Source organism: Sceloporus occidentalis, unplaced genomic scaffold (genome assembly GCF_023333645.1).
Source record: "Sceloporus occidentalis isolate IW3139 unplaced genomic scaffold, rSceOcc1.0.p SCAF_2, whole genome shotgun sequence".
Lineage (NCBI taxonomy): Eukaryota > Metazoa > Chordata > Lepidosauria > Squamata > Phrynosomatidae > Sceloporus > Sceloporus occidentalis.
In genome coordinates, this window is record NW_028316982.1 from 61,705,589 (window position 1) to 61,979,507 (window position 273,919).

Below are 273,919 nucleotides of genomic sequence, written 5' to 3' on the forward strand. Positions count from 1 at the left end.
GTTCTGAGAGCCAGTTAAAGACACGGGACGGGGGGGGGGAGGAACAGGCACACACCTGCTCCGCTCCTTCCACTGCCTTCCCCTGGAAGCCAGTTAAAAGGACAGGAGGGGGTGAGGCACAGAGAGCTCTGGGTGCCAGAAAGGACATGCATGCCATAGGTTCGTCACCACTGCCTTTGGCTCACCATAAGTTGGAAACTACTTGAAGGCACACAAGTGTGTTTAGGACTTACATTACTAAAATAGGTGAAGGGAAAATAGGAGTCAAAAGTTCTACTCATGTTTAAGTTTTCTATCCTGGCTTTGAGATACAGAGGTATTATACCTGATGTCTCCAAAATTAGTAGATCAGCATTGCCATGCTCAACATTATCATTTTCATGAGCTCTGACCCCATATACCCCTTGGTTTTCCTGCATAATGTTGCTAGCTGGCACACTACCCATTCCAGTAATGAGAGCTTCCATTCAGATATGCTGTGCTCAGAGGGAAAGGTGCCAACCAGATAAAACCAGAAGGATCAAGGTGGCACCAGTATACATAAACACATACACACACACACACACACACACACACACACACACACAAATATTTTCAACAGCCTTGTGCCAGGTCCTTCATTTATTTTTCTTTATAGTTTGAAGCAATTTTCACCATTATAAAAAAAAGCAGTTGTATCAGGAAGGGAAGGGTTGTATTGTTGCAATGTATATCCAAGATTGGACCCTCAAAGATGAATCAGAAAATGTTCATCACGGTGATCAGAACAGCCAAAACCTCAGTCAGATGAAGGTCTCAACCCAGAGAAAAGGTCTATAGAGGAGAGAGAGATTCCAGCAAAAAGAAAGGAGTGTTACAAATAATCCAGACAGAAAAAAAGTGTCAGTGGGCCAGAAAAGAAAATAATAAGTGTGTGTGTGGGGGGGGGGGGGGGGACCACTTGAAAGAAACAAATACCTTTCTCTGTAGATCTTTACAACTCAAAGCATTGTCCTACAATTAAACCTAGACTGAGTGACCATCATCATAACATTCAGGAGACAAATAACCTTGGATTGCCTGTGTTTTGTGCTTGAAATTGTTCTCTTCTGTCCCTTGCAGGACAAGCCAATTTCTCTTGTTCGCTACTTTTCTTCTTTAACTACTCCAGGCGTTTTCTTTTTGGCTCAGGAGCACATATGAGCTCAGACTTGTAAGTATTACTTTTTTTCCACACTAGGTCATCTTCAGTGCTTTGGATGGCAGACCATCCATGGGGCCTGTGCTGTATTAATGACTACACTTGACTAGTTAGTAGGCTTGTGTTGTACTATGAATACACTTGACTGGCTAGCTACTAGAAAGTAAAGCCCCTGTTGTTCTATTTAAATGGCCAATGAATGGATGGTTTCATGCTGATTGGCATCACTTTTAAAGGACTCTTAACTCATGTGTGCAATTGCACCATTTGCATACTAGTCTCCTTTGGTCAGGCTAGAAGCTGGTAGTTCATGTTAACATTGCTGCTGCTTGTTGTTGTGTACCTTCAAGTCATTACTGACATATGGTGACCATAAGCTTAACCTATCATGGGGCTTGGAAAGATTTATTCAGAGGCATTTTGTCACTGTCTTTCTCTGAGGCTGAAAGAGTGTGACTTGCCCAAGATCACCAGTGGGCTTCCATGGATGAGTAAGAATTGAATACTGGTCTCCAGAGTCATAATCCAACATTCAAACCACTACACCATGCTGGCTGCTAGACATTGCATGCATTGGGGGAAAATACATGAAACAAAGACAGATTGAAACCTGCATGGGCTAAAAAGCATTTGTGCATCCAACACATCATTTTAACTACCTCTTATTTCCAAGTGAAAATTCTAAGGGAGCTTGCAGAAAATTGCACCATAATGTATGGGAGAAAGCAAGCTATCCTACAAAATTGGTGGCTTTGTGCTTCTGAATGTCTGGTTTGCCAAAGACAGGGTTTTTTCTTGGGGAGGGGGTTGTTTGTTTTGTTTTGTTTTGTTTTAAATGTGAACCAGCACTCACCTTACTATCTCTATTTAGAGGTGACCAGAATGCAGTATCATATCTTGCCACACTCCTTAGATGATGAAAACAGAGAAGAAACAACAAAAGAGTGTGCTAGGGCCCTGCTTAGAAAAGTTATCTTATTAGACAATTGCTAGGATCCTACATAACCACAGTATAATGTAATTATCCATTGGTGGATGTATGCTTTGTTATTGTTATTGTATGCCTTCACATTGTTTCCAGCGTATGGCAACAGTAAGGCAAAACTATCATGCGTTTTTCTTGGCAAGATTTGTTCAGGGAAGGTTTGCCTTTGCTTACTCTGAGGCTGAGAGACAGTGACTTGCCCAAGGTCACCCAGTGGGTTTCCTTGGACAAGTGGGTATTTGAACCCTGGTCTCCAGGGTTGTAGTCAAGCACTCATACCAACACGCAATCCCTATAGTGCAATGTATAAAAAATTGTGAATCCCTTCAGCTGTCACTTCATTGTACAATGCACAAAGGTAGTACACAATGTAGTGTGCATAGCACACTATTCTAGGCACAGTGGTTCTGCATGCAAAAATCCACCCCTGCCACCATCAGCGGGATATGTCCATTCTGCATTTTCCAAAAACTTCACTCCTCATGCATAGTGCAACTTAATGCCTGCATGTTACCAACAGGATTCTAGCATGTAACATCCAAAATTCCTCAGCCAGTAAGAGATTTTTGTTGTTTGTCCAAACAGTTTGAGAACTCTGTGATAGTTAATGCTTCCCCCACCTCTTTTTTTTTTTTTTTTTTTTTTTTTTTTTTTTTTTTTTTTTGGATGATCCCCTGCATGTTGGCTAAATAAAAAATCACTTCTTGGGCAAAATGATGTGAATTCTGTCTGGTGCATGGGCCTGCAGACACTGACCTGTGTGAACAGAACATATCTGTTCACATTGGCTCAAGATTCCTTTCCCTCCTCATTCCAAATAACATCTCCCACATCATTACATTCAGGGCAATGCTATGCATAAGGGAATCTGCTTTGGTTGCAGTTCCCTTCTACTGTGAGACCAGGTGGCTAAACCAGCTTGTCTGAAGTCAATCATTCTCAAAACAAGCAATGGGGTTTCTTTGTGAGCAGCCGTCATCCACAGCATTGCAGGCCAATTCATAAATCTCCCTGGCCTTTGCCATCTCACCAGTTTTCACTCAGAGCTCCCTAAACTGGAATAGCTCTATAAGTTCTCTTGGCAAAGGCCCAGATATCAGAGGAAATGAGCTGACAAGTCTGCCTCCTGCAGGCACCTGGTCTGGAACCTCTTACTATGCAAACAGGGAGAAATCCCAGGGCTTGGAGCCAAGAAAATCAAACACAGACTTTTTATCCATTGTTAGTTTTAGTTTTTCAAGCAGTTCCTATAGAGAGACAGGATGACTCTGGGGGGTCTGGTTGAAAGAGCACAGGCGCTGTATTAGTATTGGGATGAGTATTCTACACCAAAGAAATGCACAATTTGAAAAATACAATACATTTCAGAATGTTGAACATTTCAACTTTCTTTGTATTTGTTTTGTTTAAAATACATTTCTAGACCTCATGAAAATGTACAGACCATTTTGTTAATGGTTTGGTGTTCTGGGTCAGCATTCCAGTAGAGAATGGAAATGTTTCACACATAATGAAATAAACACACATTCACTCAACCCCTCCAATATTCCACAAATCATGATTTCCTTTCTTTCCTTCCCTTTTTAACCCAGGTCTTGACTGTCTGGAAGGGCATATTCATGCAGGAAGGAAACATTTTACTGGCTCCATTCACAAGGTACTATACCACCAGAGAAATAATGCCAAATGTAAGCACATGCATGTAGATTGGTTCTTAATTTTGCCAATGCTGGAATTTATATTTCGGTATGGGGATGCGAATATCAGCAAATATCCCTCTCTAATTGCTCAGCTTTCATTTAAAAATGCAGTTAGACCTTTCATTTACATAGCAATAAAGATATAAAGGAAAAGGTATGTATAATTATTTCAGACATTGTCTCCATCTGGACTACCTGGCAAGGACAGGCTTGGAAAGTGTCATTTTGTAATTATTTCAATCCTTCCTCAACAGTTAGTTATGCTGGGAAACTCTTATTCACTCCCAGTCATTGGTGGATGATGTTCCTCATGGTTTGATCTTGTTATCTCACATGGAAGTGATAGGAGAGATTGTTCCAGAAACTGAAGTATATGGGAGAGATTGTTCCAGAATGTGAAGTGTGCTGGTAGCTTCCATGGAGGAATGAATCCATTCCAAGATTTATTTTAAACTTTAAAGGAGCTAGCCTTTATCTTCAATATTATATTTTAAATACTGTACTTTAAAAACTGTTTAAAATTAGTGCTTCTTTTGAAAACATTTGTACTTACATTGTTTTAGCTGGACTTTGGTTTAACCTGTACTGTAAGTGGCCAATATGTGTCTCATATTGGGAGAAAGATGAAATGTATATTAAATAGAAATAAGTAATTAATTAATTAGCCAAGGTGCTGAATTCCACCCACCAAATAGATGTCATACCTTGGATAGGTCATTAAAACTCTAGATGAGAACCCAAGACAGGTGTACCACTCCACTGACATGGCACCACTAGCTGCTATTGGTGTATAGTCACCAATAGGTAGGTGACATGAAACTCTATTTTTCCTTTTCATCCATTACCAGAGAAGCTGTTGATTTTTGTATTAGTATGTGGGGACAGTAATGCACTGAATGTAGACTAGTACTGGCTACTCTGCATTCTGCACTAAGATCTGAGAGAAAGACCAGCTGCAGTGGAAACTGGAAAGACAATGGATAAGAACAGAAAAAGGGGCTTTCTTAGTGAGCACACACAGGTTGCCCCAGAAAAAAGAGATGCCAGCTGTTCATTAGGAGAAAGGTAAGAGTCGTTTGACAGTGAAATACATTACCTTGGGAGACTAGACCCTCCTTTTTTAGAGGTTGAATAGCCACCTCTCAACAGTACTTTAGCTGTAGATTTCTGCAGAACTCTACTGTTCTGTGATTCGCTGTGGGCAGACCATCATACAAGAAAGATTGCCATTGTAATTCCTTTTTAAAAATAATCCTAGTTTTCTACTTGCCTTTTTTGTAGCATGCCTTTTCTGAGCCACAGTGGCATCACATTTTCAGAACAATTAGTTAAACCAAGATGAGAGAGAGAGAGAGAGAGAGAGAGAGAGAGAAAACAGGAGTCATATTGCCCTCCACATGTCAATTCAGCAACTCTTCATCTGGACATGAAAAGTCTTGGGAATACTGGGAGTACTGGGAATTTCCGAGGTTTTTCCCCCTCTGGAGGCACCAACTGAAAGCTTTGGGGAGGAAGGTCCCCAAGGAGATATAAAAAAGGAGAGAAAGAGAGGCAAATGCCTAAAAAAATTATAGGTCTGGGGGAAGAATTGTCTTTGAAACAAGGCTCAGCAAAACATGTTAATCCTATAAATAAATCTATCAATTTCAATTTTTTCTCAGGTTCTCAATTTTGCCTTTAGTTCATCCCAGCTTTTGAGAACTTGTCCAATGTAAATGTGATTCCTCCTGAATTCTGAAATTTTAAAAAGGGCACATAAGTTTAAACAACACATTTTTTGCTTACATTTCTTCTAATACTTCTAGTACCTCTAGATTTATATGCAAATTTGTTTGATGAGGTACATTTTTGCAAACAAATTTCCTTGAATAATTTTAAATAATATACTTTTTTTCAGCTCACCTATTCCTATTCCTATTCCAGAATCTATATGAAAAATTTTCAGTTGGAGAACTCTGGTGCAAAATTCAGAGAAGTATGAATATCACTTCATACATTGGCTTGAAACTGTGAATGAGGGAGGCAAGTTCACATTAAAAAGAAAAACAACCAAATCCCCAGCCCTCCAATTCCATCAGAATCAGTACAGTTGAGGTATAAGGAATACTGGGAAATCTTTGCTAGAAATGTCTTCCTCCACCTCTTCCAAGAGTTGCCTGCAAAGAGGGGGAAACACTTAAAGCTGTGAGAGGCTTATCACATGAGACAATTAAAGCACAATTGCATTGCATAATAGCACCCTCTGTTTGTGCTTTCTGCATCACGTCATCACTCTTCTGTTGCTGTCCCATGGAAGACAATTTGTGGTTTTTGTGGGGGTTTTTCCTAAGAGAAAAAAGTCAGCAATGACCTCCTTTATTGTTTTGGTCATGCTGTGATTTCCTATGCAAAAGTACAATTGAGCGTTTATGCTGATTTTGGGTGGTTAGTCGGTTGTCAGTGGGTGTGCTTTGGATGGGGAAATGTAGTAATCAGGAGAGATCCAGCTCCCTTCCATAGTCTCTGATGCTACAATACTTTGGTGTGTTAAAGCCTTTGTCTCTGTCTCCCTCTCTCCATGGACTTTATCACATGGGGAAATTGGGGGATTAAAAAGGCATTATCCAGGGAATGTCACACAATCGTGGCTAAGATTATCACCTGACATCACAATTAGGGAGGGCTTATCCCAGGAATAACCAGGAAACAACCAGCAAGAAATCATTCATGGGGAAATCCCGTGAATGATTTGTTGCTGGTTATTACCTGGTTATTCCCAAAATAAGCCCTCTCTAATTGCAGTGAGTGTGATCATCATAGCTGCAATCGTGCAACTTTCCCTGTATGCTTTTTGAATTCCCTGATTTCCCCCCATGTGATAAAGTCCACTATCACAAACACAGAGAGTAGCAAGTAATTACACAAGGCAAGGCTTTCCACCCAGGCTTTGCATCAGCGTAGTGGCTCTTGCTCCGGCGGCATACAGGGAGGGTGTGTCTATGGGTGGCTGATCCTTGGGTGTAGTTCCAAGCCAGAAGAACCAGTGCTCAAGATAAGAAAGTGATAGCATTTTTACAGATTATGCAGGTGTTGCAGGATAAGATACTCATGCTATAAGGCCCTTAGACATGCCTCTATAGAGACTCATGGCAGAGTCTATCATGCTCCTCTAATCACATCTTTTACACTTATCAATGAGGCCACAGCAATCATTCCCATCTCATCCAGCAACACACTTTGCTGATCTGCATTATTTGCAGAAGCTTTAAGCAAGAGGGCTTTTGCTCTGTTACCTTTCTCCGGACTCTTTCTGAGCTGACTTCCCAATAAAAATTCCCCACTCAGCAAATTCTTTTAGAAACCATTCTGCCGGCTGCTGCCAGACACTCAAATTTCCCAGGCTTCCTCTCAGAGGAGCAAGAAAAACTCTGCTAACACTCCATGTCAGGCTAGGATTGGTCAGCCCCTAAATGCCACCCCTTTTCACAATGGGAAACCTGCTTTCTAGGCATCTTTTTTTCCAGGCCAATATTTAACTTTAATCCAGGCCAGTGTGTTTTCATCAGCATTTTATCACATCAGGACAGGAGGTGGGGATTTGCCATTGCAACACGCTGTTCTCCAGAAGAAAGTAAGTAGCATTGGCAGCATCCCTCAGGTATGTTCAGAGAGCCTCCACACCATGGAAACCATGCTTTGTTTTCCAAACCTTTGTGCACATGAGATTAACAGAGACTTAGCTCCTGGTGGATCCAGAAACCTCAGTGAAAGCATCACCATATCCTGCTAAGAGAGGCTCCCACCACCTGGCCCAGCTTATACTGGAGCATATGAAAAAGTGATAAAGCACGGGATTCCATCTTTTTTGTTCTGAGCTATGACAGAAAAGAGCCTGCACAACTTGTGTGTAGATAGAATCATGTCTTAAAATGGGGGGCTGCGGGCCAAGTACAACTCTGAATGAACCTTTAGCCATACTCTCACCAATAAGCCTCTTCAGGGGCAAAAATGTTCACTTATCAAGACAGTGCTTCAAAGCTCTCCCTTGCCACAAAGCCCCCTCTACCATAAAAGCCACAGATCTGTTCTTTACAATGGCCAAGTAAATTGCACTGTTACCCAAAATGCAAGAGTCTCGTGACAGCACCCACAATAGTATTCAATAGGGGAATGAATTTAGCTCAACAGGAAGTAGCAAGACGGATTCGGGTAATGTTTTAAAAGCCAGGATCTAGCCTATATCTAATGGTTCCAAAGGAGGAAGAATGTCCAGAGGTGTGTGGATATGGCAGGACAATGATTTCAAATGCCTCACATAAAGAGGTGTCATCTCCAGAAGGAAGTGGCCTTTGATTCCCAACCTTTGGGCATGTACCTGATGCATTACCCACAATCTTACTCCTACATGAAGGGATTATGCAGATTCCAGCCTCAATGGACCTACCCTGTCTATGTGTGCTAGTGCTTCCAAGCTGAGCCCGCTGGATCTCCCTATTTGGGTATTGATCACCCTGAGTGACTACATGACCAAAACATCCCTTTTAATATTAATTTTTTATATCAAAGGTTGACTAGCGGTGAAGGGGGGCTAGTCTGTGGGGTAACAGCACATAGCTGGGTACAACTGCTGGTCTTCAGCCACATGAGAAATAACTTCAGTGGAGTGTGTGCATTCATTTCCCTATTATTAATAACTTTGCAAACCTTTAGGCTTTGCTTTCTCCATGATTTAATTTAAACCCTAATAATCCCATTCACATGAAGGAAACATTGCATGGGGTATGTGCTTATATGTGTGAATCTATGAATGTGGATGAGGAGTGCAATAAGTGAGGAAGTGTGGGATGAAATGATGGTGGATTAATGGTGTGTGTATAGGTTTGTTAGAAAGTGAAAGTAATCAGTTGCAAGTAACACTGTTACTTTTTCAGATAATGAGGGTATAACAAATTTTCATTTTACAAGTAACGTAACAAGTAAGAACAAAGTTTCTTTATTAGCAAAACAAGTAACAGCTTCTAGTTAATTTCAAAAATTACTGATTAGGGTATTTCAAGAGATATTCTGAATGGAATTTTTCAAGTGTTACATTATTCTCTTACCGCTTCTAAGCTTTCCCTCTTAAAAAGTAACAGAAAGTAATGGGAAAGCAACAAGCAGTGCAACAACTAACTTAGCAAGTCAACCTTTTTCATCATCAGAATAAATAACATCAAGGGATTACTTTTTAAACACTGTAATAAGTAATGGAATGAATTGTTTTGAAAAGTAACTTTCCAAGGTTTGATGGTTGAGTGTGAAATGAATGGAGGGACCCCATTTCACATTGAGGTTTTTCTATTCATTTCACACTCACCCACAAAAGCTTGGAAAGTTGATAATAAAGACATAAAGGTTGATTGAAAAGTTGATGGAAAGACTGATAACAGAGACACTAAGTTTACAAGACTTGAGCAGGGCTGTTAATAACAAGATGTCTTGGAGGGCTCTCATTCACAGGGCTGCCCTAAGTTGAAGCCAACTTGACAGCAATCAATAAAAACAACAAATATTTGTGCATATGAATGGGCAGGTGGATGATGTGTGCAAAAGAAAAACTTTGCACACTTATGGCTTCAAGCCTTCAACAGAAAGTGAAGGCCACATTCCCTTCAGAAATGTGGTTTTCAGAAATGTAGAGAGAAGCATTCCCCAAACTTGACTTAAATCACAAAGACTTCTTGGTATCTCATCACAGTGTTTGGAGTTAAGGAAAATACATGGCATATCCAGATAAGAAATTGTATTTTCTTTTAACTGCTGTTTTGAATATGTCTGTTCAAATTTCATAGGCATCTATCCCCAACATAGCTCTTTTCAAGGCGATAGCCATGTTAGTCTGTTTCAATATATAAAGGGCTGGTAAGGAGAAGGGGGGATTTAGTAGCACCTTTGAGATTTATTGATATATTCCAGCATAAGCTTTTATGGTCCCCATTACTTTCTGTTGCTTTTTTAAGTTTGGGGGGGGGGGAGTTTAAGGATGGTAAGAGAATGTAACACTTGAAAACTTTGCCTCTTCAAATGCCCTGAAAAAAATAACTTTTGAAAATATTTAGAAGCTGTTTACGTGTTACTAACAAAGTGATTTTGTTCTTACTTGTTATATTGCTTTTAAAATTAAAGCAACAGCATCATCTGTTGCAATGTACTGGAGTTCTCAAAAGCTTATCCTGACATATATCAGCTAGTCTCTAAGGTATTACTTTATATCCCTGCTCCTCTCTACCTCTTTTCTTCTTATTACTTCCAACACCTCTTTGTAAATCCTGCAAAAAACAGTCCTTGATGCCCAATACATGATGACCCAACATATTGTCCATATACTTCCCTGTGTACCCAAACTGCCGCAGCCTCTCCTTGCTTGTGTGTTTTTCCTCATTAATATATTTTGGTCATTTTGACCACATTTTGATGTTGCTTGGCTACATGTATCCCCATTTTCATCTGTGTAATATTGCAGGGTATGAGACATGTAGCATAGATGAGGAAGGAAGGCAGGCAGGCCGGCAGGCCAAATACTATCTTGGATGTATAATCTCTTTGAATCTCTAAACTCCTTTGCAGTTTTTGTATCCTCTCTTTCGACATGTGTAAATGGACAGTCACAATTGTACATTTATTAATGTGTCTGTATAGTTTTACATGAGCCTTCAGGGAGTTGGATCTCCTCTTTTTCCCTTGAGATCTGAGTGGGCTGGCAGGAGAGAAGCTCAGGCAGTGTATGGTGTTGTTCTGTATGCATTAGTGTATCTTATGTTTGAAACTCAATACATTGTGCTACCTTAGATGAATGACAAGATGGTTGCCCTCTCTGCCTATAGAACTTGCCCCAGTGCCCCACTTACAAAAACAAACCAGACTGGCAAATATTAACATATCATCTGAAGGAGAGCCGGCTGGGTGAAGGGCTACCTGGAATACAATCCTTTGCCTTCCAATGGAGGGGAATGGTTAGCGGGCTACTGACATTTCCTCCTCTACTGAACATTTGCTGCTTGAAGCATCTGCCTTGCTCTGCACAAGAGCAAAATTTGACCCTGTCTATAAGTAATGAAGAGGTTTCTTGCTGATGTTACCAAAGCCTCTTCTGTGTTGCCTAAAAGGAAGAGCTAGAAAGCTCAACCATGTCCAAAGATCACTATGACAATTGTTCTCATTTCAGAGATAGAAAACTGTGACTAAAAGTGGCTTTCCCAACAGTGAGCTGATAGATCTCAAAGTAGTCTGATCTTACAGATCCAAGTCCAGCTTTCCTCTGAGTGAAATCTCCACCACCCCCATATCAACCTGCAAATTTTTTTTTTGGACAGCATTTTTCCCTCATACTGTATAGCTTACTGAAGTTGGCTCAGCCAACTAGATCTGTTTCCAGTAATGCTATATTCTTCTTTACTTGGAATTAAATTGGAGGAAATAGGGATTTGAAGGCTCCAGACTAAACAGGAGAGCACCTGGTGTGATACTTCCCCTCCCCCTCCACAAACTCCCAAGGTTCCCTGGGGTATCAAGTCACAATACGTGTTTCCTCCATTATAGACCTTGTTTGAGTATTAGCCTTTTCCCCAAGAAAGCAGCTACAAAGGCATTTAGGGGGAATGGGACAAGCTCAATTTCAATTAATGTCTGGCTAAGGAAGGCAGCCTGACATTAACTGTAAGTGCTAAAGACAGCTGAGGCATTTCTTACATGCATACACTATTTGAAACGGACAGATCACATAAGGAACTACTTCAGAGAATGGAAAAACAAGGAGCAGGTTTGCTGTACATTTTGACTCTTGTGGCTACATCTGCAATTTACAGAGCAGGCTGAGAGTACTGAAAGCAGATGTGGTTGGATCAACATCCCATTGCTGTTCTCATAATGTGCATATACCGAGAAGCTTCTTTCAGTGGAAGAACACACAGTAGAATCAGACAAGAGCCAACCTGTAAAGAGAACAGGGACATTCAACACGGAGAATGATTAGGCCATGTAATAAACCAGGATGTCAGTATTACAATTCCAGTCACCAGAAGTCCTGTGTAGCATGTCTCAGTCACTGTCACTGACAATGTGTTGAAATGAAGCATATGGTTTCTTGCTCCTGAGGCACTGAGAGAGACTAACATGATGGTACTTCATAAAGTGTTGCTCCTGGTTGGCAGTTTTATAAGAGTTTCAGATGATAATGGGCTACTTATTTCTTTAATTAGTTACTTATTGACAAATATTTTGTTACCCAGATCCTATGTTTCTCATTTTGATATCAAAGAATAGGGTGAGATTCACCCCTCCGTGATCCTGAATGTATCTGCCATAGCTTCCAAATGAAGGGGTCACATTGGCTAGTTTAGGTAGCTGTGACTCACTACACACCTCAGGGAAGGCAAGGAAATCCTATCAAGCAAAACTACATTAGTTTCTGTGCAATATTTGTTCCCATCTCTCAGGTCCTGTGGGCTATCTAAAGCAGGAATCTGTTCATTTACACACTAATTCTCACCTCAGAAGTCCCCATGCAAGAGGGATACCTCATACAATTCGGACTACTGACCATGGGACCCCTGGAACTTTGCCCTGAAAAAACCCAAATTTCCACTGTTCAGTGGACTAGTTGGACTAGTTGCAGGCAGCCACTCTGCTACTCGAAACTGTGCTAGACCCGGCTCATTGTTGCCACTCCAAGAGCTCAAGAACGACTGAGTCCCACATCCCATCTACCAAACCGCATCTATTGGAGCAACCTCACTACTCATAAATATCACTGTTAGTGAAGCCTCAGCTCTATTCCAATCTAACTCCTTTGATTCTTAGCTTCTTGTGTGCTTGTGAGAGAGTGTGTGAAGCTTGTGTGTGTGTGTTCAACTAATTTAATAAATACAGTTAACAGAAGAATCTTGCCTCTGCAGCTCTTTGCCTCTGATCTCTGTAAACATAGAGATGAGACCCTAAGGCTGATTGTAACCCAGCCATAATCGAGCTAAATTAATATTCCTTAAACTTTTTGGTTACAACCTATTGTTTTGGTTGTTGTGTTGTTTTTGTGTGCCTTCAAGTCATTTCCAACTTATGGCAACCGTACGGCAAGCCTATCACAGGGTTTTCTTGGCAAGATTTGTTCAGAAGGGGTTTGCCATTGCCTTCCTCTGAAGCTGTGAGAGTGTGACTTGCCTAAGGTCATGCAGTGGGTTTCAACGGGGAACAGGGATTTGAACCCAGGTCTCCAGAATCATAGTCCAATGTTCAAACTACTACACCACACTAATTATTTAATTATTTAATTACTTAAATTATTTAAATTTAATTATTTAATTAGCAACTGATTAATTAGTTTCTTATTGACAAATACCTACAAACTGTTTAACATCAAAAATGTGAAAGCACTGTACAATAATCATGAAATACAACATAGTACAATACCTTAAATTCTATATCTCTATTATCCATAAGAATCAAATACAATGCTCCCCTTATGCGGGAGATCCATTTCGGACCCCTCCGCATAAGGGGGAAATCGCATATGCTCATGCCCCATTAAAAATAATAGGGTATGTGCATGAGGTTGGTTAGCAACTAACTGCTAAGAAAGTGGACATGCATCACTCCTTATCACAAAAAAGGAAGCTAAAAGAAAGCCTAATACCCTAGGGGACACATTGGATGGTGGATTTGTAGTCCAAAAGAATAGCTTTTCCAGGCTTATCCTGGAAAAAGTCAGATCATCAGCACAAGACTTCCACTGTAAATCAATCACAGTGCAAATCAGTAACAGAAGGTTTAATATGTAAGATGGCTGTATATTATCCCAGGAGCCATGGAGCAAATAGGTGACTTCTCAAAGCCTCTTCTTGCCCCTGCAGCAGTGCTGTTTCATACAAATGCTATGAACCCAGTCATCTGAGCCAGAGATATAGGAAGGCTTGTCTGCTGGGTCGAATGAGTTAAACCTGTTCCACTTGTGAAATGACTGAATGGAACTTCGTTTTCAATGCAGTGTGTTTTTACTGAGAGGGAAATGCCATTGAAGTGGCAGAGGGCGGGTGGAGTGGAAGAGGCAGCAAATCCCTTGGGAGGGCATTAATCCATCCAATGCAATGGCTGGGAATCCTGCACAACAGAAAAGCTATTGAGGCATGAAGTATACATTCACAGTGGAGTTCTGCAGGCCCTTCCTAGCATACACTGCTGAAACCTAAGCCCCTTCTCTAGGTTGGATCTAGACAAAACACCAGTGCAAGCAGGAGCCCCATGTACAGCCTGATAGCTGCTGCTAATGGACTGTCCATTAATTTGCTTGCTGGCTTCCATGCCCATCTTGTAAAATTGTAGCACATGAGATGTAGCCTAGTGCACTCATAAATAAACAATTGCTTATTTTTGCCCATTTGTAGTAGAGCAAGTCAAAACTATTGACCCCATGTTGAGTTGCTTTGCATAATACTCACAAAGCATTTCCCATTTTGTGGTGACTTTCAGCATTCATATGTGCTATGAACAGGTTTGCCTTTTTTTCCTTTTTTTTTTTTTTTTTTTTTTTTTTTTTTTTTGGTGTCTTCTCAGTGCCATTTTGCTTTTTTCTCCTTCATTGCTTTCATAGTCTGTCTCAACCTTCTTTACCTACATGGACTTTTTACTTTATTAGCTACTAGTGACTGACATGGTGATGCCACAACGATGGTACATCTCATGTTATTATAACTTGGCTTGTCAAGTGTCCCTTATTATTTGAAATTTGGAATGCTTGTCCTTTATAAGACTGGAGGTATCTCTTAGTGTCCTCTTTTTCAGGGTTAGAAGGTTTTCCCTTTTATACAGATTGAATAAAATGCAAAAAGAAAATAATCCTGTATTTTGGGGTCTTCATAAAGACAGAAATGTGTCTGTTATATAATGTATGAATGTAGACAATATGTTAATTTCACAAGAAATACATGGCTAACTGAAATCAATGTTCATTTAGGATTTCAGTAGAGCACAAACTTAACAGCTACTTCCTGATTTTCAACCCTGCATTGTCATGAATTTCAATTGTCCCTTATAACTATTTGAAAACTGGCACCATTATTATGAGAACTTAAAATGTGTGTTGTTCATAGAATCATAGAGTTGGAAGAGACTGCAAGGGCCATCCAGTCCAACCCCCTGCCATGCAGGAAATCCAAATCAAAGCATCCCCGACAGATGGCCATCCAGCCTCCGTTTGAAGACCTCCAAGGAGGGAGACTCCACTACACTCTGAGGGAGTTTGTTCCACTGTCAAACAGCCCTTACTGTCAGGAAGTTCCTCCTAATGTTGAGGTGGAATCTCTTTTCCTGCAGCTTGCATCCATTGCTCCGGGTCCTAGTCTCTGGAGCAGCAGAAAACAAGCTTGCTCCCTCCTCAATATGACATCCCTTCAAATATTTAAACAGAGCTATCATATCACCTCTTAACCTTCTTTTCTCCAGGCTAAACATCCTCAGCTCCCTAAGGCGTTCCTCATAGGGCAAGGTTTCCAGATCCTTCACCATTTTAGTCGCCCTCCTTTGGACATGCTCCAGTTTCTCAATGTCCTTTTTGAATTGTGGCGCCCAGAACGGGACACAATATTCCAGGTGGGGCCTGACCAGAGCAGAATATAGTGGCACTATTACTTCCCTTGATCTAGACACTATACTTCTATTGATGCAGCCTAAAATCGCATTGGCCTTGTTAGCTGCCACATCGCACTGTTGACTCATGTTCAACTTCAATACACACTAGGGCAACAGAAGCAAAGGAGGAAGAGAGAAATAGCAGCATAAAAAAGCAATGACCCCCATGAACAAAAGCAAAATAATATACATTCTCAGGGAGAATTCCTGGGGGACACTCAAGACTCTGCCTTAACTGTGTTCCTTTAAGTATCAAAGTTAAAAATATTCATTGGGATCCTTATCAAAAGTGCTAAAAGTACACTTTATAGATGCTTTTATTATGGCCTTTTAAAAAGACATTTCTGACACTCTGCCCTTTTCTTTCTATGAGTTGCTTCTCTGCTTTCTGTTCCTTCAACAAAACCTGTAAGACATTTCATGTGCATGCTAATGTGGAAAAATCTATCAGTTCATAAATAAACCTGTATGTGTCCAAGCAACTGGTTTCGAGACAAATGGAGTTTCAATCCCCTTTGTCCTGCCAGGTGCATTTTGCCTTTTCTGTACAAGGCAAAGTGTGAATAAAAACACAAATACTCAGAAGATGGCATTGTAGGCCAAATTGTCTTTTCAGCATTAAAGAAGCCAGATATATCAAGCTCCTTTTTTGAGGTGGAAATCCAAATAGCAACAGTTGTTTCCAGACCTGTCAGCATAAAGCAGAATTTGACACAGGATGTGTGTGTGTGTGTGTCTTTGTATGTGTGCACACACAGTGTATATAGGTGCCTTCAAGTCGCATTGTTATTCCATTTTATTAGGCAAGAAATATCCAGAGGTGGTATTGCCAGTTCCCTCCTGTGAAATATAGCCTACAGCACAACCCTAGGATAAATAGGGGCATGAGTATGGAGAGAATTTAGCACCCAAGATGTTTTAATGGTAATTGTAGTGTTTTATTAATAAGTAGAGTGCAGAGGTAGGCAACTGTGGCATGTTGGAGGAATGTTCAGAGCATCAGTTTTGAGCTTCTGAGACCTTCTAGGGGCCTGAACAGATTACCAAAAATGGAAACTGGCTAGAAGTCCATGCCCTCCAACCATCCTGATGTGGCAGGGACAGCACCAGATAATCCTCTGTTGTCCGACTTTTTCAACTGTTTTTAAAATGCCCAATTTGTCTTTCCTCCTTCCAGTTTCCTCCTTTCAGTTGCTGTAAACTGAGTACAAAGTGCAAATGTATGCACAGCTCCATGGCTGGCCTCTTTCTCAACAGGAGCCTGGGCTCTTCATTGACTGAGATCTTATACTGCTGAAATGTAGCTTATAGAACTGCTAACAGGGTTAAGTGCTGCTGGCATTATAATAATCACTATACTGAATATAACATAACATACAGATCACTGCTAAATCCATGTGGCTGACATCTCATTGTGCAGTTGCAATGTATAATGTGATGTACATCAGCACAAGTTCTTTATTCGGCCTCTGGGTGTTCTGCAGTGGGGGTGCAGGCCTTGTTATAGAATGAACAATGGTCCATGTTAGATTGCATGCAACCACCTAATATGCATCAATACATATTCTACATGTATACCTCTGCTTCCATCCCTGTCAGCTGCATACCACCATTACAAAATGCACAATAAAAACATTCTACTTTCCTAATGCAATTTATGCCTGTGTATGTCAGTAACAGGATGCTGGCCACTATCAGCTTTCTAGCCTAAAACAAAATGAACACAGGGCTTCCCATTCCTTAACTTGTACCTTATATCCTGGACCCAATCCTTCCTTTTTTATAATGGGCAAGGTACCAGAGGAACGTAATGGGTCCATAGGTGGTTCATGACCACTCTGAGTTTCAGTTGGCTTCCTTTCAGCTGTCAGAATGCAAAGTACCTTAAAATGTCAAGACATAGATATGAAAAATCCTGGACTTCCTTTCCTGCCACTTTTTAAAATGACATTTCTATTTTAAGTATGTACATATGAGTGCTAGTCTGAAGCCACATTTCCCAAATAAACATCCTGCAGTGGAACTTCACTCTGTCATTATACAAAAAGTTTATTCTTGATCTTTTTCCTTTGCCAGCAGGGTAAGATTCCCACCCATTCCTTGATGCAAAATGTTGTTGTGCTTTTAGTGCAATGTTTCAGCATCCTTGACCCTCTTAACAATGCTGGGAGGCAAATCATTTTGATTTCAATTTCACAGGATGATCATTGATTCAGACCAAGCTTTCCTATCATGGCACTCTCTGGATGTCCTCAGTTACAACCTTCATCATCCTGCCATACTAGCTGTGGATGATAGGAGTATCTGAAAGGCACCAGGTTGGTTAAATCTGATTTAGGCAAAGAAATTATGACTTCCTAAGGCATAGTGAGCTTTGAGTCAGTGGTGTCCCTCACAAGCCTTGGTGTCACCTGGTGAGGAGGGCTGGCACAGTGTGTGTGTGTGGGGGGGGCAGCAGTCTACCCCACCCTGCTCCATTCCCACTGCCTCCCTCCACTCCTCAGCTGCTCGGCTACCCACCACCCAAACTGTGCAAGGGCTGCCAGGTGGCAGCAGCAGTGGCAGACTCCTCTGGCTCCCTTCCCCTGCCTCACTCATTCTCACAGTCCCCTTCCCAGGGGGGCAGGTGAGGCAATGGGTGTGTGTGGAAAGAGTATCGCTGCTTGTCCTCCACTGTCTTGGTTTCCTACCTAGGGAGAGAGCCAGGATAGCAGAGCAGCTATGAGGAGTGCACTCGCCATGCCTCCTCTGCCGCCTTGGCTTCTTCTCCAGGGAGAGATATGGGACATTGGAGCAGCCATGAGGGGCACACTCATCATGCTTCCTCTGCTGTGCCAGCTTCCTCCTTGGGCATGTGGCAGGTGGATAGCTGGGCTATCCCAGTCAGACCCATAAAAGGATGATGGTGTCCTCCAGGCTCCCGTTCCACTGCCTCACTCACTTGTTTGCCAGCCCAGCTATCCACCTGCCACATGCCCAGGGCTGCTTGGGATCAGACAGGTGGCCAGGCAAATGAGGACACTTTGGGGTGCGGTAAAATCCATTTTTTCTTGGACTCGAGTGGCCCCGAGCGGCCCCTTCCCATGCCCATAACGGGGGGAAATGTGTCCGATAAGGTTCTTATATCCAGAGCGTACTGGCCATTGGCCACACTTGCTCCAAAGAGACCTGAGCTCCAGAAAAATGTAATTGCAAGAAGGCACAAAATTCATAAGCCATGTAATGGCAGGAAGAGCTAGCAGAACTAAAGAACATCCCACACATTTAAGTTGCCAGATGGTACTCCTTATTGTCCAATATCACAAGCTTACAGTACATTAGGTACCACAAGACGTTAGCAGCAACATTTCTTTAGTGCTCCTCTGGAGGTGACTTGGATGCCTATAAAATGGAATGATATTGAGAAAGAAATAAGCAGCCAACAAAAGGCACATCTAAATCTCACAATCTCAGCTGTTTATTACTAGCCCCTGTCTCCCATTTGATTAAACATGATAAAGTTTGCTTCACGCTGCATCTCTTCCATCAGGCTTCACATGTACTAGTAACCCAACAGCCCAATGTGGGGGAGTCACTTACCTTACTTGCAAATGTGGGGTGAGGTGACCCCTGCTCAGATTATGGGCAGTTGATCCCATCATGAAACTTTTTAAAGATAGGTAAATCTGTTTCATTCATTCATTCATTCATTCATTTTTAATATATTTAAACTCCACCCTCTTTCAGAAGATCTTAGGGTGGCATACAATAAAACATGAACAGATTAAAACAAGGTAAAGACTGAAAATGATTTTAGAAGGCTGAAAACATATTTAAAAGTTGAACAAATTAAAACAGTTTAAGCCAGTCAAAATGCTTTAAAACAAACAAGTCTACATGTAAAGACTGGTATAAAACCAGTTAGGCCCCCAAAGCCTAAATTTCCTCTTCTCCTACCTTCTCTTTTGCCTTCAGTTTACTTCAGTTGCTGCAAACTGAGTTCCAAGTGCAAAAGTAGCTTGCCCTCAATTAATTCAGCTAGGGCAGGGTGACCAGACATCCTCCTTTTCCAGAACATGCTCTCCATTTCAACCTTCTGTCCAGGAAGAACTCCAAAACTGTAACAAGGATAAGCTCATCAGAAAAACACATTTGAAAGCATAATAAAATACAGTATATGTAATATAGTAGCTGTAAATAAACCATATGAAATGAATTAAGATTTCTATTAGTGTTTTCAGCTTTTATTTTGTAACTTCCTATGTTTTTCTTGAACGATCTACATTTTGCAGTGCTGTGTCTTCCTTTCGGATTATGACATCTGGTCAACTTGAGCTAGGAGGAAGGGAGAGGAGAGGTGGAATCTTGCCCTTTCCAATATGCCCAGGCAAAATCAAACTGCTGCAGCCTTTCCTAGCTTGTATGCTCTTCCTCATTAATATCTTTTCCCATCTTCATCAGTCTAGGGAGTTTATCAAACAAGGGGAATTGGAAGTATAATCCAATGGCAATCTGAACGCAATCATGGGGTTTAATATTATTGCATGATAACCCACTACACACAAATTCGGGCAATGGGAAGTCAGTCTGAATGCAATCATGTGGTTTCATGTTATTGCATGATAGACTGCCACACGCAAATTTGGGCATAGATGATATCTATGATTTTGTATGGTTGGTACTTGATTTCCTTCTCATTCTGGATTTTTTTAATCAAAATTTCTATTTTCGGGCAATGGGGAGCCAGTTCGAATGCAATGTGTATTCACGTAATTGCGCGAAACTAGCGACTTTAAGTGAATGCGTTCTGGCCCCACTTTCTTTTCATTCGAATTTAAGAGAAATTCCCCCCGTTTGATAAACTCCTCTGTTGCATGGCCACATGTGTCCTGGTTTTCATCCGTGAAATGCTGGCAACTATGTAACCATGTTTTCACTTAGCGCTGAAATGACAGTAACATTGGTGCCACTTAGCCCTCTAAGGAGAGGAAATTCCATAACTGAGGTGCCACAGCAAAAAAGACCCCTTCCCATATCCTCTAGCAACATATTGCCCTGACTGATGAGACACAGAGGAGGGTTACCTCCATGATAGTAACTAATGAAAATCTGCACATAATCTCACTCTGTTTTCATAGCATTTCAGTATTAAATTGGCTAGCTGTTAATCTGTTTTTTCCAAAAGACAAACATGCTGCTAGTCCCCGTAGTAAACAAGGGTCATACAGAATAATTATAGTAGCAGCTGAATAGGTGGGGGAGATTTCATATCTCTTCTGTAGTTCCTCCTCAACAGACAAACATCCATTATCCTACTAGAGAGGCAGGCTAGCTCCAACAGGCCTCCTTGGAAGAAGATTAACTAACCATCCATTAAGAAGCCAAGCCCTCCCTCCAGTCCATCTCCCCTGATCCAGGCCTTGAAGGTAGAGAAGAACTGCTGGCCCTCATCCCCTTCCCCACCACCCCCCCCCCTTCTCCTTTTGTGTCGTTTCTTTTTAGATTGTAAGCCTGAGGGCAGGGAACCGTCCAATTAAAAAGATTGTATGTACAGCGCTTTATAAATAAAGGCTAATAATAATAATAATATTAAAATATGGCATTAAAAAGCCTATAACAGCAGAAAACCATTAAGACTGTATACGTAAGAGAGAGGGGAAAAACAGTCCACTTTCCACTGTTGGCAAGATGTGTGTCTATAAGCAAGCTAGCCATTTAAAAAAATTGCTACTATTGATTTAAACTCTGCATGATATTCCACTGCCAGAGGCTGGATTTTTCCATAGGCTCTTTCCAAAAACATTTACATAAAGCTTGTCTAGGAAGAGTGGAGGTGAGAAATGCTGCCTGAGCAGAAGCATATTCTCTTGCAAATGGTAAAAAGAGAAGGGAGGGGTGAACCCTGACTTCCCACTTTTCAACATAACCTCTCCGACTCTATTCCAGAATGATGGGCCATTGTAGCACATCATACTTTTTAATGTTTTGTGCCACTCATAAAATCATAGAATCATAGAATTGGAAGAGACCACAAGGGCCATCCAGTCCAACCCCATTCTGCCATGCAGAAACTCTCAGTCAAAGCATACCTGACAGATGGCCATCCAGCCTTTGCTTAAAGACATCCAAGGGAGGAGACTCCACTACACTCCAAGGGAGTGTGTTCCACTGTCAAACAGTTCTTACTGTCAGAAAGTTCCTCCTAATGTTGAAGTGGAATCTCTTTTCCTGTAGTTTGCATCCCTTCTTGTTCTAGTTGTTCTCTCAACTTGATTTTAATTTCTCCCTTTATATCTGTTAGAAGGTCTTCATATTTGATCCACTTATAGTCTCCCTGGAATTCACTTTTATGGAAGGCATCGCGGAATTTTTGGATAGAAAAAACTCTTATAGGAATTCCAAACTCTAAATAATGCTTTCCTTAGACAATGTAAATTAAATTCTTTATCTATTTGGGGAGAATCATGACATAAATATGTGTGCCATCCTAGTTTCATTTTGATTCCTTCTAAATCTAACAGTTTATGATTATCCAGCAAGATCCAGTGTCTTGCCCATAAAAGTGTACATGCATTGTAATATAGTTCGAGATTGGGGAGACCCAGCCTCCCCCCTTTTCTTTTCTATCTTGCATAATTGCGATCTTTATTCTGGGTTTTTTCCCTTGCCAGATGAAATTTGTCATGTCTTTTTTCCAGGTATAAATGGTTTTTTATTTGTCAGTATGGGCAATGTTTGGAATAAAAATAGCATTTTGAGTACTACACACATTTGTATTGTTGCCACTCTACTCAGAAGCGACAGTTGTTTATTATTCCAATTATTTAGGTCTTTTTCAATATTATTCCAAGTGCTGTCATAATTACTTTTTGGTTGGTAATTGTAATTGTAATTCCTAAGTATTTGGTTTTACTAGCTATTTGAAATTCTGTTTTTTCCTTAAGTGTATCGATTTCTTTTGCTGTAGGGTTTTTGGTTAATATTCCACTTTTATTTTTATTTAACGCCAGAAGTATCACCAAATTCTTTTAAAATCTCCTCCAATTTTTGGATGCCTGTTATCGGATTATCTAGGAAAATTACAACATCATCCACGTAAACCCGCAGATGATATCTATGATTTTGTATGGTTGGTACTTTGATTTCCTTCTCGTTCTGGATTTTTTTAATCAAAATTTCCATAGCCATTATAAAAAGGAGTGGAGAAAGAGGGCATCCTTGGCATGTTCCTTTGGTGATATTGCAATTTTTTGTTCTTTGACCGTTCACCAGTATCTGGGTCTTTTGAGATTTATAAATATTTTGTATACCATTTAAATATCTACCACAGATTCCACATTCTTCTAAAAGAATCATCAAATATTCCCAATTTATGTTGTTGAATGCTTTCTCTAAATCCAAAAACACTGCCCCTAATTTACGGTCTTTATAAAGATCATAGGATTCCAAAATATTCAGTAACACTCTAATGTTACTCTACTTGGTTTTGTACAGCGCCGTGTAGATTTACGGCGCTTTATAAATAAAGATAATAATAATAATAATAATAATAATAATAATAATGTTATTTTTTAGATATCGCCCAGGGAGGAAACCAGCTTATTCCTCAGCTATCCATTTCCTTAAGAATTTTTTTAACCTGTCTGCTAGTATTGATGCATATATTTTATAATCCAGGTTAAGGAGTGTAATCGGGCCGCTCATTATGGTCTGCAAGACAGGAATCCTTCTCCCTAGGAGATCTGCCTAGCTCCCTGGATTACCAGGAAAGACATTTCTGTTCAGACAATTCTTTAGCATCCCATTTGTTATTATTTTTTATTTATCCCTGGCTTATATGCATACATGGTTTTAATCTTTTGCCTGCATGTCTTTTATTTCACTGCCTCCTCTACATGGATTCTCCCAGGCATATTAGCAGTGCAGCATAAGTGATAGAGGATTAGATCAGCACCGTCAAGGTTTGGACTGAATTGTGAAACTCAGTGGATAGCCTTAGAGCACTCTCTCATTCTCTCTCTTTGCCTGTCCTACCTCATAAGGTTGTTGTGAAGATTTTAAAACAGGGAAAATCAGGTATACTGCCACAATGTCCTCAGAAGAAAAGCAAGATGTGAATATAATTAATAAATAATTGCATAAATAAATATCACAGATCTACTGACATTGTCACAGAATTATGTCATAGGATCACAGAGTTGGAAGGGGCCTTGTGGACCATCAAGTTCAACCCCTGCACAATAGGATCTCCAGCTACAGCTTCCTCAGAAGGTAGCTATCCAGCCTCTTTTTTTTAAATCCAGCCTCTTTTTGAATGTGTCCAGAGAAAGAGATCCCACCACAACTCTAGGCAATTGGTTGGTTTCATTGCTCATTCCCATGGAAATGAATGTGTGAATGAGTTACCAGGTCAGGACTATTCCAGACCAAGTCTAATAAATGAGGATACATACACAACACACATGAACTTCTATCCGGACAGATCTCTCACCCTGAGATTCCTCGCCCTCACCCAGAGGATTGGAGAGAAGGGTCCAGGCCCTGACAGAGTCCTATGCCTACATGCAGCGAGTGCCCAGAATAACAAGTTATGGTAGGGGAAGCAGCTACAGGTAAGTCAAGCCAGGCCAGAAAGTTCTTGTAAAACAAAGTAAGACACAGGGGCAAGATCTTGGATGCTCCAGAATTTGTTACACAAAGCCAGTAGCCCAGATAAAGAAAGCTGAAAAAGATAAGACATTAAATATAGCCAGTCCAGAGGTCAGGAATATCCTATACATAAATACAGACAACACTGCCAACTGGAGAGACTGAACAGTTGCAAGCAATGAGGAATCACAGTAACTGCTGGAAGATTTATAGGATACTGATTTTGACACTAGGTGCTTAATTATTCTGTTAACTGCTACAACAGTTGCCCCTCTTTTTACCAGACTTCAGAGGATGGGGGTATCTCTTTAGTGTCCATGAGGTCCTGCTGAGGCGGGAGTCCCTCAGCTGCTTCATCCACCAGCTTCTCAAATTTGGGGAAAGAGCCATCATCTTGAGAAAGAAACCCCACTCAATTTTTTCAGCTCAGTTATGACACTCAGAGCTAGATCTTGAGATCTGGCAGTTCTATTATTTGGCCACTGAATCTGCAAATGCCCCTGCTGGCTCTTGGTCCCATGGATGGCAATAGGAATTATACCATAGACCAAAGGGCAGAATTTTAGGCCTTTGGAATAGACTATGTAGAATTCTGTGTGCTACTCCTCTCACATATCCCAAACTGGGATGCAGCTGGCGCATCCCCTACTTGAGATGGCAACTTTCTGTTCTTCCTCTCACTCTGTTTGTCTCCTGTTTCTCATCTCCCACTGCCCTTCTTCTTTTTTGTCTTTCCTTTTTCTCCTAGAGAATTCTCCACATTCGTTTTCTCTCTGCATAGTTTCACCAATTGTTGCTAAGTATGAAGTCTTGTGTATTATATTTCAGTTACACTCTTGTTTTTGCATATGGCTCAAAAACATATTGTCTCTGAAGCATCTGCCAGCATTTGCCAGGACCACAGGGTTGCTGCTTTAGAGTCCCCAAGGAATCTTCATTAGTCATCTGAAGCAAGTTGACAGGCCCATCCCAAAATGACAATATAAGATTATTATTTACATATTCGGTGGATATTTCCATTCAGTTTGCATTCATCATCTTGTCTCCACTTAATTGTAGCATGATCTGATTTGTTTCTACTGAAGAGAGTTTGAAAGCTATTTGAAATGCAAAGATGTCCTCTCTATCCCCAAACGTTATATACAGTAACTCTCTCACCTTTATCACCTTGAGTAAAGCCCTCTGTTTGAATGTAGATAAATATCAAGGAACAAGCCAACATTTTCTTGATTGACTGAAAGTATTAATTAAACCCTTCATGTGGACACCAACTGTGACTTATTTGGTAACTTGAATTTGATAGTAACATGTTAAAATGAATGCCATGTTCACAACACATTCCAGCTTTTTTTTTCTTCTTCTGTTGAGAACAACTTCATTATTTTTAATTTTCTAACAAGAACGATGCAAGTATCAGAGGGAGTGAACAGGCAGGCCCGGCTCCAGCAGGGCTAGCCTGAAGAAAGAGGCTCCTCCCTCCATAACTGTCATTTTCCGGCCAGAGAGGGGGTGACCAGGCAGGCCCAGCTCCACCAGGGCTAGCCTGAAGAAGAAGAGCCCTCCCTCCAGTCCATCTGCCTTGGTCCAGGCCTCAGAGGGAGAGAAGAACCACTGGACCTCATCCCCTTTCCCACCACCATTCCCTTCTCCTTTTGTCTTCTAGATTGTAAGCCTGAGGGCAGGGAACCGTCTAATTAAAAATAATAATTGTAAGCTGCTCTGATAGCCTTTAGGCGGGGTATAAATACCATAAATAAATAAATAATAAGCATTACCTCTTTGGCATAATAAATAATGTTTTAATTATTCAGGACCTTATCACACTTGTGGACTGCTGAACAGAAATGGGATTTAAATTAGAATTAAATCAGAAAAAAACCCGTAAATACGGGAAGTTTATCACACAACATTACTGCCAAAGTGAAATAATACGAAGATAAAGCAAAGGCAAAAGGGACAAAAATGGCAGCTTTTTACTTTCAAGAAGTTCTGAAACAAAACAGGGTGAAACTGTACTCATGTTGTCTGGGAATGATAGGAATTGTACTCCAACAAAGCTCTTCAAGGACAGTGCTAACTTAGGGCTGCTGCCACACTGCAGAAATAATACAGTTTGACACAGCTTCATCCTATGAAATCCTGGGATTTGTAGTTTGTTGTAGCATTAGAGCTCTCTGACAGAGAAGGCTAAATATCTCTCAAAACTACAAATCCAAGAATTCCATAAAATTGAACCATGTCAGTTAAAATGGTGTCAAATTGCATTAACTCTTCATCAGTCTCGCAAAGCCAAGTTGAGTATTTTCGCAAAGTAATTAAGATAGATTGCAACTGCTAGTGGAAGCTCTGCACACCCCTTATAAAAAGAGTAACAATACTTCAAGCAAGCCTCTTGTGCTGTGGCCAGATGGGGAGCTGTCTGATTACTCCTTAGAGAAGTGTGTAAAAAGTACAGCCTTGGGTGTAACTAAAGTTATCCTGGCCTAATATCCCAATAGGCATTCTGGGCATTGCATTTTATTTTAAAATTTAAAACTACATTGAAATCCAATGGATTATCCTCTGTAACAATATGGAAAATAGCATGCACAATTAAGTCAGTGATAAGCAAAATACCATGGGATCATTGCCTTCTAGCATCCTTAAAATAGACCTGCAATTATTCCTTCTCACTTTGCAAGTTTTTATTTGCAGAGTCCCATTATCAGTCACTTGAATAGGAGACTATGAAGTACAGTGAAATTCATGATCAGGTCTGCATTTTCTCTTACTGTCTTTGTTGCAAATGGAGAGAGAGTGCACTTTTACCAGGCAGCTCAGCATAGATGACAAAGGTGGATTTTCAGTACATGAAGGACAAATTTTGCCAAGAAAACCCCATGACAGGGTCACCACAAGTAGGAAACGACTCGGATACAACATATTATCAGACACGGGGCGCGGTGTTATCAGTACGCTGATGACACCCAGATAATTTTCTCTATGTCTCCGACTGATGCAGTAACTAAGGATGGCATCTCTCCTCTAGATGCCTGCTTGGCGTCGGTAATGGGCTGGATGAGGGAGAACAAACTCAGTGTGAATCCAGGGAAAACGGAAGTACTGGTGATAGGTTCCCCAGTTTCGGGTGGTGAGATCTGTCACCCGGTCCTGAATGGGGTCACGCTCCCCTTGAAGGACTCGGTGCGCAGCTTGGGAGTGCTTCTTGATTCGTCGCTCCAGTTGACATCTCAGGTGGATGCGACGGTCAAGAGTGCTTGTTATCAGCTTCGGCTGATACGCCAGCTGTGTCCCTACCTGAACCGCGGGGACCTTGAAACTGTTGTATATGCTTTGGTAACCTCTCGATTGGATTTCTGCAATGCGCTCTACATGGGGCAACCCTTGTACCAAACCCGGAAGCTACAAATGGTGCAGAATATGGCAGCTAGGTTGGTCGCTGGCAGTTCCAGGTCGGACCACATAACACCTATTTTAAAAGATCTTCACTGGCTGCCCATTTGCTTCCGAGCTCAATACAAGGTGTTGGTTTTGACCTATAAAGCCCTAAATGGCTTGGGCCCAGGGTACTTGGAGGACCGCCTCTCCCCATATAATCCGCCCCGCACTCTTCGTACATCCGGGACAAATCTGTTGGAGGTCCCTAGGTCACACTTTGTGAGGACCTCACAGAGGGCTTTTGCTATCGCTGCCCCTTCCCTTTGGAATAAGCTCCCTGTAGAGCTCCGCTCCGCCGCTTCATTGGCTTCTTTTAAGAAAAATCTAAAAACCCATTTATTTCGGCTGGCCTTCCCACCTTAGTTAATTGTTTTCTCTGCCCCTGTCCCCTTCCTTTTTTGACCCCGGACCATTGTAAATTGATTTTTCCTTTTCTTGCCTTGATATATGTAATTTATTGATTCCTGTTCTTATCTCTTGTAGCTATGTTTTTAACTTCATATTGTCTTGTTTTATCTTGTATTGTAATGTTTTTAACTTTTGTAAGCTGCCTTGATCATTTTTTATGGAAAGGCGGGGTAGAAATAAAAATTATTATTATTATTATTATTATTATTACTATCATATACACACACAAGGAACTAGCAATCCCTTTTGACAAATTTCTTTAGATTATGATAAAGAAGTAATGATGAGGTGGGGTGTTGTAACCCAAGAAAGTTTATGCTACAATACATTTGTTAGCCTTTGCAGACTCTTTATTGTTTCTGCTGCAACAGACTAACACGGTTATACTACTGGAAAACACTGGAGTCTAATAATAGTAATAATAATAATAATAATAATAATAATAATAATAATAATAATAATAATAAATTATTTGTATCCCGCCCAATCACAAGGAATCCGGGCGGGTTTTTTTGTTGACTGGGAAAAAGGAAGTCCTGATCACTGACTCTTGCAGAGATCCAACAAGCCAGCATCCTCTGAGAGCAGGTGAGTCTGCTGTATTTCTGCATTAGAAGTGACTGAATGATTGAGTCACACCTACAGCAGGAACACACTTGCCTCCAAAAAAGGAATAACTGGAAGAAGAAAAGACACATTGCAGATAGCATGTAAGTCCATTTGGTTCATCAAAATCCTTTGTTTAGTGTCCTACATGCTAACAGCAAATTCTGCAAATATGGAATCACATGTTATCAAAATAGCCCCATTCACCCATGCACAAGAGAGGAGGATCTCATAGTTAGGAAGCACATTAAAACTTGTAGAAGAACATTTTTTAGGGCTTGGGCTTGGAGGAAGCCTCCTCCAACAGCTAGTAAGGACTGAGCATGGCCAGATGCCATGAGATATTGACTCACTGATAGAGAGAAAAGGAAATCCAACTGGGAAATTGAGTGGAATGGAGTATTGTGGCAGAGGCCAAGTCTGGCTGATGGGAACACTGAACAGGATCACTCCACACTGCAGCATCTTGTTGCAACATACATTATTTTTATTTCATTGTACAGTATTTATTCAAGACTCTTAGCAGTTCTCTTTCAGCACAGTAATGTGATTTGATGAATAGTATAGGAATTACTACTCTACTTCTTCACAGGTATTAAATGGAACATTAAATGGCCCGATTTTGACTTCCTGATTGCCATATCCATCATTCAGGATGGATTGAACTCAGAATCTGCAGTCCTAGACCAAACTAACGTGACAGTGAGCCCCATTTAACTCCTTGTGACTTACAATACTTTTGAGTACACAAGAATGGTGCTGTCAGTTAGATTTAAACAAACATTTCATGAAAGCACCAAACACCAGCACTCTTGTTTAACATACATTATTGCAACTGTCACGTACAAAAAAGTTATTCAGATCTTCTTGGGCTTATAACTTTCAAAGAAATCTGCACCCATTTGAGAGGTTTTTGGACATGCTGTTGTGGCTAACAGAGCACTATAGAAGTGCCGAGTCAGGAGGCCAAACAGCTGCTGGTGGGACCACAACTTTGGCATTTCTCAATCCTCAATCCCAGCATGGCTGCTGGTAAAAACATTATCGCTAGGAAAAAAAAGGGCCAGTCCGAGTAGCAGCCATAAGACCCCTTCTGTCTCCCACTCCCCGCATTTTTAGTCCTACTATTCCCATCTGTTACCTCCAAATAAAATGGGGAAAGTAAATAGGCCTATTGTTCAACTGCAGGGGTGTGGGTTTTCCTTCAATAAAAGCAGTGAAATTCCACAGGGCAATGGCAAAAAGAAGCAGAACTTCAGGAAGCAAACAGTCTAAACATTAGAATGAGCCATGGAAACCTGGAGGGGAGGGTGAATTGGAAGTGGTGGGCTGTAATGGTTTCAAACTGTCACTTATTAATTTGTTTCCTGTCCATTTCTATGATTTCCAAAGCTCTCTGTGCAGTTTGTAAAACAGAGGTTGAGATCACAAAGTGTAAGATTTTACCAATAAGGCATACAAAGCTTGGGAAAGTTACTGTTTTGGAGGCTGGAGAGATTCTGGGAGCCATAGTCCAAAAAAAAGTAACTTTTTAAAAGTCCAAGAGAATACTTAAAACAAATTCAAGCAACCAAAGACTGAAACGGATTTTAAACCAACAGTAGATATCCATCCAAGAGTAACCACTGAAAAATCATTCATACAGGCTGGCATCCTGTTTATGAATTATAATAGCAGAGGTCCAGCATTGCTTATTGCTTGGCTTATTAATTCAGCTTACCTCTCCTAGTTTAAGTTTCAATGTGGGCTGCATCCTGATCTTATCAGAAGCTTTTTACCACTAATTTTGCTGCCCGAATACCACCCGGGTGCATCCCTGCTTCCAGGAGCACTCCGCACGACTCTTTTCAAATCCGGGAGTTTTCCAGCTTAAGAAAATGGCCACCAGAGTGTTCCTGGAAGTGGGGATGCACCTGGCTGTATTCGGGCAGCAAATTCAGTGGCAAAAACCTTATGATAAAATCAGGCTGCATCCCAAATAGAAATTTAAACTGGGAGAGGTAAGGCAAATTAATAAATCAAGAGATAAATTATCATGGCCCACTGCTTTGGTCATTGTAGAAGCCTGAATACTTTATCACCTGTGCAACAGACAAAAACCACCCCATCAAAACCCACTGTGACATTTCAATGTTGTTGGAGGGTGACTTGGATGTCACTACTGAAAGAGGCCTATCTCTAGTAAATACCATTTTAACTTCAATTGGTGAGGGTACTCAGAAGGTGACTTTAGGGCAGGGGTAGGCAACCTCTTTGAGCCGGGGGCCGGGTTGCTGTCCCTTAGACAACTGGGGGGCCGAAGCCAAAAAATAAATAATTAAATATTTTTTTTTAAAAAAAAAAAATTAAATATATAAATAAACCGGGACAAATGTAGGACAAAATTTTCAAATGGAGGACACTTTTTTAAAAAAATGGAGGACATGCAAAAAAAATTTGCTGATTTTTTAAAAAAATGTTAATATAAATGCATGTTTCTGAGGCTTCTATAAACAATTGCCTCCCAAAGGCCCCGGCGGCAATCGGCAGCAGGACCGGGCTGGGGCCGGTCCCAAGGCCTCGCCGGGCCGGATCCAGCCCGCGGGCCGCAGGTTACCTACCCCTGCTTTAGGGTCTGGACACATTTACATTGATCAAAGATGTTGGTATTGTTGTTGTTGTTGTTAGCTGCCCTCAAATCAGCCCTGACTCCTGGTGACCCTGTGGATGAGACATCTCCAAGGCCCCTTGTCCTCCCTTGTTCTGTTTAGGTCCTATAAATTCAGGCCTGTAATCTCCCTGATTAAGTCTATCCATCTGGTGTGCAGTCTTCTTCTCTTTCTATTCCCTTCTTCCTTTCCTGGAATTATTGTCTTTTCTTGGTCATGTCTTCTCATGATGTGGCTACAGTACAACAGCCTCTGTTTGATCATCTTGGCTTCCACAGAGATTTCAGGCTTGATCTGTTAAAGGACCGGGTAACTAACTGCATTTTTGGGGGAGGCACTGGAGCGATTCACATCTTTGGTGGTGTGAATGCAATACCGAAAAGATTTGGATCACACAACGACCATTCAGAAAATGAAGGTGCTTCCATTTTTATCCAGAACAGTGGTGAATGGGAATGGTGAATCAGATTGAAATGCCACAGACAGATTTTCTGCCTTAAAACATAGTGGGAATGGTGAATCGATTCACAGATGTGAATGTCTCCATGCAAAAAACATAAGTGTGACTGACCCCTGAATGTGTCTTCAGTTTTTACCCAAAGTTGTCTCAGGTTAGGAAAATATCCTTGCTCCTTGTTCTTGTACTGTACTACTTGAACAATCTGTACTGTACTACTTGAACAGTATACAGTCGGCCCTCTGTATCTACAGTTTCTTTATCTATAAATTCATAAATTCTATAAATTGAAAATATTTTTAAAAAAATGCAAATTCCAAAAAGCAAGCTTTGATTTTACTATTTTATATAAGGGACACTATTGTATTTAATAAAACTTGAGTATCCACAGGTTTTGGTATCCGGAGGGCATTCTGGAACCAAAACCTAGTGGATACCAAGGACCCACTCTACCTGAACCATAGTTATTTAGCCATCTGTCTTTATCATCTATCCTAGCAAAGAACAGCCATTGCTCATTATAGCCAATTGTCAGGGATGATGAAATTATAGTGTGACATCTGGATGTCCACAGCTCATTCTGCATTAAAATGTCTCCAATTTTTAAATGCTCATTGCTTCATATTAAGTGAGAGCTAAAGAAGAACTGTTTAGTGGTGGGGGGAAATAGGAGGGACTTCAAAACAGTCAAATATCAGCAGCAATAAAAGCCTATTTTTTGTTCTCCAGCCCCTGGAACACCAGGACTTGGATATAAAGGTTGAAGAGGAAAACTTGTTCTGGGTCTCTTATATATACTAACAGATGTTCCAGAAGGATACAATTGTAACTTGAGAGAGAGAGAGAGAGAGAATCCCATGAAGAATCTTGCACATAGTTTCTCTCCTGAGATATGTGGTTGGACTGTGGTTTCTGCATTGGCAATATATGAGAAGATGAAGCCAAGAGCAATAGATGGAATCTTGTGAGGTCTTCTGTTCTCATATAGTCCAAGCACCTGATCCTTTTGGTAAGCTGTCTACATCCCTGCTGATCCAAGTCTCCTGCTCCAAGGGCCCTGGATCTGCCCAATTCCTTGATTTTGCTGAACTTGACTTTTGGTCTGATTGAGCATTTGAGAACATTTTTAGATAGCTAATAGTTCATCTTTGCTACAGCCTTCTGTTTGGCTCAGACAATGTTGAAATGAACATGCTCCCACTTCCATTCAAATATCACCATGCCCTTCTTTCATCCACTCTTACTTCAACATCCACAAGCAGGCTTATGGTTTCCACCACAGAAAATAGAACTTTCAGTATATATCAGTTTATCTAGTGATCTCCAGATCTTATTGTCTCTGTCAAATTATGAGACTGGATTCAAAATTAAAGCAAACAAAAAAGTAGAGAAAATCCTATCAAGCAGATATTTGTAAAACTAGATAAAAGCAGAAAATTACTTTTACAAATTTTTGCAAAATTACTTTTAAAAGTACAGTTCGCCCACGTTTCTGAAAGATGCGCCAGAAAAAGGCTCGGTGCACCCCAAAGGAGTAATGGTGAGTGCATTTGTGGCGCATGCTCTGTGCTGCGCCATGGGCACGAGCCCCATTCTTTTGAATGGGGCTCAAGCATACATGGAATTCCCCTTACGCTGGGGGGATCCAAAATGGATCCCCCACGTAAGGAAGGACCAATTGTAATTATTTCCCATCAGAGTGTCTTCCAGAGATTTCACTATGATTATTGTTTTTATAAGTAATTATTTCTTTCCTCATTTCCCAAAAGTAACTAAATAGTTAACTTTTTGTTCATTTTTAAAAAAACCTGAATGATGTAAAATGCTGTCTCCTAATAAAAAATACATTTTCTTTCCAAGCAGATTGTCATCAGCGAAACACCCATCACAGAGTGTGAGGCAGCAGCAACACAAGGCACAGCATGATCCCCCACACAAACCATTCATGCTATCCCTTCCCCTGCTATTCAGTGAAGTCACCTCCCTCTAATGATAAAAGTAAGTAAAAGGTTTCAATTAGGCTGCACATGGAGTTGTATTGTATTTACAATTGTATTGTCACTTATACCACCATCATCATCAGAGAGGAAAACTAATAAAAATAACTAGTTACTGTATTTGCAACCAGTTGTTTCCAAGGTCTGGTCGGCAGTGCTATTCCTCAGCAGCTGATCAGTGAAAGAATCTCACTGCACCCATCATTTTCTTCCCTCCCAATGAATGCAAACATCTCATTACTTAACCAGACAAGTGACGCACCCGTCAGAATCAGCTAGAATGGGAAGACATCAATATTGGTCCTGTTCCCAACATCTGGCAGAATAGTGTGCTTGGCTCCTGGGAATGACTGCTGCTGGATATCTGATAATCAAACATCTGGTATCCAAAAGTAAAAAGGGATGCAAACCCTATTCTATAGCTCAGCAGAAAAGAATGGTGAGGGGAATTGCAGCGGGGGAGAAAACCCTCTGTCTTCCCTGTTGTTAATTATCTCTCTGTAATGTTCACTGCACCAATCTAGAAACAGTCCACTCTACACAAAAAACAAGTCTTAGCAGCTATGGGAAGGGTAGGGACTGTATGCCCCATCCCAGATGTTTCTAAATTGCAACCCTAGCCAGCATGGTGAATAGTAAGGAATGCTGGGTGTTGCAGTTCAACATTTAGAAAGCTGCAAATGTCTACTCTTGTCCTAGAGAAACAGCTGTGTAGCAGGTCTCATATAAAAGTACAGCTTGTACTCTGACCTCAGGAGTAAGGTAGTTATAATTCCATTTAAATACCATGGCAACATCCTATGGAATCCTGGGGCTTATAGTTTGGTGAAGTACCAGAACTCTCTGTTAGAAAATTTAAAATTTCTTTCCCTGAACTACAAACCCTAGGATTCCATAGGATGAAATAATTGCAGTTAAAGTGGAATCATAATGCTATAATTGTGTAATGAGAACCAGCCCCTTGATTCAAAATATTTCCTTTCAAAATACACCGGCATGAGGGCAGAGTGGGGGCGTGATGACTGTACGCTGCATGCCCCCACGCCAGTATCATGCCAGCATCACGCCACCTGACCAACCACACTGCAGGCAGTGTCATGCTGTATCTTTGATGTAGCATGTAGACATTCCACCAAAGAGCCACAGAAAAGCTGCCGCCACTACAGCTATGGTACCCTTTCCACGACACAAAAAGGAGTCACTTTTTGTGGCTTCTTGTGCTATGGACTTGCCAGGTTGGGGACATGGCATGTGGTTGCCACTTCCCCAACCCAGCACTTCTTAACGGCAGTCTGCCAAGCCCCTGAATCTTAACTGAATGAGTCTTAACCTTTCCCAGAAAAGGGTCTAACACCTGGGGGAACTACGTCTAATCCAACAATGTCAAACCTATTGTGGGATTTTCTTGGCAAGACTTTGCAAATCTGATCATTTGTCTTCCACAAACCAAAGCCATCACCTATAACGGGCAACCACATGTATTTTAGTAATAGCTAATAGATATATACTGTATATACTCATGTATAAGTCTAGAAATTTTAGTCAAAATTTGACTCAAAAAAACATGGTCAATTTATCCAAGAGTCATATACTGTATTTTAAAAGGAAATATCCCTTCCTCTGAGTAGAGTGGCAAAAGGTGAGAGTTTAGTCCTGGGAACATCTAAAAGAAGCACTGACCCCCTCTATACTCTGCACCATGGTGCCACTTCTGATCTTTTCAAATGCTTGGACAAGAAAATGATAGCAGTGGCAGCCCTTTTGTTCCTCCCTTCAAAGAAGCACTAAGAGGAATCGGGCTTTGAGGATCTGAATAAGACATTTGTGTATATTTGTCAGCTTTTCTGGGTTAAACTCAAGCAATGTTATCCCATTAAAGTTAAATGTTATAATTACTGCTAACATGGGAAAGCAGACCAGCAGTAAGAGCTGGCTTGGGGTGGTGTGGGGGCATGGCGACAGCATGCCACATGCCACAACTCTGCCCTCAAGACAGAGAAATACCACTTGACCAACCAGATGGCGGGCAGAGTAGGAACTCTCCTGCAGTGCAACTATTAGATGCTGCACACCACAGGAGTGGAGAAGAGCCTTGGAGGCAGAGAAAGGGGTGCCTTTTTTCCAGGGCAAAAAGGAGCAGCATTTTGCCACTTCTTTTTTCACTGAAAAAATTATGGATCAGGCCCACGGGGGTGTGGTTGCCGTGGCCCCAATCTGGTATTCAAAGGGGCAATGTCAAGCTGCCCCTTTACAGCCATCTGTTTAGCCCCATAGTTGCTATTTTCTTTGCTATGTCTTTTCTTCCTTTTTGGCATTTTCTTAGCCCTGCCTGTGCCTGGTTGCCTCCACCACAGACCTCACAACCACCATTTACCATAGATCGCTTTTCATTCATCCAGCCTTTAGGCTGAGCACAGTTATTTATTATTATTATTATTATTATGTTGTTGTTGTTGTTGTTGTTGTTGTTGTGTGCCTTCGAGTCATTTTTGGCTTGTGGCGACCCCAAGGTGAACCTATCATGGGGTTTTCATGGCATGCCTTCACCTGAGGCTGAGAGCTTGTGACTTCCCTGAGGTCACTTAATGGCTTTCATGGCCCAGCTGGGAATTGAAACCTGGTCCCTAGAGTCATTGTCGAACATTCAAAGCACTATGCTTGCTTGAAGTTTGTACGTTATTTGGTATCATTTTCCTTTGCTTTATCCTTTACAACTTGTTACATGCCCCTAAGTTTTACTGTCAGCTTACCCACAGGTCAAATCAAAATCCATAATTTTGGCCCTCAAACCTGCATTACATTTATGCATGAAGTTGACTTATAGATGAGTACATAGGGTACTTATTAAGTTAGTGTGGTCTTTCTGTTCTGATTAACAGGATTGTGGGCCTGTTCAGCAGTACAAATACAGAGCCCTCTGGTGCCATCTGGCGGACAATTCTTACTTATCCAACATTACAGAAAAACCTCACTAAATTGGACCAAAGTTATATCTAGTCCAACAACCTTTTCCCACAGGAGGCAACCAAATTCCCATAAGAAATGCACAAACAGGAGATGCCATCAATAGCCCTTTTCTGCTATTTAGTTCCCTAGAAAGTAACTTTCAGAGGCATACTACTTTGGATGTACCATCATAACTCATAGCCATTCATCTCACCCATGAATTTCTCTAGTATCCATTTAAAGCCATATAGGATTATGGTGATCAGCACATTTTATAGAAACTGGTAACAGCATGCTATGTGGAGTACTTAACTTCATCTGTTCTGAATCTCAAACCATTAAATTTCATTTGATGATCCTGAGTTCCAGTATGAGAAGACAGAAATACTTCTGTTTGTGTACATTCTTGAAACCAGATGCAGTGCTTAAAAGTAATGTTTAAAAGTAAAGTTGTTATTTAAAACATTAATTTTCTGAGTAACTAGGATTACCAACACCATTGTTCTTTTTCTATAGCTTAATATTAGCAGAGAAACATTTCAAATTTTGCACGTGTTGTTACCAATTAATTATGCCACAAATGTCCTCTCTCTCTCATGTGCACGCACACACACACACACAAACAGGGAATCTGATGAAGGTTGCAACCAGCTATCAGTGTCCCTGCTGTATATGTTCATTTCCTAAACCAAGCTGCAACATTTGTTTATTTCTTAATTCCCTTTCACATTTACACAAGTGTAGGGTTATGATTCCACTTTAACTGCCATGGCTGCATCCTATGAAATCCTGAGATTTGTGATTTAGGGAAGGATATTCAGAATTCTCTGCCAGATCGATCTAGTGCCTCATCAAACTACAAACCACTGAATTCCATAAGATGTAGCCATGGCGCTTTAATTGTGTGAGCATACTGCTATAATGCTGTAGTTTGAATGGACCTCTAAGCCTGATCTGACCCACTAGAGAGGCTCCTGCATTCACTATCTCTGTCACACACACACACTGGAGAAGACATGGGGATCTAAGCCAAGCCCTTTCAGGCAAGCATGTAAGTGCTGTTTGAGCCCAAATGATGGATCACCCTGATCTTGCAAGACCCACTGAAAGTAATTCACTGAAGAAAGGATGGGAGGAGTTACCAGACTGTGGGTGAAGTATTGGATAGAAAGGCTCAATCCAGTGCTTCACCAAAAGTCCGGATGATATCAAGGCAGTGAGAGTTGGTGGCTCCCATGTCATCAGGGCTGTTGATTCCACTCTGGAATTTATTCCAAATTATAAATGAGCTATCCATGAGCAATGGGCAAGCCATCATCTGCCACTGTCTCAGTGACATGGCCACACCTCTTACCATCATCCAGCCCACAGAGGGTTCCTCCACCATACTGCCCACATACACTTGATCTGGCTGATAGTGCAAATTGATATGTCAGGCATTCTTCCACGTGTGCAGGTGATTCAACCACTTTTTAAATGTTTTTAGAATTCTCCTTTCCTGGCTGCACTAAAGAAGAGGCTGGATAAACACCCATCAGGGTGCTGGAGTTGTTGCCTGCCTCCTGGGACTTTTCAGCCCCTGTCCCGAGCAAGACTATTTGAGGCTGCCTCTTAAGGTGCTGGAGCAAGCTGCTGGTGTGGGAATGTCCTGGTTTACCAGGCCCTTGTTGGATCTTTCATTTCCCACCTGGAAGTGTCCCAGGCAATGCCCTGCCTTCTCTGTAGTGACTCAAAATGCAGTGACTGCCTGTCTTCAATCTAACTATTTAAAACAGCACAAGGGGCAGCAGGAAGGGGTAAATATTGCTACCTAAAACACAATCACATTAAATATTTAGCAAGAAAGACACACAAAAGATTATGCTAGGCTATTCAACAGAGAAGTTTATCAGACAAGGGAAATTGGAAGTATAATCCAATGGCAATCCAAATTGTGTGATAGACTACCACACGCAATTTAGGGCAATGGGAAGTCAGTCCGAACACAATCATGGAGTTTCACGTTATTGCGTGATAGACTACCACACATAATTCTGGGCAATGGCAAGCTATTTTTGGACAATAGGAAGTCAGTTCGAACTCAATTAGAATTCACGTAAATTCGCTGAACTAGCAAATTCACGTGAATACGTTCTGGCCCCACTTTCTTTTCATTTGAAATTAAGAGAAATTCTTCCCATGTGATAAACTCCAGAGACTTGTGAGATCACCTTAGTTGGCAACAGTAACTTCCCATCACTCACCATGGTTTTTCCACAATCTGCTGCTAAGAAGGTGATATGGAAGATGAGATAACTGACTACATAATGTCGGCAATCCCTCCACATAAACATTTGGATTAAAGATTTCTGATGAGATTATTATCCCAGATTACAGAACAGATCTGTTAGTGAGCAAACTCCAGCTCCCCTCTGCATATCACACCATTTTGTCATTTTCATTATCTGATCATGCTGGAGACATGTAAAATAAAAATAATAAAATAAATGGTTTATTTATATACCGCCCTTCCAGAGATCAGGGCGGTTCACAACAGATAAAAAGTACATAAAAAATTTCAATATACAATATTAAAATACAAACTACAAAAAAAAAACAACAGCAAATGCCCCCAGGTTAGGTACCCATTGTCTGTGCGGTCATATGGCGGGGGGGGCTTATAAGGACTAATCGGGGAATGCGATGCCAAACAGGTGGGTCTTCAACTCCCGCTTGAATTGGGCCAGGGAGGTGACTGAGCGGAGCTCTATGGGCAGCGTGTTCCAAAGGGCCGGGGCGGCGATGGAGAAAGACCTCCTGGAAGTGGAGGATAACCTCGCCCCGGGAACCCTAAGGAGTTGCTGCCCAGATGTTCTGAGGGTGCGAGGCGGAATGTATGGGGAGAGGCGGTCCTTCAGGTAACCTGGGCCCAAGCCATTTAGGACTTTATAGGTCATTACCAGCACCTTGTATTGCGCCCGGAAGCGAATGGGCAGCCAATGGAGGTTTTTTAGAACCGGTGTTATATGGCTGGCCCTGGACGTGCCAGTGACCAGCCTTGCAGCCATGTTCTGCACCAGTTGAAGCTTCCGGGTTAGGTACAAGGGCTGTCCCATGTAGAGCCCATTGCAGAAATCCAATCTCGAGGTTACCAGGGCGTGTACTACAGTTTCAAGGTCCCTCTGGGTCAGGTATGGGCGCAGCTGGCGAAGAAGCCGAAGCTGATAACAGGTGCTCTTGACCGTCGCATTCACCTGAGCAGTCAGGTGAAGGGACGAGTCAAGAAGCACCCCCAGGCTGCGCACGGAGTCCTTCACAGGGAGCGTGACCCCGTTCAGGACAGGTGGAACCACCGCCATTCCTGGACCAGGGGAACCTATCACGAGTACCTCCGTTTTCTCTGGATTTAGCTTTAGTCGGTTTTCCCTCATCCAGCCCATTACTGACTCCAAACAGGCCACGAGAGGAGAGACGCCATCCTCGGTCACTGCATCAGTCGGAGACATAGAGAAAATGATCTGGGTGTCATCAGCGTACTGATAACCCCGCGCCCCATGTCTCCGGATGATCTCTCCCAGCGGTTTCATGTAAATGTTAAATAGCATGGGAGACAGAATGGCCCCTTGAGGGACCCCAGTTTTAAGGGGTCTCTCATCGGAGCACACGTCTCCCAGCTGCACCATCTGGGACCTCCCAGAAAGGTAGGACCGGAACCACTGGAGCGCAGTGCCCCCGATCCCCACCTCTGCCAGGCGTCCCAGAAGGATACCATGGTCTATGGTATCGAAAGCTGCTGAGATGTCCAAGAGCACCAACAGGGACACGCTTCCCCTGTCGATGCCCAGACGGAGATCATCGACCAAGGCGACCATGGCCGTCTCAACCCCATAACCTGCCCGAAAGCCAGTTTGAAATGGGTCTAGATAGTCCGTTTCATCCAAGACCCCCTGAAGCTGGATTGCAACCGCCCTCTCGATCACCTTCCCTAAAAATGGCAGCAGTGAAACAGGCCGGTAATTATTATGCACCAGGGGGTCGAGGGAGGGCTTTTTTAACAAAGGTTTAACCACGGCCAATTTGAGAACAGATGGAAATTGCCCTTCCCTCAAAGATGTATTAATTATCCGGTGCAACAATGAGGTTACAACCGGTCCCCCCTGGGCTGCTAACCACGAAGGACAGGGATCGAGAGAGCAGGTTGTCTTCCGAACGCTTCCGAGGATCCTGTCCACATCCTCGGTACTAACCGACTCGAACTGATCCAGCTTAACTAAGTCCACGGAGGCCCTGGACGCCTCTACATTAGGTTCTGCCTGAATGTCGGCGTTAAGACATGTAATTTCTTTCCTGCTTGCTTTTAATGTTTTTAATGTTCAGATCTCCAGATTAGCCCAAAATAATGGACTATGTTATTCTGTTACAGAACCAAATTGAGTGAATCTTATCTGACCCAGAGCTCATGATCTAGGAACAGCCCATGTGCTTCATAAATTGGGACTCAGCAAAATAATTTCAGAGCCCAACTTTTTATGCCATCATTTTAATAATCAAAAATTGGTGTTGGTGGTTTTTTTTTTTTTTTGGTTTTTTTTTTTTTTTTTTTTTTTTTTTTTTTTTTTGAAGTAACAGAAAGTAGAGGAAAAGCAGCAAGCAATACAAGAAGTTACTCTTAGAGTTGCACTTCCGAAACGAACAGGAATAGGAATGAATTCCTTTTTTAAAACAGTAACTTTTTGAAAAACAGGTCCAAACTCTGCCACCCACAGAATGGCAAAAAAGGAAGCTTAGCCATGTTGGATCCCTAATCCTACTGGGAAAAGACACTGCTCCCTGTATAGTGTGATTATAATGATGGGAAAGGATGGGAGTATTTACTCTCTTCCCATGGCAACCCTAACCCAAAACTATCTCCCTCTCCCCCCCCCCCATGCACTCACATGAGACTGGCCATTATCAGGCGTCGTTAAAGAGCAATTAGATGGAAATTAAGCTGAGAACAAGTATTGATTAGCTCATTAAAGACGGGGGAACCGACTCTGTCGATAGGAATTACCAGAGCTAACCCCATTATCTGCAAGGTTAAAGTCTGCGGTTGGGAGCTCCTCATTAAATATCCTAGAGATTAATCGATCCATGCTCCTCCCTTTCGTGGCCCATGGGGGGGGTCCTCTCTCAGTAATGGCTCTAAAATATTGGAATGGTGGAGCCTTCCTGGCTCCCTCTTTGCATCTCCTCTTGCTCCAACCAGCTGACATCAAGTGTGCGGTGGAAGCTGCTGGATCTGAGGAAGACGCTAGTGGCAACACCCCTGATGGCAGAGCTTGATTTGTGTTAATTTCTTTATTACAACTCCCAGAATCTTCAAATGGTCACCCCTACACCACCAATTCTGGGAGCTGTAGTCAAAAATGTAAGTTCTCCAAGTGTCTGAGGGCCCTAAATGCCTGGGACATTGCTGATCAACTTCAGCCTGCTTCACTGTTGAAACAAGGACTTCTCAGGGGGCATTCACACTTATTTCTTTTGTCCCAAGGAGATGCAGATTGCCATGCTGATGCATATCAGATTTGTTTTCCCCATTACATTTTGGGTTCACAAATCTCTTCAAGTCATTTGAACACTGTGCTATTCACACATGCCATCGTTTTGGGTTAAAATGGAGCCGCCTCCCTTCCTCTAATGATACAGAGCGATCTGAAATTATTTGGAAGCCTATTCACACTGCCAACAATGTGAATTGATGTGGGTCTTTCAGGAAAACCCGTAAAAAAAAAACGGTATCAAATATCCTGGGTTAAGTGGGGTTTTTGCCAGCCACCCCCAAAAGTGCATTGAGTGCATTTGGGACGTGTGTGAACACCAAGGATTCATCTCAGATTCATCCCAGTTTATTTTTGTAGTGTGAATGGGGCCTCAGAGTGGCTCCTTCAACTGGTTGAAATTCTGCCCAACCTTGTGGCACTTTTAATAGTAACCAATTTATTTCAGCATAAGATTTCATGGGCTGCTACTTGCTCCTTCAGACACAACTGAAGTCAATTAACTGAAGTCAATTTTCAATCTAATCTCTAGCTCTTTTCTATATTTTATGACATCAAATGCAACTCAGTCCATTTTACATGAAGACAGCACAAGCTCAATTTTATCCCAAGTCTGATTTTATTTTGTAATTGTTATGTTATGGTTCTATTTACATGAAATAATGTAATACAGATTTATATGCAAGTAATAAAAGCAGAATTGAAAAGTACTCTTATTTTATTATTTTATTAATAGTCATACCATTTATCTAGTCAAAACAATGCAGCAAGGCATTTGGAACTGTTGCCATATGTTTTAAGTTTTTGGATTCATTGCTGGAAGCCAATAGGAATGGAGGCAGCTACATGAGAACATTATATTTAATAATAAATGTATTAAAGCATTGCCTCTCTGCTCCATTCTTGTTTTGAACATTATGTGTTTCCCCATAGCTAATAAAAAATAAATAAAGCAGCCTTCTCTGACAAGTTATTGTCTATATATGGCGAAGTATTGGCCATGTTGGCTAGGACTGGTAAGACTTAGAATAATAGAATCATACATCTGGAAGAAATCTCAAGGGTCATCCAGCCCAATCCCCTGCCATGCAGGAATACACAGTCAAAGCACCCCAGACAGACGGCCATCCAGCTTCTGTTTAAAAACTTCCAAAGAAGGATACTCCACCACACTCCAAGGGAGTGTGTAGTCTAACACATCTGGAAGGCCACAGATTGGGGACCATCATCCTATACTTATAAATGTCCTGCTATTGGCTTCAGAGGCCTTGTTCTCTGACCTGACTGAACAAAAGATTTTTTTGGAGTAACTGTTGTGGAAATCCCTTTCTGGGGAACTCCACTGTGCCACTTTCTGTAAGCCACCTTCTGGCTTCCATGACAGGGATGTAGTGAATCCACTCTGGTTTTACCCCCATACTCCAAAGGAGCTATTCAAGGGGCTAAATCTATTTTGAGAAAGATGTCCAGCACCTCAGATCACTTCTTTAAAACCTAGAACAGATTCACCATTTCTGGCATGGAAACAACTGCCCCCCCCCCTTGTTCTGTCCAAAGACTGGATGGAGTTTTTTCACCTGGTAACTGGGCTTTGCTTTTCCTCCCCATTCCCCACATAGAAAAGAAACCTCCACTATTTCTAGTCTTTTGAGACTAGGAGGGCCCTTGGGAAGGGGAGGGATACCTGGACCATCTGGAGGCTGGATTAAGCTTAAGCTTTCTTATAACCCTTCTTCCAAATATTGTTTTGATTTTTAAAAATTCTATTTTATCATTGCTTACAGGCCATTTTGGAAAGACTTGCATAGGTCCTGCATAAATCATCATTACACAGGCTAGGTGGCTTATCAGTCTAGGGCATCATATCACCAAGTGTGCTATCACACTCTACCTCAGTATGGTGTAGATCCATATAACACCCACAGATGCCTGCTGTTTCACAGCAATATGATCTAGGTCAAGTTTATCTCAGAAAGTGTCTTCTCTTTTGAGTGGCCATCTTTTGTTCAAACTCTCAAAGGACAGTCCTCTTTTGAAGATATCCTCCCTATGAAGGGTTATCCAGTGAGTCTGTTTTAAAGATCATGAAGGAAGAACAGGGAGACTTGCCTCTCCTCAGTTAGCACATGGACAGCAGTAGAGTGAGCAGACATATAGTTCACTTGGTCACATCTTCCCCACTTTGTAAAGACCTAGACATTATTTTGTCCTCTTTTTGGTGATACCAAAGGGACCATTGTTTTCTTATGAAATCCCCTAAGATCTGAGGTCAAATAGTGACGCCTCTTGGCATCTTGCATGGAAACCTAAGCAGGGCACATTCAAGAGGAGCCTAGGGACTTTGGAAAACCCTGCTACTGGATGCCCATTTAGCTCAATCTTCCTTCTGCTACAGCAAATCTCGAAAGAGAAAAAGCAAGCAACAGGGAAACATGTTCTTTCTTGAAGGTCATCCTTTTATGAAGTCACACTTTCAACTTGAGTTGTTCCGAAAAGACATTGGACTTCTACTCAGTTTGGGCCCCATTTACATTATAGGATCATAGTGCTGCATTACACTTTGACTGTCATAGTAATATCCTATGGAATGCTGGGACTGGCACTTCAGGGAGGGGTATTCTCAGCCAGAACCCTACAATCTCACCAAGCTACAGATCCCAGAATTGCACAGGACAAAAGCATGGCAGTTAAAGTGGAATCATAGCACTATAATTCATCTTTTTTCCTGGTGAAAATAGAGGTTTCTGCAGCACATTTTTTTAAAAAATAGAAAAAAATAATGGAATTTTAATATTCACAGATATTGGTTGGTTGGTTGGTTGGTTGGTTGGTTGGTTGGTTGGTTGGTTGGTTGGTTGGTTGATGTCCATGGAAGTCCTTCCACAGTAAACAAATACAAGGCAGCTCAGATTCCTAGAGGATCTGCTCCTCTCCCCTTCCTAGTTTTCATTCTTGAAGGTCTGCCTCTCATGCTTGGACAACAGCTATGGCCATTGCCAAGCCTGAGCCTTCAGCCTAATCTGGCAGGGGCGCACCTTCCTGCCAACCACATTTCTGCTGTTACAACTTGCCTTTCCCAGTCTTCATTTACCCTTTCCTGGAGCAATGCAACTATTAATCTTGGTTGATGTTTTCCAAAATCCTAATTGAGAAGTACGATAGCAGACGATCCAGCCCTAAAGGTAAAAACATTCTCCACTTAATGGCCTGCTTAATCATAACCAAGCACTGGGATCCCTGAGAGAGGCTAGGAAAAGGAGGTAATAGATTACAGCAGGTGAGAGAGATAACCCGCTAATGAGGCTAGAAAGGGAGGAAACCAGAAAATGGTAATATGTCTGTCTAGGGGTGGAATAATGGGGCAAGCAGTAAGGAAAACTTGATAATATTTTCATTGCTTATGCACTGCCTGTACAAAACTATTCAGGGAAATTCCTAGGTTATATGGCGAGGGTTTCACAAATTTTTCTCAAACTATATTTGTGGGCTAGTGGAACTCCCCTAGACTGTATTTAAAGATTTGCTCAATCCATTTTTCATGTATGTCTTCTTTGATCTAATCATTCTTTCTGCATCTGATCCCACAATTTCCTTATTTTTCTCCACCATTGTTCCTCATGATTTAGTACAATAAGACATTTCCGGGGTGTACCTAGTAATTCCATTTGGTCCTCTTCAATTCATTCTGCTTATTTATGATTTAAATTTACTCTTATGACTTTAGATTAATAATATGTTTGCATCTTCTCTACTTAGATAATTTTGTAGCTCATAAATAATGAAAAATGACACTAATAAAAATTACTTGCAAAGTTATGACCAATAAATAACAAGTGACATGGTACTTCTTTCAAGACTCACTACTAACACTAATACATTGCTTCAAAAATGCTCCACAATCTGAACTAATTCTCCAAAAATTGAAGCTATTCAAACATTGAAGCTGTTCAAATCAAAACACTTGTTGTTATTGCAGGTTTTACAATATTTGATGCCTTAGTCATAACATCTTTCCTTTATTATTTGTATATGGCCATTTATTTTTCTTAGTAGGTGCTTTAGAATTACTACTGCTGCATGAAAGAGCTGAAATCTGACTGAATAGACTCCAAAGACAATTCTGTATTAACAGTTGCCCATTTAGCTATGTATGCATGACTAAGGCCCCATTCAGACTGGTATAAAAGACGTGGAGGGAACTGGGCTGATCCGGATGCCCCTCCCCCGAATCGCTCCGTTAGCAAGTGCCCACTACAAATTTGAAATCGAATGCATTCTGTTTGAAATCGAATGCATTCTGTGTCTGCCGGCGAGGTGGCCGCTGTCAATCAAGCGATCGTCATGGTGACGTTTTGCAGGGCATCGGAAAGTGTCCTCCCCCTCCTCCCTTTTTTTAAAGAGCCAGGCACAGGGTTAATTTTTTATAAACCTGTGGGCATTTGGGTCAGATCTGCCCCTGTCCCAGGCAAAGGATGGAATTGTCATGCATTTTTTTATGCTTTTAAAAGCAACATTTGTAGCTTTCCCTTTGCTCAAAAAAATTGTTTAAAAATGTAACATTGATTGTAAGTGAGGTCTTTTGCAACATTGTAGCTTCCCCCTCTGCTGAACTGACCCCTTTCCTCCTGCTTACACTTTGCCATTGCCTTCCACTGAGGCTGAGAGAGAGTGACCTCATGGAATCAATTGGGAATAAATGGGAAATGCAGCGCATTAATAATAATAATAATAATCCAGGAGCAAGAGGAAATAAAGCACAAGCAAGCACGCAGACATGTCACCCCAAAAATCATGCGCATAAATTGTCAAAAGAGGCTGCTTCTGCTGCATCCATTTCCCTACATCCCCCAGCCTGGGCATATAACACTAATAATAATAATAATAATAATAATAATAATCCAGGAGCAAGATGAAATAAAGCACAAGCAAGCACACAGACATGTCACCCCAAAAATCATGCGCATAAATTGTCAAAAGAAGCTGCTTCTGCTGCATCCATTTCCCTACATCCCCCAGCCTGGGCAATCCTCCTCTTCCTGTTCCTCCTTCCTCCTCCTCCATCACTTTCTCCATCTCCCCCCCACCCCCAGCCCTATGCAGCCCAGCCCCCCCTTTTGCCACCTGTCACCCTTTGCATCCACCCTTTAGGCTCTTTCCTCCTCTCTCTCCCCTCCGATGAGGGGAGGGAATGCTCTAACTCATGGAATCAATTGGGAATAAAGGGGAAATGCAGTGCAGGCATTCTGACTGTAGCATCCGCATATAACAGTAACAATAACAATAACAATAATAATAATAATTAATAATCCAGGAGCAAGAGGAAATAAAGCATAAGCAAGCACACAGACATGTCACCCCAAAAATCATGCGCATAAATTGGCAAAAGAGGCTGCTTCTGCTGCATCCATTTCCCTACATCCCAGGCATGTCACCCCGAAAATCATGCGCATAGATTGTCAAAAGAGGCTGCTTGAAAAGGGGGGGGGTTGTTTCTTTGATTGGGGGTTGGACTGGATGTCCCTTGGGGATCCCTTTCAGCCTTGGGATCGTGAGGGAGAAGAGCAATGGGGAGGCTGCGGGAGCTGGAAGTAGACCACCCCCCTTTTCCCTCTGACACACACAGAGAGAGAGAGAGAGAGAGAGAGAGAGAGGCATCTCTCTCCCTGTTTCAGCTGCTGGAGGCCTGCTGCTGCCTGGCCAGCAACCCTCCTCCTCCTCCTCCTCCTCCTCCCGCCTTCCCGGCTGCCAGGCTGGCTCTCGGGGGAGCCCCTCTCTGGGTGCCAGGCTCCAGGCTGGAAGCGGCTGCCTCCGTGGGCATGCAATGTGCCCTCCTGGGGTTGGCCAAGTCCCCCAGCAAGAGAGGCAGCCTTGAATGGCCCCGGAGGGAGCAGGGGCCAGCAGGAGAGCAGGAGGAGGAGGAGGAGGAGAGCATCCCCTTCCTCCTGGCGCCAGGAGCCCTGCCTGCTCCTTGCCCAGCAGCAGCCCTTCTTCCCAGGGCTCTTTCCTCTTCCCCCTCCCCTCCGATGAGGGGAGGAAATGCCTTGTCCTTTGCCAACCCTCTGACCTAAATCCCTCCCTCAATTTGCCTCGGTTGCGATCGGTGCCAAGTTCTCATTCCCAGGACCCGCGTTTTTTCAAAAGAAACGGTATTTGCGCCGATTTCAAAAACACCGCGCTAGGGGCCATTTACCACGGAACGGGTGTGCAAGCCTCGGATACGCTTGTGTGAGATTCGGGGTGAGTATGAACTTCACGTGATTGAATCGGTTTCAGAACCGATTTTTTTTGTAGTGTGAATGGGCCCTAAGTAGTGTCTCCTGGCTACTTTACCTGATCCAGCAGCTGCCTTCATCTGGCAAGTGGGACACAAGGACGATGTTCCCATCCCTTCCTGTTAGCCAGCAAGGCTGTGACAAGGACTTGTGACAGGAGGAGTCCTGCTTCTTATTATTTCAGCCTTGCTGGATGTCATGACAGGGTGAGAAATGTTATCCTTCTGCACCCTGGCATCAATTGAATTGAGCTTCTTCACTCAATCCAGCAGCTGCCTGGTAAAGTTGCTTTGGGTAGGCATTCACAATTGTACAATAATGCCACAGTCATGTACTAGTCACTGAATAAAGATCAGTTATGGATCCATGACTTGAGATTACATATCCATAAGTGCAATGCTGAATTCCAGCCTTGATTTTTAGATGTCTCTTTTCCATAGCTTGGAAGTAACTAGTTACAATAATTAATTGTGTATCAGCATCTTTTGCCAATAACAAGCATATAACTTACATTACTGTAACTTAATAAGGGATACTTGGTCCTTTTGTAACTAAATTTTTAAGGTAATTTCACAGTTAAGGTGAAATTACCTTAAAGCAGACCTTCTAAAAGGTGGAGCAGGAATGTCATATACTTCAAATGCTGTTTCATGCTGATGCCTCACACTCTGTCATGTACATTATGGCAATACATGAAGAGATTATGTTGGAAGCCCAAGGTGGATGGGAGGACAGTGTGGCTTGTACATCTTGTGTCTTTCAGGTTTTTAAAATTAACTAAAAGCAACTATTTTGAGAAATGGGAAATAAAGAGAATTTTTAAAAGAGTTTTTATAACAATAACTATTTTTAAATAGTCTGTTGATTTCTGGGTCAGCACATCCAGTCTGTCCCCCTGTGGTACTTTCTGGACTGTGTTTGTCAACCTGTGACTGGTGGAGTACCTCAGGTTTCTGTCTTGGACCCAGTATTATTCAGCATCTTCATACAGTACATTACTCAGTGACACCTGGCTTGAGAGCAGTACATGTGAAAAGGATATAGGGGTCTTGGTAAACCACAAGCTAAACATGAGTAAACAATGTGATACAGCGGTCAAAAAAGCCAATGCAATTGTAGGCTGCATCAATGAGAGCATACTGTCCAAATAAAGAAAAGTAGTAGTACCACTCTATTCTGCTTTGGTCAGGCCTCACCTGGAATACTGTGTTCGGTTCTGGGCATTACAGTTCAAGGACATTAACAAGCTGGAACATGTCCAGTAAAGGGTTACCAATATCATCAAAGATCTGTAAACCAAACCTTAGGATGTTGGTAAGTAAGTAATAAGTAGTAAGTAATGACTTTAGTAACTTGGGTATATTTAGTTCAGAGAGGAGAAAACTTGGAGATGACAGGATAGTCATTTTTAAGTATCCGAAAGGATGTCATGTAGAAGATGGAGCTCCCTTTTCTGCTGTTCCAGAGACTGAAACATGGACCAGTGGATTCAAATTACAAGAGATTCCATCTGAACATTAGGAATAACTTTTTTTAATTACTGTAAGAGCTGTTTGACAGTGGAATAGATTGCCTTAGAGGACAGTGGACTGTTCATCTTTAGAAGTCTTTAAGCAGAGGTTGGATGGGCAGCTCTCAAGAGTGCTGTAGTTGTATATTCCTGCATGGCAGAGTATTACACTAGATGGCTTCTGCTGAGACCTCTTCCAATGCTAAGATTCTGTGTGTATGTGCCTTCAAGTCACCTGTTGACCTATGGCAACCCTGTGAATTTCATAGGGTTTTCTTAGGCAAGTAATACTCAGAGGTGGTTTTTCCAGTTCCTTCCTCTGAAATATAGCCAACAGCACCTGGTATTCATTGGTGGTCTCCCTCCAAGTACTAACCAAGGCTGACCTTACTTGGCTTCCAAAAACAGACAAGATCTGGTCCTTTTAGGGTATTTAGGCCCTCTGAATTCCATAATTCTGTTAACCTTATTCTTGTTTCTGGTCATTCAACAGCAAAGAAAGGTCGATTAACAGAATGGATTCCTGTGGAACTGATGAGGGAGGAATAAGGTTGACATATTTTACTACATCAAATGCAATGTTTGTTTTTACAATAATGAATTGCTGTAAAGCATCATTATGTAGCATCACTAAATTGTGAAAAATACCAACATCTATAGGATTGGGGCAAGGGGCAGATTTGAAAAGGGAATGTAAACTAGGAGACAAAATTAGAAACATGCAAGGGGCACATGGCCAAGAATTGCATAGATAAGGCATCCTAGACCCCTCCCCCCTTACTGAAATAACCAGTCATATCTTTGGCTTGACACCCTCAGTATCCTTCTATTTAAAACAGATTAATTTTCTCCGTCTTTCACCTATTTAACTTTGCAGAAAAGGTCCCTTCTCACACATAAGAAAAAAAGAACTATCTTTTCTACAGGATACTCCTATGAGACGAAATCTCCCTTTTGTCAAACCTTTTGTGTCTTAACACTCAAATCTTTTGCGCAAAGAGAGAACAGGAAGAAGGACATAAATGTGTGTGTGTGTGTGTGTTTTACTTTCCCCTCAGCTGCATTAGAAATGTATTGTATTCTCACATAATCCCGTTCATTACAGCATAATAAAACACATAATAAAAATGTAATTCATTTTTCGTGAGTATTCCATCTCACAGCAACTTGGCACACTATTAAAAATTTGTCTTCATTTTTCTGGCAAGAGCCTTGTACCTTTTCATCTTTAATGTATGAGGGCAGAATTGCAATTGACAAGTCTTATTGCACCACAGACTCCTACATTATTTATCAGCCATTGATTGATGGCTCATCCCGGATCTGTCCATGCAATATGTTAAGCTGGAAGAAGTGAGAGGGGAAGCTCACATGGCAGGCAAATGGTGAGAAGGGCACTCAGACAACACCTGTCCCTCTTCTTTTGGCTTTGAGCTCAATTCCTTTTTCACTTGAATTGTGGCAAATCATATGAGCATGTGTCTCACAAGTCATCAGAACACTGCGGGTGTAAAGTGTCACCCAGAGACTTGGAGCTCTTAAATACTTGCAGTAGGTGCCCAGCTACTTGTAGATCCAGGATTGGACAACTGGACATTCTGTTCATCACTGACACAGTACAAATTCTGGGAGCATAAGAAAACACAAAGAAACTATTTTTTTTTTAATTAGTCAAGAATACCAGCCAATGTGGACTGTACTGATGTAGAGGAACCAGAATTGTGATGCAGTACAAGGCAGATTCATCTGCTCAATGGATTAGATCCAGATTTAGTCATATATGGAGCAGACCCACTGAAATCAATATGACACTGCAATTTATTATTTCTGTAGCATATGTTACTCTACAAACCACCTCATTGATTTAACTTATTAGAAGAGAGAGGGTTTAGAAACAGAACCAGCAAGACCAGAAAAGGGCATTAAAGCAATTAAGGAGGGAGTTGACTTGCTTTGCCTATTGACCTGAAAGAAGATGACATAATAGTAAAGCTTAGTAAAACAAAGTTGTCAGGGGAGTGATCATTCCTGATTTACTTTTTTGAAAGCCTATACACTTCACTATAACTGGTTTGCATACTGAAATGTGCAAACAGAGAGTGTATATGCATTATAGAGTTATATCTCATAACAGTTGGGTTAATGATGCATCCCCGAAAGTAACCTGAAGCCACTCTGATGCTGCACTCTGGTCCTGAGTTGAAGACTATATTGTTCAGGGAAGTATTCTCAGGCATTGTGTGATTGTTTATCCGATCGTTATTTGATATTTGATTTGATATTTGATGTTTTTTTAATTTGTTGCCTGCTTATTTTTATCTGATTCTATTTTGTATTATTATCTATTGTTTTATATGTAGTTTGTAGAATGTACGCCATTGGCGGGATTCATTTTTATCGATTTTATTGTTTCTATGTACAGCGCTGTGTAAACCTACAGCGCAATATAAAGTATAATAATAATAATAATAATAATAATAATAATAATAAATATTTCAGACTAACACAGCTGTGTCTCTGAATATATAAAGGAAGATAGTCTCTGTACTACAGATTTACTATAGGGTAAAAGAAAGGGCTTCAGTCCAGGAAGAATTGCAAAGGAGGTGTGAGATGTCCATCCCTGGATGTTAGGGTGAGTTGGGGGGGGGGGTGTTAGGGGGCTGTGTCTGATCTTTTGCATTTTTAACCTGCTAAATTTCCTGCACAAGAAATGCAACAGATTTGATGCACGACATTTGTTTAAAACAAACATGGGGAAACTATCATACAATCTGGGAGACGTACCCTGAAAAATGATAATAAAACACTGTCAGAGGGCTGATCATAAAATACTGCCAGAGGTCTTCAATGACATTCCCCTCTCAGAGAGGGAGATCCTGTCATGGAGTCCCACTCCAGGCCCCTCCCAGGCACCATGGAAGTTTTTGTGGTGGCCCTCTTTACAAGACTGGAAAACTCGCCTAGAAATGGGAGAAGTGTTTTTGGGTTGGCAATGAATAGCAAGAGAAAGGACAAGGATCTGGTAGATCCAGAGCCCTTACAAATTCCAACCACACCCCAATGCAGAGGAATGCTCCTTAGGCCAATATCAGAGCTGGTCTAAATTTTATTCAATGAAGGAAAATCATCCTGTGGAGGAGACAGAAGCAGAGACTTCATTATTACTTCTGCTCTGCAGGTACAGTAAATTCATGGTAGGACATTGCCTAAACTGGAGCCACCATTCCTGCAGAGCTCCAGTGTGAGTGCTTCCTTCTCCTTTGGTATACTACCTAAATGTAAATTAAACAAGAAGGACAATAATAAATGGATTTGTTCTGTTAGTCCAAAAAAGCAACAACATCATGTGCAGGAGACAGAAATTACGTTGTTTATTTGGAAATAGTTGCTTTATTTAAAGCTATACAGGAGGTATAAGATGTGGAATCACTGTGGATTCCTGCACAGAAACAGTGCTTGAAGTTTGGTAAAATAAGCCTCAAACATGCCACACCATAATAAAATAAGACTCAAATAATTCTTCACATGATTTTAAGATTTGGATGAGATCTTGTTAAGAGTAAACTTAATAAAAAGCACATAACAACCTCTGACAGAACTCTGGGCCTCCACTAACTATGACATTTATAAGGAACCAAACAGAGAGACCACAGCTGTTTTTATTTAAGATTAAAATAAGTGATTTGCTCCAGGAATGAAAAGAACCGAAAACTGGATTAAGCCATTGACCTTCAGCCACCTTTGGAGAAGGTAGCACTGACCAGTTATATTCTTTATTCTAACTTATAAGCCACAGATGTGTCACTACGCACATCAGTTCCAATTTAGCTTTTTGTATGAACTGCTTAAGTTACATAATACCTTTGGACCCTGATGATGACCTCAATGGTCAAAGTGACCTTCAAATAAAGGTTATGAGCTTTAGGAATGATATTTAATGCCAGATTGCACAGAACATAGAATAATATGAATCATAGGAAGGTGCACTTTATAGCTTCAGTTATACCCCTTGAAACCACAAGCAAATAAAAAAAAAATTCTTCTATTTTATTTTTCAAAACACCTAAATGGGTGATTTGGGCCTTACCTACTCAAAGATTCTAACAGGTGTGTGGATGAGCTGATTCAGCACATCTGATCAGTGCAAGTAGATCTACTGATTGTTGTATCAATTTATTAAGTCTACACAGCAGACAGAAAGAAACTAGAGGACTATAATGCAAGCATCACAAGGAAATGACACAGGGAAATTTTGCCCAAATTCATCAAGTTTCATGTTACCCCCTTTGCTGAGTACTGAGTCCTAGTTTAACAGTAAAGTATTTCCCCTGCAAGCATGAGAGGTCTAAGTCCTGGATTGTCACAATGTAGAAAGGTTACTTAAAGATACCTTTATTATTTAACTGCAGCAATATACACCAAAGATTGTCAATTATGCTTGATGTGATATATTTGTGACATGGCATGTAAATATATGGGACAAATGAGCCACCACTGCAAACAAATATTCACTTTAGGTTACAACAACATATATACTTAGAAACATGGGCATTTGGGATGATGGGTGGGAAAAGGATGAATAAGAAAAACATTTATTTCTCATTTTATCCTCTGCGCCTGGAAGTTCTGCAGCTAGTCAAATGAAGGAGAAGATAAGAGTAGAACTTGGAAACATTACTTTTCTACTCTGATATATAAGTGCTATATTACTATATATATATTGCTGTGTATATTACTATTCTGATATATGAGTGAATTGTGAAATGATATTAAGCTGATATGAAAATAGATAAAATAAGAACAGGAGGACACATGCCCACTACAAAGCACAACTGAACTCTTCTTGCTTTACAACTTGAGATTTACACCCACTGATATCCATGTGTCTTTGTCATAGCCAAATACAGGGCTGGCTCTGTCATAAAATGGTATGAGGCAGCTATCTCAGGAAACAGATTTTGGGTGTCATATAAGGGTAGTAAACTATGAGTTACTTGTGATGGTTTTCTTTCAAGTGCCAGGGGTGGTTTTCTACCTCACACTAAAATAACTAGAAGCCTTTGAGTAATATGCACCTTGACTTGGTTGGAACCAATATTGAGCTTTGCTTCATCTTCCAAACACACGTCCAGCTGTGAGCACAGATTTGATAGAAAATCCACACATCTATTAGAATTTTAGCTGTTTCTCTGTTTTCATAGACATTCTCTCTCAATTACTTGCTTCTCTTAAAGGCCCTGGGTATTTGGTTATATTCATATTTAATTAAGGGTCACACTATACTTACTTTTTCTGTTTTTTTTTTTGGTAATGTTAAGGCTACACCAGTCACTTTTGTATGTTTCACTTGCTACTAAAAGAACTAAAATATATAGAGATCTTCAGCAAATATTATAAAATAAAGATGGCTTGCAGCAAAATATATATATACTGTATAATGTATCTCAAAAACGCATAGCTGATTCATAGAAGAGCAACATCTTCTTTAAAACTGAATACACAAGATGCAAACTGAAATGCGGATGACATTGCCTTCCGCAATAGAACCAAAGGATTCAGGGTGTTTCATGAATTCTCCTCTACAAAAGTGATTCCAGAATGATTACTGTTACAACATTATTTGACAAGGGACTTTACACATACAAATCTCTACACACATTCACACATACACACACCATACACCACTGCGTGACTTGCACACAATATAGGGATTCATGTTTGCTTAAGAGCACATGACTACTCTGGTCCTAACACCTAACTGGGTTAGGATGGGAATGGTTCTGCTTTGTTCGCACTTTACAATCTACCCTATGGTTTGCCTGAATCCAGGAAGGTTATTTATCGTACATATAAGACCTGCCAAGATTTGGCAGCCAGTAAAAAAGCAGCATTTACAAGGGATTATACTATTACAAAGTGTAACTTTCTCCTCAAAAGCACCGGATCCCTGGTTCTTCTTCTTGCCATCCCTTCTGCTGCATACCAGGGAAGCATGAGGAAGCCTTTCTCAAAGCCCCTTATTAAAATAAACAACTTCAACATCAGAATTCTTCTCCCGAATTTGAGCTTGGAGTTCCGGTTCCAAGCGATTCACCCGCATTGAGCTGAAGAGGAACAAAAAACACATTGACATCATCATCATCCTCACCACAACAACCACAACCTTCTAGTCTTCTGTTTTGCAAATAACAAAGTGCTTGCCCTCTGAAGCACAGGGAACTGAGAAGAGAATAAAGAGGAAAAAGCTGAAAGAATAAAGGTTGACTCCATTTCATTATTCATTGCTGCTGTTGTTGTTATGCTGTGTGTTGACTCATGGTGACCCTATGAATGAGACATCTCTAAGACACCCTGTTCTTAGCCTCTCTGCTCAGGTCCTGCAGAGAGTCTGGCATATGATCTTCCTCTCTTTCTACTGCCTTCCACCTTTCCTAGCATTACTGTCTTTTCTAATGAATTGTGCCTTCTCATGATGTGGCCAAAGTACGACAGCCTCAATTTGATTAAGGTCCAAAACACACTGCAGAAATAATCCAGTTTGAGGGTGCTTTGACTGCCCTGGCTCAGTGCTAGAGAATCCTGGGCAATGTAATTTATTGTGGCATCAGAGCTCTCTGACAGAAAAGGCCAAATGTTTCACAAAACTAAAGTTCTAGGCTTCCCTAGTATTGAGTCCAGGGCCTTGCAAATGACCGAAACCACAAGTGCCAAGGCCACCAATCCAGAGGGATCACTGTATTTCTGCAGTGTTTTGGGCCTATCTTGGCTTCCAGGCAGAGTTCAGACTTATGAAGTCAAAACTGGTGGTTAATAGACCACTAAACCCATTTGTTTATCTGGTCCCATATAGACTCAGACTAGCTGTAGAGTCCCAGAGTCTCAGGCAGAGTCCCTTTCCCTCACCTGCTACCTGAGAAGCTTTTTAACTGGAGATGCCAGAGACTGGAGCTGGGACATTCCGATTCCAAAAGCCAGTAATATTGTTTAGGGGTCAGTGACCCAGGGACAAGAAGCACCCACTGCCACCCCCAGAGGGCATGCTCTTGTTTACTTATTAAACTTAGTAAAATATATAGCCATTCCTTAGTACTGACAGACCTCCAGTATGAACACACATGTACCCACCTCATCAACCTCCCTATAATGGAAAAAGAAGGAGGAAGAGATGGCAGCAACTGCACCATTTCTAATGGCCATTAAACACTACCAAGAGAAAGGTCTTTCTCTTTCATCATGCAAGAAATGATAGAGCCAAGCTATGGTCCCAAGTCCCAAGCACTCATTTTAGTGTATAAACTATATCAGCCTCAGTTAGATAAGGGATTTCTAGAATACATCCCAGACACCAGATTTCCCCCAAGAAAATCTCTGTGGATTTTCAGCATGCTACCACCAACTTGAAAGCATCACAAAAGGCATTAAAATGAAAGAGTATATCACAGAAGTGCTTACCTTTTCTGTGGGAAGAGAGCGCAGCAAAGTGGTGTAGCAAACACCAAACTACAGAAAGGAAAGACAAAGACAGAAGAGGTGTTTTGGGGCTCTCACTTCTTCCCTGGCTGCCTCATGATATTTTGGGAGAATCATTTTGTTCCCACCTACCAATGTGCTATACATCTCTATGATTTGGGTGCACATAAGTCAGATTTCTGGTATCTAGTCAAATTTTTGAATACGCAACACATCATGGAAGTAAGTCTCCTCCCCTACATCAAAACTTATCACTGGCACCCTCTTGTCTTTCAGGTTGCCTCCTTCCTACCCACCCCATAACAGAACATCCACTTGGTAATACTTTTAAAGGGAAAGACTGAGCAGCACCATTTCACCTTCCAACCTTATCCAACCTGGTGCCTTCCAGATGTTTTGGGCTACAAGTCTCATCAGCCCCAACCAGCAAGGTCAATGGTCAAGAATAATGAGAGTTGGTCCAAAATATCAGAAGGGCACCAGGATAGAGAGGACTCCCACATCATCGTCTTACTGTAAATACAATGGGGTTTGTGAGTTCCACATGAAAATTAAAATGCATTAGAGGTATGTCTTGGCTGATTCCATGGAAGAGCCATTTGCTGGAATATTTAGAATGGAACAACAAAGAAAGCTGGTACAGGCTGAGTCTACATTATCTTGAATTCCAAATCTGAAATATTCCAAAAACCAAACTCCTTTATGGGTGGCTGAGATAATAACACCTTTGCCCTATGATGGTTCATTGTACACAAACTTTGTTTCATACACAAAATCATTTAAAATATTGTATAAAATTAACTTCAGGCTATGTGTATAAGGTATATTATGAAACACAGATAAATTTTGTGTTTAGACTTGGGGTCCATCTCTAAGGTATCTCATTATGTATGCATACACAAATAGAAATATTTCAAAATTTTAAAAAAATCTAAAATCCAGAACAGTTCTCATCCCAAGCATTTTGGATAAGGGAGATTCAATCTGTACCAATAACCAAGACAGCAAAGTAACATCTATACTGATTGAATTGTATAGCCTTTAATTTGTTAAAAAACTGCTTTTGGAAACCTGTGGTTTTGAAAGGCAAGTAAGAAATCATAAAATACCACCTGCAGTAATACATCATTCCTACAGTCTTACCACCACAAGATGCCACCATGTTTGCTTCTGTAAGCCCAGTGCTATCGGGTTACACTCCAAAAACATGGTCATTTATTACTTTTATTACTTTTTATTATTTTTATAATTTGTCTTTCCTCCAAAGCATCTTAAGTGGTATGGATGGTCACTATAGATGGTCCTGCAACCCTATGCAATCTTCACTGGCTAGAAAGATGGTGACTGGCTCATGGTCATCCAGTGAAAGCTTTGCGGTTAAAGTGGGGTTTGGAACCTGCTTTAACAAGACACTTTAACCAGTACAGTATTCTGTACAGGGAGTTTTATTAAGCCAGTTTTAGGGTCTGCCAAGGGGAAAAGACTTAACAATGCCACTTTCTCGCTACCTGATACAAAACTGTTCTATTTGAACAGAAGAATGAATTCACATACCACAGGCCCACCAATCCAACCTGCAGAGGAGCATTCATCCAGGGGTATCGCTGAAACAAAACAGAAAGGTTCAGGTGCGTCATTATCTATGTTACTTTCCAAAGCAATGATTTTTTTGTGTGGCATTTAGAGAGCTGCAGCTATTTGTGTGGCAGGAGGGGTTCTATGCAAGTTCATCTGAGCATGGCCTATAGAATATGTGAGCATATTTAGAGCACAGTAGAAGGGTTTTTGTTCAGATGTTTAAATGCCTCCCTTGCTAAAGACAATCTGCATTGCCAGATAAAGTCTAGGCTGTAGTCCTATACATGGCTAACAAGTTTTTATTTTTTGGCTGGCATTGGAAAGGGAAATTTAGGTGTTTTCAAATGTAAACTATGTTTATGATGCATTGTACCTCTTCTGCAACATCTGTTTCTTTTGGTTAGTTTTCCAGATGCCCTTTAATTACAGGTCTAAAATGCTCACGCAAAGAAAAGTCCACTTCTGATTTAATGTTAAGCGATCCCTGCAATTTATTAAAACATGAATTGTCTCTCCTGAAAGCTTCCAGGAGAGAGAATTCAAACATTTCCCCACCAAATAAAAGGAGGTCTGGGGAGTCTCCATGCATGAAGGGATGCAAAAACAGGTTTGGAGATAACATTCACCCTGAAGCCCGTGCTTTACCAACTGGATTTAGGGATCAATCTGAACAAATGTTACCAAGAAAACCCCATGATAGGGTTGCCATAAATCAGAAATGACTTGATGTCACACACAAAAACTATGATACTACTAATTAAGGCACTTATAGTCTGTAATGATTTACTTAGCCACTCTTCCACAACCTCATTGTTTTGGACTGCCATGATCTCCAGCTGGTATGCATGCTGGCTGGGCATGTTGTTGTGTGTTTTTAAGTCATTTCTGACTTAAAGCAATCCTAAGGCAAATCCATCATGAGTTTCTTGCCTGAATTTGTTCAGAGGGGAGTTGCTCTTGCCTTCCTCTGAGAGAGTGTGACTTGCCCAAAGTCACCCAGTAGGTTTCCATGGTCAAGCAGAGAGTCAAGCATTGGTCTCCCAATGTTCTAGCCCAACACTCAAATCACTATACCACGTCATAAAACAACCACAACTTTCTCGGCATGGAGGCTTCAACCAAGATTTCTAAATGAAAAGAAAAAGGCATACCTTCAGAAATGCTCTCTTCTCTAGTGTATTCATGATCACAGGAGGAATGGCTATAAGAAGAGGGGAAGAAAGATGAAAAATGAATGGTGCATTTACCCATTCTGCATCTTCTCAAAGAAGAAACAGAGAGACTTATGAATTCATTCAGATACACTAATTTCTCTAGTGGCCTTTGATCCAAAACACACTCCAGAAATAATCCTGTCTGAGACCATTTTAACTGCCCTGACTCAGTGCTAGGGAACCCTGAGAATTGTAGTTTATTGTGGCACCAAAGCCCTTTGACAGAGAAGGCTAAATGCATCACAAAACTACAGTTCCCTGAATTCCCTAGCATTGAGCCAGAGGAGTTAAAGTGGTCTCAATTACATTATTTAGCAGTGTGTTTTGGACTCTTCTCAGTGTGGTGTCCCCTTGGATGTTTTGTACTACAAATTCCATCAGTCCCATATGACATTGTCTGGAATACTGAGTGTCATTGTCCAAGACATCTGGAGAACATCAAGTTGGTGAAAGCTATAGAACTTCCTAGAACCAGTTGAGCTATTCTTAAGCTTATATAACACTAAATAGTTTTAACAGCTATGCCTGATGTCGTTACTACCAAGAACTAAACTGGAAACTATCAGTATACAAGGAAGAAAATTCATGCCATTTATGTACCACGACCAGAGCTGAAATAAACATGCTCCTTAAAGATTTGTTTTGCCAGTTTTCATAGTGAATATGCTCCAAGTGTTCTCTGAGTACTCAAATTTCCTCCAGATATTGGACATTTGTGATCTAAGAGTGTGCCCTAGAATACACCCATCTTTCCTCTATAGTTGCAAATTACAGAAGACAGATTGTAATGAGAACACTGTCTTTCTAGACTTTTCAATTTTTCCTAAAGAGCCCCCAAAGGTTTCCAAAGCATATTCAACAGAATTTGACATTTGGCATGCAGCAGTATTCAGTTTGACTGTATATTTGATCATCTGCAGGGAATGACATATCTTATGACACCTGATCAATAACAAGTAATAGTAATTAATAACTGTCAGCTTAAGAGATTCCAGAGGTTAACCTTCAAAACCATGAAAACATGGCACCAAACATAAAGCAATCAGATTTCAAATATTAACATTAGAACTGCAAATTCAAATATTGTTTCTGATCGTGCAGTCCTATCCTTACTTTTTATCCTTACTTTTTATAAACTATCATTTGTTTATACTCTCCAATCTGCCTGTACATGAACCTATGGTATAAAACTAAGTTATGTTTTAAATTGGAATTTTGTAATTGTGCTGGCCAAATGGCTGTAATAAAGTTATTATTATTATCATCATCATCATCATCATCATCATTATTATACTGTTTCAAAGCTTTCTGAACACCCCTACACCAAAGAAATCCTAATTGGTAAGACTACTGGAATAGTCATTGAATTTTGAATATTTGTTTCATGCCCAGCAAAGAATAGCTGCTAATGAGGCAACTACTTACCCATGGCAGGTGCAGCCATGCCAATGCGAGAAACCACCACCTGTGCAATTGCTTGCTCAGCTGCCTTTTTCGATTCACCCAGCCGATTCCCATTCTCGTCTGTAATGGGGATACCAAGCTTTAGCTCCCTGTAGAAATGGATGAGGGGGAAAATACCACTCTTTATTGCAATTTGCAGCCTTTTCCTTCTTTTGTTGTCAGAAAAGACAATGATTCTGCTGAAATCCTGTGAATTCCCTTCAACTCTTTCCAAAGTAGGGACAGAAGAATTCCTAGAGACAGAAGGACTATGCACACCTTGTTAACTCTTCAAAATAAGACAATTAGTTACAGTGCGGTATTGGATCACATATGGGTTAGGTCCACTCGCTCTGAAACACTGGATCTCCCCATTCAAAACTGCAAGAACTCTAAGATCTTCAGAGCAAAGCTTTCTCTCAGTCCCTTCAACATCACAGGCTCACTTGGATATGAGAGAAAGCCTTCTTAGTGGCTGCTCCCACCCTCTAGAACTCCCTTCCATCAGAGGATAGGCTGGTCCCCTCCCTACTTTCCTTTCGCCAGCAGGCAAAAACGTTTTTGTTTCAGCAGGATTTTAATATATAACATGCGAGACAGGCTTTTTTATTGGTGTATGTGTTTTATTTATGTTTTTATATGTATGTTTTAAATTAATTTTACAGTGTGCCCTTGCCTTACGCAGGAATCTGTTCCGGACCCTGCTGCATAAGGCAAGTTCCACATGTGCTTGAACCCCATTGAAACTAATGGGGCTTGCGTATGCAGCTGGTGTGACGTGCATGCCCTTTCCTCTTTGTTGCATGGCTTTTAGCGTAAGCTGAAATCTGCATATAGTGCACCCGCATACTATTTTAATTGCTTTTAAAAGTGCATTGTAGATTTTGATTTATTTCCTTCTATGAGCTGCCTTGGTTCCCACTCTGGGAGAAAGGCAGATGTAAATAAAATAATGAATGAATAAATAAATAAATAAAATACAAATGTGGTGAAGTATCATATTGGCCACATCTGACCACTCCCTGTGGACCAGAAGGACATCAAATAATACTCAGACATCAAGTCAGGATGACAAAACATGTGCTATCTTTTTAATGTTATTGTTATGTTTTTAAATATTAGTGTTTTACTATAACTTCTTTAATTGAGGTAAAATTCAAAGACACAGCCATGCTAGCCTGGAAAATCAGTATGCAAACCGATCTTGTAGCACCTTTGAGATAACTGAAAGAGATAAGTTGGTAGCATGATAAGTTCAAGTCTACAAAAACCCCAACTTCTCTTTTTCAGTTAGTCTTAAGGGACTACAAGATCCCTTTACATATTGTTTAATTGTGTTTTACCTTTTTTATTATCAGGTTTCTATAAGCCACTCTGAGTCCAGTGCCAGGAGGAAAATGGCATATTAATTAATGAATGAATTACATTTCTGTGGAAATCATAGGCATCTTCTCTGTCCCTTGGTAGATTCTCCCTCACTTTCTACTTCTTGATTAATGTTAAAAACAGGTGGAGGATGGAGCTGGAATGGTGTTCAAGTGTGTTTGGGTGTGTGTAAAAGAGAGGGAAGGCAGAGGGGAAGCCTGTGCAGGCTCACCACCAGCATGCAGTCTTCAGCATGACATGAAGTATTGTACTGCAGAAAGCCCTCAAGAAATGTTGTCTATCCCTTCTCACAAACCTGGTCCAAGGTTCTGATTTGAAGACAAGACAAAGCAACCTTGCTGAAGCAAAGTTAGTGTGGACTTGGTCATTGCTTAGATGAGATCATGCATGGAAGCCCTAGGTGTGTCACTCTGAATTATGTGGTGAAAGAAGGGCAGCAAAAATACAAAGTATGAACTGCACTTGCAAAATCCTCATAGAAAGCATCACTCTATTTCTAAACTACTAAAATAATTATTTTCTATTATTTTTTTCTGCCATGTTCTACCTGTTTCCTCTTTCGTTAAAGCCTTCTTCAGAGCTGTTAATTTGGCACCAAGCACTGTAGATTAATTACATTATCCCAGTTATGAACACCTGTGGGATTTAAGATCAGGACACTGAGCACAGAAACCCAGTGGTACACTTGATTAAAATATGCAATATGCAAGAAATTACCAGGAGCTTGGCCATGGAATATTGTCCCCATTACACCCTTCATGCAACGTGCAACCCACATCTTACCTTTGCCTCATTAATGGGATGTTGATGCAGTTTGCAGCAGCCACAGCTGCAAAAGGCACATAGCGTCCTATGATTGGTGGCAAATGCTATCAAAAAGAAGGGGTTGAGAGTGAAAAAGACCCATGATACAGCCTTAATAGTTCAATGAACAGACTTACACTCCAAATAATGTAAAGAACAAGGCAACAAGGAAACTTTGACACTGTTTCTCTGTATAAACATGGACAGGTCTTTTCATTTTCCTTTGACAGCAGTTCCTTGCACTGACACAATGAAATTTCAGTCTAACTCTTTCCACCATGTCAGACCCAATTTATACTGATTCATCCATGCAGGAAAGAAGACCTGGTTTCTGGGACTGTGAAAACAGAAGCACTAACTCTCCATGGAAGCTGGGAGTGAATACCACACAGGGTGTCAACATCAACATCAAATGTGCAATACTGAAACAGTGTTCATCAAACAAAGAGAGAATATAAGCATGCTTAATAAAACTGTCAGATCATGTAGTAACCAAAGAAGACAGAAGAAATTAGCAGATTAGCAAATGACCAAAGAAGACTGAAATACAGGTTGAGTCTCCCTTACCTGAAATGCTTGGGACCAGAAATGTTTTGGATTTCAGATTTTTTGGGGGACCATTTAGATAATGAGATAATTTGGAGATTGGACCAAAGTCTAAACACAAAACACTTTATCCTTATAGCCTGAACGCAATTTTATACAATATTTTTACTAATTTTGTGCATGAAACAAAAGTTTGTATACACTGATCAGAAAACAAAGGTGTCACTATCTCAGTCACCCATGAAAAAAGTTTTGGTTTTTGGAATAGTTTGGATTTTGGAATTCTGGAGAGAGGAGACTCAATCTGTATTTCATAAAACAGCCACCTTGAATCCCATTTTGGAAGAAAGGCAAGATATAAACCGGCTTCCGGGCAGGCTACGGAGTTGAGACTGCCATGGTCGCCCTGGTCGATGATCTCCGTCTGGGCATGGACAGGGGAAGCGTGTCCTTGTTAGTGCTCTTAGACATCTCAGCGGCTTTCGATACCATAGACCATAATATCCTTCTGGAACGCCTGAGGGAGTTAGGAATCGGGGGCACTGCGCTCCAGTGGTTCCACTCCTACCTCTCGGGTAGATTCCAGATGGTGCAGCTGGGAGACGTGTGCTCCGATAAGAGGGCACTTACATCTGGTGTCCCTCAAGGAGCCATTCTGTCCCCCATGCTATTTAACATTTACATGAAACCGCTGGGCGAGATCATCCGGAGACATGGGGCGCAGTGTTATCAGTACGCTGATGACACCCAAATATATTTCTCTATGTCTCCGACTGATGCAGTGACCAGGGATGGCATCTCTCCTCTGGATGCCTGTCTGAGGTCGGTAATGGGCTGGATGAGGGAAAACAGACTCAGTTTGAATCCAGAGAAAACGGAAGTGCTCGTGATAGGTTCCCCGGGCCCGGGGATGGATATTTGTCCACCTGTCCTGAACGGGATCACACTTCCCCTGAAGGACTCTGTTCGCAGTCTGGGGGTGCTCCTGGACTCGTCGCTCCACCTTACATCTCAGGTGGATGCGACGGTCAGGAGCACCTGTTACCAGCTTCGGCTGATACGCCAGCTGCAACCCTTCCTGGGCCGGGGGGACCTTGAAACGGTGGTACATGCTCTGGTAACCTCTCAACTGGATTTCTGTAATGCGCTTTACATGGGGCAACCCTTGTACCATACTCGGAAGTTTCAACTGGTTCAGAATATGGCAGCAAGACTGGTCACTGGATCTTCCAGGGCCAGCCACATAACACCTATCCTTAAAGACCTTCATTGGCTGCCCATTCCCTTCCGAGTGCAATACAAGGTGTTGGTTATTACCTATAAAGCCCTAAATGGCTTGGGCCCAGGATACTTGGAGGACCGCCTCTCTCCATACAATCCGCCCCGCACACTCAGATCAGCTGGGAAGCAATTGCTAAGAGTTCCTGAAGTGAGATACTCTACCACCATACAGAGGGCCTTTTCTACTTCGGCCCCCAAGCTCTGGAACTCGCTTCCCAGCGAGCTCCGCTCGGCCGCCTCTCTGGACCAATTTATAAAGGGGCTCAAAACACACCTTTTCCAGCAGGCATACCCCTAATACCCCCAAGATATCCCCTTTTCTCCCCTCATTGATGCACAATTGTGCTAGTCTAGACAATTATTTTCATTGTAGGATGTTTTAATTGATGATTGATGTTTTTAATGTATTTTATTGTATTTCATGGACTGTATTGTTGTATGGTCTAAGTGCTGTAACCTGCCTTGATCTTTGGAAAGGAGGGCTAGAAATAAAGTTTTATTATTATTATTATAAATCCCCTAAATAAATAGATAAATAACGCTAACCTTGCCATCTTCAATCCAATGCCTTGCAAATTAGACTACAACTCCTATCACTCCCTGCCAGCCCACCACCAGAATAGGGGGAACTGGCCTAATCTCGGAGAACATGACAGACATGACTCAATCCTGCAATGAGGGCTTTATCTAGGAATAATTCCACTCCATGCCAGAACAGACAAAATCAATGGGTTGATTACCTTGGTGAGAGACTTGAGTCCCAGCGCTGTTACCACAGCTCCTGTGGTTGCACTGACATAGGCAGTACCCAGCTGGCTACAAAGGAAGCAGGCAATTCCGGTGAGAATGAGAACATCTTCCCTCCTTTCTTTCTAACCCCAGCTCTGGCTCTAACCTGTGAAACATCACTTGGTTTTTGGATGTTCAATCTGCTCTTGATTTCAGTCCAAATTTTAAAAGTATTATCCATGACGGTGAACCTATTTGGCAATTTATAGCTACATACAAGAGGAAGGGAGCTTCAGACTTAGGTACCTCCCAAACTGAGCAGAAGTGCAAAAATATTTTAGGGGAAATATCACAAGAGAGGAAAATTCAAGAACAACCTAATAAGGGCTGTGCATGTATTATTTTACTAGGGTGGGGGTAGGAAACAACTCTACACTTTGACATTTTCTTTCAGGTTTCATTTCTGAAGTACACATTAAGAAATTTCTGAAGATATTTGGAATTGTCACAATTCACATTTGCAGCCACAGGGAGCAGATCTTTCTAGATCTAATGGTCTGCTTCCTGGCAAACATGAATCCTGAAACATTACTCCTTTAAACTGCTATATTAGGCAACATTATGCCATTCTGGTGCAATTGCCCCAAGAGACATTAAATGCCCAAGAGACATTTACATTTACAAGGTGCTGGGCAAATGCAAGGGTCTCCTTACTTGACAGTGATGGGGGCATCTCCACTCCGGTTAGTGTAGTTGACAATGGCATTGAAAGACTGGTTCACCCACTGCCAAAATAACACAGCAGGGGTTGTCCTGCAGGAAAAGAAACAATCAGAGCTCCCATAGACTATAGGGCAGACAAGACAAAGATCAGAGAAACCACAAGGCCAAAGTACCCTCTCACTTTGTGCTTCTCTCAGTGCCATGGAAAACTTCTTTGTCCATGCACACACATTCCTGCACCAGGTTTGTGTGTTACAGGTTCTAGCACACACACAATATGCAATATGGCATTCACACAATCTGACAGATATGCAAATACTTGCACAGGCATCCTTGTTATAAATATGCAGACCTCTTTAGGCCTTTGTAGAAATGTACCCACTGCTTTACATACATCCAACAGTTACAAAAAAATTTTAAATGTTCTATCTGTTGGAAAATTTTTGCATTCCATTTCCTACTCCTTAGATAGGGATTTCCTGAATGCAAACTTCTCTCTCTCTCTCTCTCTCTCTCTCTCTCATTCAAACCATATAATTTAGGTCACTTCCCCTTTGGAACTAACACATTCTTTCTCAAGATTTTCAACTGAACTGTTGGTCTTCCATCTTCTTCCTCTCACAACTTTCTTTGGAAAGATGGTGAGATAAATATTTCCTTTTTCCTGAACTATTCACTAGCTAGATTAGGATATAGCCTTTTGTATAAATATAGATTACAGCCATTAGTAAATTTTTGTTTTGGACTACAAGCTACTTGTGTTGTTTTTGAAGTCAGTCTCAGTCTTAGGATAGCATAGCTAGACAAACGTACATTTCTGCTGCTCTGCTAATTGAAAGATAGACCCTAACAGGCTTGGCTTTGATATTTCTGATATTTAAATATTTTTTTGTTTCCTTTACAAAGCCTGAAGCCTTAGGAAACTTAAATTACCCTACAAAATCATAATTCAAGCAAGTGTCACAACACCTTAAAATGTACAGTGGACCTTTAGTATCAGCTGGAGTTCGGTTCCAGGAGTCCCCACTGATACCACAATCCATGGATGCTCAACTCCCTTTGAATACAATGGCATGGTACAATGGTATCCCTTATATAAAATTACAAAATCAATGTTTGCTTTTTGGAATTTATATACTTTTGGATATTTTCAAATCATGAATGCTTGAATCCGTGGGTAAAGAATCAGTGGATATGGAAGGCCAACTGTAAAACGTAAAGATAAGCCCCAGTGGCGCAATGGTTAATTGATAGTACGGCAGCCACTCACTCACAAATCCCAAGGTTGTGAGTTCAATCCCAGCCAGGGGCTCAGAGTTGACTCAGCTTTGCATCCTTTCGTAGGTTGCTAAAATGAGCACTCAGCTTCTTGGAGGTAATTAACTTACAGTTGTAAACCACTTAGAGACTGATTAGTGCAGTATGAAGTGGTATATACATGAAGCTGCTATTGTTATTGCTATTCCTCACCCTTGTCCAGGAACGCAAAGGTAAATGACCTGATCATGAAGATGATTCCATCCCCTCACATAGCATCTCCCCATTCTTTGGACCTATGACCAAAACAGTTATAATTCAGGACAGCAGAGTCTCCAACCTCTGTTTCTTTCATTTAAAACAGCTATGTTTGGGGAGGATGGATTTGCATCAGGGCCATGATGTCTGGGCAGGCAGGCTTAACCCATCCCACCATCCACATTTGGGGGGGGGGCCTTCAATTGCTGCTCCTTTCTACCTCCATTTTTCTCAAAGAGTGAAAAGACTGACATCCATATTTCACTTGTCCTATCTTAGCTTCACCATCCTTCAAGCCTACAGCTTATTGTAGTTTGGGCATGTCGCAGAGAAGAAATTATTAAGTCTCCATCCTCCCAACACTGTCCAAGTCTTTTAATGAAACAAAAAATAAAGCTCTCACATGTCTGTTACAACATGTACTTTTAGTAATAAGCAGTCACACACCATCCCACCTTACTCTCAAAGAGAGCAAGCATAAGAGTGAACCTTCAGTGTTTGCACATGCCTGTAGAAGGTGAGCATGCATCCAGTGATGGTCATATTCATGGGCACCTGGGCAGACATTCGCCCAATCAGGATCATTTTCTCGCCAGTGTCCGGATGGAAGGCTGAGTCATAGATATATTTTGCTTGCCACAGCTGGTCTTCTGTCAGTCCAGGTGATGCTTTTCCCAGCCTGAAATGAGCCATGAAAGGCGGGGGGGGGGGGGGGGCAGAGATTGGAGGTAACTTGAGGAAATGAATTGTGGAGAAGAAAAAGAAATGAACTCATTGCATCAGGAAGAGAATGTATCTGTATTCACGGTGGGGAAGAGAACGTATCTGTATTCATGACTGCTAGAGACACTAATAGCAATGCAATATTTGGAAAGGTAGGGCAAATGTGTGTCCATGTGGTCCTTCCCCTGAAATTCTATTTTATACAGGTTCAGCTGGATACCTTTGCAGGTTCTGAATTATTAAATTTCAAATGGTATGTACAGATAGCAAAACAGTCTTTCGGCTATGCCAGGGACGTAGCCAAGGGGGGGGGGGGTCTTGGGGTCCTGCCCCCCCCCTTCCATTAGAAAAATGAATGGTGTGTGCTGCTGCGCCGCCGCACCCAAGCCCCATTATAATGGTGGCACTTAGTCTGGACCCCCCCCTTCCTAAAATCCTAGCTACGTCCCTGGCTATGCCCAAACTATCCTACTGCAAGAGGTCAGTGCTACACCGCATTCAAAATAATATCTTCTGCAGACTTTCTGTTAGCTTTAGCTTTCTGGCCAGGTGGAATGAGAAGCCTTATCTATGCATTCAGCCTCCTCACCTCTGCAAATTACAGTGGCTCCAGCTGCCTCACAATTACAGTTTCAGGGGATGCATCTTGTTATTTCTCCCATATAAAAGCATGGCAGATGGTGTGCTACCAAAAGGGAAGATCTCTAGCAATTGGAGGAGAGATGTGAAAGTTGAGGGCCACATCAAGTGCTTGAAACATCTCCTAATGACAGAATAACATTATTCAAGTTTCCTCAGAGCTTAAATCTCCCACATCACTGTCAGTGTTCCCCTTATCAAAAACTAAAGCAATCCCCAGACTAACAAGAGAACCTGTAATCCTCAATCACCCTCCGTGCATCTTCCAGGGTCTTGCTTGAGAGCAGGAGGTTGCGAGGATCCGTCACCATGAAGAAATGCTTCGCTCTCCCCATGAAGGTGCTCTGATCCCATCGTGGCTCCTTGATATTGATGTGCAAGGACAGTTCCCCAGACATGCTTTCCAACAAGAAGGGGAGAAAAAGCAGAATAATCACATCACCAAAAGGTCATATAACTCTACCCAGATGAAAAGGACACTTAAATGCCCATAGTCTCTGGGAGATTGCTGTCATTCTACATTACCCATCAGCTAAGATTTTGGGTTCGGGTGCACATCTGAAGGTGCCTAAGAAAATCATCAAAAACCCCTGCCAGTATCTCAACAAGAGGAACACCCTAATTTCATGACTTCCTCTAATGCAGTGCTTCTCAATTATTTTCTGTCATGCCCCCCTAGGAAGAAGAAAACATTTCGCGCCCCCCGCGCGACTGTAAATAGTATCATTTGTCTATAAAATTGTTATAAGTAGACCTCTGCATAACAGAGCCTCGCTCCCCCCTTTATGGTGCCTCATGCCCCCCCTGGGGGACCCGCCCCACTATTTGAGAAGTACTGCTCTAATGTAAGATTTGTCTACACTGTAAAAAGAATGCAGTTTGACCCCACTTTGACTGCCATGGTTCCATCCATTTTCTTTTTCTTTTTCTATGCAGTTGGAATACCCAGCTTGGCAAATATCCTAAGCTTCTCTGGGTTTACTGTTAGAGAAGCTCCTAGTTCTTGGATTTGCTATCCTTATGTGGCATAGGCCAAAGCAAAGCTGGACTAGGGGGATACACATAAACTGATGTATATTGCCTAGCACTTAAAGTTAAGCTTTTTTAAAATGTTGTAGTAGATCTTATTTTAAAGAACAGAGGTCAACATGGATTATATCAAGGTGAAAGAATGAAATCAGCCTCTACAGTGGTATTTGCACTTTCTGAGGAAGCAGCAGTTGCCCTTTAAATCCTGTTTTCCACACCCAGATGGTTACCCAGGCAATAAGTAAAATAACACAATATCCTCCCCCTGGGCATCTAAAAAAAATGCCAACCACACATTCTTTCTGAAAGGACTAATCCTTTCAAACAAAACCCCTATGAGCCAAAGCAGCCATTTATTAAAAAAAATAAAATGAATAAACAAAAGCTGATAAAGAGGACTTGGTGTGCAGTATTACTAGAACAAATACATGGAGGCTTTCCCACACAGTCTGTAAATGACATTCAGGAATATATTTTGAATCCAGCAAAATTTCTGGAATGCAAATGCTGTTCTCATTAGTGAGTGAAAAGTGGTGTGAAGAAGGAAATTAGTCAGTTTCAGGTGATGGACATCGGAAACAAGGCCAACTAGAAATAAAGAAGGTATTACCTCTATACTTGTAAGCTTCACAAGCAAGATGAAACATTTTTATGATTGGTCTTGGTCTTCAAGAAGACCAAAGAGATGGCGAGGGGATCAAATTTCATGTTAAAAAACTCAGAGCGTACCAGAGTGTCTGATGCTGGTTTTGCTTTTCCTGTCTTTTTTAAAAGTTGCTGAATTACAAAGTCTCTATGAATAAAACTATAAAGTATTCTCTGCCTAGTCTTTTACTTGCTGGTGAGCTCTCCCTCCCACACTGTTTGAGGAGGTTTTTGGTTCACTAGTGGATCTGGCTTTTGTCTTCCTCATTCACAGATTGTTCCTTTTTAATAATAACAAAAAACTTGTTGAGCTTTGCACAGTTGTATAAAAGCAAATACAGCGGGCCCTTGGTATCCCGTGGTTTGGTTGCTTCCAGGACCACTTGTGGATACCAAAAGCCATGAATGCTCATGTTCCATTAAATATAATGCCATGATAAGATAAGATAGTGTTCCTTATATAAAGTGGCAAAATCAAGGTTTGTTTTTTGGAATTTATATTTTATAAAATATTTTTCAAGCCATGGATGCTTGAATCTGTGGATAAAAAATCTGCATATCTGGGAGCTAACTGTATATCTTACCCTGAAAGCTGGTTAAAAACAGCAGAGGGAGAAACAAGGGAGAAGAGAAAGGAATCTACTGGTAATGTCATGCACACCATTTAGCCCAGGGGTAGGGAAAGTGCTCCTGGCCTAAATATCCTAAAGGCATCCGATCCACTCTGATCTGGCAAGCTAAGCAGAGTCATCCCTGATTAGTACTTGGATGGGAGTCCAAAAATACCAGGTGCTGTAGGCTATATTTCACCATAAATCACCATGAGTCAACAGGTGACTTGAAGGCACATATATGATGGCCCCAAATCCTTCAAAGGTGCCCAGAAATGTAGCAGTGTTTCATTCATGCAGCCACCCAAGGAGTCCCAGACCCTTCTCCTAAATCCAAAACAATCATCAAAATAGGTGGGGGGGAGGGGGGAGCCAGAAGTGACATCACATCACTTCCAATGTGATGAAAATAGGCCCCATAACCCATGCAGATGCCTACCCTTTCTTTTTGCTAGAAACCTGGAAGCATGGGAAAACCTTGGGGAAGTTGAAACCCCAACTTTGCCCACCCCTGATTTAAGCTTGACCATGTGTCAGGCCAGACAGCTTTCTGCATACCTTCACAACTCCTGAGCAACTCTTCATAACTCACTTGAAGCCCCCTCCTGAATCTAACCCAGGCATGAAAATTGGGTCCAGGTGATGCTGGACTGCAATTCCCAGCAGCCTTAGCCATGAGAGGCAATTGGGAGGACTGTGGGACGTTGCAGCACAACAACATCTGAAGGGCCAGATGTAATCTAATTATGATTCATATTCTGCAAAATTTGCAGCAACATCAAGTGGCACTTGGCTGCATCAGATGCAGTTGAGCCTCAAGTCAATGCCCATTTCTAAAGAAACTGGCTCTGTGTGTGTGTGTGTGTGTGCGTGCGCATGTGCACGTGACTTCAAGTCATTTCTGACTTATGGCAACCCTAGTCAAGCTCCAAATGGAGGGCATTTTGGAATTCCTCCTGGACAAGAAGGCTGAAATGGAGGACATGACCTGGAATAAAAGGACCTCTGGTCACTTTGTATTCCATAGGCTTCTTAGAGATGTTCCAAATGGAGGACACTGTGGAATTCCTCCTGGACAGGAAGGCTGAAATGCAGAACAAGGCCTGGAAAAGGGGTATCTCAGGTCACCTTGTACTCAATGAGTTTCTTAGCCATGCTCCAAAGGGAGGATGTTGTGGGATTCCTCCTGGACAAGAAGGCCTAGGAAGGAGGACCTCTGTTCATCCTCTATTCCCTGGGCTTCTTAGAGATGCTCCAAATGGAGGACATTTTGGAATTCCTCCTGGACATAAGGCTAAAATGGAGAGCTATGGCCTGGAAAAGGAGGACCTCTGATTATCCTGTATTTCATGGGCCTCTTAGAGATGCTCCAAATAGAAGACATTGTGGCATTCCTCCTGGAGAAAAGACTGAAATTGAGGGCATGGCCTGTACTTCATGAGTTTCTTAGCCATGTTCCAAAGGGAGAACATTATAAGATGCCTCCTGGACAAGAAGGTTGAAATGGAGGACGCGTCCGGAAAAAGGAGGACGCCTGGCGGCCCTGAGGGTCCTCTGCTGGCGGGGGCTGGGCGCGTGGAGAGGCTCGTGACGCCCTTGGCCCCCACCCAAAAACAAGCCACCCTCCTATGATGACTCATATGGAAATGATGAAGAATGCAAGAGGGAGGGCAGAGAGATCGGAAGGGAGGAAGGAGCAATGCCCAGCCTCAGAGGCTGGATCCCCCCAGAAGGAGGCAGAAAAGAGGCAGAGGGAAGCAAGGAGGGGGGCACGCTACTCTTCCCCCCAAAAAAGGAGGGGGGCGATCTCTAGGGAGCATTGGACTCACTCAGTTGCTGCTGGAGGAAGAAGAAGGAGCAGAAGGAGCGGCAGCAGCGGCTCTTGCGACCCGATCGGTGCTGCTGTGCCAAGTCCTTCCCCTTCCCGGAGCCAAAGGGAGCCAATGGCTGGGGCTGGAGGCAGGCAAGGAGGCAGGGCCAGGGCCTAGGAGAGGACGGGAGGCCCGGGATCGGAGAGGGATTAAAGGGATCGGATTAAGGCATGCAAGGCGAGGAGGAGGAAGGCAAAGCCTGCAGCCCCGCACCAGCTGCTCCTCCTCTTCCCTGCTGGCTGCTTCTTGGCAAAGAGTGCCTGCTGCCTGGCACCCTTGGCTACGTGCAGGTTGGCACTCCCAGGGCGACAGGCAGGGGGATATTGTCCCATGGAGGCATTAGAGCCCCGCCAAGGAAGACCTGGCACCGGGAAAGGGAGGAGACGCCACAAGGCATCATCATCATCACCACCACCACCTTTATCACCACCATCATCATCATCATCATCACCACCACCACCCTCACTGTTGCAGAAAACCAGAACTTTAACCAGAATTAGCAGTGAGACTCAGAGCCGATTGGAAAGGAAACATAGGGCCCAAACAGACAGGCCAAAATAAAGCTGCTTTGGGTCACTTTGGAGGTATGTTGTTTAAATGACACATGCATCTGAAGAGACCAGAAGCCACGCCAAAGCTACACACCAGTCCTTAGAGCTGGAGCATGGCTTTGGCGTGGCTTCTGGCCTCTTCAGATGCATGTGTCATTTAAACAGCATACCTCCAAAGTGACTCAAAAGCAGCTTTATTTTGGCCTGTCTGTTTGGACCCAAAGTATATTTAGCTGCAGCGTCTCCAGAGGAAATACATCCAAATGACTGGGGCCCAGATTTCAAAGTGAACCAAACTTTTATAGTACTTTGAACAAAGAAAACTACAAGTCACATTTCATTGTTCATAAACATATAAACCTCTTTACATTCATTGGATATTAAAACATTACACCTAATATATATCTCTATCCCTTATGGGGTATCCATCAGTCAAATGGCTATCTATATGTTTAGTTTCACTGTCCCTAAACTGTCTTTGCAGTACTTCTTTTAGTTGGGTTAGAATCTGGAGTTAGGAGCCATTTCCAAATTGTTTCTATTCCAAAGCAGAGAATTTGACATGACCTGAATTCAGCATCCTAGCAACCTTTGCTCCCAATACATTTCAGTACTATAATTTTCAACTCCTGAGCATAAGTAAAATTCCATTTTAAATCTACCCTCTACACCAGGGGTAGGCAACCTTTTTGAGCCGGGGGCCGGGTTGCTGTCCCTGAGACAACTGGGGGGCCGAAAGGGGGGGGAGCTTCCACCCTCCGGGGGCGGGGCCGCATGCCGGGGGCGGAGCTTCCACCCTCCGGGGGCGGGACTGTGTGCCGGGGTGGAGCTTCCACCCTCTGGAGGTGGGGCTGCGTGCCAGGGGTGGAGCTTCCACCCTCTGGGGGCAGGGCTTTCTCTGCTCCCTTTCCCAACCTCCAGCTGTCTGAGAGACAGCTAGAAGGGGGGGATTGGGAGAGGGGGTGACAGGTGCGTGCCTGCTCCTCCTGCCCTTCCATGGCCCCCAGCTGCCTCTCAGAGAAGCAGTAAGGGCCCGTGAGGGGCAGGAGCAACAGGCGCGCGGCCCCAGCTCCTGTCCTCGGGGCTTTGCCAGGCCTGAGGTGTCCTCCGAAAGACACCTCAGGGCTGCCAAAGCCCCGCGGGGAGGAGGAGGCGTGTGCCTGCCCTCTCCTCCTTCGCCCCTTCTTTCAGTCGAAAGGGCTCCAAGGGGCCCTTTCAGCCGAAGGGGAAGGCCGAAACCACTCTCACTGTTAAAGCAGACCTTTTAGCATTGAAAGCACTGAAAATACACAGAAATGCACTTTGGAAAGTCACACTGTCTCACCTTCAGAAAGAGTGCATGTCCCACAAACTGACATATCACCATCACTACCACTCTCCTTGTAAAAGCACACCTTTCAGCATTGAAAGCACTGAAAATACACAGAAATGCACTTTGGAAAGTCACACTGTCTCACCTTCAGAAAGACTGCATGTCTTCATCTTCCTCCTTCTCCTCCTCCTCCCTCCCTCCCTCCCTCCTCCTCCTGCTCCTTCCTTCCTTCCTCCTTCTTCCTCCTCTTCTTCATCCTCCCTCCCTCCCTCCTCCTCTTTCTCCTTCCTTCCTCCTTCTTCCTCCTCTTCTTCATCCTCCCTCCCTCCATCCTCCTCCTACTCCTTCCTTCCTTCCTCCTTCTTCCTCCTCTTCTTCATCCACCCTCCCTCCTCCTCTTGCTCCTTCCCTCCTTCCTTCCTCCTTCTTCCTCCTCTTCTTCATCCTCCCTCCCTCCCTCCTCCTCTTGCTCCTTCCTTCCTTCCTCCTTCTTCCTCCTCTTCTTCATCCTCCCTCCCTCCCTCCCTCCTCCTCTTGCTCCTTCCTTCCTTCTTCTTCCTCCTCTTCTTCATCCTCCCTCCCACCCTCCTCCTCTTGCTCCTTCCTTCCTTCCTCCTTCTTCCTCCTCTTCTTCATCCTTCCTCTTCCCTTCCTCCCTCCTCCTCCTCCATTCCTCCTTCTTCCCCAGCGCTTGCCCCCGCCCCCTGGGAGGCCAGAGGCCATCCCAGGGGGCGGGGGGAAGGAGCGCTCCGGCGGCCCCAGCGCTTGCCCCCGCCCCCTGGGAGGCCAGAGGCCATCCCAGGGGGCGGGGAAATGGAGCGCTCGGCGGCCCCAGCGCTTGCCCCCGCCCCCTGGGAGGCCAGAGGCCATCCCAGGGGGCGGGGAAATGGAGCGCTCGGCGGCCCCAGCGCTTGACCCCGCCCCCTGGGAGGCCAGAGGCCATCCCAGGGGGTGGGGGGAAGGATCGCTCCGGCGGCCCCAGCGCTTGCCCCCGCCCCCTGGGAGGCCAGAGGCCATCCCAGGGGGCGGGGGGAAGGAGCGCTCCGGCGGCCCCAGCGCTTGCCCCCGCCCCCTGGGAGGCCAGAGGCGCGGGGAAAAGGAGCGCTCCGGCGGCAGCAATCGGCGGCAGGGTCGGCCAGGGGCCGGTCCTACAGTGCTCGCGGGCCGCATCCGGCCTGCGGGCCATAGGTTGCCGACCCCTGCTCTACACCACCACCATCATTTTGTTGTTGTTGTTATCATCCTATTTATTTGTATCCTGCTCTCTTCCCAGAACAGAGTTCTCTCTGACAAAGAAGGCTAAATGTCTCACAAAAGTACAATCGCCAGAGCAATTAAAGCAGTCTCAAACTGGATTATTATCTGCAGTGTATTTTGGACCACTATCAAGAAGCATGGGTGCATTCAAAAAGTATTAAATGGTTACCATGTTAAAAGAGCTATGAAAATATTATTCAAAAAGAGAAAACTGAACAAGACACTTTTAAAATTGCAGGGCAAAAGAAAAAGCTCAAAACCACTCCTAGAAGTATCAAATCTGTGCTTCTTAAAGTCCTCCTCCTCCAAATGGAAGATGTGTTGGAATCTTCCCTGGAAATGGAGGGTGAAAAAAAGGAATCAAATGATTACCATGTTAAAACAGATCACTATGAAAAGAATAAAATACATTTTAAAAAGAGAAAATTGTACAAGATGCTTTTAAAATGCAGGGTGAAAGTAAAAGCTCAAAAACACTCCTGGAAGTATCAAATCTGTACTTCTTAAAGGCCTACTGCTCCAAATGGGGGACGCGTTGGAATCTTCCCAGGAAATGGAGATTGGAATGGAGGACAGGGCCAAAGAAAAGCTTAACGCACTCCTAGAAATACAAAGGCATGCTTTCTTAGAGTCACACTCCAAGTGGAGGGCATTTGGGGCATTCCTCCTGGATGGAGCATACTAAAATAAATGATAGTACTTGCCCATAGGGAAGCCATACTTGCCCATAGGAAAACACCAAGGAAGTATTCTGCAATGATTCCTTATGGGCAAGTATTCTCCAGTGATCTCTATGGGGAAGTTAGAGAATCATTGCAAAATACCAAGTATTCCCCAATGTTTCCCTATGGTCAGGCATACACCAATGATTCCCTATAGGCAAGTATTCCTCCATGTTTCCCTATGTTCAGGAATACTCCAATGATTCCCTATAGGCAAGTATTCTCCAATGTTTCCCTATGGGCAAGTATTCTGCAGTGATCTCTATGGGCAAGTATTTTCTAATGATTCTCTATGGGCAAGTATTCTCCAATGATCCTCTATGAGCAAGTATTCTCCAAGGATCTCTATGGGCAAATATTCTCCAGTGATTCTCTATGGGCAAGTATTTTCCAATGATTCTCTATGGGCAAATATTCTCAAATGATTTTCTATGGGCAGGTATTCTCCAATGTTTCCCTATGGGCAAGTATTCTGCAGTGATCTCTATGGGCAAATATTTTCTAGTTATTCTCTATGGGCAAATATTCTCCAATGATCCTCTATGGGCAAGTATTCTCCAAGGATCTCTATGGGCAAATATTCTCCAATGATTCTCTATGGGCAAGTATTCCCCAATATTGCCCTATGGTCAGGCATATTCCAATGATTCCCTGTGGGCAAGCATTCTGCAATGTTTCCCTATGGGAAGTATTCTCCGATGATCCCCTATGGGAAGTATTCTCCGATGATCCCCTATGGGAAGTATTCTCCGATGATCCCCTATGGGAAGTATTCTCCGATGATCTCTATGGGCAAGTATTCTCCAATGATTTCTATGGGCAAATATTCTCCAATGATCCTCTATGTCAGACCTGCACAACCTGGCAACAGGCAGGGGAAAAAGTTAATATAGGTTTGCCAAAAATTTGTTTTAATTAAATATTAATTAATTATTTAATTAATATTAAATATTAATAATATATATAATCAATATTAATTCTATCCTCCCACTTCTTTGCCCAGCCTTCTCCTCGGGAGAAAGCCGGGCAGAAGAAAAGCCTTGAGAGGCAAGCGTTTGCCCCTCTTCTGCCTCTGCCACCTGGCCTTCTCAGGAGAAAGCTGCACAGTAGAGGAGCCTTGCAGGGCGAGTGTTTGTCCGTCCTCCTTGACATAGCCCTCTCCTCAGTAGGAGGCTCAGTGACAGAGGAACCCACATCCTTGTGGGCTGCTAAAAATCCTTTGGCAGGCCACATGCAGCCCCCAGGCACATAGGTTGTGCAGGCCTGCTCTATAGGCAAATATTCAACTATTTTCAATGGGCAATTATTGTACTATGATTCCCTATGGTCAAATATGGTTTCTCTGTGGGCAAGTATTGTCATTTGTTTTAGTGCATCCTCTCTTGAGACAGCTAAAATTCAGGACGTGGCCAAAAGAAAGCCAAAAAAGACTCCTAGAAATGTCAACCCATGCTTCTTGGTCCTGCTCCAAATGGAGGACACTTTGGATTTCCTCCTGGACAGAAGGCTAGAATGGAGGACAGGACCAAAGGAAAACCAAAAAAGCTCATATAAAGATAAATTTGTGCTGCTCAGAATGGAGGACGTTTTGGCATTGCTCCTGTACAGAAGGTTGAAAAGGAGGACATGACCAAAGAAAAGCTAAAAAGACTCACATAAAGATAAATTCCGTGTTTCTTCATCCTGCTCAGGATAGAGGACATTTTGGCATTCTTCCTGGACAGAAAGTGGAAATGGAGGACATGTCCTGGAAAAGGATGCCTGGTCCCCTGAGTCCCACAGGTGGGAGGCGGCAGAGTGAAAGGGGGTTGTCAAATCCCTTCCTGGGAGAAAGGCGAGATAGAAAGCCAAGAAAGAAAGACCATGTCCCAGAGGGTGTTTTTTTAAAAAACAGGGTTTGTGAAATGATAATTAAAAGTGTCCCTGAACATGTGCCGAGTGCCTTTCCATGTCACTCAGCCCCAGCCAGAAAAGCAAGCAAAACACTACAGGCATCAGGCAAGACTGCAGTACCATCTCAGCTGAGGGTGCAAAATTTGGCTAGGCTGGGGAGTGACCAGAGATCCTCCTTTTCCAGGACATGTTCTCCATTTCAACTTGCTATCCATAAGGAATTCCTAAATGCCCTCCATTTGGAGCAAGACTAAGAAGCAAGGATTTATGTTTCTATGAATGTTTTTAGCTTTTATTTTGTGATGTCCTTTGCTGTGACATGGACAAGACATGGACTTTGTCAGAATTGCCAGAAGGAAAAAGCACAATTGGCTGTAGATGGGTCACTCTTTACCACAAAGCAAGATACAGAAGGGGAGATTTAGAGATAGAAAGCAAGACTTGTAGCTGAAGGCTACAGTCAACAATATGGTGAAGACTACAATGAGACCTTTGCCAGAGTAGTCATACACACAGCCATTAAAACTCCTAACTGTGGCAGCCTACAAGAAAATGAATGTTCAACATCTGGACGTCCAAACAGCTTCTCTTTATGGCGATCTTTCTGAGCAGCTATACATGGAACAGTCTCCAGGATTCCAAGTTCCAGGAAAAGAACATCTTGTATGCAAATTGCAAAAGAGCATTTATGAGCAAATTACAAAAGAGCATTTTTGAAACAGGCTGCCAGAGCATGGAGTGAGAAACTGAACCAGCTTCTTGTCAAAGAGTTATTCCCTCCAGGCACCATTGACAAATGTGTCTAGAAGAGATTCAGAAATAATAAATGGACTTATATCACAAGTTACGTTGATCCTGTGCAGTGAAGACAAAGCAGATAGTGAAGAAATAATCCAGAATCTCATAAAAGAGATTGATATCAAAAATTTGGGAGACATCTTACACTACTTTGGAGTACAAATAGAAAGAAGCAGTGATAGAAGTTTCTTCCTTAATCAAAAACAGAAGATACTGGATCTTCTGGACTGTCTTGGCCTAAAAGATGCAAATGCTTTGCCAACTCCAATGGAGGTAGGATTCTTAAAGGACACTAAGGAATCTGAACCATTGAGGGATGAAGACAAGTATAGGACTGCATTTGGAAAACCTCTATACATAGCCAATTTCACCAGAGCTGATATTGCAAATGCTGTTGGTATCTTATGCAGAATGGTCAACTCTTTGCAGTGAAGACAGTTGCCAGGTATTTGAAAGGAACTGTAAATCACAAACTGATGCTGCCAGCCTATGACCATCCACAACTGATCGCCTATGCAGATGCAGACTAGGCTGTAGACCTGGTAAACAAAAAATCAACTAGCAGAAACCTGATCTTCTATGGTGGACAAGTAAGGAGCAAACCACAATTGCAGATTCTTCTACTGGTGCTGAGTGTATTTCAGCAAAGGCAGCATATAATGAAATAAAATGGCTGCACAATTTACTTCTGGACTTTGGGATAACAGAGCTCAAACCAACCATTTTGATGCAAGATAATCAAATCTGCATCAAGATTTCTGAAAGTGAGAAACCACTCAAGAAGAACATTGGCATTGGCTTCCACAAGGTGCAAGAAATGAGTCAAAATTGACTTTTTCAGTTAGAACACTGCAACAATGAAAGTGATGATTGTAACATCCTTACTAAGCCTCTACCAAGAGATCAGTTCCAGAGACTATGCGAAGGGATGAAGATCCTTCATGTTGGTCCAAGAGACTGAGAAGGAGATTGTTGGGAAATCATTGCATTCTCTCTGACCCTCCTCAGAGAGATAATAATAATAATAATAATAATAATAATAATAATAATAATAATAATAATTTGTATTTGTATTTTCCCGCTTCTCCTAATGGATCAAAGCGGGATTACAACCAGAAAATCTCCATACAATGGCAATCATATCTAAAAACATATCCTGGAAACATCAAGTTATCTAAAAATTGCATCACAACAACAGCAAAACATCAATTAAAATATGCTTTTACAACCAGAAGTGGAATTTTCTTCAGTTCTTTATAGAAGGTCGGGTGGGTATGCCTGCCGGAAGAGATCTGTCTTTAGTGCCTTCTTAAAGGCATCTAAGGTGGTGATGAGACTGATATAGGGTTGCCATAGCTGAGGACCTCCAAACCGGGACAAATGTAGGACAAGGTTTAAAAATGTAGGTCCTTTTTTTTTATTTCCTAGCCAGGCAATTTTATAAAAAAGTCCTACATTTTAAAACCTTGTCCTCCTTCTCCTTCTTGGCTTGGGAGGAAGCCTCGGCCTGCTCCCAGGCCAGGAAGGAGTGTGGTGGCTGCCTGTCATCGCGGCAATCGCCACGATGGCAAGTGGCCTCCTCCTCCCCGGCCTCGCGGAGGCCTTGGAGGACTCCGCAGCCGGAGCTCTGACCACGGAGCCTTCCAAGGCCCCTCTGGGGCTTGGGAGACGCTGTCTCCCAGGCCCCAGAGAGGCCTTGGAAGACTCCGCAATTGTGGAGCCGCCTCCAGGGCCTGGCTGGGGGGGGGAATCCCGGGGACGGGGCCAAACCGGGGCGGGACCGTGCGGACCCACCCCAAACCGGGAAAGTCCCACCCCCAGGCGGGATATGGCAAGCCTAGACTTATATCTTCCGGCAGGTTATTCAATAACCTGGGGGCCATGGCTGTGTATGCTCTTTGGGAAGTAGTTGTTAGAATCATAGAATCATAGAGTTGGAAGAGACCACAAGGGCCATCCAGTCCAACCCCCTTGCCATGCAGGAAATCTCAATCAAAGCATCTCCAACAGTTGGCCATCCAGCCTCTGTTTGAAGACCTCTAAGGAAGGAGACTCCCCTACACTCTGAGGGAGTGTGTTCCACTGTTGAACAGCCCTTACTGTCAGAAAGTTCCTCCAAATGTTGAGGTGGAATCTCTTTTCCTGCAGTTTGCATCCATTGTTCCGCGTTCTAGTCTCTGGAGCAGCATAAAACCAGCTTGCTCCTTCCTCAATATGACATCCCTTCAAATATTTAAACAGGGCTATCTTGTCTCTTCTCCAGGCTAAACATCCCCAGCTCACTTAATCTGATAGGATTTTCCTTGCATGCAAACGCCACTGTCTACCCTCTTTAAAATATGCAATTTGGTCCCACTGAATCACAGGGACAATAAATACCTTTGTAAATTGGTAAACAAATGATGTGATTCAGCTAATTTTCTTTAAGAAGTTTTCACACAAAGAGATTCTGCTGCCACCCCCCCCATCTCCCTGCTCTCTCACCTTTCTTCTGAAAGATGGTGAGATAAAGATTTTTTTTTCTTTTACCTCAGTTATTCATTAGATAGATTAGGATGTAGCCTCTATGCATATGTAGATTCAAGCCATTAGTGAAGTTCTGTTTTTAAACTACAAGCTTTTTGGGTTGTCTTTGAGTCAGCCTCCATCTTTACAGAGCATTGTTCAATAAAGACTCGTTTTTGCTGCTCTGCTGATTTAAAAGCTGGACCCTAACAAGCTTGGCTTTGATATTTTTGATATTTTTAAATTTTGGTTTCCTTAACAAAGACTGATGCCTTAGGAAACTTGAATCCCGAACAAGAGTGAAGGAAAATTTAATTGGGTATCAGAACCCCCCTCCCCAGTAAAGTGATTCAAGGAAATCTGGATGTTGGGAATGAGCTACTGCTATCTACTGAAGTTGTATCTGAGTCTAGAACATTTCATTGTAGGACTTTATCACACGGGGACAATTGGAAGTATAAACGGTGAATATCCCATGAAAATCGCACATTTGCAATTAAGATTTTCACACATCGTGATTAAAGTGCTATTATCCTGGGAATATTCTATGAAAATTGCATAATCGTGATAAAGATTTTCACATGATGTCGCAATGAAAAGCGATTAAAACACCATTATTCTGGGAATAACCAGGAAAATCCCGTGAATGATTTTTGCTGGTTATTGCATGGTGATAATGGCTCTTTTATCGCACGGTGTGTGAAAATATTAATCACGTTTTAATCGTGACTGAGCTGTTTTCATGGGATAATCACCATTTAAACTATCAATTTTCCCCTGTGTGATGAAGTCCTATGTCAAGCACTAGTTCAACATCTTTTTGCCCATTCAGGAAAATCCATTAATTTTCTGATCTTTTCTGAAAGCAAGGGTTAAACTCTTGTGTGACAAAAATGTAAGCTTTTGTTATATATCTAAATAAAAAAAAATATTTATCTGAATTAATTTAAAATTTGCCATTCTGTACACATTTACCTAAGAGTAAATCCTGCTAAATTCAGCGAGACTTAACTTTTAGGTATATAGGCACAGGTTTGCACTGTTAATTTTGGAAGTACCACTTTGAAGCAAGCTTGCTTTTTGTTGCTAAGTGTGGCATAGTAGTTTGAGTGTTGGACTGCGACTCTGGAGACCAGGCTTCGACTCCCCACTCAGTTATGGAACCCACTGGGTGACTTTGGGCAGGTCACATTCTCTCAGCCTCAGGGCAAGGCTATGGCAAACCTCTTCTGAAGAAATCTTGCCAAGAAATCCCCATGATAGGGTTACCTTGGAATCGCCATAAGTCGGAAATGACCTGAAGGTACACACAACAACAACAACAACAACAACAACAATTTGAATATGATTGATTGCACAATCATAAATCATGTATTCAACAATGAGATCTTATTGAGAAATTATTTTTTTATTTTGAAAATACATATTAAAAATATGCTTGCCTGGATTATATTTCAATGTTTCTTTCGGGGGGCTATATTTCACCAGACCCATGGAATTACTTATTTTATCTGCTCACTGGAACATCAAAAGCCCTTCTGTTTTGTTAATGTAAGGCAAGTGTATCTCTTTTCTCCAACCCAGTGCTGGAAGGTATGCTGTATTAGAGTTTCAGTTATGTCCTGTGGCATTCAGGCTGTTCAAATCCTTTTAGCTTGCAGTAAGACATTTGAATGCGGATGGGTGGGTGAGAGGGAGGGAGGCATAGGGCAGGGAAAGAAAGAGAAAGATTATATCTGGAAATCTTGATCTCCCTGCCCCTGTTTAAGCTAGGTGGAGTGGTCTCCTGTGGACCCCCTGGGACCAGCGTCAAAGGTATATTAATGCCTTGTGCTGGTAGTTCTTCCAGACTTCTACTACAGCTGTCTCTTAGCAAGAGTGAGTGAAAGAACAGGCCTGTGCAGTGTGCCAATATCAGGTGAGTGAGTTCTTACAAGGAAAAGGAGCTGGGGCAGGAACCAACCTTGGAAAACGTCCTTTTTTGGACAATGGCTCCTGGAATCCACCAGTTAGCATGGTCAACTCTGGAAGCTGTAATCCAAATAAGTTAGTTTTGTAAGCCCTGGGCAGGAGGAAATGGGCTTTGAAATCCAGGTTTCATTATGCAAATTAATATTCAAGGATTGTATTACTGGTATATTAGTGATTAGAAAGACATTGGTGGTGTTAGTGGTCGGGTAATGATTGTCATATTTAAATACCTGAAAGTATTTCAGGTAGAAGATAAGAATGAGCTTGTTTTCTGCTGCTCCAGAGACTAGAACACAAACCATGGATACAAATTTCAACAAAAACGGTTGCATGTAATCATTTGGAAGAACCTCTTGACTGTAAGAGCTGTTTAGCTGTGGGGTAGACTGCCTCGGAGGATAGTGGCCTCTTCTTTGTGGTCTTTAAACAAAAGTTGAGTGGGTATCTTTCAGGAGTCTTTTAGTGCATGGCAAGGGGTTTGACTAGATGGTCCTTGTGGTCTTTTCCAACTCTATGATTTTAAAGTGACGAGTCATTATACAGTATAATTTTGAAATGGTTTTAAAGTGATCTTGAGAGATGGGGTTGAAGTTGCATCCATTCTAGATTCCTATTTGTGGGTGGGAGCATCTCCTATTTCAGACATTGGCAACTTCTGTCAGTATCCAGAAGGCTTGGAGTCTTTCTTTGCCCTCACCCCACCCCACTGGCACATTAGTTCCAAATATCTCTTGGTAGTGTGGGAGACTCAACCAACATGTTTAATAAAAACAGGGTGATTACTTTTATTGCAGTTTTGTGCTTCTACCATCATCCAACTGTCAAGAGAAAAAATGGTCTCATTAATCAGTCTGTTTGTCTAGTGAGAAGCATACAATTCCCAAGAAACGTATTGTAGGTCATAAGGTTCTAAGTCATGATGCCTCATATTTTTTAATTTTCAGACCTTTAGCCCTTCTCATCAAGCCCATGTTGGCAGTCAGCTTTGTATATTTATTGTGGTTTTTGTCCCCCAAAGCCCATGATTCGCAACCTTTTTATGCACCCCTCATAAATACAGTCCGTCCTCGCCTTACGCGGGGGATCCGTTCTGGATCCCTCAGCGTAAGGCGAATTCCGCCTATGCTCGAGCCCCATTGGAAACAATGGGGCTTGTGCGGGTGGCATGGCGGCGCGGGCGCGCGCGGGGCGCAATGGGCGCACGCACCCATTCAATTGAATGGGACGCACCGCCCCTTCTGCCCCACGTGCGCGCCGCGGCTTGAGCACGTATGCTCAAGGCCGCGTATGGCGCGCCCGCATATGGCGCGGGCACACTGTATTTGGTCATTGTTTGCACCTCCTACAAAACTAATGTCACATTTGAAGAGGAAGAAGTCTAATTTCTTATTTTTAAACTGCAAACTGAACCACATACAATACTGTGGGTGAAAAAACTGATTTTTTTTAAAAATAAGCTTTTAATTCAGAGCATAAAATGCCAATCTAAATCAAACAATTAGATTCTATTTCAAAAGAAACTGTAAATTATTATAAATTGTCATGTTCTCTCCTTTTGATTAAATAAACAATGAAACTACTATCTATGTAACACCACAACCTACAACCACCTCTCAAGGCACACTGGGTGCTGGCTGAGTGATGAGCTATGACTGGTCCCTCAAGGACACAAGCCGCTATTTCTCACACCCCCTGAAATACCTTCTCGCACCACAAGTGGGAAACATCCACCCTAAACTAAACTGCTGCTCCCCTCAGGCATTATGGAAAATGCTGCTGAAAGTGTTGAGGTGAGATTTAGTTGCCAATACAGTTGCCTTCTATATGTGGAGGGAGGGGCATTTGTTTTTGGTAGCAAGATGTCTTGAGACAGCTCTCCTTTGTAGCCTGCCAGTGAGCTAGACTTCTGTTGAAACAGCACTGCCAGATCACAACATTAGCCATTTAAACTCACCTAGGACATGCACATTTCTCCCACATTATTAGACCTCATGCTAAGCTCTGTGTGTGAGAGTGAGTATGAGAAAGAGAGAAAGCAAGTTGTGAAAATATGCACAGTAGTATGTGGTATGGATTTAGCCAGTTGCAGAGAGAGAGAGAGAGAGAGAGAGAGAGAGAGAGAGAGAGAGAGAGAGCATATACGTGTATCTGCCTAACCTGTTCTCTGGTCTTGACAGTCATACTCTCTGTACAGAGCTGCACCCTGCCACACTCCAGGGGCCCAGGAGAGAGACCTTGCTCTGCCATGGCACCCACCACCCAATCCAGTTCCCTACTCTCCCTGCTCTATCTGGCTCTATTAACATTTGTGGGCAGTGCTGTGCTTCTTGCCGAGATGCATCAACACAGCTTGTTGAGTCACAATGTCCATGCTTTTCTGGCGGTGCTCATGATTTCGTCCTGCATCTGGATGCTCTGGTTTGGCTGGCGCTCGGCCAGCAACAAGCAACTGAAAATGCATCAGGATCACCAGGCTGGAGCAAGCTGGCTCAAAGGTAGAGGTGCTACAAAAACTCAATTGGTTGCAATACATATATCGGTGTTGGGGAAACATCAGCCCACAAAGTCTGGATGAACTTCTAGCCCAGTCAGTCTTCACTTTTGGCCATGCTGGATAGACAAGATGAGAACTGGAATTCAGTGGCATCTGGAAGGGCACATGTTCCCCAGACTGGGAATATAACTTGTTCTCAAAAACACTTGGAGATGATGACTAACCATGAATCCTCCTGCTTTTCCAACATGTAGGCATTTCTGTAAAAAAGAAATCAAAGCATGTTGTATTGTAGCAGAGTGGGCATACTGCAGACCCTGAAAGCCTGCACCATTTAAAACATTTTTAAAATGCAACATTTTTAAAAATGAAAATTTACTAGCAAACAATTCATTACATAAGGGGTTGTAACAAATTAGTATGCCTGTTCTTCCAGCCTTGTGAGGTAGGGTAAAGTTCCAAGACACTCTATGTATATTTTCTACAGAGATAACCATTGCCCATGTTTTAATCATTCTTCTGTCCTGCATAATGCAAGAATCACGGTGTATACAAATCTGGAGAAAGGTGGTTTCTGGAGCTTAGTTTCTACTCCTTTCAACCATGTGAATATGTGTCTGCCAAGCCAACTAATGCATAAATAAGGTTAACCTTAATGTTAGCCCAGAAAATCAGATCAGTTCCAGTTTTCAGTTCAATGTATTTGTAAAAAGAAATGAGAAGAGATCATAATTCAAAACAGTCAATTACTTAAAAAAAAAACTACCAGGATCCTAAGTTATTAATCAAAGCAGTGGGTGACAAAAAATAAGACCCACATCTGGGACTTCTGAAATACTGAAAAAGACCCTTTGTTGCCTTTTCTTCTGTCCCTCTCAGGACAAAGGAAAAATCTCTTTGACAAACAAAGAGGTGAACAATGCAATGCTCAGAGAGGGAAACTCATGCTGATCAAGCAATAGCCATTGAGGAATCTAACTGGCTTCCTCCAAGGACCCTTTCCCCAACACAGTTATATCACTATAATGTCATTTAAACTTCTGTGGTTCCATCCTATGGAATTGTGGGATTGGCAGTTTAGGAAGGGGCATTTAAAAGTTTCAGCCTTCCCAAACTACAAACCCCAAGATTCCATAGGATGCGAACATGGCAGTTAAAATGGAATCATAATGCTATAACTATCTAGTATGAAAGGACTGGGAGCCAGTGTAGTGTAGTGGATTTCAGCATTGGACTACAACTCTAGAAACCAGGTTTCAAATCCCTGCTCAGCCATGGAAACCCTCTGGGTGACCTTGGGCAAGTTGCACTCTCTTAGCTTCATAAGAAGGCAAAGGCAAAGCCCCTCTGAACAATCTTGCCAAGCAACCTAAGTTGCTGTAAGTTGGAAAGAATGTGAAGGAACACAACAACCACAACAACAACAGGGCCCCAGTGCTTTTTGTGGGAGTGAGGGCTGAGTCATCATGGAATGTGGCCACATATGCAAACTGGGATCCGTATCTACCCAACTGTGCTCTTTAAAGTTATTTTCAGAAAGTGGAGGATGAGGTGGTTCGTTACAGTGCCTTACATATGTGAGCTGTTCAGTGGTGGAGAGTGGGGTGTTTATTCTGTCTACACCACAACCGCACACCCTTCCCACATTACTCTTGCTTTTTAAGCCAGTACACTTTTTTTAAAAGTGACCAGATAAAGGGACTGACTTCCTGAACAGGTTGCCCTCCAGATGTGTTTGGATAACCCCTCTTATCCATAGCCATTATCAACAATGAAAGATAGCAGAGGTTGTACTGAGAGCAGCAGAGTGGAGAAGGCATGGACTAGGATTTCATATTGGATGGACACACTATCAGGATGTCAGCCCTACATGTGCAAGAATATTTTGCCCATTTCTAGCTTAACAAAATGGCCCCTCTTGTAATTAATGGTATCTCAGCCTTGATAGCTGACATGACATAATTGTTATGCATTAATGGACATGAACTGTCCTCCTAACCTTTCCAGACTCCTCAGAAACCATGAGAAAGGTCTGAAAAATCTATTGCCTGTACAATTTTTGTAGGTGACAGTGTTCTCTTGTCATGGCAGGTGGTCTGTCTCTCTTCGCACTGGCCACGCTAGTTTTGGACTGCCTCTCCTTGGGCTACTACTATGAGCTGCAGCATTGTGCTTCCATGCTAATCACCACTTTCCCGATTGTGCAAGCTGTTTTTACCATCATACAGGTGAGGTTAGCTGTGATTCAGATACTTATTAAAGACATCACTAGGTGAGCCAGATTCTGCCCTCCAGGAGTTAGCATCCTCTGCCTTGCTTCCTTCTTCCTCAGATCCAATCCACATCTAGAGTTTGTTTCTCTTTGCAAAATGCCCACCACCACTTAAGAGATAGTGCTGTCCACCAGGTTTCAGAGAATCTAAGGAATATTTTGGAATAGGTTTGTAGAACTAAAACCTTGGATGCAGACTACACAGCCTATCACCTTGTTCCACATCCCCACAACAATAAAGATGCTTAAGCATCACAACACTAGCTGTAGTACAGAGCAGGGGCAATTTGGCAGAACTGCAGTCCCATTCCCACTCACCCATTTGCCCTGGATAGAACTGGGCATATCCAGGTCCCCCCATGTCGAATCTGCCTGGAAACAAGTGCTCACTACCCTTTATCTCAATTGGGGCAATTTACCCCTCTGAAGTTCACATTTGCGGTACCGGTTTAAAATGGAGACTCCTGTGCTGTCAATGAAATGTATTTCTGCTTTCGTCAAAGGTGACGTATCCTACCGACATTGGCCAACAAAATGGGTGCTTTCCCCCCTCCTTTTTTAAAAAACTGGCAGCAGTATGTGCATATTCTGCCAAATTTAAAAACCTCCAGGTGTGTGTGTGTGTTGTGTGTATTTGGTGCATTACGGATTATGGCAACCCTAAAACAACCGAATCCTGGGGCTTTCTTGGCAATATTGGTTCCGAGGAGATTTGCCATTGCCTTTCCCCTGAGGCTGAAAGAGTGTGACTCCCCCAAAGTCATGGGTTTCCACAGCCTTCCCTCTGAATGCCAGCCTCTGGCTTCCCCTTCGCTTGCAGCCCAGCATTTCCTCCTCTTTGGAACCTCTTCCCTTCCCTTTGCTTCAAGCCCAATGCTGAAGCTCTTGCATTTCCCTCAGAGGCCAGCCTCCTGCCTCCCCCAAAGTCATGGGTTTCCATAGCCTTCCAGCATCTAGCTTCCCCTTCTAGTCAAATGCTACAGCCCTTGCCTCCCCCCCCCCATGCCATGCCATCCCGTTCCAATAATAATAATAATAATAATAATAATAATAATAATAATAATAATTCCTCACCCCAGAATGCCATCTCTGCATCCTCTTGCTTTGTTTTCCCTCCTTGCGACCCCAGAATACACACATATGCATATGTAGCAAAAGCATTCACATATTGTATCAATTTGCCAAGTTGAAAGGGAAACATTTGTAACATTCATATTGTAGCATTGACATATTACACAAAAAAATAATTTTAAAAAAGCCTCTTGCAAAGTGAGGTGCAGTGCCGGCAGCAAGCAAACGAAAGGGAAATGTAGCACAAGCAGACCCATTCTATCAAAATGTATCACCCTGTAGAAAAAGTATTCGCATAGTCTGTCAAAACTAAAAATACAAAAAGAGAGAGAGAGAGAAAGCTGCCTGAGAGAGGGAGGCATGTTCCACTATCTGCCCTCCCTCTGACCTAATTCCCTCCCCTGAACTTGACCCTTTGTCCTGCTCCTTCTTCCTCCACCTCCTTCTTTGCCCCGATCCTGCCCTCCATGGCTCCCTTCGCCCTGCTCCTTCCCCCTCCTCCTCCTCCTTCACTCTGATGCTGCCCTCCATGGCACCCTTCCTCCTCCTCCTGCTCTTTGGCCCCAATCCTGCCCTCCATGGCACCCTTCCTCCGGCTCCTTCCTCTGGCTCCTCCTCCTCCCCCTCCTCCTCCTCCCCGCTGAAGGGGAGGCATGTTCCACCCTCTGACCTCCCTCTGACCTAATCCCTCCCCTGAACTTGACCCAATCATGACCGGGGCGAAGTTCATATTTGCCGGGACCCGGTTTTTCTCAAAAGATACAGGAAATACTCTGCTTTCAAAAGACCCGCACCAAGGGACATTTGGCCCTAAACGGGTGTGAAACCATCAATTTCACTTGTGGAAGAATTGGGGCCAATATGAACTTCCCATGATTAATCCGGTTTCTGAACCGGGGTAAAAGGTAGTCTGAATGGTCCCTGCAAGTGAGGACAGCATGGTGTAATGGTGTGAATGTGTGACTACAACTCTGGAGACCAGGGTTTGAATACTTGCTTGGCCATGAAAAACCAATAGGTGGCCTTGGGTAAGTCACACTTCCTAAGCCTCAGAAGAAGGCAAAGGCAAACTCCTTCTGAACAAATGTTGCCAAAAAAGGTGATAGGTTCGCTTTAGGATCACCTTGTCAGAAACAAATTGAAGGCACACAACAACATTTGGTGGGTACGGAAGTAGAAATTAGACCTCCATAAGTATGAGATGCTGAGTATAAGTATGAGTGGTTAAGACACCAATTCTGATGGAAGATTGGCAGTTTGAGGTCCGAGTGCTGCATGATGGGGTGAGCTCCTATCACTAGTCCCAGCTTCTGCCAACCTAGCAGTTTGAAAGCATGCAAATGCAAGTAGATAGATAGTTACCACTTCAGTGGGATGGTAGCAGCATTCGGTGCAGCCCTGCCAGCCACATGACCACAAGATTTGTCTTCAGACACCACTGGCTCTTCAGCTTAGTAACAGAGATGTCCACACCCCCTACAGTTGGTTGCAACTAGACATTCATGTCAAGGGACTACCTTTATCTTTAAGTGCTACAAAAATCCTCCCCTTAAGCCTCCCCCTTTTAAAAAGCCCTTACAAGGCTTGAAAAAGACTCCCATTGGAGCCAAAGGGAAGCTTTTTTTCAAGCCTGATTACTCTTTGGGGTAATCTACAAGCTACAGGAAAGGTCATAGTTTCAAAAAGCCTCCCATTAGCTCAAATGTATACAACTGATAGCTAGCAGTGGTGTGGTATGCTTTCTTTAATTTTGCATTTCTCTCACACGTGTCCCTTCTTACAGGTCTCATTGCTGCTGTTTAATGCTAAGGTTTGCATCCAAGAACACCAGCACATAAACAGGTAGGACTATTCTCTTCAGTTATACAGATGATGATATGCCAGCCATTTGCTGGGAATGCTAATTGGTTTAGTATTCTGTATCTGAAAGCAGAATAGCCCTTCTCCATTCTGTGACATGGACAGAAGTGACTTCATTCTTCAGGCTTCAGGCAAAGAGTCTGTAAGAGCCATGTCTCATTTAGTTTAGGAAGCCCAAGACAGATTGGGGGATGTACACAGATACCCTTAAAAATCAGGAAGTAGCTGAGAAATTCAGCGATAATAGCTGGGAGATCTCTTGTCACTGTGCTCTCTCATCTCCACTATGTTTAGATCACTTCACTCTGCCTAATGGTAGATCTGGCTCTGCTATAGAAAGATCCCAGTGTATGAAGTGGACATGAAATTGTTAAGAAAGTCAGAAAGAATAATAACCCAACTGAGTTGCTGAATCAATGTCTGTACCTAACTGTGAAGTGGCAAAGTATCTCTCAATGATCTGCAGTAACTTACTTACTTACCATCTTACTTATTTCCTTCCTTCCTTCCTTCCTTTCATTTCTAGGTTTGGGCTGATGCATACTCTGGCCACTAATGTGCTCCTATGGATGAGTGTGGTGCTGGATGAATCCATGAAGCAGCTAGAAGAATTTTATGATGCTTACAAGGGAGAGACCTCCCAGACCCCACATGGTACAGACTTCACTTCTTCTCTGGGAGAGGAAAATAGCAAACAGTGACAAAGTACAGGACTGGCCAAGTTCTGAAAATTTATCAAAGGCAGGAATAGAATCCAACAGCTTTTTCTTTCAGCAGAAATGCTTTGTGTTTTCTTCCTGCCACTCTGCTACTTTGCTGTTTATTTTGAGGAGCTCACATTAGGGTGGAATTGATAACATCAGGTTCTAGTTCTGAATTTGACCCCCTTGGAACCTGGCCCTCAGTCAGAGCCTCCTCAGTTCACCATGCCTCCTGTCCCATTTGGTCTTATTCCAGCTTTTTAAAGAGTTTTTCTTTCCCATTCTGAAAGGATGAAATGAACAGCAGTTGCTGAACACTGCTGTAAAGATATCATAAAGGAGCTGAAGATTTGGGGGGGGGGGGGGGGGCGGATCCCAGTAAAAAACTGCTCAAAATTAATGGAATAGGATGGGCACCACTTCCAGTTAGAACAATATATCCCTGTATGAGCCTTTCTAGGACCTGACATCCTCAGGAGAGGCCTTTCCCAGTCCTACCACCTTTACATGCATGGCTGGAGGGGACACAACATAGGACCTTCTCAGTGGCTGCCTCTATGCTCTGAAACCTCCCTCCCAGGGAGGCCAGAATGACCCTTTGCTTATTCTCCTACTCTGGGCTGAGAAAGGCTTTTTTATTCCAACAGGCTTTTAGAACTGGAGGTTTTTAAAGAACGGGCTTTTAAGAGGGTGCTGTATTATTTTTAACTGCTTGGTTAATTTTAAAAATTGTTTTAATATAGTAAATCATTTGTTTCTGTTTTAATGCTGATCTTTTTAATGTTTTTAGCTATACTGTACTCATTTTAATTTGTTAGCCACCTTGAGTCCCAAATGTGGGGAAAAGGTAAAGTATAATTGAAGATGATAATAATAATAATAATAATAATAATAATAATAATATGATCTAGGAGCCATGTTGTTGCAGGAGTACCAATAGAAAGCACACACACTCACTCTCTTCCTGCTCTTCTTGCAGGGAGCTCCAGCACCAACAGCTGCATCTGCATCACCAGCCTCTGCCACAGCTTTTCTGAAGGTGCTGCCTACCTGCATCCCTTCAATATTGAGTTCAGCCTCTTCTCTTCTACAATGTTGTTCATCATCTGGAAGAACACGGGGCGGGAAGGGCATCACCAGAAGCCTCCACTAACTCACAGGACACATTTCCACCTCAGTGGGGCTTTTGTTGGACTGGTGCTAGGGGCTTTGGCCATTTCAGCAACTTTTGGGGTGATGATATCATTTGGAGTGCTTGCCAAGTTGCCTGAAACCATTCCTGAAGCCCTTCGAACATACTACATCTTCAACTCTGTCTTGTTATCTGCCATGTTCTTGGCAACCTTGATTGGCATCACCACCCACAGGGTGAAGAAGAAAGGCACATCTCTCTCTTCAGATAAGAGTGTGGTAAGAAACTTAGATGTAACCTTACTTCTGGGCAGCTCCTGTGGTCCCCTCATGGTGTCCATCTTTTCTTTGGTAGCCATCTTCTTTCTCCATACCAGTGGCAGTCTCCATCTTCTGGACTTCTGCTTCTCTCTCTGCAAGACCATTCAGATACTGGGACAGAATCTGTTCATTACTGAAGCTTTGTATTCCAGCCTCTATCACAATGAAGCAGATGCCCAAGACAATACTGACCTTGCTGATATAAACTGGGTCTTTTCAATTTCCAGAGGTCCCATGGAGCAAATCAGCAATGGGTCTCTCTCCAAAACTCACAGATTGACCAACATCTTGGCCAATTTAGAGAATCAACACTTGACTGACTATGATAGTAACCAGTCCCTCTTCCATATTTCACAATCTCAAATAGAACCTAAAAGACCAAGCGTCAGAAGAAAAATTTTACAGAATGTCTCGATTCTCCTTATTTTCTACAACATTTCGGTGAGTAGGTTTGGTTTCTGTCAGAAGCAGAGGTGCTGCAAAAAAATGTGAAAAGAGGATAATTTCTATTCACTTTTGTGAAGTTTGGGTGTAGAAGGGAATCTCCTGTAGGGACACACTGGCCTGTTACAGACTGCCAAAATAAAGCTGCTTCGGGTCTCTTTGGAGGTATGCTGTTTTAATGATGCATGGGTCCTAAGAGTCCGGAGGTCGCACCAAAGCCACACTCCATTCCTAAGCAATAGTCATCACTCATGGAAGGTGGGTGGGACCATCAGCCAGTTGCTTCTCAATCAACAGGGGAACAAATCCTCATTGCTGCCCAGTAAAAGGAGACTGGAGTGTTGGGGCCAGGAGTCACTGCTTAGCTGCGTAGCTATGGTAGGTTACACATTTGTAACTACCAAGTGAAATCCAGCAACTGCACTCCTACTGGGACTGTGCCATTTCAAAATGCGAAAAGAAATTGTAGAACTGAAGGCTTCCATTCTTCAGGTAAATCATCCTCTTTTAGAAAGGATCTAACCTAGCATCTTCCCAAAATGTTGTTTTATATGCACGGTGATGAAAGAAGAAATATTTAGGTGATGCTAAAACTATGGCCTACTTTACAAGATATGTAAAAAGCTCCATTCACCATCATATGTTCATGCAATGAACACTAACATATGTGAAAGAAAGAAGCATATAAAATCTATATTTCCCACAATCTGTCACACATACTGTACATTCCAATTTCACTTTCCTTTCTAAGAATAGTTACAGTCTTCTTTGTAAGGGGTTAATTTTCCAAGCAACAACCTACTTAATGTGAAAGTATCTGGAGGTGGCCTGATCCTGAATGAAATCAAGAGTTGCTCTAATAGATTAAAATTGCTAGAACTTGTTTGCTGATGCAGATCAACATGGTTGCCAGCCTATTAGGATTCTCCTTCTAGTCGTGGTTATGGAGATTATCATGAAGACCACTACACATCAAAGCTTACCACTACACCACCGGTGACCACTATAGAGACATGTACTAAACAAATAGGAGCTTGTTTTTCACCAAAAATACATGTCAGTCCTGCTATAATAACACTTATGTAAATAATAACTGGAATATCTGATTCCTTTCCTTATCTCTTTTGTTTGCCTAGGTGTGGATTCTATATGCCTATGGCACCCGCCCACATCTGGTGAGCCAAATTGAGCAGTCACTCTATGGCTTCACGCTCTGGGCCATTGTAGTCAAGATCTCGCTGCCACTGGGCATCTTCTACCGTATGCACTCAGTAGCCAGTCTTTTTGAAGTCTACTGCAAGACCTGCTGAGTAAGCACCAGTCTTGAAGCAATGGATGCATCATAATTTCATGGGCAAAGTATGACCATCCGTGGACACATCAAGAAAGCCAAGAGGAAGTGTTCTTTACCATGATATTTGCTGTGCTACCTAGCCCTGCACCAGCATATCAAGCAAATGGCACTTGTTCTCACCTTTGTACACCTGCGATCAGGGCCACTGAGTTGACTGGGGGCAAGATGCATGATTGGCTTCCCCTCTCTAAATTTAGTAACAGATATGATAGCTTATATAAAATATAAAGATATGTTGCTTATATAAAAATGGCAAAATCATTTTGCTTTTTTGGAATTTATATTTGCTTTGAATATATTCAAGTTGTGAATGGTTGAATCCATGGAAAAAGAATCCATTGATACAGAGGACCAACCATATACACTGGTGCCTCGGGATACGAAATGATCGGGTTACGAAATTTCCGGGATACGAAAAAGTTGGATTGGCAAAAACTGTTTCGGGTTACGAAATATTTTTCGGGTTACGAAATTCATTTCGGCGCGAAATTCAAATGCTGCAAAGTGCAGCTATAGGCTTTCCAGTGCTTTCGGGTTACGAAATTTTCGGGTTACGAAAGGAATGGCGGAACGAATTAATTTCGTAACCCGAGGCACCAGTGTACTGTGTTTTAGTAAGTTTTTATTCTGAATCTTACAATGGGTTTTGCTTTATTATTTTTCTCCAGCCATTGATATAGGAAGGCCATGAGGGTAGGAATCAATCAATAAATCTGTGTTTGTGTTGTCAAATTATAAGGAAAACTCCCTCCCCCAATAATAACTGCACCATGACTGGAAGTTACTGAAAGTGAATCAGTTGAGAGTAAAAAGTACCAATTTACCTCTATTCAATCTTGCCCATTACAGAAAGTGCTTTATTCTAGTGTAATCACTTACCTTCTACAAAATAACTACCATAATCCTTTTCTTTTCTTTTTTGCCTTTTGATGAGATGTCAGATACAATAAAAGTTACATTTCATCCTGTACCTCTGTCTGTATATCTTTCTCTGAAAATAGCCCTCTGCTGTAAGACGGTTTTCTAAATCAAGAATGTGTTTAAGAATTTGAACATTTATATTTGATCATTTCTATCTGAAATGCTGCATATTTTAATTTGTTGGTTAGTAAATAAGCACATATATTCCTAGGAAGAGCAAATATATCTGCTCATCCATACATTTGACTTGACTGGACTTTGTATAGAATTAAAACATCTGCCAGGATCTGAGAGACTGTCTCAAAGGATTTTGGGATAATTCAAAAAGGACATTGAGAAATTGGAGCGTGTCCAAAGGAGGACGACCAAAATGGTGAAGGGTCTGGAAACCATGTCCTATGAGGAATGACCTAGGAAGCTGGGTATGTTTAGCCTGGAGAAAAGAAGGTTAAGAGATGATATGATAGCCCTGCTTAATATTTGAAGGGATGTCATATTCAGGAGGGAGCAAACTTGTTTTCTGCTGCTGCAGAGAACAGGACCCAGAACAATGAATGCAAGCTGAAGGAAAAGAGATTCCACCTCAACATTAGGAGGAACTTCCTGACAGTAAGGGCTGTTCGACAGTGGAACACACTGCCTCAAAGTGTGGTGGAGTCTCCTTCCTTGGAGGTCTTTATGCAGAGGCTGGATGGCCATCTGTCAGGAATGCTTTGATTGAGAGTTCCTGCATGGCAGGGGGTTGGACTGGATGGTCCTTGTGGTCTCTTCCAACACTACGATTCTATGATTCTAAGTGAAGAAATCATCAACATGAGGCTTCTAGTCCAGGCAAGGTGTTCAAACAAACATTCTTGTTCTGGCAAAGAGGCAAAGATTGAACATAGATCAAATTCTGGGAAGGTACAGAGTTTGACAACCTTGTACTTACGTTTTCATGAAGATTATTTTTATTCTATCATAGAAGGAAAAAACCTTGAATCTTAGAACAATGGGATTCAGATGTCACCCTGGATCTCTCCATGTGGTATTCTAGTTGTTGTCTTATAAGAGCAAAGCCCAACATGTTACTTCATCAATAGGCAACGACAGAGGTAGCCCAGTTCAGTTAAAGGGGCCTGGGCCCTTTTAACAAGCACTGCTCCAATGGTCCATGGGAAACTGGTGTTTCACTAAGACTTGTTGGCTGGAATCCTCAGTGTTAGAAGGTGACAATTAAATCTCCTCAGGCTGGAGAAATACTGGCAAAATGGACTTCTCTTGTGTTAGAGATGCTGGAACAGTAAAGATGTCTAGGGCTGGCTCAGAGGGCAGTTTCCTCTCCTGCTTGTTACCTCTTTCAAATTCACAGCCTTATTCCCTGGAAGTGGATAATCTGTAGTTGGTGGCCAAATCCAATTGCAGGACTTCATATCCAATTTCAGGACCCTATTGATTTCTAGGAAGATCTGGAATCATCTCTGCAGCTGGATTTCTGGAACTGTCACATTCCAGTTCCCCAGCCAATAAAGCAAATTGGAGATTCTGGGAGCTATAGTAAAAAAAAATACGTCTCCAAACATTGCTAAAGTTCCATCAAAGCCCAAGATGGCACCTGAGGTAACTAAGAATTGAATCTGTAATAATTAGGACAATCCCCACCGTTCAATTCTCTTATGTCAGGATTGATATGACTGGGACAGTTCCCTTTTCAACAAAATCAGAACTCACACAAACAAAATAGCCAGAACTTAAATATAATTCACATCTCTCCCAAATGTTACATCAACACAAATAAGCCTGAGAGTGTCAAAATTCTCCCAGTGTCAATTTATTTCTGGCCTACAATTTTGTATAGGCTGCAGTTGTGACTGAGTGCAGACCTGAACTCGCATGAAGGCACTACAATCTCCTGCCCTCTTCTTGTTTGGCATTCTTAAGATGTAATGTTCTGGGGATTCTCCAGGAATCTGCCATTTGATTATTGACTTTTACATTAGCCTTTTAAAATAATCTTCAAAAGCCAGAGTGTCTCAGGGTGCATTAACACTGTAGAAATAATCCAGTTTGACAAAACCTTAAGTGCTGAAGCTCCATCATATGGAATCCTGGGATTTATAGTATGACAAGGTCTTTAGCCTTCTCTGTAAAAGAGTGCTGGTGCCTCACAAAACTACAGTTCCCAGAATTCTGTAGGATGGAGTCATGACAGTTAAAGTGGTGTCAAACTGCTTTATTTTTACAGTGCAAATGCACCCTTGGTTCCCAATTTACTATCCCTTTGAATTATCTTCTGCTTACATACTTTAGTGTCCCAACAATAAATATATTAGAGTTGCAATGTTGGTAATAAACTCCACTGGATATGATGGCCTAAATTTAAACTAGAATAGACATTGAATAAATTGCTGAACAGTAACTCAACAGTTAAGTTAGTTCAGTGGCTCTACTGTAGTCAGGTTTTAGTTCTATTTAATGTGCATACGATTGTGCTTCACATGTCCTTATGGGCAATATGTGCTGTACAAAACTATCCCAATTTCAGAGATGTATTGAACCAAAATAATCCAGACTACCTTTATTATGTTGCTTCCCATATCCTCAACCAAGGAGGAAAGATTTAAGTTACCTTTTCAGTCTTTTTTCTAATGATAATTGCTTCCATTAATCAGTGAGTCCCTTCCTGGACAGTTTTACATTTATTCAGAGTACTTGACATGCCCACAATTAGTTTATCTTCACAACAATCCTGCAAACTATGTCAGGCTTTGAAATAGCAGCTGGCCTGAATCACCCTCATGGTTCACAGCTGAAGGAGAATGTGTGAATGAAGGACTCTTCAGTCCTGGTACGACACTCAAAGTGCTCCCCACACAGTGTCTGTTTATATTTAGTCAGCCACTGTAGTCCAAGAGATAAACCTTGAGGTACAGCCTGCCCTTGTATTATCAATTTCAAAGTAAAGAAGAAATATAGAGGAAGTGGCAGCAGGGCTTGCTAGCAGGTCGTTTAGGAGTTGAGTCCTTGATTGTCCACCCAGCCTGCCTTCTTGTTATGAACCACAAGGAAAACTAAATATAAAAGATTGAACTACTGTAGAATACCACCAGCAATAAATTATATTACCAGTGAAGAATGAATCACAGAACTAAACAACAGGAATCTGGCTTTTACTGCTTGCCTTTCCAAAACAGACATATTCCCTGTTTTAATCAAGAATTTGTTATAAAATTTAAAAAAAAACACGTTTAACCCTGCAAAAGGTTTTGGGTGTCTGTATACAGGAGGCATGTCAAAGAATAGATGTTAATCACTCACTCTGGGTGTGCATGCATGGGCACGCACTAAGTGATAGCAGGTGGTTCACTGCCCCCATTGTTATGCAGCAAATCCACTCCAAGGTTTAGACCCAATTTTAAAGGAGCTATCCAAAATGCTGAACACATTTTGTGGGTAAGGTTCAGCAGCTTGGATAGCTGTCTTACAGAATAGAAGAAAACTTTTCAGAGTGCAGTCACCATGCCTCTGATAGAGAAGCCACCTGTCTCCCTGCAGAAACATACATACACACACACACACACACACACACACACACCTGTACATTTTAGATTGTGTTCAGCTAATTTACCAGATACACACCTTTTTCTCACACGCTAAATATATATATAGAAGCAACTTTCTATTATACATTTTCATAGATGTACAAGACATACAAAATGGATACCATGTCAGCAAAAGGATCAAAATATAGAAACTACAGATATATAAGGCATGCAAAGTGGATACTGTACTATGTCAGCAAAAGGATAAAAATATAGAAAAACAATCTGCAATGTATTTTGATATCTAAAAATATGTTACAGCTGCAAACACAACCATATGACACAGAAATAGACATAGACAGTTACATATATAGATACCCACATATACACACAACTTTTTCATAGTGGTATGCCACTGCCTTCTCAGTTTGATTTCAGAGCACATCAGATCAGAGAGACAGATCTATTTTTAGGGCTAAGGTTACCTGTCCAGAGCAATTCCTCCCTTTTTTTCTCCAAAAGTGCTGAACATGTTTTGAGGGTAAGGTTCAGTAGCTTAGATAGCTGTCTTCCAGATATCTCACCTGTTAGAATTCCCAGCCTAGACTCTCCCTCTCAGGCTGCATGCCTTCCATCCCCAACAGATGCACCGAGGAAGCCCTGGGAATGACTGACAGCCATTCTGACCTATGCTGTTCTTTGTTCCTGCTTTCACAGAAGTGGGAGGTCCCTTCTGCAACCACCAGATTTGCAGGCTCCACTGTGTGTGTCCTGTCCCAGGTGAGGAAGTTTGCTGAGCAACATGGAGACAGGTGAGGGGGCATGGAAGGGGGTAGGCTGATTTTAAAAATAGTTATTATCCTTCCACCTTTTACTCTCTTAAAGATCTGTGGGTTGTTTTGTGCCTGCCAGCTTTAAGCAGGGAATAAAACAAGAGAAGGTTTACCTGTGTATAGTAGAGAGCGGTCCAATGGAGGTGTTTCCAGGGAGTTGTCCAGGGTGCTGAATTGGCCTTTTTCACTCTTGCAAAAGAGACAAAGAGGATCGTGGATGGGAATTCGCCTGCTTATAGCCTTTGGAATTGGGACATGCTCCGGATCACACTCACAGGTGTTTGTAGGTTCTCCGCCCCGTATTGCATCTCTAATGGAAGGGATGACATCACTTATTTATTAAGGTCAGGTCACTCTGCAAGCAGGTTGCATTCCAGCTAATGTGCATGCAAGGAGATGGTTTGTGTGTGTGTGTTACATATCAGTGATGTTGAATAGCCTGGAAAATCCCCCTCCCCCCCCTTGCTGTGTGATTACATAGCGGAAAGGGAGAGCTCTCCAGGGCTTTCCAGGACTCTCCATCCTCTGGGAGAGAACAACCTCATCAGTTCTGCCATACAGAAAGAAGTTGGACAGGTGCCCCTTCTTTGACACACTGCAGCACTTTAAGCATTGTTCTGGGGGGGGGAGCAGTCTCATAATGGTCTCCTTTTATTGAAATTTAATGAGTTACTATCTTTGAAAAAAAATTCCCCAAAGGTGTTCAGAGATATTGAAAGAGCCCCCATAGTGCCCAGCATTATTTTCAAGACAAATACAAACTGCATCCTATATTCATTTATTCACATCCTGTAGAATAAACTTCCACTAAATATTCTTTTTTCAGTATTTCCACTGGAAATGTAACCTGACTCTACTGAATGTGGTTGCTTAAGAGTGAAATTTCAAAATTCAGAATCATTCTAGTTGATGTGCTGGCTTTTTTGTTGATATGTGCCTTCAGGTCATTTCCAACTTATGGTAACCATAAGGCGGATCCTATCACAGGGATTTCTTGGCATGAGTCCTCTAAAGCTGAGAGGATGTGACTTGCCCAAGGTCACCCAATGGGTTTTTGTGGCCAAACAGGGTCCTCCAGAGTCCTAGTCCAACACTCAAGCCACTACTACTGCTTGCTGAAATTAGGAGGGATATTACCTTATTGTATATTTCAGCTACAGATTCAGTTGCCTTATCTTGGTGAGCTGCTCATTTAGTTCTGGCTGCACCTCAGTGTTCCACTGGTTTTGTAATGGGACTATATCCTGGAGATGTGTAGGAGGGATTTGTTGATCATCCATATTTCTCCATCATATTTAAAAAATATTTTGGGCAGAATAGGTAGCTGAACATGTATATCATAAGAAAGCACAACTGCACAAATTTGTAAGAACAGAACAGTTTTTTTAAAAAAAGCTGTATCTTAAATGTTATCTTTGTAATCTAGATATCTCTTTACATTATTTATTGTGATGTAAATATATATTTGAATTATCTTTATTGACCTACTTACATATCTGTATGTGTGTGTATGACCGCAGCCTTAAGCTCTAAAGTAGTTCAGTTTCGTTAGACTACAGACTGTTTTGTAGACAGCTTAGTATAACAAATTAAAATACAGTTCCTGTTGTATTATGTCATAGTAGTTCCTGTCATTCCCAGTACCTGTCATATACTGGAGTGTCATTTCCATATTAAATAGAACAGAATATTATGCTTTCCTTGTTATCGCTACAGCATTGACCACAAGTTATTCTAATATAATTCCTGAGAAATTGAAGGGTATAAGCCTAGGATTCAGTTAATGCTGAAGAGGTGTAGATCCTATTCACAGCTTGGGAGTGCTGGCTATAGGTTACTGGTCATGCTGGCTATGGGTGCTGGGATATGTGGTCCAAAATGGTAACTTTTCCAGGTTCTGAACATGTCATTCCTCAGCAGGAAGCTGTAGTTGAAATTGCCATACCATAAACCTAGAGATACTGAATTCAACAAATGCTTCTAGACTTAAACTCCCCATATATAACCACACTGTGAAAATGCTAGTGAGCTTTATTCAGTTTTTTAAAACCTCTTTTTGTTTTATATAACATCCATAGAACATAAGCATTCCGCCATGTCGAATGTATCTGCCCATCTTTATAACTATTTGAAAAAATGTTTATTTCTAGCAGTGAGAAAGTGTGTTTACTCACTCTATATCTTAAGATTGTAAATTCAAAATGGCCCAGGTCTAGGATTACTCAATTAATATAAAATCCAGCTTCAAAGAGGGAACCCAGCAAACACTGTGCAACATGTAGTATTGGTTATGTTGGCATTTGTATAGTCATAAATATATTTTATTGCTTTTTCTCACCTTTGTGAATGGAAAAAATAAGCTTTGGAATATTAATGCAGGGTTTATTTTTAGCTATGGTTTCATTTTCACAGCCAAAGATGTACTAGTACACCCAGGGCCTCTTTCAGATGTGCCCTTATACACACCCCACCGCCAGAGGGAAACATCAGCCTTGTGGTTTTCTACCTGCTCTAAGGATTAAACAGTAGTCACCTTATAATTAGAAGCACATGATATTTATTTATATGACACTAAGACAAAAGCAAAGAGTAGCTATCATAATACTTCGTGATAATGTTTAGTACAGAAAGTGAAGCAATATGTTCTGGTCTGAATGAACAGTTAATTAATTTCCTTTTATAATATTCTGTTAAGAGAAGGTGATCTGCAGTGACAATGAATATAATAAATAATAATATAATAATAAATGTTTATTTATAAACCGCTTTTCCAATGATCAAAGCGGTGTACATGTCGTTAATCAAACAGTAAAAACAGTAAAAAGAGTCTACATCATAAAATACATATTAAAATAGAATTAAATTCAAACGACAGTAAAAACATCAGATAAAAAACTATTAAAAACATAGCAATCTATTAAAACCAAACTGCAAAAACAATAGAGGAGGTAGAATCTTAGATGGAATTGGGAGGGTAGGCTTGTTGAAAGAGATAAGTCTTTAAAGCCTTCTTGAAGGCTTCCACTGTTCCACTGTGGTGGATATCTTCAGGGAGGGCATTCCATAAAGAGGGCGCTACAGCTGAAAATGCCCGTTGCTGTGTTGTTACCAATCTCACCTTAGGGTGGTCGAGTAAACATTTTCCTGTAGTTCTGAGCGTGCGGGGAGGATTATGTAGGGAGAGGCGTTCCCTCAAGTAACCCGGGCCCAAGCCATTTAGGGCTTTAAAGGTAATAACCAACACTTTGTATTGGGACCGGAAACGTATAGGCAGCCAGTGTAAGGATTTTAAAACAGGTGTTATATGGTCGGACCTCGGTGTCCCCGTAATTAACCTGGCTGCAGCATTTTGAAACAGCTGTAGTTTCCGAACCTGATACAAAGGCAGCCCCATGTAGAGCGCATTGCAGAAATCCAAACAAGAGGTTACCAGCGCATGTACTACCTTTTCTAGGTCCCTCCGGTCCAGACAGGGAGGTAGTTGGCGAATCAGCCAGAGCTGATACCAAGCACTCCTGGCCATCGCATCTATTTGAGATGATAAATGTAGGGATGGATCCAGGAGTACTCCCAAACTACGTACTTTATCCTTCAGGGGAAGTTTAATCCCATCAAGGACAGGATGACAAATTTCCCTGCCCGGGCTAGGGGAACCTATCAAGAGTACCTCTGTTTTCTCTGGATTCAATCTGAGTTTGTTTTTCCTCATCCAGCCCATTACTGCCCCCAGGCAGGCATCCAGAGGAGAGATGCCATCCTTAGTCACTGTTTCAGTCGGAGACATGGAGAGATAGATCTGGGTGTCATCAGCATACTGATAACACCGAGCTCCATGGCTCCGGATGATCTCTCCCAGCGGCTTCATGTAAATATTAAATAGCATGGGGGACAGAATGGCACCCTGAGGGACGCCTGATGTAAGCTCTCTTTTACGAGAGCAACTGTCCCCCAGCCTCACCATCTGGAACCTACCCGAGAGATAGGATCGGAACCACTGGAGCGCAGTGCCTCCGATACCTAATTCTCCCAGGCGTTCCAGAAGGATACCATGGTCGATGGTATCGAAGGCCGCTGAGATGTCCAAGAGCACCAACAGAGTAGTATCTCCTCTGTCAGTGGCCAGACGGAGATCATCGACTAAGGCGACCATGGCAGTCTCAACTCCGTAACCCACTCTGAAGCCAGTTTGAAATGGGTCAAGATAATCGGTTTCATCCAAGACTGCCTGGAGTTGAGAAGCAACTGCCCTCTCGATCACCTTGCCCAGAAATGGTACAAGGGAGACCGGTCTATAGTTACCCATAGATAGGGGATCAAGGGAAGGTTTCTTCAATAGAGGCTTTACCACAGCCTGTTTCAAAGATGGTGGAACAGAACCTTCCCGAAGAGATGTATTTATAATTAGATGGAGAGCGAATTTTATAACATCTCCTCCCTGCACGGTCAACCAAGATGGGCAAGGGTCAAGGGGGCAAGTTGTCTTTCTCAAACCTCCAAGGAGCTTGTCTACGTCCTCGGTACTCACAAACTCGAATTGATCCAGAATAACCTTGTTACCAGAGGCGCTGGATACCTCTACTGATGGTTCTGCTTGAAAACTGACGTCCAGATCAGCCCTTATCTGAGAGACTTTGTCAGCAAAGAAGTTGTTAAAAGTGTCACAGCAGGCAATAGTTGGTTCAAGCAAAGGGTTCTGGGTGGCAGGGGCTTGGGTTAATTCCCTGACCACCCTGAACAGCTCTGCCGGACTAGACTCTGCTGACGCAATCCGTGCAGCACAGAAAGCATCCCTAGCTGCACCGACTGCCACTCCATAGGAACGCAACATGTTCTCATGGAGTGTTCTGTCAGATAATTTCTGATGTTTCCGCCAGCGGCGCTCTAGCCGTTGCACAGCCCGCTTCATCTGGCGAAGATCTTCTGTATACCAGGGTCTTTTCGTAGGAGCGGGCCGGCAAGGACGCTCGGGAGCGATACTGTCTATAGCCCCAGTGAGATTCCTATCCCAGTTATCCACCAGGGTTTCGACAGCGTCGCCATCATTCCCAAACATAAGACCCTCTAGGGCGTCTTGGAACCTTTTGGGTTTCATCAACCTTCGAGGGCGGACCATTCTAATAGGTCCACCACCCCCGAGGGGTTTTTGGATAGTGGCATCCAGTCCTATCTTGACCAGGAAATGGTCCGTCCATGACAGGGGGGAAATAGCATTAATTCCCACCCACGGACATTCTCGGACCGTACTGAAGACTACATCGAGTGTGTTACCTGCACAGTGTGTTGGCCCTGAAACCAATTGGGACAGGCCCATAGCTGTCATGGATTCCATGAACAACCGAGCTGCGCCTGTTGGATCTGTTGAGCCGGCCTCGAAGGGGATATTGAGGTCCCCCAAGACTATAAGCCTAGGGGACTCCAATACCAGCTCCGAGACCAGCTGTGTCAGCTCGGCCAGGGAGTCTGTTAGGTTACGGGGTGGTCGATAAACCAACAGAATCCCTGTACTGTCCTTGGCTTTCAGAGTCAGGTAAATACACTCGATGTGCCTCTGTTTTGGTACTGAGTTCCTAGTCAAGATGATGTGACTTTTATGGACTACAGCCACTCCTCCCCCTCGCCCACAATCTCTAACCTGTTCTTTCAACGTATACCCAGCTGGGAGGGCCTTGGCCCAAGTTACAGAACTATCCTCCCCCAGCCAAGTTTCCGTGATACATGCCAGGTTGGGAGCTTGCTCATCTAAAAGGTCATATATAATATGAGATTTATTCTTCACCGACCTGGCATTACAAAGAAACAAGGTAAGGGATTGTGGTATGTTTGGGACGATCCTAGGTTCTTTTGAGCTAACAGAGGGACAGGAAGACGGGATAGGTATTACATATCGATCCCGACGTCCTTTAACAACTTTTGTCCGTCTGTTAACGCCATACCTCCCCATCCCCCGCACAACTCTTATTGGAGCACCACAGATATTATTAGCTCCTGCATTAATGCAATTCGGCTCCATACTCATACTGGTGGTCTCTTCCATAAGATCTTCCAGTGACTGATTTTGGTGTAATAGTGACTCAAAGGGGCCAGATGACCGGGTGCATCCAAGTGTAAGATAAAAGAGAATAGGAAACCAGATGTTATGGTTCCTGAGGATGCCATAGGTGACAAGATGTCATAAACACCACCAAATAAACGTATAAAACAGCCCAAGAGTGCTGAAATCTCAAGCTTTCAGCTAATGAGACACAATCTCTCTTCCTCCTTCCTTCAGCTCCCCTATTGCTGTCCTGAAAGCCAATATCAGCATAGATGTTAATGCTGTATCCCAGTCAGGGGAGGGGAGGGGGAAAAAAAAGCTTCCCCGGTGGCTTGGGGTGGCGCAGGCGTCAGTGGTGGGCCGGGAAGCCAGCTTTAAGGAGGAGGGCCGCTCTCACCGGACTCCTCCCTCCCTCCAAAACGCCGAGCTGGGCAGCAAGGGCAAGTCCTCCTTGGCGCTGGGTCGCTCCCCTCCCCGGTGGCTTGGGGTGGAAAAGTTTGGTTTTTTGGACTACAGCTTCCAGTATTCCTCAGCCAGAATTATCACTAGCCATGCTGACTGGTGAATTCTGAGAGCTGCAGTCCAACAAAATAACCTTTCCAAGCTCTGACCCTACTCTGTGTCACTGATACTTGATAAATTCTCCATCCCATGAAACTCAAACCCAGTTTTGGTTACTTCAGAAGTTTTATACGCTCATTGACTAGACTATTTGTTTTCATCTTTGCACCAGTTATTCACGTTTGTATGTTCTTAACACATGTTTGTTTGTTTGTTTGCTTCTTTATTTGCTGTCCCACAAAGCCTGGCCACAGAAACCATCAAGCTTCCCAGTTCCCGTTGTCCACAGATTTCTTGAACTCACTGTGTTAGTTTTGTCCCCCCCCCCCCTCCTTTAAACCTCTTGTGCTAGAGCAGGGATGGGTAACTGGTGTGCCTGGGGTCCCTGCACTTCCAGGATGCTTAAAGCCCAGATGTTTAAAAAACCCTGGGAAATAAAATGAAAACAGGAAGTGACAGGACATCTATTTTTGCTTATATTTTTTGAAGTTGGGGAGCATTGCATCCCTCAGTGGAAAAAACAGTTCCTGGTGGCCTTTAAGAATAGGGGAAAGATTTGGCATAGGCACATAGCTCTGTGGGGAGAAGTAGGTCACAAAAATGGCTGCCCACATTTTGCCCACCTCCGTCCTACAGTCACAATTTCCTCTTTCATATGTCTGCTCTGAATTTGCATATACAGGAGACCTCTCTCTTCTAAACACCTCAAACATGGGTTAAGTTAAACTTATACATATCTTTGTATATGTGTGCATACATGCTTTCACGTCACCTGTCAACTTATGGCAACCCCATGAATTTCATAGGGTTTTTTCAGACAAGGAATACTCAGAGGTATTTGCCAATTCCTTCCTTTGAAATATAGCCCTACAGCACTTGGTATTCACTGGCAGTCTCTCATCAAAGTATTAATCAGGGAAGACCCTGCTTAACGTCCTCTCGTCACTCTACTAATACCCTACATAGACTGACATACCAATACTATGTAAATGTATGTTCAGAAACTAGAAGAGTTAGTATAAGCCTCTGCAATGGCATAGGTAGAAGATAAATTTTATCTCTATCACTGATTCAGAAGAGATTTATAACTTTAAATGTCATATGAGCATAGGACTCCTATCAAACCTGACTGATTGCCCTGAGCTCTAATTTGATAATGATGTTTGTTGTTAATAATTGCCATTCTCACTGCTGTTGTTTAATGTAGCATATTTGTCTGGAAGAACAAGGAGTATCAATCGGAACCCTTGAGAAGCAAGATGTTTCCACTGGATCCTACATTATAGGCATAAGGACTCCCCCACGCCCCGAGGACAGACTTCAGTGTTTAACATCATCAACAAAATGAGTCAGGAAGAGGGAATACGATGATCCACAGGAATATGGCCCACAACTGTTTCCACTGGTGGGAAGCAACCTAAGGGGCCAAAATGTAGCAAATTACCCCAGCCTTCCTGAAGGAATCAGATGTCTCCACTGCCCAGAGCTCAATGTGCTTCTCCAAGCCACCTATAGACATCATTCACTTGTGAAGGTCTTCTCTTCATCAACAACCAACATCCAGACTTGCCATGGCACATGTGCCGGATTCATTCCACAGGGATATTGTTTTTCCCACTCATTCTCGGGGCTCCAGCAGCGACGTTAGCACTGCTAACCGCCTCCTGTTGAGCCGGCAGAACCGGCTGGTGAATGGGAACCACCGTGGCTTCCGCACTTCATCTCCCATGGGAAGAGTGATCCTCATCAATACACCCCTTGAAGGTATAGTATTTGCAACTTGAAATTAAAAAGTCACTTTTATATATACTTTATTTTTATAAATGTTAACAAAATGAACACATTCACATTTATCATTGCTTCTTCTTGTTGTTCTTGTTGTTGTGCACCTTCAAGTTATTTCTGACTTATGATGACCCAGAGGTGAACTTATCATGGGATTTTCTTTGCATGTTTCTTTGGGGGGGGGGGGGATTGCCATTGCTATGTTCTGAGGCTAAGAGAGAGTGACTTGCCCAAGGTCACCTGGTGGGTTTACATGGCTGAACTGGGATTTGAACCCTGGCTCTCATATAATGACAAACATATAATGTCAGCAACATCACGCAATACACTCAGACATAAAAAGAAATAAAGCTGCTAATTTATACTAATCCCAGTTACCCCCCTTTAGTACCACCCTCCCCATCTGAAAAATACATATTAAATAAATTGACTTCCCACCCTCCTAGGCTGAAATTGTAGATATAAGAAAAGATTCACTTCCTTGGTTCTACTTAAGAACATAAACAAAACCTTACACTTTTAATGTTTACTCTATGAACATCATCTTAATGGTCAAAACCCCCAGGGTTCTTATATCTTCCTTTAAAAAAAATACTATAAAAAGTTTCCAATCACTCTGGAATTTATCCAAGCACTTCTTCACTGGAAGAAAAGTCACTTTAAGAGAAATAACTACATTGATAAGCTGAAGCCAACCATTACTGAGTAGGTGTATGGTGATGGCCAGAATCTCAGAGCATCATCAGCCATTGCTTAGGATTGGATGGCTTCAGTGTGTCTTTATAATCATTTGTCTTCAAAGTAACTTTCCAGAGTCTGCTGGGTTCCAGACTTCCAATGCAACATACTTTAATTGTGTAGTTAGCAATCACAACCAGCCTTTTTAAGTTCACACCAAGCTTGAGTATGGGAGTAGATCTGACTTTCTGCAAGATTGCAGAGAGGGAAAGTTCACTTTTTCCCTTTCCTGCCACAATCCCAACAAAAATCCTCCTCCTGAACTGAAGCGGGAACTGGCTGCACAAAACTATCTTTTCCACTCAAATTACAATTACTACACCAGGTCAGTGGGGAGAAATTTTAATCAAAATTCCAGCTGGGGAGGAAAAAAATTAAACTTTTCTTCTCTATATATGATAATCCCCCAAAAAATTGTTATCCAACGTATAATTAATTTAAAAGAAACTTCATGTGTGGGTGCTAATCATGCATTGACGGTAAAGTCTAATTTCACCCCTAGAATAGGTCCCTGCCTCCATCCCTAATTAGTACCTCATTAGTTTTGAGTTTCTTTCTTTAGCTGACTGGCTTATCTGCAACTTTTGACTCCAGATTTTATCACACCAGTCTGCTGTCTCACCTCAGTCACACCAGTTTAAAAATGGAAGCATACAAGTTTGGAATCATTTCTTATCACACTTTCCCATACAGTAGAGCTTTGGTGATCCATGGTCACATGATTTTCTGAACTGCCAAATGCTGCCTATGTGAATGTACTGCTGCTCCCACTTCCCAAAATGTGGAGCTGCTGGGTAGTGGCATTGCTGAGGTTAGTGTCACCCGGTGCAAGGGGGGGGACTGCCTTGCCCCCCTCCCCAGCCATCTGCCCACCTAGACTTCTGCTGAGGGGTGCAGGTGCTATGGCATCTGGAGCACCTATCCAGGGTCTGGCATGGCTGCTTGCCATGAAGGGACAGCCCTCCCAGCAGCCAGTTTAGGGTCCTGTGCAGCTGCTGGGTGAATGGGAAAGGGAGGCAATGCCCTTTCTCACTCATGCAGTAGCAGTGCCAGTCCCTTTGGGTGTACCATCCCTCCAAATGACACCCCTCCCCCAAGGTGTCACCCAGTGTAGTATATACTCCCACACCCTGCTAGTGATGCCTATGTGCTGGATGCACATTCACACAGAGGCCCAGCACTTCAGGAGAGACAGGCTTACAACCACCTCCTGAAGCCAGGTGATGTATGAACAGAGCAGCCAATTTCAGGAATCTTTTGGGTGTAATCACAGGGAGGAGGAGGAGAGGAGCAGAATGCTATCCACTCACAGCACTTGACTGCCTGAGATGTGCAGCAGCCATGGAAAAGACCTATTACACGAAGCCAGCAATGGAGTAGTAGCAAGATTAAGAGCCTATTGACAGGGTAGCAGTAGAATGGACACAATACCATGTGACAAGCCAAAGACACTTTTATCCTGTTAAAATTCTCCTTTTTAACCTCATATGGTAGAGTCCTCCATCTGCAACATATGCCCCCAGATTGCTCTAAGTCTGCCCCTGGATTTAGCAGTTTTGATGTGAATGAAGTTCTTTGATCTTCATATATTAGACAGAAGCTCCATCATTTTGTTGCACAGGTTTAGAGCCTGCTTCCCAAACAATATTGCTCTGTTCCTTTTTGATGCCATATTTGCTGGCTGTTAAAAAGAGCTGTGACACAAAAGTTAATTCTCTGTTTCGTGCAACATACCATGTAGCCCTGCAGTGTCGACATTCCAGTGCAATTAGGCCACAAAGTGCAGAACACATTACAGCGATTGGCTTTGTGCCTTTGTAATCTGTATCATTTCAGGAGCTAATTATTTCCATACCACATTTTAGATCAAATTCTTATGATAAGCATTTAGAAGTGTTTGGTGCCCAAGAAAGGAGGCAGAGACAAGTAGACTCTGGGGAAAGGATAAGTGCAGTTGTGAAACACTCCTTGGAAACATTTTTTTAAAGACTGCAACTCCAGGAATCCTTCAGCTAGCATCATGCAACGTATAGATTCTGTAGCTGTAGTCTTGGAAAAGGAACTTTTTGTAGTTCTGCAGACCAATTTCATAGCCATAAAATTAGGAGAATGTAAACCATTTCAATCTGAAAGCTTTTCCAAGCGATCCTGGCATTCAGGACCAAAGGCATTTCATAGAAAAGTTGCACCCACTGTCCAAATCTGTTCAAATTCCCATGAACTTACGAAATTTGCCTCCACCCTTCTTCTCTACAGAATTCACGTACTTATCTTCCTTTTCGTTGAGTTTTAAATCATCATAGGACTACAGAGTTGAGCCTCAGCAAAATGGGTTTTCTAGTTGTAATAGTATCTCCTGAAAGCTTTCTGATTTAGGAACAAAATAGACATGACCCAGGAGGTCCACAAGGAGAATCTCAGTTATATGCTTGAAATGTAAGTAGCATCCATGTGGAGTTGGGGGCTTGAGGGGGAGTTGGATTGAATCACGACCATGATGCTAGAAGAAAATGGCTTAACACTTTCTCCTTTGTTGGGTTTCTGGCTGAAATTCCTCTTCTTAGCCAGCAATGTAACTAGGCAATGGTTGCTTTGAAGACCACTTTCAGATAGGGAAAATGAGGAAGCTACCATAGCAATGATTTGAATGACCACTTGGTCCAACTCTGAAATGGACCTCTTCTTAGGTCTGCTAATAACATAGGAAATCTCCTTCACACACATCCTATAGCACTTCTGCTTTGGTCCTTTAATGACAATCTATTCAGCCTGCTCTTTTAAAAACTCACTATTCTCTTGTAAGGTGAGTTGACAAAGATGACAAAGATGACCAGGAATCTTATGTTCTACACCAATGGTTAAAGTGTTGTCCTGGATCCACAAGTGCCTCCCCCCCCAGGCATTTTTAGAGACTCTAATACACACATCCCATCCCATGGACTGCACCTTTTGAGCACAAAAAAAGGTGAATTGCTTCTTCTGAAAGAGTCCAGGAAACAATTTTTTAAAATAGGTCCCTCCTACACTATTCTTTTTAAAACAATTTTTCAAAATCAGGAGTAGACATCCAAAAAAAATGTATGTATGTATGTATGTATGTTTTGGCAATCATTGCAGCTCATGGACCTTTACAAGTTGTTAGCTCTTTTTCTGTGTTGTAGAATCTATGAGGTTGGATCCTGAGCTACTCATACCTAGAGCAGACTTTTGATATCAATGAGAATTTTTAGTTACACCTACTATATAGAAGTCCCACTGGTTTCAAAGAGAATGGGCAAGATCCTGCATTGTCAGACATAACTACGATGATGGAGCTTCGTCATCATAGCTATTTCTGACAAAAATCTACATTTCCACAAAAATCCACATTTTTGGCCAGACAGCACTCCAACAAAAGGATTTCTGAAGGAATGAAAACTGGGATATCAGAACATGGAACATGATACTGATACAACTGCTTCTCTCAGTGTACCCCACACTTAGAAGATCAGTGCAGATGTCTTCCCAGTGCCTCAGAAACTCTTCAATTGGGATACTGCCTGGCTAAGGTAGGTTTTGGGGGTCATATTTGCTTGTTAATTACTGTTAACATGAATCCCAAAGTTAGGAGTTCATAAGTATGGCTAATGATTTCTAATGAACAGGACACCAGTCATCATTAAGTCTGACTCCAACCCCATGTGCTACAATTTTCAAACACTACTGTGGATTTTGTTTGTTTTACTATATGTCTTCCAGTCAGCTCCAATTCATGGTGACTCTGTCATAGAGTTTTCTTGGGAAGATTTATCCAGAGGTGGTTTGACATTTCCTTCCTCTAAAATAAAGATTACAGTACCTAGTATTCCATGATGGTCTCTCTTCCAAATACTAACCAGACCTGACCCTGTTTGGTTTAACAAGAACTGAAAGGGCCCTGTGCCTTCAGGGTGTATAGGCTGGCTCTTACTGTGGAAAGGATGGAATTAATTCTTAGTGTGCACTGACAGAGGGGCACAGTTTAACAAAGATTCCTACATTACCTCTCTAAGAGTTAATCTATCGAAATATTTTATAGCATGTGTTTTAAGGAGCTCTAGCCCACTTAGATGTCATTTTTGAGACTTGTATGCCATCAGGCAATACTTTCCCAGGGATTCAATACAGTTTTTGTGGTAGAAGATGGATATCTCCTTTCGCTTGGTATTTCAGCACAGTACTTGTTATTACTAGTACCCAATCAGTTATAAATCACCGTAATAGAATTCAAAGACATAGCTGTGTTATTCTCTAAAACGGTGCTACAAGATCCCTTTGCATACCAGTTATGAATCATGTTTTCCTCCCGTTACAGCTAACAGTGATGAGAGTGAAGCCATCAATGCAATTACAGTGGAAAAGAGTGCAGATGGGAAATTGGGCTTCAGTGTGCGCGGAGGCTCAGAGCATGGCCTGGGTATATTTGTCAGCAAGGTGGAGGAGGGCAGCAGTGCAGGTAAGCAAAAAATCTTTACTGCTCAGCCTGACAAGCAGGTAGCAAGGTGATCGTATTTTCTAGGTGTAAATCCACAACCTTATTTTAGTTCCTATGTCAAGAATGGGCAAAGTGCTACCCATAGTAGGGTTGCCACATCAGAACTGGTGAGCAGGGTCATGAAAGATGGGGCATCCAACTCCCTCCTACCAATGAGCTATGATGCAGTGAGCAGAATCATAGAGCCTTGTGGGGTTCTATCACAATTCCTCATCACACCACTGTTCACTGGTAAGGAGGGGCTGGATGTGTCATTCTTCAGTACCGCCTTCACTCAGTACAACTGCTTGGATTTTAATGGTTGGAATTTGAGGTGGGGGTCAAACCAGGAGACAGAATATAAATCTGACATCAAGGGTCCAAAACACACTGCAGAAATAATCCAGTTTGAGACTGCTTTAACTGTCCTTGTTCATTGCTAGGGAATCCTGGGAATGGTAGTTTATTGTGGCACCAGAGCTCTCTGACAAAGAAGGCAAAATGTCTCACAAAACTACAGTTCCAAGAATTCCCTAGCATTTTGCCAGGGCACTTAAAGTGATCTCAAACTTGATTATTCCTGCAGTGTGTTCTGGACCATAGATACATATCCAGTGCCAGATCCCAGCTATATTTGTATATGCACCATGTTAAAGATTTCTGGAACAGTACCAGTAAGCGATTCCATTATGAAAACAGATTCACAGAAATATTTCAAATATTTATTTACTGCTCTGGTAAAGCAGTAGTATTTTAAATATGTGGTGGGAAAAGCACTTGAATAAGACATCCCTGACCTATCAAATGGATGTATTTGAGGAATAGCCCAAAGGCATATACTTCTGTTAAAAACTGCTTCATACCCCAACCATTCTGTGTGATATTGAGGCAAAGAATGTGCTCTTAAAACAGCCAGAGTCTGTTTTAATATCAGTAATATATGCAAGATATGTTGGTAAACATTAAGGACACCTAAAAGAAGGTTATTTAATTTTAATAATGTTGTATTTTTTTAAAAATGTAGAAAAAAAGAATAGCTTCCCACTCCCCAAACCTGTCTGAGCTATCTGTATTTAATACCAACAGAACAGGCTGGGCTGTGTGTTGGAGATAAAATCACAGAGGTGAATAGTGTGAGCTTGGAGAACATTACAATGGGCAGTGCAGTCAAAGTCCTGACGGGGAATAACCGGCTGCGGATGGTCGTGAGACGCATGGGCAAAGTGCCAGGGATAAAGTTCTCCAGAGAAAAGACCACATGGTAAGCGGAACTGCCTACTATGGTGACACCCTATTGTCAGAAGGCCTTGGGTAACCAAAAATCACAATGTGTTGTTTGTGTGGAGGCCAAGGTGATGTGCTGGACTCAGCAGAGCAGAGACAGAGTGATCAGGTTTCATGAGAACCAAGGTGATGGTATCAGAGTGAACTCTGACCAGGGAACAGGAGAGAGAGGGGTCAGGGCGACACAGGGTTACTGGGCTAAACTCTCCCGACTTAAATTCATATGGGAACTCTGGTGCTGGGCAGAGGTTTTGCATGCATAATATCCAGATTGCAAATGTATAGTGATAAGTGACAGGGAAGAAGGAAGGGGAGTTAATCTTAAAGGTGCTGCCATGTTTATCTTTCTTTTTCTTTTCCTCCTCTTTCTTTCCTTCTTTTTATGTTCCAAAGAGATTAACACAGCTACTTTCTTGAAAAGGTACAATCTGTTTGGACAAAAGACAAGAAGGAAGAAAATCCAAAAGGCTCTGCAGGGATCCCAGAACTGTTTTAATATGCACATACACACACACCAAAAATAGAAAAGTGGCTGTAGCAACCCATAAGAATAAAACAAAGAATAAAACAAATATTTTTATTATCATCAATTGTAATTTCAACAACATTGCACGAGCCTTTGAGCATTTTTGAGTACTTCTGGAGGCACCATGTGCAGCCTCCCTCGGTGTCACCCCATCCTTCTCCTCATGAAGAAAAGGACATGATGGCACAGGAGGCGACTGAGCATCACCCCTCTTCCGGGTGTCACCAGGTGCAGGCAGCACAGCCACAACCCCAGTGAATCTACTGATCTAAGTAAATTGGTTTACAATGTGATGCTCTTGTCATGCTATACTATACTATGCTATACACCAATCACCCAGTCTCTAAATCTACTTTATAATTAATTTATTATTTAAAAGATTTCTGTATCTCCTATAAGATATGTTTATTTAATGTTCTTGGGTCACACTACAGGTCCATTAAAAAAAATGGTGAGAAGTGGAAAGTCTGTTTACAGTCATCCCCAAAGTTTTAAATCCTTAATCTTACCTAGGGTTGATGTGGTCAACCGGCGCCTGATTGTGGAAAGGAGTAGTTCAGCTCTATCAGACACCAGCTCTGAGATTGGAAGACGGAGAATTGTCCACCTCTACACCACATCAGATGATTACTGCTTAGGTTTCAACATTCGTGGGGGAAAGGAGTATGGCCTTGGCATTTATGTCTCCAAGTAGGTCCTGAACATGAAGATTTCTGTGCTTATCTGTTTCAGACCATAAGGCTAGCTGAACATACAGGGTCAACCACACGTCATGTTAATCACATGGTGTGCCCATGAAGGAAAAATGTTTCATCCACAATTAGCCAATGCAGGGCCCAAACTAGGATCCTAGAGTTGGTGTGGGTTTAATCCAGATCAGAGTGGAGGTCAGTATACTGTATTGTTAAACAGCTGGGCTGGCATCCTGTTGGGAATTTACATCTTAAACTAATTTACAATTGAACAAAGTAAAATTGTGTTGTTATGCAAAATTTGTATTCTCAAGAGGGGTGGAGATGTAGCAACACCATTGGGATCACTATCCAAACAGAACCAGCAACATGGCCTTTTGTGCAATGGTCCCACTTTGGGTCTCATAGTGAAACAGGATGGCATTTGCTAATGAGCAGTGGCAGCCCCTGTTGTGCAGTGGGACTCAGTATGTGGTACCTCAATGCATATCACTGCAGTTCACTAGGAAGGTTGTATATTTTGTCAGAGATGTAGCTGCTGCTGCTGCTGCTACTGTTACTGTGTGCCTTCAAGTCATTTCTGACTTAAGGCCATGGGGTTTTCTTGGCAATATTTGCTCAGAAGAGGTTTGTCATTATCTTCCCCTGAGGCTGAGAGCATGTGACTGGCCCAAAGTGACCCAGCGGGTTTCATGGCCAAATGGGAAACTGAACCCTGGTCTCCAGAGTCCAACACTTAAATCACTGCACCAAACTGGCTCAATATCATAAAGTTACATATCATATACTCTGATACAGGATCTCAGCTATGATATTTTTAAGATAAATTACTGCCTTTAGAACAAATTCAGCCTCTTCTTTTGAGCAGGAAATGGCTACTTCATTATGATTATCATTATTATCTTTATTTCTGACTTCCGCTCCCCCAACATTAGAACTCAAGGTGGTTTACAATTTAAAACAAGTATTATATGGCTAAAATAAAAAGAGATCTTGGACAGCTTGAGGGCTACAAAAGCAGTCTTGGGGAACCACCTGCAGCCTCAGGCCCACACTTTGTCCACCTTGTTTGGTACTAATGATCAGGGAAGCTGGGAATTGCAATTCAAACTTCTGAAGGGCACCAGATTAGGAAGGTCGGTGTACTGGTTGGTTTCTTTCTGAAAAAGCTTCAGACCTCTTTGAAAACTATAGGGGCTGAACAGACTGCGCCTAAGAGGTGGCCTGCAGCCACCCCTTTTAGCACTGGATCAAGGCTGCAGCAACTACATGCTGCTGACCCAATCTGGCTTTTCTGTAGCACAAAAAGGAGCTGCAAAAAGTGGCTCCTTTTTGTGCTATGGAAAGGGCATTATAGCTGCCAGAACTGTGGCTTTTCAGCTCTCCTTTGACACTGCATCATCTGGACGCAGCACTAGAGGAGCACTGTGATGCCACCCACTGTGTGGTGGGGTGTGCGGCATCCCTCTGGCATGGGGACAGAGTCGGGGTGTACGTCATGCAGACACCAAGCCCCCATTCTGCCTCGATGCCAGCCTTAATGTTCCAGTTGGTGAATAATTCCTATCTTGCATCATTTCCAGAGTAGATCCTGGAGGGCTGGCTGAACAACACGGGATCAAAGTCGGTGACCAAGTCCTTGCAGCCAACGGAGTCAAGTTTGATGACATCAGCCATAGCAAGGCAGTGGAAGTGCTAAAGGGGCAGACCCACATCATGATGACCATCAAGGTGAGGCACTGTGTGCCTTGCCAAGAGCTGGACACAAGGGTTGTTATCAAGAGAGAAAAACAGTGGCCTTGTCATGAATGAAAACTTAGGCACAAAGCCAATTATTAGTGGCGAGTAAATTCACTGAATCAGTGAGAATGCAATAAATCAACACTTACTTAAGTTCTATTGATTTAATTGATATACTCAAATTGGGACTACCAACTGCATTTAGGCCAGGGTGGGACTTGTGTGTCTCTCCAGATGTTGTTGGACTGCAGTTCCCAGCATTCCACGTCATTGGTTCAATGGGCTAGAACTCCTGCATCTTGTAACCCAACAACATCTGAAGGGTGACATGATTCACACCTCCTAATTTAGCCCTTATTGCCATGAGAAGCCCCAATATGCTGATGCCAGAAACTTTGCCAGGTGTCACTAGAGTTCATGCCCTTTTCCATTATCAGTCTTGATATGGGTCTAATCTCTCTCTCTCTGTCCATCCAGATGTGGAACACTTCCTTTTGATGACTGGCAGAGCCTGGCACCATAGCACAAGAAAGTAATATTTTATTAACAAGGAGGCTACAACAGTGCCTCACCTCTAGTGCAGGAGTTCTAGCCCATTGAGCCAATGACGAGGAATGCTGGCCTATAATTACCTGAATCCCCAAAGCATTATCCACAGTTTTTTGTTCCTGAGACTGCTAAACTCAGGCTCCTAACGCACTCCTTGCCAAAGCGATAGTATTGAATTCCCCCTTTTTGTCATCTTCCTAGTGCCCAGTAATTCCCCCCTCCCCCAAGGTGCCCTGAGACCCAGACTCTTGAGACGTAGGAGATACAGTTTCAGCTGGGAAGGGACTTGGCAGTGGGGGATGCATTATTTATTAAGGTGTCTCTCCGCCTGGGATCAGATTAGACTCTGAAGACTGGGCAGGCAGCAACTGATCCCATGATGTGTTGTGTCTCTTCTGTCCCTTCCATCTAGGAGACAGGGAGGTTCCCAGCTTACAAGGAAATGGTAGCTGAGTACTGCTGGCTCAACAGAAGTAAGTCACAAGTGCAATATTTTCTATGTATGCATATATTGAGCATTGGTTTGCTAAGGAACAGTCAGGAATGCCTAAAGATGTTTCTGCAAGCAAACTACTTCTTTACATTTCAGAAAATATATCTGTTGCCTCTTTCGATTATACCTTTTAGTATTGTATAAAGGGTGCCATGTTCATAAATAGCACAACACACACACACACAAGTATACACATACACACTGGCCCAAGAACCAATGTGTTGCTTCACAGATACATACTGATGGAACGCAAACTCTCAGATATGTCCAGGCTTACATAAAAAGAGTCACGCAATAGCCTCTCTGGCCCAGCATTCTGTTCCTCCAGCAGTCAACCATATTCCCATAGGAGGTCTACAATCAAGATAGTAATGCAGCAGCATCCTTCCACTCATGTTCCCTATCATGTAGTTTTCAAAGACATTCTGCTTCTGATACAGAAGGTATACAGTTGTCATGTAACCACTTATATTTCATGAATTTGTCTAACCTTTCTTTTAAAGATGACCAAGGGACTAAACAGACCGGTGTTTAACACCAGCCTCAGGGAAGAGTGGGGGCATGGTGTCCACACACTGCATGCCCCAATGCTGTCCCAACACTGGTGCCATGCCATGCACCCAACTGCACAGCGGGGGGGGGGGGGGCATCACAGCACTTCTTTGGTGCAGCATTTAGACATGGTGCGCCAAAAGAGCACCAAAAGCCACTGCCACAGCGGCAACAGAACCTATTTGCTGGCACTAAAAAGAGTGGCAATTTGCCATTTCTTTAAGTGCCAGCAAAGTGCCAGATCTAGGCTGTGGCATGCCACAGCCCCAATCCATCACTGAAAGGGGTGACAGGACGCTACACCAAAGAGGCAGTCTGTCGAGCACCTACATTAGCAACATTTGTTGTAGCAAATTCCATTGTGTAACTACGCACTGCATGAAAAAAAAATTCCTTATGTTGTCCTAAATTCATCATTCAGCTTTCTTTGGTTATTCCAGATTCCAGTATTATAAAAGTAAGAGAAGGATGTCTCCATATCCACTTTCTCTACACTGTGCATCCTTTCAGGATATGCTTGCAGTAAAACGCGGCTGAGAGTGGGTTGCACTTGACTAAGGCAGTGATGGCAAACCTTTTTAGAGACCAAGTGCCCAAACTCAAAGGTGTTCCCACATGAGTGTTACCCAGTGCCGGGGGGGAGGGGGAGGTGAGAATTCTGGGAGGGGGGTAGTCGGGACCTCCGGGGGGGTGGGACTTCTGCCTTCCAGGGGCAGGACTTCTGAGGGCAGGACTTCCCTAGAGACAGCTGTGCACATGTTCCTACTCTTCTCCCACCCTCCCATCTCTCTGCGTACCCTCAAAAATGGCTTTACATGCTAGAGAGGGCACTCATACCATAGGTTCGCCACCACGGCACTAAGGGATGGAGGAGAGAGGTTACTGGGTTAGTCTTGTCCATGTTGGAGTTGTGAAAAATAGGAGAAATGGAGCTCTGGAGCATTAACTAATGTGACTCCATCCTTCAGTCATATCACTGTAATTCCATAAAATGTCATGCACATGAATGGGTGAGGGTACCATGTTGTACCTTGACATTCCTCATTGCAGTTATATTTTGCAGGTAACCCAACAAACAGGTAGCACTCCAAAAGTATAAAAATTAATGAGTCACAGATAATGATCTCCATTACCTTATAGGTACCAATGCACAATCTCAATAATCCCAGGAATGGCAACAGTAATGGCTCTGCTACTTAGACAAGCTGAGGAGCTTTTGGCCCTCCAAATGTTTTGGCCTGCAACTTCCACAACCATTTGCCATTGCCAATGCTAGGTGGGGCTGATGGAAACTAAAGGCCAATACATATGCAGAATATAAGATTATCCATCTCTGATTTAGGAAAAAAATCACCTTTTCCCCCCAGTTACAGAATTTAGTGCATTCAAATCTGGGAAAATCCATTGGTCTTACAATGAAAGCAGAATCCAGGGAAAACATTTGCATCATGTGCAACAATGGACATCTCCCAGAACGACCATGTTGGCTGAAGGCTTCTAACAGCTGAAGTCCAAAAAACCTCACCTTTTCTAAACATTCATGCTTATACTGATATCTGAGTAGCAAGGTTCTCTCAGTGTTCATTTTTATATTTCTTGCTCTTGATGCAGTGACCAATGGCCAGTTGCAGCAGCTGTCCCAGACCTCAGAGTCCAGTTCCTCTGTGTCATCCTACTCCTCAGGAACCCCCTTCAGCTCCATAAATGGCCTCTTCATGGCCCCAGTTCCTAACCCAGCTCAAAATAGTATGGTGGACATTGGCATCTCTGCTGAATTGCCAGTCCAGAGCCACTCTTCAGAAAGGGCAGAGACTGCCATGCAGACTGATCCACTGCCTGACACGATTTCCTTTACGGGGAGCCTGGTGACTGAGACCCGTAGGATCATACGACCCATGGAAATCCTAAAAGACACAGCCATACGCACTGAGAGCTCCAAGGACTCCTTCTACCTGAAGAAGCACCGGCCTCTTGCTGGCAAAGAGATGACAGACCCCTCCCCCAAAACTGCACTCCTTCTGGCACTCAGTCGCCCACGACAGCCCATCAAGAGATCACAGAGCTATCTGACCATCTATGGTAAGTGCTGAGATTTCTTTCTCTTTCTCTTCCTCCTTTAACTATAAACCAACAGGTCAAAGTTGTGATTTTGTATTGTACTTTGGAAGTTGTCAAGAACAGTTTGAACTACAACAGAGAACCTTGGGTTCTGCATGTGATTGCTCAATGTGGTAAACTATCAGAATTGCAGTTTGAAAGAAGTTCTTCCTGGCAGTGAAATATTCTCAGGCTCTAGACCCAAATCCGTGTGTGTGTGTGTGTGTGTGTGTGTGTGTGTGTGTCCGGGAGGGGAGTGATAGAAGAGCAAACCCCAACATCACTTCTTCCAAATTTGTCCTGGATCCAAGAAGGATGCAGTTAATCACAGAAGATATATATATTTATTTCACAGAATCATAGAATCCTTGAGTTGGAAGAAACCACAAGGGCCACCGAGTCCAACCCCCTGCCATGCAGGCATACTACACAATTAAAGAACTCCTGAAAGATGGCCATCTGTTTGAATGGCCTCTTTTTAAAAACCTCCAAAGAAGGAGACTCTCCCACTCTCCAAGGCAGTGTGTTCCACTGTTGAACAGCTCTTACTATCAGGAAGGTCTTCCTAATGTTTAGGTGGAATCTCTTTTCCTGTAGTTTGAATCCATTGCTCTGTATCATTTTCCCTGGAGCAGCAGCAAACAAGCTTGCATCATCCTGAGTAGGACATCTCTTCAGATAATCAAACATGGCTATTATGTAACCCCTTAACCTTCTCTTCTCTAGGCTTTACATACCCAGCTTTCCAAGCCACTCCATATAGGGCATGGTTTCCAGACCTTTCACCATTTTAGACACCCTCCTTTTTGAATTTTGTTGTCCAGAACTGCACACAATATTTCAGATGAGGTCTGACCAAAGCAGAATAGTAGTATTATTACTTCCCTTGGTCACTATATTTCTGTTGATGCAACCTAGAATTGCATTTGCTTTCTTAGCTGCTACATCATATTTCTGACTCATGTTCAGCCTATGGTGCACTAAGACTCCTAGGTATTTTTGCACGTATTGCCTTCAAGCCATTTGTCACCCATCCTATATCTGTGCATTTCATTTTTACTACTCAGATGTAGTATCCTACACTTCTCTCTCTTGAAATTCATTTTGTTATAATTGGACCAGCATTCTAATCTATTAAGGTATTTTGAATTTTGATCCTATCCTCTGGAGTATTAGCAGCCCCTCCTAATTTAGTGTCATCTGCAAATTTAATAAGCATGTCCGCTATTCCATCATCCAAGTCATTAATAAAGGTGTTGAATAGTGCTGGGCCCAGGACAGATTCCTAGGGCACACCATTCGTCACTGCTCTCCAGGATGAGGAAGAGCCATTGTTGAATACCCTTTGGGTTTGGTCAGTCAACCAGTTACAAATCCACCTAACAGTCCTGTTGTCTAACCTACATTTTGCTAATTTTTTTGCAATTTGAAGCAATTAACAAATGGTATATATATGTATATGTATATGTATATATATATATATATATATATATATATATATATCAAGAGCAAAACATTTTAGCTGCCACCTTCTTTAGTTGCCAAAGATCAAACTTTACACCTGAGATTGCAAAGATAATTTTTGGACACCATGTATATTTTCAAGTTCTGTGTGTGTTAAGTCATTTCACTATGTAAGCATGGGGGGGGGGGGGGGCGAGAGAGAGAGAGATAGATCAAGATAGATAGATAGATAGATAGATAGATAGATAGGTAGATTAGATATAGATATCAAGAGACTACAAATCCCCCCCCAAAAAAAAAACATACACATTTTCTACCACAAAAGATACTCAAGACAGTTAAAAATAATAATGTATGGGGTGGAAAAATATTGATTTTAATAATGCAGTATAAAAATTAATAGATTTAAAATGCAATTAAAACCACAACAATAAAATTACTCTAGGACCCAATTATTTGACTTTTTGACAATGCATAGTATCTCCTCCACCACCATGTTTCAAATGAATTTATTCTCTTTGACTTTTTAGCAATGCATAGTATCTCCTCCACCACCATGTTTCAAATGAATTTATTCTCTTCCTGTAAGCTTTTTTTATTGTGCATCTTTCACAACCCTGTTTGAATAAAAAGGTCTTGGCATGCTGGTAGAAGGATGACAGAGAGAAAGTAAACTTCTGTTACATTTTTTATTACTCTGTGTGTTTTTAATTCATGTGTATATGTTTTGGCACTATTTGCCTCATTTCTGGCCTTATTTATTATTATTATTATTATTATTATTATTATTATTATTATTTATTGGATTTATATCCCACCTTTCTCTCAAAATGGAATTCAAGGTGGATTTGCCTTGTTTAGAAGGCAAAGTCAGAGAACCATAACCTAAGTACCCTCTATGTAAAAGAATGCCAATAAGAGACTGGGGGGAAAAACAATAACATAACATTGGGCGTGGGGATGGATCGGATTTTATGTTGTAATCTTTTGCTATGACTTTTTGGATTCTTGTTCCAGAGGAGAAACGCCAGAGAAAGAAGGAAAAGCCAGTATCCCCAGAGAAGAAAACCACCCTCAAACGCTCCAAAACTCTTATGAACCTGTTCTTTAAAACTTCCAAGTCAGGGAAGGCAGGTTCAGCAGCTGGGTCACCAGAAACACCGAGGTGGGCCAAGTCTCCAGCAAGGTCAGAGGAAGACAAAGGTAACTAAGTCTGTCTCATTTCCTTACTCTCTGTATAAGGAGTGGATGACTTGGTTGGTTGGCACAAGAGGACTGTATCTCTTCATATCTCCTAAAGTGGAGAAATAAAGTGTTGCTTACACCAGGGCTTGGCAAAGTGCAGTCTGTGAACTGCATGCAATCCCCAGGGTCATTTATGTGGTCCTCAAGATCCCCTCAGAGGTCAAATCAAATGATCCAAAATGATCTCTAGGGAGTGTGGAGGGCATTTCCGCAATGTTTGAAGCCACATGGACCCCCTAGGGGTCAACTGTCGGCCCCAAAACATGATGGGATTGCCCCCATATTCCTTAGAGGGCATCTGGAGACAAAATTTATTGTTATTGCTGTTGTTGTTTTGTAGGAGTGGCTGTGGTTGGGATGCCCAAGAGGACACCTCTCTAGGGAATCTCTAGAGAGATTTTATCCAAGAGGACACCTCTCTAGGAATCTCTAGGTCCTCCAGTGCAACTCTGTGGTCAACATCTCCCAGACATTGACCACAGAATTGTGCTGGAGGAGCTACAAATGCTAGTGGAGTGTTCTCTCTACGGACATTATCAGATGGAAGCAAAGCGGCTTGCTCCCATCCTTAAACTGTGCTAATTGTACAATCGGGGGCCCTGTATGCTTATCCTGTCCTTCTGCCATCTGTAAAGAGTAATGGAGCCATCATTTGTTATTAACAGGAATTCCCATTATTACCAAATGATGGCTCCATTACTCTTCATGGACAGCAGAAGGATGGAATAAGCGCAGGGGAATGTGATAATCATTGGCCCCCGATAATGTGATTAGCAGGCTTAAGGATGGGAGCAAGCCGCTTGTTTGCTCCCATGTGATAATCTTCTAGGAATCTCTAGGTCCTTTAGTGCGACATTTGGTTATAGTTGACCACAGAGTTGCACTGGAGGACCTAGATATTCCTAGAGAGAACATATTAATAAAATCCGTGAATAATTAAATCCACAAAAGTCAAAATGTGGAGGGATGAGTGTAACAAGCCCATTAGACTGGCAGAAATGAACTGGGGACATAAATCTTTGAGTATTTCATCTCCCATGCAGTCATGAATAATTACTGTAGTTTTCTCCCTGTTTACAGGGACAAAATGAACATTTCTCCACAGCATTCTCTCTACATTCAAATGGCTTGAAGTGTTGTGGAAGAATTATTCTGTGGCAAAATAGATATGGCTGGTTTGTGTAAAAAGGTTTCCTGCGCAGGAAACCTATTTTCTGTGCAGAAAACACATTTGTATACAAAATCTTCTCTGCAGAATAATTCTTCCACAGTACTTTGGGATGTTTGAATACTGAGGGAAACTGCACAAAAGTCACATTGTTCTTTCTGACTGGGTTTCTCAACTGCTGGGAAACCTCCTCCCCCTTTTTTTTTCTTTACATGTAAACAAATAATTGTAAACAGTCTTTCCATCTTTATCATTTACCCAAAATGTCTAAGGACTGATACAGCTTGCTCTTTTTGTATCTTTTCATCAGAGAGAACAGAGGACAATCCAAAATGGTTGCCACTTTCTCTCATCTGCCCTCAGTTAACTGAAAGTTCCTAATGAATTTTCCATTGGTTTCTTTCTCCTGCCCCATCCCTATGCCTGCAGTTAGCGTTGTACAGAAGTTTGTCAGCTGGACTCTGAAACGGGGTAACTGAGCTGAAATGTAGGCTGGGCTTTGCCAACAATGTGTGGTTTGGTGTGATGGCAACTTTCAAAGGGGGTGTGGGTGTGGATGTAGCCATGTCTGTAAGTGCTGTATATCATGATGGCCTTCAAAATATTCCCTTCTCACCTGTGAATTTACAACATGCTGGGCATTAATGTTACCTATATTGCCATTTGTCCAGAACTGGTATTGTTGCAGAGTCAGATTAGGGGTTAAGAAATTGTGGCCCCAGGATGTTGATGACTACAACTCCCATCAGCCCTAGCCAGCTTATTCAATGTTGAGAAAAGATTCTACTTGTAATCTGATGACATCTTTGCCCGCCTCTGACTGGGGGTGAAGTTTATTCCAGATGTAAACAGTAACTGTTCTATGACACTCAATTATGATGTTTGAGAAAGTCATTAGGCCATGTTTCTAACCTGCTAACCTCCCAAGCTGCGATCCTGTATAGTGTAGCATAGTGTAAATACTGCTGAACACAAAGAAAACAAAAATAACGACATGGAAGTTCTACACAGATTCAACCTAGACAATGGGAAAATTGTAATAGTAAAAGAGTCCCCGTAACTTGAATCGAACATTGATCAGAATGAGGACTGCAGTCAAGAGCCAACAAAGCACTGGATCAGAGCTGCAGCATGCGGTTGCCACGGCCCCGATCCGGTGCTGAAAGCCACTGTATCGGGGTGGTCTGCTTAGCCTCTGTGTATAAAAGTTAGAATCATGCAAGCCATTGTATTCTCTATTACCATGTATGAATACAAGAGCTGGACAGTGAGGAAAACAGATAAGAGGAAAATCAGTTCATCTGGGATGTGGTGCTGGAGAAGAGTGCTGAGGATACCATGGACAGCCAAATACACAAACAAATGGGTCCTAGAACAAATAAAGCCTGAAATCTCTCTGGAAGCCAAGATGATAAAGTTGAGGTCGTTGTACTTTAGCCACGCCATGAAAAGACATGACTCATTGAAAAAGACAATAATGAAAAAGGTGGAGGGGTGCAGAAAGAAGGAAGACTGCATCCTAGATGGATGGACTCTGTTAAAGAGGTCATGGGTATGGATTTACAGGACCTATGCAGAGTAGTGGAAGATAGGGAATCTTGGAGATGTCTCATCTAGGGGGTTACCATGAGTTGGTATTGAGTCAAAGGTAGCTAACAATAATGTGTAAATAGCTGCATCCAGACCAATGCTAGGTTAAGCCATATACCATCCTCCAACTTAGTGAAAAGCCTCTGGAACTGACCCATGTGGTCATGCCATGCTTCATGGTGAGCAAGCAGGATCATAGAAGTGTCTGGCTGTGTCTTCATAGATAGAGGCAAAATCACAGTGGTACCAGACACTAGTGGATCTCAGTGCTGATGTCCTCATTTTGCATTTGACTGTGGAAAGGTAGCTACAGCAGATGCTTCTGCTATCCTTCCTGCACACCATAAAATGTGGAATGGCTGTGCTTCAGAGGCCTTTTAGCAAGTGGGGGAGGGTGTCTTTGGGTGCTGGAGAGTGGGGAAGTGAATACCAACTTGGCATCTCCTGAACGCACATCCACACATGTGAGGGAAACAGCATGCCTGCCAAGGTTTCTGTAAGGATAATGTGAAATGAACTGTGAAGTAGCTTAGCACACACATTGAAATTATCAGTAGAATCCTGCACTGCAAATCAAGAGATTGGGAGGAGAATTCTGAGCTGTTTATAAACTGAGATTCCCACAACCATCTCATCATGGGTCAATATATCTGGAACTTGGGCCCAGCATATAAAACCCAAAGTATATTTTCCACCCCAGTGACATGAAAGCCATCGACTGCCACTGATGTCACAGGTATTTTGTTACTTTTAAGTTTTTTTAAAAATTCTTTTAACCTAACTTCAAGTTTGTGGAGTAAATAGGGTAGGATTTTGACAGGATTGTACAGTTGCCTTGCCTGCCTCGTGAGCAGAATTTTACTAGTGGAAGATGTCCAGTCAACACCATCATCCACTTGTAACCCTTCTGTGTTTTCCCACTGCTTCTTCCCTCTTTTGTTTTCTTATTAGAGAAAATCAGTTAAAGTGAGGAAGAGGGAATAGATGCCTTTGGGTAGTGTAACCAAAAACTTTGGGGAATATTAAATTAGCTCAATTATCGCTGGGTTACACAGCCTTGAGGGTCTGTCTCTATGTTTACAGAGGTTGGAGGCAAAGAACTGCAAAGGCAAATTCTCCAGGAATTATATTTTATTAAAAGGGTTTAGCACACACACATACAGAATTCACACACTCACACAAGCACACAAGAAGCTGAGAAATAAAGGTGTTCACGTGGAACACCTTTCTAATGGTAAATACTGTACCTAAAGGCTGTTGCTCCTCTTGAGAGATCCTGAGATGAGCTGTGGGACCCAGTCCTCCCAGCCAATGCAGAAAAACCAGCAGAGTTTCTGCCAGCAAACCCAACTAGCCCACTGAGCAGAGAAAATTGGAGGTTTAAATAGGGAATTTATAGCCTGGGGCAAAGTCCAGGTATCTCATGACCAATAGTCCAAATTGTATGAGGTAACCCTTCTAGGTGGAGACTTCCGAGGTGAGAACTAGGGTACAAAAGGACAGATTCCTGCTTTAGATAGCCTACAAGACCTGATAGACAAGAACAAATATTGCACAGAATCTGGTGTATTGTTCCTTGATGAGGGTCCAGACAGGCACAGTACAGCATAGAAATTAGTGTATTGTCTCTTGATAGGCTTTCCTCATCTCCCTTGACAGGTGTAGGTGAGTCACATCCCCCTGGTGACTCCTAAGCTGGCCAATGTGACCTTCTGCCTAATGTTCATGGCTTCCACATGTAGGACCATGGAGAGGTGAACCTCACAATATTTCTTGATATTAAAAAGAGAGAAAGCCATATAGGGTAACAGTAGCTAGCACTCAAGATTAGCCATCCATCTGAAAACAACCTGACATAAGCTGAGCCAGTGGTGACTTTCTCACTGTTTCATAAAGTGATTGAGAATCTGAATCAGTTCCCTCCCCCCACTGACAAATCTAGAGCTTTGCCTGTCTTATTACACTGGGTTTCTTGTGAGAAGGGATACTTGTGGGTGCAGAATAATTGCATGTGCAATTCTGGGAGCCATCCTTCAGCTACTGTTGCATGTGCATGCATATACAGTATAGCAGGTTAACAGTGGTGAATCCATCTGTTCCTTACACACACACAGACACACACAGACACACACACACACACACACACACACACACACCTGTTATTATTTGTTGATTCAGTCTGTGTGCAATGTGGTGACTTTCTTTGTGCCCATCCCCAGAAAAAGGCCGCCCATTCAGTCCCCTGGGCTCGAAAGCTTCCCTGCTGTCATCTCCACACCACAATGACAGTGAGCGCAGCAAAGTCACAGAAAGCCACCTATTGCTGATTGAAGACATGGCCAGGAAGCTGTTGATGGAAGATGAAGTAGCTGCTGTGCTGAGGCATTGCATCCGGGTAAGGAGTATGCACCTACCTACAGGTCTTAAGGATCAACTTCTCTTTCTTGCAGCAGCTTAAGAATTTATAATTGTCAGTTGCCTCGTTCTGTCCTCCACTACATTTGCATCTGTCTTCACTAAGACACTGGTTTAGATCTCCTTATGACCCCCCCCCCAATAGATGTGTCAGGTTGATCACTGAGTGGAGAACCTGTGTCTCAGATACTGTTGGATTACAACTCCCATCATTTCTAACCACTGGCCATGCAGGATGGGGCTGATGGGAGTCCCATAACTTCTGGACAGCCACAGGTTACCCGTCACTTCACAACTTGATGTTTGGTCTGATCGAACTCTTATGGGTTTTTTTGCCTCACTGCTCTGTGTTCTCTTTCAGCTATTTAGTTAAGTATACTTAGCTAAGTAACTTGTCCTGGCCCAACCAGACCCCCTAGCCTGACAGAAATGCCATTCAACTATGCTTCAACTCCTGCCAGAATAGACCTTCTCCCCATGAAGCTGATTCCTGGTAAAGTAGATTGGCATAGGAATTACAATTGTGTCAATAGTTTCAAAAACTTGACCAAATATTGATTGTGAATGTGAAACAGTTACAGATGAGTAAATTTGAGTAACTGTTTCATATTCACAACTGCTTTTTTTGGTGGTGGTGGTGGTGGTTGTTAGTTGCCCTCAGGTCATCCCCGACTCACGGTGACCCTGTGGATGAGACATCTCCAAGACTTCCTGTCCTCCACTTCTCTGTTTTGGTCCTGTAAATTCAGACTCATGGCCTCCCTGATTGAGTCTATCCATCTGGTGTGCAATCTTCCTCTCCTCCTGCTGCCTACCACTTTTCCCAACATCATTGCCTTTTCTAATGAGTCTTTCCTTCTCATGGTATCTCCAAAGTACAACAACCTCAGTTTATAGGAGTTTATCACACGGAAGGGAATCGGCCAAATCCCATGCAGACATGGGGTTTAAATTCACAAAAGTGGAATCATTTTCAGATGCATTGAGTATTAATTCAAAATTAATCCACAGAGCAAGTGTACAAATCCCACCAAAGCGGGATCGTTTTCAGACACATTGGAGGCACTGAGCACTAATCCAACATTAACCTGCACAGAAAGTGGACAAAATCGGCTGCTTTTTCCTTTTGGGATTTTTCCAAAAGTAAAAAGCATCCAATTTTGTCCACTTTCTGTATGAGTTAATGTCGAATTAATGCTCAATGCCCCCAATGTGTCTGAAAAATATCCTACTTTTGTGGGATATTCCCAGAATTTAAATCCATTTTCTGCACAGGATTTGTGCACTTAGCCTCCCATGTGATGAACTCCTATGTCATCCTTACTTTCTGGGAGAGTTCAGGCTTTATCTGCTGTGGGACCCATTTGCTCATCTTTTTGGCCATCCATGGGATCCTCAGCTCTCTTCTCCAGCATCACATTTCAAAAGAGTTTATTTTCTTACTGTCTGCTTTCTTCAGTGTTCAACCCTCAGAGTTATATCTTTACTCTTTAGAATTTTATCTAGTTCTTTCATAGCTGCCCTTCCCAATCCCAGCATTCTTCTAATTTCTTGACTGCAGTCTCCATTCTTGATCCCAAGTATGGGGATTCTTTGGTTATTTTTAGAAAATGAAGTGGTTTTTAGAAAGTGAAGTGATAGCAGCACTCAAAGCAATTGGAAGAATAAATCACCAGGAACAGCTGGAATACCAAAAAACTGCTACAATTCAGTGACAGAATGTTCTAGGATGGTTTGTTCTTCTTTTTGCCCATCCATGGGGTCCTCAGCACTCTTCTCCAGCATCATATCTCAAATGTTTTGATTTTTTTTCCCGTCTTCCTTCTTCACTTTCCAACCCTCACATCTGTACATGGTGATGGGGAATACGATGGCTTGGATTCGATGTTATATCTTTGACATTTATGATCTTGTCTAGTTCTTTCATAGCTGCCCTTTCCTGTTCTAGTTTTCTTCTCATTTCTTGACTGCAGTCTCCACTCAGGTCAATGTTTGATTTCAGGTATAGGAATTATTTGACTAGTGGGGAGGTTGAATCTGCCACCATGAGTGAATAATGTTTCTGCCAAGTCTGGACAGGTTACTTCGTTAAATATGCTGACAGGCTTCTGTTTCTCTCTGGAACTTGGTTTGGTGGAAGGAAGAGACCTGTGACACTGTAAAGACTAACAAATTATTTCTTGTGTGGGCTGTAATCTATAAAAGGTCACAGTAGAATAAATCTATTGACCTTTAAAGTGCCACAGCTAGCCCTTTGGAATTGGGTCTACTGAGGCGGTGCAGTCATGCTCAGTTCAATTTGTATACTTTCTTCCAGCAAACTGTTAGAGTCAGAGCAGATAGGTGGCAAGAAGTGACCGAAGTCTGCTCCAGCTGCAAGTGGATCAGGTCTGCAGTGACTACACAGCCCAAAGCAGGCCGCCACCATAGGATCTAAGCCGTGCTGTCAGGAGCTAGATTATCTGACTCCTTTTTGCTCTGGTCCAAAGGATCAGAGTACGGCATCTCTGGGGGCGTGTGTCATATAAACGGCATGCCCCCGAAGCAGCCGGAAACTGCTTCGTTTGGGCTGTCTGTTCTGAGCCAACATCAGTGTGTTTGGAGATGAGAGATATACTCCAATGTTATTATTGCAATGGAAAAAAATACATTTATTAAGATGTTGTTTATACCAAAATGTTATTTTATTCAGCTGATGTGTTTTGAGTGGGAACCCTTTTTCATGAGCTGTTGCTTCTTTGTAATACTTTCTTGTTAATAAATTAACTTTTTTTTCCCATTACAATAATAACACACAATATCTTTCATCTCCAAGCATTGTAAGGTGTTGTTTTCCTTCATTTGATCACTTATCAGTTTGTTTGCTATCATTTTGAAGTTGCCCTGTGCTAGTAGCTTAGGGAGAAAAGAGAGCAGCCATTTACCACTAGCTAGTTTGGATCAGTAATGCTTTGCCATCAGTGTTCGTAACACTGTTAAGTTTTCTCCATAATTAATAGTTCCTTTTCTTGCTCACTATTTATGCTCACTATTTAAAGTCCCCACAGTAGCCACGAGAGGGAGCTATGAGCCAACACATGGTTGCCCCTAGAATGTCACCATTAACAGGAAGTGGGGAGGGAGGTTGAGGAGAGAGACTAATCTTCAGTGTCCTTTAGTCCTGAATAGGAGCAAAGGGAGGGTTTTGCTGAGGGAAAAATAAAACTAGGGCAGGGGGAGGACTGCTGATACTCTGCAGCAGCCCTGAGTCTGGTTCTTTTTCACTAAGACCATTTGATTGCTGCTGAGAGAGGGGAGATTAAAATCCTTATGGTCTTCTATCAGGAATTCAAAAACATTGTGCCAGCTAATAAGAGATCTGCACGCAGCTATACAATGTCTGCTCAGGAATTAAGTCCTGCCACATTCAATGGGCTTTCCTCACTAGGAACTGCCTTTTCAATTGCTGCCTTAAAGAGCTTTCTATTCTCTTAATTTTTATATATAACATTCATATTTAAATCCTCATGCTGTGGAGATGTCCTGATTGCACATCGCCTCTAACCCATTAGATTACCCTTCTCCTGTCCAATTTCATTCTGGATATGTTAGACTAAAAATACCATCATCCACTGGCCATACCAGGTGGTGATGATGAGGATGTCGTCTAGAGCAGTGCTACAAGTGCTAGTCCTTAGACCAATGGCAGTCCTTGAGCCACTGACTGCCAGTCCCTGGGAGGTTTCCAGAAAATAAAGAAACAGTGGTACGCACTGGACACAAATATAGTGGCAGTCCCTGGCACATTGTGAAGGGAATAATAATTGCTGCCCCCCCCCCCCCCCACATCAGATAGCCTGAAAACCTAGAGGGAACCAGACTGGGGGTTAAATATGAAAGCCAGGACCAAACCACTATGGAAGGATAGATGGACTTAAGTAGAAGGGACATCTTTAAAAGGAGACAGTTAACAGAGTAGTAGTATAGTAATGGAGACAGGTCCTTCCCTATGATTGGACAGAATGGAGCAACCACCTCAGCTGGAGATGCTATGGGCAGCAGTAACATAGGTGTGTGGTAGAGGCCAGTGCTTAAGTAAGGTTAAACTGCCAGTCATCTTATGTACAGGAACCATAGAGGATACCATCTTCTTCTTTGGTTCGGGCAGTGTGATGTCTTCGGCTAGTCCTGACAGAGCTGTAGGAGGAGGCCCTCTTGACTATAGTAGGCAGAAACTAGATGACAAAATGAAGCTCTGATTTGGTTTTTGCTAATAGTTGTTTATTCTCATACACAGTACATCCAGGAAAGTGGTGTGGAAGATTTGGTGAGGCCGCTCCTAGCAATTCTTGATCGCCCTGAGAAGTTGCTTCTTCTCAGAGATATCAGGTAGGAAGATGAGGTGAGGTGAGAGACATGCAAGTCATGTTGGGCATGCAGGTGTGACTGACTGTATATATCAAGGTGGTGTTGGAGAACTAGTATCAGGCAGGAGCAGGGAGTGGTAGTGGGCTCCAGTGTCAGTAAGATTGTGAATCTGCTCTGGTTTGGGTCCAGACTTTAAAGGAGCTACCCACAGTGTTTAATGCTATTCCCCAAACAGGTTCAACATCTTGGGTGGGTATTTCAATGTTCAAAGACAGACCAGGAATGGATTTACCAGCCCACTGATAATGCAGCCACTCATCTCTCTCCTGGGTGCGAGACCAGATTACTCCATGCACAGACAATGGGCCAGACAACATCAGAAGGACGTGGACATCTTTTGGAAACTTTGCCTCCCAGTGGAGCAGGCAGCCTCACTTGACCTCCCACATCCTGGCTGGCTGGAACATACAGGGAGTCCATAATGTCTCCAAGCAGCTGAGATTGCCTTCAAGTAGCCTGCAGAGATGTAGCTTTGAGGAGGAATATCCTTTGCCAGAGAGACTTCAACTTAGACAAAAGAAGCCTTTATGGGAGGGGAGTCACTGGGGACCTCCCCCAGTGATTCCCCTCCCATACCTCCGCAGGGGGTACAAACTAAACGAGGTGACACCTTGGGGGTGTGAGCATCCAGTGTGGCATTCATTCTTGTTCATCCCAAGACGTCCCTGCTGCTCCCTTCTGCCAGCAAGCGTGTCTCTGCCATCCATCAGCTACTGCTGTTTGGAAGGGGCCACCTTCCAGGAAAGGGAGTCAAATCCCTTTCCTGCCTGACCAGCAGACCCACCAAACTTGCATGGCACCCTCACGACAGCAGAAGCAACCTGGCTGGAGGAGGGGACATCTGGGATTTGTACAGACAGCCTGAGGGAGACAGTATGAGGGAGGTGACACCAGCCCTAGTGATGTCACTACTTTTTGGTGCAGGAGGGAAAGCAACCCTCCAAGTTCCCATAAGAGCATGTGCCCTCCCTAACTCCCAGCAGTATTCTAGCCTTATTGCAGAATCTAGAATGAGTCTAAGTGTACTCCAAGGCCCATTTCAGTTTTCTAAGCATGGGATGGGAATCATTTGGACACCCATATGTTATTGGACTGCTAATTCCAGCAGTCCTAGCCAGCATAGTCAAGGGTGAGGAATGCTGAGCATTGCAGTCTAACAGCATCTGGAATCCCACATGGTTCCCACCTCTGTTCTTATTGAAAAGAATTCTTGCCAAAGCTGCTAGTCTGCCTTATGGTGCAGTTTAACTGTAGTGTTTATTTCTTGTCCAAAGCTAGGGTTGCCATAATGGAGGACCTCGAAACCGGGACAAATGTAGGACAAGGTTTGAAAATGTAGGACATTTTTTTTTTAATTTCCTGGCTAGGAAATTAAAAAAAAAAAGTCCTAGATTTTTAAACCTTGTCCTCCTCCTCCTCCTCCCGGCCTGAGAGGGAGCCTAGGCCGGCTCCCAGGCCGAGAAGGGCGAGGGGAAGCCTGGCATCGCGGCGATCGCCGCGGTGCCAGGCTTCCTCCTCCTCCTCCCAGCCTGAGAGGAAGCCTAGGCCGGCTCCCAGGCCGGGAAAGAGGCGGAGGCTGCTCCTCATCGCGGCGATCGCCGCAAAGGGAAGCGGCCTGCTCCTCCTCCCAGCCTGGGAGGAAGCCTCAGCAGGCTCCCAGGCCGGGAAAGAGGCAGGGGCCGCTCCTCATCGCGGCTATCGCCGCGGTGGGAAGCGGCCTCCTCCTCCTCCCTGGCCTTGCGGAGGCCTTGGAGGACCCCGCGGTCGGAGCTCCGACTGCGGAGCCGCCTCGAAGGCCTCGCTGGGGCCCGGGAGGGAGCGTCTCCGCGGCTGGAGCTCCAACCGCGGAGAGCCTTCCCAGGCCTCAGCAAGGCCTTGGAGCCGCCGCGGGGCCTGAGGTGGCCGCGGTGGGCGGGGCCGTCCCGGTTTGGGCGCCAAACCGGACCGGGACCGGGTTGGCCCCTCCCAAACCGGGATTGTCCCGCCCCCCGGCGGGATATGGCAACCCTATCCAAAGCTGATGTCATTTGGTATGTGGAAAATGTAACAATATTTGGTATGTATGCTAGCAGAATGCAGGAGTCTAATGCTATGAGGCGATGCCTAAACCAGAAGTAATTACACTGGATGCTTGTAGTAAAGGGGGGTTGTTTCAATAAATCCATTAATGATAAGACAGGAGAGAAATCCCTAGACATGTAACAAAAGCTCTCAAAGCTGGTGGCCATCATGGAGATGTAAAGTTACCCATCCTCTGAGAAAGGGTGAACAAAGAGTCACACTGACTTAAAGAAGGAAGTAATCTGAGAACAGCAATCTATTATCAAACATGAGGTTACTTGAAAAACCAAGAAGAGGTCCAGATGTTCAAGATTACTTGGATATCTGTCTGTCTGCTCAGTAGAACTATAACATTGTGATCACACAATGTGATCACACCAGCTAAGTAACATAGTCAATACTCCAGGAGGCCACCGGAGAATATCAAGAATCTCAAGCTTGCCTGAAAACCTGGAGGGTTGTTGCTGCCATTCAGTGTCAATAATACTGACCAGATGGATAAATGGACTGAATCTGTAAAAGCAGCAACAACAATAAAGGGGCTTGTACCTAATGTAGAAAAAGCTTTGTCCATTGTATCGCTGCTGATTTTTTATTTTGTGTAGATCTTCAACATTTAGTTTGTTCTTTACCAATATTGCTGCTTTACAGGAACAGTTGTCAGGTGCCAATCATCTCTTCTTTTCCATGTTTTGCAGGAGTGTGATAGCCCCCACAGATCTGGGCCGCTTTGACAGTATGGTTGTGCCTGTAGAGCTTGAAGCCTATGATGCACTGAAAAGCAGAACAGGTAATGAGTCAGCAGAGCAAGGATGAGCAGCTGCCTTGGGACCACTTTCTGGGATGCTTATGTGCTCAAGAGCTCCACTTTTGTTTTGCTTTAAAAAAAATAATTTAATGTTTTTAAAATGTCAGTAAGTATCTATGTGCTCTTGTGGATATTCCAGTCCTGTGCACCCTTACTCAGAGTACTGGGTAAATATAATTTCACACGAACAGGAAGCTTTGCTTTTCACTCAAGAGAGGGAGGAATATAGAAATAAGTAAAAATTGGAGCATAACAACAAGTTTCATGGTGCCCACTCTGAGACATGCTGGAACTTTTCCCTCATGCCCTCTTCACATAGAGAGGATGTGATTTATGTGATGAAGGCATATCCTTCAATGATGTGGCATAGCCCCTCATCCCTGCCATGTTTCCTACAGAGCCAAGCATTCAAGAAGAAGCTGGCTGTATACACCAAAGCTGGCTGCTGGCAGCAGTGGGGATGTTTGGGCATTTTGCTTGATTCCAAAAGAGCTCCTTCACCCTGCCATCCTCCTCCTTTTTAATGCTGGAAAAAGGATGGAGGAAGGTGCCCCTGCAGGTGGGAATGGGTGCCCCTTCTCCTGTAGCTGTAACATACTGGTTTGCTGCCAATCTTTGACTACTGGCTGTGGGATTCTCAAAGTTGTAGTGCAAAAAACCCAACATTTTTTTACAAACTCTGATCCACAGACTGCCTGTTTTCATTAGAAAGCAAGCTCCCATTGATGCAGATTCATACTTTCCAAATACATTGGAATCAGAATTAGGAGTAGACTACTGAAATCAAATTCGTCCTGATTAACTTGTCTCATTGAACTTAATGTGTCTTCTTTAAATATAAATAGTTGGATCTGACGTAAATAGCAGATGCAGGGCCCTGAATCCAGATACGATGTTGCTTACTCCTTCAAATAGGATCCCATCCACACCAAGTGAATCCACTATCACACCTCATATTGATTCATTTGATTTTGTTTAACTGTGCAGTTACTAACCATTTGATATCACATCTCCTTTGGCCCAAGACCCTTAACAAGTAACAAAGCTCACCCATAATCCTTTTGTCCGGACAGTACCATATGCAAGGTGACTTGGCTAGACAAAGTTAAGGACTGCATCAATGAGAGACTCATATCATATGTTACTTCCATTTGACAAGCACCCCTCCAGTTTAAAAATGGGAACACATGCATACCCTACTCCATCCCTGTCCTTAACCTGTGTGATAACATAACCCCCACTCAAGCAGACAATGAAATCTGGCTTTTGGGCCACTTCCTGGGTAGAACTGGGCTCTTTGCCTATGGAGCGACCTCAGGAAATCTTAAAGTAGCCAACCACTGCAGCTGGCTGTGACTTCAACCTAAAGTTTGAAAAAGTTCTTTCTGGATTAGAAATTCTGGCAGCTGTTTTCTAATTTTTTTTTTAAACTGGCTCTTAGCTGTATCTTGTTTTAACTTTGTTGTAGCCCATCCTGAGTCTTTGTGTTACCCAAAGAAAGGTTGGGGGGCCGGGAACCCCCACCAACTGTTTCTCTTTTTAAAGGTTGGGGAATTTAGCTACGAGAGGTTGGGTAACTTGAGCATTGTTTCCATCTGTGTACACCGGTACTAACTGAGGAGAACTCCAAGTCTGGGTATATTAAGAAAGTTTTTCAAAGAACAGACCACAGAAATCAGGAAGTGGTGCAAACTGGGGTCTACAATTCATACACAGAGCACAGACTGGAGGCCAACTGTATGCATACTATGTGCACAAGGAGGCTAGATTGTGGGACAAATATCTCTGAGATCTTAGCCTCAAGGGGTGTGCTATCTTACAAGATAACAAAGACCTGATGGTCTTCCCAGAAATCAGTAGTGGGGTTCTAGATTATTTGATTGTTTTAACTTTAGGGTAATGAAAACAGAGATTGGGTTAGGACAACCCCAGAGTGGAGGGATAAAAAAGTTGGCTGAGGATATGGCAGGGGGTAGGTAGGAAGTGTTGGCTTACTGCCTTTGGTACAATGATACCTCTTTTGTCTTCATGCAAGGGGTTATGCAGAGAGCACATCCATTTAGCTTGGATTGCAGCATTACCTGGGTCTTACACATGTCTTTAGGTATTCACGTCCTTCCCATGGGAAATTCACCTGGTGTTCCAAAGGTCATCATGACTTCATAAGAACATGCTGGTCCAGATATGAAAATGGAAAAGACACCCCAAATACAACATGGAGTATGCAGGTTTACTCACACCTCTTTGAGAGAAAGGCAGGGAATAGACAGACAGACAGAGTCAGACAGACAGATGAACAGAGTATAGAGTGGTGAGGTTTTCTTTATATGTCTGTGTCAACTGCTTCTGAGTGTCTGTAGCTTGGAAATGATGTACATTTTTAAAGAGAGTATTTCTAAATGTGTGGGCATACCTTCCTGTCTCCCCACCAACCCAACCCACCTCCTCCACTCACATTTCTAAGAGTAGGGCTAGGATGCCAGTGAGGAAGAATCCATGCCTTCCTGACAGACTGGAGCCCTGAAAGCTGTTTTCCTCTAGAAGTAAACCACTGTGGTAAAGTAGCCAGGAAGCAAAGCCTTTGGTAAGACCCCCTCCCCATCACTGAGCAAAAGAAAACGTAAGACAATGATTGACTTGCTGACTTTCTCATGTTCACAGTGAGGTCACCTGCTCTCCGCCCAGCACAGCATGAAATACCTCCGAAGAGACATCTTATCACCCCAGTGCCTGGTGAGTCTTTGTGATTATCCTCCTCCCAAAGGGGCAGTGAAACATTTTTAGCTACAGTTGCACAACATGAACACAAGACTTTGAATTCTAGTAAATGAATGAATTTTATAAATTGCATGAACATGCACAATATTTAATATGTATGCTGTGAGTTTGTTGCTCTGTTTTTTACTTTTAAGGAACAAAGCAGGAGGGGACACCTGGATTATTCAGCACCTCTGGTTTTATAAACTCAGTTTATATTCATGCTGAATAGAGGGAGCATTGTAGAATTTAGACATTTATGCTTAATACAAATGAATATAATGATGTGCTGAAGCCCTCCATAATTAAACAATGGCAGGATGATACTTTGACTCTCCAAGCATCATCCTGCCTCTTCTCTGTTGATGGATAGCTTCAGCATGTTGTTAGGTAACCATCTACATAAATGTTGCATAGCATAAATCTTCACATATGAAGCTGATGCACTGATTCTCCTATGAAGTCCTTGTGTTGAATGGCAACGTGTAACATTGCACAACTGAATGCACATCCACATGCACAGTGGTACCGCATGAGCAACTCCATTTCTGCAACAGAATGCAGATGTTCCACATTAGACAAAAGTAGACAGTTTACACCACTAACAGGATTCCAGGTATTCTGTTTATTTGCCTTAAGATAAACTTTTCAAGTTTGGGATAATTGGCTTGTTTTGTGATAAGCCTGCTTCTGTTGCAGAGGCTGAAGAAGCTGTTATAGGATTGACTGATAGCCAATGGGGAGAATATTGAGAAATATATTAATTGGGTAGAGAATGGGCTAACACACATACTGTATATTGCAGACCTGCAGAAAGTATTGTAGTAGTTCAGCATGAACTATACTACATTTACCATTTTATCATTCCCCAGACCTATCATAGAACTGATGAAACTGTCCCCCAGAACATAGAATCATAGAATCATAGAGTTGGAAGAGGCCACACGGGCCATCCTGTCCAACCCCCTGCCATGCAGGAAATCCAATCAAAGCATCCCCAGCAGATGGCCATCTAGCCTCAGCTTAAAGACCTCCAAGGAAGGAGACTCCACTACACTCCGAGGGAGTGTGTTCCACTGTCAAACAGCCCTTACTGTCAGGAAGTTCTTCCTAATGTTGAGGTGGAATCTCTTTTCCTGTAGCTTGCATCCATTGTCCCGGGTCCTGTTCTCTGGAGCAGCAGAAAACAAGCTTGCTCCCTCCTCAATATGACATCCTTTCAAATATTTAAACAGGGCTATCATATCACCTCTTAACCTTCTCTTCTCCAGGCTAAACATCCCCAGCTCCCTGAGTCATTCCTCATAGGGCAAGGTTTCCAGACCTTTCACCATTTTAGTCGCCCTCCTTTGGACACGCTCCAGTTTCTCAATGTCCTTTTTAAATTGTGGTGCCCAGAACTGGACACAATATTCCAGGTGGGGCCTGACCAAAGCAGAATACAGTGGCACTATTACTTCTCTTGATCTATTATTATTATTATTATTATTATTAGTTTTATTTATACCCCGCCTTTCCACAGGAGCGTGATCAAGGCGGCTTACAACAGAATCTCATACTACAAAACAAACAATGCACAGGAAAAAACAGTACACAATATCATACAATCTAGACACTATATTTTTATTGATGCAGCCTAAAATTGCATTGGCCTTTTTAGCTGCCGCATCACACTGTTGGGGCCATTGTGTGCCTAGTGGAGAGCAGAGGAGGGGATCACAGAAGTGTCTGACTGTGTTCCAATAACCAGAAGCAATTACATTGTATGCTGAAATCCACTAGTGTACTTTAGAGATGTCAGTGGTTGATGTAATCATTTCATCATTTCATATCAGGCTACAGGAAAATAACCAGATGCTTCTGCAATCTCCACTCACACTCCACCAAGCATGGAATCTTCAGTGGCTCTGTAGCAGACCTGGCAGAGGCTTTGGTCACTATGGAGGGAAGGAGGGAACAGCATCTTCCAGAGATGAAAAATAGACATACACAGGCATAAGGTTAACTTATCCCTGCATATGCCACTAAGAGGATGCTAGCCATGCACTTTTAATTGATGACAGCAGTCAAGAGAATTGCCATTTCTTAAAGATTTAGTCTCGGGGGGGGGGGGGGGCAGATATTAACTTTGAATCCTGTATGATCAGCTATTTTTCTCAAGTTTACTTCCAGGATGCTGATATTTCTGGGATGCTGATACTGGATGCAGCTTCCCATGGCTGATTTCACTATTTCCAAGGTTTATCAGGTTAGTATAGAAAGAACAGGAACAAATGGTAGCCATCACAGCTTGTAACTCTTTTTGCAGATTTCAGGGGCAGCTTCCTTCTCAAGCCAGTGAACAATGAAGAAAAGGGGGAGGAGGAGGAAGAAGAGACTGCTTTGAAGGATGGGATGAAAGGATTGCAGCTCTCTCCCAGTCCCAGACGGACTCGCTCCCAAAGCTACACCCCTCTTCCTGATGTGCCAGTGGATGCCTACACAACCTCCCCCCACATCTCCTCCTCAGCTCCTGGTGGCAAGGAACCCCACTGGATTATCACTAAGCACACAAAAACGTTAGGAAGTTCCCGTCATGGTGTGCCCACTCAGGAAGTGAAGTCCCTCAGTCAAGGGGATGGACGACCTGGCAGAGGGAGGCCTCGTACAGTAAAGTCAAGCCATGGTAAAACCACATCATGGGGTCCACATGGGGAAGTCCAGCCTCCCAAGGATACCTTGTACTCAGTGATCAACAGGCCACGCAGAGCTAGGCCCCCACTATCACAGCTCTTTGATGAGGTCTCAGCAACTAGTAAGACAGTCAAAACATCAAGAGAGGATGGGATCCCAGATGGCCCACTCCAAAATGGCCCCAGTGATATGAAGGAGGAGGAATTTGAGTTGCTGACTGTCCACCTGTCCAAGAAAAAGCAATCACTGGGTAAGTTGCATCCCTAACACCCCTCTAAGTTGAACATGCAAGGGGATGCATCTCTGTAATTATTGTGTGTGTCCTGCCTTGTCCCTGGTCTGGCATTCAAGGTAGCTTACAACCGCTAAAACAAAGATAGTAAACATAGATCTGGGAAGCCTACTGCCTGATCATTAAGATCTGTTACAGGTCTGATGAGATTGTGGCTGTAGCCATTCTAGTTGGGAAATACAACCAGAGTGGCTATAATGAAATTTAACCAATGAGATGAAACCTGGATGTTCAACTAACATTTGGAGCATTGTCTGAACATAGCTTGGTTTTTGATCTGTCAGTTTACATGTTTTATTCTGTTTGAGCTGAATTGTTTAAATTATTTTTGATTCTTTAAAGTGATGTCATTGATTACCTCCCATTCTGAGCTATGCTGATATGGGGTGGGCCTCCCATTAGGCAGAGTGAGATGGGCACCTCAAACTGCTGTTTATGGAGGATGTCATGAAGGAGCAGCAAATTGATGGTTGTTTAATGTGCTATTACTAATTTTTCATTTAATATGAAGATGGAGGAGATGCATAGTATTAATGTCCAGTCTCTCCTCCCTCAAGGATTTCAATATTTTTGGCTGTATTGTTGAAAAGGCCATGGATGTCATACTGTTTGTGTCATATGCATGAATAAGTCACGCTACACATATAGGACAAATTATTTGTTATAGCTCAATGGATGCTGACAATAGTGGAAGGAGTGTTGTGCATACAGCAACATTGCACATCACAATTGTACATGGCTCATTTGACATTGTACAATGGCACCCAGTCATTGACATATATTGTGCAATGCTATTATTCTATATAGGGTTGCATAATGTATCTCTGTATGCAGATATTTACACTATCGTAAAGGGATGTTCGATTGCAGTCTTAGTCTTCAACCGAGTATTTCTGCCAAAATATAACAACCCTCAGTGTATTTCACATGTCCCTAGATTCTTTCATGTTTAAAAAAGATTGGCAAAATGATGAGATAGTGGGCACTTGAAAAAGAAATTTATGCCCTTTACTCAGAAGTATTTTTCTAAAATTTTGTTTGTTGGATACAACTCCCAGAATCCCTGGCCAGCATATGGCTCTGTCTTGTTCTGGGAGTTGCAGTAAAAAAAAGTAACTTTCCCCAAGCTCTGAAAAATGCTATTTTACAAAGCAAAAGAGTCTGATGTGTCTGTCCCTAGCTTCCAGCACCCCTTTGTTTTCCAGGGATCAGCATTTCAGGGGGAATCGAATCCCGACTGCAACCCATGGTAAAGATTGAGAAGATTTTTCCTGGAGGAGCAGCATCACTGAGTGGAGAACTGGAGGTAACTGGAGCAGTAGGGAGGGAATGTGAACTAGTTTCTGTTGGCTACAGCCCCTTATTGCTAATACTGGAGTGGACCTATCCAATTCACAACAACTTGTTTTTATCCACAGTAGCAAGCATTAATGTGCAAGTTCAGTAGTCTAAGACCATTCATGTTGCTATACTATTCAAACATCAAAGCAGAGCGCTATTCAAGAAAAAATAGTCCAGATTTTTGCATAAGAATGCTATCTTCTTTAGCTCTCCTCTTGTTTGCTTGCAACAGCATACAGAATTTGTGCAGAATGGAGCAAACAATATTGCATCCTTTACTCCATCCCCTTTCGGAGGGATTTGTGACAGCTAAAGCATAAAGCAATTGCTTCAGAAATTCCACTGGGAGCTGGGATTTGTACAGCCAGATCCCACACACACTCTCACAAATGGCAGCACTCCCCCTCCCGTTCCTACTCCCTGTGCTCACAGGGGAAAAACTTGTGCAAGGTCACACAAGTGAGTTCCTGTTGCCGCAGACAACAATCCCTCGACTCTCCTAATCCCCATGCTCTTGTTTGGCTCTCCAAAGCCTGCTCTTGCCCTCTCCTCCTCCTGTCAAAGCAATCTGGCTCTGTGCACCATAGCTTTGCAGCTGCCTAATCCTGTGCATATTTACTCAGAAGTAGGTCCCACTGAGTTTTCAGGATCCACTTCCCAAAATACATACATGTGAGATTTCAGCTGGTCTCTGAAATTACATAACTGAATACTGTATGAATGTATGTTCCTCCAAGTCGATTTATGGTGACCCTATAACACTCCTAGGGTTTTAAAGGCAAGGATTACTTAGAGGTGGGTTGCCAAGCATTGCCTTTCTCTGAAATATGGCATATAACTGTATTTCATGGCAGTTATCCTTCCAAGTACTAACCAGGACTGACCCTGCTTAGTTTCCAAGATCAGACAGGATCTGATGCCTTTGGGTATTTAGGCCAGCTTTCTATAAAGTATGAAGTATTACTGCCCATTAAATTTTCCTGCACCCCAAATTAGTATATTGCCTTGATTACAGTTGCAATTTTCCTATGCAAGTAAACTTAATTGTGCTGAATCTACTGCAATTAATAGACTATCCTTTTCATATAAAAATTCATCATGTGTAAGTGATTGATTGTTTTTTCTTGGAGAAAGTTTTGTTATACAAGAGAGAGAGATTTCAAATGGATCTCATGAAAGTATCAGAGCTGCAAGTTTATTGTTGCTTTTCCTTCTGCCAAGAAGCCAGCTTCACTAGTGAAAAATAGATCTATTTCTTTGCTAAAAACCTTTTTTTATCCTGCTTGCCTGCCTTCCGCAATATAAGGCATATTAAAATGTAGCTCTTCTTTTTAGTAAAAGCAACTTTATCTTTTTAAACTTTTGCATGTCTTTTAACTTTTTTTATACTGTTTTATTTGGTGATTTTGTTTTTAAATTTTTATTGTGATGGTTTTTTAATTGACTGTGTGAGGATGCTTTGGATCTCACTCTGGGAGACAGGCAGCCTACAAATTAATTAAATAAATAAAGTAAATAAGTACAAATAAACTTTCCCTCTAATAATGGAATACAAGTGAGCAAGGGATTGACTTAAATTTGCACTTTCAAACCGCGCACTGACCTCTTACTTCAGCTGCTGCAAACTGAGTCCAAAGTGCCAAAGTGGTTTGAACTCATTTAACTCAGCAGGGAGGAGAAGAGAGAAGAGGGCAGAATCTTGCCCTTCGTAGTAGGCTCAGGCAAAAGCAAACTGCTGCAGACTCTCCAAGCTTCTGTGTTCTTCCTCATTAATAACTTTCGTCATCTTGACCATAACACGTTGTTAATCACACATGTCCTGATTTTCATGCAATAAATGTTGGAGCACCTGGGATTGTGCAGCCTGAAATAATTACCACCCAGGTTCCTTAACTTCACACAAATTTGGTATTTAATCACTAGACCAGAATGAGAGATAGGATGATTCTGAGGTTAGCTACACTGATGATCATACTTCCAAAACAGTGATCAAACTAGAGTCCAAAAACAAAATGGGGAGGGGAGGGAGTACAATAGTGGTCCAATCAGGAAATCTCCCTCCTTCTGTATGAGGTAACCAGTGTTGCATCTTTCATGACACTGTGGAAAGGTTTGACACTGTAGACTAACCTCCTCATACAGTGATATCTAGTCTTTTAAAACGATCTCTGTCTCTCTCACTCTCTCTCTCACACACACACATGCACACCCCTCATTGTGCTTTATTTTATAATGAGGCCAGGAGCCCATACACACACACCCCATTGTGCTACCCAGGGTTCCCCATGGCTCAGGGCGCTGTGCAGCATTTCACTGAAGCTCTGTAATGAGGCTGGGTGCTGACAAAGAGCCATTGTGGTTCTTGACCAACCTGCCCGCCCACCAGGCAACTTTTCATCTGTCCCTGGGAGCAGCTGTAATGAGATTTCCCCATCCGTGGCCTCTTCCCCTTAGGAGGTGGTGAGCCCAGTTTGCCAGGTGGCTCGATAAAAGGATTAATTGTCCCAGGTTGTGGTGACAGAAGCATATGAGGAAGGGTGGCTCAAAACACAGACGAGGGTAAATCTCTCCACTGATGCTAGCAGGTGGGAGTTGATGGCCTAAAAGCCTGGCCACACAGCAACTTGGTCAACAGGCGGATCTCTGTTTGCCAAGCCCAGCGGGAAATGGAGGGGTTCAGGTCAACATGTCTTCTTTTCTGAACTTGGAAAGTTTTTAATGGTCTTTTTTTAAAAATAGCTTATTAATGTGACTTTATGTTTAAATACTAGGCTAGTAGCACATTTATTTTCTCACATTTATAAACAAAAGCACATTTAAGATTTTAAAAAACATCTCCATATGACTCTTGAAAACAACATTTTAGCAGCAACAAGTAATTGTAACCCAATTCACTAACATAGATCTATACATATATCTCTGCCTTTATCTATGTATCAGCAAGAACAGCATAATTTTTTTAGAAATAACATCATTATGGACTTGTTGGTCTCAAATTGTTACAGCTAATGCCCATGTTACATCCAGGATCTGCTGTCACTCTCCCCATTTTAGCCCTTACTTCATTCTGGATTAGAGCCAAGATCAGCATTCAATGTTCACAGACAGTGCCTCCACCTGATTATCAATTATCCCCCTGCACCACAGCTTGGTTTATTCTGCAAGCCCCCCTGGCCCTATATGCAGGATATTCAAGAGGCTGTATGAGCTGCTGAAAGAAGGGAGTAGGGAAGTTGTTCCCACCAGTCCATTTGTTGTTATTGTTGTGTGCCTTCATGTCATTTCCGACTTATGGCATCCCTAAGGTGAACCTATCATGGGGTTTCCAGGCAAGAGGTTTGCCATTACCTTCCCCTAAGGCTGAGAGCATGTGACTCACCCAAGGTCAACCAGCGAGTTTCATGGCCAAGCTGGGAATTGAACCCTGGTCTCCAGAGCTGCAATCCAATACTCAAACCTCCATGCCACGCTGGCTCTCCCAGTCCAGTTGCACACTCCTAAATCTGGATCAAAGCAACTGTGCACAGTCATTCCATTATTTCAGTTAGTAGACAATATCTGCTTATAATGAAGGGGTAGTTTTGCATGTAGGAACTGTTGAACAGGGAAGCCACTGCTAATCTCTAGAGTAAGGATAAGCAAAGTGTGCTCAGTGGGCCACAGGCAGATGCCAGGGCTGTTTTTGTGCCCCCAAATGATCTCTGGGTATGTGGGAGGCTTTTCCACTACATAGAGGCAGGGACATGGGCCAGGAAAGGCCTTTTTTGAAACAGAAAGAACTTCTAACTTACCTCCTGTTGTTTAAAAAGGCCAGCCCATGAAGATCCCCAAACATGGCAGGAATGCCTCCATGTCACTTGGAGGGCATCTGGGGGTAAACAAATAGCACTTTGGTGAAAGTGGACATAGTTTGAGAGTGCAGCCCTTCAAGGTCTCCTGGGGGGGTATGCTAATGTGATCCCCTAGCCATTCACATTTGCCCACCCCTGTTCTAGATCCTGCCTTCTCTAAGCTTGTCAGAAACAAAAGGACCAAAAGAAGTGGCAGTAACTTATGCCTGCCTCATCGTCTTGCTTTCTCTCAATGGGAGGTGGTATGGTGTCATTGGAACCCAGAGGAAATGAAAGCAAAGACATGTATAGCAGCAGTTAGGTGGTCTCATTTAGAGAGAAGTTTGGGCTAAGAGCATCTTTTGCACAATGGCCCATCAAATCTTGTATGGGGAAAACATGAGTGTGCAAACAGGCACAGGAGTGATAGATGCGTACACAACAAATGACTGAGAAAGGTAGGCCCAGAGAGTGCCTCTTCTGTATGGGTGAGAGTGACATCTTCAATCCAACCATGGATTGCTGGTAGGAAATTCTGAAAGCAGTAGTCTAAAAAAGTACCTTTTAAAAGTTCTGCACTATTAAAGAAACATTGGTCCCCTTATATGCCTATGGTTTTGTTCTGTTAAATCTATGGCATGGTGTCTTTACTACTTTGCCTCCAGCCTAAAGAAATTTAGGTTTAGGCAAAGCTTGAGCCTAATGGAAGCTGAGAAACACCTACTGGTACATTTCTGCCATTAAGATGTACTTTGGAGAATTCTGCATTGCCCATGGCACAGATGCAATTTACTTTTACCCTATTTGGCTAGGCCTTACTCAACTTTCCTTGAGGCTGCTACATATTCCAGAAATAAATCAAGAGTGGCAGGCTTCAATAATCTTGCTTTCGGGGAAGCTTGTCCTCCATTCACCATCTTTTCATAGAGGAACCCAAGCATTTAAAAATCTAAAACACTTGGGTTTTTCCAGAGCAAAATTTGAAAATCACTACTTTATTCAGTTTGATAAAAGCCATCTATAAATTATCTCTAAATGTTGAAAAAAGAGCTTGGAAAAGTTAATGTTGACCTTGCTACCTGGTACTCTGGTAAACATGGGGTCTAAACAGACACGCCAAAATCTCCACATTTGCTTTGCCTGTGGAGCACATACTGGAAATGTTATTAAGCACTATTGAGCTTTGACATACTTGATTTGGAGGATCTAATATTCACCCAGTGGCATGCAGTGGAGAATGTGTGCTCCTCTCACTCCTAGCCAGCATAGCCAATGGTGTGGGATGATGGGACTTGTAGTCCAGCAACATTCAGAGGGCCAAATGTCTCCCATATCTGACCCCGAGTGCTCTGAAAAAGGCAGAGCTGCAAGCATTTACCTGTTCTCTAATGTGTTATTACTGTTACTCTTTTGTCCTCTGCTAAATCACTGTAAATGTGCTTGTTGTCACTTGGAAAGACTAGACTTGTCTTCCTCTTTTTCATCTTTGCTAGGCTGGCCTTGAGCTAGTTGCTGTGGAAGGAGAGACCCTGCAAAATGTTACACATCAGCGAGCAGTCGACATAATCCGCCAGGCTTATCGCAACAAAGCCAAGGAACCCATGGAAATTGTGGTGAAGGTGCCGAAGAAAAATAAGTAAATGTTGTGGACAAAGCAACCTGCCCCGAAGAACGGAGATAGCCCAGAAATTAGGAAGAGCTCTAGGCCTTGTGGTCAATGAATCAGGCCCCCCTTATTATGCCTACCCGCTACTCAGAAAGCCCAGAATACCTATGAAGCTAACTGCCAGGTAGGTTAAAAATAATGATAATAAAGAGCCACTCAGCCAACTGGGGGGCTCAGCACAGGAAGTTATAGCTTCCCATTTTAAGGGAGGCATGGTTGGAACTGCACCAGAGAAGAGACAAACATCCCCTAGCTGGGGACAAGCACTTGGTGTTCCATTTTCAGAATCCACCAGCAGATACTACTGAGGCAAGATGTATATGGACAGCTGCTACCAAGACCAGTTGCCTTGCAAGAAACTTCCCACTGGGCCAAGCATGCCAGTATCAAAAAGGAGCAACATTATTCTTGACATGCAGAGCTTTGTATGGCACGCCCTCTTGCATTATTTCAAGTGGAAATTTTTGGATGACAAAAAAGCACTCCAGCTAGCAGTAGTAACAAGGAAGGGCAATGAAGAAATGTCAGTAGGTAAGGTCAGCAGATGGTTTATTTTAAACCTGTGTAACCACTTCTTTGAAATTTGGCTAACTCAGGTTCAGCATTAGATAATGGCATGGCTTAAAACTTAGAGGATACATTTAAATATACCATAAGTGAGTGGTGACACTCTCTAAAAGAGACAATCTGAGGTCTTGGAGGATCCTATATGTTGGAAACTGAGATCAATATTATCACAACACTTTGACTGAAATTCTAAAGAGAAATCTATAGTGCATGATGAAGAAACTGGCAGCAAACCTAGAGTGGCATAGAGAAAAGGAAGCAAAGCATCACATTTTCCATTCAGTTTCTGAGCCACTCTGTAAAGTCAGTGATGATATAAGCCAAAAGGGGACAAAAATTATGAAAGAAGATCCTGCAGATAGTGGCCTTCTCTGAATCCTAGATGAACAGGTTGCTTATCTGTAACTGTGGTCCTTCGAATGGTCATCTGCAGCCTGGCATTACCAGTGTTCTAGTAGCTGTTTCCAAGTATATGTTAGCTCTCACCTAAGAGAGGTTTTGCTAAAGGAAAGGGATTGTCCTATGTTTTTTTTCCCAACCCTGAGCTGAAGCAACTATTGTGGATCAGAGACTATCCATTTCCCAAGGGACCAGTCAATATCGTCCACCTGGAGCCACCACCAGGCCTTTAACAAACTGCTGCCATGTGGAATATACAAGCCACTGGGTGAATGATGGTAAAAGGTGCATTTGGCCCATTTTTAATATAGCAGAAAGAACATGGGGTGTGCTAGTGCAAACCATCCTCCATTCAGTAGTTGGCCCTGAGCATCTCCACATACTCCCCACCTTTCTTTTTTTCACCACCAGAACAATTCCAATTTTTCCCCACCTTTCCATACTCTACTGTCCCCACCCATCAAACCTTCCAGGGAGCTTTTCTTATAAACACAAGACATGTCTTCTTCTGTCTTTTTTAATTCACACTTTTCTTTTGGTTTGTACAAGAAATTTACACAGCTTGAAAAATATACAAATTTCAGAAATAAAGTAAAAAAGAAAATGAAAAAACACAAAAGTGGTGCTAAAGGGATGGGAAGAATATAGAGAAAGGGAGCAGGTTAACAACAGCCACAGAAATGACATGCACCAAGCTTTTTCCTTTGGTCTAGTGATGTGTGTCCTCCTACTAACCCCATGCTACCTGCACATCCCATAGGTATGGGCAATTAGGCAATAAAGACTAGTTGGTGGAAGTGGATTCATGTGTCCTCTTACAAATACACTGTCTTATAAGTGAGAACAGAAGCTTATTATACTCCCCCTGCCAGTAGTTCAGAGCTCCAGGGCTGAAATGGACCCTTCCCAAGATCTTGAGTCTGATCAATTTTGCATGCAGAGGAACTTGTGTAGGTGAAGCTAAGATTAAACAAGGGCTGGGAAACAGGCATGTACTCCTAAATCCAGCAATGGGTCAGCCATTTTCCCATAATGACTTAAACTGGGATGCAGAACTCTAAATGAACTTTGGCTGCTTCCAGGCAAAAGCCATTCCTGGACAGGTAATCCTGATCAGAATTTATACAGCCAGGGCAAAATGGGCTAATGATAATAGCCAGCACATTCTAGCTGTACACAGGGGGGAGTAGATTAGTGATGACAGTGAAAGGTAAGACAGTGTAGACATCCAAGCTACATGTGCTTAGAAATTTGATTCTTCTTGTATTAGTTGAACCTAAAACTCAATTCTCTCAAGTCCATAATGTTCAACCATACCTGATCCAGGCCAGCTCTGCCCTTCAGTCTCATAGTAACCACAGATATATATGCACTTGCTCCATTTTGTCATCCAGAAGACAAGGCCCATATCTGTCTAGCATTGGAGGATACTTGGCTGCTTCATGTTACCCTTTCTCCATCATCATATGCAACTGGCTTTTCCACGCTCAAAAAACAGACCCACAGAAAGGGAAATTTTGCTTCAATTATCTTTTCTTCTTTGAGCTCACATTGTAGGATAAACAGAACTATGCCAGCAAGAAAGGTGTGTATATTCCAAATAACTATCAGTCCATCCATACCTTTCAGGATTTCTGCCATAAGGAGGCATAGCTTTTGGGTAAAGTAGCTTGGAAAAGGTGCCTTCTAGACTACAGTTCTCAGCAACCCCACGCCACCATGCTATCTGGGGAATTCCTGAATCTGAAGCCCAAAAAGCAATTTCTGCAAGCTCTGTGAAGAGGGCCTAGACTGGCACCATTTTGCCCTCTGAAGAGGAGTCTATCTTTGGGAAAGTTCACTGGCCACTTGAAATGAGGGCAGAGGGTGACCAGCAGAGCCAGATCAGTCATGTCCAAGATTACTTCCATTTCCAAAACTAGTTAGTAAACCTAGATCTAGAATGGACAGAGTTGTTAAAAGTGCACTAAATGAAGCAACTCTGATGCAGAGCTTGGGAAAGTTACCTTTCTGGACACCCACTTTCAGAATCTCACAGCCAACAGGGGGATTCTAAATACTGTATTGCAAAAAAAAAGTTAACTTTGCCAAGCTTCATTTAGGTGCTCATTTAGCTTCAAGCCAAGCACCCAAAATAGTGTACAGCTGGACAGTGAGTACTCTAAAAGGCCTGCTGGGTTGAATACAAGAACAGCAGTATTAAGAAACACTATAAAAACCCAAAATTGGCAAGGAAATTGTGGGATGGAGGGGAACACTGACATCTGAAATACTCTGCTTCTGGGAACAATAAATGGAGCTTCATCAAGAAAGGAATGCAGCACCAAGTCAGAATGGTTCTCTGCCATCCAAGTCTGGGGAAAAAGCAACAGTGAAATTGTGATAAAAGTGCTTCTGGTAGTCTCAACCCTGGCAGTGTTGGGTCTGCAGGATTTGGATGGGGTTAGATAGAAGAGCACACAATGGCAGAAGGAAACAGGCAAACCCAGGCATTCTCCAGGCCAAGGAAAAGGCACTCTCAGTTCAATAGGGGTCCCAACCAGGAGCAGCCAAGGCCAATAAAGGGTGAGGGAGGACATTCCAGATCCCCTTGCAGAAGGGATTGGGGGTGGGGTAGCAAATGGATCAGAGCTCCAGCTGGTGAATCAAAGATCTCTATGAGCACAGCTGGGGATGTTTGGGCCTACAACACTCATCAGCCCTGCCTCTGTCTAGAAAATGGGCAGGCCCTGGCATGAGGAAACAGAATTGGACACTAGTGTGATTGTGCATGCATGCACATGCACATGGACACCGGTGAAGCTCTAATGTTCGGGAAGACTGATCATGCTGATAGCATGGAAAGATGCACAGGACTGGAACTAGGTGTTCCGTGTGTGCAGAGATGCTATCAAGGAAATCTATCATTAAGAGAACTTCTCAAGTGAGTAATGCAGGTTAGAGCTGCACTGTGGCTTTTCATAATGCATTACTATGGATATCTACTTGGAAGCAATTCCAACAGAACCTAACGGACCATACTTCTGCATCTTAATGTCCTGCTTGAATAGCACAGGATAAAGCTTAGAAAAGGTACTTTTTTACTACAACTCCCAGAACCTCCTTAGCCAAAAAACTTTTCTGAGCTCTGACACAGGGAGTCATCAGGCTTTCCCTTTGAAAAGGCGTTCCCCAACCTGGCATCTTCCCAACGTAGAACACAATTGGCACAACCTCCAGTCACCATGACCAATGTCTATTCTGGCTAAGGGATAATGGAGGAGATAGTCCAAAAAATCTGGAGGGCACCAGGTTTGGGGAAGTGTCTGCACAATATTTTCACATTGCTTCAGGAAAGACAGAGCCAGAGTTGGTTGCATGCAAGTGTTCTGCAATTCAAAACAAGCACAGAAAAGAAACAGAATTTGGGATCAGCATTCAGCATCCTGAGAATTAATTTTGGTCTTAGTACTAATTGCAATTATTTCTCATCCTTTTTATACTACAAAAATATAAACTCAAGCAATTACAAAGAGACCCAGACAGAGACTCCAAGCCAGAGAGGAACAAATAAGAGGCAGGGTAGGAGTAGGCCATCACTGTCTTGCAAAGGCTCTTCCTTGCCCTTTATGGGAACCAGTACAAATTATGCAAAGAGAACAAATATGTGCAAATTTATTTCATTTGCACAACTTAGAAGGGTTGTGGAACTCAGCTTTCATTGGCACAAAGTTCTGATTGTGGGTATGTTTAAAAAAAGATATACACACTGCTCAGGACTGGGCCAAAGGTCACAGAAAAGCATCCTGGTTTTTTGTATGTATGTGGTTTAAAAAAATAAAAGGCTTCCCCAGACAGCCTAAAAACAGGCAATGCTAATTGTCTCCCATCCGCTAAGTGGATCAGCAACTAAGTGGCTGTTAACACAGCCAACCTGGCCTAATATCCAGCTAATGATGGCTGAGAGCCAATCAGGTCACTTTGCTAAGGAGGTGGAGGAAGAGAATACTAAGAAAACTCTGCCCTCCCATCACTCCCACTAGACAAATATTTTTTTAAAAAAAAAAAATCTTACTCCTTTGAATTACAACAACCAGAATCCCCCCACCAGTTCGGCTACTGCTTGCAATGGCAGGGAAATTGTGGGTGCTATAGTCCAAAAAGTAGTTTTTCCAAGCTCTGTCCAGCTTTCCCTCTTTTCCAATCCCACTGCTTCCAATACACTCCTAGTTCTCAAAAACTAGGTGAGGCAAAAATCTATTTCTTTCAAACATCAGCATTTTGCAGGAGGCTGAGTATCACTGGGACCTGGAAGGCACTGGGACGTTTGAGAAGACAACTGCCTCAAACACCCAGAGCAAAAGTGGAAATAGAGCTGCTGTTCTCACTTCTTTTCTGAAGAAAGGCTTTAGGACAGGTTAGGGCCCCTCCTTTCTACAAGGCCAATCTGGAAAGCATAGCCTGAAATCCTTAGCCAGCTCCTTCATACACACACACATACCACAGCTACCCACCTTCAGATCCTAATCTAATCTCAATGGCAGTGACATCCGTTGAGCTGGTGGGTGAACTTTATAGAGTTCCCCCAGCCACAAGAAGGAAGGGAAAAAGCACTGCCCACTGGAATGCATGACTGTGATCCCCAGTAGGCAGCTCCTCCATTGTGGTCCTGCATTCACTCTGTTCTCATCCCCTCCAGTCAGATGGAGTCCCGAGTGAGTGGCCTCCAACCCTCTCTGTGGCCAGCATCTCTATCATGGCAGTGGTGGCCTCATTCACTCAAGATTCCACACAGTACATTCAGATCTCAGTTGCAGCTATCTCCTCAAAGCAGATGCCTTCACCCCCATGCATCTCATATTCATCCATGTCCCGGGCCTCGAGTTCAAGACTGAGGTGCCGCAGCTGGCACTCCAAATCACGATTGTGCCGATACATCTGGATGTAGTTGTGCTGCAGTTGCTTCTGGTAGCGGATGACCCTGTCCTTTTCACTCTGCCAGGTGACGCGCTCGGCATGGAAAGCCTCCCGCTGCTCCTCGCCACGGCGCCGCTCACACAACAGCTCTGCACGCAGCAGCTCTGCCTGACCACGCAAGCCCTGCAGGGTATCAGCAGCCTGCCGCTGGGCTTTTGCCTCGTCACACTCGGACAACAAGGGGCAGAGTTCCCCACTTGCAACACGCAGTCCTTCAAGTTCACGCTCCAACCGTCCCACCTTCTCACGCAGCAGTTCAGCCTCGCTTTTGCGCCTGGCCAGCTCATTGGCACATACCTCGAGCTCCAAAGCCTTGGTTCGAGCCACCTCCTGCAAGCCTAAGGCCTGCTCTTCACTAGCCTGCAGCTCAGCCCGTGCCTCCCTCAACTGGGCTCTCAGGAGTACCAGCTCATTGCTCCGCTGAGACACCTCTGACTGGGATTCCTTCAGCTGTTGTTTTAGGAGTGAGATCTCACCTGATTTCTGGCACACCTGATGGGAGAGAAAGAGATCAGAGAATCACAAAGTTGGAAGAGACCACAGAGGCCATCCCCTGCCATACAGGAATACACAATCAAAGCACCCCTGACAGATGGCAATCCAACCTCAGTTTAAGACCTCCAAAGAAGAAGACTCTACCACTCTCCGAGAGTGTATGTTTCACTATCACATAGCTCTTACTGTCAAGACGTTCCTTCTAAAGTTGAGGTGGAATCTCTTCCTATAATTTGAATCCATTGGTCTGGGTCCTATTCTCTGGAGCAGCAGAAAACAAGCTTGCTCCATCCTCAATGTGACACCCCTTCAAATATTGAAACCGGGCTATCATATCCCCTCTTTACCATCTATTCTCCAGGCTAAACTGAACTAATAATAATGTCAGTGTTTTACTGATTGTATTTTATATCTGTATTGTGTTATTTTATTGATGTAATCCTGCCTTGATCCACAGGGAGAGGCGGGGAAACACAAATAAAAATTATTATTAAACATCTCCAGCTCACTAATTCTCTCCTCATAGGGCGTGGTTTCCAGACCCTTCACCATTGTGGTCACCCTCCTCTAGACACGCACCAGCTTGTTAACATCCATTTTGAATTGTGGTGCCCAGAACTGGACACAGTATTCCAGGTGAGGCCTAACCAAAGCAGAATAGAGTGGCACAGTTACTTCCCTTGTTCTAGACACTACTATTGACACTATATTTCTATTGATTCAGCTTAAAATTGCACTGATTTTAGGTGCTACATCACACTGTTGGCTCATGTTCAACTTGTGGTCTACTAGGACTCCTAGATACCTTTCACATGTACTGTTGTCAAGCCAGGTATCCCCCATCCTATATCTATGCATTTCATCTCCCCCTCCCCCCCAAGCATAGTACCTTACATTTCTCCCTATTGAAATTCATTTTGTTAGTTTTGGGCCCAGCTTTCTAATCTATTAAGGCCTCAGTTTATTGGGAAGCTCTAAGAGGTGTCTATTTCTAATGTAGCTGAGCTAAGACATAGAAATGTTGTAACAGGAATAGCATGATAGCCCATTGTTTTCAGGAGCTCTGGTGTCACTGTGGTTAAATGCCAATACTGCAGCCATTCACAGCCGTAAGGTTATGAGTTTGATACCAGGCAGGGCTCCAGGGTCCACTCAGCCTGGCATCGTTCTGTAGGTTGCTAAAATGAGAACCCAGCTTGTTTGGTTCAATCAGCATACCCATTGGAAACCACTTAGGAAGCACTTAAGTGCAGTGATGAATGGTATAGAAATGTACTTGTTATTTCTATTGTTTTATGGTGAGGAAGCAGAACTATCACCAGCAAAAACACACGTAACAAGCCAAGACAGAGCAGAGCAAGGCAGAAAGGGACGTGCCGGAGGCAAATAATCACAAGCTGAATTCTGCGACCCTTCCAGCATAAATCAGTCACATTAGTGGGATGCCTCACAAGAAAGATTTCCCTTTCTCCTTCACTCAGATAAAAAAATATACTTCCTCTGCCCTGATTCTCCCCACTTAGCATCTTACCTTACCTTAACACAGTCCATGAAAATGCGCATTTCAAAGGAATCTTAGCAAAAAGAAGGCTGGCAGAGATTATGTTCAAGGCCCCACTGGAAAAATATATTGAACCTATAGACCATCTTTAGCCTATAGACCAGCCTTCCCAAACTCTATACCATGCACCCCAGATGTTCTGTACTACAACTCCCCTCAGCCCAGCTAACAATGGGTTGAGGTGATGGGAATTGTCATCCCAAACATTCAGAGGGTTCCAAGTCAGAGAAGGTTGCTCTAGAACCCAGCACTAAGGGATGACCCATGACAGGCAGGCAGGCAAAGGAGAGGTATAAGGAAGGCTCATCAATACTTTCCATGGGAAGGTAAGAGGGAAACTCCAGTGAAGAAAGTAAATCTGCATCCAGCCCTCATTTTGCCAGTACTACAGCCTTGTGGCCACTCGATTTTCAAATCTGTGTCTTTCTATAAGCCCCCATTTTCCTCAGCCCAACTTACTTCCCATTTGGTCTCTTCCAACCGGGGGCCCAGTTCTGTGTGCTCCCGCTCAAAGGAGGCGCAGCGTTTTTCCAGTAGTTCCCGCTCAGCCAGCAACTGGGCAAAATCCTCCTGGAGTTTCTTCTTCTCCTGCTGCAGCTGGAAGATTTGGAGCTGCAGAACTTGCTGGCTGCGTTGAGCCTTCTGAGCAGACTGCTGAAGTTTGGCAGTGTAACCCTGCCGCAGTCCTTCCATTTCCTCCTCACAGCGCCTCTGCTTTTCCTCATACACCTGGAGGGAGTGGAGAAAATAAAACTGGTTAGGATCCAGAAGGTTTGAAACCTGCTATGCTGTTGCCATTGGGCAGCTCCATGATATCCCTGAGAGAAGCTTACCATAAATATGATGCCTGTGGAAACATTGCCATAGAGCTTTGGTGAACAAAATGTGGCCCCCAGGACTATTTTTGTGACCTCCTGGGATTCCCAGGGTGAAAACCATTTTTACCAATAAAAATAAAAATAAAAACAAATAAAAAAACCCTCAATGTTTTGGACCTAAAATACCTCCCAATGCCCTTCTCTATGGCACCCCTCTCCCCACTGGGCCACTGCAGGCCCAGGAAAGGCCTTTTTAAGAAACAGGGAGTTACTTCCACTCACTTCCTGTTGCCAAAAAACAAGCCCCTCTTGTGCTTAAAATGGCTCATAGGAGCCTAAAACATGGGGAAATGCCCTCTGCATCCAGGAGGGGGGCTGAGGGCATGGGGGGAGGGTAAAATATTTACTATTTTATTTTACTGCAGTGAGGTGAGGTGAGCTCTCCAAGGTCTCTTGGGGGGGGGCTAATGCACCCCCCCAAAAAAAAACTTTTCACAGTTGCACACCCCTGCCCTGGAGAGTTTTCCATAGGCCCTTCCACCCTTTAAGTGATAAGAAGACCATCCTCTTCCAAATTGGATGGTCCATGAAAGAATGCAGCCGAGGCAGGCAACCACGCTGTCCTGTAAACCTTCTGAGTTCCTTCTTCCAGATATCCAAGCTACCCAGTTTGGAAGAAGGAGTTGCAAGTAATCTCTCAGTGGACTCTGGAGGCCTCTGGGATGCAAAGGGGGCATTTCTGAAAGGGTGACAGCTAGGGATCAATGATCACAGGTGGTAAACAATTAGAAACTGAAACCAACAAGCCACCTCTGGAAAAAGTACAGAAAGTCCCAACTCAAATGATCTTCCAAATTCTAAGGGACTACCTAGGGCCCAAAAGAGTTGATTTGTCACTAGATATAAACCTACCAACTTTTATACTATTCTGCTTAGTATATGAAATCTACTTAAAAAAAAAAAAAACAGAAGCCACTGCTTTCCTGAACACTCACCACAATAACCTGCAGAAGCTAGAGCTTGCAGAAGTTACTTTTTTGACTATAACTCCTAGGACTCCACAGACAGCTCTGGTAAAAGCAGTTGTGGAAATGCAAAGTTTTTAAAAAATACTTCCTTCAGGACAAATACAGGAGAACGTCCTGCCTTCAGAGGAGCAAATGGAGGCCTTCCAAGCAGCTTACCTGGCATATGGCCACCTCATTCTCATCCAAGCTCTCTCTTAGATGTTGCAGCTCAGCTTCACGCTCCCGCAGTTTCTCTTCAAGCTCATGAACAAGCAGGGCTTCATCAGCACCACCGCCATGCACAGGCGAGCGTCCACCGCAGGAGCCACTGTCAGAAGAATGATGCCCACGGCCACTCAGAGAGCCAGTACTTTTACTCGATGATGAGCGCCCACTGTCGGAGTTTGAAGGGCCTGTGAGGCCCCGAGAACTGCTGCTGCCATGGCTGTCGAGGTTGATGTGGCCCATGGAGATGCTGACTGGTTCCATCTGCTGACTGCAACCAGTACTATATGTGGGAAGACTGGAGAGGGAGTTGCGCCCAGAGTCTGACATGGTTCCTGAGTGGGAGCTGGTGCGGCAGCTCAGGGAGTTGTGTTTCTCTGTGTTACCTGCAGGGGTGCCACCAAAGAGCTGGGCAAAACTGGCCTGGCTCTCAGAGAGCACCGAGGTACCGCCAGGACGTAATGCCAAGTGCCCCTGCAATGGGGGATTGCGGTTCTTGGGCATAACTGGTTTGAAAGCTGTTGGGCGGATCAGTGTCTTCTCCATGTTCTGGGGGGAAAAACAACAGAGGCAACAGGTTGGAAGAACAATAAAAGCAAAGAAGCCCTTTCTCTTTAACCCACCTTTGATATTTCTTAGGCAAACATATTCTCTACCTCTCACAAATGAGGAAATGGGGCTTATCATTTTGAAGTTCATTTGGGAACAGAGAACTTCTTCTCAGCCACCACAACACTTCCTAAAGTTAAGAAAAAAATCAGAACTTGGGGAGGGGTATATTTGCTTACTGATATTATGAAGAATAAACAGACCAGACTGCTCTGCACAAGGGTTATCTTCTCTTACCTTCTCAAGTTTCCCTGAAACAGGCACCAACTTGGGTGGTGGTCCACGGATGGTGCCAACCCGGGGCTTGTCATCCTGTGGCTCTTCTACATCACTGCAGGGGCTGATTGGAGAGACAGCTTCAGCCCAATCCTCTTCACTGGCGTAAGCATAGCTGTTTTTCTTGGTGGGAAGCCCATGGCACAGCGGCTCTTGAGAACCAGCACCAGGCAGGCGGAAAGGGCCAAACTCAGGTGTGGCCTTGTGGCATGGCCGGCCTGAGATGAGGCTGCTCACACTGCCCATGGCTGCAGGGGAGGAGCAGGCACTGTTATGGAGTTGGGCAGTCCCTTCAGAGGCAGGCTCAATGGAGACAGGCAAGGTCTGCACTATGGCCATGATGCTCACAGTCAAGGCGATGCAGGTGATCTGAAACAGAGAAGGAATGGCCACTGAGAACAAGAAGGTGGAAACCTGAATGCAAGCCCCTAGTTATAAAGAAGGTGCTGGTTTGCCTTCCAGCAAGCCTGGATAAACACGCTAAGTTCTGGGAGGCTGCTCGTAAAGTATATTTGAAACAGTGAGTTTTAAACTGTGTTGTTGTTTATTTTGCTGAAAGATGCTTTGCAACTTGGAGAAGTGGGTCCAAGGATGTATACAACTAATTTATTTATTAAAATCAAGAGAATTCAAATTGAAACCAAGCATACAATGCTAACTATGACTGAAGCCAGGAGCCACACTAAATTATGTTATTATTGCCATTTAAAATTTTTTTAAATGTTCTAAGGTAGTGCTACAGAAACAGAAACAGCAGCAGATGGCTACCTCAGTTGAATGAACACACTACACCTCCCAATTTGCAAATGTTTTGTTGTTATACATCTAGCAGAAGCGAACTGAGGAACTCAGTTTTTCAGGCTTATTGCTTTAAATTGGTCAACAAAAAACTTGTTTCCTCAAAAAGAGAGCAAGTTTTCAACAGGAGAGTCCTCTTGCTTGTACAACATAGGTCCTGCACCTTTCTTATTCTCTCTGTCAGTAGGGACTAATATAGTTTTCCAAATGTCCACTGCAGAATTAATTCACTTTTCATGTCTGTTAGGGAGTACATGTCACATACAGACACATTTTCCTTTACTTTATTTTCTTTAAAATACTTCATCTGCACGTGAGAGTGGGTAGGAGACAGAAAATACCCTGTTTGCAGAAAATACATTGTGGCCTTCCTCCGACTGGAATAAAATGAGCTGGCAAAATCAGCAAGACTCCACAATAATAGGGAGCACAAGCAGCCCCTGCTGGCCTCTCTTGGGACAGGAGAAGCATGGTGTGAACCTAACAACCCTGACAACTGATCACAGACACACACACACAAGCTCAAAACTCCAATTCCTGCCAGGCCTAAGGTCAGTGGAAACTGGTCTGTTAAAATGGGAGAGATGGCCAATGGCTTCTTAAAAGAAACTTCAGCGACATGGCAGGTTAAATAGAGTAGAAAACAGTCCAAGGACGGGAAAGCTCGTATTTATATGTTATATACTCTAGAAAAGCTAAGCAAAAGTTCTTTCAGCAAGGAAGGATTGGCATTCAGTGAATTCCAGTATTACAGCAACAGCAGCCCACAATTAACAGAGCAAAGTACCGAGATTGAAGCTTTAAGAGAGCTTCCCAAGAACAAGAGAAATCACATTTACAGAATGTAGCAATAGCAGTAACACAAGTACATTTCTATATCACTTGTCAGTGTACTTAAGCACTCAGTAAGCGGTTTACAAAGTGTAAGCCAATTGCTCCCAACAAGCTGGGTACTCATAGAATCGAAGATACCACAAGGGCCATCTAGTCCAACCCCCTGCCATGCAGGAAATCTCAATCAAAGCATCCCCAACAACATGGCCATCCAGCCTCTGGTTAAAGATCTCTATGGAAGGAGATTCCACCACACTCTGAGGGAATGTGTTTCACTGTCGAACAGCCCTTACTGCCAGGAAGTTCCTCCTAATGTTGAGGTGGAATCTCTTTTCCTGTAGCTTGCATTCATTGTTCCGGGTCCTGTTCTCTGGAGCAGCAGAAAACAAGCTTGCTCCCTCCTCAATATGACATTCCTTCAAGTATTTAAACAGGGCTATCACACCACCTTTTAACCTTCTTTTCTCCAGGCTAAACATACCCAGCTCCCTAAGTCGTTCCTCATAGAGCATGGTTTCCAGAACCTTCACCATTTTAGTCGCCCTCCTTTGGATACGCTCCAGTTTCTCAATGTCCTTTTTGAATTGTGGTGCCAGAACTGGACACAATATTCCAGGTGGGGCCTGACCAAAGTAGAATATAGTGGCACTATTACCTCTCTTGATCTAGACACTATACTTTTATTGATGCAGCCTAAAATTGCATTGGCCTTTTTAGCTGCCGCATCACACTGTTGACTTAACGTTCAACTTGTGGTCTACTTGGACTCCTAAGATCCCTTTCACACGTAGTCTCGTTCAGCCAGGTGTCCCCCATCCTACATCTGTGCATTTTATTTTTCTGCCCTAAATGCAGTACCTTACATTTCCCCGTGTTGAATTTCATTTTGTTAGCTTTGGCCCAGCTTTCTAGTCTATTCAGGACATTTTGAATTTTGATCCTGTCCTCTGGAGTATTAGCTATTCCTCCTAATTTGGTGTCATCTGCAAATTTGATGAGTATGCCCCCAAATCTGTCATCCAAGTCATTGATAAAGATGCTGAATAACACTGGGCCCAGGACAGGACCCTTTGGGACCCCACTGGTCACTTCTCTCCAGGATGAAAAGGCGCCATTGTTGAGCACTCTTTGGGTTCGGCCAGTCAACCAATTACAAATCCATTTAACAGTTACCTTGTCTAGCCCACATTTTACAAGCTTGTTTGCAAGAATGTCATGGGAAACCTTGTCAAAGGCCTTACTGAAATCAAGATATACTATGTCCACAGCATTCCCTTCATCTACCAAGCTGGTAATTTTATCAAATAGAGATCAGATTTGTCTGGCATGACTTGTTTCTCTGAAACCCATGTTGAGTTTTTGTGATTATGGAATTGCCATCTAGATGTTCACAGACACACTGTTTAATGATCTGCTCATTTTAGCAACTTAAGGAAGGATGCCAGGCTGAGTCGACCCGGAGCCCCTGGCTGGTATTGAACTCACAACATTGTGGTTTGTGAGTGAGCAGCTGCAGTAGAATCATAGCAGGGACTGTTTTCTGTTTGTTCCCAGCAATCCACCACCCAAGACAACACACTAAATGTGGTGGCACGAACACAAACTGTGATGTTTTTTAATCCCCACATGCTTCTGAATAGGCACATGGAGGGTGTGTTTACATGGAGTACTTCAGCTAGTTTTACTGATGTGTATTCCACTGGGAATGTCCCAAGTATTTATGTTTTGGAACTTTACATGTCTCATCCCCTTCCCATTAACTGTCCCTGGAAAATTCATCACTACTTCCTTCCTCATCCCAAGTACCTTAACAATCCAGTACACGCATGAAGTAGGAACAGAAATATCACATAGTGAGGGGCAGAAATGCATCTAGAGAATGTCCCTCCTTATTAAAAAAATCCCAAAGATTAAACAAGTAATGAAAGAGAGGGTGTGAAATCAAAGAGGAACTAATGCTGTAAATAACACAGCTATGTCAGTTAAAGGATTCTGAGAGTTGTAGTCCCAAACAGTAACTTTCCCAAAGCTCTGGAAAAGATTGTTGGGAACACCCCTGATTTAGGCAGCCTTTTCACATTAAGGGGCATCTTGGACTGTGCTCAGAGGCTCAAAGATCCATAAGGCTGAAAGGGAACTGGAAAGAGCAGGGGTAGGCAACCTACGGCCCGCGGGCCAGATGCAGCCCAGCAAGGCCTTGGGACCGGCCCCAGCCTGGTCCTGCCACCGATTGCCGCCGGAGCCTTTGGCCTCTCGCGTGAGGGTGTGGGGCCTTTGGCCTATCAGGAGGAGGCGGACAAGGGGAGTCAAGCGGCGGGCAAGAGGGGCAGTTGTCTATAGAAGCCTCAGAAACATGCATTTATATTAACATTTTTTAAAAAATCAGCAAATTTTTTCATGTGTCCTCCATTTTTTTTAAAAAAGTGTCCTCCATTTGAAAATTTTGTCCTACATTTGTTCCGGTTTATTTATCTATTTAATTTTTTTTTTAAAATTATTTAATTATTTATTTTTTGGCTCCCCCCCCCCCCCCCGTTGTCTGAGGGACAGCAACCCGGCCCCCGGCTCAAAAAGGTTGCCTACCCCTGGGAAAGAGCTTCAGTTCTTTCCAGGATTCTTTTGCTATTACCATTCAGCACTTTTTTTCAGTGATGAAATCTGTCAGTTGCCTAAGGCAAGCAGCAACTGCCCAGGACATGATGTCTCTCACAGCTGGAAAGAGATCATGCCAGAAGGATAGCTGGGATATCCTCTGCCCCCTCCAGAACAGATACACTGGCCTGGCTGCCTCTCCTGGTTTTAAAGACCCAAGATAAGCAGCCAGAACAGTGGTTTGTATGACTCTATGAAAAGCCAAGAATAGCCAATGCAAAGTGGAATATTTTGATTTTAAAAAAAATAAATTATATTAATCATAAAAAAGAAAACATTTTACTCATAACATCCATAACACAAAAGGGAAAGCATAATATCCATAATCCCTAATACAATTCATATAACATATATCACATCATTTAAAAAAATACGAGCTACATACTACAATATCCCACTCTGCAACTTACAAAAACCTCTTTTACTCTCTATAATCAACTCTTTTCTTTCTTCCTTTATCTGCCTTTTATCCTTTCTCTCTTTCCCTCCTTTATTCCCTTATTGCTTTAAGGAGAGAAGGGAATAGAAGGATAATGTTAGAAGGGGAGAAGAAACAAAGTGGCATATTTTTGCATGCATCTTCTTTTCTGCATCTTGGTTATGCTATGAGAAGGAAATTGTGTGGTTGTCCTTCTTTTGTACTGTGCTTTTTCTAATCCCCCCTAGAACGGCCAGCTTGCACACTGCAAGAGCATCACGCTGTTAATTTGTGTTCGGTTGAGGAAGCCTCCCAAAACTGGACATAGGAGCAGAGGGTTTCCAGGAAGCTATTTCTCTGCCATGCCACCAACAGAGAAGAGGAATGGGGGAGGGAGGCCAAGGCAGCAACACCTCCCCATCTCCTGCCAAGTCTGCTTCCCTCTTTCTTTGCTGCTGTCCACAGAGCAGAATTCCTTTTTATAACCTGCCCTCTGTGCTGTGCTTTAAATAGAAAGCGCCTGTGCTTCCCGCTCCTGCCAGCAGTTCAGGATCACAGAGTGGAACTAACATGCATTTATTCCAACCCTAGGCACTTAGACCAGCCCCTGTTCAGCTCTCATCTTAGGCAGTGCGGGATGCCATGAATGTGACAAACAAACAAACAAACAAAAAACAACAACAGGAAAGGGGGGACATTGTGATGAGACCTGATCTGAAATAGGGGTGCTAGAGGTGGAGGCAGATCAAAGGGCTGGAAGGACTTAACAGAAAGAATACCACGGTGATAACCCTCTTTCTACCTGCCCAAAACCATCCACCACTAATATATACTCTAATGGAAGACAAGTGTCTCTAATGCTATTTAGGGTAAAGGGGGATTTACACTTCATTGTGCCATTTCTGAGCTCATAAAATGAGAAAGAGCCTTGCTCATGAATTTAGAGGGATCTTCAGAGTGGCACTCCCAAATGAAGAGTCTGCAAATCCAGACACATTAATCAGAGACTGAAAATGAACGATGGAAGCAGGGGGTGGCAGGGGCGATAACACATGTACTCAAAGCACTCACAATACAGTAAAATATCTAAGACGGTGAAAGGAGTGGGTCAGAAGGCAAGCTGAGACCACCCTACAAACCCTGTCATACTGTAACTTTGTACTGAACAGACACTCATGAAAGGAGAGAGAAAATGAACAAATGGTGACGGACAAATGAAACTTGATGCACAATAAATGCTCACACTACTGCTAGTGCCCACAAATCTTAAGAACAGAACTCTCTCTCTCTCTCTCTCTCTCTCTCTCACACACACACACACACACACACACACGAAATCCCAACAATAAGCTAGGAACAGAATTTCTTTATGGGTCGGATGCAACAAGGAGTTAGGCTTAGATATGGGGGGAAATATTTACAATTTTCTTTTCCTGGTTGATTTTTTTAACAAAGGTTTCTCTGATGGTAAGGAAAGATTTTCACAACTATTCACTTATGGGAGAAAAAAAAAACACTTTGGGAGGCAAAAACTTTTTTTAAACATGCTTTCTGCATAGGAAACTACATACTTTGTACAGAAAAGAATTTCCTGCATGGAATATATATTTTCAGTGCAGAAAAGTCACATGTATATCTGTCCAACAGAATTCCTCCAAAGTGTGAATGATCAGTGATCAAAAACTCTGCAGACATTACAGGGGTTCAGCATGGCAGAAACAAAGATAATCCAACAGAAGGAGCAAAGGGCAGGATGTAAATACAGGCCAAACAAACAAATTAGAGAAGTCAAGTCAACTCTTATTTTATATTCCATTTGGCCAAATTCTCACACAACATGGGAAATAAACAAATGGCCTGAATTCTATTGTTAGTTCTACCTACAGATCTATTGAATCAACTGAATTTACACAAGAAATGACTTGCCATTTCAAGCACTGATTCAAATGGCCAACCAGTGGGATGCAGGCCAAATATTTCCAGAAGTTCTCATAAGTCTTTTATTTAGCTGATGATCCATACTATAGTGGTTTAACCTATCTGCAAACTAATGCAACTTATTTATATTTCAAGTGATATTGTTCAGATGTGGGTGGGGTTGAAAAATTCTCATGAACCATAACAGAAAAATGGTTATCATGGTGATATTTTCTCAGGAAGCAAAGTATACATTATTCAAGAGAATAATTTGATGCTCTTTTCTTCCCCAACTGTAAAATGTTGTATCATGCTATATTCTTTTGCTGCAATCTCCAAATTACAGATAATTATTTTTGCAGTCAACGTGAACAGAAAGATTACATTAAATCTGGGCACCACAATTCAAAAAGGACATTGAAAAACTAGAGCTTGTCCAAAGGAGGGCGACTAAAATGGTGAAGGGTCTGGAAACCATGCCCTATGAGGAAAGACTTAGGGAGCTGGGTATGTTTAACCTGGAGAAGAGAAGGTTAAGAGGTGATATGATAGCCCTGTTTAAATATTTGAAGGGATGTCATATTGAGGAGGGAGCAAGCTTGTTTTCTGCTGCTCCAGAGAACAGGACCCGGAAAAATGGATGCAAGGTACAAGAAAAGAGATTCCACCTCAACATTAGGAGGAACTTCCTGACAGTAAGGGCTGTTTGAAGTGTGGTGGAGTCTCCTTCCTTGGAGGTCTTTACCCAGAGGTTGGATGGCCACGGTCAGGAATGCTTTGATTGAGAGTTCCTGCATGGCAGGGGGTTGGACTCGATGGCCCTTGTGGTCTCTTCCAACTCTACGAATCTATGATTCTAAGTGAAGAAATCATCAACATGAGGCTTCTAGCCCAGGCAAGGTGTTCAAACAAACATTCTTGTTCTGGCAATGAGGCAAAGATTGAACATAGATCAAATTCTGGGAAGGTAAGTTAAAGTACAGAGTTTGACAACCTTGATAATACTTGTGTTTTCATGAAGATTATTTTTATTCTGTCATAGAAGAAAAAAAAAACCTTGAATGTTTTCTATATCCCTATCGGGAATGCTTTGTCGGGAATGCTTTGATTGAGAGTTCCTGCATGGCAGGGGGTTGGACTCGATGGCCCTTGTGGTCCCTTCCAACTCTATGATTCTATGAAAGAATGTGGGTGTTTTGATACAAGGGCAATGCAAGAGCAAAGCCATAGTAAACAAAAGTAAAAAAAATGTTTCTCAACAATCTTCCATAACAATGAAAAGTGGAAATCTGCTCCTTGAAACGAAAAGAAAACACCACCAAAGGGCTGACCACATTAAAGAACAACCAAAAATGATTCCCCCAATAACCAGGAACAAATCTGAAAAGAGGCAATTGCTTTAGAAGGATGTACTTTTGAGGCCAGAATGAGAAGACTCTGAAAACAAGGCCTTTAATTTGGAAAATCCAAACACACAAAGTAGAATGAGACGGAAAACAACAATGTAAAACAGACTTAACACTGGCCAGCAACCCTACAAAATAGAAAATTAAATTGGTGAGGAAAGTGCAGCCAAAAAGCTAAGCCATTTCATAGGTTAAGTCTCAGTTATTTCAGTCTAATTTTCTCCCAACTGTATATACTCAGGGTTGCAGTGATAAACACTGGAGGTGCAATTTGATGCACTTACTTGGGAGTAAACGCTATTTATTTCCAAGTAAAACAGCATAAGACTGTGCTGTAAACTCACTAGATGGATTTGCATGAGAGGGGCCAGGTACTTAAATTCAAAGAATAATAAGTCCCTGACAAGCAGCCCTAGTCTGTTGGGTTATTCCTGACAGGGTCTGGCCAACATAGTCTCATATGGTATACACACATATCTTGCTGCAGTTTCTAACCAAACATGATTCTGTTGGAAGCCAGGAAGAAATAAAGTATAGGACTATATTAGATGGTGGTAGGACACCATGGTGAGAGGGAGCTATGTGTAGTTATGTGACTGGTCATATGTCTAGCAGAAAAAAGTCAAGGCAGATTCCGCTAGGCTCCTTATGTGCATTAGTGCCTTCTGTAAAGATTATACATAGTGTATGAATAGTTAAGAAGAGTCTGAATGTAAAAGTCTGACATTTTGCTTCTTGCCTATAGTAAGGTATGTGTGGCTTATGATGGGCATTCTGCCAAGAAACTGCAGCACTGACATAATTGCTATGAAAATCAAAGTACCAACGGCCTTGTGGAGGTTTACAATTACTGTATATCATTTTGACAGTGGATGCCCGATGCTTTCCTACTGGAGAGTGCAATCAAGATGTGATGGGAGAAAAAGACAAAGTTGCTGCCACATTGGAGAATTAATGCAGTTTGACATCACTTTAACTGCCATAGCTCCTTCCTATGGAATCCTGGGATTTATAGTTTGTTGTGGCATCAGAAGTCTCTGACAGAAAAGGCCAAGTATCTCACAAAACAACAAACCCCAAAATTCCATGGCATTGAGCCACTGCAGTTAAAGCAGTGTCAAACTGCATTAATTCTGCAGTGTAGATTTTTATTTATTTATTGGATTTTTATAGCCTGCCTTTCTTCCAAAATGAGATTAAGCCCAGATTTTGGAAGAATTTTCAGCATTGTCAGAACAGGCACTCCTTGATCTACAACCACTCATTGGCTATTATGCACAGACTAATAGACTGGCCGTTTGCTAGATGAAATATGACTGGATTTATAGTATTGACAGGAAGGAAGTCAAGATGTAGCACTGTCAGCATCAGTCTCAAAGTAATGGTACTGAGGTCAGAAAGAGAACTGGGGAAAAGAAGATGATAACCAAAGGCAGGGCTGTCCAAATGAAGAAAGAAAAGGACTAGAAAATGGAAATGACAAGGCAGAGGCTTAGCAAGTCTACAGGAAGAGACCCATAAAGGAAATGAAGCTAGATTTGTCAACTACAAGAAGCTGTGTTTGGATAGCATGCAAGTATTTAGGGAATGACACTTGGAGGATTCTTTTTTTTATTTCTGTATTCCTAACAGTGATTCCCTAATCAGAAGGAAGTTTCCATGTGAGTTGTGTGCCTTCAAGTTGTTTCCAACTTATGGCAACTCTAAGGGGTCGCCATAAAATCATGGGGTTTTCTCAGCAAGATTTGTTCAGAGGACGTTTGCCCTTGCCTTCCCCTGAGGCTGAGAGAGTGTGATTTGCCCATGGTCCCCCAGTGGGTTTCATGGTCAAGCTGCGAATCAACCCTAGTCTCCAGAGTCACAATCCAACATTCAAACCAATACGGCAAGCTGGCTCTCAATCAGAAGGAAGACTTCAGGCTTAAAACTTTGAGACAATCCATGAGTGCTAAAGTGCGAGAAATTAAGATAAGAACAATGAGATAACAGGATTGCTCAAGGAAGTAACTTATGGAAATGGATATCGCCTTAAAAATATAGCAACAATTTTAAGCAAGAATGTCTAAAGTGTCTTTAATATTGAGCTTGCTAAAATCATGGTACGGTATTTCATAAATAAGTTCAAAATAAATATGACTATATTTAGTTCAACTTAAAAATACATCTTTTTTGGTCGCCCTCATGCATATATCCTAATCCTGTTACTGTGTAATCTGGGACTGTACGAGAAATGGTTGGTGGTAGTGGAAAATATGGGATAAGGAAGGCAAAAGCATTAAACACACAGGGTTATATAATGGAAATGGTTCTTCAGAAAATAAAGTATAACTCCCCTGACAGTTGCAGAGGAGGTGGAAATGATATTTCATATTTGGTGGCTGAGATTTTTTTTGTCTCAAAAATAGAAATGTGACAATCCACAAAAATCATGAAAGGATAACATTTTTTCCTTTACAAGTCAAATAGGGTTACAGCAGTCCAGTAGAATGGGGGAAGGGATGTACGAAGGGATAATTAAAAGGAATTAGTGGATGACGGGCAGAAGGAATACATTCACTTACACCATACAAAGAAGTAAATGCTTTTAGAATTAAGCACTGATATGGGCAAGGAGTAAGCTGGAATGGAAAACAATCCCACTAAAACCAGAGCTCAACAAAGCTCAAAGCTTAGACATATAGAATCCAAAGATGTTAAACACAATTCTGCTCTTCCTCAATTCTTCTTAATCCAGAAATGAAAAAATGTGACCATCCAGATGTTGTACTGCAACCCCTAGCATCCCATACCATTTAGCTAAGCTGGCAAAACTCATAGCAGTAGCCATCCAATAACAGCGAGAAGGTCACACATGCTCTACTCCTGCTCTAACTCAAAGCCTTGGAACACAAACTCTAATACAATTAATTCAGATTCACTCCCTTTGATTGCCATATTTACAGAATGCTAGAAAGGCGTATTGCTATTTCCACTCTGTCAATGAACATGTAGTAGCACTATATAGCTTCTGCATTGCCCTAGGAATTGAAAGAAAAGTGGTTATTCCTGCACATTAATGAACACAGAGGACCAACATGTGCTCTAAATGCAGAAATGTCCCATGTTCAGTCCCTGGTGCCTCCAGTGAAAAGGATCATGTGATGGGAAAGACTCTACCTGACAGCCTGGAAAGTGGCTACCAATCAGCAAGTCAACACTTATGTAGGTAGACAAACATCCTGACCAGATAATGCTATAGTTTCTTTTATGTTGCCACTAGCGTGGAACAGAATCACCTTCTAGAAACAAAGATAGGGAATGTGAAGTCAAAGGTTTCACGGCCGGCACCCATAGCTTTTTGTGGGTTTTTCAGGCTATGTGGCCATGTTCTGGAAGAGTTTATTCCTACACTTTGCCAACATCTGTGACTCACATCTTCAGAGATGCTGGTGAAACATCAGGAATAAACTTTTCCAGAATGCAGCAACATAGCCCAAAAAAACCCCACAAAAAACTAAAGATGGGGAATTTTACCTACTTAGGTTTTGTTGGACTCAGCAGCCTATCAGCCTTAGCACAACCAATGGTGATGCATGCTGGGTGTTGCAATCCAGTATCTGGAGAGTGGTGTTTCATTTACCCTTGCCATGTAAGTGTGCTTCGAAGGGATGGAAAGCCACAACCTTTTAGCCTGATTGTGCATTAAATCCCGCTGGAGGAAGCAGCTCAACCCCAACCCAGATGGCATAAATAAGTCAGCAAACAGTTAAGCTGCAGTCTACAGCTTTGGAGCTAGAATTCCCTAGTGTCAACCGGAAATTGGTCGGGGGCAGCTGGAGAGTTCAGGGCCTGGATAAATGACCACAGAAATACACTTGCCACAGAAAGCACCATGATCTCATCAATGTCTTTTCCAGTTTTTTAGGGTTCCCCTTCTTGAAGAAAGAAGTCTTCACTTCCTACTTCAGTCTATGGCCTATAGCTGGCCCAGGCTTTTTGTTTTAACTCAAAGAGTTTGCTGTTTTCACTGTTAACTACAATTTGTAATGGGAAGCAGTTCAAGAGAGGAAGCAATTTCAAAGTGCAAAATAGCCCACAGAGTCTGCAGCAGTGTAGACAATAAGCTAGCCATAAGGGCAGATCAGCTATGAGGCAAAAGCCATCTGCTGTCTGCTGCACCACAGCCAAAGAATTAAGAAGTTCCATGAAAATGGCATAAACTTCATCACTGGTCAAAAAAAACCAGAGTTGTGTTCAACAAGCTGTTGGCCTGCACAACTCTCCATCACAGGGGAGAAGTGAAATTGGGAATTAAATTTTTTAACAAGATTCTAAAAGGAACTGAAGATAAATAACTAAAATTATCAAGATCAAAGAGAAATAGAAAAATTTCTGCTTGACAACTAAGACCAAACCTTCAAAAATGGAAGCTCAGCCACTTATGCGCAACCTGCAAAACACTGGCTGAGGTTTTGAGATCTTAAGCTTTTCACTTCAAAAGGCTTAGCCTTTAAGGCTGAGAAAGAAAAATAGAACACATAAAAGTGTTTTCTTAATAGCTCACCAAAGCAAAATAAAAGAATATATCCAATATTATTTTTAAGCTCCACACAGGCCTGGAGAGAACAGTTTTGAACATGTGGTTCTTCCCTGCCATTTCCACTAGCCAGAAAATACCAAGGAGGGGGCCACAGCGTATTTACTGAAAGACACATTTTACATGCAGAAAGTCCAAGGTTTAATCCATCGCATTTCCAGGTACATGATTTTTGACAGCAGAACATCTGCCTGAGACCCTGGAGAGCCATCACTTATCTTGAGTAGAAAATATTGGACTATATCAGAGGTTTGAATCATGTTGGGGTTTTTTGTGCTCACTTAGGCTTCCTCCAATCCCCACCACCAAACTCCAGACACCCCCTAATTTTTTTCCTCCTTGGGCAGGTAGCCCCAAAATGCTTCTACTAGAGGCCCTCAAGAGCAATGGATTTAGTAGTTTATGAATCCCTGAAGGTGTAATTTTGGGGCTGAAAATGAAGGTAAACATTCAGACCAAGTATCTGAGAATAAGATAGCTTCAGCTAAAGAATTTTCTCTTAAATGTCAAACACTGGACAAGATTAGGCTAGAAATTAAAATTCATGCTTGGCCACTTTGCCTAGGTCAGCATCAGAGGACCCCTTACCCACAGGCCATTTATGGCCCACACAGGACCTCCTCATCTGGCCTTTTGAGGCTTCTCCTTGAAGCCTAAACCCTCAGCCTGGGATCTGGACCTGTCAGTTCAAGGAAACTGGACCCTATAAAGTTATACTAGGGAATCTACTTTTTTATATCAAGGTGAGAGCCCAAAAGTAAGAGAGCAAAAGCTGACCTGCCACCACTCCCCCACACACTTTCCCTTGCCACATTCATCTCCTCCAAGCTGTTTCCATCCAGCTAGATCAGTTCTGGGTTTGGAATCTGACTGCAGGAAACAGCTTAAAGCATCTAAATGGCAACCTATGTCAGGAAAGGAGTTCAGTTTCATTTTCCTACTCCAACATTCATATTGCTATGAAAAACAGATCATCTCCCACAATTTTAGAGACAAACAGGCATCTCATTTGGACCACAGAACTGGAGACATATGCAGTAAGCACTGAAAGGTTTACTGAACTTATAAAAAGCAAGCAACCACCTCTTCTTCATTGACTGCTTTTTGCATGCTGAATCACTGCTTCCTCAAACATTAGCAGAGGAGTCTTACAGAATGCTGTTCATCTTTTTTGCAGACCAAAAGACGCTGAGTTTGTTCAGCATGCCAGCTTCACTGTTTGAAATCTGGTTGTAAATATGCACGCCCATATTTGAACTCTGATCAATGTAAATACAGCCTCATTCCTGGCTATTGAAGGATCATATTCTCTGTTCAAGCTTGGTCATGCTTTTCGATCTTCAGGGAAGGCCCTTCCTTCAATCGTTCCACCCTCAGAAGCATGTCTGGCAGGGCAAGCAAAAGGGTTTTATTGGTGGCTGAGGCCAAGCTGTAGGGCTTCTTTCCAAAGTAGACTAGTCCTGTTGTCTTTCCATCAAAAGGCAAAATACTTTTTAGTTAGAGTTCACAATTATTTCTTTACTAAGGAAGGGCCTTTGAATATGTGCATGCTGTAGTTTTTTTGTTTTTTTTTACTGATGTGCTTTTACATTCAGTCCTCTGTATTCCATTCAAGACACACACAGCCCCATTGATAGTAAAAAGTGCAAGACCTCAAGCCCTATTATCGCCAATGAACATGCAACATGTGCATGTGTGCCACTGACAATAATGGGGCAGGACCATCCACAGATGCTCCAATTGCAGATGGCTAGCCCACCAATATGGAGGGCCAGCTATAAGTTGTTTTAACTCCACTGTATTTTAACATTATAATTTGTTTAGGAGTATTTTAATATAATTTTTGCATTTTTAGTCTGTATCTTTTTAACTAATTTCGCCAATGAGTTCCAGTTTTGGGAGAAGGCAGAGGGTATAAAAACAAATTAATGCAATAAAAATAAAGAATCAGTTGGTTGTATCCTTTCAAGCATTATTTGTTCTAGCTTTACTCGTGAAATGGCTTTATGTTCTCTACTGGGTAGTCATAACATTCAGTCCTCTAATTCAAACTGTGTACCTCCCTCCTGCTCAGCAAGAAAGAGAGCAGTGCATCTTAAGCTGCCTTATGTGAGGGATGGGCAATGTATCAGTGACTTGATTTTTCCCTATTGGCTAAAACTGTTTCTTTCCCTCCAGGAAGCTTCAGTGACTGGCACTGGTTCTTGGACTACCACTTTTAGTAGTACCAAACTAGAGAATGCAGCACCATTTCAAAGTAGTCCAGGACAGGATACTGTTTTGCTCTGGGGCTCCTCTTCTTCAAATGTACAGCTTACATCTTGACCACAAGCAGCAGACTAGAAAGACTGGTGGTATGAATTCAGGCTATGACAACTTACCACATACTTCCACCTGCAGCTGGATCATCTATACCCATTCTCCCAGGGATGAGAAGAAAGGATTAATAGCTTGGATAATATCTACCTGCTTTTAATACACAGAGACACACAGTGGGCCCTTGTTTTCCACTGGGTTTGGTTCCAGGACTCCCTGTGGATACTCAAGTCCCATTAAATATAATGGAAAAGGAAAGTGGTGTCTTTAATAGAAAATAGAAAATCAAGGTTTGCTATTTGGAATTTATATTTTTTTCAAATATTTTGATGCTTGAATCCATGGATAAAAAAATCCGTGGATAAGGAGGGCTGACTGTATACACACACACACACACACACACACACACACACACAAGCATTTCAGTCATCATTTTACACAGGCTAAAATCATGCTAGGTACATTATCCCTATCTAAGTCTATTAACTATAATACTGTAGTTACTTATTTAGATAATGTTAATGCAAAGTTATAACAGTATTACAACAAGAAGTTCTCTGGGCAGTCCAAGCCTTGTTAATGCTCAAGAACCACCTATGCATCCAGCACAGGAAAGAGCAATGTTATTATTTATTAATAGATTTATTAACTATCCCTCAAGGTAACAGCCTCTCAGAAGGCAATGCATGCCATAATTATACAAAGGGGGAAAAAAGATAAACCCAGTTCTTCGTAAAATCATCAATTATGAGATCATATATAAATCCTAGGGAATTACATTGTTCCAGTGCAGAGCCAATGGTCATTCTGGCTGTAACATTATAGGAATTGTAGGCCTGTTACAGACTGCCAAAATAAAGCTGCTTTGGGTCTCTTTGGAGGTATGCTATTTAAATGATGCACGCATCCTAAGAATCTGGAAGCTGCACCAAAGCTGCACTCCAGTGATTAGGAATGGTGTGTGGCTTTGGAGCGACCTCCGGACTCTTAGGACCCATGCATCATTTAAATAGCATACCTCCAAAGAGACCCGAAGCAGCTTTATTTTGGCAGTCTGTAACAGGCTGTAGTTCCAATTAAAAGGTTTTTGTGCTCTAGCTCTGTCTGTAGTATCCATCAACTTAACATCTCTTTTCAATGGGGCTGAACAGTCTGCCAAAGCTGATACCAATGCATGAGTGAGAAACATGTGGCCTGCCAGAGGCTGTTGGACTGCGGCTTCCATATTCCTCACCACTAGCAATGCTAGGTAGGGCTGCTGGGACTTGCAATCCAACACAAGGGGAAGGGCCACATGATTCTCACCCCTATATTAAAGTATCGGAAGGCTCCTACATGTTCCAGCAAACCTTGATGTAGCCTGGCTGGTCCCAAGCCAAGGCCAAAGCCCATGCTTTAAATAGTTAGACCTGGAAACAGGAAAGCAGCCATTCCAACAGTACAGGTGGAATACATTGCAACAATATGGTTCCCACATGCATTCTTGCCGCCACATATTGCATCAATGGATGTTTAAGGGTAGTTTCATATAAAGAACATGACAGTTATCTAGCTTGGACACAACCAGCATTCACAGCTAAATTTCAGAGACAAGAAGACAAATCCAAAGAAGGAGACCACCACATTTTCCAACACTCATCCACCCAGGGAGCCATGTCCTCAAGCACCCCCAACACCTGCTGCTCCTCTTCATCCAGGAAAGGCATCTGCCTGGAAACCGGATCTTTGTGTCCAAGCAGGCTCCTGCTGCTTGAGGCCCTGTTTGATGTCAGGCTCCTCTTGTCTATAGTATAATCAACATCTCCCAGCAACTGTCAAGATAAGGGATTATGGGAGAAATAATCCACCAGCAGCAGGAACAGCAGTAGAAGCTGGAGTGGGGAACAAAAGCTCCCCTTCTCATGCAAATGTAGGCTTGAACCAATGAGGCAGGAACTCCAGGGAGGTCCCAAATTTGACCTCACAGCTGGGTCACTCTCAGATACAACAGCCTTGGAAAGCTGCAGACTGTGCCACTCAAGCCTAGCACCTGGGAAACCCATTACTGGAGACAAGGCAGCCAAGAAGCCCATCAGCTCAGGGGCAACAAGAGGTTTTGAGAGTATCTTCCTCCCCACCACTACCCCACTCTTTTTTTTTCAGAAGAAGGTGTCACAAACATTTCACTGAACAAATCTCAAATCATCACAAAATAAAGTTCTCAGATTGGAAAAGGCAGAACAAGTTAAGTTTCTAGCTTTGGGAACTTCAGCTGAAGAAAAGACATGAGTTGTCTTCCATCATTTAAATAAAGTCAATGGAATTTCTTTGCACTAAAACAGTTACGAGTTAATAATTTAATTCCATGTTAATGTTGATCTTTTGTATGGTTATTATTATAATAATTATTATTATTATTTTATCTTTTGTATGTTGAGTCCCAGTTATGGGGACAAGATTTGATATAAATAAAGTTAATAATAGCAGCAGCAACAACTCCTATCTCTAGGATGGCTTCATTCCCAAGAAAATGACATATTAGAGCCAAAACACACTGCAGAAATAATCCAGTTTGAGATCAGTTTAACTGCCCTGTATCAATGCTAGGGAATTCTGGGAACTGTTGTTTTGTGACAGCCTTCTGTCAAAGAGTTCTGGTGCCACAAGAAACTACTGTTCCTAGAATTCCCTAGGACTGAGCCAGGAAAGTTAAAGTGATCTCAAACTGGATTACTTCTGCAGTGTGGTTTGGCCCATTCTCTCCAGGGGCTTAACAAGAACATAAGAGTAAGAAATTAAAAAGCCACTAAGCATTGGTATTTATGACTCCTACTTCCAACCTCTTTTTAAGGTTCATTCACTATTCCAGTGAAGTAGCTGTTGCAGTAAAATCACTCTTTAGATGCAAAAAAACCCAGAACCACCTTCTTGAGATGATTATTTCCGATACACTACAACATCGCAAACTACAGTTCTTGGCTGTTATTTGTTTGTGCACTTAAATACTCCCTTATGTAGCAATATGTTTTGTGGGTTCAACATCCTCAGATTTGTTAGCTTAGGTGGCACATCCTGCTCCTCTTCCGTCAACAAAGCATTTGAGCAGCAGCCATTTTCCCAATAATGGTGTGCAACTGGCAATCACACCATTGCGCTTTAGGGATGATTTAGCAATGGTAAGCCTTCATGTGATAGTCTTGTAGATCATGGCCTGATTGATTCATCTGAGAGAGTTTGTATTTTAAGCACTTTTCTATTCTGTACTTCCCTCACTCCTAGAGGTAATGACAAAAGTATATTGCAGCAGATATTTCCCACAATGAAAAACTGTACAAAGGGGGGAAGGACAGAAGCTGTAGAGAAGACCTGGGACAAAAACACCATAAAGAGCTTCCCAAAGCCCAGACATTTAACACCTAAGACTAAATCAAACTGCAGAAGTGCACCCCATTCCTTTAAGAACAGCTTCATTCTCCCCATCCAGCACCATAGCAGGCCTTGTGATAGCTGCACACATGCTGAGCTAATGAGTTATGATCAGAGCGAGCCCCCCACCCCCATGCCCAATGCTGGATAGATATGGAATGACAGGCCACCCAGGAGAGCAGCCCCATGCATACCAATCAGGGACAGCATTCAGGCAGGGCATGGCTGGGTCATCTCAGTAGGGGTCCTCCTCTCACATTCCAGATAAGCCATAGGGAACAACAATCCTCATCTTCTCATTGAGCCTCATTGGTAGGGATTTAAGCCATATGGAGACTTGTGCCAGCCCTGGAGAGCCAACAGCTGCTAGAGGATGTCCCAGCACCAGGATTTTCCAAGAAATTAACATAAGCACGGAGATCCCTCAGACAAGATGAAAATGGGACTCAGAGGTACAAACAAGACGTGGAGCTTTGCTAGAATAGGCAAAGAATAATTATCTTTGCATGAAACATCACAACCATGCAACTTGAGATCTTGAAGTATAAACACACACACATATACATATATATCAGGGGACAAAAATGTCCTAGTCCTCCAGAATCCCAGTATGTTCACATCAGATCCAGAAATCTTGAAGCTAACTATGCCTGTACTGTATAACTGGACCCAGTCAACATTCTGGCTGAAGCATCCTATACCCACTCAAGTTTCCAAACAGTAATGAACATAGAGTGCATTACAGTTGTACATGTGTCACCATAGCCAGATCTCAAGAATAGACTCAGCTGGCACATAGTTTTTAGCTGTACAAATGCACTCCTAGCCAATGCTGAAACATGGGCATCCAGGCTCAGAATCAAGCCCAGGACAACACCAAACCTGCGAGCCTGAGATTTCAGGGGGAGTGTAACCCAATCCAGCACAAGTAGAGTCTCTATTCCTTGAGCTGCCTTTCAACTGACCAGGAGCACCTTTGTCCTGTCTGGATAAAGCTGCAATTTGTTTGCTCTCTTCACATCCATTATTAACAACAGACATTACTTCACTACTGAAACAGCTTCCTTGGGACCAGATGGAAGGGAGAGTTAGAACTGGGTGTCACCAGCAGATTGGCAATATTGCACCCTAAAGCTCTGGATGACATCATATAGATGGTAAATAGCATGAGGGAAAGCAAAACACTCAGGCCAATGACCAGGGCATTGAACAGGAGTCCCCAGCATCACCTTCTGAGTTTGCCCCGCAAGAAAAACTGAAACTACTGCACAATACTGCCCCCAAGTCCCATCCCAGCAAGTCAGTCCAGAAGGATTCCATGGTTGATGGTATCAAAAGCCTCTGAGGCCCAGCAGAACCAATAGGAACACACTCCCCCTGACTGTGGACTGAAGCAACATTAAAATGGATCTAGATAATCCATCTCATTGATAAAAACCTGGAACTGGGAGATCACCACATGGTCCAGAATCTTGCCAAAAATGGAGTATTAGAGACTGCTGATAATTGCTCAAAATGACAGAATCTACAGAACTCTTTTTTAGTAACAGCCTCATTACAGCCTCTTTTAGGCAGGGTGGAATCTTTCTTTTGTTTAGTGAGGTATTCACTACTCCTCTTACTCACTTTGCCAGTCCCCCTCTAGCTGCTTTCAGAAGCCAGGAAGGGTAAGGATCCAGTATACATGTGGTGGTTCTCATCTCTCCAAGGACCCTTTCCACACCCTCAAGGTGCACAAACTTAAGTGTATCCAATAATACAGGCAGGTGCCAAGATTACATCCACTGGACCTGTCTCAACTACAGCATCCAAGTTACAGAAAATCCAAGCAATTTTGTCTGCGAAATGTTTTGCAAAATTGTTATAGCAGGCATTACTTTTTAAACCAAAAATTTGATACTAGAGGCAGGAATAACAGCGAAAGAACAGGGATAGGTTCCTACAACACAAAGAAGAACAGTTCAACATGTTTCAAAAAACTTTTTTTTCAAAGCTAACAATATACACACATCAAAGGAGACAAACAGGTCAATTAAGTTTTGCATAAATAAACAAAACCAAATGAAATAAAACTTCCAGAGATGACGTGAAGCTTCTTCTAAAATGCATCCATGGATGACTTTTTTTTCCATATAGATCTGTGCTTTTTAAAATATGTTTGTGGTAGCTAGTGAGGCAAGCCTATATGTTTACCTCCTTTTCCTCTCTTTTGGTATTTATGCATGCAAATGAGAGATTCTGAAGGTAGCTGCTGTTTTACCTTGCCTATTGTAGGCAAGCACACACAACTACAGTTATGATCAGGTGGAGTAGAATCCCACCCCTTACCAGCTCAAGCTTTGCTTATTAAATTGTTTACTATGCACATGCTCTTCCAGCCAGACACCAAAAGTCTGTGTTTCTCCAGCCCTGCTTTACCTTCTTTCCAATGTCAACGCTGCTACAATACTTCTAGCTTGACAGAGGAGGAGGAGGAGGAGGAGGGAAAGTGAGGGTGCATATAAAATGAGCTTCTCAGCCAGAGGCTTTGTTTATAGAGGTGCGCCTGTACTCCAGGGATAGCCATCTCAACTCTGTAAATATCTTGGAAAGAAAGAATACATCTTACACTTTGGGGGAGAAGCTGAAATGAACCACCAGCTTGGCAGCTCCTGAACTAATCTGCCAACGTCGTCCAAATTCCAAGAGATACAGTTTTAATTGCCAACCATTTTTTGTTAAACAAGCAGAATTGTCAGGAGAGAGAAGAAAGTCACTAAGAAAATTGAGAAAACAGTATCCTTTTCATCTCTTGATCATTTAGAGTGATTATTAACACTGCTTAGCAGATGTAAGACACGAGGGCACATTTTTAATTTGCTTAAGGCAGCAAAACCCTGGAGCAACCCTGCTGACTAACATACAGGTTTAAACAGCAGTAAAAATGGACTGGCAGATGAACAAGGTAAGATCAGTTCCTTTTATATCCGTACTACAAATGAGAGGCTGAGGCTTCATACAGCAGGGTCTTTCCTAGGACATCCTGGTGAACGTATCTGAAGAAGTTATTATTCCTTAACTCAGTTCCTTACATATTTGACTACAAATCCCTGGACAAGACTGGATATTGATAACCCCCCCAAAAGAAGACTTCTGCATGTGAGTTAACTAAAAGACATATAATGCTGAGCCAGCAATTCAACATTCAAAAAGGGGCATATTTACAAGGTTAATAACCCTTAGCATTTGCATAGGGTTCTGTGATAGAAAGCTTACAACCAAAGAGGGTAAACTGGAAGCCATTTAGGACTGAAAGTCACAGGTTGTGACTTTCATCTTCCATCTTAGCAATCCACGTACGTATGTCATCTGTCAGGAAATCAAAGAAGCAAACTCACTACCACTGGGGTTATCAGCTCTGAAAGTATCAGGTCTACCTGCATTTCCAACACCAATTATTAGTCTGCATCTGCACTGCAGGAATAATCCAGTCTGACACTATCTTAAATACTGTGGCTCAATGCTATAGAATTATGGGAATTGTAGTTTTGTGAGACATTTAGGCCTGTTACAGACAGCCAAAATAAAGCTGCTTTGAGTCACAGTGGAAGTATGGTGTTTCAATGATGCATGTGTCCTAAGAGTCCAGAAGCCACACCAAAGCCACACTCCAGTCCTTAGGTCTGGAGTGTGGCTTTGGTGCGACTTCTGGACTCTAAGGATGCATGCATCATTGAAACACCAAACCTCCACTGTGACTCGAAGCAGCTTTATTTTGGCTGTCTGTAACAGGCCTTAGTCTTCTTTCTCAGAGAGCTCTGGTGCTACAACAAACTACAGTCCTCAAAATTCCATAGCATGGCCGTTAAAAGTGGTGTGAGACTAAATTATTTCTGCAGTGCAGATGCAGCCTAAGACCCAAAGCACCACACTACAATACTCTAGATCAGTCTTAGCATCCAAAGCATTATTTCCCAATGATGCTTTGGAAACAAACATGCTGCTTGTATATGGATGATTTAGCAAAGCCAGCAGGAGGGGGGGGGGGGGGTGAACCTTTTGCTTCCACTTCTCAGCATCAATCTTAAGCCCTGGGCCCACACAACAATGGCACTGGGTGAACAAGACACCGCAGGGAAGGAAAAGGGGGTGGGATAGGGCTTACAGCCACCCTTCCCCCCAACAGTTGCACTTCAAAGCAGTAAATGTGTGTGGGGTAAGGGGAGGCATCTGCTGAAACCATCAAGCCTGTCCAGCCGAACAAAGAACCCAGATCAGAGCAGGCAGACCCTCACCCTTCTGCCACAATCCCTCTGCTCCCTCTCAGCACTGCTGACAGAGTGTGTACCCAAGAAAAAACGAAAATCTGCCTTGCTCTTTGCATGCACGGATGCACCGATCACCAATGATTCCTTACATCCCAGCCCTGGCAGTTCAAGCCTTGCAGAAGCTTCCTAGCTCTTCCATACTTTCACTCCTCTCTGTCCTCAGCTGACCACAACATACATGGCCTGGGGAGGAAGTTTACAAATGGCACTGTTTTACTCTTCTCCAGTCCCTGTGATGCCAAACTGTCAGCAGCAGGAAGCTTTCAAAGTGTCTCAGGGATTTCAGGGGCTGCACCTTCCTCCAAGTGGTGCTTCACCAACACATTCAAAAAGCTAGCAAGCTGGTCCACAGCTTAGAAAAGTTACTCTGGGGGATGATAGTTCCTAGAATGCCCAGCCAGCATGACCATGCTGCCTGGGGGATTCTGGGAGTTATCATCCAAAAAGAGCAGCATTTTCAAAGCTCAGCAAAACTGTTCATCACAGCACAGCCTCTGCCAAACCATTTTAAGGACTCAGGCAATATTGCAAAAAGTACAAAACTTGGATAACACAAAAGCTGAGATGTCTAATATTCCCACCCTGTTTGTCTGAGCAAAACAGAAAGACCATGCAGTGGTTCCCAAACTCTGGCCCTCCAGATTAACTTAACGAGACTACGTGTGAAAGGGATCTAGGAGTCCTAGTAGACTACAAGTTGGACATGAGTCAACAGTGTGATGTGGCAGCTAAAACCAATGTGATTTTAGGATCCACCAATACAAGTATAAGGGTAGTAATAGTGCCATTGTATTCTGCTTTGGTCAGGCCTCACTTGGAATAATGTGTCCAGTTCTGGGCACCACAATTCAAAAAGGATGTTGAGAAACTGAAGCGTGTCCAAAGGAGGGTGACTAAAATGGTGAAGGGTCTGGAAACCATGCCCTATGAGGAGAGACTAGGGAGCTGGGTATTTAGCCTGGAGAAGAGACGGTTAAGAGGTGCTATGATAGCCCTGTTTAAATATCTGAAGAGATGTCATATTGATAATGGAGAAAAACCCACAAAAAGCCATGGATGCCGGCCATGAAAGCCTTTGACTTCACAGCTTGTTTTCTGCTACTCCAGAGAACAGGGCCTGGGACAATGTATGCAAGCTACAGGAAAAGAGATTCCACCTAAACATTAGGAGGAACTTCCTGACAGTAAGGGCTGTTTGACAGTGGAACACACTCCCTTGGAGAGTGTTGGAGTCTCCTTCCTTGGAGATCTTTTAAAAAGAGGCTGGGTAGTCATCTATCAGGGATGCTTTGAGAGTTCCTACATGGCAGGGGTTTGGACTGGATGGCCCTTGTGGTCTCTTCCAACTCTATGTTTCTATGAAAGTGTTAGACTGGGAAGACTAAGGTTTAAATCCGCACACAAGTGTGAAGCTTTCAATCAGGGACTCAGCAATACTGTTAGACAGGATGAGGCTCTTGCCTGAGGCAACAGATCTATTCAGCCTCAGGTACCAAAGCCATTTGGTTAGGCTTGAGTACTATACCACTTGATGGGGAAGGGGGATCTTTTGCTTTGACTCAGGAAGCCAATTTTGGGGGGTGACCCTGCTTAGAAGGTGATCTCAGACCTGTCATAATCTCTGCCCAATTGTGAAGATAAAAAGCTGTTGTAAAGATAAAATGGGATGGTCGTATATTCCTTGGAGAAAATGTAAAGTCTAACAGTAAATCAGTATGATTAAGTTCTTGCTGTTGCCCTAGAGCAGTGATTCCCAAACTCTGGTCCTTCAGATGTTTTGGATTTCAGCTGTCAGAAGCCTCAGACATCTTGGCCAATGGTCTGGGATTCTGGGAGCTGAAGTGCAAACACATTGGACACTGGAGAATGCTATGTAACATCATATTCAAACAAATAAGCAAAATAAAAAAAGAGAGATTGAGAACCCTAGTAGTGATCAGAGCAAAATAGAGGAGGAGGATGTAGACAAATGTGGCTGTAATAAGGAAAGCAAGAATCCAAAAAAGGCAAGTTTGCAATGTTTGGCCTGTCCATTTTCCTACAGCAGTGGTTCCCAAACATCTGCCTTCCAAGTGTTTTGGAGTTCATCTCCCAGAATTCCTGACTGTTGGCCAAACTGGCTGGACCTTCTGGGAACAGAGGTCCAAAACACTTGGAGGGCCCAAGTTTGGGACCCACTCTTCTAGAGAGTATGCAACACATTAAATGAGCCTTTTTCTCCACTGCCTCCATTGCATGCTCCTACACTGTGAGTCCTGCAGGGTGCTCCTTAAGCTCTCCATTTCAGCGTTTTTTTGCCACTCCTCCACACCAACAACAATTTTGCACAATTTTCTCAACCTTCTTCTCACAACTCCCCTTTCCTCTTTTTATGCAAAGTGTCATACTAGACCTCATGCATCCTTCTTTTTCATGCGCTGGACACACACACATACTTCTTCTCAACTCCCCCATAGGAAGTAAAGACATATACAATACCAAAGCACCCTCCTCCCCCCCCCCCCCCCCAATTCTAGCTGGTCTTCTGGACAAATATTTGCTGAAGCCTCTTTTGAAAGAAATACATGGTGAGCAAAGCCTTCTCCCTGTGGGGAATAGTGAAGACAGCAGGGTTGGCAACCAAATGTTCAAGCCACAGAGCCTGGAAAAGCCATGCTTGGGGACTACAACTCCCAGAATCTCCTAGCTCAAGGGTGTAGCTATGGGAGGGTAGGGTAGTGTGCCCCCCCCATAAAAATTCTGCCCTCCAAGTACAAATTTCCTTCAGTCCTCAAATTTCTAACATTACAGTGATTTAAAATATCAATGATATGTATGAATAAGGAGCCAGCGTGGAGGAGTGGTTTGAGTGTTGGACTACGACTCTGGAGAGCAGGGTTTGATTCCCAGCTCAGCCATGGAACCCACTGGGTGACTTCAGGAAGGTCACATTCTCTCAGTCTCAGGGGAAGGCCATGGCAAACGTCCTCTGAAGAAATATTGCCAAGAAAACCCCAGGATATCAGCACCTTAGAGTCACCATAAGTCAGCAACGACTTGAAAGCACACAACAACAAACTAGATACAAATATAATTTAAGAACTCAAAGAAAAGAGACAAGGAAATTTACCAAGGGAATGCAAATACTGCAAATATAAGCATTCTCAATGTCTCAATTGAGAAAATTTGAAGACAGAAGGGAAATTCCGCAGGGGGAGAATTATTATTGGGGGCAAGGCTTCATTTTGGTTCCCCCCACAATAATTACCCCCTTCTCTCCCAGCCAAAATTAACTAATTAGCCATGATTGACTCAATAGGCAGCCAAGCCTTCCCGACACCCCCCCCCCTGCAAACTCTGGGCAAGGGATTCAGCCAAGCATCTGATGCCAGGGAAGAAGGGCTCTGGCACACTGCCCAGTGGCTTTCCATCAATCCCTCCACCTGGCACTCTGCCCAGGCACCCAGGACGGCACACAGGAGAGGCCTCGGCCCAAGTTTCCCCATGAATGGAGAAAACCCAGGGAAGCCCACTGCATCCAGACTGCAAGAACAATCCATTTTGACAGTGCTTTAAGTACCATGGCTCCATGCTATGGAATTCTGAGGATAGTAGTTTGTTGCGGCATCTCTGACTCCACTTTAAGTGCCATGACTCCATGCAATGGAATTCTGGGAAGGGTAGTTTGTTGCAGTACCACAAAATAATCCAGTTTGACACCACTTTAACTGCCATGGCTCCATGCTATGGAATTCTGGGAAGGGTAGTTTGTTGCAGCACCACAAAATAATCCAGTTTGACACTGCTTTAACTGCCATGACTCCATGCTATGGAATTCCGGGAAGGGTAGTTTGTTGCAGCACAAGAGCTAATCCAGTTTGGCACCGCTTTAACTACAATGGCTCCATGGTATGATAGTTTGTTGTTGCACCAAAGCAAAGCTCTTGTGCCAGAACAAACCACCATTCCCAGTCAAAGTGGTGTAAAAAAACTGGGTTATTTCTGCAGTGTGGATGCAGCCCTAAGCCAGTGGTCTGGGAAGAGGCTGCCCCAGGTCAGTCAGCAGGAAAAGAGAGAGGAAAAGACATCAAACTCTTACACAAAACCAGAAGGGGAAGAAAAATAAATCCTCCTTTCTGTCCTCTCTGGGAGAAAGCAATGGAGGAAGAAGAGAGGGGCCAAGAGCTCCCAGGACCAGCCAGGAAGAGTGACCTCCTTAGAGCTGCCTCTGGCTGCATCCGCACTGCATTAATACATCCAGTTTGACACCGCTTTAATGGCAATAGAATAATACTATGGGATTTGTACCTTGTTGTGGGACCAGAGCTCTCTGACAGAGAAGGCTAAATGTCTCAGAAAAGTACAGTTCCTAGAATTCTACAGTATTGAGCCAGGGCTGTTAAAGCAGTCTCGAACTGGGTTATTTCTGCAGTGCAGATGCAGCCTCAGGTTTTCTGCCTCCAGCTTGTTCCCAACATATGGCCACCTTCAGACCCTATCAAGGGGTTTTCTTGGCAAAGTTTCTTCAGATTTGGAGGCACCCTCTGAGGCTGAGAGAGTGTGACTTAGCCAAGGTGGGTTTCCATGAGTCTCCCCCCCCCAAAAAAAAGTAATTTCAAAACAGTAAAAGGTGCATGAAAGGGAAATCCCTCTTCATAGAGAGGAGTCTGGACACCCAGACCCTTTGTTAAGAAAAAAAGGACAGGGAAAAGTGCTATTCCAAGGTCCAAAACCCACTTTGAGACCTGGCTGAGTGCTGGGGAATCCTGGGAGCTGTCCTGGGGGGGAGACGTGGAGCCTTATCAATGAACCACAACAAACTTCTGCTCCTAAAATTCCCAGCGCAGTTCAAGCGGCCTCAGACTGGGTTATTTCTGCAATGTGGACTGGACTCCAAAGAGGCCGAAGTGTGTGCCTTTGGGGGGAGGGCTGTTCATGGGGCTAAAGGACAACTGCTGGCCCCCAACCTCCCCAGACTCTTAAGGGGGATCAGGACCTGGTCTTCCCCCCAAAAGCAGCCCCTCACCTCCTCTCCTGGCTGCCTCCATGGTGCTCAGCTGAGAGGCTCCCTGGCTGCCTATGGCCCACCGCTTCGTCGCCTGGCCAAGTTTGAATGGGCTCCTCCTGCTTGCTTCCTCCTCTCCGATCCTGGGACTCAGTCAGCCTCCTCCTCAGCCCGCCTTCCCCTCCTTCGCTGGCCCAGCCCCACTGGCACTGGAGCCTCCTCCTCCTCCTCTTCCCCTTCCCCCCAGGAAAGGAAAGGCCAAGCCAGACAGTGCAGGGGGAGGCACAGGTCCTCCTTTTCCAGGACACGTCCTCCATCCCAGGCTTCTTGTCCAGGAGGATTCCCACCATGTCCTCCCTTTGGACCACATGTCCTCCTTTTCCAGGACACGTCCTCCATTCCTGGCTTCTTGTCCAGGAAGAATCTCACAATGTCCTCCATTCTGAGCATCAATAAGCAGTGATTTATGTTTCTATGTTTTTAGCGCATATCCTCTATTTCAGCCTTCTATCCAGGAAGCATCCCAAAATGTCCTCCATTCTCAGCAGGACTTAGAAGCATGAATTTGGATTTCTATGAGTGTTTTTAGCTTTTGTTTGGCCATGCCCTCCATTTCAGCCTTCTTGTCCTGGAGGAAGCCCAAAATGTCCTCCATTCTAAGCATCACTAAGAAGCACTAAGAAGCTTGGATTTATGTTTCTATGAGTTTTTAGCTTTTGTTTGGTCATGTCCTCATTTTAGCCTTCTGTGCAGGAAGAATCCCAAAATGTCCTCCATTCTGAGCAGGACTAAGCAGCATTAATTTACATTTCTGTGAGTGTTCTTAGCTTTTGTTTGCTCATGTGCTCCACTTCAGTCTTCTGTCCAGGAGGAAGCCCAAAATGTCCTCCCTTTGGACAGAGCCAGAGGTGACCACAGGTCCTCCTTTTCCAGGACACATCCTTCATTTCAGCATTGTCCAGGAGAAATCTCAAAACGTCCTCCATTCTAAGCATCACTAAGAAGCACCAGGAAGCATAGATTTCTGTTTCTATAAGGGTTTGTTTGTTTGTTTGTTTGGTCATGTCCTCCATTTTGACCTTCTGTCCAGGAGAAATCCCAAAATGTCCTCCATTTTGACAGGGTGACCAGAGCGCCTCCTTTTTCAGGACACATCTTCCATTTCAGCCTTCTGTCAAGGAGGAATTCCAAAATGTCCTCCACTTTGAGCATCACTAAGAAGCATTAATTTATGTTTCTATGAGTGTTTGTAGCTTTTCTATCTGCTCCATTCTTCTTGAAGGTTTTACGTTGTGTGGTGCCTTGTCCTCCTTTGTGGTGAGGACACCTGGTCAACCTGAAAGAGTGGCATACAAAAGCCCAGCCTGAGAGTGCAGGGTGACCAGAGGTCTTCCTTTGCAATGATACATCCTACATTTCAACCTTCTGTCCAGTAGAAATTCCAAAATGTCCTCCATTTTGACCATGACTAAGAAGCATACATTTTACATTTCCATAAGTGTTTGTAGCTTTTATTTTGATAATCTCCTCCATTTTTCTTGAAGCTCCTGCATTTTGCTATGCCTTGTTCTCCTTGGCGGTTAGGACATCATTCAAACCGCTATGCCCATGGTGACCAGATGTCTTCACCGCAAAGGAGGATGAGGCACTGGAAAATGTAGAACATTTATGGAAAACATAGGACACAACCAAATAAAAAGCTAGAAATACATCATTTCATTGTTTTATTTACATCTATATGATATATACTGTATTTTATTATGTACTCAGTCATATTTTTCTGATGAACCTCTATCTTTGTTAAAATGCCTGGTTGGCTTGCAGTGCACTGATAGAACTTGGAACAAGACAAGTCCTTAAAATTGTACTTGACTAGAAACAAACCCTTGATTGAATCTACATTCTAATTATTCCTTTCGTTTGTCCATTGTGCTAAAATTAAGGGCGGCAGCAGGGAGGGGTATCTTTCAACATTTGCATTGTGTCCTTAAGCAGCCCATTGCTTTACATGGTTGAGGTCCTTTTTTCTTCTGAGAAATAAAAGCTCCCTGAGCTCTGTTGAGTCTTGTCTGCTGCTTCTCCTAGGAAAACACACCCTTGGAAGTCCTATCCCCCTATTTGCAGCAAGGATGGGCTTTCAAGCAGACAAATTTCTCAAAGGAGAGCAACAAACGTGGTGTTACTCAAAGGGACTCTTAGTCCTGCTCAAAATGGAGGACATTTTAAATTCCTGCTGGATAAGAGGTTGAGATGTAGGACATGTCCTGGAAAAGGAGGATAGCTGGTCACTCTGAGTGCCCAAGGGTGCATCTGGGAGCTGCCTGACCAGAGCCCTGGGTCTTTTTGCATCAACACATCGTGCATACACCTTGCAATGAACACACTGCCAAATACACCACACAATGGCCCCATTCTTGCTGGGCAAAAAAAGCGGCTTATTTTGCTGCAATTCTGACTCAGATTCTGACTCGAATCTGACTCATCGTTCCCATTAAAAATGGGTGCAAACAGACCTAGGGTTTTTTACCCCTGTTTTCGTTCCCATTGGTATTTTCCCTGTGGTAATTTGAAGCGGGTTATTTTTTTGCTCCCCGTTCCCATTGCCCTTCCAGGACCTCTTTTTTAAAAAGCATCTGTCAATCAAGCGTTTAAGCGCTTGACGTCACAGCCAATCAGTCGCTTAGGCGCTTTTCCCCTCTAGAAAAGGAAGAATAGTCCGTATGGAAAAGAGAGAAGGAGCCTCTATTTGCCCCAAATACCTTTGCGTCCAGGCTCTTCTGTGTCTCCTCAGACTCCCTCTGGGAAAGAGAGAAGAGGAGCCTCTATTTGCCCCAAATACCTTTGCATCCAAGGCTCTTCTGTGTCTTCCCATAGTTCCTCTGGGAAAGAGAGAAGGAGCCTCCATTCCCCCAAATCCCTTTGCCTCCCCCATTGCTCCCTGGGCTGTCTGTGGGGCGATCATGCTGGCATGTACTGCAAAGCCCATCTGCTGCTCAGGCGCTCAGGCAGAGGTGAAAAAAGAAAAAAATAATAGTTTAAAATGGTGTTCAATGAGTCTCCTCACACGTCGATCTATGAATGTGGAGCAGGGGGGAGGTTGCAGGGGGAGTAATGTGTTTACTGCGTTTGGAGCTCAATGTAGCACGATCACTTTACCCTGCTTCCCAATCCACCGGGGGAAAGGCTATGCGAACGGGAGAAAATGGCGCTGGTAATGCAGGAAAGAGGACAAGTGGGTGACACCCCCAGGCGAGCCCCTTGTGTACTGCTCCCATCCCCAAGTTCCCGAATCAAACACCCTTGTCGTTCCCATTCGTATGCCCCGAATCAGACTCGGGAGGCACAGGAAAACTCGCTAAAAAGCCGCTGTTTTTTAAAACCGGTTTATCAACCAATAATTCAGGATTTTCAGGATAAATCAATTCAGATTCAAATCCCAATGGGAACAATATTGGAGCAATGCGGATCGAATGCGCGGTCAAATGGAAACGATGCACCCATGATTCGCGTCCTGATTCACGTTATAAGCCAGTGGGAATGGAGCCAACAGCTACTTCATTTTAGGCCTTGCGCAGAAATAGATCTCAGAGACCATGTTGTTTGGACTATATAAGGAGGACTACAGGGAGGGGAGAGGGCATTACCCCCCTCATAATAATTGTATCCTTTCAACTAAATTTTTGGTCAGTCCACACATTTTTAGCATGGCTTGAACCTAAAACCTGAATTGAACGGAACAGTTAGAAATATAGTTTGGGCACCCAAAGACATATGCCAAAATATACAATTAAGCACAGAAGTTAGAATCATACAAGCCATTGTGTGCCCTGATACCATGTATGAATAAGAGAGCCGGGCAATTAAGAAAGTGAACAGGAAGAAAAGCAATTCATTTGAATGTGGTGTTATAGAAGAGTGATGAGGATCCCATCGACAGCCAAAAAGACAAACAGATAGGTCCTAGAACAGATCCAGCCAGAGATCTCCCTTGAAGCCAAGATCTCTGACTGAAGCCACATCATGAGAAGGCATGAATCATTAGAAAAGATACTGTTAGGAAAGATGGAGGGAAGTAGAAAGAGAGGAAAACCACATGCTAGATGGATGGACACTATTAGGGAGGTCACAGGTATGAGTTTGCAGGACCTAAGCAGAACAGTGGAGGACAGGGAGACTTGAAGACGTCTCATCCACAGTGTCAACATGGGTTGAGATCAATTTGAGGGTGGTTAACAACAACATCACCAAAAGAAAGGAGACAGATAAAATTGCAGCTCAGGTCACCCCATCTATGCAAGATTTTTTACCTCCAACTGTACCATCGTTCTTCTTCAGCCCTAAGCCGCTACAGTGCACCATGTTATCGGACCATGGGTTATTCTCCCCTCCCTCATCTGTGCTCTGCCTCTCCAAGTTGCAGCTGGGCGAAGGTCTGGGCCCACATGAACTCTCCATCTGCTCTGCCTCAGCCATTCCAGGCATCTGACTCTGCAGGTAGGGATGTCTCTCCTCTGCTGCCTTCTCCTCCCATCCACCTGAACTCATTTTATACAACTGCAACAAAAGAGCCCACGGCAAGACACTGGCTGCTATCATGCTGTCACGTGCAATCAATCTGCCCAACAAGGGTGACAAGATGGATCCAAGACAGACAGTAAGCAGAGTACAGGCTTCGGTTGGCCTCTCCCAGATGGTGACCCTCTTCCATGATGGTCCTCATCCTCAATTCTTACTGAATCCTTTCAAACACCTATCTAATTCTCTCAATATCGCCATCACAGAGAACCACAACCTATGATTTTTTTTTAAATTCCCCAGGCAATCGCTTTCTTCTTCAGACACTAGAGGGCAATAGTAACTTAAATATTCTCAATGGGATATTTCCCTTCTTCCCATGCCAACACCGTAGAAATGAATTTTAAATGGGGTATTTCCCCTCTTCCCATGCCACCACCGTAGAAGTGAATTTTAATTTATCTTAAAACTTTAGCATTTTAGACCAAATTCATTTTGGAAATGCCTTCTCAAAATATTTCACAGAACATAGTCTCACCTTGCCCTGGGTCACTTCTAGCCCAGAGAATGTTGGGAGTTAGTTTTAAATATCTTCTTATACATGGAGATATATAATGGAGTGCTTTATTTTAGACAAGCCCAGGTTTAAATGAGTTTACAAAACAACTTTAAGATATTGTTTCATAGATGCCAGCCATAGATGCTGGAGAAACCTCAGAAATAAACTTCTAACCTGAAAAACCCACAAAAACCAGTACTTCATGGTTTATTCTGTCTTGAAACTCTCCAAGGCGAAGTATTTTTTAATTTCTCAACCAACTCCTATAGACAGTTGTTGTTCATGTGCATCCTCAAACAACAGGCCTGTGGTAAATGGGTGAGAACTGTTCTGTTTCTTATGCCTAACACAGACTTAAATTTTTGAAAGTTGTTTTTATTTTCTGCTCTTTAAGCCAAAAGTATCCAGTGCATCCCATTGTTTCTTGTATGGTTTGACTCCTAGATGTTTTGCCACCCTTAAAGCTCACCTTTATAACTCTTACAGGAGCATCTAAAGGGGAATGAAGAGGTACATAGGCTGCATTAGGGTTATAAAGACCCCACTGCCTTGATCTACAAACAAACAGTCAACCTAAATGATGTACTCATGCAATTGTATGGACACAATTTAACCAGAAAGTGTTTGTTTTTTTAAACAGAAACCCACAAGAAGCTCAGCCCAAGCACTTGAGATCAGGACCACAGCAGTGGGGAAGAGAGTGTTTAATCCTCCCCACTCTAGTCCCAATAAAAAACCCCCCTCAAAATCTACTATTTAATAGAGGGAAGCTTTTTGATAGATTTCTAGTGGGACCAAAGTGGTGGCAGGGAGGTTTAACTATGTCATGCAGTTCCAAAACTGCTTGTGAATGTTAATTACATACATATAATTACATTTGTCTCAGTCATTAATCAAAATTGATATGGTAGTGAAGAAATCAGTAGAAGGTTAAGACTTATAAATACAGCTATGAAGGACCTAGATAAGATTCCCCAATACATAATTAAATATCAAAGTGAGAATCATCTCCGTCATGGTGAAGAAAGCTGACTAGAAGCTGACAACAACATATTACTGGTTGAGTATCCTTAATCCGGAAGTCCAAAATCCAAGTAGGTTCAAGTCTACAAAAGCTCATGCTACCAACTTCTCTCTTTCACTTAGGGGCAAAACAGACACTCAGAATAAGCAGGTTTTTGTCCGGCTTCCATTTAGATGATGCAGAAGCCAGCCAGAAACCACTCTCAAGCTGCCCTATGGGGAGAAAAGCCAGACTAAAAAGGAGCTGAATTTTTCCGCTTCTTCCCAGAAAATGTGCACCTTCGCTCGTATGTCTAAATGCAGCACCACCAGACCAGCTCTGAAGGGGCACTCTGTCCTAACCCTAACCGTGCATATAAACACCCCATCGCAGAAGCACATTTAAATGGGATGGAGCTGCCATACCCAAGTGGTAGGGGTGGCAATGCCCAAAAGAGAAAGTGTGACACCTTTCATGGAGATAAGTAAAACAGACAGAAACCAGACAGTCAAAGAGGAGGCATGGAGTGAAGGGGGGAGTAAAGGGGGAGCATGATTTTCCCTTACCAGCATCTGCATGGACACACCTCTGCTCCAATGCCCTGTCCTGGTGAAGTGCTGCCTATGCAAATGTGTGCAGGTTCACAAGGACAGCCATCCAATGAGATGGCAGTTGCCAGCAGTTCGCTCCTGCGAAGGTGTACAGGGATGATGGGGGGAACAGTAAAAAAAAAGTGCTCAGCGGTGCAGCTTGAAGCCGCGCCATGTAGTCATGACATGTGCACTCCAGCTGCCTTGTGAGCGAGCGGTGTGGTTGGTGGGATTTAAATATGGCTTTGGAAAAGGCAGCTTCAAGCTGCTTTTTCCTGCCCATCTGTTTCGGCCCTTAGTCTCAAAGATGCTACAAGATTTTCCAGACTAACACGGCTATATCTTTGAGGTGTATTCTTGTTATGCAAACTGAAGTCTAGCACTGAAAACAGCCTTAAATGAACCTAAAGATTTCTCCTTCCAATTCTATGATTATTTGCCCCTTTCTCTAAACACTCTAGAACCCACTGTGACCCTGCTCTAGCAACACATGAATAAATGGCTTTGACTGCTTCTTTTCTCAAGCCAAGTAGAACAAAGGTTTCTACTCACCAGGTTACCTCCTCTTCATCCACTCCAGGTAAGCTAGAACAGTCCACACTCCTCAGATGTTGCACAAGGAATCACTGCCTGCAAGATGATGATGATGATGGATGAGTAAAACAAAGGCTGGTTGTTGTTGTTGTTGTTGTTGTTTTAAGAAGAATGTCGGCTAGTCCCAAGATGAGTACTTATTATTCTGCTTGTGTCAGAACGCTAAACAGCAGTCAGTACTACTTTGGAAAGGCTTTGTTTCTTTACCTGATGTCTCTAAAGTAGATGTCTCCCACTCCTTTTTGAGACCCTGAAGTCCCCACCAAAGTTAGGTGTCTGAAGGACCAATATCTCCCTATGTGTGCCTGTCTAAGCTCTAAAACCTTCAAGGGAGACACGTCTATCAGTTCCATCACCTTCCCAGATTTGTTTGAAGGGAACAAGAGAGAAGGTCTGCTCTGTGGCTACTCCCAGAGTTTGGAACCCCCCATTTGGGAAGTTAGGATAGCCCCATTCTTGTTCTCTTTCCCTCATCCAGAAAAAACTTTTGTATTTCAACATACATGTACTACTTGATGCAATGGGCTTCTTTTGTTGGTTGTTATATTCTGTCTTTTAATGAATTTGTAAATGCATTAATTCTATAGACTGTTTAATTGCATTTTAAAATAACTTTCATTTATCTTTTACTGATGTTTTGGGTGTATTTAATCTGTATTAATTTTAATACTTTGTACCACTTTGAGTTTCATTATAAAGAAAAGGGCAGGATATAAAAGAATAAAATGATCAATAAATAAACCTGCCAATCCCCCTTCCCCCCCCCCCCCCGAATTACTCTTTTTCAGATGAAAAATCACCCAAAGCATTATTAAACCAAGTGGTGGTGGTGCTTTATTCCCTCCACACCACCTATTCCAATCCCAACAATCTTCAAAAAGAAAAACAAAAATTGACAGAAAAGTAAGTAAAACAAAACCAATAGTGGCCTTTATTTGCATGCTGGTCTCACCTCCTGGGGGTGAGTAACTGGTCCCTGCTCCAGCATACCAGTAGTTGCTCATTCTTGCTCTAAAGACTAGTTCTGCTGATTCAGTATACCTGAATCTTTATGGGGGGGGGGGGGGGGGGCTCAGATGATTGAATGTGGGGAGCTGGGCAATCCCACAGAAACCTAGCATGTCAGGGAGACTAACCTAGAACACTTGTGCACCCCTGCACATTTTTGACTTGGAGGGATTTTTTTCAAAGAAAGGTGGAGCATTCAAATCTGTGAAGTGTCTTGACAGATTTTCCAACTCCATGAAAAAAGTTAGATCTGAATCCCAGCTCTTTCCTTTATCACCAATAAGTTACTGCTACTCCTTTCTGTTTGGTGCTTTGCAGTCCAAATAAATAGCTTTCTCACTAATGGATACTTATATTCAGAACTAGAACTTCCAGATAAATGAGTACATGGTTGTAGACTTAAAAAACACTTCCCTCCTTGTGCCTAGTTCCTCTTCTTATATATAAGAAAAGATTGTGCCCCCAGATATCCTATAGCTACTTAATACCTATATATCTCACAGTGTTCTGGAATGAATCCTCCCTTGGCAGAAATATTCCAGAGTGTGGCCATATAGAAAGCATTTCACACTGAAATTAAACCAGAGTTGGAGGCAACTTATTAAAAGTAGTGCTGTGATTGTTTACTTTTTAACATAATGAGTGCCAACATAGCTTTAGTGTTAAGAAAAAAAGTATATTTCTGAGATATATATAATGTTTCTTGTTATTTAGGAGACACTTCTTGCCATTTTTAGTATTTTTCATAGATTTTATTTCAGTTTAAAAGAAACAGTTTTACTAATGAGTTATATAATGTGCCATTTTAACAGGTAAGAGTAATGTCTACAAGTTACCTTTTGAAGTAATGAAGTAATCAATGAGAGATAAAAATAATACTCTCGGGCTCTGAATAAAATGTTCTTCTTCATGTTTTGCCCAACTTTAACCAACATCCCTTGCCTACTTTTTTCCATCTTTGATATCCCCTTACTTTATGGTATTAACATTCATATTCCAGTAATAAGCCTGAATCAACTTTTACTTCTTTTCGAAGATAATACCAGGAACTATTATTTTATGCCTAGATTATTACTGCTTGCAATGCAGTCCATAACTTCAGTTTCCTTTGTCTGTCATAAATCTGATGCAGATTCTGTCCTGAATAATTTCATGAAATGACCTCTAGATCTAGTATAAGGAGAAATTCCTCTCACTTTCTCTTCACATCATTCATACCTAAATAAATCTTTAATGTGACTGAAATTTGCTCGAGACTGACAAATAAATGCTGCCTTTTTAAGATTAATTTTTATTAGTTTTTAACACAATCTAATTTATAATTAAAAATTTACAACTAAGGTAAAGAAACTGGAGAGGGAGAGAAGGCGGAAGAAGGGTGAAAAGAACAAAAAGAGAAAAGGGAGAGAGAGAAAGGGGGAAAAGACATACAACTAATACACAGTAGAGCTTTACCTACTTTGCCAATCCTAACAGTGATGGAAAGAAAAAGAAAAAAGAAAAAAAGATTCAAGGGCCCGTTACAGACTGCCAGAATAAAGCTGCTTCAGGTCTCTGGAGGTATGCTATTTAAATGATGCATGCACCCTAAGAATCCGGAAGCTGCACCAAAGCTGCACTCCAGTGCTTAGGAATGGAGTGTGGCTTTGGCGCGACCTCCGGACTCTTAGGACCCATGCATCATTTAAATAGCATACCTCCAAAGAGACCCGAAGCAGCTTTATTTTGGCAGTCTGTAACAGGCCTATCATTATAAAGCCAACAAAATAATCCTAATAAACTTACTAATAAACATAGCAACAGATTATTAAATTGTTAGATTTTTTATTGCTCAAAAAGTACATAAATGGTTTCTAAACTTTCAGAACATCTTCAAATGGCTTATCCTTTAGAACCCACATTAATTTGGCCATTTGGGCTAACTAAGCAATCCTAACAATCCATCTTCCATCTTCAGTGCTTCAGTCTATTTCCAGGTTTGAGCAAACAATATTCTTGCTGCTGTCTGTCATATATTTAAGAAATGATCCATACTTACTATCCTGTTCTATCCATAATATATATGGATAGATATATGGATGGGAAGATAAGGAGTCCACCTTTTTTCATATGTGGTAGACTTGTAAGAAAGTGAAAAGTTACTGATCTAAGATTTATATATTAATCCAAATCTTTTAAAAGTTAGATTTTGGAATGTTATATAAATCTTAGATCAGTAACTTTCCACTTTCTTACAAGTCTACCACATATGAAAAAAGGTGGACTCCTTATCTTCCCAACATCAACATTGATTAGAAGCATTCAGGGCCATTGTCAATAACTTATTTGGGGTTAAATACCATTTGTACATCATCTTGTAAAGGGTTTTTTTAAATTACTGCACAAAGTAAATTTTATATCTTTGGATCACATACATCCACATGACAGTATGCCTAAAATTTTGGGCCCACCTTATTAGTTACTCTTTTACAAGCTCATCTTTTGTCTCTAGTTTCAGCAGCCTTTTAAAATAACATGGTCTGGTCATCATCATCTCTAAATAAAACTAAATAAAACTCATTTTCTCTATGACTGCATTTTTTTTCTTGATTAAATCTGCCCTTATGCTGCATATGAATAAACATATTAAGAGCTTTGCCTTCCTTAAGAATCATCTCTCTTAATTTAAACTTCCAACTATCCTGTTCAAAATACAAAGATCATCACAGTGCAACCATCTCCAATTTTTAACCCGTTCCTTTCTTTAAAAAAGCTTCCTGTAGTGAGGTAGCTAATATTATCTTACAAAAAAAGTCTGTGTTTATACTATCAAATTCATAGAAGAGGCACTGTTGTCATCGTTGTTTGAAATAAATGCTACCTTTTGATCAGACCCTTTTACTGTTATGTAGCCTTTCTTAGAAAAGAATAGCTGTAAAAAAATTAGACTTTGAACAAAAGTTCTTTCTATTCCTCACCCCAAAACAGGAAAGTTGGCATTACTTACATGCATTTATATATGCTGCAAATTCAAAGATATAGCTGTCTTAGTCTGTAGAATCAGAATGTAGAGAGATCTTGTAGCACCTCTGAGACTAACTGAAATAAAGAAGTTGGCAGCATGAGCTTTCATAGACAACAGTCTATGCATCTGAGGAAGTACAGTAGGCAGATGTCTACAAATGTTCATGCTGCCAAATTCTTTCTTTCAGTTAGTCTCATAGGTGCTACCAGATCCTCTACTTATATGCTGCAAAGTAATTCAAAATAACACCCAGCATCTGATATAGTACATGGTTGGTTAGAAAGTCTCCTACAGCTTTAAATATGTATATGGACAAATATCCCATTTTACTCCCTTAACTAGTTTGACTGAGAGAATGATAAGGTGACTGAACAGTGTTTGTCAGTATGAGATGACGTTATCAGACAAGGGAAATTGAAATATAATCCGATGGCAATCTGAACGCAATCATGGGGTTTAACATTATTGCGTGATAGACTACCACACGCAAATTCGGGCAATGGCATGCTATTTTCGGGCAATGGGAAGCCAGTTTGAATGCAATTCGCATTCACGTAAATTCGCTGAACTACCAAATTCAAATGCGTTCTGGCCCCACTTTCTTTTCATTCGAAATGAAGAGTAATTCCTCACATGTGATAAAGTCCTGAGTATGTACCCAGGTCATGGTTCCCGCTTGGCATTGTGTGGGACAGAGCAAAGGGAGATTGGAATCCACTGGTAGCTCCAAGCAATTTACAACAGATGAACAAGATTTTCCAACTCCTAGTGGTTTTACTATAGCAACAATAACAAAAGATTTTTCGTCGTAAAATCAAACTGCTGAAATCACAAGCTTGAAAGGAAATAGGATTATATTTTGTAAGAAGATTTGTGTATGAGCTCCAGATCTGATATTAGCAGGGGGGAACCTCCTGGGCTGACTATGCATCAGTCTGATGTCTGCTTTGCTGAGCCACCATTTTGCACTTGGCTCCTGCTGGTGGACCTTAGGGTCCTAATGAAAAAGAGTGTAGTTAACACACAAGCAGACAAAAAGCCTGTCCACCCTATGTAGAAAGCAATCTTCATTTCATCTCCTTTTTGTAAAGGCCAGGAATTTGTGAGATGCTTTCCTCCTTAGCACAGCACCTCCTACTGAGAGGAAAATGGAGGGACAGAGACAGTGCCTACCTAAAATAAAGTTAATCCACTTAAGTGGAGCTGCTATACTAGGACAATAAAAAGGAAGAGCACAACAAGGCTAAACTTGCTAGCAATGTATGTGGCAGGCAAACAATGCAACCCACACATTATTTGCTAGGAAGTGCAGAGTCTCATAGAAGCTGGAAAATACTCACAGGGTGGTAACAGACAGTAGAGGGCACCATGCCCACTTTCTTAAACACAGACCTACATTATAAAGGTAAAATGTACACAAAAACTTGTCCAGACAAGATGCAACAAGTGCATAGATAGATGTGGCCCCAGTAAATCCCAGGCTTGCTACAAAACAACCATTAGTGCTAGTTTCAAAAATACGAGCTTCTCAGGTTAATTGTTCCCACTATGTAACACAGAACAATTTTACTACTGTTGATTTTTTTTTAACCCCAGCATTTTGGTGGAAACAAAATACATGATGAGAGGGAGGGGGGGACTAAGCCACATAGGAATCACAGTCCTGAAACAATGTCTTGGCCACAGTTACCATTTCATGGCAAAGGCAAGAGCGGGAGGACTTCACAGCTGGAATCCAGATTATTATTCCAGAGGCACAGCACAAGGTCCCATCTGATTTTGGAAGCTAAACAGGGTCAACCCTGGTTAGAACTTGGATGGGAGACTGCCAACAATACCAGATGCTGTAAGGTGTATTTCAGAGAAAGGAACTAGCAATACTACCTCCCAGTATTTCTTGCCTAAGAAAACCTTGTTAATGGGGACGCAGTAAGTTGACAGATGACTTGGTGCATGCGAGCGCACGTGCACACACCCACAAACACACACAATTAAATTCCTCTTTCACAGGCCCATATCTGGAAATCTGGAGTTGGGAAGTAGCCTGATTATAATGACTGTGGCCAGCAGAGTTAAATGAAAAATAGGTGTGATGTAATGCTTGTAAATACATTATGTTCACTTGACATAATCAGTTTTGCATATTCCATTATGTAATAAATATGTGTATAAAAAGGACTTTCATCTCTTCTAATTCTCTTATATAGTTCTTCAAAAGAATTTTATAAAAGGATGACAGATTCTTTGAAGGAAGAACCTTTTGATGATGAACCCAACATTTTAGGAAGTAAAACAAAAGCTGTTCTCAAAGCACTGGGGAGAAATTAATCGCCAGGAACAGACAGCATACCAATAGAGTTGTTTCAAGCAACAGAAACAGTGTCAATCCAAATTCTAACAAAAATCTATCAACAAATATGGAAAGCAAAATAATGGCACACAGATTGAAAATGCTCAACATACATTCTAATTTTCATGAAAGAGGACACTAGAGATTGTAGTAATCATGGGATCACTACATTCATTTCCCATGTGAGAAAGTGATGCTCAAAATTTTACAACAAAGATTTTGACCATGTATGGAATGAGAATGGCCAGATGTTGACCTGAGTTCAGAAAAGGAAGAGGCAGTAGAGGTCATATTGCTTTTACAAAACACACCAAAGAATTTCAGAGAAAAATCAACCTGGGCATTATAGTAGTTTTCAAATAAATAGCCATGTTACTCTCTTGCAGCAAAAAAATAAAAGGAGGGGTGAAAGAAAGAAAGAAAGAAAGAAATGTGGTAGTGCCTTTAAAGCTAACTGGGCTTTATAGATTATAGCAAAGTATTTGATTGTGTGAATCATGAAAAACTATAGATAGCTCTAAAAGTAATAGGCATGCAACAGCATTTGATTATCTTCATGTGTAACCTACATCTTGGAAAACAGAACACTGTCAGGACAGAATATGGAGAAACAGAACTGTTTCCAGTCGGCAAAAGCTGCATTTTATCATCCTATCCAATTAATGTGTATGTGAAAAACAAAACAGAAAGCAGGAATAGACATAGAGGAAAGAGATGTGAAACTTGGGGATATGAACATCAACAATTTAAGACAGGGAGATGACACCAAATTATTAGGACAAGAAAGTTCATAAACCAGGTTATAGTTGAAGAACACAAAAATAAAGACTACAGATTATCTACCTAACTTAACCATGGATGACAAAGACATCAAAATTGTTAAAATATCTTCTATATCTTAGCTCAATCATTCATCAAAATGGAGACTGTAATCAAGTGAGCAGGAGAAGACAAAGATTTAGAATGGCAGCTATGGAGGAATTAGATAAAATCTTCAAGTCTAAAGATATATAATTAAACACCATAGTCAGAATCATCCAGGCCACACTATTTCCAATATCCATGTATAGCCATGAAAGATGAGAGGAAGAAAATCAACTCATTTGAAATGTCATAAAATAATCAGAGGTATCTGTGCTAGCCATGGTGGCGGAGAAGAGTTATAAAGATACAACGGACTGCCAAAAAGACAATTGAGTGGGTCCAAAAACAAATCAACTGTAACTAGAAGCCAAAATGGCTAAACAAAGGCTATCATACTCTGAATATATATCATGGCATGACATGACTCATTGGAAAAAAGTAGAAGGCAGTAAGAGAAGAAAACTGCATTACAGGTGGATTGATTCAATCAAGGAACCACAATCTTGTGTTTGAAAGACCTAGACATGGTTGTTTGTGAGGGGAAGTTCCTGGAGGTGTCTCATATACAGAGATGCCATAGGTCAAAGCCACCTTTACAGCAAATAACAACAATAGACACAGACAGCCTGTTTAAATCAATGACCATGCTATTTCTATTCTGTGAGGAGAGATAAAGGGGACATTTGAGATCTTTACCCCTGCCCCCAAGCTATGGGTATGCTCCTGGGAAAGATCTAATAGGCTAGATTCATACATTAGAAGAAGCTCACAGTAGTAGTCACCAAAATCCCCACATATTTGTGGTGAGGCTTCATGTTGCAGCCATACTGTACCTAAGACCATCTACAAAGCCTGACTGGTTTGATTCCAAACATTTCTTCTTACATCAGCACTGGCAGTATAAATGGAAGAGTGTTGGTGATGTGGGAAGAAACCATGTGAAAGAGGTGACTTTTGTTAAGATGGGCAACATATAGGCCATATGCACCACTCTGGCTGTTTGTTCAGTCCCTGTTGCATTTCCCACCATGTTACCAAATGATGGTAGTAGTGGTAGCCAGAATACCAGAAGTAGCAAGGGCCTACTGTATCTGATTTAAAAGGTCAGATGGAGGTGGAAACTCAGGACGCCTTCTGTTGACACCATGTTTGTCATTACAATCTTCCCCGGACTTATCACATGTTCCTATTTCTGGTCTAATTTTCTTAGAGCAGACCATATTGTGGATTTCACTCTCAGCACTGCCAAATTATTCCAGCTGTGCGTCTTAGCTTGTGACAGACTACCAATACAGCTTCTGTTCCCCTACAAAAACCGATTCAGAGTAACCCCTGAAAGAATGGACCATTTGTACAGACTATCAGGTCTATCCAAAGCAGGGCTTGGGAAAGTTATGGGGGACTATAACTCCCAGAATCCCCAGAGCTTGGCTATGCTGGCTGGGGTATTCTGGGAGTTAATGTCCAAATAGCTAAGAATTTCAGGATCTGAAAAAAAAAGTATACATCCACAACCAGTTTAAAATTCTAGCAGCATAATTAGGGCAAAGCCAAGTTTGATCCTAAATGCTGGACATCATTGAATGCTGAATTAATGGCAAGGGAAGAAATGCTACATAAAGAAAACAAGGATCATGTAATCCTGATGTTAGAGTGTATGAAAGCAAAGACAAAGGCATCTAAGCAGAGCAGTAGACAACTCAGTGCAGCTTCTGATTGCAAATCACAAGGACCGAAGTTAACCAAAGCTGGAAAAACTACATTTTAAAAATTACAGCTCCCAGGATCCCCCAGCGTATCTGGGAGTTATAATCTCATGGATAGAGACTGGCATTCACTGGAGGTTGATCAAGAGCTCTTGGAGTTTTATTTGTTCCATAATACACCCACACTTAACTGCCAACAATATTCTGGAAGGAACAGGGCCCTTTTCAGCAAGACCCTCATACTGCCACCCCCTCATCCGCTCGGGAATGTTAGGCAATTCCAGCACTGGCTCACAGAGAAGACATCTCTGCTCACAGATCAGAAAAGACAGGCCTGCCCACCCCTCCTGTCACGAGGCTGCTTCAGTACTTAGCCATTTATTTGATCTTTGGATTTTTGCTTTTTTAAAGAGAGGTGCAGCCCAAAACCCCTAGTGTGACTGTGGCAGCCACTTGATTTGCCCAGCAGCTGTTCCTGGAAATTCAGTGAAATGTGGTGGCTATTGGGGAAGGGGTGCAAAGAGGAATTACCCTTAAAGGGCTATCATACTATTTAAGAAAGGAGTTTAGACACTTTTGATTTTGACCACGACAAATACAGGTTTAAATCCTCACTTAGGGCCTGTCTACATGGGCCAAATTAAACAGTTTCTACCACCACTACCACCCTTGCTTCACCCTGTCTTCACGAGGAAGGACAAAGACCCAATTTTGACTGTGGACTGTCTTCACAAGGGAAGGGCAGTTCCACAGTGAATCCAGGCTATCTCTGCATTAAAGCAATTAAAAACAAACAAAAAAAAACCCCTACCTTTTGGTTTGGATCTTCCAAGAAAATCCAGAGCACTTTGGAGCAATGTCAGATAGTGTTTTACACAGCGTTCCACTGTGCTACCTGTTGCCATCACAGCCGGTGCAATTTGCTCCCTCTCTGAGGTCACAACAAAGTGCCCAGCCCTGTGATGTACACTGGGCACCTTGTTTTCAACCTCAGAGGTAGCACGTTTTGCTGGCACCAGCAGGAGGGGTGGCACAGCAGGATGCTATATAAACAGCTACCTGGCATCACTGTAAAATAGTTAGGTAATGGGTGGAATGGGCCAGCTTTGGGTCCAGAATAGTCCAGGAGCAGCCCAGAGCATCCAGGCCAGTGTAGACCCACCTTGTATCACTAAAGTGCCTGTGTGGCTTTGGGCAACTTTAACCCATCTTTCAGGCTTTTGGGAGAGCATTTTTAAGTCGTCTGTCAACTTATGGCAACTCCATGAATTTCTTAGGGTTTTCTTAGGCAAGGAATGCTCAGAGGTGGTTTTGTCAGTTCCCTCCTCTGAAATGTAGCCTATAGCACATGGTATTTGTTGGTGCTTTCCTATCTAAGAACTAACCAGGGCTGACCCTGCTTAACTTCAAATATCAGATGTGCTCTGCTGCCATCAAATATTTTGTAAGATATACTGAAAAGGATAACAGAAAACTGGAAAGTTGTTCCCCCACCTACACATGGTGAATATTCAGAATGAAGGCTTTTAACTACTGCCATAACAAGCCTTCCTATGCTAGGCAAAAAACTAAAAACTCTGCTACTAGTAACTTGAGAAAAAACATATGCCATCTTGGGTTGGCCAAACAACCCAACAAAATGGAAGATGACTATCTTTACAAGAGCCAAAACTGGCCAAGGATTTGTTCTCTAAGAACAGCAAGGAAAAGACAAGACCTCTCTCAGTTTCATTGTAAGTCATGGACTGCCAAGCTATTATTGTGTTTTGTTGTTGTTAATTTTTTTTAATAATTTGTTTTATTTATATACTGCTATTCCAAAGATCATAGCGGTGAACAGCAAGTAAGCTAATTAGCAAGTAAACTAATTTGCCCCAACAGTCTGGGTACTCATTTTAGCGACCTCAGAAGGATGCAAGCCTGAGTCGAGCTTGGGCCCTTTTGCTGGTCTTGAACTCGCAACCATGTGGTTTTGAGTGAATGGCTGCAGTACAGGCATTTAACCACTGCGCCACCAGTTGTTGTTTAAACCACTATCTAGTAGACGTAATTAAATCCACAGCTCTGTAAAATCAGCATAGAAGCACAACTTGTATCTAAATTCAGCAGGTTCCGTTATGAAAATGGCTCAGAGAAAATTGAACAAGTGCATCATGAAACTGCAGGGAGATTGGGGACACACACACTGTAAACTATATTTGTTTCAAAAAACAACACAGCTCCACACACAATACACCAGCATATAGATAAACACATTCCAGTATGCTGACTAAGGGTGGTAGGAATTATAATCCAACACATATAAGAAACACCAGGTTGGAGAAAGTCACTTTAGTAGACAGATCAAGGGTCAGCCTTTAGTAGCTTTCTTCCACATTTGTATTCCTGTCTGTCAGCAAATTCTTGCAATATACTCCCGGATATCCTCCCTCCCATGTCCTGTCTAAGCAGTCAGCTTCAGTCTCATTCTCCTTCACTCTGAGAGAGAATCCAACAGCCTGAGAAGGGGGGGAACAGATGGAGGAACACTCCACCCATAACACATCACAGTCTAACCCAAAGCCTCACATGACAGGATGGAATCCATCATGCATCAGTCATGGGGCTGCACACCATTCTAAAGTCCAGTCACTGTTTAACCCTTCACCATCCTGTACAGCCAAGTCATCCAGCTGCACAGGTTAGACTGGTAGAACGATTGTCAATTTTGTCAAGTTCTGCCACTTGGGCAAAAAGAAAGAGGAAGCAAGAGGTGCAACATACCTGTCAAATATTTCTGCCATGCCATCAAAGCAGAATGGCATCATGGGGGAAAATGTCAAATTCCACTGGTCAAAGACCAGTGACACAATTCAACATTCCACGGGGTTTAGAAGCAGCTTTAGAATTTAAAGCTTCACCTCAGTTATAACTAGGGGAAAGGGTGGAATAGACCTACCCTCACTAATGCCATAGTTATTAAGAGTTGTGATATGATGCATACAAGCAACAAGATCACCTGATTTTTGACCTTAAACACCAAAATGCCCCTGGCATGTAAAACTAATGGTCACAGGTTATGGGAACTGTGGTTTGAAACACCTGGAGGGCCCCAGATTGATTGCCACCGATAAACATGAATATATGTACAAATTATACATTAATAAGCTTGAGAAATTACATCAGAAACATTGTAGGTAATAAATAGACATAAAAATACATATTTATAAAAATACAATTTATTTATAAACTAGCTGTACCCAGCCACGCGCTCCTGTGGCTCAGTCTGGTTAAATGGAAAAGAAAGAAAAGAGAAAGCGCACATTTCTGAAATATTTAATTTCACAATGCTTGTGGGTATACAATATTTTTTGCTGTTCCATTGTCTGTGTAGAACACTCAACATATAATTATCCATGTGAGAAGCAATCTGTGTCTAGATGTAAACTGTACAAAAGATTGGCCCTGAGCTTTGTTGATGGTGATTGCAAATGGCAATCTAATATTTAGTATAGTGTGTGTTGCTGGTTACGTCCAACAGATAGTGCTGTTTTTTTTAAAAAAAAAAACACATTTTTACCTGTCACAGGTAAAATATATGTATATAAAAGATACATAGATATATGTATATAAAACATGTGTGTATTTGAATGGAATGTTGTGTCAAAATTTCAAAGCAATTGGTGAAGAACTTTCGGAGATTTAAGATTTTGGACAAACGAACATTTACATTTTTATTTATATATTTATGAAAATAAATATTTTTTAACATTAGAACACAAAGACATAGGATATCACCTGGATATATACCTTCTTGGTACTTATAATATCTAACATAGAGAATATGGTAATGGTAAGTCATGAAGCACTCAAAGATTTTGATTTCATATGTTTGGTCTTACATGTGTCACTTGTTCACTATCTATTATACTCATGCTGCATTCAAATAAAGTTGTGACTTTAAAATAATCAGTTCCAAGAAAATAATTTTATGTATTTATGTGTTCTTGCCTAGTAAGATTCCCCCCCCCCCCCCACTTCCAAACTTTATAAAACTGTTAAATGCACTGGTAGCTGGTGCCTTCCATACCAAGGGAGTAGCACATTTTTTTTAGGTTTTAGTCCAAGTTTTAAAGAAGTTTTTCATGGTGTTGGAGTGTACTCAAAAATAGATTCAGCACCATAGAAAACTCCTTTAAAGTTTGGGTTAAAATTGCAATAGCAAGTACATTTTTATATTGCTTGTCAGTGCAGTTAAGCACTCCCTAAGTGGTTTACAACTGTAAGCTAATTGCCCCCCCCCCCCCCCAACAATCTGGGTACTCATTTTAGCAACCTCGAAAGGATGCAAGCCTGAGTAAAGCTTGAGCCCTTTTGCTGGTATTGAACTCGTAACCTTATGGTTTTGAGTGAGTGGCTGCAGTACAGGCATTTAACCACTGTACCACCAGGGCTCCTTAAAAGCTGGAATGGATTCACCATCCCATGGACTGAGATGCCACCAAACATCACTGGTAATTTCTTTTTGTTTCCCAAGTAAAGGGATGTTCCCTTCTCTGTCAATGAAATAATCCTACAGTAAACTCTGCATTGCATGACTTTGCTTGTGGGAACATTCAAGAGATGAATGGTTTACTGCTTCAGAAATAAATCAGTATGTGGTCATTAAAAACAAAAGAGACTATCCAGTGCCATTCCCACTGGGCAAAAAAAGCAGCTTATTTCGCTGCGATTCTGACTCGGATTCTGACTCATCGTTCCCATTAAAAACAGGTGCAAACAGACCCAGGGTTTTTTTACCCCTGTTTTCGTTCCCAGTGGGATTGTCCCTGTGGTAATTTGAAGTGGGTTATTTTGCTCCCCATTCCCATTGCCCTTCCAGGACCTCTTTTTTTAAAAATCAACTGTCAATCAAGCGCTTAAGCGCTTGACGTCACAGCCAATCAGTCGCTGAGGCGCTTTTCCCCTCCAGGAAGGGGAAAAGGGAGCCTCTCTTTGCCCCCAATCCCTTGGCGTCCAGCCTCTTCTGTGTCTCCCCATAGTTCCTCTGGGAAAGAGAGGAGAAGAGCCTCTCTTTGCCCCCAATCCCTTGGCGTCCAGCCTCTCCTGTGTCTCCCCATAGTTCCTCTGGGAAAGGGAGGAGAGAAGCCTCTATTTCCCCAAATCCCTTTGCCTCCCCCATTGCTCTCTGGGCTGTCTGGGGGGCGATCAATCAGGCATGTACTGCAAAGCCCATCTGCTGCTCAGGCACTCAGGTGCAGGCAAAAAAAGAAAAAATAATAGTAGTTAAAAATGGTGTTCAATGGCTCTCCTCACACATCGGCCTATAAATGTGGAGCAGAGGGGAGGTTGCAGGGGGCATAATGTGTTTACTGTGTTTGGAGTTCAATGTAGCACGATCGCCTTACCATGCTTCCCAATCCACCGGGAGAAAGGCTATGTGAATGGAAGAAAATGGCGCCGGTGATGCAGGAAAGAGACCAAGCCGGTGACACCCCCAGGCCAGCCCCTTGAGTACTGCTCCTCCCATCTCCAGGTTCCCGAATCAGACACCCTTTTGTTCCCATTCATTTGCCCCAAATCAGACTCAGGAGGCACAGGAAAACTCGCTTTAAAATCACTTTTTTTTAAACCGATTTATCGACCTATAATTCGGGTTTTCCTAGATAAATCGAATCAGATTCGAATCTCAATGGGAATGATTTTGGAGCAATGCAGGTCGGATTCGCACTCAAATGGAAATGAAGCATCCATAATTCGCATCCAGACCCGCGTTATAGGCCAGTGGGAATGACCCCTCCAATTTGCAAAGAGGTGTGTGTCTGAAAGCAGACTAAAGCCTAACTCAAACATGCAACTACCACTACCCATAACTGGAAAGACACACATGCAACTCCACATAGAAAGCCACTGGTGTGAAACAACTCCCCATACTGTTACTGCGATCCTAACCCCCTTCCCCCATATTTAAAGATGTATGGTAAAGAATTACTGTATATACTCATGTATAAGTCTAAAAATTTTGGTAAAAAACTTGACCCAAAAACCTGAGTCAACCTATCCATGGGTCAATGTAAGTACTGTACTTAACTCATAATAAATGAACCATTCCCTGGTTCATGAAAGACAAGAGTGAAATCTGACCTAAAGGCATTGACACCTTCTACTCTCTCATTCATCCAACCTTTCATATGAGCACAAACAGTTACGCCTGCTGGAATTCTGGAAGTTTTTTTGGATTTGTTTTCCTTTGCTTTATCCTTAGCTCATTTGTTGCATGCCCCTAAATTTTAGCCTCAACTTATCCATGGGTCATATCAAAATCCACAATTTTGCCACGAAAACCTGACTTCGACTTATACATGAGGTTGACTTATAGTCGAGTATATATGCTGTGTTAACAAGAATGAAAACTACTGCAGCTCGTTGAGAGGCTACGAAGTGAATTGGCCACCCAGGGAGATGGATGGCTAGGAATGACTCAGGCCTTAAGAGATGACATCTTTTGTTGGAGAGGCTCTGTAAACTTTATAGCTGACGTTAAGGGCTCTTCATTAAACAATTCCCAACAAAGCAAATGGAAGAAAGCTAAAGTTGTTTTTGCAGTTCACAAGTATGGGGGAGGCTTGGAATTAAGGCATATCAAAGCCTTTGCAGGGACATGCTTAAGGCCCATGAGAGGGCAGGGCAGGTTTTTAGGCAAGGAATCTACAATTCTACAGGTAGGAGGGTGGATTTCCAAGCCTGCTTCTCCACTGAGGGCTAGGCTCTATGTCCCTTAGGAGCTGGGCTGTTCTGCACCATTTATTTTTTACATTTATATATCTTTATTTCTCACTTTAGGAATATTAGCTACATTTACTGTATAGCCTTCCTTTCCTCCAATAAGCTCAACATAGCGTGCATGTCTTCTTGCTGTTTATTTGCACAATAATCATGTGTAATAGGATGGCTGAGAAAGAGTGGCTGGCCCAACATCAGGCAGTAAGTTTCATAGTTGAGTGGGCATTAAACCCTGCAAGTTACAAGTCCAAACCCAGCACTCTGACCTCTACACCTCTCTGGCTCTTCTTTTCTCTCCTTGTGCTATGCAACTGTATGGATGAGAAAAGAAAGATGGCTTTATAACAATCCTGTAAGGTGACTTCAGCAAATAGATGGCAAAAAAAATCCAGTCATATCCTCCTGTATTTCACAGGAAAATTGTTATTGTTTCATACTATAGGTACAACTGAGGAGGGCAAAGTGGGATGCCAGGTATTTATCTGTGATGGGCCAAAGTGGGGTCTGTGAGCCTTGCCACAGCATATCATCAAGCCTACACTTGTGTACTGTTAATTAATGCCACATAGCATTTGCTTATGTTAGGTACAGGTAACTTACCAATTAGCCTCCTGTAAAGCACTCTGTGTGGGTCTGCCTTTGAAGATGACTTGGAAGCTACAGCTAGTACAAACTACATCAGCAAGATTGCTGACGAGCACACCATACAGAAAACATATAACACCAGTCCTAAAGGAACTACGCTGGCTGCCAGTTTACTACTGGTCTGAACTCAAGGTTCTGATGATCACATGCAAAGACCTAAACAACTCTGGACCTGAATATTTGAAGGAGTATCTCTCCCTATATATATCTGCCTCAGCATTTTCAGAAGGGGGCAGCCTCTGTGTCCAACCAGTGAGCATGGACATGGGAGAGGGCATCATTGGTTATTGAACCTCAATTGTGGAACACCCTCCACTTGGAGATCTGATCGGCACCAACTCTGATCTTCCTCCAGTGCCATGTCAGGACATATCTTTATATTAAAGCCTTTGAGGCTTAATTTACTTTAAATGTACATTTTTAAAAAATAATAATTACTCATTTACACAGCTTTTTAATTTACTTGAAATGGACTTGGTTTTGATTGTTATATCCTTTTAAACTGTTTTAATTTGTTCCTGTATTTATTGTTTTTTCCCCATTTAAGCTACTTTGTGTTGTTGTTTTTGTTTTCAATCTTTTATTGCTTTAATCTGTATGCTTCCCTGAAATCCCACGATAAAGAGGAAGATAAAAATATTTTAATAAAATAAATAAATAAAAATAAACAGTGAGGCCCACCAACTGTGGCCAAGTGCAAAACAGTGGTGAAGGAAGAGGACCCATTTAGCTGAAACACTGAAATACCTAAACACTACACTGAGCCATCTATGCTCATACACTGATTAGGGTACATTTTTCAGTTGTTTTAAATTGTGTCTTGGATTTAATTCTGCTTTAAGCTTTGATCCTGTTTTATGTTTCAGTTGTCTTTTTATTAAATGTTACTTAAGATGCCTTGAGTCCCATTTTACAGAGAAAGGCAGGATATGAATCCAACAGATAAATAAATATGCACACAAGTAAAAATCTATCCCTGAATTTCTACAGAGTTGTGATCCTTAAAAGTCTAATTTAGGTGTGAAAAAAGCTTTTGAACTTATAAACTTTTGCGAGTCTGAAGCCCTCCCCCAATCTACTGCAAAATACCCAGCAACCTTTCTTCCACTGCTCATTCCTGGCACATATATGGTGCATGCGCATGCATGCGCACAGGCATGCATACACAAAAATATCAGCCTACTATATCTCAAGATCAGCAAGTCCTATGCCACCTGAGTCCCTACCATGGCTATGCTTTCTACTGCCAGGATATCAGGTCACAACTGACTTGTGGCTACAAAGAAACTGAATACGAAGAATACCACCTAAAGAGCTTGGGAAAAGTTGTTGTTTTTATTTACTTATTTATTTATGTTCTACAATTGCCAGAATCCCCAGCCAGCAGGGAATTCCAGGCACTGTGGTAAAAAAAAGTAACGTTTTCCAAAGGGCAAAGGAACCATGCTCAACAATCCTCCCCTCACGTGCCTGCACCAGTTGAGCCTGTTCTGCAGAAAAACCTGCAAGAGAAACACGTCCTTCTCTCTCTGTTTCCCTGATCCAGAGATCGCCAACACTAACTGGCAAAGGCATTTCAGTGTATGACTGACACAGTTGCCCTTTGTGACTGAGCCAGTAAACAGTACCGGTGACCCCAAGGCAGGACTGGAGCAGAGGAAAGGCCTGCAAAGAGACTTGCTGCCTTCAGGAGGGCACGTTCTTCTGCTTCACTTTGTCCACCTGGGATTTTCTTACATAAAACAAGAGGCAAGGAAGCAAGGCTTTTTGGCAGGCAAGCCATTGCCAGACGGAGTGGGAGGAGGTGGAACATTTTTTGCTCAAGACCTCATTTCATCTTGTTACAGCTTCTGCCAGCCAGACAGGGAAGTTTAGATTTTTTAGACCACAACATCTCAGCTAGCAAGCTCTAAACATCTAACAAGAAGGCGGCTTCCTAGGCCCACAGACATCCGGGTTAATAATTCTGCTCCCCGCAAAGGGAAAAGCCCCTCAAGTAGGAGGCACTTTGCTCTCCGGCATAAAGACCGAAATGGATAGGTACTGATCATACAATCAGCTCTCTATATATTGTATATGGATTTTTAATCCATGGATTCAAGCATCCAGGCCTTGAAAATATGTTTAAAATAAATAAATTCCAAAAAGCAAACTTTGATTTTGCCATTTTATGTAAGGGACACCATTTTACTATGCCATTGTATTTAATGGGACTTGAGCATCCATGGATTTTGGTATCCCTAGCAGGTGAGGGTCCTTGAACCAAACCCCTGCAGATACTGTACCAAAAGCTCACCGTACTGCCCATCACAACCCCAGCAGTGTAAGACTGCAACACAAGCCCTAGCCTGAGAAGCAAGAAAGGGAGACACCAAACTGAAGCTGTACCACATACTACCTGCATGTCATCTAGGGGTAGCCATGTTGGCCATATAGCAAATCCAATAACATCCAAACAATGATACCTCTATTGGGATAACCAAATTTCACAATTACATGTTACAAGCTTTCAAAGCCACACTGGCTTCTTTTTCAGGCAAACAGAAAAAAGAAACTGAAGATGTTAGTCATAGGCCTGCATTTTCTATTTCTGGTCTTAGTTCAGATGATAGGGAGGGCTATCCACAGGCTGGCACCTCCCCCTTTGGCCATGTGGTCACTGGTAGATTTTCAAAGTCAAGGAAATTTAATGTCCATTTGCAATTCAAAGCCAGTATGACTTTGAAAGCTTACAACATGTAATTGTGCATTTTGGTTGGCCCAATAAAGGTATCATTGGCCCGTTACAGACAGGCAAAAAGTACGTGCCATGCACTTACTAAGGTTAGAAAGGGGCATCCTTTCCGGACGTCCCTAACCCTAGTATGCGCTCAGCGCGTACAAAATGGCGGCACCCGTTCTACACAGGTGCCGCCATTTTGACGTCGCAGATGCTTAGAGTCCACACGTCACACGGCGGAAATGATGCCACGAGTGTGCCATTGACGACATGCGGCGGCATTTCCGCGCCGCAAGATGAAGCTGCATTTTGCAGCTTCTTTTTTGTTGCATCTGGAAATCACGCAGTTTGTCCGCTGTGGTTCTCGGACGCAGCAACCAGCAGCACCAGCAGACCGCCCTTTTTGGGCGGTCTGTAAAGCGCCATTGTTTGGATGTTATTGTACCTGCATGTCAGCCATTCTCTCACTCTTTCTCTGATCTTCAGTCTCTTAGAAAGAAAGAAAGAAAGAAAGAAAGAAAGAAAGAAAGAAAGAAAGGTAATTTAGCAATGGCCTACAACTTTGACGAACAGATTCTAATTCCTGCTCAACCATGGAAACCCACTGAGTGACTTTGGGGGGAAAAACAGTAATAGGTTCACCTTAGAACCTAAGGCTTAGGTCATCATAAGTCAGAAATGACTTGAAGGCACTTCAGGGGACCTATACACAATCATTTCTGGAGACATGTGGTATTTCTACTAAAGTATGGGGTGAAGTATTTCTTGAGAATGGTCCTCAAAGCTTGGGCTACAGAATGCTAAACAGAGCCAATGACTGTGGGGACAAACCAAGGAAGCTTAACCCAACATAACAACAACAGTAACATTGTGGTTGCAATCTTACACACATTTATATGAACTGGAACAAGTCTCATTAAAAGCATCATGACCTATTTTTGAGTAAACATTTCACAGTGGTTGCAGTGTTTTGTGTTCTGTTTTCCCAAGTCTCTTGGGAAGAGATAAAATCTATTCTGAAAAGTAATTAATTACACTACAATCACAAGGCCAAAAACATAGTCATTTATCACCACAAGTATTTTTTTTAGTAACACTTTACTTTCCTGTTCATCAAAGTTAACTAAAATAATGTCCTTTTAGTAACCTATGGAAAAATTCTGAGCACTACAACCTGCTGGTCTGTAGTAGAAAACTCCCACCCCACCTCTCCATTTATCATAACTTCAGCAGACACAAAAATGAACCAGACATCAAACAACACAAGCCAACTGTGGCCTATATGCAATACCTTCTACATCCCTGCGCTACCTCACACCTTGCGAACACAGAAGTAACTAGAATTTTAGGTACGTTTAGGCCACAAAATAAGTTATTCTCATTATGTTACAGATGTAATGGAATATGGTTACGTTTTTGTTACTAGAAAAGTGGGATCAATTGCAGGTAATGAGCTAGTTTTAGCTAGTTAATTTCAAACCTGGCTTCCAGGTCTCTCTGAATTTGAGAATCATGACTACAGCTTGCTATGTTAAGTAAGTAAGGTGGAAAATGTGGTTAGTTCCTGCTTTTGTTCTCATCGTTAAGGACTCTGTAGAACTGGAATTAATGTTCACAGCCACATCTTCTGTGCAGTGCAGATGACAATGTGAAGAAGATGTGGAACAGAAGTTTTCTGTTCCACATTTTAGCAACCACACTCAATGCAATGTTCCAATTATTGGTGGTCATTTCTAAAAAGAGAGTTCCTAGGCCCAAACCCCACCAAAGCCACATCCTCTATAAAACTTCACTCATAATCCCATACTTGTGGTGGTGAATTACAGTTATTCAACAGTCAGTAAAAATGTACTTTCCACATCCTCAGAGATACTAAATTAATTCCAACTTTACATCTTCCCAGGCTGAGCCTTGGCTAGAAACAGTTTCTTAAGCTAAGTTCTGGAGAGCCTCGCCAAGCATTACTGAGGTTAGAACATTTCTGTAATACCTAACTAGAACTTTAAAGTCTTGCAGTCAGAGCTAAGTCATGAACATCCCAAATTGTGAGATTTCAGGGCCAAAACCTGAGATCTAGGAATGGCTTTTGGTGATGCTATAGGGAATCCCCTTGATGTCAATAAGTGTGGTACATCAAGTAGCAGCCACAATTGCTCTGCTGTTCAAGTCAAAGCTTCCAAATCTAACAAATGAAACAATATTTTAAATTTAAGAATTAAACTTTTGTAAAATAACAATAATAATAATAACAACAACAACTCTCCAGCCTCTGCACTGAACAGGAAAAAATTCCGCAGCTACACTGAACACCTTTGCAAGCACTGCTTTTATTTGGGGATTACCATCTAACCAAATAAAGTTTTCAAAGCTTCACTTTGAACAAGAAAAGCCAACTAATTCCATCAATGACAATGATCCTCTTTACACAGAACACAGAAAGACTAGTCCCTGCTAGAATGCAATACTTGGGAGACTACACAGAACAGGGAACAAAGTGAAGGCAAGGGGTAAACATAGGGAAGATATATATTTGTTTCAGTTACATTTCTGTAGGCTTTGTTGTAGGCTTTAGATGCAGTACTATAGGGTTAGACAGATGGTGGTAGATCAAGGTGTATTAGAAATCTTGGGTTATTTGCAATAGATCAACAAGGGATTTCTGACACCTAAAAGGCTAACAACAGCTACAATAAAATGACTCCTACTCCAACTAAACTATACAGGTGACATGAAGAAAATGTGGATAACCAGGTGTGGACTTTTATGTGAAAGGAACTGTGAGCTCCATTCAGTTCTAGTACTTAAAACAAATTATTGGGCTCTGGATTTATTTACCATACTTGAAAGTCTTATGTCATAGGCTCCATTTGGTGGGTCTGGGCAGTCTAGATCCCACAATCCAGAAAAAGAACATAGGAACTAGTGTTACCTATATCTAATTTCCTTCCAATTTTGTCCTATTTTCTGGGCCTTCAATCACCTTTGTTACCCACTTCTGAATTCTCCCCAGTTAATCTAAAATTTTTATTAACATGTCAATCACAGAAATGCAAACTACGTCCAGTACTTTAGATAACCAGTACCATCTGGATTATTAATTTCTCTGTTTTATATCCTTAGTATATTTAATTATAGTTTTTTTCCAGTCGTCTCTGTAAGTTCTTTTTAAAAATCTTTTTTTAAAAATTCTGTTAAAGAAGTAATGTTCAGGAACTCATCTACTTTGCCAACTGAGATATACCTGTAATCTAAAGACCAAAGAAATTAATGTATCAGTTTTCATGTCTCCTTGGAGGGCTAAGGAACGCTGCTGGAAACACAGTACAGGTATGCCTGAGTATGCCAGCCTCCCCAGCTCAGCACCTGCTAGACATGGGGGACTGCAACTCTCATTATCCACAGCCGGCATGCCTAAATAGAAACAACAGGATCCTAGACAGGTTACTCAAGGCCCGGGAGTGCCTGCCTCTTTTTTTAAAAGTAAAATAGGTTATGCTAGTTTGAGTTTATAGGAATTATATTTCGGCACATTTGGAGGCTGCTCAATTGGAGGAGGCATCTCTGTATGGCTTTTCTGCCTTAGTTTGAGAGGTGTTTTTATTAATCTTTTATTATCAAGGTTTTTTGTTTGTTTGTTTGTTTGTTTTTTGCAGCCTATGGGCCCTGTTCATGTTCAGAAACTGATTTATTTGTTTTCTGTTCAACTTTCTGAAAGTACAGTGTCTGCTTTTCCAAACAACAATCCCAAGGACCACTGTCTCCCACTGTGACACACGCCTACAATCACTATGCTGATTTCATAGACTCAAGCAGCTGGAAGGAATTTAAAGGTCACTTCATCCAGTTTTTTCCCATTCCATTCACTACTTGCAGCTCTCACACCAACTGATTTACTCTAACATCTGCATATGTAAATAGAATTAACAAGGCCCAAGAAAGACATCTAGTCCAGATCTAGGTACATCTGCCTTTAATTTTTTTTAAAATCAGATTCTAACATGTCGCTTTGATAGTATCTTCAGAAAAGGAGCATGTTCTTACAATCTTCTATTAGAAATGCTAAATTCTGGTGAAAGAAAACTGGGATTCTGCTGTTAATGTAAATAATGTATAAGTGATTATGTGACTGAATGATTTGCCATGTGAGGGGCTTCTTAAGTCTCTATTACTATTAGTATTATTATTATTATGCTACTGTGAGGAGGTTAGAAGAGAGTCTAGATTAACTGAAAAAGAATATTAGAGGTGTTAGATCACATGTGGGAGCTCCACAAGAAACTCTACTGCAAGAATGGAGAAATTGAGGCCCTACTGCCATATCTGAGCCTTTTGGCTACCCCAAATGCTCACATCCAGTTCCCTATGATAGCACATTTTTTGCTTGTCCATCTTTTGTACAGATTTTCCCATTCTAAAGGAATGAATTACTATATATTCTCATATATAAGTCTAGAAACTTTAGTGAAACAACTGATCCAAAAATATATGAATTGATTTATCTATGGGTCAATGTAAATACTGTACTTTAACCCTTACTTTAAAAAAAGCAAGTATCCCCTGGTAAAAGGCAATAATATAGGCGCAGTATACATGGCGCTAAAGCACCGTGGTCATGCCGTGCTAGGGTTACAGGACCACGTGGCAACCGCACTGTCCCTAACTCTAGCACGTACTGGCGGCTCAATAATGGCCATGCCCCATGTACATGTGCACCACCATTATGATGTAATGGACGCATAGTGTCTGCACATCGTGCCTCACCAGTTACGTCATGAGTAACTGGCGTGGGTTCTTTTTCCTCTGCAGGGAAGATGTGCAGTTTGGCAGCTGCGGCTTCCCTGCGGAGCAAAAACAGGCACCGGCAGACCACCATTTTTCGGCAGTCTGTACTGTGCCATAATCACTTTTGGAAGCACTGATTTCCCCTCTATTCTCTCATTCATCCAGCTTTTAGGGTGAGCACAAACAGTTATGCTTGCTGGAATTTTGTATGTTCTTTGACATTGTTTTTCTTTCCTTCATCCTTTAGATCCTTTTTTACATACCCCTAAATTTTACCCTTGACTTATCCACAGGTCATATCAAAATCCATAATTTTGGCCGCAAAACCTGCCCTTGACTTATATATGAAATCAACTTATAGTTGAGTATATACGGTAACCCACCTAATGCTTGGTTTCTGGCAGTGAGTGTTTTAAACTAACATCTGCCAGTATTTCTAACTCTACCACTCTCTCTTTATTCCCACCTACAGTACTTGAATGTCCTCCTCCCCACCAAACAAAAAAATCCTCTGACACATGCATTTTAAGAGGCCAGAACTTAGGACTGGAGCATGGCTTCCAGCCTCTTAAGACACATGCAGCATTTAAACAGCATACTTCCAAAGGGACCTGAAGCAGCTTTATTTTGGCCTGTATGTTCAAGCCCTAAATTTGACCTTTGGACCTTTTACCCCAGGCTGGGGTTACCAGATCTCAGGGTCTGGGACCGAGTGTTGGGGCTTGGACTGTCTTCTCCAGTACTCAGGAAGAGAGAAAGGAATATCAGGGCAAGAGCACATTGGACAAAAAGTTGTCCCCATATACACAGTAATTTCTGTCTTTGTTAGATGTGTGTTTTTCATCTGAATTGCATACTCTTTGTAGCCATAGTTGATTTTAATGTCTTACGGTTAATGACATCACCAGGGTCTGCTCCTTGTGAAATCACAAGGGGTCATGTATAGGTCTCAAGTTTTGGTCCTAAAATCTCAGGGTCTGGGTTAGTCCTGACCTGGCAACCCTATTTTTCACCTTTTCTTTGGTAGAACAGTAGGCCAGCCTCAGTCCTCTGGATCTACTCTTCATCTAAATCTTGAAAGCCATCAACCTGAGTCAGGTGCAGAAGACATACAATGAAAGAACTACAGAATTCTGAGTGCAGAGATTTCTTCCAAGTTCCAAAACTGAACAGAGTTGACAGGTCAAAATGTTCTTTATTTCAGCAGTCTCATGCAGGCCAAAAAGGGAACAGCTTTATTGCAACTACTGTTAAACAACTGCAAGTCTGCAATCTTTGATGATCCACTAGAAATTGCCCAGAGATCTACCAGCAGATCTATGTTCTGCCCACTACCCCTGCCTGCATGGATTTCTAAATGTTAGAAAAGCAGGAGTGGGGAATATTGGCCCTCCAGATGTTTTGAGCTATGGATCCCACTATCATTTGCAACTAACCATTTAGCTGATGAGAACTGTAAGACAAAAACATCCGGAGACCCAAAAGCTATCCACTTATGTTTAAACATACCCACACAGTTTAAGCTTCTTCTCCAACAACTGCCAACAATGAGCAACTTTTATCAGCAACTAAAAGTAAAGAATGTCAAGATTCTGAATAAGAGACAATATTTTTTTTCATATTTGGTTATACCGATCTCTTGACCCACTGAATATAGATTGACCTTGCAAACTAACTAACTTCCATTGTTCCTCTTTATCTCCTTGTTCCTACCACAGTCACAGAGATCCCTCTCCCCAACAACTCCATACTGTTTCCATATTCAAATCCACAGTGTTCACTCTGGCTTGTTTGGAGAGGAGCTTCATATCTTGTGCCTTACCAACTACTCTGCTGCATCCCACAATGATCTCTCCTGCTCTCCTAGAAAGACACTAGAGAGGATAGTTTCTCCTGTATATATAAACCATTTACTTTGTATATTCACAAGTTCTGCTCTACTGAAAAACAGGCATGGACTCCAAAATTGAGGAAGGCAGGGGAGCTCGTCTCTACATACCCCCTTGACTAAACTAAGGGGAATGGAGACCTTCCTGAAATTATCTGGCAAAATTGGACCATGGAGGCTCCTAAAGAGTGGGCCTCCTCAGGAATTATCATTCAGATGTGTACTAAATGACAGAGCATCAAAAATATTAAGACATCAATGTGTCGTTTAATCTTCCCAGGAATAATAAAGTCACCCTGCAAAATACCCAGTGCACACTTATTTGGGAGTAAGCTACACTAAATGCATAGAGGGCACTTTGAAGTACACATTGTAATTTCAAAAGTCTTTGTATTAGTGGATGGGGGGAGAATTGACCCCTCCCTATACACACCTGCAAGTATGCAAAATGAGTAACATGATGTGGTCTCGTTCCCACTATGTGTAGCTTGGAATCCTGATGCGGGTTTTTTGGCCCTAGTTCCCACTGAAATTTGATTCTGATCCTCATTTGATCGATTCCAGTGGGGAAAACCCACAGCAAACACCAAAAGCCCGGGGTATTTTGCTAGCTGTTTTTCAGAGGTTCTTTTGCGAATAATTGATCGCGACCTGGGTCCAATAAGTGGGAACATGGGATCGATTCTTTCAGAGGGGAGGGGAAAATGGCAGAGGGGTGTGTGTGTCCCATCTGTCCCCAAAGATGTCACACACACACCCAGTGCCACCTTTCTGAGCCCTTTTTAAAAACAAAAACAAAATAAAACTAATCGCAAAATTGATAGATTGGTAAAGCAACTATCTGCAGATACAAATAGCTGCTAAGCTATTCTACTGACTTTGCGATTAGTTGAGTTTTGTTTTGTTTTAAAAACAATCTCACCCATCCTTCTCCTCCTCCTGGCACCAGGCCCCAAGCCCCCGATCATCATCTTCCCCCTCCTGTCTCCTGCCTCCTCCTTCATCCTCCTCCTCCTCCAGGCTCCCTTCCCCGGTGTCTGCGTTCCCACCGCCTGGCCTTGCCTCCATCTTCCTCCTCCTCCTCCTGGCTCAGGTCCAGAGAGGACCCCTGGGCGTCCCCCTCATCCCTGCCATGCTTAGATCAAGCGATCCAAGCATTGCAAGGGTCCAGAGATGTCACCACACCCCCAGTGCTGCCTTCTTGGGGTGTGTGTATTAATTGTAAAATCACTGGATCAGTAAAGCAACTACTTGCAAGTAGTTATTATAATATTTTTAATATATATATATATATATATATATATTAAAAACCCCAAAAGGCAGCACTGGGGGGGGATATCTTCTCTGACATCACATGAGCAGTTTGATTGACACATGAGCAGTGCAAATGGGAACGACAACTGTGTCCAAAAAAAACCAACCTTGCACTGGGGTACGGAAAAGATTCTCTTTATAGTGGGAACTAGAGATCTTTTACCAAAGCGGAGCAAAGTGAAGCAAAGGACCTTTTAGAATATTTTAAAACCGATTTAAACTCCAAGTGAGAATGACCCCCCCCCCCCACTGTGTCTGTTAGTATCGAGCCCCCCCCCCCCCCCACACACACACACATTAGGTACCCTCAAGACCATCTCACATCAGGTTTTCTCATAAAACATAATATGATTAACTAACAATATTAGTACTGTACATGTTTACATCAGATACACACAGCATACAGAGAGATCTTGTAGCACATTTAATACTAACTGAAAGAAAGAAGTTGGCAGCATGAGCTTTCGTAGACTAAAGTCTTAGACTAAAGCCAAAGGCATCTGAGGAAGTAGACTGAAGTCTACGAAAACTCACACTGCCAACTTCTTTCTTTCGGTTAGTCTCAAAGATGCTACAAGATCTCTCTACATACTGATTCTACAGACTGACACAGCTATATCTTTAAATTTTACACACAGTATAGTTGGTTCCTGAGAGAGGAGTTTCTCTCCCATTTTATGTAACCAAAGTAGAGCAGAGAAGTGACTTCTGCTAGCAAACTTGGGAATAAAATACCTCTTTCACACTACTACTACTACTGTTACTACTACTACTTCTTAAAAAAACTTGTATCCTACTTTGGATCTATTCTGGTAGAAGATAAGTCACTCAAAGTAAAACCAGATAAACAAACACCCCAGCATAATAATAATTACAGTCAAAATGCCAAACATGCAATCACAATATGTAGAAGCAAGAGCAAAAATAATAACAACCCTGCTTTAATTTCCAAGCACTGAAGCAGAATATTAACAATAATAATATACAACACAGCAACAGAAGCAGAAGCAACAACTCAGAAACAGCTGCATAGAAAATGAGCCAAATACCTTCTGGCGCAGCCAGAGAATGACTTGATGCCAAAAAGGATGCCACAAAAGGCATCCATCCTGTTGTAACTTTCCAAAGACAGCATCCCACTAAGAGGGCAGCTCTCTAGGGAATGTTCTAGAGCCATTACTGAAAAGGCCTTGCTCCTAGTGAATGACTGCCACCGCCTCATTTGTGAACAACACCTGGAAATAGGCCTCAGATGGAGAATTAAGTATGCTGGATGGAACAAGCAGAAGAAAGTGACCCTTTATAGCTGTTTTAGGACTCTACATTTCAAAACAAGCATTTGAACTGAGCTCATAAGCAAACAGCCACTGAGTATAAACCAAACAAAATCAGAGTGATAGTCTGGTTCCTCAGCTGCAACCCATACTTTGGCAGTGGTATTTTGCATGATTAGTTGAATTTTCCATGTGCTTTTCAAAGTTAACCCCATGTTAGAGCATGTTGTTCAAAAGCCAGAATGAAGAGTAGGCCATCTGATCCAATCCCATATTCTCTACCTGCAGAGTTAGTAAAATCTGAAGAGACAAGGCGAGTTTCTCATCCTAAAGACCATTCAGCAAAACAGTAAGTTTGCACACACCATCCCAACATAAAGTGAAATCAACCAGTCTGACTGAAATGCAGCAACCCAAAGTCCCATGTACTATGGACTTGGAGAAACACTGGCAATTATGCAAGTTAGGTTTGCATTCCATTCGAGCATCACAAAGGTTCACATGTTATTTTTCCTTTTTTCCACCTACACACCACCTGGGTAATAAAGTAGCTTTGGGACACAGTTTACTCAGAAAGCTCCTTCATAGGCCACGTAACACAGGATTATAATTGGGGAGAGTGCTATCACATTTTCCTGTTTACATTTATGTCCATATCTCATTTACACTTTAATGAATCTGTGGTCCTATCAGATCACCCCAAATCTTTATGAAAGATTAGCTACTTAATAAAAATGAAATTACCTATAAATTTCTACTTTTCAGGATCTATGAATGAGAAGCTGTAATGGAAGAACATTGAGGTGTAGGTTAACGGCATTAATGCAGTTTGACACCACTTTAACTGTCATGGTTCTATTCTATGGAATCCTGAGGTTTGTAGTCTGCTGTGACACAAAAAAACTAAATATCTCACAAAACTACCAACCCCAGAATTCCATAGCATTGAGCCAGGGAATTAAAGTGGTGTCAAACTGCATTAATTTTGTAATCTAGATGCACCCACCTGCTTCAATGTATGGTCTTTAACTTTATACCCTGCGTATCATAAGCGTATCCCACAAAATTGGGACTTAAGGCAGCTTACAAATCAATTTTGCTCTTATATTATTCAAACCCAACAAAATTACAATCTCAAACAGTGCATGAAGAGTAAACAACAACACAGTAGACAAAGAGATGTGTTGCCCGCCACTAGATTCCCGTGCCAATCAAGGAAACATCCTACGGAAACACATCTTGCCAAGTCTCGCCTCTGCTTAAGCAGAGAAGCTCCTCAGCTTTCACAAAATCCAGTTCTCTCCAATCAGGAACACAAGAGTTTTTCTCTTTCCCCCTAAAAGTTGAGGTTTAAGAGCACATCATCAAACTAGCAAGCAAAGTCGTACCTGTTCAAGGAGCAGGAAAGCAGTTGAGCCTGTTCCTGCCCACCAGATAAGAGAGCAGAGCCATGTCTGTCTGACTCCATTTGGAGTTTTGCACAGACCACGTGCATGTTTGGGCTTGCACTAAAATAGCTACCAGACGAAGAGGAAAACAAACTTCATTTAAAGGGGAAAGTAGCAGCATTTTCCATAAAGTCACATGAACAAATGCTAACATGATAAAGTCTAGTTATGGTGTCTGGATAAGCTACAAAAATATTGGATAATATTGGATGGAGATTTTATTTCCATTAGACACCCAAAGTGATGTATTTGCAAGGAACTGACTGCTAGTATGTTCCTTCATATTGTCGATTTGCTCTCAGAAGGAATGGGAATGAGACCGTCCGTCCTCTCTCTGTAGATGAAGGTTCACAAATTAATTTATTGAGGAACACCTAGGGATCTTTCAGAATAAGGAGTATAACTGCAGATCAAGGCCAGGAGGCTGTATTTACAATGAAAACATCCCAGGTTTTGTTGCCAGAAAAATCAAATTATTCACATTAATAAGATTTGCTTTGTATGTACGGGTGCGCATGTACATAGATTTCTGTGGTTTATTCTGCTTGCCCAAGGACTCAGATGTCAGATGTTATTCCTTGTTGTTGCATTAGAGTGAAGCTTTCTGGAAACAGAATATCTCCACAGGAAAGATCAGCTGTTAGGAAACAATTTTGGTGGGAAATATTTGAGAGAAAACTGGTAGCTGATCTGAGGATTTCAAAACATCTCTTTTCCATTCAGCAGTTGACTCTACACACTCTTTGCCACAAAAGCAGGACAGAGCTATGTCCAAAGTAAACCTGTTCTACAAGGTCAGGTCCTGAAGTCCCAGTACTTACAGAAACAACAATGTTAAACATTTGCCACCCAAGTCTCATTGATTTAAAGACTCTCATCACAGTTTCTCTGGAAACCCCTCCCTTGTTTTTTCACTGCCCAGATAGCAAATTTGCTTCTCATTTTAGCAAATGACATTTTTCTCTCACAGCTCGGCTTGACACCACTCAGAAGCCAGGTCTTATTTACTACCACACCTATTCCAGCTGCCCCAGTTGTTGACTCTCCCCTTGTTTTCATACCTGTGTCTTCTATCCAAGACTGCTCACATGCTTGGACTTATTGACCTAGCTCAAAGCTGGGAAAATTATTAATTGGATTGTGATTTCCAAAATCCATCAAATAACATGGCCTCCACCGGATTCCATAGGCCACCATGTCCATCTCGGGGATTCTGGGAGTTGTAATCAAAAAGTAACTTCCCCTAGCTCTGCCCCAGCTCATCTTGGTATATACACAAATCTATTGTTGCTGCTCCTCACTCATGATGCTCTCAATGCCCTTCTTGCAGACACAAGACTGAATACTGATCAATAACCAACAGTGACCCTGTCCTAAAATCCTAGCTGTGTTGTGTTGTGTGTTGTTCAACAAAGCCCATGTGATGTGAAGAGCAGTGGCATTTAAGGTGAGGCAGAGAGGAGTCAGGTTGTGGCTTCCTGCCCACACAATTTTCAAATCTAGCAGACAAAATTGCTAACCTCAAGTGTGGGAGGCTGTCCTTTGCTTCAAGGTCGTGAAAGACTGACCAAGCTCACAAAGATTAGGCGCCAACTGAAATGCTTCTTTTCCTAACCCAGACCCACAAAAACAACCACTGCCCAAGGATTTAAAAGGAACAATGCCAAATATGATATTCCAGACGGGCAGAGGGTGGACTTTTTGTCAACACAAAGGGCCATCCCTCTCACAATCCCCTAGGGCAATGTACCAAAAGAAGAACACATGAAGTGACCCAGCTCAGCACAGAGAAGAGCCAGCACATTTACCAGTATGTTGCACAACATCTTGAGACTCAGAAGGAAGAGGCCCTCATGCTATGGGCCCCCATATCCCCTTCCCATGCATAAGGAAATAATTAGTTCCAGCAGGCAACTTTCCTCCAGACACAGTAACCTAAGAGGCTGGCTCCAGTGACACAGCTGATATGTGGCTGACCATGGCAGGGCACAAGCGACTAACCATCAAACTGCTTTAAAGCATAGACATTCCATAGGAAGCAACAGAAACTGATTATCTGAGATCCCTTTAACAAGAAGCAGAGCAGGGGGTGTCCCTGGGGCCAGAAACAGAGTTCTGCTTTAGCCTTACCATACAGCAAGCACTTCCGTTCTTCTGCACGTAGACTAGCCACTCTGCCGCTCTTGCCAGGCATACAAAGGCAAAACAGGCTGAAGAGGATGTAGAGTGGAGCAACTGATCAATTATTTTCCACAGAGTACTTCACACTCCTTCTGTAATTCCTCTTCTATAATCAAGCCCACTGTCAGTTAAGTTCCCTATTTGTTGTTGTTTGCTTTCAAGGCCTTTCCAACTTATGGTTATACTGAGCCATCTGTGTAGTCTATCTCCATCAAGAGGTGTAGCTAGGCCTGATGGCCATCTATTTAAATTTGGGAGGAAACTACAATTAGCCTCATCTACCTAATCCACAATTAACTTGTTCTACTGTTTCCATCTGAGCCTGACACTGACATAGAAGGCCTAGTCAAGCAAAGCACCCAGTGGTATCAGAAGAGCAAGTTAGGTGGTCCCGCCAGCAAATGCATGGTGCTTGCCCTCTTAGAGACAAACATCCAACACAGGGTGAGTTTTAAGGCCAAGCACCTGAAGCATTATTACCATTCCTGCTTCGATTCATCGGGAGAGGCGGGAAAACATTAAATAAAACTTATTATTATTATTACCAATATTTTTCTATTCCAGTTCCAAGGAAGGCAGAAAGGTGAAAGAAGATGAAATCCTTTAATCATAACACCAACAAAAAATATAATGATTATTCATTCACAGGATCCATTTATATCAGATGTTGGCAACCAATTAATGTCTGGAGGCTGCATCTGCTCCATCTCCCCTGGACCTTGGCGGACCATACCCATGCCAGGATGCTATCTATTTATTAAAGGCTATTTTAGGGCTGAGAGCCAGTGTTTTGACTATTGGACTAGGACTCTGGGAGGCCAGAGTTCAAATCTTCGCTGGGTCATGAAGACCCGCTGGGTAACCTTGGGCAAGTCACATACTCTCAGCCTCAGAGGAAGGCAAAGGCAAATCCCCTCTGAATAAATCTTCCCCGAAAACCCCATCACATTAGAGTCACATTAGAGTTTCCATAAGTCAGAAGTGACTTCAAGGCACACAACAACAGCATTAACCAATGTAATATTGAGTGTTGGGCTAAATTAGAGTTCAGATCCCCCCTTGTGAGTATATTTTGCTGTATCAGTTGTACATCATTTGCCTAGTTGAGTCTTTTTTGTCAGTCTTGTTTTGCTGTGTCCGTTGTGCATCATTTGCCTAATAGAGTGTACAACTGAAAAAAACTATACGTCTCAGATGTTTTAACAGCAAAAGCCAAACCTGCTTTCCTGTCAATGTCAAGTCTCCCTACCTTTGTTTTCTTCCAGCACATTGCATTACATTTTCTAAGGTGCAACTGCCTTAATTCACTGTTTATTGAGAAAACAGTTTACAGCTCAAGCTGTTAGTTACGGAGGATGAAGTATATATGAAAATGATGTTGGAAAAGGAGAAACAAAAAGGAAGGCTGCAGTCAGACATGATCCTAGTAGGAAGTGAGATTCAAAGACACTCAGTTCTGAGATCCTAAACTGAAACATGGGCTATAAATGAAATGCAACATATCTCAATGGACCTCAGATTTCAGTCTAATTCATGTTTATATAGAATCAACTTGGGAAAGTTACTACTTAAGAGTACAGTGTTTCCTAGCTCTGTTCAGAAATAAATCCTACTGTATTTACTTGACAGTAAATCCCTCTGACTTCTATGTAAATATAGACTGTAAAACACACAAAGGCTGGTATCCTGTTGGTTAATCCCACCTAGAGTAGACTCATTAAATCAGTTGTTGAATGGTAATGGATTCGTTGGTCTGCTCTAGTCAGGACTAAAAAAGGATTTAGGCTAAGGATTCCAAATTCATCTAGAGTAAATTTTGAAATTTTAGCTGACTGTATCTGCAGAGATACATAACATGACTCAACATCTCATTCAGTCTCTCTGCTCATCTTCTAATTCCAGAGAGATGGCTAATCCCAGTTTATGAGTGTCCTGAGAAATGAGATTCCAGGAACCAAGAAGGGGTGGAAATAATACAGGCCTACAGATGTTGTTGAATGGTGGAGTCAATGATGAGAAATGCTGGCAACTACAGTCCACCAACGTCTGGAGACCTGTATGATTCCCACCTTGCTTTACAGCCTCCTTTCAGTATTAAAGGCCAACTGCAGGCTCATGAGAAAAAGCAAGGTCTTGCTAAACTGCAAGGTTTGCATCTTTTGCATTTTTGCCATATATTAAAAATCAAGTAATATAGAAAAAGATTAAATATTAAATAGATGTCAATGAATATCAAGATTAACAAGTAAATCAACTTACACCTACTGTGGGTAATCTTTTTCATAGGAATGCTAAAAGAAAAGTCCCATAATTTTTTTTAGGATCAGAGCTGGGTTGTCAAACGTATTAAACAACAAAGCAGAGGCAGACTGTGTGATTCTTGGAGTCACAGTCCAAAAAGGAAAATTTGCAGTCATTGCAACAGAGTATCTGTGAGCATGTTCCAAGTGCCTTCCCCTTGGGTAGAATAACTACAATAGCCATAGTTTTGCGTCCATGAGAAAGAATGTTCAAATCAGAAGATGTGACATTCGAAGTGTGCCTGCACCTGTGACCTCTAACTTTAGCAACAGAATACTTAATGCCAAACAGCAGAAAAGCAACTGAAGATGTCAATTAATACTAATTTCTTCATGACAGATGAGGTCTCATCACCCATTTTTCCCAGACATGTACTACTTGCATCCCTGTTGTTTTCTCCCATTTGGCTATGATGTCTGTCCATATGCATAATTGTGGCAACTACATGAGCAGAGCCAAGCATATGGATTATTTTCCTCAGACCATCACTCCAATGAAAGTAAGAATGCCAATCAGGTAGAAAAGATTCATATAATTAAAGCAGGAACCACCATACTGGACCAGACCACTTACCTATCTTTTCCAGCATTCTGTTTACACTGTAGCCACAACAGAGTTATGGGAGCTTATTAATGGAGTTGTTATTGGCCCTGCTCACATCATTTCAATATTTACACATGTATCACTGTCACAAAAGACAGCACAACAGATAAGCAATTCTCACAAGGCTGGATGAATGTGAGAGACCTGCATCGGATACTGTCTGGTGGATCTGAAGAACTAAAAAACCTCTACCTCAAATGCAGCCACTTCCTAAGACACTGAAGCCCTAGTTGAGTTTAAGACATTTGAAAGGAGCACAGCACTAGCTTTGCATGCACTAATAATTCACAACACTATTACTACTCAAGGCAATAATGCACAGCAAAGCGGGCCCAAGGCTGTCCATATCTGCAAATGTTCCAAGTACAGATTATCTTTTATTTCTCTGTATTTATCACCAGTGCTTCCAACTGCCTTGAAACAGGAACTGCAAGCCCATGACTGGAAGGTCATGGGGTTTGGTGGGCATTTTTCTCTTAGCCTTCTGTGGCCTCCACAAGAAAAGAGGCTTTTATAACTTTCTAGCTAATTAACTCCTCCTCTGGAAAGTCAGATCAGCTATCCCACATCTTTTCCCACAAAGATACCACTGTCACATTATTGCCCAGGCTAAGTGGGCAAACTAAACCATCCATTCAGCAGCTAGAGAAGAACAAAAATTAAAGGAAAAGTCTTAGAATTGGGTATGAAGAGCAAACCATTTCTAGGGGCATGGCTCAGTGATGAAGATAGGGGCATGATTTATGTTACAGAACGCTATACAGAAATCTGTACTATGCTATACCCATTTTTTATTTAATAAAATAACTGACCTTTCATGTTCTATAGAACTCTGTGCTGAAGTCACTTCCAAGTCAACAAGAGGGGTAGCACTGTTAGTCTGTTGCTGCAAAAACAAAGAGTTTTCTGGCTCTATAAAGCCCAGGCAGTTTTATGCCACCTAGGTTTTCATTAACTGCAGCCCACTACATCAAATGCACAAAGCATCGCATCAGCTGGCAGATATTTATACACATTCCAAGATGCAGGGTTGAAGGCAGAATGGGTATTTAATGAGGATACAAGGACACCCATAAGCAGATTGACACATGTATAGTGGGGGGGGGGGGGGGATGTTTGTCCAAGAGTTAAAGTTTAACCAGTCTAGATGAACCCTATGTGTGGAGAACTGAAATCAGCAGGACCAAAGGAAGCAGAAATGCAAAAACTATAGCCAGAGAAAATGACCAAAATAGTGGTCATAAAGCAAAGTTAGATGAAAATGCAGACCATCCCTGCACAGATGTGCTGACTGCCAGAAATAGTGAGGGGGGAAAAACTGCCCCTTTTCACGCCACAGGAGATAAGAGTTCAACACACCATTGTCAAGAAAAGTGTTGATGAGTACTATCCTGCACTGTTCTTGTTTTAATTTATAGCATTTTTAATATATATTTTTAAATTCTCCAAAATAATCATGACCACAGACCGTACATTTCATCAGTCCCATAACAAATAAAATTATAAGGGATGCAAATAAAAAAATAGTCAAAAACTAAAAGCAGGATGGGGATGGGGGGCGGGGAGGAGGCAGGAGACCAAAGTGATGCATTCCATTCACAATTAAAGTCATGCTCTACTCCAACCAATCTGCTGTGCTTTGGTCAAATCGTAAAGTTCCTATACTACCTATCAGAAAAAATAAAAAACAAAAGACTTACTCTTAAACCAAACTTGTTTGTATTGTGTGCAAACAGTGAGCTATCTGAACTTAAACAAAGTTCAGCAGCAACAAGGCACCTCAGTTCAACCTACAATCCAGATCTTGTGTTCAAAAGCCTGATGACAGCAAACCCTATAAACTTTGGTTTGTCAAAGTTTTTTCCTCGCACACCTTACCTGTTTTGCGTTTTGAAAGTGAAGTAGGTTCCCCAGATATCAACGTCCTCCTGAAACAGAAAAAAGTGAGGTTTTAAAACAAATTATACATTAAGGAGATTGGCACACACATTATGTAATAAATCAGGGTTGCAACCAGGCAGTGTAACCTGACAGACCCCCAGAATCCAAATTACTCCGAATTCCTTACCCAGATGCAAAATGAAAGGTAGGGAGCATCAAAAGATTAAATGCTTAATATGATCTAAGAACTAAATACAGGGACCCACACCTTGTTAACAGCAGGCATGGCTTTGATGCTTCCACCTCCACATGCACAGCTTTGAGTAACCAAAGTAGGTCTTACTTCTCCACTTTCCTGTTCACATTCAGCAATGCTCTTCCACAGCTTCCCCCACTTTACACTTATTTGCACTAGACAATGAACAGCTTCACAATAGACTTCACCACTCAAAAATCCAGCTCGGGCACCCAAGTTGCAAACACAAGCAATTACTTTCACGCTGGCTGAAAAGAATTTGTTTTCTGAAAAGAGTTTGTGTTTTCTCTTCCCTGAAATTGATCATAGGATGATCAGAACACAGTGGGACACCTTTGGGCAACATCAGGTTTCAAATTGTGCCAAAAGTACACTGAACGACAACACCAAGAACCCTGCTTTGCATCCCATATACTGTATGCCTTGCAAGTAGAGAGAGGGAGGGAGGGAGGGAGAAAGAGAAAAGTACATTACAGTACATACCAAAAAATGAAACTCCAGTCAACAGCTGCCAGATTTCTGAACCAAAGGAGAAACCCCTGGAGAAGCTTCTCCATGCAGGAAAATGGCAGAAGAGGGTGGCTCCCACATCTTGCAAGACTCAATCCACTTGTGATTTGAAGTTGACTCTTGCTGCTTGCTCTCCTCACTATCATTCCAAGTCTCCCCCCTAAAAAGAGAGAGAAAAAAGAGGAGGGGGGAATGGGTCCACGTCACAACCAAATATTCTTCCCTAGCTAATCAGAGAACAGGAGGGGAGGGATGCCTGTCGCTTCACATTTCTTTCATGCTAACAACTGAGTCTGTGTGTGCATGTTCCCACATGTGCACTGCACATCACGTTCTTATTTGTTTTCCATCATCCTCACAAGCCTCAAGACATAATCCAGAGCCACTTTCTAGAGTCATGGCACATGAGCCACAAAACTTAGGATTTAGCCTAGAAGGCAGTAATTTGTAAAGCTTGCTTTCTTTCCTGCGCCTGGCACAGGAGTGCATGAAAACTCCTGGATTTGTGCCAAAGGAAAGCCCTAGAGATGTTTTTTTTCCCTTCTCTCCAGCTGGCATAAAAAGCAAATCATGCAGGAGACCCCCAGTCTTCACTTCTCTCCCCCCAGCCCAACTCTCCAGCCATAAAAGTCCAAGCATCATGTTACAGACCCTTTCATGCTCCAAACACAAAGCAGAGCCCAATGCACTACTCCCTGAGCAGCTGTTCTCGGCATGGAATCTTCCACTGGCTGCCACACAACTGAAAGCCCAAGCACCGAAGAACAGTCTTACCAGCCTGAAAAAAGCCTGTGCATATTTGTCAACCAATGCTGACCCAATTAAATATTGTCACCTTCCTCATTTCTTTCTCACGGGCATTTGGAGCAGATCAGACCAGATTTGGAGAAAAGGAGGAGGATACATTCATCTTCCCACTTCCAAAAGTGGTTTTGTTTGCTTGTTTTTTTGTTTTAAATTCTATGAATCTTGTCAGTGGTTCTACATTAGAAAAGTAAGGTTCTTCAAAAGGAAGTGTGAGAAAAAGTTGGACTACAATTCCCATCTTCTCCTCCCCTCAGTTTAAGAGTGATAGCTTTGTTGTTGTGTGCCTTCAAGTTTTTCTGACTTATGGTGACACTATCACCATGGAGGGTTTTTGACAAGGCTTATTCAGAGGAGGTTTGCCATTTCCTTCCTCAGAGGCTGAGAGAGAGTGACTTGCCCAAGGTCACTCAGAAGGTTTCTATGGCTGAGCCAGGGATTTGAATCCTGACCTCTAGTCCAATGTTCACACTGCTTTATCGAGAGATACCTATGAAACTACAAATCTCTGTTTTCCAGTCTCAGGCTGCAAACCTGGAAGGAAAGAAGCATCCCTGAATTCAATGGGTTGATGAGTAAACATGCATAGGTTGCATGTGGTGTTAAAGTGTTGAAACGATCATGATTCTTAGAACATAAATCCTGGCTCCATCTTATTGATGAGAAAAGTGAGGTTCAAAGCTATAACAGGCTCCACAGAATGAGAAATAAAATGTCAATTCAGAACGAATTCAGTCGTAAAATGGGGCATGCCCAAGGGACACAACAAGCAGCAGCACTCAAAAATAAACCATCCAAACCACAAGGGATGTACTCCCAAAACCAGTTGAGCAGGAATATTTAGGCTTAAACCAGCTACAGTAAACAAGAGACTACTTTGCATCCTGATCTGAAAGCTAACACCTACCAGGAAGGGACTATTTGCCTAGTACTAGGTGGGTTAGTCTTGCGTGCCTACACCATTTGCCATGTCAGATACCAAATTTTCCAGGGGTATAGCTATGGGGTGGGGCAAAATGAAGTCCTCCCCAACCATAAGAATTTATATTTTCCTTCAGTCCCCAAATTCCTTGTATTACAAAAAGTGTTCAGTATTGTTCAAATCTAGAACTGTTATATTTGCTGTGTTCACATCCCCTTGGTAATGTTTTACTTTTGCTTTGGATACCTAAATTGTATTTTGAAAAGCTCAACTGAAGTTTTAAGTTACTGCAAAGCTAGAAATTTGGAGACTGAAGGAAAATATTAATTCTTACTTGAGCTGGCCAGCGCTCTCCCTTTGTTCCCCGTCTCTCACCCCTGAAGTTCTCTATTTCTGTTAAATCAAAGCTAGGATGGCAAGGCCAGATGTGATTCTGAGATGTGGGGAGAGAAGGGAGGTTTATGAATACTCAGATTTCCCCCCCCCCCCAATATATTGATCGCAAAGGAGCCAGGCTGTTCCCAAATGGTTGTGAAACGGAAAGAGAATATTCTAAAAGGAAAAAGGGAAGGCTGCCAGGACAAGTTAGGCACTGCATGAAGCATCTGAGAAAAGTTGCCCTGGAAGTAAGATGGAGATCAAAAGCAACCAACACCTCAGCAAAGCATGGATGTCATGCAGGCAGCTTGCAAAAGAGGGGTAGGAGCCCTAGAGAAAAGGGCTGGAAATTCCCCACATGAAGTTTGGGAGTTGCTAGATAAGAAACACCATCTTCTCCAAAAACCTTGCTGTTTCTTTTCAGCCTCACACCTGATGGCCCAGTGATGAAGTCAATGGCCATCTATTCATGTTTGCCTTCCCTGATTGTGTTCACATCCCAGTGCCTTGGCTAAGTCTATTTTCACCTTGGTTTAACAAAAGCCCAGGTCTTTACACCCTTTGTCTTGGCTGCAGCTAAGCCGTTAAGTTCATTGCTAGAGGCTAGAAATTGTCTATATAAGCCTCAGTCTAGCACACATCAGTGTGCTATATTCAGAATACAGCCTGGCTTCACGTCAGACCGAACTCTGATTTTAGCTCCCTCAGCCATTTTCCTCCACGTTTCGGCGGCCAAAACCACTGCTCCTCAGACACCTACCTTTTGGCGGAAATGGGTTGTGGCATTCACCTGCTTCCCTTTAAAATGCTTTAAGAGATGGTTGGAATGGGATGAAGCTCAGTGAGAGGAGAAAGTAGAGGCCCAGAATTCTTTAAAATTAAAATTTTAAATTTTAAAAAATTGAAATTGAAAAAATTGAATTTTTTTTTAAAAAATTATTCTTTTTAACTTTTCTTTGAAAACATTACATTTTAACCCAATCTTCACTATGTATATGTAAATACATTTAAGTTGTACATATGATGTCATTTGAAGGTATAATTTGAATTTTGCTAGTTGTTTAGTACTTGCCCATAGAGAAACCACACTTGACCATCATAGAGAATCATTGGAAAAAACTTGCTCATAGCAAGAAATATTGTCCGATGATTTCCTATGGGCATGTATTGTCCAATGATTCCTTGCAGGGTAAGTATTGTCCAATTATTTTCTAGGTGCAAGTATTCCCCAATGATTTCCTATAGGCAAGTATTCTCCAATGATTCTCTGTGTGCAAGTATTTCCCAATTATTTCCTATGGTCAAGTATTCTCCAATGATTTCCTATGGGCAAGTATTCTCCAATGATTCTCTATGGGCAAGTATTCCCCAACTATTTCCAATGGGCAAGTATTATCCAATGATTCTCTATGGGCAAGTATTCTCTAATGATTTCCTATGGGCAAGTATTCTCCAATGATTCTCTATGTATTCCCTAATGATTTCCTATGGGCAAGTATTCCCCAGTGGTTTCCTATGGGCAAGTATTTCCCCAATGATTCTCTATGGGCAAGTATTCCCCAGTGGTTTCCTATGGGCAAGTATTCCCCAATGATTCCCTATGGGCAAGTATGGTTTCCCTAAGTACTGTCAGTTGTTTTAGTACCTCTCGTTGTTGGAATTTATGTCACAACTATTAGCATTACATTCAGTGATATATGGGAATGATGATTTATGGGCAACAGAGTGCAAAAAAGCATTGCTAAGGATTCTGTATGGTGTGAAATGGGAGGAGGTCATGGGGGGGTGACACAGCTCCGACCAGCGGACACCCCCCTAAAGTCCCCCCTTCAGACAGTCTGCAGTGGAGCAAAGAAGGGGGAGGGCCCCACAGGGGGGGATCCTGATGGCGGCTCCCAAATCAGCAGCGAGGAATGGAGGGGCCTTTTTAGGGTCAGGAGATACCAACTTCGTCCTCACCCAGCAAATGGGGAGAGTTTCTAAACCAGGGACCGGATTTCATCCTGTGCAATAATAATAATAATAATAATAATATTTATTTATATCCCGTCTCTCCGGTTGGATCAAGGCGGCTTCCAATAAGAATAAAATACAATAAAAAATACAATAAAATACCAAATAAACCCATTATCCCTCCCTCCAACATACACTTAAAATTCCCAATTAATAATCATCATAATAAATCATATCCAATGATAAAATAACAGTAAGACAATGGGAGTCCTGCGATATTATACACGGGGGTCCGTATTAACGGGGGCCTAGTATGTTATTCAGGGAAGTCAGTCGGGGAAGGCTTGTATGTAGTGCTTTGAGTGTTGGATGACGACTCAAGAGACCAGGGTCTGATTCCCAGCTTGGCCATGGAAACCACTGGGCGATTATTATTATTTTTTTATTTTATTTCTATGCCCCTTTCTCCCCAGAGAAACCCAGCTCACAATATAAAAACACATTAAAACAAACAAACAAAAATTTTAAGACAATTAAAATAACCAAATTAAAACACTACTAACTTAAAATTTAAACATGACCTTGGACATGTCACACTCTCTCAGCCTCAGAGGATGGTCTTGGCAAACCACCTCTGAACAAACCTTGCCAGGAACCCCCCACTGGATAGAGTAACTGTAAGTTGGAAATGACTTGACACACAACAACAACTGTAGACCTTACCACACTGCTCCTCTGGGGTAACCGGATGTCCTCCTTTTCCAGGACATGTCCTCCATTTCAGCCTTCTGTCCAGGAGGAATTTCAATATGGCCTCCCTTTTGGGCATGACTAAGAAGCACAGGTTTACATTTCTAGGACTGTTTTTAGCTTTTATTTGGTCATCTCCAACATTTTTCTTGAATGTCCTACATTTTGCGGTGCATTGTCCTCCTTTGTGGTTATGGCATCTGATCCTCCTGTGCTTCTCACCAATCTCCAGCACAGTTTTCCTGGTCATCATCTGAATGATCTGAATGATCCTGATCATCATGATCGTCTGCAAAGGGTGTTGTTGTTTTCCATACCTGTGTCATATCCTCTGAGAATACAGCATAGGGACAGAAGAGAAGAAAAGAGAAGAGGCTCTCCAGAGACATGGTTCCTATCAGCCCCAGTAGGCACAGAATGATGAATGTGTTTGTTGTTGTTGTGTACCTTCAAGTCTTTTCTGAGGTATGGCAACCCTAAAGCGACCCTATCATGGGGTTTTCTTGGCCAGATTTGTTTAGAGGAGGTTTGCCATTGCCTTCCCCTGAGGCTGAGAGAGTGTGACTTGCCCAAAGTCACCTAGTGGATTTCTATGGCCAAGCAGGGAATCAAACCCTGATCTCCAAAGTCATAGTCCAGCACTCAAAAATCCAATGAATTCTGGCAGGCCGTGTATTTCCCAGCCTTAAGCAACCATATGTAACTTGCACTTCTATGGACAGGTCAGCATGGTTTGATGGTTTGAGTGTTGGATTAGGACACTGGGAGACCTGGGTTCAAATCTCCACTTGGCCATGGAAAAGCCACTGGGTGACCTTGAGCAAGACACACACTCTCAGCCTCAAATGAAGACACTAGCAACCTCTCCATCCTCTGAACTAACCTTGACTAGAAAACATAGTAATAAAATTGACCTATGTCAGACATGAAAGCAACAACAACATAACAACTTTGACCCTCCAGATGTTGTTGCACTACCACTCCCAGCATCCTTAGCCAGCATAGGCAATAATAGGGGTCATGTGGGAGTTGCAGTCCAACAAATTCAGGAGGACCACAAGCTGCTTAACCCTGCACTTAATACAACTACTTGCTTTTATCTACATAAGTACCTTTATTTGCAGTAAATAAATATTCTTATTTACTGCACAAAATAAATGTGCAGTGTCACAAAGCAGCACTTTCTAAAAGGATTGCAAGGTTACTTTGCAAACACAAGAAAATCTTTTAGCACCTTAAAGGCTAACAAATACATTATAGCATACAATTTTCATAAGGCATCCTCTATCTGTCCAATGCATTACATTAATCTTAAAGTGCCAGTATCTAGTTACATAGGGAAATGAGTGAGATCAGAGTAAAATGGATATAAAAAATAGAATGAAATGAAAAAATAATTTGAAGCTTGGCTCAGTTGTTGATTCCAGCTATAAATGCACTGAATCAATAGAATTTACACAAGTGTCAACTCACTACGTTATCAGTGATTCAGTGGGATCTCTTCTAGTGGGAACTAACAAATGGATTTAGACCTGAATATTGTGGTATAGTGCTTTGAGTGTTTACTACAACTCTGGAAACCAGCATAAAAACCCATTGGGTGCCCCTGGGGAAATAACACTCGAGCCTCAGACGATGGCAATGGCATACCCCCTCTGAAGACACATGCCAAGAAAGCCCTATGATAGATTCACCTTAGGATCACATAAGTAAAAAATGACTTTGAGGCACATAACAACAACATCAAATTAAGCAAAACAGACAGACGGGCACAGAGAAAAAGTTATACATAATGTTGAAGCCCCAAAATTGGGGATTTTTAAAAGTATTCAGATGAGAATTGTTGTCCTAAACATCATCCCCAATTTGGAACTCTCCATATCTGTTGGACTATAAATCCATCTTCCATGATAGCAGTTATAGTCCCACACATCTAGCCATTGGTGAATTTGGCAGTGTAGAAGAAATGAATTTTGAAAGCCCCTGTGCCCATGCCCCCAAGGAGGGAGCCCATAATTGAACAGCTCTGTTGATCCATGTCAACAAATACATTCTGGCAGTTTTCATCTTTCTTCAGTAGGAGCAAGTCTTTTGTGATGCTAATGAACCCTAATTGCCCATTCAAGATCAAGGCACCACAAAATACCACAAGTTCACCATCTATCTACCCATCCTCCTCACTCCAGTGCAACTGCAAAAATAATTGCAGCTACACTCTCAGAAGACTGGTAAGTGGATAAGGTGGAAGATAATACCCTTCTGATCTAAAAACCTTAACCCTGCAGGCCTTGGTTCAGTGAAGACTATCCACTGGGGAAAATCATATTAGGCAATGTTAATTTGTTTAATCTCTGCTTGATGGTGCCTAACATGGTGGTGCAGTGGTTAAATGCTGGTATTGCAGCCACAAGGTTGTGAGTTTGATCCCAGGGCTCCAAGGTTGACTCAGCCTTCCGTCCTTTCATAGGTCAGTAAAATTAGTACCCAGGCTTGTTGGGGGCAATTGGCTTACAGAGTATAAACTGCTTAGAGAGTGCTGAGTTCACTATTAAGCAGTATAGAAATATAAATGCTATTGCTAACCTGTACTCAGGAACATAGGTTACCTTCAGGATGGAATACAGAGAAATGAAATGGCTTCCAGTTGGCACAGGGGATCAGGCAAGGCTGCAGTTTGTCACCCTCTATCTGTTTAATTTGTACTTATTCAGCACCCTTGTAAACTCATCATGGTAATGGGCTGTTGATAGTAAAAGCTTCATAAACCCTTATGGTCAGGAAGTGGCTGTAAGAGTCAAAACACATTGGCCTCTCAAGGTTAATGGCAAGAGGCCTCAGAGGATGCTACAGACTGAAAATAAAAGTTTTTCTTCAGATCGCCCTGGAGTCGTGTCCTCTTAAGGGATGCAACTCCAAACCTTCCACCTATCTAAATTTGACAGGGGCAGTCTCTATTAATATTCTGCGATTCCATTTTTTCAGGTCCTTTAAAAACGTCCTAGTTCCCCTTTTGTTCTCATCTTACTTCAGTTGCTGCAAACTGGGTTGAAAGTGTAGAAATTGTTTGCACTCAGATAACGTAATGGGGGAGGAGATGAGAGAAGAAGGGGGCAGAAACTTGCCCTTCCCAATAAGCTCAGGCAAACTATTGCAGCCTCTCCTAGTTTGTGTATTCTTCCTCATTAATCATATCATCCATCTTGACCACACTCTAATACGTACTGCTTGACCACATTCTTCCATTTTTCATCTGTAAAATGTTACATAGTATTAGGACTTGGATAGGAGACCATCAACAAATACCAAGTGCTATAAGCAATATTTCAGAAGAAGGAACTGGCAAAACTACTTCTGAGTATTATTTGTCTAAGAAAACCCTATGAAATTAATGGAGTCATCCTAAGTCGATAAATTGACAGGTGACTTGGAGACACACAAAAGGTAGCAAGCAGTAGGGAAAAAAAGAAACCTGCATTTCAGATGGATGAACTCAGTAAAGGAAGTCCCTGAGTCCACAACCCTTGCAGGACTGTTGACAATAGGGTGAGTTGAAAGTTTCTCCTTCATAGGGTCATCATAAATTGAAGTTAACTTGACAGCAGTTAACAACAAGATTTTCAAAACAGATCTCAGGTTGCACCAAAGATTGCTGGAACCAAGCTGTTCCTGCTGTTTTTATATCTGTTCTTCCAATGGGGGGGGGGGGAGACATTGTGCAGGAGTGACCTTCTAGATGGTATTGGACTGAACTGCCAGCATTCTTCACCACTGGCTATGCTGGGAGTTGCAGTCCAACAACATATGGAGAGTCACGTGATTCCCATCCCCAGTTAGTAGTGGTTTCAGTGGCAATTGGTGCGACCTAAAATCCATTGTACAAATAGCAGAATCTAATCTAACTATTTGCCTAACACATCCTGGAATCCATTTTAAGACTATTACAAGCTGAAAATTGTTGAGATCAAACATTATTTTCCAGTCCTTTGTTTTTCTGAACTTCCAATCTCAATAAAAGTTCTGGACAACTAAAAAACTTGTTTATAATTTTACAGCATTCTTGCTATTATTAACCCTACTGTGGATTTTTAATCCCCCCCACATTCTCCCCACACCCTCCTTAATTTGACTCCTGAATTCTTCACACATATTTTAAAAGAAGTAGTTTACTCTTCAGTACAAAGACACTAAATTTAGCAAAGCATTGTATGGTTAATATCTGCTCTGTTCTTTCCTGCTCTGCTTTCTATGGTGGATGGATGGTGTGGCACCCTAGACAAAAAGAAGAAGAAAAGGAACTAAGCAATTTGTGTTCTGATAAAATATGCATGAAGATAGGTCATAGCTTCAGGGAAAGTACTATAGTTCCCATAATCCCCTAGCCAGTATAGTCATCATGTTAGATGGAGGATTCTCAGAAAAAGTAGCTTATCCAAGCTCAAGTACTGAAGTGGGTGCTACATCCTAAGAACTACTGTTGTTGTTATTAATTTTATCATACCCGTCCTTTTCCCCAAGGTGGATATTCAAGGCAGCTTACAAATTTAAATCATTACAACATAAAGATGTAAAAAGAAAGAAAGAAAGATTAAATAGAATTAGATTTATAACAATACAGTTGATCCTCAGTCTCTACAGATTCTTCACCCACAGATTCAAGCATCCATGCTTTGAAAATATTCCAAAACGTATAAATTCCAAATAGCAGATCTTTATTTTGCCACAAATAAGGGGCACCATTTTACTATCCCATTGTATTTAATGGAATTTGAGCATCCATGGATTAGTTTTGGTATCCATGATGGGGTCCTGGAATGATGGGGTCCCAGTAGATAACAAGAGCCCACTGTACTGTATTTTAAAGCATAAAATTGAAAAGGATTTTAAAAAGCAGTTAAAACCAGTATAATTTAAAACAATACAACACCCTCTTAAAAATCTTTTTCTTATCAAACCTTTTAGGATGTGGAGAAGTCTTCCCCTGCATTGGGAAGGACAGCAATGAGGGAGCCATTCTAGCCTCCCTTGGGAAGGAGTTCCAAATTTGGGGGCAGCCACTGAGAAGGTCCTGTCTCATGTATATTGAAAGTGGTGGGACTGAAAGAATGGCCTCCCCTGTAGATCTCAGTGCGTGAGCAGTCTTGTGTTATTCAGGCCTCACCTGGAATACTGTATCCAGTTCTCAGCATCACAGTTCAAAAAGGATGTTGACAAGCTGGAGCATGTCCAGAAGAAGGGGACCAAAATGGTGAAGGGTCTGGAAACCATGCCTTATGAGGAGAGACTTAGGGAGCAGGGTATGTTTAGCCTGGAAAAGAGACTGTTAAAGAGGTAATATGATACCCCTGTATTTGAAGGGATGTCATATTGAGGATGGAGTAAGCTTGTTTTTTGCTGTTCCAGAGACTAGGACCCGGAGCAATGGATGCAAGTTACAGGAAAAGAGATTTCATTAGGAGGAACTCCCTGACAGTAAGATCTGTTTTACAGTGGAACACCCCCCCCCACCTCAGAGTGTGATGGGGTCTCCTTCTTTGGAGGTCTTTAAACAAAGGCTGGATGACCCTTCCTTCCTCCTTTTTATCATAGCACAAAGAATCATTACTAACATTTCTGCTGTTCTCACCTTGCTTTAAACTTAATGTTATGCAAATAAAGTCAGTGTTTCCAACTAGGATGTTTCACATCAACATTTTTAAAAGGGTGCAGGGACTGGGAAGGTAGATATTGCAGAGCTAAAAGAAATGTTCTTTGCTGAGCTACTGGCTGCTATAGCAGGATACAGACCGCCCAAACAGGGCGGTCTGACATTGCCTCCATTTCCACCAGTGGGAAACCTCAGCTGCCAAATGGCAAAGCTTCCTAGCAGCGAAAAAAGAACCCGCAAAAATCAGGTGTCATCGCAAGCGCGACGGGACAGAGCGCCGCCATTTTGACGTACTGAGTACGTACTAGGGTTAGGGAGCGTCTGAAAAGGACGCTGCCAGGCAACCCTAGCACGTACTCAGTACATGCTTTTTGGCCCATCTGGACAGGGCCTAAGTTTTGAAAAAGCGAGTGCCATTGCATTTCATGGTGCTGCTTTAGCAAAAGAAGGGACATCTGGCAAAGTGTGCCCTGGAAAAGGAAGTAAACATAACTCTGTAAACAGGGGAGGCACATCTGAGCGCCTGAGCTAATTTTAAATTGCTTGAGTGAGATGTGCTAGCCTAAGATTATGTGTAATGAATTAAGCATCTTTTCCAATGGATTTATCATGTAGAAACTGCCACAAAGCATGCATTATTTGGAGCCATGCAGATGTCTCAAGGCGAGTGACTTTTTGCTACCTTGCCTTCAAGACAGCCATTAATTTCCTTTGCTTTAAAGGGGCAGGGAGCAGAAGCATGTTTTCCCACTCCACTGTTGTTGTGTGCTTCCAGTCTCGACTTATGGTGACCCCCAGGTGAACCTATCATGGGTTTTTCTTGGAAAGATTTGTTCATAGGAGTTTGCCATTGCATTACGAGCCCTTTAACCACCATCTCTCTCTGTTGAATATGATACCTTTTTTCACCTTTTTCTGACATTGCATGCAGCCCGTCAAAGAACAACAACAGAACAATAGAGACTCATTCCAAAAATACAGATTTGCAGCATTCCAGGGGTTGGATCACAGCAATCTAGAGTAAGAGTGGAGTAGATCATGTGGCCCCCAAGTTGAACTACATCAGTCATTTCAAGATGACCAATGATAAAGAAAGGTGGTACTGCAGTAGAACAGCCTTTGGAGGTCCAGATTCTTCACATAACAAAATTGTTTGTATACTCCCATAATGGGGAAGGGAAGGAAAAGTATGCTTGTGTAACAAGCAGGTGATTGACTATTGTGGAGTAAGGGGTGTGTGTTTGTTTTGTACAACACATGATTGATCCTCTTCCTGTTTTACACATGCCGTGAGTGTTTTGTTTTGTGTGTACATGGAGGGGTTTTTTTTTAGCATCAGGCTACCACGTACTAATCTTTAAAACACACACATTACGTATCCACCCACTCACTCAGAGAAGTTTATCCACTCAAAAGCATTGTTTTCCCCCATTCAATATGCACAATACACACATGCATGGTAGTTTTGATAATCATGTTTCTTTTCTTATGCTGGCTGAATTTTTATTTCACTTAACCAATGCAATACTGAGTCCTGAAACATATTCTGGTTTTCATTTTTGTTTGTTATGGTTAAATATATTGCATAGCATTTTTGTGCCATGGGATATTCAATGTTGTGTGTAACATTAAAGAAAATGTCAATATTGAGTTGATATATGGATTTCCCATTACAGGTATACCAAAGTTAATAAAGCAGATGCATTGACTGGCATTACTGCTTTATCAAAAATGTGGTACCAGAGGCAGAAATAACACGGAAAGAATAGAGATAGGTACCTACACCTCGAGAGAGAGAGAGAGAGAGAGAGAGAGAGAGAGAGAGAGAAATTCAGCATGTTTCAGCAATTTTGAAATTCATATCTAACAATATGCACACGTGAAAGAAACAAGTCTCATCAGGTAAACCTTGCATAAGCAAACAAAAACAGTTTGAACCTTCTAGAGACCAGATGAAAGCATCCAAAATACATCCAGGGATTATTGATTTTAATTTCTCCAGCTTCCATTTTTGTTATGATTTTCATTTTGGTGCCGATCTTATAGATCTGAAAAAACATATCTCCCCATATAAACCTCCAAGGTCATTATCACATGGGGGAAATTGGGGGAAATTGGAAGGTCAATGCAGTGTGATCCCGGATGCAATCGTGTGGATTCATGTTATTGCGTGAGAGGTTATCACATGTAATCGAAGTCAATACTAGGTCAATTTGAACCCAATCCAGGGTCAACTGAGAGCCTTCAGGACATCAAAAGGGATTACGAGGCACTTGGTAGGAAGCTGAAAGGAATGGATGTACAGGTTGTCATCTCGTCTCTTCTGCCAGTCGAAGGGCACGGTCCAGGAAGGGAGAGGAAAATAGCAGATGTGAACAACTGGCTTCGCAGATGGTGCCGCCGAGAAGGATTTGGATTCTTCGATCATGGGCTGCGGTTCCATGAGGAGGGACTTCTTGCAACAGACGGGTTGCATCTCATGCAAGTTGGAAGAAATGTTTTTGCCAACAGTCTCAAGAACTTGATCAGGAGGGCTTTAAACTGAGTTCCGAGGGGAAGGGAGACAATATTAAGGAAGGCAAAAGGGCTGGAGAAAATAGTCAAACTGACATAAAGGAAACAAGAAAAAAAGTGCAAGGACCCAACAGTGGGAGGCAAAAAAACTTGCACAGGCAGCAAGTAAAAGGGACCCATGGTCTGCAATGTCTCTACACTAATGCACAGAGCATGGGAAATAAGCAAGATGAACTCGAACTCCTAGTACAACAAAGCAAATATGATATAATAGGCATCACTGAAACCTGGTGGGATGAATCTCATGATTGGAATGTGGAAATAGAGGCGTATAACCTTATTAAGAGAAATAGGCCAAACAGGAAAGGAGGAGGAATAGCACTATATGTCAGAGATATTTACACCAGTGAAGAGATTCAGGACATCAATCATGGAAGCCAGGTGGAGAGCATCTGGATAAGAATCAAAGGGGAGGGAAACAACAAGGATGTTACGGTGGGAGTCTACTACAGACCCCCAAGTCAGACTGAGGAATTGGATGATATCTTTCTAGAACAGATGACCACACAGTCAGAAAAGAGAGATGTAGTAGTGATGGGCGACTTCAACTATCCTGATATTTGCTGGAAGTCAAACTCAGCAAAATCCTCAAGGTCTAGCAAATTCCTCACTTGCCTGGAAGACTATTTCATGGTCCAAAAGGTGGAAGAGGCAACAAGGGGATCAGCTATTTTAGATCTGATCCTAACCAACAAGGATGACTTGGTTAATGGGGTGCAAGTGGTGGGATCATTAGGTGGAAGTGACCATGTTCTCCTGGAGTTTGTAATACAGTGGAAAGGAGAAGCCAGGCAGAGTCAGACACGCATCCTAGACTTTAGGAGAGCGGATTTCAGTAAACTTAGAGAAGTATTGAGGGCGATTCCATGGTCAGAAATACTAAAAGATAAAGGAGTTCAGGACGGATGGGACTTTCTCAAAAGGGAGATACTAAAGGCACAATTTCAAACAGTTCCAATGAAAAAGAAAAATGGGAGGTGTCTCAAGAAACCAGGATGGATGACTAAGGAACTTTCAACCGAGCTAAGTTTGAAATGGAACATGTATAAGAAATGGAAAAAGGGGGAAATCACAAAAAAGAAATTCAAAGAAATAGCAGGCATGTGCAGGGGTAAAGTCAGAAAAGCTAAAGCGCAGAATGAACTCAGGCTTGCTAGAGAGGCGGAAGACAACAAAAAGGGCTTTTTTGGATATGTCCACAGCAAAAGGAAGAAGAAGGAAATGGTAGGGCCACTGCGTCGAGAGGATGGCAAAATGTTGACAGGGGACAAAGAAAAGGCAGAATTACTCAACACCTTCTTTGCCTCAGTCTTCTCAGAAAAGGAAAAGGGTGCTCAACCTGAGGATAATGGAGCAGAGGACAGAATAGGGGAATTTCAGCACAGAATAAGTAAAGGGATAGTAGAGGAATATCTTGTTAATCTAAATGAATATAAGTCTCCGGGACCAGATGAACTCCATCCAAGGGTATTAAAAGAACTGGCAAATGTAATATCGGAGCCATTGGCAATAATCTTTGAAAACTCCTGGAAAACAGGAGAAGTCCCAGCAGACTGGCGGAGGGCAAACGTTGTCCCCATCTTCAAAAAGGGGGAAAAAGAGGATCCCAACAATTATCGTCCAGTTAGTCTGACATCAATACCAGGAAAGATTCTGGAGCAGATAATTAAACAAAGAGTCTGTGAACATCTAGATGGCAATTCCATAATCACAAAAACTCAACATGGGTTTCAGAGAAACAAGTCATGCCAGACAAATCTAATCTCTTTCTTTGATAAAATTACCTGCTTGGTAGATGAAGGGAATGCTGTGGATATAGTATATCTTGATTTCAGTAAGGCCTTTGACAAGGTTTCCCATGACATTCTTGCAAACAAGCTTGTAAAATGTGGACTAGACAAGGTAACTGTTACATGGATTTGTAACTGGTTGACCGGCCGAACCCAAAGGGTGCTCAACAATGGCTCTTTTTCATCCTGGAGAGAAGTAACCAGTGGGGTCCCACAGGGCTCTATCCTGGGCCCAGTGCTATTCAACATCTTTATCAATGACCTGGATGACAGAATTGGGAGCATACTTATCAAATTTGCAGATGACACCAAATTAGGAGGAATAGCTAATGCCCCAGAGGACAGGCTCAAGATTCAAAATGACCTGAATAGACTAGAAAGCTGGGCCAAAGCTAACAAAATGAAATTCAACATGGAGAAATGTAAGGTATTGCACTTAGGGCGGAAAAATAAAATGCACAGATATAGGATGGGTGACACCTGGCTGAATGAAACTACGTGTGAAAGGGATCTAGGAGTCCAAGTAGACCACAAGTTGAACATGAGTCAACAGTGTGATGCGGCAGCTAAAAAGGCCAATGCAATTTTAGGCTGCATCAATAAAAGTATAGTGTCTAGATCAAGAGAAGTAATAGTGCCACTGTATTCTGCTTTGGTCAGGCCCCACCTAGAATATTGTGTCCAGTTCTGGGCGCCACAATTCAGAAAGGACATTGAGAAACTGGAGCGGGTCCAAAGGAGGGCGACAAAAATGGTGAAGGGTCTGGAAACCATGCCCTATGAGGAATGACTTAGGGAGCTGGGGATGTTTAGCCTGGAGAAAAGAAGGTTAAGAGGTGATATGATAGCCCTGTTTAAATATTTGAAAGGATGTCATGTTGAAGAGGGAGCAAGCTTGTTTTCTGCTGCTCCAGAGAACAGGATCCGGAACAATGGATGCAAGCTACAGGAAAAGAGAATCCACCTGAACATTAGGAGGAACTTCCTAACAGTAAGGGCTGTTCGACAGTGGAATGCACTCCCTCGGAGGGTGATAGAGTCTCCTTCCTTGGAGGTCTTTAAACAGAGGCTGGATGGCCATCTGTCAGGAATGCTTTGATTTGGATTTCCTGCATGGCAGGGGGTTGGACTGGATGGCCCTTGTGGTCTCTTCCAACTCTACGATTCTACGATTCTATGATTCTATGATTCTATGTATAAATTCGGGGAAATACAGAATTCACAAATCCTGTTCCATTCCAAAATTGCATTCAATTTGACTTTGGCAGGTATGGAACACATGTCTCGGTCGTCCTTGGATTGCCTTTGAATCAGACTACAATTTCCAAGCTCCTTTGCCGAGTGCAATTTTTTCGCTCCCTCGCTCCCCCCTCCAGGTGTGGGGGGCTTTTCTCCAGCCTCACGAAGTTCCTCTCGGAGTTCTGGAGCTGTTTTGAGGATGAAGCAGCCCTCTCCCCTCACAGAGACACACACACACTGCCTCCCTCCCTCCTCCTCTTGGCCGTTTCTGTCTCTTTCCCCTTTGCAAACTCATCCTGTTCAGCTGGAGAGAAGGAATTGGCTCTCTCTTTCCCTCACGCGACCCTATCACAGGGTCTGAGAGAGGCTGAGAGAGTGTGACTTGCACCAGGTCACCCAGTGGGATTTGATCCCTGCCTTCTAGAGTCATAGTCCAATGCTCAAACCAAGTACAAAGTTGCTTTGGACTGATTTTGAATTGATGAACTGCCTAAATAACATGAAATAAAGGGCAATTAATGTGAAACAAGGCAAAACTGGAGGCAAGCCCTGCCGGAAGTGTAAAAAGGTCACGATCCGATTCTGCCCTCACTGCGCATGTGCAGGGATGCTAATTCAAATTCTAGACTATGAAGGCTGCGTACTCATATGATAATTTCTTTTGCTTTTGCACTACTTCAGCTTTGGGGTGGGCGCTGTGTTCTTCTGTCCATTTGATAACCACCCATTTAATAGCGTTCATTTTCAAATTGACCCTACTTTCTTTTCTTTTGAAATTGAGAGACATTCCTCCCATGTGATAATGTCCCGAGAGTCCTTAGATCTGCAGGGGAAAGCTTTCTCTTGATCCAGAATGCTTTCTAGGACCTAGGAAGGACCATAATCATAATCATAATCATGCTTGGAATGTCCCCATGTCCCCTAGAGGATGTTTGGGGGGCAAAAACCCAATAGCTACAATCGTGGTTACAATGTAGAGAAGACTAAATGAGCTGTGTGCCCATGCTCAAAAGTGAAATAGCTATACCAAGGGTAATTCACCAGTGCAATTAACTTCTGTCATTTGATCACAGTTAATACTGGAAGTATGCTGAAAGCTCAAAATAACACTAATAATAACTACAATCAGGCATGACAAAGTAACACCAACGTATTTAGTTACACCAATGTTATTCTGTTGTATGCACAGGGTCTTGGAGAGCTGCCAATGAAAAATACCATTTTCATGGGACAGATTATGATCATTGTATGATAATGAAAACCACACTGATTTGAAATTGGAGAGCACACTACAAAGGTTGTCCTCTGAAAGAACACGTGCATACATTCCAGCATTTCACCAGCAAGTTATCTAGGAGAAACATTCGGGGGGGGGGGGGGGGGGATTAAAATTATTTCTTTAAAAAAGACTTGTGTGGATTTTTTTCACATCAGTCTTGTGTCATTGGCAACAACACTCCCCCCCCCCCCCATTTAAAGTGCATCCTTAAATGTTTTGGAATTATTATTTTAACTTCACCAATGGTTTAAATTTCTCTAAATCACAATGAAACAGATGTTTGACTTATTTAAAGGACTTTAAACACTCCCCCTGCCATTCTGTAAAAAGCTGTTTTCACTTTACACAAATAAAAGAGCACATTTAGTTGTTCAGGAAAGTTGCACTAGGAAAGAGGAGAGATAGCTGAGAATCCCACTGCAGTCAATCTGTTTTGGTTTATTAGGATTTAAGAAGAAAGGAGGACAATAAAAAATATCCAATAAAATATTCCTAAGTATATCAAACCCAGACTTACAGAACTGCCAAGGGCAAAAAGATTCACAGGCAACCATTTCTACTGCTTGCTAACGTTCTTCAGAGATGTGGAGAGAGCTTTGAAATGTTATCAAAGTGATTGTGAGAGCTGTAGTCTCCAAAAAGTAACATTCCCAAGCTCTGGATTTTGGATAAAGGAACTGATGCTACAACAATAGCTGATTCCCAAGTATCCAGACAGAGCCCCCTACTGAGACCGTGGTCCAGTGACGTCAGCTATTCTAAGTAAAAAAATAGGCACCCCAGAAAAAAATTTGGTCCAGCTCCCAAACCAATCATGTCGAAAGTCTAGCACAAGCCTTTCAGCTGGTCTAGCAACCAAAACAAAGAGGCCATGAGTCAGCGCGTTTCTTCTTTGAGGTTTTTGTTTTGAGAGCATTTAAGGTTATGAAAAGTGCTGTGTATAGCTTATATAAAATCCAACATACCCATGAAAAATTAATAAAAGAGAAAAGAAAAAATTCTGTCTGGGGAAACTAGCTGGCTTAGGGAAATCTTACTCTTCCTTTGCAACTAGCCAGAGGAATTCAATACTACAAGCTGCAAAAATTGGCATAATTGTAACCAGGAATAAGATACATGTGTACATAAAACAGGTACATCATGTTTTATTAACCTGCTGGTTTGGGGTGTCGTATCCCATAGTCTCAGGTTAGACTGAGGCTGCATCTATACCAGTGATGGCAAACCTTTTCCGTTCGCCGTGCCCAGGGGGAGCTTCCACCCTCTGGGGGCAGGGCCGCGTGCTGGGGGCAGGGCTTCCACCCTCCGGGGGCGGGGCTGCATGCTGGGGGTGGGGCTTCCACCCTCCGGGGCGGGGCTTTCCCTGCTCCTTTTCCCAACCTCCAGCTGTCTGAGAGACAGCTAAAAGTGGGGGGAAATGGGAGAGGGGGTGACAGGCGCGCGCCTGCTCCTCCTGCCCTTTCTAGGCCCCCAGCTGCCTCTCAGAGACAGCTGGGGACCAGTAAGGGCCCGTGAGGGGCAGGAGCAACAGGCGCGTAGCCCCTGCTCCTTTCCTCATGGCTTTGCCAGGCCTGAGGTGTCCTCCGAAGGACACCTCAGGTCTGCCGAAGCCCCGCGGGGAGGAGGAGGACGAGGCCGGCGGCCCCTGCTCCTTTCCTCGGGGCTTCGCCAGGCCTGAGGTGTCCTCCGAAGGACACCTCAGGTCTGCCAAAGCCCCGCTGGGAGGAGGAGAACGAGGCCGGCGGCCCCTGCTCCTTTCCTCGGGGCTTCACCAGGCCTAAGGTGTCCTCCGAAGGACACCTCAGGTCTGCCGAAGCCCCGCGGGGAGCCCCTCTCCTCTTTGGTCCCTTCCTTCGGCCGAACGGGCTCCAAGGGGTCCTTTCGGCTGAAGGGGAGGGAGGACGAAGAGAAGGGCTTGGGCACCCGTCCCAAGCCCTTCCCTTCGGCCTCTTCCTTCGGCCGAAAGGGCTCCAAGGGGCCCTTTCAGCCGAAGGGAAGGGCTTGGGCACCCATCCCAGGCCCTTCCCTTCGGCTCTTCCCTTCGGCTGAAAGGGCTCTAAGGGGCCCTTTCGGCCGAAGGGAAGGGAGGCCAAAGGGAAGAGCTTGGGCACGCCGCCTCCTGGGCTCCTCCACGGCCTTTGCAGCCCCAGATCTCTCTCTCCGGAGGGAGGTCTGGGGCTGCAAAGGCCGCGACGGAGCCCAGGACCCAGCAGGCCGCCATCCTGGGCTCCTCCACGGCCTTTGCAGCCCCAGATCTCCCTCCGAAGGGAGGTCTGGGGCTGCAAAGGCCGCGACGGAGCCCAGGACCCGGCAGGCCGCTGTCCTGGGCTCCTCCACGGCCTTTGCAGCCCCAGATCTCTCTCTCCGGAGGGAGGTCTGGGGCTGCAAAGGCCGCGACGGAGCCCAGGACGTGGCAGGGAGAAGGAGGAAGGGGCACGTGCGTACCTGTTTCTCCTTCCCCCGGTGCCCGTGCCCGGCGAAACGGCCCAGAGTGCCACTTCCAGCACGTGTGGCATAGGTTCACCATCACGGATCTATACTGTAGAATTAATGCAGTTTCACATTGCTTTAACTGCCTTGGCTCAGTGCTAGGGAATTCTGCAATTTGTAGTTTTGTGTCATATTTAGCCTTCTCTGTCACAGAGCTCTGGGGCCAAAACAAACTACGGTCTCATTCCCAGACCTCATTCCCACTTACCTCTTAATTCACTTCCTGCACTGATTCCTGAAACCAATTCAGCAAACAGCTTGGTTCCCACTATGTTTGCGCTGGTTTCAAGAATCGGTGTAGGAAGTGACAGCCGCGGCTTCCCCGCAATGTCTCCTCCATCCTCCTGGCCATATTAGGGGCAGAGGAGAGGCTGGAGTGAAAGGAGAAAGGCAGGCCGGGAGGACTGAGGCATGCCGGGGCTGAAAGAGAGAGGCAGACCAGGAGGATGTAGGACTGAGGACGGAGCATGGAGGTATGGCCAGGAAAGCCGCTGCCAGTGGGAACCAGAGCAGATTCTAATCCGATTCGATTCCACCTGGTTCCCACTTGGGCTGAATTGATTCAGTCCCAAAACATCGCATTTTACCAGCATCTTTTTGACGCGGACTTAAATGGGTAAAAACCATACCCACACTTTCCGAATTGCTTCAGGGATTCTAACTAAGTGGGAACCATGGTGGTTTAAACCAGACCAAGATTCGGTTTAAACCGTAGTGGGAACAACCCCTACAAATCCCAGGATTCCAAAGCATTGAGCCACAGCAGTTAAATTGGGGTCGACCTGGATTAATTCCGTAGTGTGACAGCAGGCTGAGTGGGGGACTATAAATAAAACAGATCAAAACTGGTGCATCAGGAGCAACCCATAACATATGCATAACAAAACCAAATTCAACATAGCAACTGTAAGAGCAGTGGATAACTTAGTGGAGGATGAATGGCTTTTTCTGAGTAACAAAATATTGTCCCTTTCGAGGTTAATGTTGCATTCCCAGTGATAAGCAACTTGTGGGAATATTCTGATTTCTGACTACTAACAGAAAAGTGAGGGCCATCCTTTATCAACCTGTTTGGAGATGTGTGGAGTCTTCAAGCAGATAGTCTCTACAAATTCCCTTTTTAAAGAAAAATGCAATAATGAACAGAGTTGCCAAAGTAACCTGTTTGGCCTACAGCTCCCAGAATCCTCTCACCAACATGGGGACTGGCCATGTTAATGAAAGGATTCTGGGAATCATAGACCAAAAAACTTACTTTTCCATGTTTTGATGATGAAGACTACTGTCTGGTTTTAAAAAAAAGCTGAAACTTTCAAGGAGCTAAATTCTGCATCAGAGTACAAACAAACTAGTATCAATCTCAGAGATGGCTCTACTGTACTGTATCTGCAACACAGGAGACTGAAGGAGACTAACTGAAAGAAAGAAGTTGGCAGCATGAGCTTTTGTAGACCTAAGCCTACTTCTGAAGTCAACCTAAGATCTTTTCAAAATTGGCTGACGGTTTCATCCTTCAAACCAGCTTTCACCATTATGAGGCAATCCTTGTGTCACAGAAGGATGGGCACAGTCTTACCACCTCATGAGTATGGGGGCATCAAATTTGTACATGACACCAAATTAGGAGGAATAGCTAATACTCCAGAGGACAGGATCAAAATTCAAAATGACCTGAATAGACTAGTAAGCTGGGTCAAAGCTAACAAAATGAAATTCAACACGGAGAAATGTAAGGGACTGCACTTAGGGCGAAAAAATAAAATGCACAGATATAGGATGGGGGACACCTGGCTGAATGAGACTACGTGTGAAAGGGGTCTGGGAGTCCAAGTAAACCACAAGTTGAGCATGAGTCAACAGTGTCATGCGGCAGCAAAAAGGCCAATGCAATCTTAGGTTGCATCAATAAAAGTATAGTGTCTAGATCAAAAGAAGTAATAGTGCCACTATATTCTGCTTTGGTCAGGCCCCACCTGGAAATACTGTGTCCAGTTCTGGGCACCACAATTCAAAAAGGACATTGAGAAACTGGAGCGTGTCCAAAGGAGGACGACTAAAATGGTGAAGGGTATGGAAACCATGTCCTATGAGGAACAACTTAGGGAGCTGGGGATGTTTAGCCTGGAGAAAAGAAGGTTAAGAGGTGATATGATAGCCCTGTTTAAATATTAGAAGGGATGTCATATTGAGGAGGGAGCAAGCTTGTTTTCTGCTGCTCCAGAGAACAGGACCCGGAACAATGAATGCAAGCTACAGGAAAAGAGATTCCACCTCAATATTAGGAGGAACTTTCTGACAGTAAGGGATGTTCGACAGTGGAACCCACTCCCTTGGAGTGAAGTGGAGTCTCCTTCCTGGGAGGTCTTTAAGCAGAGGCTGGATAGCCATCTATCGGGGATGCTTTGATTGAGATTTCCCACATGGCAGGGAGTTGGACTGGATGGCCCTTGTGGTCTCTTCCAACTCTACGATTCTATGATTCTATGATTCTACCTCTGTCCCAAGCTAGTCATGCAATTAGCAATTAATTATTTACTAATCCCTTCTAGTTATGTGGTAAGGCCATCTTCTATCACCACCATCCCTTCTGCCTTGAATAATGTATTTGAAACAGACTACCTGTCCTTCTTTCACCTTCCTTGTTTTTAAAGATCTCTCAAATACTGAACTATGCCTGCATTTTTTGATACATCTGGCTTGAGGTTGACTAACTATTGTAACCAGGTAATGACAATTAAAGGCTTTTCACCCAACCATTACCTGTCTAATTATGTATCACTCTTGAAATTATTAGACAACAAATCCATAAGTATAGTAATTCTATATATAATGGGTCTGTACAGACAGGCCAAAATAAATCTGCTTCAGGTCACTTTGGAGGTATGATGTTTAAATGATGCATGCATCCTAAGAGGCCAGAAGCCACGTCAAAGCCAGGCGACAGTCCTGAGGACTGAAGCACAGCTTTGGCGCAGTTTCTGGCCTCTTAAAATATGTGTGGCATTTAAACAGTATACCTCCAAAGTGATCCAAAGCAGATTTATTTTGGCCTGTCTGTTTGGGCCCAATGCCATCTCAAATGAAGCCTACCAATGTGATACATCCAAGCCCATATGAGCTTGAAAAGGATGCACTGTTCCTCTCCCCACAACCACCACCCTTCTTAATACTAGTGCTCCTGCAACCCCAATATTACTGTTAAGAGCAGATATATTTTTGCTAGGAAGCTCTAGCAGACTGGGCCATGCTGTTTGACCATCCAATTACAGTATGTGTTGACTATTCTTGTTGGCAACAGATCTGCCATACTAGACTGAGGATCTTGGGAGTCTAACAGATAATCCCCCCCACAAGCTCTGTGTCATGGTTCCTGACAGTGGTGATGGTGGTGCTCTTTCCCATCTCTTGTTACTTGAGTCTTTTGCGTAGAGATTGCAGGGATTGAATCCGTTTCTTTCTGTATGTAAAGCATGTGTTCAATTGCCGATCCGTTATTGCAGATGGAAGCTGGTTGTTGTTGTTGTTGTTGTTGTTGTTGTATGCCTCCAAGTCATTTTTACTTAAAACACATTTGTTCTTCAATTCTCCAAAGAAAAAAATGCATACATAATGGGAATATATGCACAAAAAATATGAATATTACAAGTAACAACAAAAGCTGCCTTTGAAGGATTTGAATTCTGAAAGAAGTATTAATACATAAATAAACTCAATCCCACAATACACTTGCTTGCCTAACAATTTCCCACACAGGTCTCACAACAACAAAACACACTGGTGGGTGGGTGTATTTGCGTATATCCACACAAGAGTGAAGGTTGCATTTCCCCACAAAACATTGCTACTGGAAATTCATGTTTTAAGCAACAAAAGCACTGCCTAGAGGGAAGCTGTCTGGATCTCCCACAAAAATTAGTAGCAACTATTTGTTTATTGTACAAAAATTTATATTTAGAAGAGTTTTCAAGTAGGAGCTTGCCCAGTGGATGGATCGCTAATGATGAAAAGGCTGCTGCCTTCTGTACAAGTACTAGAGATTACGTCCTATTGACATCTCTGTTTACATTTGATCCATCTCTCTAGTTTTTGAAAATAATTACAAACCAATTAACAATGTACTAACTTTTTTAAAAAAATCATCCTGGCTTTTAGCAATTAAGCAACTGATCAATTACATTGAAATACATGTTCATATTGTGAAACTTCAAGGTACAGTATTTCTGAGATTCCTCAAGATAGATGATAGTTTACATGTAAGACAATTTACACTTTGATAAACAAAAGATATGTCTCTCTAGAAGGAAAGACAGTAATACATCTTTTATAATCAAACTAGTAAAATAAAATGTTCCCTATTGTAGAATCACATGCAGGGCAAAATGGCTTGTAGGCTTAACAGACTCAAACACCATTTCCTGTGGAAGATCCTCCCACGGCTGTGGAAGCCTGGGCTTTATGGTCTCAATGAGACTGACATCTTAAAAGCTTTATTTATTAATATTCTTTGTGTATTACCAGTTTGAATTGCCTAGAAGGGAAAGCCATCTTTAATTTTTCATTAAGCATGAGACAGAAGTAGGGAGGGAGGTAACATAATGGGATGGCTTGAACAGTGGCGGGTGCTGGACACTCAGAATTTCAGTTTTCAGCTCCCTGGTTAATTGAGATTGCAGTAATATAATAAGCAATTAAAGCATTAGTTGCAATCAGAGCTTGGAAAAGGTTTGTGGGTTGTTGTTATTAGTACGTTCAACTCCCCAAATCTCACAACCAGCATGGCTAGTGGCCATGGTAACTGAGGGATTCTGGTAGTTCTTTGCCAAAAAAGTAAGTTTTTCAAGCTCTGGATTTACTGTAATTAACCCCATTGATTCTATCCTCTAATGCTATTACATTTTTAATGTAGGCAGTTCCATCTGAAAGCTCGTGAATTTTAATTTCTTCAATGAGAACCAGAAATTATTAGAATCATGGAACCACAGAGGTGAAAGGGACTGCAAGGAATTTCCAAACGTACAATCGTGTCGTTGTGGTCCCCTTTACATTCACTTTATTTTCACATTATTTCAGGTTTGCAAAAACGTTGTATGATAAACCTCCCGCATTTGTGGTTTTTTTCTACTTTAAATCTACTTTAAGTCCCATTTCTGAGCTAGTGTGATAAGATCCCTAGTCAAGATGTTCTTCCTGATATTTAGGTGGAATTTCTTTTCTTGTAATTTGAAGTAAATATGCTCAGCTCCTTTTGTCCAGCTGAGTAAAGATGCACACAATAAACTATACAAGAATGAGCTCCTGGCAAGGAGTCCCTGTCTCTGTTTTCTGCATACAGGTGAATTATCTGTTTAGTCTTATGGAGTAAATAGCAGCTTCATGGTGTGCGCCTGCATATAATTTTAACTGGGAAAACAATACAGAAAGAAAGAGTTAAACCATTTCATACTCATGTCACAGTCCTAGTTTGAATAGCTCAAGAACATATTAATGAATCTCCTACCCTACATTTAGCTTGGTCTTTTAGCCTTTCAGCTACACTACAAAGATGGAGAATATATGGTTCTTTAAATATAGTCTGGTAGCTGGAGGTCCATGGGCTCCCCAGATTTTATTTAAGATTAAGCCTATGTGCCTGCAACCACATAGGCATATGAAGATAAGACTGCTAGGTCATAAAGCAGCTATAAAACATTAAATTAGGTAAAAGCTAGTATTCATGCCATCCAGGAATTAAAGGTCATTTGAGCAAATAAGTTGTCGCGTCTTAACCTACTTCTCAGGTTTGTAGTGTGTTAATCAAGCAGAATGACTCTATGCATTGGAGGAAGTGTGCAAGGAATTAAAGTGAAATTAAGAGATTGGGTGCACATTATAACTCATTAGGATTTGCAAGCTTGCCATCTACTCATCCTTCACTCAGCTTCTTTTCTGCCTGCCTGCCTACACAGTCAGGTAAAATGATAGCCTTCTCTGCAGCCTAATGATATATTCTAGTGATGGTTTCACCAAAAAGTAATTATATGCTTTACCTGTACTGAAAATGTGTCACCCTTGGGATTAATTATGCTTGTTGGTTTCTCACTACCACATGTATGGAAGTTATAAAGGATTAGGTTAGGACAGGGGTAGGCAACCTTTTGGAGCTGGGGGCCGGGTTGGTGTCCCTCAGACAAGTCGGGGGGCTGAAGCCGGGGGGTGGAGCTTCCACCCTCCGGGGTGGGGCTGCATGCTGGGGGCGGAGCTTCCACCCTCCAGGGCGGAGCCACCCTCCGGGGGCGGAGCCTCCACCGAAGCCCTGCAAGGAGGAGGAGGCGTGTGCCCGCCCTCTCCTCCTCGGTCCCTTTCTGGACAAACACCCCCAACCTGCATTCCAAAACACACACAACAGCACATTTGTGCATTTCACATGGCTTTACTTAACATGGCCTCTTGCATATTTCAGAGGCTTATTCCATAACCAAACCCCTTGGGTTTAACACTTAGCATGGTTTAACATGGCTATGCATATTGAACATGTCAAGGTGGTTTCACCATTCTTGCACCAAGTGTACTTGGTCAAGGGACTTTGGTTTTTCTTCACTGCGCATGGGTTTGTAAAAATCACAGCAATTTACATTGGCCTTGCCTCAGAGGCTTTCTGATATCAATATCACCATTAAAGAACCAAAAACACACAGAAAAGGCACTTTGGAAAGTCACACTCTCTTGGCTTCAGAAACAGTGCGTGCATGCCTCTCAAGCTGACTCATATCATTATCATCATCATCATCACCACACTATCATTGTCAAAGCAAGGGAGACTTGTTAGCATTAAAAGCACACAAAACACACTTTGCAAGGTGACACTCTCTTGGCTTCAGAAACAGTGCCTCCATGCCTCTCAAGCTGGCTTATATCATCATCGTCATCATCAATATCATCATCATCATCACACTATCATTGTCAAAGCAGGGAGACTTGTTAGCAATTAAAAAGAATGCAAAATAAAACAAAAAAACCCATGTGGCCTCTGGCCACTCACCACCTTCTCCTCTTCCTCCTCCTGCTGCCCCCATCTCCTCTTCCTCCTCCTGCTGCCTCCTCCTGCTCTTCCTCCCTCCTCTTCCTCCTCCTGCTCCCTCCATCTCCTCTTCCTCTTCTTCCTCCTTCTGCTGCCTCCTCCTGCTCTTCCTCCCTCCTCTTCCTCCTCCTGCTGCCCCATCTCCTCTTCCTCCTCTTCCTCCTGCTGCTGCCTCCTCCTGCTCTTCCTCCTCCTCTTCTTTCTTCTCCTCCCCCTCCTCCATGCGCCGCGCAGCCTGGGGGCAGGACGGAGGAGACAGAGGAGGAGGTGGGCAGCATGGGGCCGCGTGAAGCCCCGCGGGGAAGCGGGGAGGGCCGCGGGGAGGCGGGGAGGGCGGTGCCGGTCTTCATCCTTTGTCTCTTCCACCCCAGGCCACGCGGCCCTCCTCTTCCTCCTCCTCCGCCATTTTGTTTTTCAAAATGGCGGCAAAGTCTTGCGCGACCTTTCCCGTCCTGGGAAAGGTCACGCGAGACTTCGGCTGCCATTTTGAAAAACAAAATGGCGCCTGGAGCGGTGCAGAAACGGCGGCAATCAGCGGCAGGACTGCGCAGGGGTCGGTAGAAAGGCCTCGGCGGGCCAGATCCGGCCCGCGGGCGATAGGTTGCCAACCCCTGGGTTAGGACATTATCATGACTTTTGGATAGAAGAAAAGCTGGTGTGACCAGTGAAGAAAAAGTCTCTAATAACCTAGAATTTGATAGTTCTGCAGAACGGCAAACCCAAATTCACTGGTTCTTCAGTGAACCATAAATCACACTGCCTAGTTCTTTCACCCAAACCCTTCCACATCAGAAGATTACAGGCAGTACATTTGAGTTACAGATGATGAAATCATGACCACCTTCAATTTTCCTCTTACTGCAGTACTGTTTCCCACTTTATCTCTGAGGAGAAATAAATTTATTACAACTGCAGTAAAAGCTCATAGAGTGCAAAATTACAAAAGTAATAATGATCTCAGTGTTAACTTGCAAAGGAAAGTATAGGCATTGTATCAGCACCTGGAACTAGCAAAGACTCAGTCTTTCTTTGAGAAGGGTAAGTAGGCTTGTCTGCTGCAAGGTATTTTATAAGTTCTGTTGAAATTAATTAATTTAGACATTAATATGCATAATTAACTCATTTAGGACTTTAATAAACTTTCTGTGCCTTACTTTGGTTGAAAATCACTTCTCACACAGAAGACATATTGTTAATTGTAAAGACCTGATTACGCAAGGTATGTCTTCATTATAGTGCTGAAAATTGTTATTTATCCTCAATTCCTTAATTTTACAACAATTTGAAACAGAACTCAATTAGGAAACATAGTAATAATCTAAAGTGTATATGTCCCTGAACCCCAAAGTAAACCTTTGACTATCCCACATCATATACTTCAATAGCTGGAAGAATGCCTCTTTCAAGATAATTTACCATAAGGAATACCTGTTTTAGAGCAATAAAGAAGAAAATGCCTCTAAATATGTGCAATTGGACAATTCACATATCATAACAGACCATGTTTGTGTTTAGCATGGTTTGTTGAGGGGGGAGTTAGAAATAAGCAACAGCAAGCCATGAAGTTTGATCCAACGATTACAGAAAACCAAGGTTAAGCAAAACAGATTTGATAAGCCAACAACAAACACTGAGTTCAGATTGTGTTTATGACTGATTTTTTTCTAAAGCATAACTTACTAGAAGAGGCACCTTCACATTTAAAAAGCCAGATTTCAGCAAACTGTGCCAGGTGTTCAACGTGTTTTTCTCTCCTTATATTCTAATAAGCAAAGCAAGTCTCTTAACATCAGGAATTCACCAGTGTCATGAGATAAGCATCTGTTTCTCTCACCTTTATAAATTCACTCCTACATCTCAGAGCCAAAGGTGAACTAGTATCTTGATGTTCAGTGTTGTACTGCACAATCAGGTAATGTATCCTTGAACCTTTTTAAGCTTCTTTGAGGATGTAACAGTATGCCTCCTGCCTTTAACACTCCCAAAGTCCTGCAACTACTGTGGAAGGATCTAGATCCATAAAGAGTTTTGAAAGGCACAATTAAGATGACAGTGGCCGAAGGAAAGCTCAGCATCTGGTGCATAATATATGCTCCCTATGCCTAATCGTGGATTGTGCATTTTTCATTCCTCCATCAGTCACAAGTGATCACATGGATTTTTGGTTGTGCAAATGTGCAGTATTCATTCTCTTGGCTCATAAATATCCTCCCCACTCCACCCCTACCACCACGTTGCAGTGATGTTTAGGAATCAGTTTTTGAAACAGGACAGATTCTCCATTAGGAGCTACTTTAATACTGCTTTCAGGCTCCCCTTACCCAGACTTCTGTGGCGATGGATGAATCCCCCATATGTAGAGTCAGTTTGAGTAGAGCCAGACAGTTCTTTCAAGACATCTGGCACAATGCCTTGTCTCCACTTTCATTGTGTCCACCCTAGCACTCAGTACAGAAGAGTCAGAATGTTTAATATTTCAGCCGAGATGTTTAATATTTAAACAATGTACTGCTTTTTTGGGAATGCTGAGGCAGCACCAAAGCAGAGGGGACATGTTGCCAGCCTTTTTCCAATGTCTTTGTCATATCCCTCAGTAAATTCAAAATGCAAAATTCTACTTAACACAAGCCACATCAATAGGTAACAAAACAAGAAACATGTTGGGCTCCAGACTCCTAGGTGGGATGGCCACTGTAAGGGAGTGTACAGTCTAAGGGTTGCTTCCAGTTACATAAAAACAACAGGGACAAAAAATAACACAGTTTTAAAATGTTTGGTTTCTGTTTTATACTTCATTGTATCACAATTGTACCTTGCTCTTCCTTTAAAGAAAATCAGAATGGCAAACATGATGCTATTCCATTTTATTCTTCCAATCGAGAGAATGTGAGGTGAGAGGCAGAGATGGCCCTCCTGCAAGTCAGAGTGATGGGGAATGCTTTAGACCAGTGGGATACCAGCAATGTGCCAAAGACTGGCATGATATTTGTGTCAATTGGCTATTATTTCTTTCTTTCCTTTAAACTCACTAGGTACCAGCAGCCAGTGACCCAGGACTGGCACTGGTCCAAGGACCACCACTTTTTGAGTTACAGTACTTTAGGCAGCAGATTTTGGGAGACAATGGCAGCAGCACCCTTCTGACTGCTGCTCTTAATCTCCCCAACTATACCCTCCTCTTGGAGAACAGAGCTGTTGTTGCTCCCTTCTCTTGGAGGACAGAGCCTGCCCTTGAGTCAAACTCATAGTGACCTTGTGGATGAGACTTCTCCAAGACCTCCTATCCTCCACAGCTCTGCTCATGACCATGATCTCGCAGATTGAGTCTGTCCATCTGGCATGTGGTCTCCCTCTCTTTCTGTTGCCTTCTACCTTTCCTATTGTCATTTCTAATTATACATGCCTTCTCATGTTGTGGCCAAAATACAACAGCCTCAGTTTAGTCCAGGCTTCCAGAAAGAGTTTGTGCTTGATCTGTTCGAGGACCCATTTGATTGCCCTCTTGTCCATCCATGGTACCCTCAGCACTCTTCTCCAATACGACATCTCAAAAAGGTTTATTTTCCTTCTGTCTGCTTTTTTTTTCACTGTGCAGCTTTCACATCCATACGTGTTGATGGTACAATCCACACTTTCATGTTCAGAGTTATATCTTTGCTCTTTAGGATTTTATCTAGTTCTTTCATAGCTGCCCTTTCCAATCCTAGCCTTCTTCTAATTTCTTGACTGAGGTCTCCATTCTGATTAATGTTTGAACCAAGATATGAGAACTCTTTGACTTTTTCAAGTTTCTTGTTAGCTAGGATGAAGTCTTGTAAATCTTCTGTAATCATTTTTCTTTTCTTAATGTTCAGCATCAAGGCTGCCTTGGTAACTTCCTCCTTCACCCTCCTCAATAATTGCTCCAGATCTTTGTTGTTTCTGCTAGTAGTACTGTGTCATCTGCATATGTTAGGTTGTTAACGTTCCTATCGCACATCTTCACTTCTCCTGCATCTGAGTCTAATCCTGCTCGGCATATTATATTTTCTGCGTAGAGGTTGAATAACTAAGGTGATAGGATGCAGCCTTGACTGGCCCCTTTGCCAACTGGGAATCTTTTATTTCTCCATACTCAGTTCTGATGGCAGCCTGAGTATAGCTTATGCACCAGGGCAGACAAATGTAGCTTTCACTTCACTTTCCAAAATTTGGGGTTCATGTCATTTATCCTTTCAAACAAACAAACAAGCTTCATTTATATACCGCTTCATATCACCTAAGCAGTGTCTAAGCGGTTTACAAGTGTAAACTAATTTGCCCCTAACAATCTGGGTACTCATTTTAGCGACCTGGAAAGGATGCAAGCCTGAGTCAAGCTTGAGCCCTTTTTTTGCTGGTCTTGAACTCGCAACCTTGTGGATTTGAGTGAGTGGCTGCAGTTTAACCACTGCACCACCAGGGCTCATTTCACATGTAGCTCTTCTACTGTACTGTTTCCATTGGTGTTTTTTATTCCATCTTGGTCATGTATTATGTTCCCCTTCTGATCATAGAGTATCCCCATCCTTGGTTTATCTTTCTTGACAAATTCCCAAATTTTATGGAATAGATCTGTTGTTCTTCCCTTTTTTTTGTTTTCAATTTCTCTGCCTTGATTGTTGTAGAAATTTTCCTTGTCCTTACACACTAATCGTTGGACAGTAGCATTCACAGTTTTAATTTTGTTCTGTCTCCCTTTGCTTTTGCCCCTCATCTTTCTTTGACTGCTTGCAATATTTCATCTGTGATATATTGTTTCTGCTCTTTCTTTTTAGCCAGATTTATTGTCCTTCTGCATTCCTCTTTAATTGTGTCCCTGACTTCTGTCTATAGTTCTTCTGTTGATTGATTTGGTATTGATCTTCAGCTTTATTCATATTTTGGATATTAGTACTGTAGTACCTGGTCTGTGCCACAGTCTGTTCCTGGTCTCACTTTTGAAGCAATAATGGAGTTTCTCCATCTTTTGTTCCCTATTATGTAATCTGTTTGGTTTTGTGTTGATCATTTGGTTATGTCCATGTATACAGTCTCCTGTCCAGTTATATGAAGAAGGTATTTGTGATTAATAGATTTTCAACCTCACAAAACTCTATTGGTAGCTCTCCTGCTTCATTTCTTTAACCTAGCCCAAATCTCCCTACTGTCTTTGATTCTTCTCTGCCTCCTACTTTTGGCATTCCAGTGACCTATGATTATCAAACAATCCTGTTTGGGTGTGTTATCTATTTCCTCCTAGGCTCCATTGTAAAAATTCTCAAGTTGATTTTCCTCTACCTCTGTAGTTGGGGCATATACTTAGTTTACAATGATGTTAATTGGCTTTTCCTGAAGCTGGGCTCTAAACTGACCCTGCTGCTTCTTGACCAGTGGAAGACACTATGATATAATTCTTGCCTGCCCATCCCATTACTCTACAGGGACAGAGTACCATCTTTGCCTGAGGCAGCAACATTTGGGATATTCCCTGCTGAAAGGGTAATTACTGGATTGCGGCTTCCAAGTGAAATTTCTGTGTGAGTCGTAGTTGTTTTAAAGCTTTCAAAAGGCATTCTACTTCTAAAAAATGGAAGTAATTACACAATCCTCCTGAGATCTAAAAAACACACAATATATTTTATGTGTTTTGTTTAAAATAGGCTCTAAACACAGCACATTTAAGTAAATAAACATTCAGTTTATTCAGCATTCTCTAAAAATAAAGTATTTTCCAGAAGCCCCAAGTCTGCTCAATGCTTGAAAAGGTTACTTTTTTATATACTACAACTCCTATGAGCAGGTCATGTTAACTGGGGGTGGTTCCTACTGAGCTGGTTGGGAATTATGGGAGGTGTTGTTCAACCCACCCAGACAGAATAAAGTAGACGAATGTTGCATCGTATAATGTGGCCCTCCAAGTCTACCAAAGAGACCAACAACAGGATTGGTGTCTAATATTTTTCCAGTGGAATTATGCTTACAACCATTACACATTCTGTAGTACTCTCTATAGTATTTCCAACTTCATTCTTCAGGGAACTGGACAAAATCGTGCTACCCCAAAAAACAAGCTAGATTGCAGTTTATAATTTGTGTTTCTATTCATCCAAATACACAGAAGGATGTCACAGGATATGTTTCTTAGACCACATGTCTAAAAAGCAATGGAATCATTGTTTGGTGAGACCATATCATCAGTTAGGGACATCAATAGTGGAAGTATTTTAGTTGAAGGACCTTTTGATGACAAATAGAACAAACCAAACCAAGAACTTTCCGCTGTACAACCCCAGTCCTTACTTTAAGATGTGTTTGAGACTAAGTGTTTGAGACTTTGTAGATTACCATACTACACTCTTATAGTGCTGCTATTCCACTTTTACTGCTCTGGCTGCCTCCTGTGGAATTCTGGGGTTTATAGTTTAGTGAGGCCTAAGATTCTCTGGCTGAGAATTTTAATGCCTGCCCCTGAACTGCAAATCCCAGAATGCAACAGGAGGCAGCCAGAATAGTAAAAGTGGAATAACAGCACTATAAGAGTGTAGTGCAATAATCTACAAAGTCTCAAAGATGCTACAAGATCCATTTGCATATTTATTTTCCAGACTAACACAATTATTAAGTTTATCACATGAAGTAGATCAGGAGTTTATCCCATGAATGTCCCCAAAAAATTGCGTAATTACACAAAATGATTTCACACAACGATGGACAAAACCCACCATTAAAGTGGTCACCAAGAAGCATTAACCCGCATCTTTTTACTTTTAGTATTTCAGCAACAATGCATTTCTGATATCACTTTATTTGCGCAACTGCATTTGATAATCATTCTTGCAGTTACTCACCATTTCCGCTTTACTTACAGGATGCTTTAAATGCCCCTTAATCTCTCTTTAATGCTGAAATTAGCCCCAGTGTGATAAACTCCATTGTCTTTGAATCTCAAGATATGTTGTTGTTATTTGCTGTGAAGTCAGCTTTCACTTACGGTGACACTATGAATGAGACACCTCCATGAATCTTGGCCACCAACACCTTGCTCAAATCTTGCAAACTCAGGGCAATTGTTTCCTTATCATATCAGCCTGTCTGTAATGTGGTTTTCTTCTGTTCCTACTGCCACTTTACCAAGCACGATCTTAGCATAACATCTCCAAATCTTCCCTTAGAAGCACTCCTCCTGTTAAAAATTAATGGGGCAATAACTGTAGATCACATTGTATAGTTCCAGGAAACTCCTATGTATATGTATGAACAAGTTCAATGCAAGGTGTTGTGATAATTAAAGGGCCTTCCTCGCAAAGTTTTAGACTAAGGAAGCTCCTATTTGGAAAATGAAAATAGTAAAACCTCTAGTTTATTTCATTGTCGTCCCTCATTAATTTATTAGTTTTCACTTAAACCCATCATCTTAACTCTGGGTAACATAGCAGAAAGTTGTTTCCTTATTTGTACACAGAAAATCTTAACCTTACTTTACACTAAGCCAAACCACTGATCCACTCAGAGCTTGGGAAAATTGTTTTTGGACTACAAATCCCAGAAGTGCCCAAATACCAGAGAGGATTATGGGAGTTATAGTCCAAAGCTGTGGAGTCCAGCTAAACTTTGTCTGCTCTGACTGGGGCTCACCAGAATTTCAGTCTTTCCCATCCCTCACCCAAGATGTCCGGGACTGAATTGAGTTCTTTGGCATACAAATTGTGCATTCTACCTGTCAAATATGACCCTTTCCTCATCAATTTAAAGCATGTGCTGTTCATGTCTTAAATGTTACAGTGATGGTGATTAGTCTTCAGAGGTTTTTGTGACTGATAGGGAACTTTGTATTTATATCAGCCTGTTCCAGTAAAAAAGACAGAAATAGTAACTTCAGCAACAATATTCTGGGACCAGCATTATTTTAGGTGTGAAGAGACAGCATTATGGGCATTTTGTCCTTTGACCCAAGACATCAGCATTTTACAAGAGATCACTAGTAAGATATAAGAAAAGAACAAAAAATAGATTATTATAATTTTCCAAGCTATATTTATAATATATTAATAATTAAACATAACAAAAAGATGTGATAATATGTAATTAGTGTGATAAATTAACATGCCTGGTCTGCACCCAGATGGAGGTTTAGAGTATCAGGGTATGTGTGGGCATTTCAAGGCCTCTGTTTTCTTCCCTCTCTTTCTCCCTCTTTGTCTTTGTGAACGGACTGGCATTGATTTTGCTGTATTTTTAGCTCTGGTTAATTCTCTCGGTATAGTTACCTATTCCAGAAGATTGGTTTTGCTTACTACAATAAGCATTTCTACGACCAGACAGGGGAGATTGCTCAGGCTTAGAAATGTTTAAATATTTAAAATACTAATTGAAATGCAAAATAATAGCAGTGAGTGTTAACTTAATAAAATGGCCATATACAGAATCTGAACTGGATAGGTCTTTGCAAAATTTGTTACATGTTAAAGCAGGCCTTTTACAGGGCTCATCTAGACTGTTACATTGTGCCAGTTTATATCACATTATTTAATGTTGCTTCTTGACATTTCCCAATGTCACTTCCCTGTCCAACCACTCCCATGACTTCTTTAAAGGGGAAAAAAACTTCAACAGAAAGGCATCACATTTCAGTTCATTTGTGAGAGTCTTACTTTGGATGGAAGATGCAGCTGTGTCCAACCCCTTCACACCCATCTCCAGATGTGTTTCCAGATGTGTTTCCATCTTCACACAGTCTCTTTCTGTTTCTCTGCTCCATGCCTCCTGTAAAAATCGTTTAAAACATTTTCTGTAGCAGTATAATGCTAAAGTGGAAACTATAATGATAGTATTGCTATGTATGTCTCCAATTAGTTTACTGAGGGCATGCCTGAGTCTGTATGTAGGCTGATCTTGCTCCATCTCCAAGAGAACAAATATAGGAATTGGAGAAGCATATTTTACCACTTTAGCATGATAGTTTTAGAGAATGTAAAAAGTACCTCAATGCAAAAGCAGTAGGCTCATGTGCTTGGAAAGATCAACCACCATACGTAAACATTAGTCAGTATGAGAGGAAAGCTTCCCATTACATACCCCTTCTTTCCCGAGTCTTGCAGCTTCAGTGTGTTTTTGACTGGTGGGAACTGATCTTTCTAAGCACAGGAACTTACTCCTAAAGCTTTAGAGAAATTCTATAAAATGATAGCAATAAAAGGAGGCATTATTGGAGAGGATGAGAGAAGGGAAATAGAGCACAGGGTGTAAACAATCTGAAAATGGAGGGGTGAAGAACTGGATAAACCTACTTCAATTGTCACAATTCATATGAGGAACAAATGTATCAGTTGGTGTTTTTTTTTTAATCTTGTCTTTGGAATACAAACAATACAGTCTGGAATAATGTGGAAAAATGATAGGCAATATCACAAAACAAGGGAGCATGGCAAAACATTGTTTGAATCTTTTTTTTAAAAAAAAGCAAGATGTACAGCAACAAATACCACTCTCTTGACATATTTGCCCCATCTGAAATCACTTTAGAATTATTTTTTACCATGTTTTGAGACCAGGATATTTGGAGTAGTATACATGGTTCTTTCTCTCTCTGGCTTTTCTTCGCGAACGAAGAAATGCGCGTTGATGACTAAAAAGGCCAATCCGAGATAAACAAATCCAGTTGCAGAAAGCACAGCAGAAAGTCTCTTTGGGTGATGTTTCCGGGTTGTGGTTCTTTCTGCGTTGTCGTTTCTCTTTGAGACTTGTTTGGCGCGAGCTTTCAAAAAAGGCTGCAGCATCGTGGAAAGTGTGTCTCCATGCCTCCCGATGCGAGGCCAGGGCGGACCATTGTTGGTGATCAGTTTGGCCGAGCCTGAGATGATATTTCAGGGAGTCCTTGTATCTCTTCTTTGGAGCGTCCCTCTTATGCTGACCCATGGCAAGTTCACCGTAGAATACTATTTTTGGGAGGCGATGGTCCTTCATCCTAGAAACATGTCCTGCCCAGCGCATGGCTTCAATGCTAGTGATCCCTGCTTGTTCAAGGACAGCAACATTCATCACATAGTCAATCCAGTGTATATTTAGGATTGTGCGTAAACAGAGCTGATGAAAGCGTTCGAGGAGTCGTAGGTGTTGGCCATAGGTGACCCATGTTTCAGACCCATAAAGGAGAATAGACAGTACAATGGCTCTATGCACACTGATGTTTGTGCTTTGCCTCAAGTGTTTGTTACTCCAGACTCTTTTGTGAAGCCTTCCAAATGCATTATATGCCTTTGCTAGTCTGTGATCGATCTCTTTATCAATCTTGGCATCTGAGGAGATGATGCTTCCCAGGTAGGTGAACTGTCGAACAGACTTGAGCACAGATTTGTCTACAGTGACGTGAGGATGGTAGTGTTCTTCATGAGGTGCAGGCTGGTAGAGAACTTCCGTTTTCTTCAGACTGACTTCCAGCCCAAAGAGCTCTGCAGCTTTAGCAAAACAAGATGTTAGGCGCTGCAGAGCTGCTTCCGTATGGGCAAAGAGGGCAGCATCATCAGCATAAAGCAGCTCACGGACTAGATAGTTTAGAATCTTGGTGTGAGCCCTCGGGGGCTTAAGTTAAACAGGCTACCATCAGTACGATAGTGTATATAGATGCCATCATCTTCTTTGAGATCTGCTGTAGTCCTTTGGCGCATCATGCTGAAGAAGATTGTAAATAGAGTTGGAGCGAGAACACAACCTTGTTTAACACCATTAGTTATTAGAAAGGGCTCCGAGAGAGTGTTGCCATATCTGACTTGACCTTGCTGGCCTTCATGTAGCAGGATGATCATTTTGAGGAATTTGGGGGGGCATCCTAGTCGTTCCAGGATCTGCCACAGACCTTTTCTACTCACAGTGTCGAAGGCTTTGGTGAGGCCAACAAATGTTACATAGAATCCTTTGTTCTGCTCCCTACATTTTTCTTGCAGTTGTCTAAGGGCAAATACCATGTCTGTAGTGCTCCTATTAGCTCTACAGCCGCATTGGCTTTCAGGGAGAAGTTCTTCTGCAATAGCAAGAATTAATCTGTTCAGGAGTCCTTGCAAGGATTTTTCCAGCGATGGAGAGCAGTGTTATACGATAGTATGAGCAATCGGATTTTGCTCCTTTTTTCTTATACAGGGTGATGATGACTGCATCTCGGAGATCTGATGGCAGTTCACCTTTTCCCCATCAACTCACAAGGAGCTCATGGAATGTAGCATGGAGTACATGACCTCCGTGTTTCCAAGCTTCAGGTGGAATTCCATCAATCCCGGCTGCCTTACCTTTTTTCATCTGCTGTATGGCCTTAAGGGTTTCTTCCATACAGGGGGCTATGTCCAATTCATTTTTCATTAGTTGTTGTGTCATATGTTGAATAGCTGAGTCTTGGACTACTCGGTTGGCACTAAAGAGGCTTTGGAAATGTTCAGCCCATCAGTTCAGAATGGAAGCTTTAAGGGTTTCGTAAAATAATAATAATAATAATAATAATAATAATAATAATAAATTTATTTCTACCCCGCCCTTCCATAGATATGATCAGGGCGGCTTACAAAATTTAAAAACAGTACAATAGAAAAAGAAAATTCAAATATAAAAGTTAAAAACATTACTACAAAAAACAGGAACAGGAGATCAATAAAATACGCATGTCAAGGGCAAAAAAAAAGAAGAGTTAATTTACAGCAAACCGGGGTCAAAAGGGGAAAAATAAGGGGCAGGGAAATAAACAATCTAACTAAGGCGGGAAGGCCAACCGAAATAAATACGTCTTCAGATTTTTCTTGAAGATAGCTGGTGAGGCGGCGGAGCGAAGCTCTGCGGGGAGCTTATTCCAAGATGAAGGGGCAGCGATGGCAAAAGCCCTCTGAGAGGTCCGTACAAGGTTAGACCTAGGGACCTCCAACAGGTTTGTCCCGGATGTTCTGAGTGTGCGGGGCGGATTATATGGGGAGAGGCGGTCCTCCAAGTACCCTGGGCCCAAGCCATTTAGGGCTTTATAGGTCAAAACCAACACCTTGTATTGAGCTCGGAAGCGAATAGGCAGCCAGTGAAGATCTTTTAGAATAGGTGTTATATGGTCTGACCTGGAACTACCAGCGACCAGTCTGGCTGCCATGTTCTGCACCAATTGCAGCTTCCGGGTTTGGTACAAGGGTTGCCCCATGTAGAGCGCATTGCAGAAATCCAATCGAGAGGTTACCAAAGCATGTACAACAGATTCAAGGTCCTTACGGTCCAGGTAGGGACGCAGCTGGCGTATCAGCCGAAGCTGATAACAAGCACTCCTGACCGTCGCATCCACCTGAGAAGTCAGCTGGAGCGACGAGTCAAGGAGTACACCCAAGCTGCGCACCGAGTCCTTCAGGGGGAGCGTGACCCCGTTCAGGACCGGGTGACAGATCTCACTACCCGAAGCTGGGGAAC

The 273,919-nt window shown here is 42.4% G+C and overlaps 4 protein-coding genes across 8 annotated transcripts; 2 read left to right on the plus strand and 2 right to left on the minus strand.

The window, feature by feature from the left end:
* Positions 1-55,221: 55,221 nt before the first annotated feature.
* On the minus strand, positions 55,222-74,202 carry LOC149318448 (sideroflexin-1-like). 3 transcript variants are annotated; one of them, XM_089509730.1, is made up of 11 exons: positions 74,100-74,202; positions 70,220-70,384; positions 69,132-69,302; positions 67,100-67,198; positions 66,397-66,472; positions 63,809-63,894; positions 61,622-61,749; positions 60,134-60,183; positions 58,959-59,008; positions 57,387-57,434; positions 55,222-56,038 (listed from the first exon to the last, which is right to left on the minus strand). In XM_089509730.1, exons 2-11 carry the CDS (start codon positions 70,381-70,383, stop codon positions 55,942-55,944), a joined length of 969 nt encoding a protein of 322 aa, XP_089365856.1. In that variant the 5' UTR covers position 70,384; positions 74,100-74,202; the 3' UTR covers positions 55,222-55,941. The 3 variants fall into 3 exon arrangements, with proteins under 3 accessions (XP_089365856.1, XP_089365857.1, XP_089365858.1); XM_089509731.1 differs by lacking the exon at positions 74,100-74,202 and having other exon boundaries at positions 70,237-70,285; XM_089509732.1 differs by lacking the exon at positions 74,100-74,202 and having other exon boundaries at positions 70,212-70,279.
* Positions 74,203-87,216: 13,014 nt separating this feature from the next.
* LOC149318449 (proton channel OTOP2-like) lies at positions 87,217-96,754 on the plus strand. The gene is made up of 7 exons (XM_089507801.1): positions 87,217-87,240; positions 87,287-87,645; positions 89,736-89,872; positions 92,771-92,829; positions 93,374-93,501; positions 94,528-95,441; positions 96,581-96,754. Exons 2-7 carry the CDS (start codon positions 87,396-87,398, stop codon positions 96,752-96,754), a joined length of 1,662 nt encoding a protein of 553 aa, XP_089363927.1. The 5' UTR covers positions 87,217-87,240; positions 87,287-87,395.
* Positions 96,755-101,999: 5,245 nt separating this feature from the next.
* On the plus strand, positions 102,000-152,595 carry PDZD7 (PDZ domain containing 7). The gene is made up of 16 exons (XM_089509733.1): positions 102,000-102,052; positions 109,876-110,432; positions 115,525-115,665; positions 116,770-116,944; positions 118,007-118,183; positions 119,769-119,916; positions 120,887-120,947; positions 123,131-123,598; positions 126,098-126,283; positions 131,303-131,478; positions 135,775-135,866; positions 138,665-138,756; positions 141,436-141,507; positions 143,840-144,454; positions 145,702-145,802; positions 151,161-152,595. The coding sequence occupies exons 2-16, from the start codon at positions 110,240-110,242 to the stop codon at positions 151,305-151,307; spliced, it is 2,844 nt and encodes a 947-aa protein (XP_089365859.1). The 5' UTR covers positions 102,000-102,052; positions 109,876-110,239; the 3' UTR covers positions 151,308-152,595.
* Positions 152,596-157,078: 4,483 nt separating this feature from the next.
* LZTS2 (leucine zipper tumor suppressor 2) lies at positions 157,079-234,718 on the minus strand. 3 transcript variants are annotated; one of them, XM_089509734.1, is made up of 7 exons: positions 234,590-234,718; positions 233,848-233,897; positions 197,079-197,156; positions 162,208-162,615; positions 161,314-161,910; positions 159,771-160,040; positions 157,079-157,747 (listed from the first exon to the last, which is right to left on the minus strand). In XM_089509734.1, exons 4-7 carry the CDS (start codon positions 162,583-162,585, stop codon positions 157,079-157,081), a joined length of 1,914 nt encoding a protein of 637 aa, XP_089365860.1. In that variant the 5' UTR covers positions 162,586-162,615; positions 197,079-197,156; positions 233,848-233,897; positions 234,590-234,718. The 3 variants fall into 3 exon arrangements, with proteins under 3 accessions (XP_089365860.1, XP_089365861.1, XP_089365862.1); XM_089509735.1 differs by lacking the exon at positions 197,079-197,156; XM_089509736.1 differs by lacking the exons at positions 197,079-197,156; positions 233,848-233,897; positions 234,590-234,718 and adding an exon at positions 189,881-189,993.
* Positions 234,719-273,919: the final 39,201 nt, after the last annotated feature.

Excerpts from the sequence above, each read along its gene's own strand:
- LOC149318449 (XM_089507801.1), top strand. The coding sequence starts at position 87,396 with ATGGCACCCACCACCCAATCCAGTTCCCTACTCTCCCTGCTCTATCTG. Across the intron at positions 87,646-89,735 it reads TGGAGCAAGCTGGCTCAAAG|GTGGTCTGTCTCTCTTCGCA; the intron begins GTAGAGGTGCTA and ends TTGTCATGGCAG. Across the intron at positions 92,830-93,373 it reads GAACACCAGCACATAAACAG|GTTTGGGCTGATGCATACTC; the intron begins GTAGGACTATTC and ends TTTCATTTCTAG.
- LOC149318448 (XM_089509730.1), bottom strand. The coding sequence starts at position 70,383 with ATGTCTGGGGAACTGTCCTTGCACATCAATATCAAGGAGCCACGATGG. Across the intron at positions 66,473-67,099 it reads GATGCCCCCATCACTGTCAA|CCAGCTGGGTACTGCCTATG; the intron begins GTAAGGAGACCC and ends CTTCCTTTGTAG. Across the intron at positions 60,184-61,621 it reads CATGGCTGCACCTGCCATGG|CCATTCCTCCTGTGATCATG; the intron begins GTAAGTAGTTGC and ends CTCTTCTTATAG.
- PDZD7 (XM_089509733.1), top strand. The coding sequence starts at position 110,240 with ATGGCACATGTGCCGGATTCATTCCACAGGGATATTGTTTTTCCCACT. Across the intron at positions 119,917-120,886 it reads ACATCATGATGACCATCAAG|GAGACAGGGAGGTTCCCAGC; the intron begins GTGAGGCACTGT and ends CCTTCCATCTAG. Across the intron at positions 141,508-143,839 it reads TCTTATCACCCCAGTGCCTG|ATTTCAGGGGCAGCTTCCTT; the intron begins GTGAGTCTTTGT and ends CTCTTTTTGCAG.
- LZTS2 (XM_089509735.1), bottom strand. The coding sequence starts at position 162,585 with ATGGCCATAGTGCAGACCTTGCCTGTCTCCATTGAGCCTGCCTCTGAA. Across the intron at positions 161,911-162,207 it reads TTTCAGGGAAACTTGAGAAG|AACATGGAGAAGACACTGAT; the intron begins GTAAGAGAAGAT and ends TTTTCCCCCCAG. Across the intron at positions 160,041-161,313 it reads ATGAGGTGGCCATATGCCAG|GTGTATGAGGAAAAGCAGAG; the intron begins GTAAGCTGCTTG and ends CACTCCCTCCAG.